The sequence below is a fragment of the Rattus rattus genome, chromosome 11 (assembly GCF_011064425.1).
Source record: "Rattus rattus isolate New Zealand chromosome 11, Rrattus_CSIRO_v1, whole genome shotgun sequence".
In the NCBI taxonomy this organism is placed as follows: domain Eukaryota; kingdom Metazoa; phylum Chordata; class Mammalia; order Rodentia; family Muridae; genus Rattus; species Rattus rattus.
In genome coordinates, this window is record NC_046164.1 from 13,782,813 (window position 1) to 14,061,127 (window position 278,315).

At 46.6% G+C, this 278,315-nt stretch overlaps 3 protein-coding genes and 1 pseudogene across 3 annotated transcripts; 2 read left to right on the forward strand and 2 right to left on the reverse strand.

Moving 5' to 3' along the window:
- Positions 1-296: 296 nt before the first annotated feature.
- Aff1 (AF4/FMR2 family member 1) lies at positions 297-159,937 on the forward strand. The gene is made up of 21 exons (XM_032916179.1): positions 297-411; positions 18,929-18,984; positions 91,757-91,877; positions 92,498-93,361; positions 120,003-120,047; positions 123,092-123,178; positions 124,504-124,540; positions 127,268-127,319; positions 135,350-135,404; positions 135,528-135,565; positions 137,693-137,846; positions 142,531-143,523; positions 149,608-149,705; positions 151,461-151,707; positions 152,351-152,442; positions 152,561-152,621; positions 155,589-155,722; positions 156,262-156,333; positions 156,892-157,029; positions 158,535-158,761; positions 159,529-159,937. Exons 2-21 carry the CDS (start codon positions 18,956-18,958, stop codon positions 159,654-159,656), a joined length of 3,672 nt encoding a protein of 1,223 aa, XP_032772070.1. The 5' UTR covers positions 297-411; positions 18,929-18,955; the 3' UTR covers positions 159,657-159,937.
- A 12,766-nt stretch (positions 159,938-172,703) lies between these two features.
- Klhl8 (kelch like family member 8) lies at positions 172,704-195,746 on the reverse strand. The gene is made up of 9 exons (XM_032916329.1): positions 195,386-195,746; positions 187,117-187,665; positions 185,608-185,794; positions 183,238-183,381; positions 181,751-181,862; positions 178,095-178,263; positions 177,738-177,897; positions 174,695-174,896; positions 172,704-173,800 (listed from the first exon to the last, which is right to left on the reverse strand). The coding sequence occupies exons 1-9, from the start codon at positions 195,602-195,604 to the stop codon at positions 173,677-173,679; spliced, it is 1,866 nt and encodes a 621-aa protein (XP_032772220.1). The 5' UTR covers positions 195,605-195,746; the 3' UTR covers positions 172,704-173,676.
- A 3,986-nt stretch (positions 195,747-199,732) lies between these two features.
- Positions 199,733-200,005, forward strand: LOC116912677 (annotated as a pseudogene).
- A 55,914-nt stretch (positions 200,006-255,919) lies between these two features.
- LOC116912673 (17-beta-hydroxysteroid dehydrogenase 13) lies at positions 255,920-270,935 on the reverse strand. The gene is made up of 7 exons (XM_032916790.1): positions 270,220-270,935; positions 265,664-265,771; positions 263,800-263,931; positions 261,777-261,883; positions 259,548-259,685; positions 257,883-257,999; positions 255,920-256,334 (listed from the first exon to the last, which is right to left on the reverse strand). The coding sequence occupies exons 1-7, from the start codon at positions 270,427-270,429 to the stop codon at positions 256,244-256,246; spliced, it is 903 nt and encodes a 300-aa protein (XP_032772681.1). The 5' UTR covers positions 270,430-270,935; the 3' UTR covers positions 255,920-256,243.
- Between the last annotated feature and the right edge of the window lie 7,380 nt (positions 270,936-278,315).

Here is a 278,315-nt window from a genome sequence, read left to right on the forward strand (position 1 = left end):
GTCCGTGCGGCCACTGCCGCGTTCCCTCCAGAGCCGCAGCTCCCCCCACGAGCCTCCCACCCGTGTCTCCGCAGGAGGGCCGCGGTGTCCCTGGCTTTTGGGGTGGCTCCAGCCGGAGGGTGTTGGCTGGGGAGGAGCCGGGCCGGTGGGGGTGGGGTGAGGCGAGGGGCGTGGCTTGGCACAGAGGGCGTGGCCTGAGCCTCCGGGCGTTCCGGGCGGCCGATGCCCGAAGCTGGCTAGCCGGGAGCTGGCAAAGCCTGGAGCGCTCGGCAGCCTGCACGCACCCTGGTGCGGGCTGCACCCTCGGATTCCCGCAGCTCTAGAGCCGAATCCGCGTCCCTGCATCTCAACAGGTCAAGGGAGGTGACGAGGACGTCCCAGCAAGGACTGGAGGACCAAAGGAGCCGGAAGGTAAGTGGAATCCTGCGTGTCCCGGGCTGGGGTCTGGGGACCCTCCGGGTCCCGCGTGCCGCAGTCGCGAACTTCTCGGCAGCCCGCACGCTAACTCGAGCGCCGGCCTTGCTACTTTCCTGGTGGGAACCTTTGGGGCGAATGAGCGCAGAAGCCCGGTGCGCCGCCCCTGTCTGCGGTTCCGCTGCAGGTAGCTTCCAGAAACCAGGGGACAGGGACCTGAGAGGTCGATCGTCCTCCCTCGCTTCCTTGAGCCTCGGGTCCTGCGGGAAAATGTCCCGTTGTCGGAGTCTGGTTCCTGAGTTGCGTAACACACGAGTCCCAGAAGTTTCTCCAGGAGTACAGCCAGGTTCTTTCCTCCTCCGCTTCCGACCCTCCTGCCCCCCAGCCTATGGCAGGAGACTGGTGGTACCTACTCATCCCCTCTAACTGTGATGGAGAGGAGGCGGCGGCGGTGGTCAGTGTCCTCCGGGCCTGGGAAAGTTGGAGGCACTTCTGGGAACTGCTGTCTGGGACGGAGGGAGACAGCGTCTTAAGAACAAGGATTGGCCAGTTTCTCGGCACGCTCCCCTCCCCCGCCCCCTCTCATACACTTTTCTCCACTTTTTTCGGGTCTTCTGTGGCTGCGTCTCGCTCGTCCTGGGTCGGGGACTTAGAGAGGACGACGGATCGGGGACGACGAATCAAATGCTTCCTGTGTGGAACCTTACTTCCACGAACGAAGCCCCGAGGGGCTCTGCCAGCGCCTTGCGGTTTGAGTATTTCCACCAACACGGTTATGCAAATCGTCCTAAGACCCTGGGCTTTGGAGGTTGGGGCTGTGTCCGAATCTTCCGAGAACCAGACAGAGCTGGCAGAAAGCCCTGGCTGCCGGCGGTTCCATTTGCCTTGCTTTGTACTCTTTTGAAGGGTAGGGTGGGATCATTTTAATCCTGTTGGTGCGCCATGGGGGGTATGACCGGCCTCGGAGGAACTTGGCACATTGAAAACCTTCAGTGCGGAACCTTGAGCCGAGATGCAGACGCAGTGCTGCCTGGGACAGTTGCAAAGTGAGAATTCTGCAATGGAGGCACTGGAGGAGTGCTAGGAGCCAGAGGGGTAGGACTTAGGCGCAGGATTCAGGGCAAGGTTCTGCAGAATGCACGGAAAGTGGGGGTGGGTGGCATCCCTCTCTCAGACCTAGGCGGGGTCAGCCTCCAGGTCTCAGTTGGCGGCTCGCAGAGGAAAAAAGACACAAGTTCTTCCCTGAGGCTTACGAATACCTAGATTTGGCCCCGCGTGAGTGTCTGCTTCCTCTAATGTATTCCTTAGCTTAGCTCGCCCTTCATCTTTAGTGGGAAGGATTCCTTGAGTGAATATTCTAGAAATAGAATATTCTACATGTGAAGATTAAAAATTCTTAATGGCTCACCTGCTTCGTTTAAAGGTGACTTCTTGGCTGTGTGGGGAAGAGAAGCACGCATAAAGGAGCTGGGAGAATGGGAAGCTAACGACCCGGGAGAGGAGAGAAGGCAAGGACTAATTAAAGCTCGGGACACTCATTTGAACTCGGTGTATTTGAGGAGAGCAGGAACTTGGATGGATGGCTTTGAGGTGAGGAGCGTCAGATGAGACCTTGAAGGAGAGACGGAATTTAGGCAGGGATGGTTGTTTTTATTTTGAAATATCACAAGTTTGGTGGTGCTGGGGATGTGGAACCTGCAGGTTCGATCCTGAGAGTGTCTTTGCCATCTATCTAGAAGCTGGGCTGGTCGTGTATTGGTGTTAATGTCTTATGCATCTGTGTAGAGAGTGCGTTTCTATAGGTAGGGCCTTTGGCTTCGTTCATTTTCCTAACTCTTCCACCTTTCAAAAAGACAGTTTTGATGAATCGTGTTGTCTTCTGTTAGGTTACAAAGCTAGATAATATAGCAAAATAAAGTCCAGGCCATTTTAACTACCGCTTTCCTCACAGTATGCAGAACAAAGTCCCCCCCCCACTCCGCCCCGCCTCCTGAAGTCCCTGTTCCGTTATGGGGTAATCAGACAGCATCAGAACCTGCTGTTTCTTCTGTTTCCTACTTGGTTTAACTGAATTTTGCAAATAGCTAGCTGACTAACAGATGGTCCCGTTTCTTCCTTCTCTGTCTCCTTCTGGTTTTTGTTTTTGATTTTTCAAAGAATCTCACTGTGTAGCTCAGGCAGTCTTTGCTACCCTCCTGCCTCAGCCTCCGCTGGGATTACAAGCTTGTGTCGCTATACCCAGTGAGCATTCTTCCCTTAGCTTTGGAAGACATTCAGTTAGGATATATACATACGTGGGTCTGCAGAGATGGCTGATCTTCCAGATGACCCAGGTTCGATTCCCAGCACCCACATGGTGGCCCACAATTGTCTGTAACTCCAGTTCCAGGGGATCCAACACACACACACACACACACACACACACACACACACACACACGCACACACACACACACACACACACACAGTCATACAGATAAAACACCAATGTACATAAAATAAAAAATAAATAAATAGCAAAATGGTAAAAACATATGTATGTGTTGCATTTTTCTTAGGCACAGATTTTGTTTTGTTTTGTTTTGGTTTTCCCAACAAAGGGTTTCTCTGTGTAGCCCTGGCCATCCTGGAACTTCCCCTGTAGACCAGGCTAGCCTCCAACTCACAAGAGAGCTGCCAGCCTCTGCTTCCCAGGTGTCAGAATTAAAGGTGTGCAGCACCACACCTGGCATATATGGATACATATTTATCCATACATTTGTTCAGTAAATTACAACCTTCAGAGTTGAAAAAATTATAAGATTGCCCTTTCTTTCCTTGTGTTTTGCTGCTTTTGTTTTGAGAAAAGGTCTCAGTCTGTGTAGCCCAGGCTGACCTAGAATTTTATCATAGGCCAGAGTGGTCTCAAACTTGAAACACTCCTGCCTCAGCTTCCCAAGTGCTGGGATTACAGACATGAACCATGATATCTGCCTCTTTTTGTTGCAGAGAAGTCTGTTTTGGTTTTTTTTTTTTTTTCTTTTTTTTTTTTTTTTTTTTTTTTTTTTTTTTTTTTTTTTGACTGGGGACTGAACCCAGGGCCTTGCGCTTGCTAGGTGGCGCTCTACCACTGAGCTAAATCCCCAGCCCGACAAGTCTGTTTTTAAGAGTTTGTTTTTATTTTATGTATAATGTTTATCTGCAAGTATGTTAGTATACTGTGCATGTGGTGCTCACAGAAACTGGAAGACCGTGTCAGAGCCCCTAAAACTGGAGGGAAGCCAAGAGCACAGCCCCCTCCCCTCCCCCCACGTGGTGCTGGGAACTGAACTTGGGTCCCATAAGAACATCCTTCTCTGGCCCCATTGAGACATCTTACTGTGTAGCTGGAACTAACGTGGAATTCAGAAACCTTCTGCCTCTACTTCTGAAGTGCCAGGATTCCTGTCATGCACTGCCACACTGCCAGTTAAAATCCAGCTTTAGAAAAGAAACTTGTTTTTTATTTTTTTTTTAATTTTTTAAAAAAGTATTTACATTGATGTCCCACCTCCACGTATGTCTGTGTGAGGGTGTCAGATCCCTGGCAACTGGGATTATAGACGGTTATGAACTGCCATGCGGGTGCTGGGATTTGAACATGGGTCCTTTGGAAGAGCAGCCAGTGCTCGCTGAGCCATCTCTCCAGCCTGTTTTTATTATTCTTGGAAGATAACAGGAAGACTTCCTTGCTCCGCTCTTTCATCACATTTGCGTAATCTCCTATGGAGTTAGTTGAATGCTAAAATGCAAATCCTGAAATAGTCCTATATTTTCACTTTTTAAAAGCCAAAGCTGGGGGGCTGGAGAGATGGCTCAGTGGTTAAGACCATCAACTGCTCTTCCAAAGGTCAATTCCCAGCACCCACATGGGGACTCACAACCATCTTTAATGGGATCCGATGCCCTCTTCTGGTGTGTAAGAGACAAGCTACAGTGTAATTATATACATAAAATAAAGAATTTTTTGTTGTTGTTTTGGGGGTTTTGTTGTTGTTCTTTGAGATAGGGTTCCTTTGTGTAACAGCTCTGGCTGTCCTATTTGTAGACCAGGCTAGTCATAAATTCACAGATTCGCCTGCCTGCCTCCTGTGTGTGCCACCATCCCAGGTTCCAGATAAATTAAGAATTTAAAAGCCTGGGCTGGAGAGATGGCTCAGTGGTTAAGCGCACAGACCTGCTCTTCCAGAGGTCCTGAGTTCAATTCCCAGCAACCACATGGTGGCTCACAACCATCCCTCTTCTGGTGTGTCTGAAGACAGCTACAGTGTATTCATATAAATAAAATAAATCTTTAAAAAAAAAAAAAGAATTTAAAAGCCTGATGTGGTGTTGGTGGTGATGGTGGTAGTGGTAGCACACACCTTTAATCCTAGTACTTGGGAGGCAGATTTGGGCCGTTCTCTGGGTTCAGGGCCAGCCTGGTCTACGGAGCCAGTTGCAAGACAGCAAGGGCTACAGCAGAGAAACGTTATCTCAAAATCCCTCTCCAAGGAATAAATAAAATAAAAGACAAAATTAATTTATATTTGTGTGGGATGGCTCCCCCAGAGACATCACTCTTAAGGCTGCAGAAGTGTGCCAGTGCTGCTTTGGCTTTTGCTGTTTTGGTTTTTGTTTGTTTGTTTGTTTGTTTTAATAGAGCAGGAACTGCCCTGTGGTTGGTGGGGTTTGAACTCCAGATCTCTGAAAAGAACGGCCAGCGCTCTTAACCACTGAACTATCTCAGCAGCCCGGGGAACAGGGTCTTACCGTGTAGTCCTTTTTTTTTTTTTCCTTTTTTTTTTTTTTTTTTTCCGGAGCTGGGGACCGAACCCAGGGCCTTGTGCTTGCTAGGCAAGCGCTCTACCACTGAGCTAAATCTCCAACCCCAGTCCTTTTTTTTTATTAATGATTAACTGCGTGTGCGTATGCGTGGGTTATGTGCACGTGTAGATGCTAGTGTGAACACCTGTACGTGTTCGTGTGCAGGCTAGAGGAGAATATTAAGTATTCTCTTCTACTCCCTGACTGTTTGAAAGGAGGACAGGGCCTACGAGGACAGGGCCTACCGCCGAGTCTGGAGCTGGGCTGGCTTCTGAAAAACTCTGCAACCCTTTGTCCATGTCCCTCACTGTGCTGGGATTACAGCACAGGTGAGCCCGTACTCGGCTTTTCACACGAGTTCGAGGCGTTTGAAAGCAGGTCTTCATACTTGCCCATCGGCCCACCTTACCCACTACGCCATCTCCAACCCCACCCCCGCCCCCGTTTTTTAAGATAGGGTTTCCGTGTAGCTGGCCACAAACTCCAGCCTTTACCGCAAGTCCAGGGACTGCAGCCCTAGGCCACTATGCCTGGCAGTTGAACCATCGACCTGGTGCATGCTAGTCAAGAACTCTACCACCTAACTGAGCTGTGCCCGCAGCCCCCCCCACGCCCATGAACCCCCCTCAGCCCTCAGCAGCCCCTGCGGCCTCCCCTTGCAGCCCCCGCAGCTCTCCCAGCACTCCACAGCTCTCCAGCCCCCCCGCAGCCCCCTGTAGCCTCCTATAGCTCCCCCGCAGCCCCCACAACCCCTGCAGCTTCCCCCACAGCCCCTGCAGCCTCCTATAGCTCCCCGCAGCCCCCTGTAGCCCCCACAACCCCTGCAGCTTCCCCCCACAGCCCCTGCAGCCCCTGCAGCCCCCACCCCTCCAACCCCTCCACTGCTCATGTTTACAGTGTATCATTGTAGAACTGACACTGAGTGACTATGGCCAGGACCGCTAATAGGAGCTCCTCTTGCGGGCTTCAGGACAGCTCTCCTTCAGTAGTATTCTCCAGGGAAGAAAAGTCAGCTGATGTTCTGAAATTAACTGGCCCATTTTAAATATGACTAAGTGTTTTTTGATAGAGTGACTTTTTCCTACTGGAAGAGTTTTGTGACGAGTGGAGCCTGAAAGGAGCTAACGTTATGAAATATCTTGTTCAGTCCTGATACTTCTTGAGAAGGGAGCATCTTCCTTGTGCCAGGCAGTGATCTAAGCATGACATCGTGGTAAAACCCTGATCCTCAAAGAACAATCAGGTACATTCCCAGAGAGCACGTCTGTGTTTACTTCCCATGACCTACCGAGCACACCTAATTGTAGCTCTCAATCAAGTTTATTTTCCCCTCTAAAATCAGGAAACTGGGCTGAAGTTGAGTGGCTCGCCTCTGACTCAAAGCCTGGTGCACTTTCTAGTATGGTACACTCTGTTGGCTATGTTGATATGTGGTTTCCTGTTTTTCAAGAATTACAGCTTGGCTTAAAATATAAATAGTTTTTCTCCTTGGCTAAGTACTTCTCATCACTACTATGGTATAAGCATTTTCTTCTAGCATCCCGGATATGTCTTTATGCCTCCACGGTTTATGCTATGCATACGGAGAACATTACGTAGACCTATTTAACAGACATGTTGTATTTATCTGTACTAAGGATCTTAAGTTAGCTGGGCCTGCAATATGGATTTGTAACTCCATGTTAAAACGGAGACAAGGAGGATCACAAGTTCAAGGGTAAGGGCTGGAGAGATAGTTCAGTGGTTATGAGCACTGGCTGACATGACCCAGGTTCAATCACTAGTACCCACATGGTCACTTGCAATGCAGTCTCAAGGGACCCAAAACCCTCGTCTGGCTTCTGAGGACATTGAGGGCTCATGTGCAGACACACACACACACACACACACACACACACACACACACACACACACACAGCAAATACCTGCACACATAAAAATAAAAATGAACAAAATCTCAAGAAAAGAGAAGTTCAAGGGTAGCCTTAACAACTTACTTATCAAGTCCCTTTCTTGCTATACTGCTAGGCACTGCAGTCCAGATTTTTCATCTCAGGACTTGTGAGGCAGAGGCTGGTGGATCTCTGTGAGTTCAAAGCCAGCCTGGTCTATACAGTGAGACTCCTGTCTTACAAAAGACACACAAATACTAAATTAAACACAAAGAGCTGGGTATATAGTATTGTAACAGATCAGGTCTCTTTCTTGGGGTTGTGGAATAGAGAGGGGCTTTTTGCCATCCTCTGGCCTCTGCACATACGCTCCTTACAAACTGCCTTCTTCAGTTTAGAGAAATCCTCACTGAATCACGAAAGCCCTATTTGTGGGTTTCAAGAATAGTACATGCTTTGTAAAGTCCTCCTTGTACCATCTCCAACAGCCTTGGAGATAAGTTGGGTGTATGTGTTGATGGTGTTGATACAGGGATTCAGGTGTTACATACATCAGAGCCACAGATGTCCCCATTAGTGCCACAGTCGCTGTTTCTGGTGTGTCTGTGAATGCTGGCACAGAATTTGCATTTGTAACCCCGAGCTGTTGCTGCTTCTATTTCTGGAACCGGGTTCAGCACCGTTTCTTGTAGCAGAGGCTTAACGGCACAGTTCTGCCCTGGATGTGCAGGCTTGTGGGTCTTTAATGTATCTCCTGCTACTTCTCAGACTCCGGGCAAAACAATTAGCTTCTGGTCAAGGAATGTGAAGATGTTACATTATCCTTCTTACAAGTTAACAAGTTAACCTGCCTGGAGAACAATTAGCTTCTGGACAAGAAATGTGAAGATGTTACATTATCCTTCTTACAAGCTAACAAGTTAACCTGCCTGGAGACTGCTGGGTGATAGCAGAGTGATTTTGTCATTCAGAATGGTGTAGCTGGAGTACTTTATTTTCTTACTCTTGTTTCCTAAGTGCCGATTTGCAAAAGGGTTTGCCTGCAATCTCCGGGAGCTGTGTTCCAGGAGGGAATCCAGAGCTCAGGGAACGCCCCCCCTTTATAATTGGCAGTACAGCTGCTCTGTACTCCAGGGGAGATACTGTCTTGATCACACTGTATAATAAACACGTTCCTCTTTGCTGCAGAAGTAGACGCTAGCTGCATTTCCCAAGGCTGTTCTTGAGAGTAACCTGTATCGAAGACACTTGGCACCTCTGCTTGTAAGACATGCCACAGACCTGAGAATTAATTGTCTCTGAGAGAAGGGAAGGGACATAGCAGCACTTTCCTTACTGTCGAGTAGGTTAAACCACTAAACATGTGGGTACTTGGGACAGAAAATCATAAATGCTACGATTGGTAAGTGTGTGATAGTTTTGCTCTTGAAGGGAAATGTTGTGGTGACTTTCGAATTTTATTTATTTATTCTGCGTGCATATGTATGTGTATGAATACATGCCTGCCTATGTATATGTATATGTATATGTATATGTATATGTATATGTATATGTATATGTATATGTATATGTATATGTATATATGTGGAGGTCAAAGGACAACTTGCTATGTTTTATAAAAAGAGAGAAAAACCAGAGGTAAGTCTGGCTGTGCAGTCAGGTGTGAGAGAAGGGGAGCCTCTGGGAGCCCTGCTAAGGTATCCCTTCCTCCTGAGGTACCAGCCACACGATGCTATAGCATAAAATACGTATAAAATACAGGATGTGGGGAGGGGAGCATAGAGGGTAGTAGAGACAGAAAAAGGAAGAGAAAGAGGGAGGGGAGAAGGAGGAAGGGGCAAGCAGCCCCTTTTATAGTGATCCAGGCTCACCTGGCTGTTGCCAGGTAACTGTGGGCCGGAGCCTAGACTAAAATGCCAATACAACTTGTGGGAATTGGTTCACTCCTTCCAAAATGTGGGTCTCAGGGATCAAACTCAAGTTGCCAGGCATAGTGACCATTGTTGTTGTTTTTTAACCTGCCGAGCTATCTCGCTGTCCCTTTTTCCTTTTTAACAGTAAATGCATAAACCTGGGGGCTAGAGCAGTGACTCTTTAGGCCATAGCACTTACTGTTCTTTGGGAAGAGCCATTTCCGTTCTAGAACCCCACACAGTAGTTCACAGCCATCTGTAACTCCAGGTCTGGGGGATCTCCGCCCTCTTCTGACCACTGAGGGCACTGCATGCACACCGGCGCACAAATACATATGGGCAAAACACGAATGGGAATGGGAATCCTGTAGGTTTGCGTGCTTGAACACTCGGTCCCACTTGGTACTTCTGCAGGAACTTTGTCATTAGATGCTGGCCTTTCAAGTCCCTTCCCTCTGCTTCCTGCTCAAAGTTGGAGCTGTGAGGTCTCAGCTGGCCTCGCTGCCATGCCTGTGGCTGACGGGTCCTGCTATGGTGAACTCTTATTTCTCTGGAGTTGATAAGCCCCAATAATCCCCCCTCCCCCCCCTGTAAATTGCCTTGGTCATGGTGCTTTATCACAGCAAAAGAAAAGCAACTAATGCATACATAAAAATAGATAAAATATTTTAAAATATAGGTGTATGTATTCCCACCCACCTCTGTCTCTGAGATAGGCTCTCCTTGAACTCAGGATCTGGAGTGTCAGATTACAAGTGTGCACCACCATACCCAGCTGGGACTCTGTTTCCAAATCGGATTCAGTTTCAACTGCTGCTTGCACCTCTCAGTAATCCCTTCTAGGGCCAGGCTGGAAGGGTGCAGGACGCCTCCTGCCTCAGCGGGGACTTGGTTAAGGAGAGTACAAAAGGGATTCCCCAGGAATAGAAGAATTCATTACCTGGAGATCATAGAACCTCAAATAATCCAACCAGGAAAAAAATCCCTCGCAGGTGTCCCAGGTACTTGGGTTTTAGTTCATTCCGGTTTAGCCAGGTTAACAGGGAGATCGGCCACCACAGGTGAATTGTGTGAGTCGTTGCTGTAACTCGTTCCCTGGGGGTGTCTGAGATGTGCACACACCTCTAATCTCAGCACTGAGGATGCAAAAGCGGATGGATCTTTATGACAGAGTTTGAGGCCAGCCTGGTTCTGATGGCCACTCCCTGTTGACCACCTGATTGTATCTGGAATGAACCACAATACAGATTTAGAGCCCCCTGTGGTTCAGGTCTTCAGGCTGGAAGGCCCTTGCCTTTAATCCAGATCTTGAGGTGGATCTTTAATCTGGGCCACACCTTCTGCTGGAGGCCTATATAAGGACGATGGGCAAAGGATTCATTCATTCTTCTCCTGCTTGCCCTTACTGCCAGCACCTCTCTTGGAACCTACTTCTTCAGGATTCCAGCTTACACAGAAGACCAGCTGAGACATCCAGCCTTGTGGGACCGGGCAACTAGATTCTTGGACTTCCCATCCACAGCTGCCCATTGTTGGGTTAGTTGGACTACAGACTGTAAGTCATTCCTATAAATTCCATCCATATATATATATATATGTATATATATATATATATATATATATATATATATTCCATAGTTCTGTTACTCTAGAGAACCCCGAATAACACACTGGTCTACAGAGTCAGGGCAACCAAGGCTACACAGAGAAACCCTGTCTCAAAAAACAAACCAACAGAATGAACGGCTAATTTAGGGGAGGAATGGTGATGCCCTTCAAAATGTTTTAATTGAATCTACATTTTTTTTTTCCCCTTGAGACAGAGTCCCACTTTGTAGCTCTAGATGTCCTGAATTCACTATGCAGAGCAAGCTGGCTTTGAACTCACAGAGATCTGCCTGCCTCTGCCTCCCTCCCAAGTGCTGGGATTAAAGGTATGTGCAGTCTATTTTGTATTGAGCCACCGTCATAGCTGTTCTAAGTTAGGGGTTGTACATGTCCGGTTGACTATGCTATGCTGGCAAATTTCCTTCACCTCTCAGAGGCTTGACCGAATCGAAGCTGGCTTACTTCATTCTTTGTGTGCTGTACTGAGGAGGGCTGGAGGGAAGCTTCCAGCTTGAGAGATTTCCAGCTACTGGGAAGTCTAACTTCGTTCTTTCGTTTTCCAGTGGTTCTTTGAGAATTAGGTACAATGTGTTCTGGACAGAGTCACCTCGCCTTCCACTCCTCCCAGAATTTATCCGACTTCCCTACTAATCAAACCCAAGTATTCTTGGATGTGTGGCTTACCACAAGAATGGTCTCACTAGAGACAACACCCTTAGAGAAAACTGACGTACTCACTTTCCTGGGAACTATCGATAACCAATAGCTCTTCAGCTAGGGCAGGACTCTGTGCCCACTTCCCTTTCCATGGTGAGATTGCGTCTGACCTGAGCTTGCCCAGGCCTTGTGCATGCTGCCCCAAGCACAGCGAGTTCATATGTTCAACTGCTCTGCTGTGCCCAGAACAGTTAGTTTCCTTAGAGTTGTCCATTGCTTCTGAAGTTGCAACTCATCGAGGAGAGTTAAGAAATAAAAATACACTTTAATATAAATTGGTCTCAGATACTCTAATGTATACTAAGACAAAGTTAACATAAGGTTTATCCTGTTAATTTTTTGCCTAATATCTATAGTTGTGTTCTATTAAAAAAAATAGGGAAGAAGGGGATATGTTTGAGGGAGGTGCAGTATGGTGTGGGGGACAGGGGTGCCTCTGCAAGCCCATGCTGAAGCATTCCTTTCTCCTCTGAGGTACAAGTTAAGTCGGGTGTGAAAGAAAGGCAGAGAGAGAGAGACAGAGAAAAACAGAGAGAGGAATAGAGGACGGCCACGGGCACTTGGAGGGGGGTGGGAAGAGAGGGGAAGCAGGAGCAAGAGGAGAGAGCAAGAGAGCCAGAGAGAGAGGAGTGGCCAAGCAGCCCCTTTTATAGTGAGTCAGGCACACCTGACTGTTGCCAGGTAACCGTAGGGCGGAGCCTAGAAGAAATGCTAACACCCATTCCTATTTATTCTTGTTACTGTGGACCCTACCTTTATATGGAACTACACTCGCCAGCCTTAGAGGCTGGGCCATCTTCCCTCTCCGTCAGTTTACTGAAGCTGTAGAAAGGGGCTGTTTTCTAGATGTGGATTTTGATGGTCTAGGTTTTTGGTTTTTTTTTTTTTTTTTTTTTCGGAGCTGGGACCGAACAGGGCCTTGCGCTTGCTGGGCAAGCGCTCTACCACTGAGCTAAATCCCCAACCCCGATGGTCTAGTTTTGAGGAAGGATTTTCCTTTCCTGAAAAAAGGAGGACATTTTGGGTGGCCCACCACGCCCCCTCCTCCCGCACTCTTCCTCTTCGCCTTGAGTATGAGTTAGATGTCTGGCTCTAGCATCAGGCTTTTGGTACGTTAAGAAGACAGGCACGACGCGGGGAACAGAGCAGAGTGGAGCGGAGCAGAGTGGAGCGGAGCAGAGCAGTCGGTTCCTGCGCCATAGCCGGAAGTCTCTTGGATTTGCTGTAGAGGAAAAATAAACTTGGGCCAAGCACTTGTCACTTGATATCCAGTCCATTGTTAGTTCTTACAGTTATCCCAGAAGCGAGTTGTGGCTTTGGAGAGTTGTTGAAAGCATATTACAACACCGAGCTCCAGGAGTCGGGGGTGGGGGTCGGCTTTCTAAGGGCGTGTACTTCAGCAGAGCGGACATGGGGTGTGTGCTTGTATCTGGTGTGAGTACCAGAACCCCTGACGTGGGTGGGAGTTGGCCGGAAATATAAATTGTGCTCCAGTGTTGGTTTCCTGGCTTGTGGGTCCATGTGGCACCGGAGGATGGAGAAGTCACAGCCACAAAGTCTATTTGGGGTCTTTTTTGGGGGAGGGGGGATGGAATTCTGGAAAATGGTGGTAGGAGGCTGTTGGGGAGAATGTGAGAATCATGGGTCACCCCAACACGTTGCTTACTATCAAGGACGGCTACTCTTGGGAGTGGGGGGAGGAAAAGAAGAAGTAGAGATGAATAGAAACTGACTGGTTCAAGCGCCCTCTGGCTCTTGTAGACCCTGTCATATTTGCCGTTGGAAACTAGGTCGTGATCATGCAATTTGAGACGTGACTAATTCACTCCGTCCATTCAAAAGTGGGACCTTCTGGGTATGACCAATCACACCAAACTGGAATACCACCACTTAGGAAGTGCTCTGTGTGAGTCAGCCATTGAACTAAAACTTTTCCGGTTTTGATGATGATGATGATGATGATGATGATGACGACGACGACGACGACAACGATGGTGGTGGTGGTGGTGGAGTGGTGGTGATGATGGTGATGATGGTGATGATGGTGATGATGGTGATCCAATTCCCTCTTTTGGATACCAGGCATACAGATGATGAACGGACATACATGCGGGCAAAACACCCATACATAAAATAAAAATAAATAGTAAAATCTAGTTGCTGGGTGGTCTATTTACATAGTGAGTTCCAGGACAGCCAGAGCTACATAGCAAGACTATGTCTCAACAAAACGAACAAAAAAACAAATTTAAAGACAACTTTAAAAAGAGAGCTACTAACCTGAACTCTGCATGATTTCTCTTTGCAGTGATTAGAATAATTTTCCAAGTATAATAGACCCTCCGTCTCAACTTACATCTGATATAGTGGCTATATACTAGCTATGCAAGCCACATATGAGCATATTACACAGATCTTGTGGAGAATCTGGTCGACGCTGTGAGATTAAACCCTGTATCCTCATGGTACAGTCATTTCAGTCCTACCTCTGTGGTTGCAGAAGGCCTGTGCTCTCCACTAAGTTGGGGGTATGAGTTGCACAGGCCGTGGTCTCTTTGCCTTCGTATGCACCTTGGTACTGGGCTTCAGTTCCCACTTAGCCTCTGGGATCATCTTGAATTGGTGATCAGGGCTTGCTTCTCTCATCCTTTAAATGAGTCCTCAAATGTTGCATTCTCTAATCAACCACTATGAGACTTCAGCATCCCACTTCAGTTCCTCTCAGAAAGTCTCTATCCCAGTTTTGGTTTTCTCTACAGCAGCTTTTGGGGTGGGATATCTGTTTTGCCTAGCGTTTCGTCATGTGTGCCTCCTATCTGACGTTTATCTGACATTAGTGCTGGCAGTGATGTGTGCTTTACTCTCTGGTTCTTCTTGACTGGATTAGGAGCTGGGAGTGTTACCAGTTTTATGGTTGTGATAAGACACCTTAATAAAAGCAACTTAGGAGAGAAAGGATTTATTCGATGAATCACAATTCCTGAAGTTCAGGCAGAAACTTGAAACAGCTGGTCCCTTTACCTTGAGATAAATCAAGAGCAAAGAACAGTAAGTTAATGTGCATTTGCCAGTGCACAGTTCATTTTTCTCCACTCATTCAGTTTAGCATTCTTTGCCTAGGGAATGGTGCTACCCACAGTGGGTAGGTCTTCTCACCTCAGTTAAAACATAATCAAGAGAGTCCTCACACCTCCTTTTTCTTTTCTTTCTCTATGCATGCAAGTCTTTTCTCTCTTTCTCTTCCCTTCTCTCCCCATGGCAACTTTCCTGGCCTCCTTTCTTGGGGCCAGTGAACTCATCCACCCAAGAGCAGCTTCCCAGTAACCTGCCTTTAATATATTCTTTAAAAAAAAAATTAGTCCTCACAGACAGGACCACAGATCTAGACAGTCCTTCGCTGAGATTCCCTACCCATGTGATTCTAGATTGTGCTATTTATTAACAGCATCATAGGGCCCTGTGGGTAGGCACCCTTGCTTTACACACAGTTTGGACTTTTTTTTTTTTCTCTTTTTTCGGAGCTGGGGACCGAACCCAGGGCCTTGTGCTTGCTAGGCAAGCACTCTACCACTGAGCTAAATCCCTAACCCCTGGACTTTTTTAAAAAGATGTCTTTATTTTATATATGTGCATATACTGTCGCTGTCTTCAGACACACCAGAAGAGGGCATCAGATCCCATTACAGATGGTTGTGAGCCACCATGTGGTTGCTGGGAATTGAACTCAGGACCTCTGAAGAACAGTCAGTGCTCTTAACTGCTGAGCCATCTTTCCAGCCCCAGTTTGGACTTCTTTATCAGTGGAATCATATGTGGGAGTTCCATTAAGACTCTTCAGATGCTTCTACAGAAGTATTATCAAGAATAATGCCAACACAATTCTAATATTGCACACAGATAATCTTGTGTGCAGGGAGGGGAGGGGGCAGAAAGTAAACTATTAGCAGTATGGAAAGAGAGAAAAAGAGAAAAGGGAGACAAAGTCAGAGAAGGATGAAAAGGGATATGGAGTTGGAGATTGTAGAACTTGTCTAAGGCCTCTGTAATTGGCTGGAGGACTGACTCTAAAAGAAGTTTGACCCTGAAAACCTTACAGCTGCTGTGGTCTGAGTGAAAGGTAATGTACCATCTGCTTCATTGTAGCCTTTGGGAGAGAAGATAACAGTAACAAATAATGTCTACCAGCATGGAAACATTGTAGTTACTGGTTTAAATTACGAGAAGAGGGACATCAAAGGCCTTATCAGTACCGCCAGCATTGCCTAGGGAAAGTTCTGCACCCTGGGTCAGCCTGAGAAGAAATTGTAACAGTTAAAGTAATTACAGGAGACAACTGAAAATGACTACAGATTTCATGTAGCATTGCTATTTGTATCAAATAGTGATAAATGATTAAGAAAATTTGGCAACCTACTTTGTCTTTACTAATGCTTGAAGAAAAGCAGAAACAGACAACAGTGAAGCAAGTTAGTGCTAAGTGCAGCCAATGGACAGGAGGGAAGGGAAACAGCTGCTGATATTTACTCAGTTATTCCTAGACACAGATAGTACCAAGGCCGCCTGCACAGACTGCAGAACAAATGCGTTTTCCTAAAATCCAGTCCCACTTTCAGAGAACAACCAAGAATTTTATTTTAAGTCAGTGTAGGACACATGCCTGCAATTGCAACTTGTAGGGGGTAGAGGCAGGGAGATCAGGCAACCTCTTTCATACAGTGGTTTTGAGACCCCACTTAAAATTAAAGGGAGAAAGGAGAAAGGAGGAGGAGACGCCTTATTTATTTGTTTTTTGAGACAGGGACAGGGTTGGGGATTTAGCTCAGTGGTAGAGCGCTTGCCTAGCAAACGCAAGGCCCTGGGTTCGGTCCCCAGCTCTGGAAAAAAGAAAAAAAGAAGAAAAGAGAGAGAGAGAGAGAGAGAGAGAGAGAGAGGGACACTATATAGCTTAGCCCAGCCTTGAACTCTTATGGGATTATAGGCATGTACCTCTACACCTAGCTACATTTAATTCATGTTTAATAATTATAGGCATTGTGACCCCAGGCAGCAGCAGGCATGGCATAGGGGCTGGGGCATATGTTCCCCTACTTTTTTTTCTCTCTCAAAGCCTTACAGTCTTACATGAAAATCAGCTGTTCTCTTGGGTTTAACATCATGCTTGGCCCGAAGTTGACACTGGAAAATGGTATTTCTTTCCCTCCATCCCATAATAAACCTGTGCATATTTTTCCTTCTAAAATGCTTTGAGTAGCAGTCTCAAAATTCATAGTAATGTTTGACTCCTAAAATATGCTGTTTTGGTCATTCAACTAGGAAGTTAGTGGAGAACAATTTTCTTTCTTTCTAAAATAGTTTTAATCTTTGAGAATGTCGTACAATGCATTTGGAGCATCCTCAGCTCCTTCCAGATCCATTCCCATCTACCTTCCCCCAAACCTCATGTTCTTTTCTCCTTGATTTCCCATGAACTTCTATTTGTGCTGCTCTATGCTACTGTGTGTGGAACCCATCCACTGGAGTCTGCTCGACCCACGCTGGAAAACCTACTCTCCCTTACTGAAAACTGCCTGAGCATCACAGTTACGGGTGGGGCTCGATATCACCCACGTCTTGTGCAAGCAACTCAGGTGCTGGACTGATAAGTAGTCCCTTCAAGTCTGAAAGACAACTCTTCCTCTCAGTCCTGCCTGACCTCCGGCTCTTCTAACCTTTGTTTTCCCTCTTCTGAGATGATCCCTGAGCCTTGGGGAGGGGATATAATATAGATGGCCCTTTTGGGTGCGAGCACTCCACTAACACTTTTTCTCTGCACTTGACCCATATGAATTACTGGGTTAACCGCCATCCATTGCACAAAGAAATTCACTGATAAGGTCGGAGAGCTGCGCTGTCTATGAGTAGAGAGATACAACTTTAGACACTATGTGACAGAGGTACTATGTGACAGAGGTACTATGTGACAGAGGTACTATGTGACTGACAGAGGTACTATGTGACAGAGATAATATGTAACAGAATAATATACTGGGTTTGCTGGATGTGGTGCACATCTTCAATCCTCCCTACAGAGGCAGGCTGATCTTTGTAAGTTCTAGACCAGCCTGATCTTCATAGTGAATTCCAGGCTATCTATGTGCTGTAAGACCCTGTTTCAAACACACACAGTAGCTGATCTGCCCATGCAATCTGTGAACCCCCAACCCTGGATCTTGGACCAGAATTACAATATCAGGTGTTCCTCCTGTGGAGTGACCTTAAATCCATTCAGAAACCAGTAGGTCACAGCGTATTTGTCTACTGTTGTATCTGTGAGCATTTTCCCATTACTGGTGAATGTTGCGTTCACAGGATTTCAAAGTGAATACGACCATTGATGAGTTTTTCTCTCCCAGCACAGCACCTTCCCGCACTAGGAAAACTAGCCAGTAGGAGAAAGCTTTCTAGTCAGGACCATAACAAACATGTCTTTAGCAATAGGGTCTTACCAGGAAGACCTGGTGGGCAACTGAGAGCAAGAGTAGGCCATGTACTCTCATGGATAGCCCTGGCCAATAACTTAGGGGAAGGTATCCCACACCTGACACTGGGTCAAATTAAATTCCATATAAATGTATGGAAGTTTACAGAAGAGTAGATTCCTGTTCGTCTTTTTCAAACATCCTTAGTATTAGTCTACCCCTTCCCCATCACCCCCTGCTCTACCCTTCCATCTCTCTCCCAACTTAACCCCCTGCCAGCATTCCCCTCCCCCCCCATCATGCCGCCTGCGCTCTACCATCCCTTAAGATCTTCCTCTTCCTTTCAACCAATGGTCTTTTTCTAATCTCGTGTGCTCTGAGGCCTCACCTCACTGAACACACACATGTAAGATCTGATCCTCAGAGCCATGTGTGAGCGAGATCATGTGGCGTTTGTCATCTCTGGGCCTCCATTATTTCGCTCAGTATAATGTTCTCTAGCTCAACCGTTTACCTACAAATTTCATTCTTCGTTACAGCTGAGCAGAATTTCATTATAAATATTTGCCCCATTTTTCCTTACCCATTCTTGCATTGATGGGCCTCTAGGCTCTCCCCATGTCCTAGCTGTTGTGGGTACAGCATTGACTAACATCAGCGAGCAGGCATATTGATTAACATGGGCGAGCACACACCTGCAATAGGAAATAGAATTCTTCGGGTCTATGCCTGGGAGTCGTGTAGTCGGGTCACATGGTGGATCTATTTCTGCTGTCCTGAGGAGCTGCCACATTGATTTCCACGGTGGCCGCGCCAATTTGTACTCCCTACAGTGCAAGAGGCGTCCTTGAATCTCACCAACATCTGTTGCCTTTCGGTTTCCTTAATCCTAGCCACTCTGACTGCATTAACGTGACATCTTTAACTTTCATTTCCCTGATGGCTAAGGACGATGAGCATTTCCTACAATATTTCTTAGCCGTTCTGTATTTGTGAAGAGCCACTTTCTAATTCAAATGTGAGCTCTATAGTTCCGTCTCCTTGGTAGGTTGCCTGTGTGTTTACTCATGGACTCATATTTACGATTGTTGTTTTTCTTCCAGATGAACACCTTCCACTGACCAGCAGCAATGGCTTTTAAGGACAGCAGCAGCAGCAGGTAAGTGTGGAGTCCAGGATTCCAAAGAATTTAACATTTAAAATGACATTTAACTTTACAATCTGATATTCTAAGAAGTTCCAGCTGGCATGGTGATGCCTGCCTGGGCTCCATAGTGAGACCCCCCCCCCTTTTTTTTTTTTTTTTTTTTTGGTTCTTTTTTTTCTGGAGCTGGGGACCAAACCCAGGGCCTTGCGCTTCCTAGGCAAGCTCTCTACCACTGAGCTAAATCCCCAACCCCGAGACCCCTTTTTTTAAAAGCTAAGCAAAGTTAAGCTGAGTGTTGTGGTGCACACCTTTAGTCCCAGCATTTGGGAGGCAGAAGCAGGCAGATCTCCAGGAGTTAGCGGGCTGTGATGGTGCACCCCTGTAATTTATGGGCTAGGGGTTTATCCGAAGTTCAGTGTCAAACTGGAACATACACGGAGGGAGGGAAAAGTGGGTCTGTTAGCTAGATCATCAGATTCTGTGTTCAGGATACTGGCCTGAGCATACGTTAGGGTTTTAGGAACCAGGCATTGAAGCTGTGCTAACGGGTGTCTTTAATGAATGCCTCCATGGAGAAAATCCTCTAACACCTGGCTTTTGCTCTCTCCCTCATCCCTTCTACTCGGCATATGCAGTTAGAAGTTGCCTTTTTTGTACAAAGCGAAAGGTGTTAATTGTGTAGAATGCACTACCTTTGTGATGTGTGCTCTGTAGTAACTTTCTTGAAGAATACCTCCATGGATATCCAGAAAGGATTTTCAACGATATGGTTAAGTTCTTTAAATTAGCTATTCAAAACACATTAAAATTAAAAAAAGAAAATGTGACTCACACCACCCAATTAGTATTTACTGAGAACGAAGAAACGGAACCTGGGAACTCAGGACCAAGTCTGTTCTTCCTGCTTCCTCCCCTATGAGGGTCACTTATGGAATTCAGTGCTGTGATCTGCAGGTCCTGTTGTGAATTTTGGTACATTCTCTTCCCCTACCACAGGGACAGCATGGGACCTTCTAAGACCAGAGTATAAAACTGCCCCTCCTTTGTCTTTTAAGTTTGTTCATAATTTTGGCTACACTTAGGTTTTATGGTCTTGCATAAATGTCTTGTCCTTCATAGATTGGCTTTGACTGCGCTTCCAAAGGTCTTTCCTACTCCGTGCCTGTATTCTTAGCTGACATTTAGGTGGCTTCAGGTTTTCTCATTTTAAATGAGAATTTGTAAGCTGGTAGCATTCATGGTGGATCTGGTCTCCATATGGGCTTTGCTTGGCCCTTCACAGCATTCCAAGAGGATGATCTGCAGATATAGCCTATAGCCATCTAGATTTTCAGTTGCTGAGAATTTTAAGTTTCAGGAACCCTGGAATATTATGCTTATAGTCACAGTCACATAGAATGGAATACATGTGATTCAGCACACATATTCTCTTTCTAAAAGATTTATTTGTGTATGTGTGTTAGATTTTATAGTCTTGCATAATGTCTTGCACACACATGCACACGCATGCACACGCACATGCACACACATGCACACACATGCATGCCAGTGCATAAGTATAGGTGCTCCTAGAGGCCAGAAGTGTTGGATTCCCCTGGAGCTGGAGCTGTAGTTTCCAGTTGTTGTGAACTATTCTGAACTCTGTAGAGGGTGTGGGCAGGACTTCAGTCTCCTGCAAGGGCAGTGTGTGTGCACTTAACCACTAAGCAGTTTCTCCAACCACGCCTTGTCTTTAAGAAAGAGTTTCATGTAGCCCAGGATGACCCATAGCCCAGACTGGCCCTCCTGATCTTCCTGTCTCCACCTCCTGCAGCCTGGGACTATGTAAACTTGACCCTCTGTGTTGGTTTGAACGCTCGGCTCTTTTAGGTCAGACCTCAGTCCTCTAGTCTCGATTGCCCAGTAGATTTCATCACACCTTTGCCAGAATGTCAAGATGATGATTCTCCTTAGTCTACAGGTCTCCAAGGCTTCTCCCTGCCAATATACTTTGTCACTTGGCTCTAGGTAAAGTCTTGATGCCTTTCAGTTCTGTATACTTGATGCCCAGCTCCAACCAACCATCTGGTCAACCTGGGTCCCCTTACATTCAAACTCTTTTACCTTTCCCTATTTTGATCCATCTATGAATACAACCTAACTACATGTTGCTGTTGTTGCTATTGTTGTTTTTAGGACAGGATTTTTTGTAGCCCCGTCTGCTCTTGATTCGCAGACTAGGATAGTCTCCAACTCAGAGATCTGCTTGCTTCTATCTCCCAAGTGCTAGGACTAAAGGCATTGACACCAGGCCCAGCTAAGTCCTCCTATCAACAAGAAAATTATATGGGTATGGTGGCATATGTCTTCAACCTCAGCACTGGGAAAGCAGAGGGAGGTAGGCTCCTCTCTGATTTCCAGATCAGCCTGGTCTACAGAGTGTTTCAGATCTGCTAACATTACTTAGTGTGATCCTGTCTCAAAGACACAAAAACAAAGTCAAAATCAAAACAAAAAGAAAGTCCTGGGGGCTGGAGAGATGGCTCAGCGGTTAAGAGCACTGACTGCTCTTCCAGAGGTCCTGAGTTCAATTCCCAGCAACCACATGGTGGCTCACAACCATCTGTGATGTGATCCGATGCCCTCTTCTGATGTGTCTGAAGACAGCTACAGTGTATTCATATAAATAAAATAATACTAAAAAAAAAAAAAAAAAAAAAAAAAAAAAAAGTCCTGGGGTTGGGGATTTAGCTCAGCGGTAGAGCACTTGCCTAGCAAGCGCAAGGCCCTGGGTTCGGTCCCCAGCTCCGAAAAAAAGAAAAAAAAAAAAGAAAGAAAGAAAGAAAGAAAATCCTGGTGCATGTTTGTAATTCCACCTCTCAGGAGACTAAGTCCAGAAGATCAGAGTTTGGGGTCAGCCTGGTCTACATGAGACCTTAGTGTTTCAAATAAAATGAAATAAAAGATGATTCAGAAATGTTACTTGTTGCTCTTGCAGAGGACCCAAATTTGGTTCCCAGCATTTACTTTGGATAACTTAAAACTACCTGTAAACCCGGCTGCCTGAAATCTGTTGCCCACTTCCAGCTTCTAAGGGTCCCAGTGCTCACACACCCCCACATTAGTAAGCATATATACATAATTTCAAATAGCCAGGCAGATGTCTTGAATTCTAGCAGCTGGGAGACAGAAGCAAAGAGATCCCTGCATTTGAGGCCAGCCTGGTGGTCTACCTAGAGAGTTTAAGGCCAGCCAGGTTTACATAACAAGACCTGACTAAGAATCAATCAATCACCCAATCACTCAATCATCTATCTATCCTTTTGTTTTAGAAGCAGAGTCTCTCTAAGGAGGTTAAAAGCATACACCACATCACTATGTCTGGCTTATTATTACTATTATTAGCAGTACTAATATTAGTAGTAGTAGTATTTTGCTTTATTTAAAGCTGATTGGTGGAGGCAAAGGCAGGGGGATCTCTGTGAGTTTGAAGCCAATCTGGTCTACAGAGCTAGTTCTGGAACAACCAGGGCTCCGGAGAATGATAGGAAAGTGTTGCTTTTTCTTTTATGAGACAGGGATATATTTTAAACATATATGTTTTTCTTACTGTATGCATTTATTTATTTGTGTGTGCGTGTGCGCGTGTGCATGCGTGTGCATGCGTGTGCGGTTATATGTGGGCATGTGCATGCCACATAGTTTGTGTAGAGATCAGAGGGCCGTTTGCAGGAGGCCATTTGATTTGTCCTTCCATACCTTGGTTCCAGAGATTGGGTCAGATTGCTGGGTTTGGTGGCTTGTCTTTACCCACTGAGCCATCCCACCAGGCCCTCAAGTACCCTTTAGAGCAGTGGTTTTCAACTTTCCTAACGTGGCGACCCTTTAATACAGGCCCTCACGTTGTAGTGCCCCCCCCAACCATAACGTTATTTTTGTTGCTACTCTATAACCTTCATTTTACTGCTGTTGAGAATAGTGATACAAGTGTATCGGTTTTCCGATGACCTTAAACATCCCTGTTGAGAACCACTGCTTTAGATGGAAGCTCGTGGATAAGGAGAAACGGATGTGTGAATAGCTAGCTCCAACTTAAGCCACATTTTAAATCACCTCACCTTTAATTTGTGCAGTTCTGACTGGAGTTTCTGATTGCTCTTTTCTCCCCTTACTGAAGCAGAACTTTAATTTTTGCTTTATTTCATTCATGAGTTTCATTTCTTCCTTACCCTTACTTTATTTATCAACTGCTACAACTTCTCCTTTTCCTCTGTGAATCTTAAAGGAAGCTAAGGTTTCCATACTGTGCTATCTTTGGGATGAGGCCCCAGAGGGGGCAGTCAGGAAATATTTGCTTCAGAGCTGAGGGGAAGAAATCTTATTTCAGAGTTTCGTATATCCCAGATTGTTTAATCTGATTTAATCTTCTGCCATGAAGGGGGATACTTATGTTTTCAGAGTTGTGCTGATAAGTGTTTCAGTGTTTGGGGAATTCAGAGGGCTTGTATTTTGTTATCTCTGATCTGGTCAGTGGTGTCGTCCTCCTGCAGAAAACTGCAACACTGTGTGACTCCTAATTGAGAAGAGTACCGGGCTGGAGAGATGGCTCAGCGGTTAAGAGCACTGACTGCTCTTCCAGAGGTCCTGAGTTCAATTCCCAGCAACCACATGGTGGCTCACAACCATCTGTAATGGGATCTGATGCCCTCTTCTGGTGTGTCTGAAGACAGCAACAGTGTACTTACATACATAAAATAAATAAATAAATCTTTAAAAAAAAAAAAAAAAAAGAGAGAGAGAGAAGAGTACCAGTTACTGAGGAAGCTACAAGGTGTGAACCAGATTAACACCTACTATTCAGACCGGTTTTCCCCAGGGCCTGTAAAGTGCTACATGTGTACTAAAGAGATTAATGGCTGCTTCTTTCTTTTCTCCTCCTCCTCCTCAAAGATTTATTTATTTATTATATATAAGTACACTGTAGCTGTCTTCAGACACACCAGAAGAGGGCATCTGATTCCATTACAGATGGTTGTGAACCACCATGTGGTTGCTGGGAATTGAACTCAGGACCTCTGGAAGACCAGTCAGTGCTCTTAACCACTGAGCCATCTCTCCAGCCCTCCTCCTCCTCCTCCTCCTCCTCCTCTCCCTCCTCCTCTTCTTCATCTTCATCTTCCTCTTCTCTTTCTTTCTGAAATACGGATTGACTTGGGCATTGTAATGAAGCCACACCCGGAAATATGGTGTGCAGACAGAGACAGGGTTTTCCAGGTGAAGTAGTTTCTGGCCTGACTTGCAAGCTGCTTGTTGCCCATGCTGCAGCTTTCTGTCATTTCAGAAACAATTGTTCATTGTCAGGTTTTGGTCACTGTTCCTGGAACTTTAAATGAGTTTGAGCTTGAGGAGGTGTTTGGTTTGGGGTTCATCTCCTAGACAGGAGGGAATCTGTTTTTTTTTTTTTTTTTCCTTGTGTGTTTACTGAAGGATTAGTTAATCTGGGGGAGGGGGTGGGAAGTAAGGATTAAATTGTAGAAATAGAGGTAGTGAGTCATTTCCCAGTAAGATCATATGACCTGTCATCACAATCATGACAGGAACTGTGGGCAGGATCTGTGACCAGCTGGTGCAGTGGCCTCTCCTGACACAGTTACAAAGGCAGATTGATTGCTTGACTCTTAGAGCCCCGGCAGACCGGCTCAGGGGGATCATGTGCTGTGGCTGCAGCGTCTTAAACCCCGACTCTGACACCAATCTCCCACTCAGGCAACCTTTATTCTCCTTCAAGGGGGGGCTTTGGCTAGCAGTCAGACCCTAGACAGAAGGGCCAGCCTCTTCAGAAGCCCATTACTTCCCATCTACAAACAAACAAGATGCATAGCAGTTGGTAGCCCAAGGTGTCTGTTCATAGGTTCGGTGGTAGCAGCGCATACCTTAATCCCAGCACTGGGAGGCTGAGGCAGGCAGACCTGTGAGTTTGAGGCCAGCCTGGTCTACTGAGCAAGTTCCAGGATGGCCAGGGCTACACTGAGAAACCTTGTCTTGAAAAACAGAAAAGAAAGAAAGAAAGAAAGAAAGAAAGAAAGAAAGAAAGAAAGAAAGAAAGAAAATCTCCCATAGTATTTACACATCTGTAACAAACTTAAGGTATAATTTAAACCCATTTTAAGTATACACGTTAATACCTTTAGCCAAAATTTATTTTTTAGCATTTTCTTAGGTTTGCGCATGTGGGTATTTTGCCTGCATATATTTGCATGTGTTGCGTGCACCTGTGCATGCCTGGTGAGCCCAGAAGAGGCCACTCGGCCTCCACGATGAGCTGAGAGCTAAACCAGGGTCCCCAAAAGAGTAGCCAGTGCTCTTAACTGCTGAGCTCTTTCCCCAACTCCATGACAGCCCACTTTTAGGAATTCTCATCGCTAATAATGAAAGCTACATTTTTGGTAGTTAATCCTGGTATCTCCATTCCCACCTATTAATGCTACGTAAAGCACTCATCAGCCCGATGCTTTTCTATCTGTTTCGGGTAGTTCATACAAACGTACACGTGTGTCGAGGCGTGCATTTATTGCTTCATTCATTTCTATCGCCAAAGAGTAGCCCCCTGTGTCTTTTTCTCACTGTACTTTTTTCTACTGTGAATTGTGTGCATGTCTTTTTATTTGGGTGGAGGGTGGGCATTTAGGGGACTTGTGTACCTGTGGGGCAGCTGTGTCCAGAGCCATCTACAGGTTATTCTAAGCACACAAGCCTTAGAGCCTAAGGTGGCTTCACATTTAGCATGTGGCTTGCCCCCTGCCTTCCGTCCTAGCTGTAGGAAGGCTGACAACTGGAGCTGAGGACTTAATCTTGCCCCTGCTCTCCATGTAGCGCACACTGCCCAGGCCATCCTCTCTGCTTAGGTGTGAATGGGAACATCGCATGTGTTTGGATTCTGTCGGATGCCAAGGGAGGAAGGATCCTTTTTGTCTGAACAGCTCGGCTGTGACCTCTCTCATCCTGTGAGATTGGCTGGGAAGTTCCTTCAGAATTCAGCGACCAGAGATAGAATCGTAATTTCACTTCCCACCCCGACTTTCACAAGCTTGGGGTATCATTTCAAATCATGACCTTGGTTTTCCATCCTTATATTCCTGAAACCTGCAAAGGCTCAGATGAGTGTGTGCCTGAGGCCACAGGGCGTGCTAGAGTCACTAGATGGCTGGGCTCTGAAGCATATTGAGCAAGCAGTAAGAGAAGTAGCACAGGAAGACCCCGTGTGCTTTCATCTACACTTCGAGCAGCTTGTCCTAGCACCTGTACCAAATGAACCCATTTCCCAGCCAGCAGCGCAGAAAGATACTGCTTTGTTATCATAAAAAAGTTTGGGGGTTTGGGGGAAGGGGGGCTGAAGAGATGGTTCTGCAGTTAAGAGCACTGTCTTAAGTTCAATTCCCAGCAACCACATGGTGACTCTCAACCATTTGCAATGGGAACCGATGCCCCCCATGCAGAGAAATGTGAAGCCACCTTAGGCTCTAAGGCTTGTGTGCTTAGAATAACCTCTGTGTCTGAAGACCGCGGCGGTGCACTCATCAATAAAATAAATAATTCTTGAAAAATAAAATAAAGATTTATAGGGGGCTAGTAAAGTGGCTCAGGGAACAAAGGTGCCTGCCGCTAAGCCTGACAGTGACAGCCTGAGAGCAAGTCTCAGGATCCAAGAAATAGAAGAGAACAGACTTCCCAGGGACTGTCACCCTCGACCTTAGCACAGTTGGGCAGATGACAAACAAACAAACACTTTTTAAAGAATCAGTGACCTTGGGTTCTATTCCCAGCAACACACACACACACACACACACACACACACACACACACACACACACACACACACACACACACACAATTAAACCCTGGGCTTGGTGTGGTATGGGGTTCTGTTGTGGCCTGGCACACATTGCTGTTAATCCCAGCACTCAGAAGGCAGAAACAAGCTGACCTGTGAGTTGTAGGCCCGTCTGGTGGTCTAAATAGAGATGTGGCTAGTCGAGGCCACACAGTGAGACTCTGTCTCAAAATAAATAAAGAATAAAATTGGTACAAGACAGGCAGCATATATTTATTAAGTCAGGGTGTTCATAAATTATTTTAGTAAACCAAACATACCTTATTAAAGCAACCCAAAGAGGAAGTAATTGAAGATACACGATTTCTCTCTTGTGTGTTGTTTTAGAGACAAAGTTTCACTTTGTAACTTTGGCCAGCCTGGAACTGGCTGTGTTCCTATCCTGGAACTCAGAGATTCCTTTGACTCATAGACTGGGATTAAAAGTGTGTAGTGCTGTGTCTGGCCCTCAGAAACTTTTGAAATGCTTTAAAATTGCTTGCACATTCAGCACTAGGTCTGTGTCAGTTCCTTCTCTGGAGCCCTGCTCCGGAGCATGGATCCTGATTACTGTGGGGTGAGGGCACTGTCTGCCTGAGGACTCTTATGTCAGGTATGTTTCAGGTTGACTATCTGTTTGCTTCTTGTGAGGGCCTCGACTGCATCTGTACCAAGGTGACTATTAGGTGGGGGTTCCCAGGTCGGGGGGTGGCTTTGCTCCCCACCCCACCGGTTTGTTTGCTACCCTCTGGAACAGGCTAATCTTTCTTGGGAGGGAAGCCACAGAGCGCTCTACACAGGGCAGCCCCCAGCTTTCTGCTCCTGTTAGACATCATGCCCCAAGGCTTTTGTGTGCACTGGATAGTTCAGTGGGTAAAGGTGCCAGCTGCTTGCTGGCCTGGGTTTGTTTACCAGAACTCATTAGTGGCTGAGAACTTGTTCTTGTAAGCCATCCTCTGGCTTCTACGTGTGTGGTGGTGTGCTCAAGTGTGCACACACAATAAGTAAATATAAATAAAGTAAACCTTTTAAGAGATATATTTAATCACTGTGTTATAATTCATTTTTTTTTCTTTTTCTTTTTTTTTCGGAGCTGGGGACCGAACCCAGGGCTTTGTGCTTGCTAGGCAAGCACTCTACCACTGAGCTAAATCCCCAACCCCTATAATTCATTTTTGAGTCATGGTCTTGCTGTGTAGTCCAGGCTGGTCCCAACCTCACCATCAGGGGCTCTGTCCCCTGAACACTGGGATTGCACATGTGCACCAGGGTGACTGCCTAAAAATCTGCAATTAGTTTTTTTGGTTTTCTGGGACATGGTCTCACTGTGTAGCACCAATTAGCCTGGAATTCAATATGTAGGTCAGACTATCCTTGAACTCCCAAAGATAAGCCTGTCTCTACCTTCGGGGTGTGCTACCATTCCCTGCTTTTTAAAAAAAAAAAAAAATGGTATTCTTTAATTTAAAACATTTACTTTTAAAAAAAATCTGCGTGGCATGGTGTAGAGTGCCTTTATGAGTCAGAGGGTAGAGGGTCTCTGAGTTTAAGACCAGCTTAGTGTACATAGTTCTAGGACTGCTTGGACAACAGAGAGACCCTGGTCTCAGAGACAAACGGACAATGAAAGTTCTCCGTCTGGGTGCTTTCCTCTTTCTGTCTACCCCTTCAGACTTCTTAGCTACTTTAGAGTTCTTTAAACACTTAAAATTCTTTAAAAGAAAGTTCCACAGGGTAAGGCTGAAAGGGGTCATGGATACCTTACGGTAACCACAAGTGAGTGTAGGCTGGTGATTCCTTTACACCTTACAATGGAGGAAATGACCGCCTTGCCCTAAGGGAGGAACACTTGAAGGATCTGTAAGGCTAGACCCCTGGGGCTTTCTAGGAAAGCAGAGAAGTCAGAGAAAGTTGTTCCAGATGGGTTGCTTATAGCCAGAGGTTGCTTCTCTGGGCGGGGTTGGGGAAAGGGGCCGTTCTAGGCAGACCAAACACAGGGGTGTGCTGGAGAATCTGGGGGAAAGGGGGAGGGGGGAGGGAGAGAGAGAGAGAGAGAGAGAGAGAGAGAGAGAGAGAGAGAGATCTTAAAGCGGCTTCTCCCACAACTTCGATAAATAATTGGAGGCAGAGGCAATGAATTTTTTTCTGACAGTTGGCTCTTACTGGGGGCTGGGCTTCGTTTGCAAGTGAAAGAGTTGCAGTCAGAGTCATTGAAATCACAATGGACCCCAACCCCTTTCACATCAAAGTGTAAAAGAATCCCCCTGAGGCTGATAAATGGGGGGCTGCTCCACTCTTACTTGTAAACAAAGCTGCTGGATGACCTCTAGGATTTCGTTTCGTTTGGTTTTGTTTTTTAATTAAAAGAAAACAGTTTCTCGGGGTGGTTGCGGGCAGCTCCAGAAAGTTTGCTTTTCTTCCTGGAAGCAGATTGACCCTTACTAAAGTCGTGGGCAGACGATGCACACCGGTTCTCAACTCCTGGGAAGATGCTCCCTGCATGGGGTGGCCCTGCAGGGATCTTTTTTGTCCTTTACTGTAGGGCTAGGTATAGAGGGATTTCTGAGTCCTGCTGTCCTAGGAAGATTGAGAGTTTAGATCTTTCCCTCCCCATCTAACCTAACAGCAGAAGAAACACTCACACACAGGGGCATAGAGCTGAGTTCTAAAGAAAACAGGCAGGATTTAAAAAAAAAAAAAAGTAAATTTAAAGTAATTGTAAGGTAGAGCGCTTGCTAGGCCCTGGGTTCGGTCCCCAGCTCCAAAAGAAAAGAAAAGAAAAAAAAAAAAAGTAATTGTAAAGTCTTCACTCAAAGATTGAAAATAGGGTTTCTTTTATGCAGTTACAGGACTTTGAATGCGGTCAATACCTTTAGCTTGTAGCTGGAAATAATAGTATTTGGAACAGTTTTCTATGCTGAAAGAGACAACACCAAGATCACATTTTATGCAATTAAGACGTGGACTGCTGTCCCCACTGAGGACATACTTGGCCCTGAAGGCTAGGGCTCACCCTCTGTAAACTGCACCGTTCCTCACCTGACTCCTGTCCTAGCCCTGCAGGACTCAAAGCCGGAGGTCAGAGCATGTCTCCCGTGACTGAGCTAGCGCTGAGCAGGGCTAGCCCAGCGCTGGTCCCCTAGGAATTCTGATGCTTTCTTGTCTTAGCAAATACTTGGTAATAGACCTCTGTCTGTGTTCCCTGGTAGCTGGAAGACTGGGGAAGGGAGCAGAGGTCACAGCTGGCAAAGAGCTTGGAGTTCCTGCAGGGCTGGCAGAGGAAAACACAGTCCAGCTGAGGTGTGCTCAACTATATTCAAGCCTGCCTCATCCACCTAAGAGGAAGGGTGGGTGACACCAGCCAGTTAGAGATGCAAGTCACTAGCTATGCAAACTCAGTTGTGTTTAGAGCGTAGGCCCCACAAGGTTAAAGCAACTTTCCTCTTTAACAGGCTTTGGCTAAAATTCAGGGCATCCTAGGCAAAATGCCGTGTCACTGACCACTGCCTTGAGCCAATAATATTTACTTGAGAGCAACTAATATTTAATGGGCACAGTCAGGCTCTTAAACATCTCTCCCCACCTCCCTCCCCTCCCCCCATGTTTCTTTCTTCTGTTTTTATGCAGGGTTTCTTTCTAGCTCTGACTGATCCTGGGGAGACATATTTTCATTTCAATCTTACAACCCCTAATAGATTTACATTTTGTAGGCGATAAACAAGCAAATTAGTTGATTCATCTGTGGCAAGCAGTCAAACTACCTTTCTAATTTTTATTGATAGATTTCGAAACAGGATCTCACTCCAGCTCCGGTGTCCTAGGACTCACCGGCCATCCTCCTGCCTCAGTCTTCCAAGTGCTGGGATTACAGGCTTGAACCACTATGCCTGTTTTAAGTTCTACTGTTATCGGACCCCTAAGACCTCCACTCAAACCCAGCTATACATTAGCTGCTCAGGACCTAGGAACAGGAGGAAGGCAAGCACTGTGTACCCTGGCTTGCCTCGGAGATCTGTGCTGGATCTTTCCGGAGCCAGCTGTCTTTTCTGAAACTGTTAAATTAGACAGCAGGTTGTACCTAAGGGATTGGGTTCAGCGGGGTTACCCCAGTCAGAAGCACCTTTCCCAGTGAAAGCACAAAGTTGATTGCCTAGGAGGAAACTCCGGTGACTAAGGAGCCATATGTCAGGAGAAAGATTTGTTAGTATAAAATACAAGGGAGGAGGCGCTGGTGTTCCTAGAGTGATTGCAGTCCCTGCAGCCCCACACAGGTGTCAGGTGGTGGCCTCGCAGATCACTCTCTCAACGGTTACACTTTGCAGCTGCTCCTCTTTTAGACCGTCAACATCCGGCAGACTTATTTTCCTCCAGTGGCCTCTTGATGCCTGAGATAGGACATCTCCTTACGTTAAGAATGGAGTACTGAGGGGTTGGGGATTTAGCTCAGTGGTAGAGCGCTTGCCTAGCAAATGCAAGGCCCTGGGTTTGGTCCCCAGCCCCGGAAAAAAAAAAAAAAAAAAAAAAAAAAAAGAGGAAAGAATGGAGTACTGACTTCCAAGTGGGAAGTAGTGTTTCAGAGGCGAGAGTGCAGAATAAAGCAAAAATACATTTCAGCAATTTCCTTCACTGGGCTGCAGTGGTGCTAGCCTGCTCTACAGTGAGTTCCGGTAGGGCCAGGGCTACACAGAGAAATCTTGTCTTGGAATTCTTCCTTTGAGATGTGTAAAGCTGGCAGAATGATCACCTCTAAGCTGTTCCTTTATTTTCGTACAGTAAAAATAGGTGTGTGTGTGTGTGTGTGTGTGTGTGTGTGTGTGTGTGTGTGTGTGTGTGAATCCCCACAGATTGAGGCCAGCCGGGCTGCATAGTAAGTTCCAGGACAACCAGAGCTACACAGTGAGGCCTTGTCTTAAACCAAACCAAACGCAGCAGATGCTAGTTGTATTGATGATACATGCCTTTAAATGATGATGATGATGGTGGTGGTAATGGTGGTGATTGTGGTAGTGGTGGTGGTGGTGGAGGAAGAGGAGGAGGAGGAGGTGGTGATGGTGGTGATGATGGAGGTGGTGATGGTGGTAGTGGTGGTGGTGGTGATGATGATGATGGAGATGCTGTTGTTGATGATGGTGGTGGTGGTGGTGATGGTGGTTGTTGGTGGTGGTGATGATGATGGTGGTGGTGGTGGTGGTGGAGGAGGAGGAGGAAGAGGAGGAGGAGGTGGTGATGGTGATGATGGAGGTGGTGATGGTGGTAGTGGTGGTGGTGGTGATGATGATGGAGGTGCTGTTGTTGTTGATGATGGTGGGGTGGTGGTGGTGGTGGTGGTGGTGGTGGTGGTGGTGGTGGTGGTGGTGGTGGTGGTGGTGGTGGTGGTGGTGGTGGTGGTGGTGGTGGTGGTGGTGGTGGTGGTGGTGGTGGTGGTGGTGGTGGTGGTGGTGGTGGTGGTGGTGGTGGTGGTGGTGGTGGTGGTGGTGGTGGTGGTGGTGGTGGTGGTGGTGGTGGTGGTGATGGTGATGGTGGTGATGTGGTGGTGGTGGTGGTGGTGGTGGTGGTGGTGGTGGTGGTGGTGGTGGTGGTGGTGGTGGTGGTGGTGGTGATTGTGGTGGTGGTGATGGTGGTGGTGGTGGTGATGGTGGAGGAGGTGGTGGTGGTGATGGTGGTGATGATGATGGTGGTTGTGGTGATGATGGTGGTGGTTGTGGTGGTGGGCATGATGGTGGTGGTGATGATGGAGGTGGTGGTGGTGATGGTGGTGATGATGGTGGTGATGATGGTGGTGGTGGTGATGGTGGTGGTAAATGTTAATAGATTGACATTATTTTGAGACAGAATTTCTTTAGCTGCTCTGTAACTCACTATACACCAGGCCTGCACCTACATCTGCCTCCCCAGTGCTGGAATTAAAGTTGTACACCACCGTGCCCAGCCTCAACTTGTGTGGTCAAATCTTGTTCTTCCTCCTGGGTGTAGCCGCATCTCGGCTTATGTATCCAACTTTGCAGTCTGATTAGATCCTGCAGATGTCTTAGCTGCTTTACCCAACACTTCACATTCACCAGCCAGACTCTATCTAAAACAACAAACAATGAACTTTGCCGACTCTCTGAATTGCTTCTTTCTTTTTTTTTTTTAAAGATTTATTCATTTATTATATATAAGTACACTGCAGCTGTCTTCAGACACACCAGAAGAGGGCATCGGATCCCATTACAGATGGTTGTGAGCCGCCATGTGGTTGCTGGGAATTGAACTCAGGACCTCTGGAAGAGCAGTCAGTGCTCTTAACCACTGAGCCATCTCTCCAGCCCGAATTGCTTCTTTCTTACACTACAGATTTTTCTCTGTACAATTTTTTAAAAGCAATTTATTTTAAAACGCAAGATCTAATAGCCTAGCCTGGCCCCCAACCCTATATGTAGTAGAGGCTGGGTTTGAACTCCTGATCTCGCTCGCCTCATCTCCTAAGTGCTGGGATTGCCGACTTCGCACCGCCATGCCAGCCCCTGTATCTACTTTCAAAGTGGCTTTACCACCCCCAGTGGTGGTGCCCAGTCTGCACTTCCTTGTGAGCCTGAGCTAGGCTGCCCTCTTGTCCTGCAATCCTTTGGTATCTCTGTAAGTAGGTAAGCGCTGACTCCCTGCTCTCTCCACCCACCCTTCTCCTTGTTAGGAGGGCATCATTAGACTAGGGGAGTTCTGAGCCATCTCACTCCCATGATTCTCTTTGAATAAAATAGAGGTCCTAGGGTCCCTGGACCTCACCTCCTGTTTGTTAGGACTTACCTTTTACCAACCCTGTTGCCTAGCGATACAAGTCCTACAAGCCCATCTATAGACTTCCCATGCCTTGGCACATGCTGTGTCTTTCATCCCTGCTTTGCCCCTCTGTTTATCTGTAATCACTACTAGGAAATTGTGGGGCTTTTAGGAATATATAGGACGACACCTCATTGCACATGTGGCCAACCATCAGTGTAGGCTTCTTGGAGGTAGAAGTGACTAGGTATAGAATTGATGTGGAGGGCTGGAGAGATGACTCAGTGATTGAGAGCATGTACAAGTCTTGAAGAGAACCAGTGCTCGGAATATCCAATGCCTCTGGTCTCCATGAGCACCTAATATGCCTGTCTGGAGTTCATTGCAGGTCAGTGCTCAAGATACATATTATTCTGTAGAAAATGGATCTCAGTGAGAAGGTGGGAATGCTCAAAAGAGAAAAGAGTAACAATTCAGTGGCAACTTAGTAACAAGGAGGCTCCAGAGATTTAGCTGAAGTGCAGGGTCTGGGATCTGACTCAGTCCAGAGGACTCTCACCGCAAGGAACAAAGACAGTTAAGGACATCAACTCTGTCCCTAAGGCAGTGAGAGGGTTTTCAACCTGTGGGTGGGTCCCGATTCTTTCATAGTAGTTGCCTGTCAGATGTCCTGAGTGCCAGATATTTACCTTACAGTTCATAATTGCAAAATCGCAGTTATGAAGTAGTAATGAAATATTTTTATGGTTGGAGGCCACCACATGAGGTATTAAAGGGTCGCAGCATTAGGAAGGTTGCAAACCACAACTTTGAGGGCTAGCAGTCTACCTAGGTTTGGTACTCAATTAAAATGAAAGAAAATTGACTCTGCTGTCAGGAAACACCAGGAAAAGGCATCGGATCCCATTACAGGTGGTTGTGAGCCACCATGTGGTTGCTGGGAATTGAACTCAGAACCTCTGGAAGAGCAGGCAGTGCTTTTAACCTCTGAGCCATCTCTCCAGCACCCTCACCCCTTTCTTGTTAATTTCTTTGTGTTTGTCTACTCATTTATAGACAGGGTCTCATGTAGCCCAGGCTGGTCCCAAACTTTTCCAAAGATAACCTTTAATTCCTATTCCTTTTGCTTCCTCCTTCCAAGTGCTCAAATTACAGGTGTCCTCTGCTCAACTCCTCCCTCTTTTTTTTTTTTTTAAGTTTTTAAAGATTTATTTATTCATTATGTATACCACATTCTGCCTGCATATATGCTCGAAGGCCAGAAGAGGGCATCAGATCCCATTCCAGATGGTTGTGAGCCACCATGTGGTTGCTGGGAATTGAACTCAGGACCTCTGGAAGAGCAACCAGTGCTCTTAACCACTGAGCCATCTCTCCAGCCCTCCTCCCTCTTTTTTTTTTAAATGCCTGGATTTAGAATGTTTCGAGGTATAAATTGACATCCCTTCATAGTACATTGTAGAATTTTTGTAGTCATGCATGCTGAGATATGACATTTTCCTTACATTTAGTGCCTATGATGGGCAAGGATCTCAGGAACAGAACTTTGGTGACCTTTCAGAAGGCTTTTTACTAAGGGGGATGGGAATTAACTACTCTTGTTAAAACAAGCCGGCCAGTGGGTGGTAGGGAAGCTACCGGGAGAGATTTATGAGCAACATCCTGTTCTGGAATCACTGCCTGGGACAGAAGAGGGGCAGCAACGGCCTTGTAAATCAGGACGGCAGCTCTGGGGTGGATGTCAGCCACTGGAGAGCCTGCGTACCACGGGGCTGAGGACTCGCTGTGGGTCCAGCTCTTGAGTCCACACAGGTGCCGGTGCCGGTTAGGTGGGTCCACTTCCCTAAGGAGAAAACAGAGCTGAGCAAGACAAAGACGGATGCTACGGTGGCGAAAGCCACATGTAGTCTTGTCATTGCTTCCTGAATTGTGAAGAAAAGGAGAGGTGAGCCATTTGGGAGGGAGGAGGAGACAGGGAGTGTGGTGCTGGGTCTGATGTTGAACCCATCTCTCCTCCGCTCCCTGCTTTGATTCTTTCATAGTTTGCGGCATCTTTGACTCAGCCGCAGGGTGTGAGTGAAACCTAACATCTTGATGGGAGGGAGAAGCCTTGACCTAAGTCCCCCTTTCGGTCAGTGAAGACAGATCCGTCCTTCAGCAGAACAGTGGATTCTGAGACCACGGCTCACCAGTTGAACACTCGCTGTTCTTTCAGAATCAAGAGTTCAGTCCCAGGTCCCACGCCAGCTCATAACTGCCTGCAACGCCAACTCCAAAAGGAGCCACTGTCTCAGGCCACCGTAGACATTGCACCCATTCCGGCAAACGGCCATGCATATGGGTTTTTTTTTGTTTGTTTGTTTGTTTTTTTTCTTTTCTTTTTTTCGGAGCTGGGGACCGAACCCAGGGCCTTGCGCTTCCTAGGCAAGCGCTCTACCACTGAGCTAAATCCCCAACCCCTTGTTTTTTGTTTTTTTTTTTTAAACTTTAAAAAAAGGATAAGGTTGGGCTGGAGAGATGGCTCAATGGTTAAGAGCACTGACTGCTCTTCCAGAGGCCCTGAGTTCAAATCCCAGCAACCACATGGGGGCTCACAACCGTCTGTAATGGGATCTGATGCCCTCTTCTGGTGTGTCTGAAGACGGCTACAGTGCATTTATAATAAGGTTGGAATGTATCTGGGTTGGCAGCGTGCCTGTCTAGCATGCACAGAGCCCTGAGTTTCATTCCTAGCATTGTATAAACTGGGTGTGGTGGTACTCTTAGGGTGGCAGCAGTAGCCACAGGCTAGTTCCGGGCTGGCCTGGAATTCCTGGGGTTCTTATAGGTAAATATAAGACCATGACTTGTGTTTGAAAGCCTACAAATTAAAAATGAAAGGATCCTAATTTTTACCAGGTGTGAGATAATTTTCGTCCACCAGGTGTGATGGCACCCCTCTTTCATCCCAGCACTCAGGAGGCAGAGGCAGGGGGACTCTGTGAAAATGAGTTTGAGGATAGGCAGGGCTACACAGAGAAATTCTCTCATGAAAAACAAAATTACTATTTCTTGCTAAATTAGTGGGCATGTCGTGGGTTTGGGAGTAGAGTACTTCAAGTTGTCCAATATAATTGCCCCTCTCCCATTTGTGTGCTTAGAGTCAATAGTTTTATGTTTTTAAGTTGTGGATAGAGATTTGCTTTATAGGAAAATTTATGATACTACTCAGCTAAAATATTTTTTACACCGGTTCCACTTTCAGTGCCACATGCACATCTGCACATACATGTGTGTGCACACATTCACAAATGTTATTTAATAAATGTCGAAAGCTAAGGGTTTATTCTTCTACTTCCCATAGAAAGTGAGACTGTTATTTAGTTACTGCATTGTAACTGATACAACCCCAAGGGAGACGCTCTTGATCTCTCCCACCCTGTGGTGGCTTGGCCCCTATGACAGTTCAATATGTCATAGTTGGTTCAATATGTACATGTAGGAGACTTGCTCACCCCATGTTGGCTGGAAATCCAAGAGGGGCTGAAGGGGAGGCAGACTGAGACTTGAGCCCCAATATTCCCTTTAAGGAACCTTCCTGACTCTAGGTCCCATTTCCCAAAAGTGCTACCACCTCTCAGTAGGTTGAGTAGAGTGTCACGTGGGCAAGGAAGCAGCAAAGTGGCAGTGAGACTGGAGAGAGCATTGAGGAAGGGATCAGGCTCCCCAGGCCCAGGATTGGTAGGACATAGAAAGGGCCTGTAAGAGCTTTTTTTTAACAGGACATGAAAGTCACTAGGTTTCTTCCAGAGAAGCAACATGTCTGAGCACATCTTATGTTGTAGTAGGCCATGGGGAAACCCCCTTGTAGTGGACAGGAATCATACTTCCCTCTTACTTTCAGAGAAAACAGAAGTAGGAGAAGGGAAACCATTCCAGGGTTGGGGCTGGCTCTGTGTTCCCGGTAGTCACTGCTTTGTTTTGTAAGCAGCTTGGCCAAGGTTTGATAAGGAATCACCACCGTGGGACAGGCCTAGTAGAAAAGGAAGCTTTTTGAGGGAAGGGAAGGAGACCTAGGAAAGGGGCAGAGGCAGAGAAAAGTAAGGGGTTGGGGTGAGGAATACAGAGATGGACAAGAAAGAGGGAGGAAGAAGCCATCCAGGAACATGTGGAAACAGAAAGGGGAGAATGGATGGATGAATGGATGGATAGACAGACAGACAAATACATGGGAACAGAGAGAGGATAGATAGGTAGATAGATAAACAGACAGACATAGATAAGAGCAGTCTTCTTTTACACCTAGCTCCTGGCAGGCAGCAAGGCAAGCTGTTGCTAGGTAACTAATAGGCGGAGTTTAGAGGAATTGCCAACATTTCTTTTTTTTTTTTTTTATCTCATTAAAAACAAGGAAGTAGGAATTAGAGAGGTGGCTCAGCAGTTTAGAATTTGGAGTTCAATTTCCAGCAACCATACAATGGCTCACAACCATCTGTAGTGGGATCTGATGCCCTCTTCCTGCACACAGCACACCTAACATGCAGGTTTAGCACTTGGATACATAAAGTAAGTTATTAAAAAACAAAGAACTACAGAGGGGTGATTGGTGGAGTGGAGGTCTTCTTTAACTGTTTCCTGCTGACTTTGGGGTAACGACTGTCTTCAGGAAACCTAAGGAAATTGGGATGTGAGTTAAATCCTGGAAGACAGTTGGCTGTTTCATTGCTATCTAGAGTCTCTGGAACCATCTGCAGCTAGGAATGTACAGACCCAGTATTATCGTCTGGGAGGGTAGACCAGAGCACCTCTGGGTTGCTTCTCTGGAGCTGCCCTGGAGGAAGAAAATGAAGTTAAACAGACTCAGGACCATTTTCTTGGGTATACATTGTAACCCTTAGGCCCATGGTCTTGATGGTTTGGGGAGGGGAGTCCCAAACTCAGGGAAATGGGGTGGGGAGGAATCCCACCCTCTGGAATAGGCAACAGATGGGGAACTCGGCCTATTGATTGACAGGGGTACTTATCTGGTCCAGTTGACCCATGAGAGGTAGATCGGAGGCTTACAAGAATCTTTTGACCTTTACAAAAGGGATGAATTCGTTAACTTCATGGATAGTCTTTAAGGTGAGCTGAGGGAAGACAAAAACCTTTCCTGGGCAGAAGGGGAAGAGGAGCTTCCCCCTCTCTCCAGAACACTGAGTGTATGTAAACCTAGTGTGAGAAATAGCTTTTGTTTTGTTTTTTTAAAGATTTATTTTATGTATATGAGTACACTGTCACTGTCTTCAGACACATCAGAAGAGGGTACCAGATCCTGTTACAGATGGTTGTGAGCCCCCATGTGGTTGCTGGGAATTGAACTCAGGACCTCGGGAGGAGCAGTCAGTGCTCTTAACCACTGAGCCATCTCTCCAGCTTGGAGAAAAGCTCTGTATTCACCTGGACTGAGTTCTGGCCTAGGGGAGAGAAGCAGATGGATGATCCGGATGAGGAGTCTGGAACATAGTCTTCTATTGCAGGAATAATCTGTTACATTCTGAATGTCTCCCAGATCAGGGAAAGGTAGTGGGTTCAGCTGCAGGAGAAGGCTGGAGACATAGTTGCAACTACTCTGACTAAGCTGGAAACAGAAAGGTAACCAGTGGCCATACTGTGGCCAGGGAGAAGGAAGATAAGTTCATGTAGATTTCTGGGAGAAAGTACAGTTACATCTTCCTTCTGGAACTAACTGCAGGCAAGCGTAAAGACAGGCTTGTGACCGATTGGTTTAAGTAAAACGTTAATAGAATGTATTTTAGAATGTTTGGGGCTGAAGCCCTGGGTTCAATCCCTAGCACTGCCTACAAACTGGGTGTGGTGTCTCCCCTTGTAATTCCAGCACTCTGGAGTTAGAGGCTGGATGATCAAAAGCTCAAGACCTACTTGAATATGTAGTAAATCTGAGGCTAGCCTGGGCAATTCAAAAACAAACACTATTTCTTTGTTTTGAATCCCAGTCTCAGTACATACGTAGCCCTGGTAGACTTCGGAACTCCGAGACCTACCTGCCCTTGCCTCCCTAACACTGGATTAAAAGTGTGCACCACACCCATAAGTACTGTTTCTTTTTAAAGCAGTTGCTAGACATTTCAACCCGCTAACGGGCGGCTGGCTTTGGATTTGCTGAGTGGCTGAGGCTGGTGTTTACAGGTATTTCTCCCCATGCCTGGCTTGCAAATTTAAATTTAAGATTATATCTGCTGGGGGTTGGGGATTTAGCTCAGTGGTAGAGCACTTGCCTAGCAAGTGTAAGGCCCTGGGTTCGGTCCCCAGCTCCGAAAAAAAGAAAAAAGAAAAAAAAAAAAAAAAAGATTATATCTGCTGGTCATTGGCTAGCTAGGGCAGGGCCAGTCTGTAGAGAAAAGGAAGTTTAAAAAATGAAGGAATGTGGGAGAAAACAAAGAGATAACAGCACCTGCTCTGGGAGGTGTGGGAGGGGTTAGAGTGTAAGGCTCTTGACCTTGGTCACAGGTCTTGCAGGAAGGTTTGAAGATGGGAGGGTAGTGAGCCCTCAGGAGTTAACTTGGCAGGCTCTTGGTGCAGTGGATTAGCCCTGGTGAAGCTGGAGGTGGGAGACCGGTTAGGTCAGGTCCGGTGCCCATCACACCTGGCTGCTCTGGCTCTACTGGGAGGGGTTTGGAAAGCGTGGCTTCCAGGTGGTGGACTATAGGAATGACCTGCAGAGCAGCCTGGTAGTTCGTGTTGTTTCACCTTGGCTTCCTCCTTCCATCTCTATTCCCCCCGACCCCCAGCCTTAAGTCCCTGTACTGTTTATTGCAGTGAGACAGGGTGTGCAGATAGCACTACTGTTGAAAACTTTACAAGTACAGAGCCAGGGAGAAAATGTACTCCTTGCTTACGTCTGGATGGAGATGGACTTGTAGTGAGAATAGGAACATCTAAGGAACACACACTGGCTTGAAGTTTTCTTGGGAGTCCTCCGTTTTAGAGAGTTAAAGCTTTCGTCATCAATGCCCGGAGACATTGATAAAAGATAAAACCTGATTGCCGAGGGTCAGGATGATCACTGAGGTGTGACTCAGTGCGGGGAAATCTCCTGTGCAGCCTGGGGACCCAGGGAAGAGGCTGAGGCCAGAGAAGTGGAAGATCAAGGCCAATCTGTGCTGTAGTCCGGACTGGAAGGCACTCTGGCTATACAATACCTGTCACAAAAAACAAGCGGCCAAATGATGCTCTCTCTGTTTAGCCCAGGCTATCCTTCAAACTCCTGGCAACCAACCCCTGGGCACATGGGAAGGAAGCCTCACCCAGAATTCTCTTAGTACAGTTGGATTCTGCCATACCTAACAGTTAAACGGTCTCATTGAATAGAGACTATTTTTTTTTTTTAAAAAAAAAGATGCTTCAAATAAGAGTGTTAAGTAGCAGTGAAATCTGTATGAATTGCCTTTGAGCTTAACCTTACGCCTCAACCCAAGCCTCTGGCTATCTTAAAAATCTTAAACAAGATTCTGGACATTGTCTACAGACAAAACTTTGTCTTAACTCCCTTGTAACCTGGTACTGTAAGGATTCTTTCCATCCTTGTGACTCAGGCTTTTATCTTATCGGCCTGTCTTCCTATCTCGTGTACCTCAGAAACCATCCTAGGAGCTCTTTACCAAAAGAAGAAAAGGAAAAAAAGTCCTTAGAAATACTGAAAATCAGGCGAGGTGTGGTGGTGCATGTCTTTTGTCCCAGAGAGCCAGAGACCGGAGGATGGAGCTCTTTGAGTGTTTGATTTTTTTTCAAGGCAGGATTTTTCTGTGCAGCCCAGGCTGGCCTTGAACTTATCCACCTGCTGCCTCCCAAATTCTGGGATTAAATGCTTGCATCCCATGTCTGACTATTAGTCTTTATATTAAGTTTATACTCTCTAGAGCCACTTACTGAGATGCTGTCTCTGGTTGAGTTCCTGTTTGTACCAGAACCATAAGCTGAAACATTGTCTCGGCAACAATAAAACTATCTTTTCAGTAAACAACTTTATCGAGCCGGGCAGGAGTGGCACACGCCTTTAATGCTAGCACTCAGAGGCAAAGACAGGCAAATCTCTGAGTTCAAAGCCAGCCTAGTCTACTAAGCAAGTTTCAGGATAGCCAGGGCTACACACACAGAAACCTTGCTAGGGTTAGGATTAGGGTAAAAAACTAAAATGAAACAAACATTGCTTCACTCGGTCTTACCTTGAAATGCTTTTTTCTTTTTAAACTTAAAAATTTTATTTTATGGGTTGGGGATTTAGCTCAGCGGTAGAGCGCTTGCCTAGCAGGCGCAAGGCCCTGGGTTCGATCCCCAGCTCCGAAAAAAAGAAAAAAGAAAAAAAAAATTTTATTTTATGTGTTGTGAGTGTTTTGCCTACATGTATGTGTATGTGCATATGTATGTATGCATGTGTGTGTATGTGTGTATGTATGTATGTGTGTACATATGTATGTATGTATGTGTGTGTATGCATGTATGTATGTATATATATGCATGTATGTGTATGTGCATATGTATGTATGTGTGTATGTATTATGTGTGTATGCATGTATACATGTATGTGTATATGTATGTATGTGTATGTGAATATGTATGTATGTGTGTGTATGTATGTATGTATGTGTGTGTATGTATGTGTGTATGTGTACCATATGCTGCTTAGTGCTCACAGAAGTCCAAAAGAAGGGGCGTCAAATCCTCCAGAACTGGAGTTCTGGTGGTTGTAAGTTACCACGTGGGTGCTGGGAATTGAACTAGACTCCTGCAGGAGCAGCCCGCTCTTAGGCTGTCTCTCCTGTCCCCAGGCCCCCTAAAGAAGAACCCCCGGTATGAGGAAACCTATGATCTAGGGCTAGGTGCTAAAAAGAAAATGAATATAAAACAGAAACATGACCTCCTGCTTCCCTTTGTGGGAGAGACAGACACCAACACTTTGCAGTTGACTTCATGAACAGTCCGGGCTTTACTCAGCTCAGGTGGGCTCGTTCCTAGCTCTGGTGGACAAAACCAATCAGAACGAACAAGTTGGGAGGATAGAAAAGTCAGGTTTAGATGAAGAGGTGACCCGAGGAAAGCATAGAGGTAATTATCACAGGGTGAGTTAGGAGCCCTGGAGGAATGAGGAGGGAGAAGAATCCGGCCTGCAGGGTGGGGCTCAGTGCTGTGTGACGTGGAGGGCCACAGTGGCAAAAAAAAAAAAAAAGTGGCTTCTTTAGCTGTTCCGTAAGAGGAAAGGGTTTGGTGTCACACAGAAGCATGGCCTTAGAATTGTTTTCCCAGAACCTGAGAGTTCAGTGTGTTAGTCAGTGCAGAAACCAGAACCAAATAAATCCTCCGCTGGCTGGTGTCATAGCCTGCGGCGCGCTCTTGCCTAATGGGTGGACCAGATTAGGGTTGTTTTGTTTTCCCAGCCTATCCAAGCTTCGTGATTCTTATCTGCAACCCTGGGACAGTGATAAGCACCGGGGTCGTCAGAGCACTGATCTGACGTTGTTGGAACGTCGTCGTCTAGCACGCAGCGACTTCCCAAGAAGTGCAGTAGCTGAGGGCACTTGTCCTCGCAATCGCAGTGAATTGAACCTGAGCCACCCGCACGGACTGCCGTGGTAGACATGAAGGAGCCTTTACGCTTCAGAGGGACCGAGAGCGCATGTGTTAGGTGCTGAGGGCTGGAACTGAGTTTCTGTGTGTTCTCTGGCCTCACCCGTTCCTTTTTGCCTCCTGCATAATTACCGGTTCCCTCACTTGAGTTCCCACAGCCCTTGCAACGCCATGGCGTTTTCCCACTGTATTTTATGGCGTGTGCTTCTTGTTCAAGACCGAGCCCCTTGGGGTGTTACGGACTGACTGCGTTACTCATCTTCACATCCCAGTGCCAAAAGAAAGCCTTGCGCTGGCACATTCTGGGCACTTGATAAATGCTTGTTGAATTTATTTGAAAGGTTTGCCAGGGAGTTGCCCTAACTTATAATTCAGGAGAAAGGTCCTTCTGAGGGAGAAGTCTGGGCCTGTTGCTATGGGAGGCGTTCTCGCTCTTTCATGCAGCAAGTATTTATTGGGTGCCTACTGCGCATGGCGTTGTGGGGGATACTGCAGATGAGTCAAGCCCGCACTCTGCCCTGGGTTGTGTTGACTCTGATAGTCTAATTATGGGTGTGCTGGAGGCTGTAAGTGGTTGCTGATAGGGGTGTTGGGAAGCGCACTGAAGTGGTTTCCTTGTATCGGAGTTTTGTTTGGACGCGTAATTACTTTGATCAAAGAATCTTGGAGTTGTTGTGTTTTCTTTCCACCACTTCTCATTTCTCAGGTTTCCTTTTTATATCGTGGCAGAGCCTGTCTGCTCAGGGGGCAGGGCTGATGAGCACAGTTAAGCTTGTCTGGTGGATTTTAATCCTGAGTGGTTACAGCTCCATTTCTGTGAGGTGTAGGGAGGGATGTGCCCGAAGTATTTTCATGCGTTTTCTGGGTTTTCTGGGACTTACTTCATAGCGTTGGGCACCACGGTTTAGTCAGAAGTGCCTACTTACATGGTTCTCTCTCACAGCTGCTTTGAATCTTCTGGCCAATTTACCTCTGGGGTTTGTTTGTTTTTCTCTATAACTCCCTGGCACCTTCAAATGTCCCTACCCACCCCTTTAACTGGAAAAGGCCAGCTCATTCTGTTTGGCTGTAAGGTTTTGCCCAGATGAGTTGTAAAACCCAGAAAACTTGCCCTCCCTTGGCGGAGAGGATTGTTCTCCCAGCAGGTTTGCTTCAGGCCCTCTCAATTCTGTTCAGGGACTGCTAAACTCTTCCACTCTGGGATCCTACCCTGCTCTGCCCACTGTCAGTTTTAGCACGTGGGCACGTCCTGGTACACCAAAGCCCTCAGTAAATATGCATGGATTAGACGGGCTGATAAGCATGAAGTGCGTGGCCGGCAGGAGAGTCTCCAAACTACCCAGGTTCCTTAGGGGGACAGGCAATAGTTCTTTGTGGAGTTTCCATTTGGAAAGTTCTAAAATATTCTGCCTGTCGGAGTTGTTGTTTTAATTTTGGTTTTTCCAGACAGGGTTTCTCTACTAGCCCTAGACAGTTAGGGCTATAGACCAGGCTGACCTCAAATTCAAAGACCTGTCTGCCTCAGCTTCCCAAGTGCTGGAATCAAAGGGGTGTGCAACCGTGCCCAGCTACTTGTCAAGAGTTATTGAAGTGTCAATTTAATTTGGAAAAGTCCAGGAGTAAGACATGGTATAGAAATCGCACTGATCCACTAGACTGGCACTCACCCGGAGTTTGACAACATATATTGTTGCTAAGACTGGAGGAGGAGGTGCTGTCTGTGCAGGGGTGGGAGCACAGGTACACTTCCTAGCTCAGCAGCAGTGAAATCGCTTCTGGTCTTGGTCCCATTTCTTGGAATCTTCAGAGAGATAAATGCATTGTTCTGTGCTGATATGTCGACTGATGGGGGTAAGTCACTCATGATAAATGCTGGATATATGTCCCACCCCTCAAAAAAACTCTGGTAATAAGAGAATATGGGGGCTGGGGAGATGATGGCTCAGTGGTTAAGAACACACACTGCTCTTGCAGAGGTCCTGAGTTCAAATCCCAGCAACCACAGGGTGACTCACAACCACCTGTAATGAGATCCGATGCCTTCTTCTGGTGTGTCTGAAGATATATAGTAAATAAATCTTTTTAAAAAAGGAGAGAATATGGATTATAAGGAAGCTTGGGAACTGTTTAACCCCATTTAAAAAAGACCCTGAACACAACAACTACATTCGAAAACTAACTGGACAGTTTGTACTGTGACTCATTAAGAAATAGGTTTTTTAAAAAGATTTATTTATTTATTTATTTATTAAATGTTTATGAACACACTGTTGCTGTCTTCAGACACACCGGAAAAAGGCATCGAATCCCACTGCAGATGGTTGTGATTCACCATGTGGTTGGTGGGAATTGAACTCAGGACTTCCGGATAAGCGGCCAGTTCTCTGAGCCATCTCTCCAGCCCCTAAGTAATAGTTTATAATTTAACTGCTCAACATTAAAGTATTTTTGGATGAGGTGGTAGCACTTTGCTTACATTATTTTAAAAGTCTCTACCTTTACCTACTTGAAACTGAAAAAATCATACTCCCAGAATTCCCTCGTATAAAATCAGGAAGAGGGCTCAGTGCCCGCTGGTTCATTCTGCCCTGTTCCTCCAGTTATCTAATTGGCAATCCCTCTTGCTTTTCTCCCTGGACTCTTCTGACATTGTGCAGGTTCCCACACTGCTTGTAGACAGGCTCCCATTAGGCTGTGTGCTTGTAGGGTAGAGACACTGTTCTGTCCCTAGCATCTACTGGCTCTGAAATAGGACCTTGAGTCGAGAGTTGGCCCTGGACTTGACAGTCTAGGGTTTGGAGCTGACATTGCCTCAGGCCTGTGTGTGGAAGGAAGCCCTAGTTCTTCAGTAGGTACTGACTTAGCTCCTCCTGAAGGCTGTGCAGCTTGTGTAAGGCAGGGGAACGTAAACAAAAGATCATTCATGAGTAAGCTGTTTGAGACAAGGAAAGTCAGGGCTGAGGGAAGTCATCTCTGGAAGGTTGCACACAACAACTGGACCTCTTGAACTCCCGAGGTCCCTCGAGCAGATTCAGATTGGCCATTAGCAGGTGTCATCCACGAGCAGCATCGTCAGACACCAAAGAGAAGGAATCTCTTGCCAAGCATGTCTTGGGTAACATGTTACGGCTGTCAGGAAAGTTTACCAGAAAAAAAATTAGGGTTTTAAGTCTTATGGGTTAGCAGGGTGAGATTGTCCAAAACTTCTCTAGAAACTTGCTCAAACTCCCAGAATAAAGGCATGGAGTTATAGAAAGGAAAGGTTTCCATTGTTCCTTTTGCTTTGGTTTTGTTTTGTTTTTCCTTTTATATTGTTGGTTGGAGACAGGGACCCACATATCCTAGACTACAACTCCTGATGTAGCTGATTCTTTAAGTGGCTTCTACTGGGCAAGTGCTGGGGTTACAGCTGTTCCACAAGCCCACCTGGCTTCCCCGTGATCTCTTGGGTACAGCTGTTGGAAATGATACTGTATCCCTGGCTCTCTGCAGCTGTCAATTGTTAACAGGCAGGTGTGGGGTGCTATTGAAATTGTCAGAGCCCAGTAGTTCTAAACCTTCCCAATGTTGCAACTCTTCCCTACGGTTCCTTGGGTTGTGATGACCCTATTATGTTAATCGCTACTTCTTAACTGCAACTTTGCTATTGTCATGAATTGTAATTTCTGTTTTCTGATGGTCTTGGGTGACTTCTGTAAAAGGGTCATTTAACTCAAAGGGGTTGTGGCACACAGGTTAAGAACTGCTGGTGGCCTATTCAAATTCACTTACCTATATCTGTAATGTGACTTTTGGTCACCATACTCCCTGAAACATAGTAAATAGTATTGGACAGTTTCTCCCTGTTAACCCACAAGACTTAAGCCCTAAGGTTTTGGTTTTTTTTTTTTTCTGGTAAATTTTCATGACAGCTCTAACATGTTACCCAAGACATGCTTGGCAAAAGATTCCTTTTCTTCAGTGTCCGACGCTGCTGCTCATGGATGACACCTGATAGTATTTAATAGTATATTAAATAGCTTTCACAACCTTAGCTTTAGTCATCGGAAATTAGTAGGCATTCTTGATTCTAGGCACTGAACTTCTTTTAAACCCAAATATTTCTAGACCAAACCAACTCAAAAGTAACTTCACTTTGGTGTAGTGTTCCAAAACAGAGCTGGATGGCAGGAAACTTCTGGAAAGTTCTGGAACTATTTCCTCAATGTAATGGCTGTTCCTGTGTGTGTGTGTGTGTGTGTGTGTGTAGGGCACATGCATCTTTTTCTATTTTTCTCTTTGTCTGTGTGTGTGTGCGTGTGTGTGTGTGTGTGTGTGTCCATTTTTTTCAGTTTCATATAGCCTCGGCTGGTCTCAGATACGGCAGGGTAACCTTGAACTCCCAAATCTCCAGCCTTTCATTTCCCTAGTACTTGAATTTATGAATGCTGCATCACTGCTCTGCTAGCAGTAGCTTTAATATTTTTTGTGTAACTTTTTAGGTACTGTGTGTGTGTGTGTGTCCATCTGTCCGTCTGTGTCTGTCTGTCTGTGGTGTCTGTCTTTCTGTCTGTCTGTCTCTTTGTGTGTGTGTGAACCTGTGAGTGTGCACGATCATGGGTGCTACAGCATAGAGTGAGGTCACAATCTGTCTTCTACTGCATAGGCTCCCAGATCTAACTAGGGTTGTGACCTTGACCTATTGAGCTGGTCTAACAGCAGCTTCCCGAGAGGCTGTGGAGCATCCTGGTTCTGAGGCTGTACCCTGCTGTCAGGACCTTATCTCAGTCAGGCCCTTACCAGATGATGACTGTGAGAAAGCTGGCCACCTTACCAGGCTTCCTTTCCTTATCTGTGTACTGCACGGGTGGCCACACACTGAGGGGGTGAAGGCTTGTGGTAGGAGGTGAGAGCCCCAAAAAGTAAGCATTGTCCAGCATGAAGCTTTGCCCTAGCTTTGAGGTGTCCTTTCTTTGTGGGGGCATTAACAAGCTTGTTATCAACAGGGAGTAGTTTTCAGTTCTGAGTTTCACCTTGACCAAATTCTAGATGGACTAGCAAGGGACTTCCATTATGAGAAGCTTCCTCTCTTTTCCCCTTTCTTTTTTGTGTGCTGGGGAAGTAATTCAGACATGCCGAAAATCCCCTATACGACTAAGCCTCCCACCCAAGCCCTGGTATTTCCTTAAATAGATCTTTTAACACAAGCTTTGGAATAATTATTGTTGTTATTATTTAATAATGATTTAATTAGTTCAATAAACTCTAGACTGTTTTTAAAAGATGTTATTAAACTTTGTGTGTGTGTGTGTGTGTGTGTGTGTGTGTTCATGTATGTAGGGGTGCCCAAAGAGGTCAGAATAAGGTAGTTATGAGCCATTATGGAAGTGGAACTCGGGTCCTGTATTGGTCAGGGTTCTCTGGAGTCACAGAACCTATGAGTAGTCTCTGTATATTAAGGGAATTTGTCACTGTGACTTAAGGTCTGTAATATAACTAACCAGGCATTGGGCAGTGGCGGATGGGAAGTCCAGGAATCTAGTAGTTCAATCCCACGATAGCTGTTTCAGTTGGCATCCGGTATAAGCTGGAATCCTGAAGAAATAGGTTCCAACAGATGTGTGGGCAAGCAGAGTCTTCCTTCTTCCGATGTCTTTATGAATGTAGGTCTCCAGCAGAAGGTGTGGCCCAGATTAAAGGTGTGTACCCCTGGATCTGGGACTTGGCTCTGTCTCAGGCTAACCTTGAACTCCGATCTCCTTGCCTTAGACTCCTGGGATTAGAGGTGTGTGTTACCTTGCCTGGGCCTAAGCTTTTCCTGGCCACTGTGCCTCAGGATCTGGCTTGCAGGTGCCCTTCATCTCTGGATTGTAGCTTATTCTACCTAGAGTCAAGCTGAGACCCAGGAACAGCCATTACAGGTCCTCTGCAAGAGCACCTTTACCAGAGCCAACTGATCTTGAAAATCTTTAGTTAATCTTCTGTTCTGTATAATCATTCTATTTCTAAGACATTTGTGACTTAGCTAGCCTTAGCTAAATTATTTAGCTCCATGTAGTCTTCCCAGTGCTTGGGAGGCAAAAGCAATTCAAGTCTTCCTTGGTACACAGAGTGGGAGGCCAGCCTGGGCTACGTGAGACTGCTCTACCCTCTTTAGAAAATGGAGATTCTTTGAGGTAATAAAAGTGCTTACGTGAAAGATAATTTAATCCCCCTTCTTGTCCATTTCTAGCCCAAGATTTACAACAAAAATTTTTCTATAGTGTTGCATAAGGCTTTAAAAATAATAGGGGTTTGGGGTTGGGGATTTAGCTCAGTGGTAGAGCCCTTGCCTAGCAAGCGCAAGGCCCTGGGTTCGGTCCTCAGCTCCAAAAAAAAAAAAAAAAAAAAAAATAGGGGTTTAATAAACGTTGGTATTTATTTTATTTGGTTTTGGTCTTGCTATATTTGTGATTCAGATAAAAAGTAGAGATAGACAAAGGAAGCTCTCCTGACCTTGGAAGAGGACCTTGGCTTTGGACACAAAGTCAAATTCACATCCCCAAATTAGGGTCTGAATTGCTTGGTTTCAAACATTTACTGTAAAATAAACCCAGCACACTTAGGACTGACTGGGCATCACAGAGCACGCCAGGAGTTGATGGAATCCCATTTGCCTGTGAGATGCCAAATCTTAGCGTAGTTCAGAAGCAATGAAGCGCTGAGAATTGTATGTACGCCCCTTCCTCCGAGGCCAAACATCCCCCAGAGACTTGGAAATATTCCCTACCTTTCAATTTTTTTTTTTTTTTTTTTTTGGTTCTTTTTTCGGAGATGGGGACCGAACCCAGGGCCTTGCGCTTCCTAGGCAAGCGCTCTACCACTGAGCTAAATCCCAACCCCTACCTTTCAATTCTTAACACCCCACCCTCACCCCCACCCCCACCCTACCCCCCCCACCCCCACCCTACCACCCCCACCCCACCCCTACTCCCACCTCACCCCTACCCCTTATTGTTTTCCTGAGTCTTCAAGAAATTTTTCTAGTAGTTTGGAGCTAGGAAAAAAACTAAAAAAGAGATGGCTCTTAGACTGACTGGAATAATTACTTTGATTGGTGTTTTTCTTTCTGTCTCTCTGTCTCTCTGTCTCTCTGTCTCTCTCTTTCTCTCTCTCTGTGTGTGTATGTGTCTGTCTCTGTGTTTCTCTCTGCCTTTGTCTCTGTCTCTCTGAGACAGGTTATCCTGCTATAGCCCAAGCTAATCTTCAACTCTCAATTCCCCTGCCTCAGCCTCCTGAGTGCCTGGTAGTCAGTTTTGAGAGTTCACAGAATGTCCCATGTGTTATGGCATGGCACTTCTCAGATTGCAATGGATGCTAGAACTTCCTGGGAATTGTGTGAAAATGCATGCTCTCATCTAGTAGACTTGAGGGGGAGCCTTAGACTACCTGAAAAACCAGAAGCCAGTGTTAAGGGGATGGTAAGGGAGTGGTGGCTTCTTTTCAGTGGCCACATCTCCCAGAATGGAGATTCTAAAGCTGAGAGGTAGGACACTTTAAAAGTCCTGAGGACATTTAACAAAAAAGAAAATACTGACTCATAGCTCCCACCCTCAGACAGTTATTGACCTGGGTGTGGATGCCAAGTGGAAGGCTGACCCGGGATTCTCACCTGCAGCCAGCTGTGAACCGTGACGCACGGATGGTGGGGAAACGTGCCATCAGAATGGGGATGTGAAACCTAGGGAATGATGGTGTAGTGGCTAAGAGCACACACTTCCTCTTGCAAAGAACCCAGGTTTGTTCCTAGCACCTGCAAAGCAATTCTTCACAGCTCTCCATGGGCAGGCGGTGGTGATGTCCCTGGTTCCTGTTACATATTGGGAAGAGTTCTCCAGTCCTCACTAGCTCCTGTATCAGTCAGAATGCTTGGGTGACTTAAGCCTTGTGGAAGTCATTCTGGGGGCCTTACCTGAAGCTCCCACGGGGAGCAGGACCTCGAACTATCTGCAGTCATGGCTGAGTTCTGCGTGTTATCCACTCTCTGGAGTATTTGTCTCTCCACCCCAGGGAACAGACTTTCTTTCTCCTTATCGCGAATTGATGTGTGCACGGGCTGGGGCGTGCGGTAGGTAGGGGTGTGTGGAGGGTGAGACTTCCGGCTGGCTTCTGAGACGAGCTAAGTGTGATGGAGTTTGTGCGATGGTAGTGGAGTCTGCGTCTGTAGAAGAAGGGAAAGGACCCAAGTGAAGTATATCTGTGGGCAGAGGAAATACCTGTCGAAATACAACAAAGGAAAAGGAAAGGGAGAGGGAGGATTCCGGGGTAGGGCTATGGCTCAGTGGTGCAGCCCTCACCTGCTGTACTGAGGTGTGGGATTCAGTCCTAAGCACCCTATGAACTAATGCATAAACAAACAAACCCTACACGTCAGCTCCGGTTTGGTTTCTGTTGCAGTGATCCCGTTGGTACTCTGATTAAAAACATCTTAAGGGAGAAAGGGCTCCTGGCTCAAGGTTCAAGGGTGCAGTCCCTCATGGTGTGGAAATCTAAGGCAGCAGGAAGCTGAAGTAGCTGGTCACACCACATCCATGATCAGGAAACAAATAGCAGCACCCTTTCTCAATGCAGTTTCTCAAATGCAATTGTCAGGGAATGGTGCCGCCCACAGTGGGTCGTCTCTCACCCCAGTACCGTCAAGGTCAGCCCGAATAGCCGCTCCCAGAGAGGCCCATCCCCCAGATGATTCCAGATTCTGTCAAATCGACAGTTAAACACTAACCATCAAAGACCTCCCCACCCCCACCCTGTGCTTTCCTTGTCCTAAGAGGTGTCTGGGGGTTGGTGGAAGGGATGGATTTTTAATTAGAGAGACACCAAGGGACAAAGATGAAGGGTGGTAAGGCGGGGTGGGGGGAGTATTCAGACCAACCATGGCCCTGTTGAGCTGGAGACCCTTAGGGATTGTCCCGGCAGTGGCAGGTGTCTCTGCTGGCTCTGGCTCTTTGCCATCTGCATTTGCATCTGTAGCATCTGTAGTTTCGTCTCCTGTGTCCTGCCTGCCTACCGGCTCTTGTCACGGTTGTCTTGCTTCTGCTATGCAAAAGCACAGGGAGCCCAAGTCTTCTTTAAGGGTTTACTGCTGACAGTGACAGTTAAGGAAAAAAACATGTGACCTGGTAATGTCTAGTTTTGTGGTATTCAAATTCTTCATGATTTGCTAATGAGGAACACCCCTTGAGCTCTAACCTCTGCAGACAGGAAGTGATGGAGGCCTTTCCTAGTCTCCTTTTGGTTGAGATCTTGTGGGTTCCTCTTCTGGGGAAACTGCTCTTTGCACACCAAAGGTACAGCTACAGTGGGGCGATCTGTGCATGTCTTTTGGCTGCCCAGGTGTAGCCACACTAAGCGTCAGGTTTTTTTTGGGTAAACTCCCAAGTGTCCTCTCCTGCCCTGGGGCCTGTTTGGAGGGGCTACCAAGGATGGCTTTGTAGAGAGCTTGAGGCTTTTTTCCAGTTGCTCACTCTGTCACCTGTTGGTGAGGACTATAGAGTCTCACTCTGGATCTTGGATATGTGAGGGGAAAGGGTGGTAAAGCCAGAGGGATTGCCCTCAAAAATTAGAGCCTTGTCATGTGAATCCTCAGAGAGCATTTCACCACGGGACTCTGGCGTCACAGAGGAAAGAGACTTCGTTGCGACTCAGTAGAGAGAGAGGGGGGCTAGATGATAGCTCTTTTGTTTATTTGTTTTTGCTTTTTCAGACAGGGTTTTTAAACTGTGCAGCCCTGTTGGCCTCAAACTCAAGGGATTTGCTTGCCTCGGTCTCCCCAAGGCTGGCATTGAAGATGTGCACCAACGGCCTCTAGATGATAGCTTTTAAAGAGGGGAAAGTGTTTCTGTCTGTTTTATTTTCACTAAAATGCCTGGTTCTGGTGCTGGGGCAGGGAGAGTAAGAGGGTGATCCAGGAAATATCGAATAACCCAGAAGGAGAAGTGGGTGAGGCTGAACCGGTTGTAATCCAGCGCACGTGACCCCCGTGGATGTGAACCGTTCCATACTTGGCTTGGACAATTCTTTCACACTGGCTCCTTGTCACTTACTTGGACCTCTTCCTTCTGTTTCTGTCTCGCCTACTTCTCTGTGGACTTTCACGGCAAAGCTCTATTTTATTTTCTTTTGTTTTATTTTTATTTCATTTCATTTTCGGTGTGTGTGTGGCAATTTCTCTGGCTTTACAGTCCTTTCTGCTTATACATCTAGGATGGGGACCCTGACTAAGGGAGTAGATTACAGAGTCGATGTTTTCAATTTTGTATCACTATTACTATTGTTGTGAACCTGCCACAGTGCTCTGTGTAGGTTTTTCTCTCTCCACCTGCTGTTACTCGGGTAGCTATGCTTAACAGCGCCAGTGTCTTTATTCTCTTGAGGTGTCTCCTGGAAGGATTTACAGGAAGATTTCGGGTGGTTATTACCTACTCCTAGTGTTGCGGTATCTACCATGTACTCGGACATGGGTTACAGCCAATAGAAGTCTTTATTAGCTGACCAGCGAGTAACCACACCGAGTGTTCAGGATCCCAGTGTGGCACCAAACGTTTCTCAGAGTGGGGTTTTTAAAGCACAGTGACTCTATCCTGGGTTGACATACTTAAGTTAACAGGACTGGCTAGCTAGAAGTGGACCTACAGAAGCCAAAAAGCAACATTAGTACTTCCGCAGAACTATGGGCTTTGATGCATTAGGTCTTTGTTTTCTTTTTGGCCAGTGCTACTGGTGTTACAGCCCGAAGGGCACTTCCATCATGGAGTCAGCCGTGTTAAGGGCCTGTTACAGGACCACATTTCAAACATGGCGCTGAGCCCTTACCACTCTTTAAGGGATGGACAGACTGAGAAGAGACAGAGCAGTTGACAGACTCCCTTGCACCGTCAAGGTCATAGAAAAAGGAAGGACTGAGGAACTCCCAGTACAGTGCCTATGTGATATGGGTTGGTTGTCAGAAGAGAAAATTAATGGGGAAAAAAATGAACTCAAAATGTGGAGTTTAGCTCATATGGCTGCCCCAACGTTGATTTCTTAGTTTTAAGGAATGCTACTAGAAGATACAAAGGAGAGGCACTAACGGGGGTGGGGAATCGTGGGATACCCTTTGTAATCTTCAGATATAGAAATACTTTGACTGTATTTAGTGAGACACAGGTCTCACTATGTATCCCTGGCTGACCTTGAACACTCAAGATCGCCTGTCTTTCCAGAGTTCTGGAACTAAAGGGTGAGCTTCTGTGTGTGTGTGTGTGTGTGTGTGTGTGTGTGTGTGTGTGTGTGTGTGTGTGTGTGTGTTGTTGTTGTTGGTGGTGGTGGTGGTGGTATGCACCTGTTTTCTCTGCAGCTGAGGCAGGAAGACTCTGAGGTCAAAGGAGATCTTACTTAAAAACTGTATGTAGGCTGGGTATGGCGGTGGGCGCCTTCAATCCCAGCACTTTGGGAGGCTGAAGCTGGTGGATCTCTGTGAGGCTAGCCTGGGCTACATAGTGAGTTCTAGGCTAGCCAGAGCTACATAATAGATAGGCCCCATCTAAAAACAAGGAAAAACACATCCACAAATAAGTATTAAAAACGCCAAAGTGCCCTCGTGTGTTGTGGATTTAATGGGGAAGTGAAACTTTCAGCTAAGGACTCGTTCGAGCACGGAAGTGAAGAGATGTTGGTGGAGGGGCCAACTAGAAGGCTGTAGGAGTGCAGAATGGAAGGCGAGGATTGGTGAAGCAGAGAGAACAGCTGAAAAGGGCAAGTGCCTCTTCAAAAGCGTTGCAAAGTCACAAGCCCTCCTTCCCAAGCCAGTGCAATCTCTTCTGCTGTCAAAGGAATTCTGAGAGGCCGGCTGGTTCTCCTTTCATGTTCTCCCCAGTGCCTGTTAGGTTAGGAGGGAGGGCTGGCGAAGGCCTTGCTACCCCGTGTGTTGAATGAGGAGCCCCGTGTGGATACTTGTTGAGCTCCAGGACTGGGACCCACCCACCCTCTGGAGAGAACAGCCCCTTGGAAGTGGCCCTGTTCTTAACCCTGGCAATGCACCGTTTCAGATCAATTTGGGATGGATTAGAGGATTGCTTTTCCCCATCCACAGGAGGTGGCGGGCGGAAATGAGAGGGAGCGAGTCGTGTCTGTAACAAAGAAGGCACTTGGGGCTGGGAGGAGAGGGCATTTGGACCTGGAAATAGATTTCCTTAAATCCCACTTTGCCCTCACTCATGCTGTAAACCGCGGTGAAAGAGAGGTGTGTGGAGTAATGGCTGTTTCTTGCCTGCAGCTCAGCCCTTCAGGGAGGATGTCTTTAACCCCAACCACCTGCCTCTCTCTGCTTTCCTATGTCTGATCTGGTTTTATTGTTCTAGAGTCTGGGATACTTCTTTTGGCAAAGTGATTTTTTGACCACACCCTCTTCAACAACACCACCCTGAGATGAAGTGACAGTTCTTGTGTGACTTTCAGGCCACTCTGGTCCCTAACACTCACATGATCATTGTAATATTGTAATTTCTCTCTCTCTCTTTCTCTCTCTCCCATATATATATATATATATATATATATATATATATATATACATATATATATATATATACATATATGTATATATATGTATATATATATTCTAGAGTGAATAAGGCAACCTGCTTAAAAATTATACACACACACACACACACACACACACACACATATATATATATATATATATATTATTGATTATGGGGTGTGGTGGTATAGGCCAGGACCAGAGGAAGATTAGTGCAAACTCTAGGCCATTCTGGTCTACAAAGCAAGTGTTTGGAGTGTTTTAAATATGCATCTGAAAGTCTATCTGTGTGTTTATCAAATAAATAGTGGAGTGTTTCCCTCAGGGTTCTGATTTCCCTGTCCTTCTCTCCTCTCCTCTTCCCATCTCCTCCCACCTTTCTCCTTATCTCTCCACTCTATTCTTCTCTTTGCTCCTCTCCTAGCTTCTTGGGACAGGGTCTCTTATAGTCTAGGTCCTTCCAACTGGCTGTGCTGTCCAGTATGGCATTAAACTGCCCATCCTCTTGCGTCAGTGAATGACGACTTAACTATCGCTTATCTCGGACAAACCCAGTTGAGTTGGTGATTCTATTTAAGAACTATCTAGCAGGGCTACGGTTTGAAATCCTGCCTGACACACACATGCTGTGGGCTTGAATCACATCTACTGTGTGTTGTTAGCATTACGTGCACAGGAGAGAGTTACTTTTAAAGCTCATTAATTTAAAAAGCTAATGAAAAGGTCTTACCAGCATTCAGGAGGTACAATGATTACCCACTCACCTTGTAAAACCTGCCCTCTCTGCTAACTTGAGCACCCCGGGCTTCGTGGGAGTAAGGTAGAAATGGAAAGTTGTTCTTCTGTTGTGTGGGTGATTTGTGCTGTGTTGTCCCACGGTAGCTTTCGCTCATTAAGAGAACATCTGCTGGATAATAAGGCAACTCTACATTTAAACCTTTTAATGAATCAATTATTAATTGGGATAGTCTTCTATGTAGTTTTTGGCTGGCTTAGAACTTGCCACATAGACCAGGCTGGCCTCAAAGTGACCCACTTTCCTCTGCCTCTGCCTGTGTGCTGGAACTAAAGGTGTGTGTGCGTCATTTTCTGCAGCTGGACTTCAGCAGGCTTGATCTTAGGTGCTCCCGAGACAAATACCAGGGAAACGGAGCCTTACCAAGGTATGGCTTCCAAGGATTTTGTATGGTCAAAGCCTCTCAAGTGGGCTTTGTTTACTTTTATTGCTGAACTAAACCTTGGGTCCTGCATATGGAGATTGTAGAGTACGTGGTACCAAGTGCCATTCTGACCTCTCAGTAATTCACTCCCAGCATCCTCTGGGGCAGAGTCTCCTGGACTTCTCCTAGTATGAGTAGATTATTAGTGAGATTTTTGGAGTATTCTGACTTACATTACAAACTACTTAGCATTCAGGGACTCTTATAAGGTCTAATTCAAATCCTATTCCATTTCCATGTAGATATTTGCTATATTTTTCTTGTCGTTTTATATTTAAATTGTCTCAACAATTCTCTGTTGAGAGATGAGAGTGTAGTCACTTGTTTATTTATTTTGCGGCGTGAGGATCAGACAACGGTGCCTTGGTGTAGCTAGGAAGGCTCTGCCAAGCCATACATAACCTGAAAATAAATTTTAAAAAATGTTTTATTAGATAGACTCTCATATGTAACGCTGGCTGGTCTGGAGCATGGAGCTCTGCCTGCCTCTGCTTCCTGAGTGCTGGGTTAAAGGTATATGTGACTGTGTCCAACCTATTTTTGCCATCCACATCTCGCTAAATTTTTAGTGATTTTTATTTTATAATAATATGAAACAGGACTATGCATGCAGAAGAAAAGTGTGAGATGCTGGTTTTCTTCAGATGGGCCTTTCTCCTAAGTATAATACTAATGCCATTTATAGCAGATTTTGAATGAATGACATCATACGTCCCTTAGAAAATGGTTTAGTGTTTCCATAGAATTACGTGTATCATTTTGTATGTCTCCGTGTTTGTTTGTTTGGTGTTTGAGACAGGGTTTCTTTGTGTAGCCTTGACTATACTGGAATTACATCTGCCTTCCTGAGTGCTGGAATTAAAGGCCTATACCACCACAACCTGTCCTGTTTTATTTCGTGAACTATCTCTATGCAGTCCAAGAAAGTCTTGAGATTTTGATCCTCCCGCCTCAGCCTCCGAGGCAGCTGGGTAAAATTATTGGTGTGAGTCTCTCCTTCCAGGACGTTATTTTTATAGCATCGTTCTCAAACTCTCAAGAGGATCTCTCACCTACTCATGGAGGGTTTCTGAATGCTGATTTACTTATTTTTATGTGTATGAGTGTTCTGTGTGCATGTATACCTGTATGCCACGTGTGTGCCTGCAAACAGAGGACGAAGGTTTCTGATCCCTTGGAACTGGAGTTAAGGACACCTAAGGGCTACAACATGGATGCTAAGAGATTGAACCTGGGTCCTCTGGAAGAGCAGATGAGCCCTCTCTCCAGTCCCTCAGGCATGATTTTGGAACCTATTGCTCTTTAAGTCTAGCAGGTGCTGTGAGTCTCTTTCTCTGTTGTCATGGTGGCCCGACAGTTTAGGAGACTGCCTCACCTGTGGCAAGCTTCCCCAAATGCTTAGAAGGTAAAACCTTATCTTTGCAATAAACACTGAAAGTTGTTTTCCTAGAAGGGAGACTTGCCAGATGCCCAAGTCAGAAAACCTGTGAATTGTTATCTCAGGGAGACATGGTCCACGAAGAAACAACTAGTTCTGGTTGGTTTCTCTCTCCAGTCACTTTCACAGGCGATCAGCCTCAGGGCCGCGGCTGTGCTTGTGAGCTCAGAACAGGCCTTTCTGTGCACTTTCTGTTTTGTCAGAAAGAGGAGGAGGAGGAGGAAGAAGAGGAGGAGGGGGGGGAGGAAAGGAGAGACAGGAAAAAAAAAAAAAAAAAAGACCCGTACTTCAGAGTCAAGATTCAAAGGACTAGTTACCTCATCAAGGGCATTCCTAAAGTACACGAGTTCCCCAAACTACTAATGTACGTGGCGAACAGAGCGGTGGCTGGCAAGTAGCCTCACTTGCCACCACAGCCTTCATTCCTGTGAAGGCGTCAGTCGTTCTCCACCAGCAGAGCTAAAGCCGGCGGAGTGAAAGACAAGCATTGTCTTGTGTTCTTATGTAAGTGGTTCTAACCTCTGAGAGGCCCTCCCGGGAGTCTGGAGACCTTACATTGCAGTTAGTGCGGAACCCTGCAGTCTTTAGGAACTGGGCTATCAGTTACATGAACAATATAATGCGGTGAGTCCCTGGTCGAACCCGGAGCGCACCAAGGAAGTGTCCTTTCATCAGCAGGCTGGTCCTGAATGCCCAAGTTAAGTCTTCTCCCTGCCTTTCGGCCCATCGTCGTTCTAGCCTCTTCCCAGGCAAAGCCTGGTTGTCTTTCCTGTGTCTGAGTTGACGCAATTTTCGATTGTGCTTTCGAGCGTTTACGTTGGTTTGCATCATGGTTTTTGATTGGGGAGGGAAGCAATTCTTTTAATTTATTAGCCGACTTCCCTGAATGGCTGTCTTCTGTGTAATCCGCATATTGCCCCAAGAGGGAAGTCGTTGTATAAACACTTGTTTCTGGGCACTTTCAAAACTGAAAGCAAAGTTGAAGAAGGGTTGCTTGCGGATCTCCGATGTTTCCGATGGCAAGCCCCGCAGGGGCGCCCAGAAGCAGCGAGGGCGGTGATCCGGTGCTCCCACTCCCGGCACACCCCCACGGCAGCGGGACCCTGAGGTCCCAGCCCGAGCGCTGGGGTCTCCGCAGCGCGCGTTTCCACCGGGCCGAGCCGGAGGTAGTGGCGGCTAAGCGCGCTGCCCTTAAAAGGAGGCGGGCCGTACCACCGCGGAGCCCGCGGGGGGGTCCCGGCGAGCTCGGGCACTCGAGGGGAGCGGAGCGCCGCGCTCATCGCCCTCGAAGTGCGGGCGAACCGGGAGTGGGGACCCCGCCGCGGGTGGCGCCGATGCACCGCTCGGTCTCTGGTGACCCGAGAGTGCCCCAGGGCGACGGGGAGCGCTGCTCCCCGGGCTCTAGGGAGGTGCGGCTCGCCCGGCGGCCCCCGGTGCCCGGATGTCCGTCAGGCTCGGCGCGAGCCGAGGCTCCGGGGGGGGGGGCGGGGGCGGTCCTGAGGACGCAGAGCTGAGGACGCGGCGGCAGAGAGCGCTGCGTCTGCCCGGCAGTATCGCCGACGGCTGCGGCCGATGCTGATCCAAGAGCTGGTGGTGGGAGCCCGCGGGGCGAGAGCGCTGATGGACTTGGGACGCCAGGCAGTGTGAGCCGAGCCATGGCAGCCCACTCCAGGTGAGGCTTGCGCAGGGGGCGTCAGGGACCGGAGAGTGGCCACCGGGGCCGGGGCAGGGGCGGCGCGGGTGGGAGTGAGGAGACGCCGGGGGGCGGGGACCGCAGGAAGCCGCTGGGTCGCTGCTATCTCATCCCCGGAGTGTCGGGCAGAAAACAGTGTCTGCACCGGGTGCAAAGGGACCGCCCGGAAAGTTGAGGTTAAAGATCCCGTTTCTGACCCGAAGAACTGTTATTTTCGGGAAGTGAAGTTGGTTTCTCGGGTCTGCCGGAGCCTGGCTTTTCATTGGCGTGCCCTGTGCACTCTCATCCGGCTCTCCTAGTTGCCCATTTGGCGTCGTCAGAAGAAGTTTGGAAGCGCACTTAATGGAAACTAAAATTCGCCCAGGAGAGAGAGGGGAATTTGCCTGGTGAGTAATGAAGATTTTTTTCCCTGCTAGAATGTACGATTCCACATAAAACGGCACAGTCGGAGTGAATCTGCTGAGTAGGCAAAGGCCGGAATGCGACGGGTTGGTGAAGGGGAGTCTGGCTAATGACCCGCAGTTGCTGTCAGAGGAGCGCCCTGTACAGCAAGGGCCGAGTCCTGCCTTTTCTGGTGTTTGCAGGTTTAAAAAGGAACCTTAAAACTTGATGCGCACCGGTGATTGCCCCAAGATTCAGGGTGTTGGGTTTCATCCGGCTTTGGTCTCTACAGCTGTTGGTAGTCAGGGAAAACGGGGCCGCCGTATCTTTTCAAAACTTTCTTTCGCCAGAAGGCAGTGTGGCTGCTGACAGGTTTACAATTATGGAAAGGCTCTTTAGTCTAATACTTGATTCGGGATAGTGATTTGGTGACCTATCTGGACGCTGAGCTGAACTAATTTTAGATCTGAAGATCATGGAGGGCAGTAGATTTGTAAACGTTAGAGACTGAGTAGATATAACTTGAATTTCTCTAAGAGATAAAACTTTCTAGGAAGGAACTAATCTAAATAGAAAACCTCCTAAGTGCGTTTTACTTTAAAAATAAGTTTAGTCCTCTCAAATTGGCTTAATGGTGTCTCCATTTTATTGGGTGTTGGAAGGAAGGGGTTCCTAAGGGAACAAAGGAATGGGGAACAGAAGTTACATCTTTATAAAACCTTTTGCTAAATGCTAACCAAAAAGTAACTTTTAGCTTTTAGCATAAACAGAACCTGTAGATTTTTGTAACATCACAGTGACTGCAGATGCCTTCAATCCCTAACGTTTCCCATCGCTTCAAATTAAGGAGCCGTTTGTCTTCCTTGGCTAGTAATAAAAATATGCTATTCTAGCAGGATATGGTTGCCCACGCCCTTAATCCCAGAACTCGCCTTTAATCCCAGCACTCAGAAGGCAGAGGCAGGAGGATCCCGGTGAGTTCTGGGGAAAGCCTGGTCTACAAGGAGAGTTGCAGGAGGACAGCCAGAGCTGTTACACAGAGAAACTCTGTCTCAACACCCCCAAACTATTTTCGCTACTTTGTCAGTGATGCATTTTAGTAAAGACTCTTCTAAAGATCATTTGTTTCCTTTGTATTGTGTAATTTACTTGTATTAAATATATTACCCCGAGAGTGCCCTTAAGAATCACACTGCCCCAGGATCCCGTGGCAAACAACTTGATATTAACGAACCTCTATAAAATAGTTGAAGCTGGCAGAGCATGGTGATTTGCACCTTAGGTCTATTGTTCCCATTCCTGAGCCCTTAAACTAATGTCAGAGGTAAAATGAGATGAACGATAAATTGGGACCTGTGTCTGCTAGACACAGCGGTAAGCTGCTGTAATTGGAGTGCCTCTTCGCTCACCTAAATAAGACAGGCAAGTGCTTTATTATTTGCACTTGGCAGTTAAGGAAACTGAGGCCTAACCAGGTCACACAGGTTTCTTGCCCAAGGTCACACAGGTGCAACATGCCTGACCCCAGATGGACTGCATAGCCGCTACAATGTAGCACTTCCTGCTTACTGTTGCTTCTGCTCCAGCAGCGGCAAAACCTCAGAGTAAGAGCCAGAAGGTGATCTCTGCAAAGTCTGCTCGGTGCAGCATCTTTAATCTCAGGCATCAGTGTGACTGCTCAACACATCAGCCAAGACTCCGGCGTCCTTCACCTGGCCTGGTCACATGCTCTGGCACTAGAAACAAAAACCACAGAGCATCATGGTTGGTTGTTTTCTTAGCCTGCGTGTCTAGAGTACATACCATGTTGTAAACATCCCTTCGGTTTTGCCTCGAGTGTGCTCCGAGCTTGTGAAGGCATAGTGTGCTGTGTGGTAGAGTAGACAACCCTTTGAGATTTGAATTGAATGTATGGAGAAAGACTGAAGATACTTTTGGATTTCAGGACGCCCCCAAAGTCAGGCCAAGTTTCTTGAAAAGTGCTAAGAGAAATGGAAGCATTCTTTGTGATACTAAAACCACTAGCATGTGTCTTGTAGTGGATTGAAGATTTACTCTCATGACAGTGAACTTGGATTGTCAGGCTCAGTGGACTTAGAGATTCTTCACAGCTCACTGTTTAACCATAGTAGTTAAGAGCACTTCCTGCTCTTAGAGAGGACTGGAGTTCTGTTCCCAGCACCTACATGCAGCTTACAACCATCTGTAACTCCAGTTACAGGAGATCCAGAGACCCTTCTGGCCTCCATGGACCTCAGGCAGGCAGTTAGGTTACATACAGGCAAAAGTATACACAATTTAAAAAAAAAGGGGGGGGGGAGAAACTCTACCAAACCTACCCCAAGTAGTTTCATTGTGCATAGACATATTTGAAGGTGGGAATTTAGACGTGGGTCTTGCAGCGGTGGTAGTGAATCAGGAACAGGTCCTGATTTAAAGCGGACTTGAATGAGCTCAGCTGCATTTGCTTCTCTATGTGGCTTGAGCCTTGAGGCAGGATGCTGTCAGCTTCTGGTATTCCCATATCAGTTGTGAATGAGAGTGCTAAGTGTTTATGGACTCAGTAGCTGCTTTAAAACTAAGCTTATATAGCCCTCCCTCTCCCCTCCCAAATCCTGAGAGTCGTTGTGCTTTGGTGGTGGTGGTGGTGGTGGTGGTGGTGGTCGAGGTGGTTGTGCTGCTGCCGCCCCCCCCCCGTCTCCTCTTCCTCCCTCCCTCCCTCCCTCCTCCTTCTCCCTCTTTAATGCTTGGAGTCAATATATAGAACAGGCTGGCCTCAAACTCACAGTTCCACCTGCCTCTTTTGGGGTCAGTGGCATGTGCCACCTTGGCAAGGGTAGATTTCTTTGTAGTGGAAGACATTTATTAACTACCCTTTGGGGAAAAAAAAACATGGTTTATTTAGGATCAGAGTTGGGAGTTAGTTACAGCTGCTCTGGAACCTGTAAACATAACACACCCTGAACACACTTCCTTGAGAGAACTGGTAGGAGCTTGATTTCCTCAACGTGAAACAGTTACAGGTCATAAGAAGAGTTTCTGGAATCTCATCTGCGTGGAGGTCGTTCCGCCTACAACTATTGCACACATAGTAAATTCGGTGTATATGGTCCTTGTCCTATGTAGAGTGCTTCCAGGATGGTGAGGAGCAGTGTGGATTGCTAGGATAAAAAGGAGACCCGAGTCTGGCTTCCAGCTCTCCCAGTCCCTCCATTTAAACCATCTGTGGAGTCTAGGATGGACTCTATATCTATCTTCTATCTTAATTAGTTCTAAAAAGTGCCTTGTGTTGGGTTTGAGGAGAGACCTGGCAATCCCAGCAAACAGGACTTTACAAACAGGGGAAGGGTATCTGGGCGGTCTGATTGCATCTGGTGGTTGGACTACAAGATCCAGAGAAGGGTCCATACACGGCAAAGGGAGATTAGGTCTGGCCAGCACCTCCCTACCTACCTCCCTCACAGTTTTCCTTTGGAATTTGACACAAGTCAGTGTTAATGAAGCCCTGGAGTCAAAGAAGTAAAGTCAGGTTGTTCCCAAGATTCTTCTGAAGCCTGGTTTTATCGGTTTAGCTATTCTAGTGAGGGAAACTGTTCCTGTTGAGTAAAGTATGATCCTTAAACTGGTACAAAACCAGTTTGGCCCCACCCTGTACCTCCACCGCCCGCTGGGGAGCTACTGATTACCTGGCTGAATACCCAGACTGCAAAGCAACTGCGATTAAACAGAAGAATTATTGGAAAAGTGTGGTTCAGGGAAAGAGATTCGGAGAGGAGAAAGGATGTGTGCCGTGCCTGACCGTCTGTCTGGTCCTCCATGCTCTCTCCCATGGTGTCTTTACACAGGGACAAAGGAGGCACGGGCAAGTCTTCAGGAATTACTTTGTAGTTCATCCTGGGAGCCCAGCGAGCTTCCTGACTCACTGTCTAGTTCTTTCCAAGACGAAGACTGCAGGAGCCATGAGTCATTTTTTTCTGAAAGTCAGCTGGCTTGCAGGGACGTTGTTTGGCAAAATTAATGGAAACGATCTCCTAAGAGATCTAGGTGGTTCCATGCCACAGCCTGACTTGTTCCATAGCGGGACAGACCTATGATCTTGAGAATGAGATCTAATGAACGCTCACGTGTATGCAGGGAAGAAACCTAGTTTCCATCGTGGCTGTGAGTGGAGTACTGTCTATCTGGCACTGTTACTTCTGTCTTATTCCAGTTGATACAGCACTGAAAAGTGGTAGAAAGGGACTAAATGGCTGGTTAACTCTGAAGTCTAATACAAGCCTTTGGATGTAAAATCTAGGTTTTTTTTTGTTTTTGTTTTTTTTTTTTTTCGGTTTTCAGACTTTATTTCATGTGTTTCCCAGGACTCACAAAAAAGTGTACTTCACCTCAGAATGTGAGATGTCATGGAAACCCAGTTTGTACCCCCGAGGAAAAGGTCTCTTAGACATTTCTTGGCTCAGCCAAGGGACTGTCTAGAGCTAGGGGATTGTTATTTTCCCACTCCCTGTGTAACTTAATAATGCTCATCTGCTTTTTGACTCCCTGAAGTGTGAGTCGAGCCTCTCTTTGGTTTAGCACAGTGCACTGATTTGCTCAAAACCGAGCAGCGTGGACTAAATGGTATCCCTTGCTTTTGCTCACACCTTTGATCACAGGGCTCTGGAGGCAGAGGCAGGCTTGTCTCGGAGTTCCAGTGCAGCCTGGGAGGTCTGTGTAGAGTGTGCCAGGGCAGTGAGGGATACATTGTAAGTGGAAAAGTTAAGTCATGATTAGTATTAGTTTCCTGAGTTTAGTTTTTCGACTCAGTAGAGGAATAATTTATGACTTTGTGTTTGATGTCCTTGGGAACCTAATAGGAAGATTAACGGTAATCCTGTACTGATTTCTGGGTGTCCACAGACACGAAGCATCCTTTCCCCGTGCAAAGAAAGCTTTCCTCTCCCCAATCTCTGCTGAGAGTTAACGCTTAACCAGTGACACTAGCCTGTGGATACCAGATCCCGAAAGCCTTGTTTTGCGCTAAAGGTGTCTTTTCTTGTGTTGGTTTATTAGCTGTGTTTTTTGTTTTTGTTTTTGTTTTTCAATTTAACTGGCTTAATGTTAGATTTAAAGTATTAACAGGAAAATCCCAGTAGTGACATTATCTTGTCCAAAGGAACAGAAGTAAACAAAGGGAGAAATACTTCTATTGACCGTTAAGTTGTGTTTATTTTGGAATTAGGTTTTATCTTTTAAAAGGACACCCACAGTTTGACCACAACTGAAAACTACCAAGAACTGTCTTTCCTCTGCTGGGGCTCCTAGGATGGTTCTGGAGTTCTGTTGTCTGTGTGGTCCTTCAACAGCGGTCTGGGGGACTGGTCTTTCAGTGTTGCTTGCTTCTGGCAAGGAATAATATAGGGGTTCGCGGGCCCTCCTCCTGGGTTGAACACCAGAACCACCAAGGTGCTTGTCACCGATTTGGCTTCCCTTCCCCCAGAGCTGCGGATTGGTCAGGCCCTGGGCGGAGCCAGGGTGGAACCCTGCTGGCCCTCACGCCTGGGGCCCATATGCCTGGGGCTTTGTGAACTGGTTAGAGAGACAGGAAGAAGTTATGCAAGTACAATGTAGTTGCATTTTTATTGAAGACATTATTCGGGTATACACTTTCTCTCCCTTCCAGAACGGAGAACAACGAGAGAGTGTAGACGAACACCCCCCCTCCCCCCAATTAAGTCCGCGATCCTAGCGAGCATCGCTCACGGAGGTGTTAAAGCCGGTTGTGCTGTTGTTTTCGATCTGAATGTGAGCGTAGCGAGCAGGCGAGGACGGCAGTTGGTCGTGCTGCACTTGGCAGCAAGTGCTGCTTCCCAAGGACCTTTATGTTCAGTGCCCCCCTTTACTCTGCCCTACCGTCTCCCTTCCTACCCCCCTAAGCCACACTCTCACACCACCCCTCCCCCTACAGTCCCCCAGGTTCTTGTTCTTGTTCTGTCTCTGAAGAGTTACACAGCTGGGGATTGCTGGTGACTAGGAACAAGCTCTGAACCCGAAGCGAAAGCGGTTGGTGTTTGTCGAACAAAAGCGCCGGCTTGGTGTCCTGTGGTGGAACACGGGAGGTTCAGTAAGGAACTTTTAAGTGGGATCCGTACTGGGAAGTTAGCGTTAAACTCCACAGCACAGATCACTTCCTGTAGCCGGCGTTCAGGAAGCTCCGGAGGAGGTGCTCTTGAGTTTCCAGTTCTTGGAGCTCTCCTTCAGGGAACCATCCTGGCAGAAGCTGAAGTGGATAAAATATGGAGCGCAACTCAAGGGCGCTGTGCGGCGTAATTACATTTTGATTTGGTGCACATGTTTTTGTGGCCTCGACAGACCACAGTCACCACGTGACATTCATCTCGGGTCACGGTGTGTCTGGATCTCCTGGTAAAGTTGTACCCGCCCCCCACTTTAAATGCAGGTGTATCTGATTCAATCTGGAGGTCAGTGTATGGAAATTAACCAGCCCGCTCCCATAGAACTACGAAAACTGACAGCTTGGTGGTGGGAAATGCTTAGTTTTCAAATTTTAGCTGACATTTCTAATTAACAGGCTCTTTTTAATTAGTTTTGAGTTACCAAAACATTGATAAAGAGGAGTCCATAATCTAATTTTGTTCCCATTTTTTTTCCTGGAAGGAAAACTTCATATCACTGGGAGAATATGCTTAATTTTAAATAGCTTTAAAAAAATTTTTTTAACGATATATTAACTCGAGATCCAACTTCATCTTGTTTTCGAGTGACTTTGAGGAATTGTTTGCCTGGTTCTTTCATAGCCTGTGACCTCTCAGACACAGACCATGTCCTCATTAACTATGTGCCCTGCACTGTGGGGGCAGAGGCAGGTGGATCTCTGAGTCCAAGGCCAGCCCGGCTTACAAAGAAAGATGTTATACAGAGAAACCCTGTCCCAAAAAAATCTAAAACAAACAAAAGCTGTAAATAAAATACATATGTAAGTTGCCAGTGTCTGTGGGGTTTCATTCCTTGCTTCCATGGTAAGGACTTCGATTCTAGAAATAAATGCCTCCTTACTTACCCTCAGAAGTGACAAAGGCCTGAGGTTTCAGGGACAGTCTATACAGGCCCAGTTTTGAGTTTAATTTATAGCCTTTATTAAATGTCTGGAACTTTTCATGTCTAGTGTAAAACTCCCATTTCTTCGGAGGTCCCCGTGGTCCCAGAAGCCGTTGAAATGGCAGCACCCCATATTCTCACGGCCTCCAGCCAGCTAGGTGAGAGCCGTTCTCCTGTTCTGGGTTTTCCTGGTGAATCCTTGGGTAACCAGGCAGCTGTGCTCGTGGCTGACTTAGAGCTTTAGCACTGGAGTTCACCCTCAGCTTTTCTGTCACACCACATTGTTGTTCTAGCCTGGAATAAAAAAACAAATGACTCTACTAAGAGGACGGTCCACAAAGTCCACTCCTTTAATTTGCACAACCCACTGGTTTTTGACACCTTTATTTCTCATTCTGGGTGAGTTTTTTTGCCTGCCTTCACATCTGCACCCCATGCATCTGCAGTGCCTACAGATGTCAGCAAGAAGGCATCAGGCGCCCGGGGACTGTTCTGGGAGTGGCTGGTACCCGTGTCCTCTAGAAGAGCAGCCAGTGCTGTTAACTGCTGGGCATCCCCCAGTCCCTCATCGATTTTGATTTTTAATTGCCCAAGTGTAGAATCGACCATAGGTAGGTATCTGAAGATTCTATTATTTCTTTTTTGAAGGGCAAGTTTTATGTACACATAACTAAGCAGCGTAACTCAGTGGTGTGCATTAACCGACTCTAGTGGTGAGTTCTTTGGCCATTGCCTCTTTTGTTGGGCAAGCAAGCCACAGATTTTGGACCCAGGATGTTGCCCCACTGGTGGCCAAAGATCTCATCCTATCTGCCCTTTTAATGGCTTCCACCAGCTTAAGCCTTTGTCTTCTGAGTTAGCTGTGTGAAGGCAGGGGTGGCGCATGTCTTCTGTGGGCCAGCCTGGCCTTCTCATTGCTGATGCAGTAGGGACCCCCATCTTGTGACACAGGGCAGGAAGCAAGACCCCTCCAGCTTGCTCAAGTCCACGTCATCTGAGATGACCAATTGTTCCTGTTCTCCTGCAGTTGTGACCGTGTTGACCCCTGCTTAAAGGGCAGACGGTCTCATAGCGGGGAGGACCACTTTGCCAACAGTTTTCTTATCAGCGTGGGCCAGCAGCCTTTGCCGCTCTCTGCAGACTTCTTTGGCTTGCAGAGTGGGCAGACTTAAGCAGCCGCGTTCTGTTTGACTGTGCAGGGCCTGGGGGAGCTTGGATAATGGGAAGGAGGTACTTGGAGCCACTTATCCGAGGATAGATAGTGTTTTGGCTGCCGTTGCTGGGTGCCGTCTGACAGAGCCTCTGAGGTCTCTTTAGGGTTGATGTCTTGTACAATACCGAAGTTCTCAAACTGAACACTGACCAGTTTTTTGGCTTCCTGTTTCTTCACAGCAGGGGTTGGGGGCTGGGGCCACCTTCTACCCTTGGCTTGTTTTTTTTTTTTTGTTTTTTTTTTTTTAAATCTTGTTCCACTGAAGGAGAGAGTAGGTTTCTGAAGATTTTTAAAGTCGCCCTTCCCACCCCATTCCCCACGAACTCTGTGTCAATTACGTTAATCTCGGTTCCAGATCGCTACAGTCATTACCCTACTTTTCTGTCTGTGCAAAGTTGCCTTTTCTGGGCATTTTACACACATGGCTTCGTGAATGGAATGTTGTGGGTTTTTGGGTCCGGTCTCTTCACTGAGATACTTTTTGAGATTCTGTTATGGTCCGGTCTGTGTAGTTCTGTCTACTTAACCACCACGGAATAGCAGCCCCTGCACGGGTCAGCTGTCTTCTGCTCAATTAGGAATAATGTTGCAAGTTTGTTTTTTGTTTTTTTTTTTTTTTGAGGCCATGTTTTACTTTTTCTTAGTTATGTGTTCAGGGGTGGAGTGTGTGGAGGGATGGCTTCTGTGATAGTTTTATGCTTATTTTCAGGGGTGTGTGTGTGTGTGTGTAACACTAGATAGTGTATAGCAGCAATGAGAGGGTGACTGACAGTTCTTCACCTCCTCTTCCGTGTGGATTCTAGAGATTGAACTCTCGGTGTCAGGACTACTTGGCTTCTTCATCCTGTGAGTCATCTCAGCGAGCCTCTGCTTACTTCTTAAGAAAAAAAAATTTTTTTTTTTTTTTGAGAAAATACCAAGCTGGTGTTGTAGTTATTTATCCATTCCAGCCTACGTCTAGGAGACCTGATTTTAGTAACATTTGGGAAGTTATTTTCCATCGTACGAGCTGTGTGGGTGGTGGTAGGAAAAGCTCTGAGATGTCACCAAGTCTTGTCTGATTGTTAGGAAATCCTTTTGGTCCCCGCGCACTCTGGAGGTGAGGCAGGTGGTCCTTCAAGGCTGCACAGAAAAACACTATCTTGAAACAAACGAACAAAAAGTGTATTATTTATTCTTAATTTATATGATTTAAGACCACAGCTACCACTTTACATAGAAAATTCCATTTCTCCCTCTCTCTCTCTCTCTCTCTCTCTCTCTCTCTCTCTCTCTCTCTCTCTCTCTCCTTTCTTTTTTGAGACAGTGTCTTTCTGTAGTCCTGGCTCTCCTGGAACTTGCTATACAGACCAAGATCCACCAACCCCTGCCTCCCAAAAGCTGGTAAAAGACATCGGCCACTGTGCCTGCTTTGTAATTCTTTATCTGTATGAGAGTTTGCCCCCATGTGTGTATGTGCACCGGGCGGGTGCAGTGGCCCCCGGAACTAGAGTTACAGTTGTGAGCTGCCCTGTGCTGGGAACAGAATCCATGTCCTCCACAGGGACTTAACCACCGAGCCATCTCTGCAGGCCCTCTTCCTTGAATATGGGAATATGCCTTCTAGCACTGAACAGTGACTCACAAGTTTAATGATATCATTGTTTGCCAGGTGTGGTAGCCCTTGCCCTTAATCTCAGCATTCAGGAGGCATCGAGAGGCAGGAGGATCTGTGAGTTTGAGGGCACCCTGGTCTTCAGAGCAAGTTCCAGGACAGCCAGGCCTACACTTAGAAACCTTGTCTGGAAAAAAAACAAAACCACCAAAGAAGCAAAAACATTATTTTTTTAAGTTACAAGCCCTGAATCTTGTAATTGCAAATGGGTCAGAGTCCATTCAACTTTAGTGTGCTTTTCTGTGTTTGGGATTTCAGGGTTCAGGTTGAGTTGGGTAGCTGACCTCACAGGTATGAGGCACCACAAGAGTTCAGTGTGCGCCTTAAAATAAACTTTAATTCCAGCAAAAGGCAGAGTTGCCATTCACATGGGAAGATATATTATCTAAGTGTAAGGGTACCAACGAGATTCAGTGCTAAAGAGAGAAAGGCCCTAGAGCAGCAAGACTTCATGCAAGTGCTTATGGAGGTGCCGAGGTTGTCATGAGTGCGTCCGGTGGGCATAAAGCCACGTTCTTGCTGGTGCTCCTCTAGACCCTGTCTGGATGTCCTCAGTCTGAGCTTCCGAATCTTTCCAGGGTTCTTTCAGCACTGGCACGTTGCTACCTGTTAACAGAACTCACTGCCTGGTAGTAACTTATTTCCTTAATTGTATTAGATCCAGGTGTGGTGGTAAAGGCCATTGATCCTGAACTCTGGAGGAAGGGACTGGTGGATCTTGTTCTCGAAAGTTCCAGGACAATCAGGGCTACCCAGAGGCTCTATCTCAAACAGCAACAGGAACAAAATATACAGGGGCCAGTGAGCTGGCACAGCGGGCGAAGGTGGCTTGTGGTGGGAAGAGAGAACCTTTTCTCCCAGAAGCTCCTTTCCACACACACCTGCTGTGGCACGCTCACCCGTGCACACACAAACACGTGTAAAAAACATTCAGAAAGGCCTGCCACGGTATCGCTAGCTTCCTGCAGGTGTCCAGTTCTCACCCGGCGTTCTGGAGTCTCACGGTTACTCATGGAGATGTTGGTGAATGCTCTTCTGTTACCCGTGGGCAGGGCATGAGGTTGGGTAAGACAGACAGCTTGTCTTCCCGAGGATATCAGCCTCCAAACAGCAAATAAAACACGGCAAACTGACCAGGCTACTGTGCAAAAATAGGGTGCCATGGCGGATATTACTGGGGTCTTGGGCTATTCCTGAGCAAGGCTAGGGAGGTCTTAACAGGTTAGAGAAACACACTTGTCTCTTCCAGAAAGCCATGGAAGTAATTGTGTGTGGGAGCGTTTGCATGCATGTGTATGTGTGTGGCTCGTGTGGTGTTACAGTTCTAACCTACAGGCTGTGACATGCTCATCACCACGGCTCTGCCCCTGAGCTGTATATATCTCAGTTCTCACAAGGTTTTACTATATAATGTAGACCAGGCTGGCCCTAAACATGAAATTTTCCTGCCATATCCTTCCAAGTATGGGCTCATCCCACCACACCTGGTGCAGAAACATTGTTTTCTTCTTTTATTGCTACTTATTATATTGTTTTAATTAGACTGGGCAGATACTGGTGTTATTTAGCTTGGCTGATGTATAAATACAAACACCAAAAGATCTTGAAAAGTTTGAAGGGGACATTTTGGAGCCATCCAGTAAGGGATGTGGTAAGATTTAGAAGACTTGGCTCAGTGACACCAGGAAGTGATCAGGGTTAGATAGTCGGGAGTCAGTCAGCCTGGCCAATAAGTAGAAAGCTTAAAGCTAAGCTCCTGCCCGTCTGGAAGACCTGGGGTGAAAGGTAGCCTCCCTCCCCAAACAGGTCTCCACGAGGTTACAGGTTATAATTTTATGTTACCCAATCAACACACACAAAGGAGCTTTGAGGGAGATTGGCAGGGTGTTACAGACTTCCCCTTGGTGTTTCAGAAAGAAGCAGGTGCATGTTGCAAGTAGCTTTTTCTCTGGTTCTGTGACTTCCCGAGAGGATGCCATCCTAAGAAACTGTAGCAGGAACTGTGAGCCCCGCCCCTCTGGCTGTGCGGAATGGCTGCAGGAGTTTGCCCTGCAGTCATCTTCTGGTGAATGTGTAGTCGGACCTTGTGATGCATATTCCATGATTTTTTATAATTAGGGCTTCCTAAGCATATAAAAAGATTATCTTTGAACAGTAGAATTAGGCAAGTTGTGTAACATGCCTTACTTAGAGAAATGTGTTTATTAGAGAACAGGTAATCTTCTGTGTTGTTCTGCTGCGGCCTGAGAGATGACTGAACAGTTCAGATCACTAATGTGTTTTCTACTGTCCTGGCATCCTGAGTTCTCACATGCAGATGAGCTAGGTGGCTTTTTAAAACACCATTATTATGTTACACGTTTTGTCTGCACTTGTGTCTGTACACCACGTGTGTGCAGTGCTTACAAAGGCCACAAGGGGGCATTGGATCCCTGGAGCTGGAGATTCTGACACTCGTGAGCACTATCTGGGGGCTGGGCATCACAAACGTGAGTCCTGGAAGAACGGTCAGTGCTTTTCTTGCTGAGTCATCAATCTGATAACCCACTGAATGTTTCTGATGTGCAGATACCAGGAACAGGTCTTCCTCCTCTTTTTGAAGATGGGATCTCAATGTATCATGGAGGCTGGCTTTAAACTTGCCATCCTCCTGTCTTTCAACCTCCTGTGTGCCAAGGTTAAAGACAGACTTTACGATCCCGGTTTGTGCCCTGGTGGGGTAGTGTTGTATCTTTTGTGGAGATTTGGGGGTAATGTTTTTAATGTGTGTGTTATCTTGGTTTCGCCCCTCTCCAAAGTACCCATTCTTTCTGCCTGACAGCCACTATCAAATTCCGTATCATGGTTGTCTGAACGACAGAGTGAGCATCTGTCTGTCTTTAGTGCTAGTCTTTGCTGAGAGTTTATTTGTTTTATGTGTTCTGGGCATTTTGGCTGCATGCGCACGTACAGTATATGCCTGATACCCAGGATGGTAAGAAGAGGGCACCAGATCTCTAGTTACAGATGGTTGTGGGTGCTAGGAACGGTCTCCTGTAAGAGCAACCTGTGCGTTTGACTGAACCCCCAGTTTGAGCATTCTCGTGAGCTTTGCTGTGCAGTCTTCCCAGATGACCTCGAGTCAGATGATGCTCTGTCGGGAAACTTGTGGTCTTTTTAATAGGATGCTTTCCTCGCAAATTCGGAAAACCTCATCCTGTTTTTCAGAACATTACAGCTTAAATCAGGGTTACCGCATTCCTTGTAGCTTTTCTGGAGATGGAAAAGGTGAGTGGCATAGCTTCCTGGACCATGGTTCAGCCACCCATCTGTCATGGAGACAGGGAGGTCCTGTCAGTTTCACCAGAGAGTAGTAGATATGTGCCTTGGCTTTTGCCATTGGCGAAGGAAGCTCACACAGTCTGATCAAACGTCACTGGTGATTTAAATCTGACTTTCAGCAGAAGAGCAGTTTAATGTGTGGTCTCGAGTAGCATCTCACGTCACTCCAGCCTTCCTTTCTCTATGTTCCCTTGACAGGGCCAGCAAGCTCTCAGCAGTAGCCTCCTTTCCTGGGCTGGGGTTACAGGCACTCACAGCTGGGCCTGACAATTCCCATGGGTGCTAGGGATTTGAACTCAGAGCCTAGTGTTCTTCCTAACTGAGCCATCTCTGTGGCCTGAGAGCAAAGATCCTTAGGGGTGTAATTTGTAGTTGCGAATTTTGACACTTTGAAAGTCAGGGCTTGTATGAAGCACTTTTTAAAAATAGAGTCTTTTGTCAGCTGGATGGCAGGTGACAGGACACGAACTAGATAAATAGAGACCCGTAGACTCCACCTCTTTTCTAAAGGCCTGGGTGGGTAAGTGTGTGTGTGTGTGTGTGTGTGTGTGTGTGTGTGTGTGTGTGTGTGTGTGTGTGTGTATGTGTATGTGTGTGTATGCATGTCCCAGCTGGGGCCTGCAGGAAAAAAAAACCCTTTGAAGTAAGAAGGAAATGTAATTCTGACAGTTTCTTTAGAGGTACTAAAGTACACAGTGAGGAAATAGGGCACACACACGCCAGAGAGATTTAATTTTCTGAAGTCTCGCACATACCTACTTCCCAAGTAGATTCATGGCTTTCACACACAAGATGGGGGGTTAGGGCAACAAGGGAAGTGAGATCAGCCTCTATTCTGGAGCATTTGTTTCCCGGGGGAGCTGCTGCAGGCTCAAAGCCAAGCATGGTGATCCCCGAAGTCTGAAGGCTTAGAAAGTCAAGAGGTTAAGGCTAGCCTGGGGTACAAAGCAGAATCCCCAAATCCAAGCCAGGGCAAACATTTAAAGGCTACCACTGCGTCGATCACAGACACAGAGAACATAGACAACCACACGAGGCCAACACTGTTTGTCCAACACTCATTTCTTGAGCTGCGGGCCACTGTTTTTCTTTCCTCGTGTAGAGCCACTGTGAATCTGCTGGGTAGAGTCGAGCTTCCAAATGGCTCTGTTCTAATAAAACCTGAGGTGAATTGCAGGTTGGGTCTAGAGAGCAGAGTCATGTGGACAGGTGGTTGTGCCTCACCTGTGGTGGCCTCCGTCAGTCTCAGAAGGTTGTCCTGGTGGTTTATGTAAAATTTTTGAACGCTCAGAAAAGCTGAATGAATTACACAAGAGAAAGTCCTGTTACACATGTAACAGATTGTGACAGCACGTTTTTACAGTGAATTAATGTCTTGTTCACAGTAGCCTACAATGAATCTATTTCTTTTTTATACTCGTTTAAATCATGTATGTCAAATACCTTTCCCTAAAAATCTTATGGAGCGTGCCATTAAAGTACAGTCATAGCTTTCTCTTTTTTCCTAAAATATGCAAAGAGGCACAAACCTGAAAAGGCGCTGGAGTGTTCTGACCGAGCAGAGAACTGTTTCCAGCATCTCTCTTGGTACCTAGGTGGGAGGCTGATTTAGACATGAGTAACCCTGTGTAGACCTGCTCTATGTTTTTTTGTCCTTGAGTGCTGTTAATTCTGTTTTTTAAAAGCAATAAAGTGGTTGAGGCGTGGCTTTGCACGCCTTTAATCCCTCAGGATTAAACTCAGGAGGCAGAGGCTGGCAGATCTTTGAGTTGGAGCATTGCCAAAAGGACATAGTCCCTGTCTCAGAGATCAATGACTACAAAATAAACAATGCGGGTGACTTTTTATGTTCTTCGTAACGGGCCACCATCTACCCATTTATCTATCCATCCATCGCCCATCCACCCATCCACTCTCCCACCCATACATATGCCCATCCCCCCACCTGTCCATATGCCCATCCCCCATCCATTTGTTTATTGATTATTGATCCCATGGGTGAATTCTTAAGGCCATAGAATTCTTGGTACACTTTCTTTACCTGGGTTCTCTCTTGCTGAGAATGCTTCTGCATTTTTTTTTTTTTTTTTTTTTTTTTTTTTTTTTTTTACTCAGCTACTGGTGTTTTCCAACCTAGAGAAGCACTCATCACGTAGTGGAATTTAAAAAAAAAAAAATTTCTGTGTGTGAGTGTTTTGACTGCATGTATGTCTGTACACCGTGTACCTACCTGGTCCCTGCAGGGACTGGAAGGACTTCAAGTTCCATGTGCCTGTAGTGCTTTGGACTGGAAGAGCAGCCAGTGCACTTTAGCCACTGATCTCCCCAACCCTAAGTTACTGGTAATTTTGACTGTCTTAGGATTTAGTGAACACAGTTCTAACGCTTATTTTCCATGACTATCACAACTAAAACTTTTGTGCTAGAGGTATAGAAAACATGAGAAGTATTACTCCAAACCTTATTATTATTATTATTATTATTATTATTATTATTATTATTGCTGTTGTTGTTATTGTTATTTTCTTTCTGGACTAGCCCTTCTCCAGTGAAAGACACTGAGAATAGAGACCCTAACGCCCAAGAGCAAATACGCATGGAATGTTACTTCAAGAATGGATTCATTGCTGGGCCCCTTAGCACTTGTGTTAGGATGATTGTGAGTTCGAGGCCAGTTGGGGCTGTGGGCGTGCAGCCACAAAGTTGTAAGGCTTCTTCTCAAATTGTAAAATAGAGGGGGGGATTGGAGTGTGGCTCAGTGGTGCGTGTGCACGGCATTGGGTTCAGAGCTTGGTAGAGAAAAACACCAGAGCAGAATTTTTGCTCTGAAAGGCAGGCTGACTGAGCTGTGGGTGTGTTATTGTCAGGGTTGCGTTACTGAGGCTGTGTTAGGCAGGCAGGCAGGCAGGGCCCAGCGAAGGAGAGAAGGGATCAGTGGGTGCCATCCGTCTGCCTAGGTTGGGTCTTTGATTTCTGAGCTCAGGGCTTTTTCTCAGAGCCTTCCCTTTGGGCCATGATGAGACAACCGTGGGAGTGTCTAGATGTCCTTCCAGGATATCTGGGAGTGGATCTCTAGATAACCAGGGGCCCCATGCTGAAGTTGGGCAAGTTGTAATTTGTCAGACTGGTTATCTGACAGCTCTTACCCATCTCTTCTGGGTAGAATGTCCCATAAATACTCAGCCGGTTCTCAGCAACTTTTCTGTGAGGGAGCTGTTGAGTTTCTGACTCTCCCAACCTGAAGGGAAGCGGCAGCCTCCCCAAGGGTTGCTAAGGGTGGTCGCCAAGGTTGGCAGTGAGGAGAGGAAGGAGGTTTAAAGAAGAGGAAGGAAGAAAGACGGTGTGAGCATTAGAAGCTTGCTCTACTCTGTTCGGAGACGAGGTTTAATTCTGTGACTTCCGTCATCAACTCTGGACACAGGCCCCTTAAAGTTTTTTTGAATCTAGTGGTACTGTCTCAACCAGACATTTTTGGAACATGAATTCAGACCCTTTTTTTTTTTTTAAAAAAAAAAAAACAAAACAAAACCAAAAAACAGCAGGCAGTAGTCTTGATTCTTCATATGTTCCAAAAAAACCACTGTTGTCTGCTAGAGCCGTGAGTCAGAAGGATTTGGGGATTCCCTGGGCCTTGCCGGTTTCAATCACAGATCTGCTTTTTCACTCTCTCCCACCTCCTTCTGCCCCATCCCAATTACTTCACCTTATCACAGAGGATTTTAGTAAATTCATTGTCTTACTTGAGTAAGGTTCAGCCAGAGCCAGTAACTAGGGTGGTTTTATAGTTCATGCGTCTTCTTGCTTCCTCTCTTGAGAGGTGCCAGGTAAGCACAGGAGCCCATGGGGTGGGGAAAGCCGTGTCCTGCCATCACGTGGTAAGAGGCACTGGGGGCCAGCCTGGCTCGATTCCCAGCGCACAGCCCTGCCTTGCTAATCTTTGGGGCTGAGGGGGCCAGAGGAAGACATTTAGGTGAGATAGCAATGTGTTGGGAGATTTATAGCCTTTTCCTCTAAGCCAGGAAAGTGGATAATGGGAAGCAAATACTGCTACAAGAGAGAATATTCCAGAGGAAGTTGTTTCCAAAGCAGCATCTGCTTTTTAAAAATGAAAAGTCATGGGCTGTAGAGGTGGCTCAGAGGTTAAGAGCCTTGACTGCTGTTCCAGAGGTCCTGAGTTCAATTCCCAGCAACCACATGGGGGCTCACAACCATCTGTAATGGGATCTGATGCCCTCTTCTGGTGTGTCTGAAACAATGTACTCACATACATTTAAAGTGAACTTTAAAGAAGCATCATGAGCTAGAGAGATGTGCACCATTTTCCTAGCAATGGCTGCTCTTCCATAAGGGCCTTTCTTGACTCCCAACACTCATGAAGGCAATCTTATAGGTCAACAATGATCTATAGGTCTAGTTCTAGGGGGGAGCTGACGCCCTCTCCTGGCCTATGCAGGCATTGCATGCTCATGGTACACATAACGTATGTTAGTCAAAACACCCACACACCAAAAGTAAGCAGATCTTCCCTGTGAAGGAAGGAGGTTGTATAGCAAGGTTCTGTATGACACTGTCTGCTCTTGAGGCCCAGCTCTGAGCCATTCACATAGCCCAGGGGTGTCTGTTTAGCATTGGATAAAGGGACTTTAGAGCAGTGATTGGTGACATGTTGCTATCTGAGGTCCCAGTTAACTTGCTTTCTTTTTAATTCTGACTTCCACCTGTCCACACGGTTCCTTCCCAGGACAGTGCTCCGTATGTGCAGTCACTTGAGGTCATTGCTTGTGGCTAAAGAAGATTGCAGGCCGTTGTGCTGGGTTGCTGCTCCGGGATATAATTAGGGCGTCCTCGCAGACTGGGTGTTTGTAAGAAACTGTCATCCCCACAAATTATCAGGGCTTCTTTCAATCCGTGAGAAATTCGAGTTGGGGGTTGGAATGAGATAGGTACAAAAACAGTCTGGAGTGAATGATCACTCCTCACGGGGGAGGTCACAGGGTCCCTTCCCTGCCTGGAAACTTCTGCTCATCTTCTAAGATACAGTCCAGATGTCAGCATCTGAATGATGTCAGCACATCATTCAGGCTTCTCAGGGCTACTTCTGAGTTCCTTCCTCCTCATTCTGCAACATTGTAACTAACCTCTTGTAACTAACCTCTTCTACAAGGCCTGCATCTCGTTCCGTAGCTCCAGGGTATAGAATCTTATATCCTTAGGCACATAAAAAAAAGTCAATATTTCCTGGAAATAAGTGGATTTTCTGTGGGTCACCCTGAGGCTTGAGTACTAAAAAGTACAGGAAACTATAGATCATTTATGGGTCTGAGTAAGTTTAAGTGAAATGAATAATATTCAAGATGCCTTTGTATTCGAAGACAAGTATTTTACAGTCGGGCTGAAAATAACTTATCATAGCACATTAATTAGTTTTGAATCTTTGCTTTTTGGTAATTTATGACCCATAAGAGCTTCTGCTTTTCTGAAGGAGGTGAGATGTGACTGCTGCACACCATTCAGGGCAGGGATCTTAAGAATCCTTCAGTGCGGTCTCTTCTAGTTGTGAGCCTTTAGATTTTAGTTTCTCCGTGACAACGGTAGGATGCTTTGTCAAGATTAATAAATACCCCTCGTGGGTGTGCAAGTGAATGGTCTGTTGCCTGTACTTGGAAAAGGGTGATATATTCTGCATGTAAATGTTGATGTTTGGGCTAAAGTCCAGCCCAAGGAATCCCAGCAAGCTGTGTGAAGCTCACACCACCACATAGCAGAGGTTAAATGAAGGGAGTCTGCTCCACAAAAACAGTAACTCACTGTTCAGCTTTAAGGAGATGCCAATTACAGCGGGCGGTGGGGGGTGAACATGAGAATATTTAGAAACATGTAATTGTTGCCGTGGCCCTAGGAAGCACCAGCAACGTTTCCAGCTCTGTTGGGGAAGAGTGTGTGTCTTCTTCCTTCTTGGACTGAGAGGGAATCTGGTATTTACAACAGTAAACATTCTGTGAGAACTCGTGTGGCGTGGATAATTAGATTCCCAAAGGGAGAGGTGAATACACTCAGGATGCAGAGAGAAAGAAATGCCGGAGGTTCGTGTAAAAGTCTTTATGGACAATTAGTTCTCGAATTTAGGTTTTTAAAGGGAGAGGTAAATACAGGCGGGATGCAGAGGAAAGAAATGTGGAGGGTTTCTATAAAACGTCTTTATGGACAATTAGTTCTTGAACGTTGGTTCTCCGCTTTGTATGATATGCAAATAGGATGAGTGCTCCAGGCTTTGTCTGTGTTTGCCCAGAGTCTGATTTAAAGGACAACAAAGCAAAACTAACAGCAACAAAGTAAAACTTAGGAAGTTTCTCTTTTTAGTGTAGTTGTACCTATCCACAGCAGTATCTTTAACTCTGAAAATACAACTGACCCTGGTCCCTGCTCGGAGCGCTTCTGTTGTTCAGGAGGTGGATGGAGAACCCTCCAGTTTCCAGTCCCTGCGTGACTTGAGTTTTGGGAGTGGAGTAGGAACACTATCGCTCTTGCTGCTGCTGCGGCTGCCGCTGCTGCAGTCAGCGTGAAAGCCGTTTTGGTGAGTCTCTGCTCGCTGATAAAGATACAGTGTTTCTTCACACTTTATCCCCGAGGACGTAGAGAAACAAATTACCCCTCAACAGCTTCCATGTAACCCCATTGTTCCCCCACTGTTATGGAAACACAGACCCTGCGTTTTCTTTTCATTTTCCTGGAGCAAGTCTTTCCTGTTGCTTCCTGCTGCTGGGTAGCAAGGGCTCAGTGGTGAGCCTTTGTCCTGGCTGAGGCTGTGTTAGTAAGCTGGCTTCACTTCAGACGTCTCCTTATTGGACATGGTGCAATGGGTTTTCTGGAATTCGTGCTGGAAGTTCATTTTTTGGGAGGGACTCTTCCTTTGGATTGGCAGCTCCTGTGTCGTCCCAGCTTCCGCGTGGTGTTAATGTTTGTGGTTATCTGGAGCTAACAAGTGAGAAATAGCTTCTTCTAAAAAATATTTAGGCCTGGCATGGTTTCACACCTTTAATCCTTGCATTCCGGAGGCAGAGACAATCGGAGCTACTTGAGTTCAAGGCCAGCCTGGGTCTACTTAAGGAGTCCTAGGCCAGGCAGAACTGTATAAAGTAACCCTGTTTCAGAAAAAAAAAAAAAAAAAAAAAAATCCTTTAATGTTTAACATGTTTAATTCTTTTTAATGGGCTGTAGAGCTAGTTTTAAAGCAACAATAACACAAATTTGCTTTTGAATAATTTCTCGGGAGGAAAGACGCTCATCTGGTCACCCAATCACTGTGTAGTTTAGCAGTCGCGTGCTATATAAGTGAATTTGGGAATATATTTGTTCTTTTTCTTGTATTCTCTTGTATTCTCTTGAATATTTGTTGCTGTATTAAACATCTCAAAAATGGATCTTATCACTGCCTGTTGTTATGAAAATTATCTTGTGAAAAGGCATCTTTTTAAAAATGCATGTTTTGTTCGTGGGCGTGAACTCATTTTCAACTGAGCACAGAACAGGCGTGTGGCAGTCCCTTTTCCCAGTGCCTGGGTCGCCCGGGGAGTTAGCGCTGGATTGAGAATTACAGGATCACCGAGTAGATAAGATGTCGGACAAGTTAATTTTAGATAGTAATTGAAAGAGCTGAAGCACAGTGAAGAAAGAGCTAGAGAGTCTCTGAGGTAAGCCACGTGCAGATCTAGGCCGTGAGATATCACTGAGAAGAGACAGCTCCTGGCCCAGGGCGTCCAGATAGGGCACGGCTGGGCTTGTTTCAGAGCTGGAAAGAACACCAGTGTGGCTTTTCTGGAGGTTTGCTGGATCTAGGAGGTGTCCATTAAGGTGAGCGTGCTGGAGACGGGGCCTCCTGGGCAGGTTCCTGGATCTGCACACTGAGTGGTACGTGTCGTGAACAGTGAGAGAGTTTGGATGGAGGGCATGTCGTGCCGTGCAGAATGTCTTTCACAGGGAGGAAGTTCAAACCCTGGGCTTTTAGACTTGCTGCTTGTAGCTTCTGGCCCCTGAAGCACAGGCAAGGCCTGTAGGCTCTGAGCCATGGAGGGGAACCTGTTATATCATTTGTCCTGTTGTTTAATGTCTTTATGTCCTTCCCTCTGTTGACTAGTTTTGGGTGGAATTTTGGAGTTTTAGCCCTAAACATAACATTGGAATTACTTATCCATCTGTCTGTCTGTCTGTCCGTCTGTCCATCCATCTACCCATTGTGTATATATTTGTAGGTATACACATGCCACGGCATCATATGGAGGTCTGAGAACATTCACAGGGATCTCTTTTCCCACCAGCATGTGAGTTTCTGGGGCTCAAACTTGGGTCCTTAAGTTTGACAAGTGCAGACCCCTCTCTCCGCCCCTAACATAACACATAAGCATTATCCTGAGTCTGCCGATTTTAAAAAATAAGTATATGTTTGCCATGAAATCTTACCCAAACATCTTTTTCCCTTGCCCCTCTGTATAGTACAGTTTTATGTTGAATTAGCGGTTGTGGTCGGCCGATAACTTCCTCTCAGCCTCCACTGAGCACACGGAGTTACTCAGCGGCTCCCCTGGGGCATCTGGGAAGGGGTGATGTCAGCATCCTTGTAGGTTTGAGTCATTTCATGGGCAGAGCAATCTGCTGGCAAGACCCATTTTAGGTATCAGACAGTGAATCACAGTTTGTCACCTTACAGGGAGGCAGAATCCTGCAGAATCCTTCTCAGTGGTTGACCGGTGTCTGACTAGAATCAGATCAGAATCAGTCAGTCAGATCTGAGGGGTTGTGTAGCTCGGTGCTAGGAACGACTCCCTCAGGAGGGGTCTGTGTCCTCAAAGCTTCTAGGATAAGACGACCGCCCTCGGCTGTTCAGAGTCTATCTAGTTCCAATAGCTGTCAACCCAACAGCAAATGTAGTCTGGTGATGACAATGAGGAGAGCTTATACCTGGGCTCTCCTGCCTCTCCGCTCTTGGAGCCCTGCTTGGAGAGGTGACATGAGGATCCCGGAGACTGGTTCCTCAGATCCTCACAGGAGGTCATGTTTGCTGCCACTACCCTCCCTCTGCAGCTGCAAGATCCTGTAGGAGGCTGGGGCCTCCGTGGGGGATGAATAAGATTTAGGAGTTAGGAGTTTAAAAGATCCGGGAGGCAGCTCTGTGGAGGTGGGGAGCCCAGGAGAGCAGCTGGTTGGCTCTGCACCCCAGTGTCGAGAACAGACAGTACCTCACTTGCATATCAGATTCAGTGTTCCAGCGTTAACTTGCTTCTCCAGAGATGAAAAGCGGCGAACTAAATGCAGTAAGTGTTTAAAAATAATAGGACCCAAAGGTCGCGTGCCGTCCTTTCTTAGCTGTGACCACAGGCAGGACTCTTTCAGTTCACGGCTGTAATGAGGCCAACTCAGTCAGCCTTATTATCTTCTAGGCCTGTGATACTGTGCCCTTCATGCGCAGTTGAATAGTGAGAAGAACGACACAGTTAGGTGAGGCCAGGGTTCTGGTTGTTCCTGGGAAACCACCAGCAATGTCTGTCTTAACTGTACAATGTTATTTTCATGGGGAGTGGGGGGAAGGCAGGGACACTCAGCTGAGTAGCAGATTTTCCTTCTTCCTCTTCCCTTCCCATTCCTTCCCTTCCCATTCCTTCCCTTCCCTTCCCATTCCTTCCCTTCCATTCCCTTCCCATTCATTCCCTTCCCTTCCTTCCCTTCCCCTTCCCCTTCTTCCCCTTCTTCCCCTTCCCCTGCTTCCCCTTCTTCCCCTCCCCTCCCCTCCCCCCTCCCCCTTCCTTCCTTCCTTCCTTCCTTCCTTCCTTCCTTCCTTCCTTCCTTCCTTCCTTCCTATTGTTACTGCTTTTGAGACAGGGTTTCTCTGTGTGGCCCTTGCTGTCCTGGAAGTCTGTAGACAAGGCTGGCCTCTGGAACTCCACATCCACCTGCTCTCCTGGGATCAAAGGCGTGCACGACGACTGCCCGCCCAGCTTCATCTTCAAGGGAGGGTGTTTTCATTATGTATGGCTCTTCAGTTTACTGCAGGCAGAGTGCTGTTATGGGGCCACCCTTCACACAGAGACAGGATTTTCTGTAACTTTTCAGTTATATTATCACCCTTCACATAACCACAACAACAACAGCTATTTTATTAACCTCTAGCTACAGATTGCCAAAACATTGCGATTAGAAGTTATCGCTTTCCACTGTTATTTGCATAGTAGCCTTTCTTGTGTGCATGTGCACACACACAGGTGTGTATGTGCATGATTTATTTTCCTCAGCGTGTGCCAGTGTCCTGCCTGCATGCATGCCAGGTACCCACAGAGGTCAGAAGCAGGCATTGAGCTTCCCAGAACAGAAGTTACAGATCGTTGTTAGTCACCATGTAGGCGCTGGGAGCTAAGCCTCGGTCCTCTGCAAGAGCGTTGGGCACTCCCAATTGCTGAGCCCTCTCTAGCCCTAGGGTGGTTGTTTTGTTTTTTATTTTTTTAATGTGTGGGTGTTTTGCCTGCACGTATCCCTGTGCACCATGTGCGTGCCCAGTGTCATGGGAGGTGAAAGTATCAGATTCTTTGGAACTAGAGTTAAGCTGGTGCTTTTAACTGTTTGGTCACTGCTCCAGCCCTGTTTCTTTGTTTTGTTTTGTTTTTTCCTCTTTCACTTTTATTGATATGTTTGGAAGGCAGAGACTTGTTTCCTGCGGAGCAGCAGACCTAGCTTTTCTTCCCATCCTTAGTCTCTCGTTTCTGCTGGGTAGAACATCACCATAAGCCCGCTTAGTAAAAAGGCAGGTGGTTATGCTTCTCTACTGCAGATGAATAACACCGCCTCTCTACATGTATCTCCATGTATTCCGAAGAGAAACAATGTGTCATAAAACACCAGCCCTGGTGCTTGGACTTTGGATCCTGTTCTCTGTTTTTACTGTGAGCTTTTGCTTCTTCATACACAAGGATCTAAAATTATTTGGTTAACAATCTGGGGCTGATCTACTGTTCAGAGCTCGGCAAAATATTAATCACGATATTTCTTCTTTACTCCCATTTTGTTTTGCCGAGAGAGAGAGAGAGAGAGAGAGAGAGAGAGAGAGAGAGAGAGAGAGAGTGTGTGTGTGTGTGTGTGTACTCTGCTGAAATAGTATACGGATTTTTTTTTCTTTTTTTTCGGAGCTGGGGACCGAACCCAGGGCCTTGTGCTTGCTAGGCAAGCGTTCTACCACTGAGCTAAATCCCCAACCCCATGAATATCTTTTGTGTGAAGAGAATGTTGCAACAAAACTTCTTCTAAAGTTATTTTTTGAGACTGAGCCTTTCTGGTAACCCTGGTTCCTCTGGAACCTGACTGTGCAGAGCAGGCTAGCCTGGTCTCCCGGCTTTCCTTTGCCTCCCAAGCGATGGTATAAAAGCTGTGCACCAGCCACCACACCAGGCACTAAGCTGGTTATGCAGAGAAGGCTCCATGAGCCTCATTAGCAGTTCACCATGTTACCCTAGTCTCCTTACAGTATGTAAAGTGTATCAGGACCTGTGCAGAAGTATCTGGCAGGTTCTTCTGGAAGGTAAATCAACACGATGTTTTGGTATGGGTTTTATTCAACTTTTATCAGTTTAAAACTTGTGCTGTGCGTCTAAGGTATGCAAACTGCCTCCAAACTGCGAAAGAAACTTTATGGTGCATAACAAGAATTTAAATTTCTCTACCGTGTGTTACCCTTAGAGGCTCCCTGATTGGCGTTTTCAAGGTTGATCGAACTTTTGTGAAGTGGGGGTCCTAACACAAGATGATCCCTTGTTTCTGCCCCAGGGAAACAGCTGATAGAATTCCTGATGTCTTCTCGGGGGTGGTGGTGGATTGTCAGTTTGGGTTATAAGAGTGTGTGTTTGGGGACCAAGTCCCCCTTGATCCAGCCGGCTGTTTGTAGTGTGTTTTAGGTTAAGGGAGAGGTATGAAAACCTGGGAAGATTTAGCCGAGTGACTTTTATTACAAGAAAGCCTCTTGCTCATTCTTTCCATACACGTGAAATTGGGGGTGGATGGGGAGTAGTCTCTGTATTTGGGAACATTTATTTCGCCTTCAAATCATGGAGCTGTCGCCTGTAAACAACATCTGGAGAGATGCGGTTTAATGGCAAACTAAAACGCGTTGACATTTTCCATAAAGCCAACACGTAAGAAACAAGTTCTCAAACTATCAGGTGGTAAGCAAGGGACCATAGGTGAAATGCCAGGGTAAGGTAGGCAGAACAATCCCCAGCGTTCTAAAGCCACACGACAAGAAGCCACAGGTCCCGTTCCTTCACGTCTATCCACTTGTGACACAAACAGACGTCCGTGTTTCATAAGTCACTGGGAGCTGTTAGTCTTAGAAGTTATTTCCATTTGTACGGTCAAGGCAGAATGGCAGAGAGGCTCTAAATCAGCGAGCCAGAGCCTACTTGGTCCATTTCTTTCTCCTTCCCTGGCTACCAGGAGAGATGTGTGGAAGAAGATAATAAAGGTGAATTAAAACTTTTGAAGATTAATTCTAGAGGGAGCCGGTGACATCTTTGAGAGAAAGGCACCACGGAGTGAGCAGTCAGGGGTGATAAATGGGTAGTCAGCTGTTCACAGGCGGCCCTGTGGGCCCTGGGTTGCCATGGGAGCGTGAATGGCATTCAGCATTCCGGATTGACTAACCTAGTTTAGTGTGGCAAGGCTTGTGAGCTCTGGCCTGGGAGAAGGCTCTTCAGCTGGACACCACAGCAGGCCACCCCACGGCTCCAGCCCAGCTTGGGCCTTTGTGTGAGGCCTTCCTCATGCTCCTTGTTAGTGAGTGCTGAGGAGAGAGACGAGAGGACCCCCACCCCCATGCCTGCAGAGTTGGGTTTTCTTAGCACTTTAACTCCTCGGTGACACATTCCAGCCCCCAAGGAGAAGCCTTTGAGTAAATGTGCCATGACAGGCCCAGCGTGGGGTTGACTTAATCACTGTGCTCCGAGGGTGTGAGGAATTGGAGCTGCGTTTTTTTCAGGGTTTTCACCACCTCTCCGAAAGAAAGTGAAGCACACCCCGTGTGTTTTAGGTTTCCACAGGTTCATTCAGATATTTTTTTTTCTTCCCTCTTAAGCCGAGTTAGCGTGGGGAGTTCTGTCAGTGAGAACATGTGGGGTGTCGTCCAGCTCTGCTGGCTGGGTGTTTATTCTGCAGTGTGGCGCTGCACAAGCAAGTGCGTGAATGCTCTCCCAGGGTGCTAGCAGCCCGAGGCCTGAGACTTCCTTCATTTCTCCTTCTAGCTTGGGTTTGTTAGAAGCCTGAGCAGAGTTTGATGCATGTTTTGATGTAAGTTAAGCAGAAACAATTCTGCCTGACTTACACTCGTCTTCTGTCCTTGCTTCCGTTCTTACCGCCCCGATACTTGGAAACTTTTTTTTACACGTTGGTTTTATGGAAAATGTCAACACCTTAAACTGTTAACCTCTCCCAATGTTGTTTAAACACAGGGCAGCTCCATGTTTTTGAAGACAAAATAAATGTTTCCGTAGAGATAGAAACTGTCTCTCTCCTCACTGAAGCCTGATGTGTTTTCCCCCATCTTTTTGGGAGTGGAGATGATTTTTTTCCCCGTAATACTTTTATTATCGATCACTTGAGAACCTCACACCATGAACCCAGAGTGTAGTCAGCCCTGTGGAACTCGGCCCGGAACCTTCCATTCTCCCAGATCCAATCCCCCTGCCTTTGTGACCTCCCCCTTCCAAAAAAAATAAGGATAAAAAAAAAAAAAAAAAAGTCCAATTTCCGATCAGAGCATGGCTACCCCCCAACAGACAGACAGACAGACAGACAGACAGACACACACACACACACACACACACACACACACACACACACACACACACACACACACACACACCCCTCTGGGTCTCCCTCTCTCAACCGTGAGTCTGTGATCATCAATACCAAGGCAAAAGTAGACCCCATTCTCTTTACAGTCAGCTGGAGCATGGGTCATGGCCTTTTATGTGGTTTCTGGAGACAGAGGACCTCAGACTTGATGTATTCTTTAGAAGACTTCCCACTGTGTTCTGTTGAACCTCCAGGATGCCGAGTATCATGACGCCAGATCGTGGCTTTCTGAATGTTGTTCCCTGTCTGTGGATGTTTTTGAGAACTTCTGTGGAACCTCTGGGTTTTCTGGGTAACCAGGCTTGCAGACGGGGCTGTATACGCACTTTTAAACATTTTTAAAATTTTATTATTATTTTGTTTTATATGAAACCAGCTGCTCCAACCAGTCTGAGGCTTCGTGTCTTTTCCTCTGCTGACAAGGACTGCAGGGTTGGAGTGGAAATCTAGGAACGTGGCTTGGCTCACCAGCCAGAAAGAACCTTTGCAAGCCCCCTTTTCGGCGTATCACAGGCACTTAGGTGCAAGGCTATTTATACAGCCCGACCATGAAATAAGTTCACACGTGCCTTGAGTATATGAGAAATCACTTAGGAGTCTGGGGGTTATTGTGGGGTCAGGGAAGTGTGTAAGAATTTAACAAGGATGTGAAGAAGGGTTGTAAGCAGCTCAGGGGTTGGAAATGGAAGAGCACCCATGCCCTTCGGAAGCCCCTCTCTCAAACAGCTTCCTGTAAGGGCTTTGCCGTATCGGTCGAGCCAGCCATGCCTTCTGTGGCTGTTCTGCTGCCAGGGAGGGATACCTGGGTTGCAGGGACCTCCTTGAAAGGAATTAAGAGTGATTGGCAGGGAGCACTCCTCGCTCATCTCTCCCTGTGTAACTCAGACCAGCAGCTCTGCCAGCAACTGGGAGCATAAGACGACTTGGAAATTGGGCCTTTAAAAAAAAAATCCTACTTTGTCAGATCTGAGTGAAAAAAGAAGAGAGAGAGAGAGAGAGAGAGAGAGAGAGAGAGAGAGAGAGAGAGAGAGAGAGAGAGAATGAGAATATGAATGAACACATAAGTGAAGCATCCAGGGCAGTGCTGACTGAGGACTGTGGAGGATCGAAGACCAGCATGGCGGGTGGCTGGAGCTGCTGTCCTCTGTACTAGCCTCACCTAGGAGCTTGCAGGCCCTTCCTCCTTAGGGCCTCCCTGGGCTCTGTAATCTGCTCTGACAAGGCCTCTGCCCTACTCTGATACACACAGGGAGGGTGTGTCACCCTCAGCACGGACTTGTGGCTGTTTGTATATCAGCATGGCGTACCCCCCGAGTGTGCTAGAGTGAAAGCCTGTTGCTTCTCCTGGGGGGAGGTGGTTGCCTTTAATTAAAGCCATAGTTAACTTGTAATTATTCAGTGGTAATTACAGAGTGAGAATCAATAAGACCTTTCCTGGCTTGGGGGGGGTGGGGGGTGGGAATGGGGGATGGGGGAGGAGATCCCCTTATTTCAAAGTCCGTCAGTTCGGTTCCCAGAACCCGGATCTCACGTGCTGCAGCAGTCACGCCCCCATATCATGTGTGTACTGGAGGGCAAACACTGGTGACAGTGAAAAGAAAGGATGACGGCGGCTCTAATGCATGGAGCTCGCACACGGTGGAAAGGGATGGACAGGCTCTACAGCGCTGTCCTCGGCCCAACCTGTGCGCTGTAACTGTGTGGACCCCACAATGTGCACATCTGAGTGCCCGTCCTTAACCCACCTTGCCCTGTGCTTGGTTTAAAGCAGCCGCCGTAGGCTCCACCCATCCCGTGGATGCTGCTGCAGAGCTGCTTTGGAATTCACCTTGCTCCTCCTTGCAAAAGGACAAGGAAAAAGTTTCTGGGGAAAAAAGTGTTGCCTAGGGCCTTTTCAGCAAGAACACTTCATCTAGTGCAGATTTGTACTGAGTAATCGAACCAGGAGCCTGCCGGGTGTAGTTGGCAGAAGCCGGTTTGTGTACAAAGCCAAAAAGGCAGCCTGGATAGGGTTCCCAGCTCACCACGGGCATCTGGGAACTGGTTGCTTGGCTCTGTGCTGTGGTCAAAGAGACCACAGACAGCGGATGAGTCTAGACCGGGACCCACCAGACTGCAACAGCCCCAGGTGTCTCTTCACGACAGTGAGCTACAGTCACTGGAAGTTTGCCTCAAGACCGTCCCAGTAGTACATATGTTTGCCAATAAAAGTTGGGTGTGAATTTGTAATTATTTTGAATGTATTTCAGGAGTGGGTTTCTCTGTAGTGCTAGCTGTCCCCAAACTCAGAGATCTCCCTATTTCTGCCTCCTAAGTGCCGGGATTAACGGCGTGCACACCACCACACCTGGGCTTCTAATTAATTAGCCAGAGACCTTCATTTAATGCTATTCCTTCCCTGTGCGAGGCTCTCTAGTTTTAGATACCTGCTTGGGCTTTCGTGGTTATTTCTAGAGCAGTTCTCATTAGTTCAGCTGAAAAGCCTTAAGAGTGTAGGCACCTAACGGATGCTGAGCCCGGCTTAGAGATGTTGTTATCTCACACAGGATTACTTTGCTTAATGATACTTGAGTGTGCAATTGATGTGGAAATTAAACAAGGGATTAAACAGCCTGTTAGCTGCAAGGCTACCATTCCCAGTCCTGACTGAGAGCTTTACTACCTGAAGGTCTGCCCTTTCGGTGGCGACAGATAGGGGGGCTGTTCGCAGAAGAGCAGAGCTCTATTTTGAATGGGGAGTATGGAGACAGGTTCTCATTGTGTAGCCCTGGCTAGCCCATTCCTTCAGCCCTTCCTTTTGTCTTCCACACTCTTGGCATCAGCAAGGTCTTGTTTTTTGGGGGGAGGGGGTTTTTGTTTTTGTTTTCTCTGCTTTTGTTTTGTGTGCTTTTAAGATTGTCTGTGTAGCCTTGGCTTTCCTGGAACTCTTTGTCAGAGCACCCTGGTTCCTAACTCACAGAGTTCAAGGCCAGAGAACTGTAAGTAAAGAGTTCCAGGATAGCCAGGGCTACATAGACCTGTCTTGACAGCTCCCAACCCCGAAATCCAGAGTCCTGCCCTGCCGTGAAGAGGAAGAGGGAGCAGGAGAGTAACAGGGCACTGGAGAGGCCATCTGACATGAGCTAGAACTGGGAGGGTAGATAGGAAGACGTTAGATACCTTGGCTGTATCTGTTTGTTCAAAAGCATTGGGTGAGAAGTCTTAGCAGATTCCCCAGAAGCAGGCCTATGACGTCTTTATTTCATTCTAATTCTTTATTTCCCTCATTCACTGTAAATCACAGGTTTGTAGGGAGCAGGCTGCCCTACCAATGGTGCAGGCCTGACTGGGGCTTGAATGTAGCTGAAATCAGCTTTCTTCCAGAATCGACCTGTCAACTAGTACATTTTAACTACTTTGACACCACAGCTAGTGATGTAGGGTTACATTTTTATGTGATTTTCAAATTGGATTGTGTGCTACTCTGAGTATATAGAACTGACGTCTAGAATTGGGTTGTTCATTCTTTATACTTGGGATGAGTAAACACCGTCTTTCCAAGTTTATATGCTAAGATACCCTGATTGGGGAATGAAGTAAGTGCTGGTTTTGGGTGTTTGGTGACTTTTCATTAGGAAATAAAGCTTTTGGCTTCTGTCTGTAGAGGAGGATTGTCTCGAACTTGCGGCCATCTTCCTGTTTCTGCCTCAGTTGCTGGGTTACTGGTGTGAACCCCTGGCCCAGCCTGATTGCAGTGCCCCACCCGCTTTCCCTTCTCGCTTTTTTATTTGGAAGTGTGTGCACATGTGTGTGCACGTGTATGTGTTCGTGTGTGTGTGTTCACACCCACCCACAGATGCCCACTAAGGCCAGAAAAGGCAGGCGTTAGATTCCAAGCTAGACTTGCAGGCGTGAGCGGTGAACTACCTGACGTATGTCCTGGGGACGAAGCTCAGACCTTATGCAGGAGCAGCACGCACCCCTCACTGCCGAGCCCTCTGCAATCCCAGTGCACCTTTTGGAATTACATCCCCCGTCAGTTCTTCTTCTTGGCCCCTATTCTCGCCTCCTCCCACACTTGCGTGCGTGCACCACGAAACTTGGATACTCATGACCTTTTTTTTTTTTTTTTCCTTTTGCGGCCTTTGGAAAAGCTTGTACAATGAAGACAGAAACCTGCTTCGAATCAGAGAGAAGGAAAGGCGCAACCAAGAGGCCCACCAGGAGAAAGAGGCGTTCCCCGAGAAGGCCCCACTGTTTGCAGAGCCCTACAAGGTAAAGGTACTTTCTGTGTGTGTGTGTGTGTGTGTGTGTGTGTGTGTGAGAGAGAGAGAGGGGGGGGGGGAGAGAGAGAGAGAGAGAGAGAGAGAGAGAGAGAGAGAGAGAGAGAGAGAGAGAGAGAGAGAGAGAGGGGGAGAGAGAGAGAGAGAGAGAGAGAGAGAGAGAGAGAGAGAGAGAGAGAGAGAGAGAGAGAGAGAAAGACAGCCCAGCCTGTCGCAATATTAAACCGGATGACAAAATTCATTCCATGCAACCGAGAGTTCAGTCGGGGGTCACGAAAGCGAGAAAATAAATTATCCGGGGGTGGTGGTGGTGTTGTTTTTTTTGAAAAACAAAATCTGAAAACTCTTTGAACACTGTTAGTCAGAATTACCAAAAGTGTGCGTCTTTCTTTTGCAAGGTTAATCTTCTGTCCTGGGTTTCCCTGGCAGGCCCCTCAGCAGGGGAGGTGGGTTAATAACAACGTGCGCGTCCCGCACTAAGTCGAGAGGGGTTTGCGCTTGCTGATATCAATCACACGATAATTTATTAATTATTTAAATCATGTAGCTACTATCGCTCCGCTTCGGTTCCGTTCCCGCAGTCCTCGAGTCTGCTCGTCTCTGTTTTTCCAGACCGCGAAAGGCGATGAGCTGTCGAGTCGCATACAGACCATGCTAGGTGACTATGAAGAGATGAAGGAGTTCCTGAGCAGCAAGTCCCACCCTCACCGCCTGGACGGCTCTGAGGACAGGCCGGGGAAGCCCAGATACCCCTCGTGTCACGACCGGGGGATCGGCGCATCCGGCTCCTTCCGCACACATGTCTACCACCAGCCTACCCACACTTCTGCTCCCGGATCACTTTCTGTCAGCAACGTCAGCCAAAGTCCAAAGATGGCACAGCCCAGGATGGAGCCGGTGCCAAGTCTCCATGCCAAAATCTACGGTGCGCCCGATGGCCCCCGTCCGGCTCAAGATCGCCTCAGTCAGGGGCATTGTTCCAGAAAGTGTGACCGAAGAGCCCAGGGAGACTCGGAGAGGAAGCTCTCGCCCTTCCTCTCCTCCTTGCCGTCCCCCGTGGCCCCACTCTCACCTGCACATTCCAGGCCGCAGGCAACCAGCAAGGCTCAGGGCGGCGGAACTGGCACTCAGAGCTGCTATGCCTCCAAGCCTTCCAAGGACCCGGTGGTGAAGGCCCAAGAGAAGGAGACTCCTCTCGACAGCCTGGTGGCAGTTACCAGCCTTGGAGCAGCCCCTCCTCAGCCACCTTGCCAAACATTTCCACCACCTCCCCTCCCCTCAAAAAGCGTCGCAATGCAGCAGAAGCCCACGGCGTACGTCCGTCCCATGGATGGTCAGGACCAGGCTCCTAGCGAGTCCCCTGAGCTGAAGCCGCCGCTGGAGGACTTTGGTCAGCAAAGCTTTGAGAAACCGGACCTTAAAGTGCCTGCCAAAGCCAAGCTCGCTAGACTAAGGATGCCCTCGCAGACGGTAGAGGTGAGTGGGGTTTCTTTTGAGGGTTTTTTCCTCTTTCTGTTTTCTTTCCTTTTTTTTTAATGTACTTGGGTGTTTTGTGTGTCTGCCTGCCCACCACCTGCAGGCCTGGCCAGAAGAGGGCATCAGATCCTCTAAGACCAGACTTACACACGTTGTCGTCACTGTGGAGACGCTGAGAATTGAGCCCAACTGCTCTGGAAAGGCAGCCAGTTCTCTTTAATCTCTGTGCCAGCCCTCCAGCCCCTGTGTAGCCCTGGCTTGTCCTGGAACTCACTCTGTAGACCAGGCTGGCCTCCAACTCAGAGATCCACCTGCCTCTGCCTGCCAAGTGCTGGGATTAAAAGGCGTGTGCTATTACTGGCCAGCTTCCCTAATCTTAATTGTAGAGAAATTACTACCAATTTTAGTTTTTAGGGGGAGTACATGAACCCCAATTCTGACCACACACAAGGCTGCCATTATCGGAGGAATCGAAGAATTTTTTTTCCTTGACCTGGAGAAGTATAACGTACAAATAAAATCAGACTGAGCAGGAATTTGCACACACACATACACACAGCAGTTAAAAAGATAGGTAGTGCGCATATATGTACATGTATGCATTCACGAGCACACATACACCACTTCACGCACAGTTATGAAAGGTTGCTAGTTCACTGGAAAGGGATGTTTGTTGGGGGGAGGGGTTCTTCTCACCATATTGCCCAGTGTAGACGGTAGTTCTCCTGAGTCCCCCCACCGTGGACTTCCAGTTAGCTGGTCCTGAATTTAGACTCAGATGAAGTGAGTCTAATGCTTACCTGTCGCTGTAGAGGGCGTTTCTACTGCACAGACATTTTAATTTGCATATCCATCCCTCAGAGTTTGACCGGGTTACAGTTTTATGTAATGTCTGAGAATAACATTTTATTTTATCGGTGTCTGTATTTGTAGATGGGATATATGCATACATGTGTGCATATGTGTGTGCATACATGTGTCCATACGTGTGTATACATGTGTCCATACGTGTGTGGGGAGAAGGGGTGCAGTGAGGGATGTTGGGGGGGGTGCCCGTGCAAGCACATTGACGTCTGAGGTTGACGTCGAAGCCTTCTCAATCCTGTCCTCCCTATATATCAAGGTCTAGTCTATCACCAAGCCTCCTGGGTCTGCCTCTAGCAAACAGGAGTGTGTTTGGATTACCAGAGAGCAGTTCTGCTGTCCCAGCATGTACTGGGATCCAGACTCTGCTCCTATGCGTGCTAGTGCTGCCAACCCTGTCTTTCCAAACGCCCCTTCATAATGCTTGAAAAGCGGAAGAGGAAGCCAGGCACCCTGGGCTCACGCCTTCAATCCCAGCACTCACAAGGCAGAGGCAGGTCAATCTCTGAGCTTGAGGTTAGCCTTGTCTACAGAGTTTCAGGCCAGCCAGGGCTACACAGAGAGCTCCTGTTGACTTCCTTTTTTTTTAAAGAAGGGATTCTGGGCCCTTAGGATCCAAATGGCTCCTCAGGACAAGGAAGAGGAGAAGCTTAGGCCCTATAGGTCCCCTCTGGTTTTGAATGAACATGTTGACTTCTTTACTGAGCCCTCAAATAATGAGTGCATTTGAGGACTCAGAAAATAGCGTTTGCTTGTGGTCTGAAGGAGACCAATCTGAGGATAGAACCGACCCGTGGTGGCCGAGCTTGCTGGGCCCGTGATTTCAGCCTGTGGAGATTTCCACACACTTGGTTCTGTGTTGGGGCAGAACAAGGCCGGGCTCTGGTCTCATTTTAACACCACTTAAGATCTTCCCTTTACTAGTGTTCATCAAGGTCGCTGGCCGGTGTTGGTTCTCTTCTTCCGCCTTGGGGAACGGGAGTCGGGTTGGTCTGTCAGGCTTGGTAGCTACCCACACTGATCTAACTCATTGGCCCTTAGCCTTTTTCTCAAGGCTGAGTTCAAATTCCAATCTAACCAGTCCCACTGACCTCATGCCTGCAACACCCAAGCACATGCTCAAGTCAGGTCATGAAAACGTCTTGGGTCCTCATGGATCGGTAAAGGAACCACAGCCTGGTTAAAATCGTTGTTCAAGGTCTCAGAGAGATCCGAGAGATTATCTGACCTAAGCCTGTTTTATTCGTGACTATTGTTCTCTTGTAAATTCCTCAGGGAGCGGGTAATGAATTTTAGCAGTCCGGTCTGTTCCTGCCTGCTCATTTCCTGGCCGCTCTACCCCAGTCTCCCAGAGCCAACGTTGGCTTCCACAGCTCAGCATCTCACCCCTCACTTTTTAGTCTGGAAATTACTTTTCGCTAATACCCAAAGCGCTTTAATAGTCAACTCTTGAGAGAAAGAACAGGCCAGGTGTGATGGGTCACACCTTTGTTCCCAGCAGGGAGGCAGAGAGGTCTGCTGATCTCTCTGTGAGTCAGGACTACCTAGGAAGACCAGGCTGTAGTCAGTGATGAGAACTCTGGGAGAGGCTACACATGGCTCTGGATCCCCACACCAGAGGAGGCCTAGGATACCTGTGCAGAAGGGTCCTTTAGTGTCTTTAAGCTTCTCAGAGCAACAGGGTGGTGGTGTCAAGACTTCTGGTGTGGGATCTGTGAGCAGAACTGAGCTATCCCCCCAGCACTGAGCGCACATGCCAACGGATAATGTTAGTCTACTCCGGACAGTATTTTTCCTATAACTACTTACTCCATTTCCTATGCCAGGTTGCCAAAAAATGGACTGCACACAGGCGCTTGGATTCATCCGTTTTCTCTGGGTTTTCAGTGCAGGCTGATCGAGAAGCTGAGATGTAGAATATAAAGCTACGAATCCTGTGCTGAAGTAATTGTTCTTGGCAGGAAAGAGCTTTTTATGTGACTAAGTAAAAAAAAAAATTAAATTAAATTAAAAAAGTTTTGTAAGAAGAATGTTCAGATTAACTAATAGAAAAGTAATTCTCTCCCAAAAGCTCACAAGTTCGCAGGCATGAAAAAAATGTTGGGAATTGGAAGTGTTAGCCAAGATTCTGGAAAGCGACAAACTCTGCCACAAGTGTCGGCCTTAGCTAGCTAGAGTACTTTAAATGCAGATTCTACTCACACCAGAACACACTTGTACATACACACTGTAAACGTGTAAGTATCATACTTTCTCACAGATTCAGGCAGTGGCTATATGTCAGCCAGCCATCTTTAAGTATTTAAGGGTCTGTGAATATTGATATATATATATATATATATATATATATATATATACATACATACATACACACACATACTCTGGGTTCTTTAGAATCACCACAGAATATCCCGTGCATGTGAATAATTAGGGAAAGCACAGGCTTGAGACTGAGTGCTAGAAACACGGCCAACCCAGAATGCTCTTTCACGATTCACACATTCAGTCCGAAGCTCCAAATGCTTGACCGCTGTCATTCTTAGAATTCTGTTAATTATAAATTAGAACTCAAAAGTAAACCATGGTAATTTTACCTAAAGGGGGAGAGCTAGAGATATGACCTCTAATTACTTAAGTACCGAGGCCCCTAGATTAAAACATTAAACTCCGAAATCCTTCAGCCAAGGGGATTAAGGAGATTAGACTGAGCTTGACAAATCACCATCGTCGTCGGGTTAGAGGGGGAAGTGCAGGCGGAAAGTAGGCCATGCTCACTCAGATAGGAGACGAGGTTCAGGAGAAAAGGCCTTTTTTTGTTTGTAGCCTGAACCTCTGTGGGGGAGGGGAGGACCGTACTTTGTCAGTCTAATGGTTTCGGCAACTAAAAATATCAGAATCAGTGTGAAAATAGCCGATTGCGGAGTTCTCAGGGAGTCTGAGCAAACAACAGATTTAAACAAGAAATAATGATTTTTTTTTTCCTGGTCAAACCATGTACCTCTTGGCAACCAGTAGGCAGAAATGCAAGTTCAAAACCTAAGTTTGTAACGAGGTGCACGGCCCTTTCTTTCCTAAGAAGAATTCTGCTTAAAATATCTTCTAAGTATTATTGATTGTCCAAACCAAAACCGTCCATTCGGCCACCCTATCTGCCTTTCTGTTCCTGTGGACTAAATGTCACACACAATGACACAGAAACAACACAGAGTTAAGTTTGGGAGAGCAGCCAGGCAGGGGAGACTCCCATGCTGGGCCAGCCACTGCTCTAGGGACCAGGCTGGGAGGTGGCTTGGTGTGTGTGTGTGTGTGTGTGTGTGTGTGTGTGTGTGTGTGTGTGTGTGTGTGTGAGAGAGAGAGAGAGAGAGAGAGAGCGAGAGCGCACACACACAGCTAGGAGGAACAGGAATTTCTTATCCTGGTACCAAATGTACTTCTGGCAGTTTTGAGAAGGAACAGAAAGTGAAAAAAACAATTCCAGCTAACGCCACCCCAGCAGACCTTCCAGTCGGGGTTAAGTCTTCTCTTGGGCTGCTACAGGCAGCCCTGTTCTCTTTGCTACCTCACTTCCAGCAATCTTTGAGCTTTAAAAAAATATATATATATATGTATATATATATATCATATATATTACATATACATTACACATATATTACATATAATATATATATATTTTTTTTACATAAAGTTCTGTCAGAGCTTAAATGTGTTTGCGAGCCTTGCCTGGCTCCAGTAACTGCAGGTGGAGACTGGTTGTCAGAGCAGGGCATCTCTGGGGGAACGGAAGGTCTCATTTTCTACCTGATCTTCGAGCTCTCTAGCTCATAAATACCAGCCAAAAAACCAAAGCCCCAGAAAACACACCATCAAACAAAGCAGCTTGTGGTCCAGGGCTGTCCTGACAGCTTCTGCTCAAAATGCCCGTGGGTGATTTGTCACTATTTTTAAGCTTCTATATTTAGATTTGCAGGTCTGGGACTTCATCAGCCTCTCTGGAGGTCGAGGGCACTCATCTCTGGTTCTTCACTGGACATAGTTTACGAGTCTTTCCCCAACACCCGTAATCTTCAGAGAGGTACTCAGATTAACTCCCTGATTCTGAATTCTGACTCATGTGGGTCACCCTGAGCCCTCTGTCTGCCTGACCCCCCCAGCACCGCCGTCCCCTTCACTGGCACAACCACACAACAGCAATGCCAGGCAGTTGGCACTGCAGCTGCCGCTGGCATAAGGACTCTGGCAGGGATCAGAGGAAACTGTCACATTACGGTGACACTGACCAAAGAAGACAAGTTTACATTTAGACTGCTGTTACAGCAGAGCCTCTGTGTCGGGAGCCCTGATTCTCCAGACACCAAGACTCACCTCAAAAGCTTGCTCCTCAGGAGATGTGTCAGGGCTGCCTGGCACACGGTCCTGTGTCTCAAATATATAGTCCATGGCAGAGGCTTCAAGAAGCAAGAGAAATCTCATGTTCACTTCCCTTCCCCTCCCCCCAGGAACTCACAAGTCAGAGGGACAGACCCAACTCCCTAAAGTTACCTGCTACCCACACCCCTTAGATAAATAAATGTAAAAATATCAGAAAAAAGAAGAAGGTGGAATTTGGAGTTGTATTAAAAAGAGGAATTTGTAATGCTGGGGGGTGGGACAAGAGAGGCCGATCACGATATTCATGTTTTTGAGGTAGATTTTAGAAAGCTCAGAGAGATGAGATCAAAGATGCTATGAATCCTAGTTAGGGTGTTGCCGAGAGATATGACCCTTCCCAAACTCTTTATTTTAAAGTTTCAGTGTCTGGGGTTGAACCTTATACACTCTAGGCTGCAGGCTCTGCTCCCAGTCTGATGTTTCCTTTTTTTTGTTCTTGTGGTTTTGAGATAGAATCTGTCTGTGCTGATGAATTGTCCTGGAGCTCACTCTGTAGATGATCGGGAGATCTTCCTGCCTCTGCCTCCTGAGTTCTGGGATTAAGGGTGTGTACTATCACCACCTGGCACTCGGTTTTATTTTCATGTTACGGCTGTTTTGCTTGCATGTGTCTATGCATTAAGTGTGCTTGGTGCCCTTGAAGGCCAGACGGAAGAGGGTGTCAGATCTCCAGCCACTGGAGTTAATGGACACTTAGAAACTTCCTCTGGAAGAACAGCTGGTGCCCTCAACTTCTGAGCCAACTCTCCAGTCCCTCCCTCCCATTTCCAAACGATTGGAAATAATTAAAAAGCCCAGAGAAAGAGTCCATTCGCTTTGGCATTGCCCTAGGAGCTAGTTTTCGGTAACATATGTTACATGTGTGTAGCCCCTCTCAGCCCTGCACAGGGCATGGCGATCTCCAGTTAAGAGAGACTGGATCTAGCCCAACCAGATCAGACCAGACCAGACCAATCAACCGACCAACTAAACAACCCCAAAAAAGATAATGTCTTCGGGAGTTTCAGGGTCCCTGTGTTCCCTCCCTCCACCCCCCTCATGTCCCCTTGGCATGGCAGACTCTCCTGAACAGTAACACCCACATGGCTTGGAAGTTTCTGGGAGTAAACATCTCACCTTAGAAAAACAAGCAATCAGAAAGATTTACTTTGCCCTTTCTCTGATTGCCATAGCGCTTGTTCGCCTGTCTCTCTCCCCGTTGTTAAGGCCGCCTGTGACATGAATTGTCACATTTTACATGTTGCAGACTGAGTCCCTAAGGAATTTAAGAAGCCAAGTACACTGCCACAAAGCTCCCCGATTTTCTCTGCAGCCCGGCCAACCTGTTGGCACCGGATGTAATGCAGTTAGGGCTGCCGAATCTTTGAACAAAGGGTGATTAAAACTGAGTTCCGAGTGACTGCTATATGCACAGGGCTAAGCTTTGCTTTGCCCTCTGCCCTCTCAGAGCTCGAAGCCATGCAGATGAGATTTCTATTCTCACCTATTCTCACCGTGGGGTCATTTGCTTTTCTCCTGTGGCCTCACAGAAGGGTGCAGATGTCCCTCTCCAGCCCCCTCCTCCTTCCCCTCCCAAGCCTGTTCTCCATCTTGCCACTTGAAGCCCCGCCTTCCACTAGCACCACGATCAGGCTACTGAACCGCACTTAGGTCTCCCACCTTCTGAGCATAGTGAGCCATTTTACCCCTTCCGACATCACGACTTCCTTTCTCCCTCCACAGCCGATGCTGTGTAGCCGGAAGCGGGCAGACACTGTCTCTGGGTCTTCTCTCAACCTCTTGGGCCTCTGCCATTTGGGTTGCGCCATCGGATGACCCAGGAAAGCATGCCAAGTCATTTCATACTTGATGTCTCCGAACATGGGACACACCGTGTACCTTCCTCCTTTGTGGCTGGCTTTTACCTGTCTCTTTAGACAGGCTCTGTCTCTGTTGGAAGTCCTGTTTCTTCCTAGGGCTCTGCCTTCACCTGGTGATGTTTATCAAGGAGGTGTCAGCTGCTAGAAGAGGGGAAGGACACGGACGATATTTTCTAGCCTTAAACATTTAGAATTCCCACGCCTCCTTTCATCCACTGTCCTGGGGCTTTTGTAGAAGTTTGCATGGTTACCTCAGATCTAGTTCACCGTATCTCCCTTTCCTTGTAACCGCCACGGACATTGGCAATGGTCTCTTGGATCGCCTTCTCTCTGTGGCCAGCTTATTAGTCCCGTGAATATTACCCGATGAATAGCCATGGAAAACCTCCCACCTCTCTCCCCCTCCCTGCGCTATCTACACCTGAGATCTTTATGGCTGACCTTGAACCCGATGTCTGCTTCTGTGTGAGCTTAGCTTTCACTCCTTCCCCATGGCTTCCTTTGTTTGGTCTGATTATTTTTGCCCAGCCTGGCCTGAAACCCATTGGCTCAGGTCTCTCTAGGGGCCCAGGAAATTCTGCCTCAGGTGCCCACCTATGGCCCTGTCTTTACCCTTTGCCTTCTTTGTGTTGATGGAAGTGGTTTTGTCTTTAGTTAGCTCCTCCCTGAGAGCTGAGAGGGCAGGTGAACAGTGCCAGGGCTGCCTGCCCTTTGCTTTCCTCTCAGAACTGGAGCTTTTCCTGTCCTCCAGTGGTGGTGTTCCTGCGGTGCTCCCCATCCCCACTGTGACTCTCAGGCTGGCTTCTCCCCCATGCTCCTGTCCTAGCAGGTCCTCTGCCCACACTGTTGTTTCGCCTCTTCCTCCACAAGGCAAGCATTTACAGGTCCCAGTCAGTGTCTGTTTTGTTTGAACGCAAGTGGGGACTCTGAAAACGGGTTTCTGCCATATTGTGTTCACCATGAAGCTTTCCTAACCTAATTTGCTTTTGAGCTGGAGTCTGAATGAAAATCCCCCTAACACGTTTGACTCACCAAAGGGAGAATCGTAGGACGTGAAATGATATTCTCTAGTTAGGACATTTGTCTGGGGACAACTTGTTTTAGAGGTGAGTTTGAAAAAATTTATTCATTTTAAAATGTTGTATGTTTGGGTTTTACCTACTTTTTTTTTTTTCTCGAATGTATACCGCACGTGCACAGTGCTCACCAAGTCCAGAAGAAGCGTTCAATCCCCTGGCATTGGAGGTTTTTTGTTTTTTGTTTTTTTTCTTTTAGATTTATTTATCTATTATATATGTATACACTGTAGCTGTCTTCAGACACACCAGAAGAGGGCATCAGATCCCATTACAGATGGGTGTGAGTCACCATGTGGTTGCTGGGAATTGAACTCAGGACCTCTGGAAGAGCAGTCAGTGCTCTTAACCATGGAGCCATCTCTCCAGCCCGGAGTTTTTAGGCAGTTGGGAGCCTCCTCTCTGTGGGTGCCGGGAACTGAACCAGAGTCCTTTGCATGAGTAGCCAGTGCTAGTGACTGTTGAGTCATAGCTACAGCCCCAGGATTATTTGAAAAAGAATTCCTTACCTTTTCAACACTGGTCTTTAAGTCTCTCAAGGGTTTTCTATATGAGAGGGTTTTTATGTGTTTTCTGTGGTGGTGATGGTGGTGGTGATGATATTATGTGCATGTGTAGAGAAGTAGGGTTGCTCTAAATATGGCAATGGCTGTCCTGGAACTTAATATGTAGGACAGACTGGCCTCAAACTCCCAGAGATCACCTGCTTCTTCTGTCTCCCAAGTGCCAGGATTAAAAGCCTGTGCCATCATGCCCGGGTGTTTTTAATGGCACGCCATGAAATCGTTAATGTGGACAAGGATTCAGTCTTAAGTGTTTTGCATGGAATAGATCCCTTTTCCTGGGAAACCGCCAGCCACACTGGGTGGGACATTGACTCATCTCCTCCAACCACAAAGGCATCATTAGCTGGTATCCTAGTAACTTGGGAATCGTTGACCCTGGACATGCTTTCCTGCAGCCTGGGCTTAATTTTCTAGTAAGACAGATGATCTCACCTTGAAGGTGATGGAAGAGCGGGATCCTTCCTCTCCCTTATGTTCACTCAAGCTTCCGGTGAATCAGCTGCTGAGGGGCCACACTGGCTCGTTCCGAACCTCGTTGAGAGGGATATGTTACATGTCACCTGTAGTTCCCATCATCCCACGCAGGCCATGCAGTGATGGACGGCACTGTGGTTCATGTTTCTGGTGATCTGTTAGGTGATATGCACCAACTTACCAAAGTCACACAGGCCATGGCAGAGACCAAAGTAATAATTCGGCAAGATTGCCTCATGCCCTGTGCCACTGGCCAAGGGCCTTCTAGAAATACTTTGGGCAAAATGAGGAATGTGCTGTATAAAAATCGTGTCTGCGGTTAGTTCGTAAGAGACTCTTCAATAAGAGTTGACGATCTTCTAGTCTCTTTCCATATTGCTCCTCTGTAAGAGAAGGAAGGAGACTCTGCCCCCATTAAGGAGCTCTCTATGGAACAGTGTATTTAGTTGCTAACATCTAAAAGAGCGTATTCTCCGTGTTGAGTTCTTGATTTTATTGTTTTCACTAAACATTGGAAACATTGAATTCCCAACAAAGCAGTAATTAACTTTTCTTATTTTTATTTCTTTAAAGATTTTTATTTATTATATATAGAGAGTACACTGTAGCTGTCTTCAGGCACACCAGAAGAGGGCATCAGATCCCATTACAGATGGTTATGAGCCACCATGTGGTTGCTGGGATTTGAACTCAGGACCTGTGGAAGAGCAGTCAGTGCTCTTAACCACTGAGCCATCTCTCTAGCTCAGTAATAAATTTTTTTAAAAAAGATTTATTTATTTAATATATGTGAGTACACTTGTAGCTGTCTTCAGACACCCAGAAGAGGGCATCAGATCTCATTACAGGTGGTTGTGTGAACCACCACGTGGTTCCCGGGAATTGAACTCAGGACCTCTGGCAGAGGTACTCTTAACTGCTGAGCCACCTCTCCAGACTCAGTAACTGATTCTTAAGAGTACACTCTCGGGGTTGGGGATTTAGCTCAGTGGTAGCGCGCCAGCCGGGAAAACAAAAGGCCCTGGGTTCGGCCCCCACCCCCAAAAAAAAAAACCAAAAAAAAAAAAAAAAAAAAAAAAAGTACACTCTCTTCATCTTCTGGAAAACACCAAATGGCAGATGATTCGGGTGCAGCAGCAGGATCTGCAGTGGTCTTTGGGGCTATGGCTGAGGGGCTTGTGGAGATAAAGCCAAAGACTTTGGATTTCTGTCATCAGACTGGTCCTGCTCAAGACGTGCAGGTCATATTCTCCCTCCCCATTAAGGAATTGTAGATAATTGGCTTCGTCCTGGGCTTGTCCCTTGAAGGACCAGCCGTGCCAATGCAGGAGCAGATTTGGGCTTCCCAGAAGACAGGCTCGTGGCTTTTGTCCCTAGTGGGGACTTGAGGTCATGTTGGTCTTGGCATTGATGCTCCAAGGAGGTGGCCACTGTCATCGATGGGCCATCATCTCTTGGCCAAGCTCTCCTTCATCCTTATGCAGGTAGGAACTCTACGGGGATAGCAAGATTGGCAAGCCCCACACTGTTCCATGCAAGGTGACAGGCCACCATGGTTCTGCATTGGTGTCAAGTGAGCTGAGCGTCTATCTCATGATAACTGTTTCAAGTTCATGTCTAGCCATGCCAGCAAGTTGTCCTGAAGCTCGTTGGTTACATAGGGCTCAAAGGAGATTGGAGCAGAAGGCAGCCTCAATGTATTCACTGATGAAGACAGTCCAGGGACTTAAAGATTTCCTCCAGGCTACTGCAGTGGGTCAGGCTGTCATTCACTACAGGAGAACAAAGCTACAGATGATTTTGCAAAACAGGGTGTTATCGCCTCTGTTTTATTTCCTTTGCTTATCATATTAGTTCCTTATTTATTAATTAGTATTGATCGTGGCTTTTGTCCTAAAGCAGCAGCAGTTCTCAACTTGGCGAGTCATGACTTCTAGGTTTGGGGTCGCATATCAGAGATATCCTGAATATCAGATATTTACATTATGATTCATAATAGTAGCGGAATTGCAGTTGCGTGGTACCAACGGAATAATTTTATAGCTGGAGGTCACCACAGTATATCAAAGGGGGGGGGTAGCGTTGTGTCCGGAAGAGCAGGAATCATGTTAGAAACCTCAGAATGGAGGCAATTTACGATAGTTGGGAGCGAACATCCTAGTGTTTGCTTTATAGTGTCGTTGCCATGCAGACCATACAAGGTACAGTGCTGCTTGTCCTTAAAGCTGTAATCTCACAGTTGAGGCTAAGGTGGGAGGGTGGCTGTGAGTCTGTGACCAGTATGTGCTACAGAGTGAAAATTGTTCCAGCAGGCGAGGGGGGGGGCACACCTTCCTGCCTGATGTCCTCTCCTTATCACTGGAGCCCCTTGCGAGAAGCCTTTCTCCCCTTTCCTTGTGCAACTTGTGACTTGAGCGATGTTTTTTAGTTATTCCCGGCCCCAACTTTTTATCAGCACTCGCCTGGTGGACAGCACCCACCCTGCTTCCTTCCTCCTTATCCCCTAGAGCACAGGATCCCACCCTCCAAAATGATAACATTTCTTCCTCCACACAAGTTAATTCAGAGTTTATCAGTAGCATGTTGAGGGCATATGTCATGATGGCGTCCTCGGGGATACAGAGATGGTGGCTGCATAAATTAAGAGGTGGTTGTGTGGGGAGGTGAGGAAGCTGAGGAGAGTGGGAGAGGGAGGGAAGGGCGTGTCAGGGTAAGAGTGTCCGTGTCGCAGGTCCACGCAAGAGAGGCAGACACAGGTAGACTTCTGTGAGGTTGAGGACATTGGAGATCAACATAACCAATTCCAGGATGGCTAAGGCTGCATAGTGAGACTCTGTCTACCCATCCCCTCCATACCCCTCCCCCCAGGGGCCTATGTTTCATTAGGGATGTATTCTGTAGGAGCATGTTGATGCTGTTAGCTTAACTAATAATTGATCCCTGGTAGAGCAGGGGCTGGTGGCTTGCATGGCTATCAGAGTGGTGTTCATCAGCACTACTGTAGGCAGAATGTATTCTGGAGAAATGACCTTGACATCTAAGATTTCTTGCAGTTTTTTTTAAATTTGAATTTTAGATTTGTTATGTATACACTGTAGTTGTCTTCAGAAGACCAGAAGAGGGCATCAGATCCCATTACAGATGGTTGTGAGCCACCATGTGGTTGCTGGGAATTGAAATCAGGACCTCTGGAAGAGCAGTCAGTGCTCTTAACAGCCGAGTCATCCCTCCAACCCCAAGTCTCTTACAGTTTGAAGAATCTGCTCATGTTTTTCCTTACAGAACAGAGTGAGGAAAGTCTATCTGCATCCAGCAGGTATCAGGTGAGGGTCCCAGATGAGGTGGAGACCCTAGCATGTTAAATTCATGTATGTGTCTCAAGTGACATTGTGTGTAGTCGAGGACCTTTTGTTTGGGTGCAGGGAAGATGACCTCAGCTTCTATTTCTCTGTGTCCAGTAGACTTGAGAGCGAGTGGCTAGCCTACCCTTTGTAGCCAGAACTTGGTTTCAACCGAATTGTTTTGAAAACACTTGCTCCAAGTATATCAAAATTGGTTGGCTCAGGGTAAAGAGGAAATTGTAGCCTGATTTGTTTCAACTAGGAACAAAAATGTTCATATGCTAAGAGTTTGAATGTGCAGAGCACCATTCAATTCCTAGCAGGCTTTGAAAGTTATAGGAGGAATTAGGCTATTTCATCTATATTTTATCTTTGTCGTATGCATGTGGCTGCAGCACTATGAAGAACTTGTGTGTAGTGATAACCTCAGCAAATGTTAAGATGACTGATAAAGTATCAAAGAGATGACAGGATTATTTTGAAATCTCTATTATTATTATTATTTTTTTTTTTGCTAATTGTGTTCTTGAAGTTTGAGTATAGTGTGACTATGAATATCACCATGTAGTGAGGCAGAGGTGTATAATAAAGCACTTGCTTACCACTCAGAAGGTCTTAGCTTGGACTTCCAGTTCAAGGGAGAAGAGAAAGAGGAGAGGGAAGGAGATGGCTGCATTTACTCCAGAACTCGGCTTCTTATATCACTGGTGACTCCTACACACACATAATGCCACAGGACAGAGTTTGCTCTAAAGGAAATTGTTAACCAGATGAGGTTTTTCTTTCAGACACATCCCCAGGTGTAATTGTGCAAGCATACTAGTTATTAGGCAGAGTTTAATAGGAGCTCCCACCGGTGGCTTAAATAGTTTGCTTGTGTGCCATCAGCCGCTGTAAAGACCCACTGATCTTTCTCTTGTCCTTGTAAGCAGAACAGAAAGTAAGCCATTTTGGAGCCTTGGCTTTTTGGGAGCCAGTGGGGAGGGGCGGGTGCCCATTGGTGAAGCTGTATGTTTTCAAACTTTGCACATGGTGCTTTGCATGAGTCCAAAATTGCCAAAGGGACAGATGTTGCCAATTTCAAACGTACAGGGGGAAGGCAGACATTGCTAAGCAACGCTGTACTTGAGAGAGCGTTTTTAGGAGCAGAGCCAGGGGAGTTGTGCCTGGGAGCACTCCTGCTTCTTATGGCTCCGTACCAGGGAAGACATGCCGAGTTCTTCCCCCGTCTGGGCAGCCATTGCAGCCGCCACACCAACAGCAGCGACCTAGTGGCATTGAGCAGGGCTGGCAGGGCAGGTGTTGAGACAGGAAAGCTTTGGCCATGTAGGAAGGCATTAAGACATGCTCGGGGAGGTAAGTGCCCCACTGCCCCGTAGTAAATACCCAGCCAGAGTTCAAGTGGGGAAGACCAGAAACTAGAGGGAGAGGGTATGGAGTCAGGAAGATGATGGCCAGGACTCAACAGAAACGTATGTGTGTTTTGACTATTCTCCCCATTTTTCTGAATCAATCGGTGCGACCTGGTTTAGTCTGCTGTGTGCACGACTGGAACAAGATAAATAAGCCAGCTACAGGCATGCCGGGCCTCCAGGGTCTTTGCCTTTGTGTACATCTGATAGGTAACAGACAGCTTTCTTGGTTTTTCTTTTTTTTGGCTTGCCCCAGGAGACTTGGGCTACCCCCTGAGATTTGTGTGGCTGTTGTTTGGACTCTGGAGCCTGCCTGCCCTCCTTATACAGTAGTAATAGTGAAGATAGGGACAGTATACATAGTTTCACATTTGTAGCAAAGCCAGACTTGTTGTTATTGTGTGTTTTGAAACATTGTCTCACTGTGTAGCTCAGGTAGGGCCTGAACATTCTCTCCTGCCTCTGCCTCCTGAGTGTAGGGATTACAGGATTACACCACCATGCCTGACTACATGTATATTGTCAATGTATTTCATGGCAATTAAAAGCAGAAATTCCCATAGCTAATGGTTTTTTTTTCTCCCTGTATCCTTCAAACACTGGTCCTGAATTAATGAGTGATATGACAAATGCTGAAAAGACAGACATTGAAGCTAACGATCATTTAAAAGACAAAATGTAAATCGAACAATGTTTAAAGACCTCAGTGCTTTGGTTTTCAATAGGTATGTTAAATTCGAGTCTAGTTTAGGTGTGTGTGTGCGCGTGCGTGTGCACATGTGCAATAGATATGTATAAGATAAAATAGGAGAGAGAGTGTAAGCACTTGCGAGTGTGCGAGCGCACACACACACACATATGCGTACCCACATATGAGTGCAAGTGCCACAGAAACCAAAAGTATTAGATTCTCCTGGAGCAAGAGTCACAGACATTTGTGAGCCTCTTTATATGGGTGCTGGACTAGAACTCGGGTCCTCTGCAATAATTATGCATTTTTGTTTGTTTGCTTATTTTGTTTTTTTTTGGGGAGGGGGGGAAGGGTTTCTGTGTGTAGTCCTGGCTGTCCCTGAACTCACTCTGTAGATCAGGCTGACCTGAAGCTCACAGATCCACCTGCCTCTGCCTGCTGAGGGCTAGGATTAGAGATGTGTGCACCCACCTGCCACTTTTCTTGTTTTTTAACTACAGCATTGTAGCTATTTCATTCAGAAGTCTGTGGAGAAACTGTCTTGATCCCCAGACCAGCTGTTGGTTGTGGAGATGACTCTCAAAGGTTGACTAAAAGGCTTACGTGCTCAGGAACCCTCTGAGGTTGCGCACTTGCACTGCCGTACGGGAGAGCATTCTAGTTGGCTGCATGGTGCTTATTACAATAAATCAAATAAAGAAGTTCAGGTTGAAAGGACCTCGAGCAGGGCTTTTAACTATTACTCGTCCCAGTTCGTCCTGCAGCTGCTGGTGTAATTACCATGTCAGGAAGGAAGTGGGTACACCCAGCACTGTTTCCCCACGGGCTGTGCGCCAGGTGTCTGGAGTTATCAGGAAGGCCGCTGTTGGGTCAGGTATAACTGGGGGGCAGTTCGTCTTCGAAAGGAGGTTATTTTTGTTTCGCTGTGGCTATGGTTTCTTGTTTCTAAGAGTCTCTCTTTTCTGGATTCTGCATCGAGCATGGAAGGGATGGGTATATACCCAAGAGACAGAAAATGTAAGAATATTTTTAACTGAGATGAACGGGGCTGTCCTTTGAATAGCCCAAGGGTGCATTCTGCACAGCTCTAGAGATCTGAGTTTGAGAGCCATGGGCCCAGTCTGTACGTCCCATGGTCAACGGGCAGAAGCAGTTATGTGACAGATGTGAAGGAAGAGGCGTCTGAAAGGATCTGATGACTGCTTCATGTTTCCAAAACAGGGACAAGGTGGTTTTGTTGGCTTTTAAAATGGCAGAGAATAGCCTATCATCAGAAAGTATTGGTGTGCTTTGCAAGTAATGTTTCCCTCTCAGATACTGAGCACTGGTTTAAAACAAGTTTGTTATGAGACACAGTTTATGTAGCTAAGGGCAACCTTGAGCTTTGGCAATCCCCCTTCATCATATTCCACACCCGGCCTTTACCTTACTCCTGAAAATACATAATACAAAATATAATTATATTTTTATTTTTGACTGGTTTGTAAGTGACCGTCAAGTGACAAGTGACCTAGGCAGAAATCTTATGTAGTTTACCCATCCTTCCAGGACACGTTTATATACAAAGATAAGCCAGGAAAAGAGCAGATTTTTTTTCTAGGACTCAGTGTGAGGGCCAAGTTTTTTCTAAATCTCTCCCTCCTTTCCTCCACCGGTCCTTCTTTCAGACAGGGTCCTGCTGTGGAATCCAGGCCACTGGTTTCGCTGCTAGACACAGGGCCACATCTTCACCACGTCCCCTTGAGCTTGGTTTTAAACAGGCCGTGCAGGAGCAATAATATATTTTAAATTTAGTCTTAAATAAATGGTCTATAACCACCTATGATATTCTTATAGCCTTTGCTGTCGTTGCGATGTTGGGGATTGAACCCAGGGCCTGCCACATGTCAGGCAGGTGCATGATAGTAAATTAAGTTATACTTTCCCTAGATGATTTTCCTATGCCGTGGCAATCCATTTGTTTCTTGTTAAGTACGCGGAAACCGAGGCCGTCTCTTCTGCCACCTCCTGTGTTGGTTACCGTGCCTGTACCCCCATGGGAGTTTGAAGCTGTTTTGTTTCCCCGCTGGAGTTGTGCCTCTGGCCTACCTCTGCAGGGCTTGCCTTGCCTGTTCCCCACTGGATTCTCGTTTTTTGTTTTTGAATACAATCGATGCCAGGAGACAGACAAGCCACACCAAGCCTGGAGGAGACACTGTGATTACCGCGGAAAACCCGGGATAAAACCTTCCGTCCTTCCTGACAAGGCGTGGATTAAAAGGCTTTTCTCATTCCTGTGACTTCAGTGTCTTTAGCCTCCCTCATCCAGGGTGGAAGCCCCACCCACACTCCCTATTGCTTGATGCCTCCGTAGCCTCGACCTGTGCTTAGGTTTTTTTTTTTTTTAAAAAAAGGTCTAAGTACCCATGAAACATGGAATTAGACATGGTTTCCAAACGCTGTGTGCCACTCAGACACAACCACTTACAGAGTAGGCGCAAGCCTCTGCAAACATCCCGCGATCGACAGAGTAACGTAGTGCTGTTATTTCAGATAGCAACCCTAGGTTAATATGATCTGTGAGGGACGGGACCAGCAGAGAGCCAGAATGTGCATGTACGTGCATGCGCATGTCCTCGGGCAGGGCGGCGGGGGGTGCAGAGCACACGGTGCCACACCACCATGGTTTCATAGCCTCTTTCCAGTGATACACTCTGCTGGAAGAGGTTCTCATGTTTGCACAGTCGATGTGCACACTCAAAGCAACCTCTCTCATGTTCTAAAGGTAAAGTAAGCAGCATTGGAAGAAGAAATAGATCAGGGGTTGGGGATTTAGCTCAGTGGTAGAGCGCTTGCCTAGCAAGCGCAAGGCCCTGGGTTAAGTCCCCAGCTCTGGAAAAAAAAAAAAAAAAAAAAAGAAATAGATCAGATACTCTAGGCCATATGAAATAACTTGTCTCCTCTCTTTCTTTCTTTCTTTCTTTCTTTCTTTCTTTCTTTCTTTCTTTCTCTCTCTCTCTCTCCCTTCCTTCCTTCCTTCCTTCCTTCCTTCCTTTCTTCTCTTTCTTTCTTTCTTTCTTTCTTTCTTTCTTTCTCCCTTCCTTCTTTCTCCCTTCTCTCTCTCTCTCTCTTTCTTTCTTTCTTTCTTTCTTTCTTTCTTTCTTTCTTTCTTTCTTTCTTCTTTCTTTCTTTCTTTCTTTCTTTTTCTTTCCTATTATCACCGCAATGAGATGTCTAGACTTTTTTCTTTGTGGTGTTTTCGGTTTTTCCCACCCTCTAGTGCCCACTTAGCCATTCTCAGTAAATCATTCATGGTTTATATCTACAATGGGCTTCACAGGGCCTCACGTGATCGGCCATCAAAAGCCCAATGTTTCAGAGGCAAAACCCCACTGGGGATTTCAGCTCCCCACCCTGTGTGGTTAGTGGTGATAGATAGTTCAGTCAGTTAGGAGGCTGGAAACATCTGAGGTTAGATGTGCTCTCGAATAGTGGGTGGCGATGTCGCTCTTGTCTTGTTGGACCATTTGTTCATCTAGGTTCTTACTTCTAAATGAACTCAAACTTCTCAACTGTTCCGTAAGGAGCTAATCGACTAGTTGGTACGCATGCATCAACACTAGTAAAGCCCTTCTCATTTGGCTTCAGTGCACCTTGCAGATGCTCCAAGTCTTGGGAGCTAGGTACGAGAAGCCAGAATCCAGGGGCAGTGGCGTTTCCGATGCTTCTTCATTATCATTTGCATATTTATGTTGAGTGGATGTTATCTACATGGGGAGAACGGTATTCATTAATTTGTTCTTACTTATGAATCTAGATCGCAAGACTCAGAACTCCAAGTTTCTGAATTTCCCATGTTGCTGTCCCTTAACAGAACTCTAAATGGGGTTTGCAGAATGGGATAATTTGCTTAATTCAGGTTGAGTTTTTTTCCCAACATTTTCATGGGTGTTAGAAAAAATGAACTGTCTTCATGACACTAAAACAAGTGGCTACAGTTATGCGATCAAATGACTGTAGGGGAAGGAACATGAAATTGTCTAATTTTTTTAAAGATTTATTTATTTTATATATATAAGTACACTGTAGCTGTCTTCAGACACACCAGAAGAAGGCATCTGATCCCATTGGAGATGGTTGTGAGCCACCATGTGGTTGCTGGGAATTGAACTCAGAACCTCTAGAAGAGCAGTCAGTGCTCCTAACCACTGAGCCATGTCTCCAGCCCTAAAAGAGTACAGGTAGGGACGTAGGCCTCATTTCCCACATGGCGTGGAGTGCCAGTGCACATAGACTCACTCTCACTGGGCATGCTCTCACTGTGTGTAGCTTCTAGGATCCTTTGAGCTCCTGTCTCACCCTTCCTTTACCCCACCTAAGCATGCTGCTTGGAGGAGACAGCCTAGGGACCCAAATCATGGAAGGAGAGAGCCACTACCTACAAATTATCCCCTAACTATTCATACACACCTTGATATACATGTACCCAGCAAGATGTTTACACATGTGCACAAATAAATGTAAGTTAAAAAACAAAATCAAAAACATATCTACATTTTGGACCATTTTTAGGGAGATGAGACATGTTTAATAATCTTCAGTAAAAATGTTCTATATGTTTTGGTTTTTTTTTTTTTTTTTTTTTAAATAGGGTTTTTTTGTGTAGCCCTGGCTATTCTGGAACTCATTCACTCTGTAGACCAGGCTGGCCTGGAACTGCTTCTGCCTCCTGATGCTGGGATGCAAGGTACCCTTGCTAAAAAAATATTTTTAAATATATTTTTAAAATGATGTGTGGGTTGGTGTCTCTACACCTGAGTAGTGTCCATGGAGACTATAGAGGGGATTGTGAACCATTCCATGTGGGCAAATTTGGGTATTCTTCAGGAGCAGTGAGCATTTTATCTGCTAATCCATCTTTCTAGCCCCATTAATAATCTTTAAGGATGGGGTTGGGGATTTAGCTCAGTGGTAGAGCTCTTGCCTAGCAAGTGCAAGGCCCTGGGTTGGGTCCCCAGCTCCAAAAAAAAAAAAAAAAAAAAAAAAAATCTTTAAGGGGAGATTTTAGCTGTTGACGTCAACTTACATAGCATCCTATCAATTAAAGACAACTGTATAGAGTGCGTTAGTAATTATTTTTTTATTAATTGTCTCAAACATCCAGTGTGTGTGTGTGTGTATGTATGTATGTATGTATGTGAGTGTGCCTGTGTGTACATGTGTTGTGGTTACTGTTTTAATTTGGCCTGTAAGAACTTCCGTACACCTATCTAGGAGCCTTAAAAACCTCTTAAAGTTTGGGGTATGGAAGTTGACATAAAGATAATTGCCCAAGGGCCATGGAACTGTAATGCCTGTACCTTTATTGTGTCTTCCGGCTGAAGCGGGCACACCCAAGCGGTGTAAGCCTGTTCTTTGAGCCAAGTTAGCCATGCAGGTGATTTACTGCTTATTCACGGAATACAATTATCATTATGTGCAGCCTTGTTCGGTCAGGCCTTTTTGTCTCTGTCTCTAATCTTTCTCAGAAATGACGATTATGGCATCCTCATATAATTGCACGAACTTCTATGTATGGCGCTGACTTCAACACGCACTGTCTTATTTCTCCCTTATCACAGTCAGTCCAGGCTTTGTGTCTTTCACATATTCATACATTCAATACTTATTTATAATTTGTTCACCTATTTGGGATGTGTGCCCGTGTGTGTGTGTGTGTGTGTGTGTGTGTGTGTGCGTGCGCGCGCGCATGTGTGCGCATGTGTGCATGCATGTGGAATTGCACACATATTCATACATTCAATACTTATTTATAATTTGTTCATCTATTTGGTATGTGTGCCCCAATGTGTGCGTGTGCATGTGCGTGTGCATGTGGCATTGCATGGGTGCTTATAGAAATGCATGAGCATGTTTGAGAGAGAGCAAGGATGTGCCATGGGGCATATGTCTGAGTGCAACCTCTACTTTGTTTAACATAGGATTTCTCTGTCTGTCTGTCTGTCTGTCTGTCTTTTTCTTTTTTTTTTTCTCTGTATGCCAGGCTAGCCAGTCCTCAGGCTTTCAGGGATTTGCCTGTTTCTGCCCCTGTCTTACCTCAGGAGCAGTGGGGATTACAGACTTACGTCATTTGTCAGTTTTCGGTGGGTTCTGGGAAGCCCAGCTGAGGTCCTCTCTCAGAGTGAGCTCCTCTGTCCCTTGTTCAGTACTTAAGTGCTAAAATGAGAAAGAGAGCTAAAAGTTGCCTTTCTCTCAAGCCAGGACTTTCTAGTTTCGTTAGGAAAGTGAGAGCAGGCTCAAGCCCGACGCTTATGCCTCAGTCCACTCTGGGAAGGTGGCTGCTGACCCAGAGGCAGCAGTTCAGTGCCCTGCTGTGTGGTGACTAGGGCAGGTTTAGTACTGCTGAGGACAGAAGGGTACAGAGAGGGAGGAACACAGCCATAGGGGAAGGGTCATGAAGGGTCAGGAGCTGGAAGCAGGTGGTGGACCTCGAGACGGTTTTAATTTCAATCTAATGTTGGTGGGGTTTCTGTTTGTTGTTGGTTTGGTTTCCCCTTTGTTACGTTTCTTTGTTTTATCACTAAGGGTTTAAGTTTTTTTGTTTTTAAAAGCAGATAGACAGTTTAAACATTTCCTGTTGTAATCTCAAAGGAGCTTATTCTTTCTAGATGACACTGATGTTGTTATTGTTTTGTGTATTATTCTTAGTCATATCTTAAGCCTAATAGGCAACTCTAAACCTGTGATCCAGTCTGACACTTGGACTTATGCAAATGCTGACAAAAGATTATTTATTTTTCTTCTGTTACTTATAGTTATGGTATTACCTCATCGGTAATGTCCTATATACAATGTCATATATTCTCCTCAGCATATGGAGCTTCCTTGTCCGTTATCATAGTTGTGTAATAATTCTTTATCTGTACTGTAGTAGTCAGAGATCTCAAATGTTTGCAGACTGATCTGAAACCTTGTAACCATGTTGTTTGGAAACATCAGTGCTATAGTTCAAAGGATACATGTATCTAGAATTTGTTAGGATGGGATGGCTGGGGGCATAGCTCTCAGGTAAAATCTTTACAATGTAACCATGAAGCCCTGAGTTGGGCCCACCAGAACTCAACGTAAAAGCTGGATAGCGCATGCTTGGCTTGGGGACAGAAGGGGCAGAGACAGGCAGGTACCAGGGTCCTCTCACCAGGTTTAGTGAGAGACCCTACCTCAATATGACAGGAAGCAGTAGAGAAGGCACCCACATCTCTGGCTTCCACACGCTCACTCACACAGCCTCTTCCTTTTTTCTCCTGCCCTCCAGCCCCCTTTTTGGGAGTCATTGCCAAAGGGATGCTAGGGTTTTGAACTCTGTTCTTCTCCCCCTGCCCCTTGCATCTGTCCCATAGGTGAGGTTGTGTTAGTTTTTTGTCTTGTTGCCAATCCACTTGGGCACTTTTTTTTTTTTTTAAATCAGCATTTTCAGTGTTGCTAAGGAGAACTAGGGATAGATAGTTCCTGCCCTCCGGCATCCGCTTGTTTCTACTTCATTAGCTCAAGTGTTGCTTTATAATTCAAACAGCCTATGGTACCTAATATGTTTCCAAAGCCCTCATATTTGAAATTTATTTTAGGTTTTTTTCTCATGTGTATTTGCATTGTGTGCATGCTTGGTGTGCCTCTCTGTGGAGAGGCCAGAAGAGGGCTGGCTTCCCCGGAACTGGACTTAGAGATACATGGGTTCTGAGATTCCTACCCAGATTTCTACAAAAGCAGCATGTGCTTTTAAGCACAGAGTCATGTCTCCAGCCCCAGAAATGCGAATTCTATGTCTGAAGAACGGATAGACCAGCAAATGTTGTTAGTGGCGTCTATGAGGCAGGCAGCGTGTGGTCAGGTGGGCCGCCCTCTGCCTTCTTGGAACTTGTAACCTAGAAGAAGCAGAGGAGGTAACCTGATGGTGTAGAGACAAGTCTGGGGCAGTTCTACAGGGACACAGTACAGGCGACTCTGGGGGAGTCATGCTATAGCAGTCTCTGGGAGTGGTCTCAGGAACACCATGGCCAAAGGGGATCGGTAGAGCATGGTTTCACCTCCCCCTGAGCAGGAGGACGGAAGGGGAGGAGAGTTTCAGGCAGGGCGACAGGAGACTCAACTCACAGAGCCAGTGGAACAGGGAAACAGCAGACAGCAGTCCAGGAGAAAGTGTATTTGAAGAAAATGTCTATGAGAAACGGTTAGAATGTCTTTCGAAACAGTCGGTCACATTATTAAATAATACTTTGATCATTCGTGTTGGCACTGGACATTTCCTTACGTTGATTCCCTTTGCCAGCTCTTACATTTCCACGGCAGAGCATCGACCTCATGCTGCTCCTGTGAGGTGGTTAGATGTGGTAACTTTCTCCTTTATCACCATAAGGAAATAGTCCCAACAGGTTGAATTGTATCCAAGATCACAGAGCTGGTCCCGAGCAAAGAAGAGAGGCCGGGATCTGGCTCCCTCTTCAGTATCCAGCCTCTGTGGCCCCCATTTCCCGGTAAGCCTTCATGAAAATAGCATTGTTGTAAAAGTGCCATTCTGTTGAAACCTGACGCCAAACCGAGCAGGGCAGGAACTGGTGCCGGTCTCAGTCTGGGCGGCGAGCTGTCTCTTCTATTCCGCTCGTTCAGTAGTAAACCAAAGACCTTAGCAAGAAGCTCCTCATTTTTTGGTGTCAGGACCAGGTGTCTTTCTCAGGCCATGGTCAGCATTCTGCTTCTTGTGTTTCTAGAGCTTGTGGGTGACCAGCAGTGAGAGGGGGGGTGAAGTGTGAACTCCTCAACAAATGGTTTTGGTCACGCACAGAACAGAAACCCGCTCCTCCTCCACGGTTGGCGTGTCTGTCTCAGGCACCGTCTTCGGGAAGCCAGTTTGACAGGATCTTTAAGCTCGGCTCGGCTGTTTCAGAGCTTTTGCGCGACCTTGCGTGACCGTTTTTAATCTGCCTGTTGTAAAAACTGCCTACCACAGTGGTTGATATGAGAATGAAACTGGATACCATACTCCACCCCCTGAGACATTTGAATTGATCTAAAGGCTTTCGGAATAGCGACGTCAGGGTCGATGGGCGCAGAGTGGAGCAACTTTCTCCATGCCAGGCTAGCGATCGATTTCGTAATCAATGGTATCCGTTTGAGGACACAATAGCATGTAAGAAGTTTAATGCAGTGCCGAGGATAGCCTGAGTCCAATAAGCGGCTGCCGTGTTCTCTGCTTAGTCAAGTAGGGCTGTTGTTCTAGAGTTATATGGTCGTACCCCAGTGGGGAAGTCACCGTGGTGGAATGTTGGTCTCTATATAGAATCCCGTGTGACGTGTCATCTGATGTACAGCAGCGGTGGCCTACCTACTCCTGGAACACAGACGCCAAGTGTGGAGATAGGACTGAAGATCTGGGAGTCAGTCAGCCTTAGCCTGCACACCCCTAGGAGACCCCTGCTCCTCTTGACCAACTATTGATTTTGCTGTTGTGTTTTATCATCTAGTGTTCCAGAAGGAATCATTTTATAAATCTACTATTGAGTTTCAGCTTCTTAGCCAGGACTGAGCTATGGGGCAAGCGTTACAGGGAGAGCCTGGCTCTGCTCGGCAGGAGTGACGGTGCCTAGCCTGAGCTCCACGGGGGTGGGGGGTGGGGGTGCGCCTGTAGATTTTAAGAGCAGGGTTAGCACACAGGTTTCTTTCAGAATCTCCTTCCTTCTTGGAAGTTTCCTTTCAGAGGCAGCCCATCCTTACTACAGAAAGATGCACTTCTCTGACTTGCTTTTTGGGGGGAAGGGAGAGAGATTCGAACTCTCGGATGAACATTGAGAGACTTGCTTCTTTTTTGTTTTATTCTTATTACTCAGGGTAGAGTGTGGTATATGTATGTGTGCACGTGCATACGTATGGTGTATGTGAGTGTGCAGGTGTGCATGCATGGTGTATGTGGGTGTGCACGGGGCACAGGACAAATGCAGAGGTCAGAGGTAAACTGGGATTTGGTTCTCTTCTTCTGCCACCTGGCTTGTGGGCACTGACCGCATCATCCGGCTCAGTAGCTCTAACCACTGAGCCATCTCACCAGCCCTTTTAAATATAATAGGTTCAGAGGTAGCCAGGTGCACATAGGTGGGTTAGGGGAGAGGGGATGAACACTAACACCACAGCAGGTCACGGTGTGTGTGGATGTGAGTGTGGGCAGGAGAAAGCACCAGGAATCATGCTATCCCCGGGAAAGCAGAATTAGAGGCTGCGAGGATTGGTTTTAGCATTCTTCGAGCATGATGTCACCGCTAAGGAGGATGCACCTTGGAGAGTCACTGCCCACTGTATTCTGATCTTGGAAAGAATTGGCCAGCTCTTTGGTTGGTCCTCAGTCAGACCATGCTTCACCATTTTCGTTGACTGCCGGTTGTTTCAAGGGCATTCCCCATCTCAGCCCCAGGCAGGAGGAGGGACCGTAGTTCAGAGACATTAGAGTCCTAGTCTCTATGTTGATTCGAGTGCACTACTGATGGTAACTTTTCTCTAATAATGGGTGTCAGTCACTGAGACCAGTGTCTATTCATATTTTATGCCCAGGTGAAAACAGCCTTTCTTTTTTTCCCTCTTTTTCTTTTTTCCTTTCGTTTCTGACATTTATGCTGAGAATGTGGCACTAGCATTTGGTCCAGGTTTTTTGACATCTTTTAATGGAGTTTGGAAACTAAAAGCTAGTTTGGCATGTAGAATGTCTAAGGAGGGAGTTGACAGATGCCGTGGAGTAGGAATGACCTCAACCCTCATGCCTTGTACCCCAGAACTTCCTGTCCATGTCTCAGAAATCAGAAACTCCAACAATATCCACAGGTCACCTCGGTACTTGGTGAACACATACAGCTCGCTTTGCGTTTGCATTTCGACCTGGCTGTACTGTCTTCTTTAGATCGTTCCTAAGTTGGAAGGAGACAAAATGGTGGCTAATAAACCCTCGGTTGTGAATCAGCATCCAATGCTACAGGATGGGACACTCTGCAGTTGTAAGCTGAGGAAAGGCTTCTCTGTGCCTGCCTGTTGTCTGTGGGGTGCTGTTCTGTCCGAGGCATCGCCTTCTGGGTCACCGTGGCAGCAGAGAGATGAAGGGCACAGGGTGTGTGACACTTGTGTGTACAAGGGCTCAGGATTGACACAGAAGGGGCTGTTCCACTGAAAACGATAGATTTGTGGGCTGTGTTCCACGTTTCTAACGTAGGAAAACTGTTTTGGATTTATTTAGCCCTTTTGTTTTTCTTTGTGTTTAAAAGTCCATGCAGACTATAAACTGGAGTTTGCAGTAGCTGCCGCATCTGATGCTTTCTGTTTAGCCAGAGAAGAGATGGAGGCAAAGGGAGTCAGTCTCGGCTCCAGGTCACTCCCATCTCATCTCTCCCTGTGCTGTCTATATGCACATAAAGGCTTGTGCACGTGGGTGTGTGCACACATTCGTGTCCGTGTTCACTCATGTGCTTTTAGAAAGTAAATATTACAGTGGAAGTGAGGTAGGGCTCAGTTTTAGTTTTAAGCAAATATTTGGGGGCCGGAGAGATGGCTTAGCATTTATGAGTTCATACTGCTCTTCCAGAGGACCCGGGTTTGATTCATAACACCCTGCCATGCAGCTTACAGCCTAGTGTGTAACTCCAGCTCCAGGGTTTGTGACAGCCTCCTTCGCTGGCTTCTCTGGGAGTACCTACATAGATGTCACACACACGCACACGTACACGCACACGAATACAGACAGAGGGGGTGCCTCCAGCTTCCGGATCTTCCCTAGGATGAAGTTGATGGTGCCTTCCTCCACAGGGCAGTTGCTAGCGCTCCAGTAGTAAAGGGTGGGCCCTGAAGCCAGCCCACCACTGTCATCAGTTCCCAGCGCTGGCGAGGCTTTTAACTCGAGCTCTCTCTTGCTTCCTTTGCAGCAGCCGTACTCCAATGAAGTCCACTGTGTTGAAGAGATTCTGAAGGTGAGTTGATAATTACTGTATCGTTTGAAGAAGCACCGTACCCCTCAGATGCACACCCATGAGAGTCCACTCTAGTGAGCAGTGCCCGTCAGCGCTCTCGAAGATTTTACTCGCTAAGATGACGTTTACAAACCACAAGAATTTAGATCAGTGTTTTTAGAATTCCTCAAGTTCTGCTTTCCCATAAAGACTGAGGGCTGTGCTCATCTCCCAGAGAAGAAACACCTTGTACGGGCACAGCATTAAATAGCCCTGTGTCCATGGTCTAGCTTTTTATGCAGTGAAACCTGGTACATACGACCTCTTTCTTGAGATCTTGAAACTTGAAATGAGTGGACGCTAGTGTGATGGTGTAGGCTTTAGGCTAGAACTCCACTGCAGAAGCGGGAAGGTGATCTGTGTGACTCAGGTCAGCCATGGACACTCAGTGAGATCCTGTGACGCACAGGCACGCATGCACACACGGAAATGGAGGGTCATATTCAGACTTCCACGTTGGGTTGTTTTTGTTTGCTTGCTTATTTGGGTCCTGTGAGCACCTTGTTGCTATAAATGTATCATTGTGTGCATTGCCTCCTGTAAGTGTATCGTCACACGCCTTACCCACCTGCTGTTGTAAATGTATCATTATGCCCATTACCTCTCGTAAATGTGCCCACACATACATTACCCACTTGCTCTGGTTTTCTTGCACTGGAATGAATGTATTCCTTTAAAAAACAACAAAACAAAATTAACCTTAGTAGATTCTTGAACTATGAGTTTTCTTCCCTCAAGTCAGAGGAAACTGCACAAACTGTCACGTGACCCATTCTTTTCTTTGATTCCTAGGAATTTCAAGCTTAATTTCTTGCTTGTGTTCAGCAGTTCAGCAGCAAACCTGGGCGGGGGGGTTTCCTCTGTGTTTCTTATTTCCTCTATGGCTTATGATTTGCTTCTGTTGGTCTTAATGATACTCTTGTATCTTTTATTGTAACGTTTGGTTCTTTTAAGTTCTAGATCTGTGGATTTTAATCTCTACTGTTCATTGTTTTTTTTTCTAAAATACATATTTGCCCCAAATTTGACTCTGATACCCCCCACCTTCACTGCAAAGATACTAAGCAGTGCTGCTGTTTGCAGCCAGTAGACAGGAATATTGGTTACACTCTCCATTGTGAGTCTCACTAAAGCTCCAGTTTCCCTAATGTAATGCCTAAGGCGTTTTGGGAAGATGGACGTTCTTCCGGACTACCACAGACGGCCTAGAGTCCACAAGAGTTACTGTACCTCTCAGCTGCCAGCTTTCTCAGGCCTCAGGTGATGTTAGGACTGATTGGTAGTTAAAAGTCACAAATATCACTAATTGTAATTAGTTATCATCGGGAAACATTCGGATGATGTTTCAAGCTCTTCGGTGACTTCCACACCTAGAAGTACACTGACCGAGCCAAACGGCAAAGAGCTCACTGCCGTCTGATCGAAGTGCCTGGAACTCTGTTTCAGTTGAATGTGGTGCAGCTTCTGAGGTTGGGGTTGCATGCTCAAATCTCAACACCTAGGAAGCTGAGGCAGGAGAGTTGCTACACACCCTGCCTTTCAAAAAAATCACCCCCTCCCTCTAAGTTTCTACTTGGTGTATTTTTGCCTTCAGGTATCCACTCACTTACCAAAATAATTCCCACAGAATAAGCGGTCAGAGTTTATATATTAGTGATGTCTGCAGCCCAGGATTCAGGCCACTCTTCCTGGCTGACATTGATCCAGTTAGGGCAAAGCAGATGGTCTGCAGAAGATGAGACAGGAGTACACTCTTAACAGGAAGTACTCAGGTCCCACGTCAGGGGCTGAGGAGACAGCTCGGTGGTTAAGAGCTCTCTAAGAGCTCAGTCAATGCTGGCCGACATTCTCGCCTGTGGCTGTGGCCGCTCACAGGGGCAGTAGGAAGGGCCAGCGAGGCACTGCATGTGTGTGCTCCCTCATGTGCCACCTCGGGTTATCGGGGAGCTGGGATGACATCACCGAAAGGGAAGTCAAGCGGCACCTTGAGCATGGGGTGCTAGGACGGAGTGTGGTATGCAGAGGAGGCCATGCGGTGAGACTAGGGTCTGCCTTTGGGAACAGAGTCGCAGGGATTATTAAGGTCCCTTTGCAGCTAACTGTGATTATGTGACCTCATTGCCTTGGCTTCCTGCGGGGCTTAGGCTAGTCATTTAGGTCTTTTTTTTTTTTTTTTTTTTTTAATTTTAAATTTGTAAAAAGTAAGCTTCTTCATTTGTGAAATGCTTATCTAGCATTTTAGCTCTCTTCCAGAAGTGTTTGTGTGCACGTGTGCATACACACTTATGTGCACGTTTGTGATTATGTGCTTAATCAACAATACCCGTCTCCCCTCAAGTGTTTAAGCAAAGCAACGGAAATTCCCCGATTGTGCTGAGAAACATACTAATTTGTAGCCTTTAACCGAGGAAATAGGGAGTCACTATTAAAGTTTAGCTAGGGAAAGTAAATGTCCCGCTTCTGAAGCCCGCCGAAGGTGTTGCCAGGGAAGGGTCAAATCTATTAGAACCCTCCCGAGCGGAGCAAGTGGCCTCAATGACTTGTTTGTTTAAGTCCAGCCGGAAAGTTCTTCCTTTGAACTTCAATAATTCCTGGAAGCGCAGTGGAGAAGCTGGGGGCAGAATGTGCTGAACGGGGGCCCTTCCCGGCTCAGCCTTCCCCTCACCGCCTGCTGCTTCGGTGCCCAGGACTGCCCAGGGCTGCCCGAGCCCTGCTGGCACCTGCTGAGCTCTTGTGCACTGTGATGGCCGTCCATGCTGGGCCCGTTCAGTTTCTGCTCCACTGCCCTTAAGCTGGTCTTTGTCAGTTTTGTAAGTTCAGTTTCCAGTGTAGTCTAATACAAGCATTGCCCCGAAAGCAAATGGAATAATAGCCTCTGAGATTTTTTTTTCTTTTCTTTTTTTTTTTTTTTGTGGATCTCCAAGTCCACTTCGAAGTTGTAAGTTCAAAACTAACTTGATGATCCACTTATTTGCCTTCTCTCCCTTTTCCAAACCTCTTTCTAGGAAATGACCCACTCGTGGCCGTCTCCTCTGACTGCCATACACACACCCAGTACAGCCGAGCCGTCCAGATTTCCTTTCCCTACAAAGGTAATTCCATAAATCACGACAGGCACGATACCTGGAGCAGAGGGAGTACCGGGTGTACCGTATCCTCCACCATGAGAATACAGGGTGTTGCTCTGATCGTTGCTGGCTGGAATCTTTGGAGACTGGGCTAAAGGTCACAGTTTGGCTTTTACGGTACTTCAGAAGGCTCTTAGATACTTTATTCTCCTTCTCATGTTGGTAAGAATCGTATAGGGCTTTATATACATCTTGCAGCATTCAGAACGTCTTAATCCAGTTTCTGTTTTGACGGCTTATCCCCTAGAGAATATAGGGAGAGGGAAACAAAGTGAGGTAGACTGACTAGAGTTTGGGTTCTAGACACATGCGTCTATGAGTGTGCAAATACAAACCTTGCTTATCTCACACTTCCTCAATTTTTTTTTTAAGTGAACAGCTAACACTAATGTTGGTTTCCATAACAACCAAACAGGCTACTGACACATTTTCAGTGGTGTATTGAGACAGCCGTCCCTTTCTTTTTGGCTTATACTTTAAAAATATTTTTCTGTTTTATTTTCTGAGTCTGGGTTTTTCGCCTGCATGCATGACTTCGTGTGTCCAGTGCCTACAGAGACCAGAAGAGGCTGATAGCTCCCCTGGTACTGGTGTATTAGATGATTGCGAACCATCCTGTTGGTGCTGGGAATCAAACTCTGATCTGTGGAAGAGCCAACACCCCTCCCAATCATGAGCCGGCTCTCAGTTCCCACTGCACACGTTCAGAAAGTATCCTGAGCACTGGGGCCTGTCTGGCCGGATGTGCACACATTCAGATTTCTAAGAACCCTTTCCATGGTCCTGTTTTCAGGCACTCTACCTACAAACCCCGTATTTAATATTTTTAAACTTTTTAACAAAGTATTGTTATTATTTAACAATATATAACAAAGTATTTAATAACAATACTTTTAAACAAAGAAGATCCATTAATAACGGCTTTCAAATAAAGCCTTAAGCCATGCAAAAACAACTGTCCAAACCCAAAGGAAAAAGTAAATTCTCAGCCTGGAAGCAAGGAGAGTGATTCCATGCAGAGATCAGATTGGTCAGCGTCTGTCTCGTCTGTCCAGTGTGACTGGCGATTGACTAGAGGCCCGGGCGGTTTGTGGCACACACACAGTGGCATGTAGGAGGGAGGCGGTCAGTTTTTGTCATGTGGTGACATATAAGTGTAGGCAGGCGGTGAATAGACCAATTGTCCCAGTCACTATTGGTACGCTTTTCTCTAAATTTGAGTTTTAGGCAACTGTTGTTTGCTATAAAGTCTGCACGGTGCTGCTTTAACGGTGAACTTTTCTTCCTAGGATCCTCTGCACATCAGTTCTGCAACCCAAAGCCAAAGTAAGTGAACGCCTACAGTTTGCATCGCCTTTCAGAAGAGAGACGTGTTTTGCTTTTGCTTTTAAAAATTGTTAACAGACTTGGTAATGATACACTCATAGCAAATGCCCACAGGAACGAAACAAAACAAAGCCCAGAGCCACTCTGTAGGTATAATAGGAAGTGAGCTGTTTTTGTCAAATTCTAAACAAATACTAGTTAATATTACATGCAACATTTTTAAAGTTTTTGTTCGTTTGTTTCTAAGATTTATTTATTTTATTGTATACAAGTACACTGTAGCTGTCTTCACACACATCAGAAGAGAGCATCGGATCCCATTACAGGTGGATGCGAGCCACCATGCGGGTGCTGGGGATTGAACTCAGGACCTCTGGAAGAGCAGTGTTCCTAACCAATTAGTCTCTCCATCCCTTGTTTCTTGTTTTTCAAGACAAGGTTTCTCTGTGTAGCCCTGGCTGTCCTAGAACTCACTTTGCAGACTAGGCTGGGCTCTAACTCAGATCCGCCTGCCTCTGCTGGATTAAATTTGTGCCACCATACCTGGCTGACACATGGTTAGGTTGACTCCAACTCTGTAGGTATTGTGTCCTTGGAACTGTATTTAGCTCATCAGTGGTTTCATAGAACATGAAACTTGGCTCACTCTGCTGTCTGACGCTGGTAGACAGGGCTGACTGTTCTCTGTCAGGTTGTTAAGGAGGCAGACCCAATGGCTTCTCCACCCTGTCCGGATTAGATGCCCCAGTATTTTGTGAATTGTCAAACAGCTCCTTGAAATTGATGGCCACCTGAGGAGATGATACCCGGGCAGTCAGTCAGTCTGAGGATGCACAACCAACATCATAGTCCCAGAAGTAGAATGCTAACCCAGCTGTGGGCAGGATTTCTGAACGCCTCTTTCCTTCTCTCTGTCCCCGAGGCTTCTGCTTCCTGTGGGCCACGGCTGTGTGGCTGCTAGTTCTAACTTTAGACAGACAGAACCTTTAATCCATCCCGCTGTTGGGTTGGTGACAGATCGTAAGGTTTTTGCTCATTCGGGCAGAAGCCCCTCTTGGCCTGTGTGGCCTTGGGGCTGTCAGATTCTGCTAGCTTTTTGGGGGGTTGCTTCACAGAGTTCTAACCTCAGATCATTTGGAGGAGTGCTGCTCTTTCTCTTGGTATTTTGAGAATTTTATCCTAATGAGAATGCAGCGTCTGTGGCCGTCGGATGAGGAAGCGAGAAGTACGGACGAGCATGCAACCTCCATGAAGGGTGTAACTAGTTTCATGTCAACTCCACACAGGCTAGAGTTGCTTTAGAAGAGGGAGCCTCAGTTGAGAAAATACCCCAACCCAACTGGAGTGTGGGTGAGACTGTGGTGCATTTTCTTGATTGCTAATTGATGTGGGAATTAAAGCTATGTTCCACTACCACTCAGTGAACTCTTACCTTTCTTTTTGTTTGTTTGTTTTAAACACTGGGCCTATTGGGCCAAAACCTATGTTTTTGGAGTTTGTGGAGAGAAGTGTGTGAATTTCTATATGAGTATCTTACTTCTTATGTCTGTGCTTAGACCCCATGGCTGCCTAAAGATTTCCAGTTTGCGGCTAGGTCAGGATGACCTCTCTCAGGAGTCCTTGTGAATGCCTGGGTTCTGTGGCTCTAGATGTCTAGGCCACAGGACAATTTGAAAGTGTGAGAGCTGCTGCCACCATGAGGAGAAAGTGGGTAACTGCAAGCACAGAAGGGTTTAAGAGTAGCTCACCCAACATTGGTCCCCTGGACCCTGTGTCCAGACACATTAGTTGCTTCCCGGCTGGCACACTGCCTTACTTTCGGTCGCCTTTAGGGTACATCAGGGCAGTCCTCAGGGATGAGTCTCTCTGCAGCACTCTGCTGTTTCCCTGAACTTTCTATCCTGGATCCGGTTTTGTGAGCTTGGCTCTCACTGGTGTTCCTGCTGGCCGCTGCACACTGTACACCCAACCTCACCTGGGACAGACCCAGGGCTTGACCCCTCCACCTCTCCTCATGGGTTCTCCTTCCTGGAGGTCTTCACTCTGGTAGAACCCCACACGTTCTCTCTGATCCAGCCATTGCAAACTTTCCGTAATTTGCCTTTGGTCATTGCTATCCTGGAATCTCAGGACAGTAAATTTACATAATTGCCCCATGCACTTACCTCAGACTGCCCTAGGTTGTAGATGTTTGTAGGCCTGTTTAGTGTCCCTCGGGCAACTGCAAGCACGTTTGCAGACGGGGCGAGATGTCCGTATATTGGTTTCTACTGTGGTGTCTATAAATAGGCACTAAGTGAATGAATTAGGCCATGGGAGATTGTCTCCAGGAGGGACAGGTGTGGGAGAGAGGCTGTGCAGTCGCAGATGGACCTGAGAGTCAAGCCAGGTGGGATTTGAGAACAGAATTGTCATGGTGCACCCATGAGGCTCCAGTCGACTGTCACCAAGAACAGGAACCGTCCCCCTCAGTTAAGAGCAGGTTGGATCCCACTCTTAAGCTCTGTGTTCAGAGTGGCTCTGGCTAAAATGTCCATTGCTGCCCTTCTGTTTCCGAATAAGCATTCTTTCAGGAGACCGTAAATGCTGTGCCTGAGAGGCTGCGTCACGTGCAGATTGGTAATGTGCCTGGGTAACCGGGAGAAGCAGAGAAGAGGGAACTTAGAGCGAGCGGTTGTATAAACCTCGTGTTTCCATGCTGTTCTGACTGTATCTTCCTCCCCACAGAACAATACGATGCACCTTCAAAAACCCACCCCAATCCCCAGCAAGGAACATCGTAAGTAAAAATGGGAAACCAACCCTCATTCATTAAAATCTGATAATTTACAGCGTCGAGATTTCCCCTGTAGGTCCATTGTGTAGACTGCCCCTCCTCCCCCTGCTCTCAGTTCTTGAGTTCATGAAAGGGCTTCACTGTAGAGGGCATAACCCTGGTTATGGCAGATTCAAGGTTTATGTGCTGTAGGGGAATGTGCTGAGGGGTTTTCTGGAGAGAAAGGCTTTGAGTTATTATTTATGCATCAACCGTGGAACTCCAGAGGCTTTGGCTTTTTAAAACTTCGAACTTAAGTAGCCCTAGCTTTGGAAGTTAAATTTGGGAGAAGTGCGGGATGAAATTCTTCTGCCATTTTCCAGCCCATTTAGTGTCAGAGTCCTGTTCTGCTCCCTCCTGGTCTTGTCCAGGTCAGGCACATCTAGATGGGGTTTTTGGAAACACTTAGCTTTCATGCTATGGGTGTTTCCCTCAGCATTTTGACCCAATTTGTTTCTCAAAAGTATCTAGTCACGATTTCTTTACCGCCTTTTCCCTGGAAGTAATTTCCAGGGACTGAGCACTGAAGTGAGATCCTCAGGCTTCTCCCTCTGTGTCTGTGGTATCTCCCGCACCTGTGCACTGACTGGTTAGATGGACGTTGCATGAGTTCAGAGGCCTGCTGCTTTCTTCCGTGTGTCCCTAGTACCCAAGGAGTCTAGAAGAGGGCATTAGATCATCTGGAACTGGAGTTATAGGTGGATGTGAACCACCATGTAGGTGCTGGGACTTGAACTCTGGTCCTCTGGAGAAACAGCCAGTGATCTTATACGCTGAGCCATCTCTCTAGCCTCTTTCTTCTATTTTTTTTTTTTTGAGTGCAGTATTTGTTCCCTGTGTTTTGGAGGAAGGACGCTGCCAAAAGATATCAGCTGAGTTAAAGATATTATTATTACATCTCACGGGGGGGGGGGTTGATTTCCATGTCAATGTAGAAAGATAGATGAACAGTAGCCTAAGAGTTTTGACAGATGAATTTTTATCTTCTGAAGGAGTTTTGTTTTGTTTTGTTTTGCTTTGCTTGATCAGATTGTATGTTAATGTGCTTTTAGTAGATGAGAAGGTTTTCCTTGTTAGTGTCCTCTACTTGAAAAAGACAAATCTCACCAAACTTACGTCACTTGGGTTTTCCCTTTTCTGGTTTCTATTTCCATTTTGGGGGATTTGCTTGCTCCTAAGTGCTGGCAGTTTTGAGTCACTGGATTAAAGTATGGAAGAGATAGGCCCAAGGACCAATTCTATGGGAGTCTGGGAGACTGCCCCCAGGCTACCAGTCTCTGTCTGTACTTGTCTGTGATGGCTGGAGGTTGGGGATCAAGCCCTGGTCATGGGAAAGGTCCAGGCCATTGCTTTCTAGCATCCAGGAGGGAGAACTGAAGCCCAGGGCTCACTGGGCTCAGCTGAGCAGTGAAGGAAGTAGCTGGGCAGGAAGTAGCTGTGTTTCTGCTCATGAGAGGAGGAAGGGTTGGCTGCTGCTGTACCCCAAAGGAGCCTGAAAGTGAGTGGGCAGAAGTCACTTCTCCCTCTGTCCATCACATGCAGCCCCGGGGTCCTAGGGACATCATAGCAACCATGGGAATCAGAGAAGCCATCGATAAATAAAAACCACTCATTCATTTTTGAAACAAGTACCCGTGATGCTTGTAAGAGAGAAGCAGGGCGGGGTGAAATCAGGACGGGGGGCAGTCAGGTTTGGGTAGAAAGAACGTGCAGGAAGTGCCACCGAGGCCGGGTGAGTAGATAATAAAGCTCGTGTAGACTCGGTAGTTCTGTCAGGCAATGGGTTCGTCACGGTATTGAAAAATGCCAAAGTAAAACGTACCCCCTGGACAAAGGCATTCCTTTTATGAACCTGCCTTTAGGGGAGAGCGAGTGGTTAGGGCGATCCAGTCTATTTTATTATAATGCTACAATGCTAGAATGCTCTCCCGATTTGTATGGAAGGTTTCTTAGTGCTATTGGTTCATTTGATCAGTGCTGCCAAGTCTCACTAGTGTAGTTGAGCGTGTTTGAATGGCAGGAGGCAGGCGGAGCATCGGGGCTGTAGTCTAATATTCCTGGGACGCCAGAATTGATCATCACAGGGCTATTTATGCTTTGGTTCGAAGAGGAAAAGCACCCTTCGTCTTACTAGTCCTAGAAGCAGCTAATCTATTTAAGAGGAAGAGTGAGGCCCTACCTCCTATCGCTGGGCCTGTAGTCTAGTCTTGGGTGCAAGAGCTCAGCAGTAGCGGGATGTATACGTAAAAGCAGTGTGTTCAAGTACACATTGCTTGCGTGTATGTGTGTGCAGGTCTCACGCTCCTGTGGACCCTGTCGACAAAGCTCTGCTGGTGACCGGTTAGCTGCAGCATCAGTACTGTTGCCTCCAAGTTCAGGGCAGGATATGCTTGTTTAGTGGCACTTGGCTGTTGGTCCACTTCCTTCCCAAGATGTAGATCTGCAGTTTCGGGACAACACACAGAACGTTTCCTCCTCCTAAGGTTATCGTGTCCTGTGCAGTTGCTCGCTGGGAGTGCAGGACACTTGGCAGCCCCTCGGGGAGGCCACAAGCTGTAGAGCGCACCCCACTGTTCCTGCAGCTGGAGTCCCTCTCTCAGGGGTGAGCGATGCATGGAGAGGTGCTACCCCCATTTATTTATCCATTGCCTCTGAAATCTGTGAATAAAGGAATAAGAGACAGGACTTCAGGGTTACCTAGGGTTGGATGGGAGGGAAGGGCTGAGTTGATGGTAGCCAGGGGAAGTGTGATTTTTCTTTTGTAAATATTGTGAGTATTCGAGTTGTCTTCAGTGCTAGTTTTTAAGTTCCTTTGTACAGATGGGAGGGGGGCAGGAGTCGGCGTACCGTGTCTGAATCAGCGCAGTACTTAAATGCCAGCTGGAAGACTTGACCGGCCTCCTGGCACTTCCTTGTTTTCTGTTTTGTTTCTCTGTGATTGATGCAGGGGATTGAGCTGTAGGCCTTGATCATATTCCTGGGAACTCACACCCCAAATCCCTTAGCATGAGCTCTGGTCACACGGCTTCCTTGTCCCCATTAATCTCAATCATATCAGTCTAAGAAAATTCATTTTTTTTCCTCTCTCTTTCATACACACACACACACACACACACACACACACACACACACACACACACACACACACAAACCAACTCACCAGTGTCCTAGCTTTGTGACTTTTTTAGTGGTACCGTGAACTTAGTGCTTGGAAGGCCGAGGAAGGGGGAATCCTCGTGGGATTGGAGACAGTTTGGTCTGCCTTGTGAGATCCTCTCTCCAAAAGGCAAACGGACCAATGCCAGGCCGTGCTCAGGAGGCAGAGGCATGCAGGCCAGCCTCAGTGCGTACAAGGCCAGCCTTCTCTGCATAAAACAGCTACCTAAAAAACCAGGCATGCACTCAAAGGAACAAACGCCTGAGTGTAAATTTGGGCAATCCCAGTTGTATCTTGGAGTTCAGCCTCCCCCACCCTTCACACACACACCCCAAGTCATTTGGGGGACTGAGTAACATATTATGTGTTTGTATCGTGTTTGAGCACACGGGGTATGAACACACGGGTACCTTTCCTCCTGTATTCAACACACCGACCACCATCAGGACTTATTACAGATAGCCACTGTTGGCTTGATTCATTCCATTCACTCCTTAAGTAAAATGCTACTAAAAATTAAGTCAGAGATATGAGCTTATTTAAATAGTTTTGGGGATCTTCAGTGCCGAGACTATTGGCAGAGAGGTCCTTGGAAAAACCAGTACTAGGAAGTGGCAAGAAAGCAACACAGTAATGTTGGGGCGACTGATGGAAACATGCCTACCAGGGCCTGTCTGTCCAGAGGAGCGGAACGTGGAACCCAGTCACACAAAGGCGCCCGGGCCGCCTGTATGTAATGTCTGTGTGCAAGCTGACCTCACCTGTGCTGGAAATGTGGTCACACTATGTGCAGTCCAGAGTCCCTTTTCTGGAACGTTGGTCCCTGTTTGAACAGCATGGGCATAGGGCATATGTGGCTGAGTGCTTTGCAGTAACGGCCTTTGCTCTGGAGCTTGGAAATGACGTTAAGTATTTGACCAAAGTGCGTGAGGTTCAGTTACTTTCTTCTCACAGGGGGAACTAGAATATTCACCCCAACAGCCTAGGCACTGTTTTATGCTAAGTTCAAGTCTTTCTCATTTCTCATAGAACTCAGATTTAATTCTGTCAGGCCCTCTAATTTTTGTGTTGGTACAGCAAGGGGATCTCACAGGAGACGGGCTGGGCCTCTGCATCCCAGTTCTGTATGAGGGGCCATTTCCCCTCACTCACATACCTGGGCCTGCCGTTCTTCAGCCTGCTTGATTTTCATTCTCTCCCTCCCACACTTCTTTTTCCCATTTCTGTTTTCCTCTCCCCATCTCTCCAAACTTTGGATTTGTCTGCCTCTTTCCCGGGGATTGAACCCAGAGAGAGCCCATGACTCAGAGCTACCTGAGCCATGGCCTCCTGCCAGCAGTTGGCGTGTGCTGTGTTCTAGGTTGAGGAACATGGAGCTGGAAGTAAATATGCCTTTGATTTTGCCGTAGAGGAACTCACAGATAAGGAGGAACACACCCCCGGGGCTGCTGTTCTCCTGACCGGGGTTTTATGGACGGGCGCAGGCCCCTATCTGTGGACCAGGCCTTTTACAGGCAGTGCCAGAGAAGGAATTGCTTAAGGAACAACAGGGAGCTGCTAACTGCTGTCTGTGCTCTTAAAGCTCCTCTCCGGTACCCAAGCGCCGTACTTTCAACTTTAGAGATTGTGCTTTTTGAAAAATCATGGCACTCACGAATTTTCCCTGTCCAGCAGGATCTGATTATGGTTTTCAAATAAATTAAATTGTAGGTGTTATACAAATTCCTTATTAAAAACTTGAAACTGCTTCCGACTGCCTGCCTCCCGGTAGTGTGCTGACGTATGCTGAGTGGCCCACATCTGGTGATGTTGTAAACTGGTTTCTGGAAGGTTTTCTGGCTACTCTTAGCTGGAGCAGCAGACACAGTCAGCGTACTTTTGTCTTCTGGTTCTCATATGACACATGTTGGGTCTTTGGGTTTTTTGTTTGTCTGCTTGCTTGTTTTGAGAATCTTATGTACTCCAGGCTGTCCTGGAATTTGTAGCTGAGTTTAACCTTCTGATCCTCCTGCCCCTGCCTCCCGCCTCCCCCGGTTTCAGGCATGTGCCACTATGCCTGTTTTATTCTTGTCTTCATTTTCGTCTGTCTGTCTGTCTGTCTGTCTGTCTGTCTGTCTGTCTGTCTGTCTATTGTGTGTATGAATGATGATGGTGAATGGCTAGGACCTGGGAGTCCTACTCCAGGCATCCTGCTTTTACTCTCTGAACCATTTGACTGGTCCAGGACACTTGTTTTTCTGTTTAAGAGAGCATTTCTCTCAGTAGACCAGGCTGGCTTTGAACTCAGACCCTCCTGCCTCAGCCTCCTGAGTATTGGTGGTATGCACCACCACACCATGCCCAGCTAAAATATTTATTTTTATTTTTTTTCTTTTTTCTTTTTTCCAGAGCTGGGGACCGAACCCAGGGCCTTGCGCTTGCTAGGCAAGCGCTCTACCACTGAGCTAAATCCCCAACCCCTTAACTTTTTATTTCTTTAATCAAATACATTTCACTCTCAGATTTTCTGACCGTAGGAAACACAGAGTATATAAATGGCACTGATGTCTTACCTAAGTGACAGGTTTCACTTTTCCACTGAATTTCCTACATTTTAATTCTGTAGAAGGTCCTCAGGCCCATGTTCAGCAGCCCTCCCTCCCGGAGCACTGTCTCCACTTTGAAACATCTTGGATAGCTTTCATACCAACAGACATGTCTTGCTATTGACTTCTCGTCCTGTACGACTTCCAGAAATCTGTAGAGGTTTCATGGTACCTGCTGTTTCCGAATGAGCTCAGAACTTTGTGTGCCTGGGCTTGTCTTAGGAGAGCATATCTGTCAAGGCTAATGTGTTATTCAGTAGCAAGGAGGAAACATAAAGGCTTTTTAATTCTCTGCTCTGAATGGGAGTGTTGGTGGGATTACAGGATCATTTGTGGTGCATAAATTAAGAAAGATTAGTTTTATACAAAAGAAACTAAGAGATGGTGTTTCTTTATACCGTTTTGTCTGGGTGGTTAATACCAATACACTTTACCAACGTTGCCAGGCTTCCCCCAACCTGTGGTGTGTTATACCTTGTGATTTTCTTTTTTTCCAAAGATAATACCTTCTATCTCTCCCTGTGCCTCCTAGCCAACCCAACCTAGCAGCAAACCTGTTGAGTGACTTTTTTTTTTTTTTGCATACCATTCTGATGGCCAACTGCCAGGTCCCATGACTGAGGACTGTGTTTTCTAGCCATGGTAAAATAGGAATTTGGTCTCCAATTGGTAAACATTGAGCAAGATCTTCAACTTATAAGTAGCTAAAATTTTCCTCTCTCTGTCTGTCTGTCTCTCTCTCTGTCTCTCTCTGTCTCTCTCTCTGTCTCTCTCTCTCTGTCTCTCTCTCTCTCTGTCTCTCTCTCTCTCTCTCTCTCTCTCACACACACACACACACACACACACACACCCCTCTTTGTTTTTTGGGGTTTGGTTTCTTGAGACAAGGTTTCTCTGTCTAGCCCTGGCTGTCCTCAAACTGAGAGATCCCCCTGTCTCTGCATCATCCTGAGTGCTGGGGTTAAAGGCATGAGCCACCATGCCCAGCTTCAGTTTTCTTTCTTTCTTTCTTTCTTTCTTTCTTTCTTTCTTTCTTTCTTTCTTTCTTTCTTTCTTTCTTTCCTTTTTTTTTTTTAAAAATGTACACAGGAAGATGATTAGCACATGTGCTGGTGAAATAACGCCTTGGCGGAACTGCCACACCACGGGGGTCATTGGTGAGAAGCCCAGTTCCGTAATTTATGTAATTTATCGCTTCAGAAAATGCAGCCGCCATGTTTTTACCCTGGGCTCCTGAAGGAGCCATGGCTTCCTCCCTAAGGAGGAGGTATTTTGAGATCTTCTGAATGAGTTTTAATTTGCTTCCTGGAACATAAGTAATATACAAACAGATTTTTTTCCCCTGTTTTACTTACTTCTTTTTTTTTTTTTTTTTTTTTTTTTTTTGGTGATAGCCATGCCTGTAAAATTAGAGAAATGAGAGACCCTCGATCTCCGGTGGATCTCTGGGAAATGTTTATGAATGGAAGGGTGGTGGGTGTACTGAGGTTTGAGAGAACGTGCAGTTTGGAAACATTTTTAATGTTAGGATTTGCCATAAGCCAGAGTGCCTAGCAATGTGTAGTAATACAGATTTTAGGAAATGAGCTGACTTTTTCCCCCCCTTACCAAAATTAGTAGTGGTAAGACTGAAATACACTTTCAACAGGGCCGTTTGCAATATTAAACTAAGGAGAACATTGAGCACCAATTTGTATCCAAGTGACCAAAAGAGAAGGATTTTTTTTTTATCTGCAAACAACAGTGCTCAATATTAATAATGTCCTTTGGGCAAAAATGAAGGGGACTGTTTTCGGTCATCTTGAGGGCTTATGTGCTTGTTTGGCGCTGTCTAAATACCTTACATCCTTTCGGCATCGGCACGTGGGATAGATGATCGCTTATTTTACTTGTGCGGTTTAAGGTCACTTGCTGTCCGTGTATTCTCTTCGTCGTCTTGGCTTGTGTGTCTGGACGTTTTCTCTGAATAGGAGTCAAGGGCTTAGTCATAGGGCACATTAGAAATGCTCACCAGGATTCCTCTGTAGGGTTCCAAAGAGGTGGCATTTGGGGCTTTGGCTTTGCAAGGAGCTTGGCTGATCCGTTTTCGACGCTAAATGGTAAAGCTTGAGTTTCTAGAAAATTGAATTAAGCAAGCACACAGAGCGAGCCTCCAGCTCACCCCTGTCTATCCCTCGTCAGTGTCTTTAGGCGCGTGCTCTGTTTAAATGCCAAAAAAGTTACCAGTTCTCTAAGTCTGTTACTTCTTCTAGCATGCTCGAGGATGACCTGCAGCTCAGTGACAGCGAGGAAAGCGACGTGGAGCAAGTGAGTGTTGCGTTCTGACGACACCAAGAATACCCTAAGCGAGTCGGACGCCGTCCAGCTGCTTGTCCTAACCTGTGTTTCTGTTCTTTCCTGCAACGTCTTCCCCTTTCTGCGAATGTCCAGGCCGTGGAGAAGCCTCCGTCCCCACCTGCACCTCCAAGGTACAGTCTGCACATCCCCCCCACCCAAACTATTATTGCCTTCCTTCCCACAAACCACAGGAGAATAAAGTCCTAACGATTTGTAGCTTCATGAACGGGGCGGTGCTTGTCACAGCTGAGGATAAGTGCCAGTTTGATTGTTCTAAAACTCTCGAGTCAGCTGGTGGGAGGTCGCTAGCCCTGTGGAAATGGAGGAGCATTGTTTTGGATGTTAAGTTCCTCTGAGCTGTGCAGTTGGAGAAGTGACTTGGTAAAGAGCTTGCCTTCTGAGCACAAGGACTCAACCCTCAGCAGGCAGTCAGGTGTGACCGCATAGTCTGGGGGTGTGGAGGATTCCAAGGCTTTCTGGCCCTGCCTGGCTTAGTCTGTGAGAGGCCCTGTCTCAAAACTGGAGGTCGGTTGAAGAAGACACCTAAAGTCAACTTCTGGCCTCCACACGCACATGCATTCGCGTGTACACTTGGGCGTGTTCGCTCTCACGCTCACACACACATGTCCACACACGCCCAGCTGAGCCAGGGGTGATGAGGCAGATCTGTGATCTTTGAGCCTGGGAGACGGAGCAGGAAGGCAGACAGTTACAGGCCAGATGGGATATGGAGCTTAAATGAGCTTTAAACACAGTTGGCCATTGGCTTTGTGTGACGAGTGTTTGGACAAAGGAGACCATGCATTTGTGAATCTGGTAGAAAAGCATGTCCTCTAAATCAGTAACATTAAATTCCTCCAGAACTAGTTCCCAGCGTTCCTGGTTGGAATGTTTTTGGGGGGGTGGGGTGGGAGGAACACTTTTTTTTTTTTTTTTTTTTTTGGAGCTGGGAACCGAACCAGGGCCTTGCGCATAGGCAAGCGTTCTACCACTGAGCCAAACCCCCAACCCCTTAAAAACTGTTTTTAAAAATGTGCTATATTACTATATTATTGGTCTAAGGTAGAAGATACCTGACCCTCACAGTCAAAGACCCAAGCTATCTTGCTGCCATGCAAGGTGGTCAGCCACTTAGAGGGTCACCAGAAAGAACTTGATGGCTTGGTTACGTTAAAGGAAACATTAATTATACAGTCCTGTACTCAACCTGTCTGTTCACGTCCAATCTTGTTAAAATCAGTAGTGACCCGGGTTGACTCATAAAATATGACAAACTGAGGTGGCTCTGTGGCGCAATGGATAGCGCATTGGACTTCTAATGACGAAAAATATGACAAACTGATCATAGGTAAAAGCTGAGGGGAAGGCAAATGTGACAGCAGAGGTCAGGAGTTAGCTAGGAGCAAGAGTTTTCTTCACAGTGTGTCGTTCCGCTGCCCTGGGGGCGTCCTGGGATAGTGTTTGCTCTAAAATGACACCAGCCAGTGTTTTTTCTGTTTGTTTGTTTGTTTGTTTTAGCATTATTAATCACTATTTAATAAGGGTTTATTTTCGTGACTATTGTAGGTAGGTTTGATAACATTGGAAGTTAAAGATTTCTGCTTTAGCTAATACCACTTAGGGCAGCTTTTAAGATCGCATGTGGTTTGAAACTGTGTCTATCCGCGATCCATATGCCTTCTCCATGGGCCTAGAGTTAATGGCCTACCCAGCTAGTCATAAAGAATGGCCCCTTGTATAACTCCACCACAAACGGTGACTGGGTGCTTGCCCGGCCAAGGGACACCCTCTGTCGCCAGTAGCTTTTGGTTGCTGTGTAGTTAGGCCCTGTGTAGAGAATACCGGGGTGTGGGGGAGGGTTGCCCACTAGCTTTTCTTTTATACTTTCTCTTTCGAGCTATGTATAGTAATCTTCGTGAGCCACATAGTAAATGTTTTCGCTTCTGTGGGACTTGTCTCTGCTGTAACTGCTCAACGCTACAACTGCAGCATGAACGCGGCCATGGAGGCCCTGTGAGACAATTGCAGGTGGTGCTAATAAAACTTTATTTAGGAAGCCGGGCTGTTATTGATATTAGGCACCCGGCATATGTGTTGTCTGTAGCTTGATGGGAGGGAAGTACCAGAAGCTCTTCTCCTGCCGTGGCCAGCACTGGTGCGCTTACTGTCTAGGAGCAGATATGGATAGGCAGAAGCGGATCGGGGAAGAAATCCTGTGTGCGTGATCCTCTTGACCGTACCCTCCCGTTGCTTCGCAGTGCTCCGCAGACGATTCCCGAGCCCGTGGCCTCAGCACATTCCAGTAGTGCAGAGTCAGAGAGCAGCGAGTCAGACAGTTCCTCCGACTCTGAGAGCGAGAGCAGCTCCAGCGACAGCGAGGAGAACGAGCCCCTGGAAACACAGGCTCCCGAGGTATCGTGTCTTCCCCCCCCCCCCCCAAGAGCACAATGCAAGATGGCAGGATGTCGGCTTTGGGGCCAGGCGTCAGAGCTGCACGCTGACCCTGCCACGGAGCCCTCCGACCAACCGACCTTCAGCAGTGCTTTCCCACTGTACACTTCGACGCTCCGTAAGCGCTTGGCAGTGGAAACAGGCTGGCCTAATGGGGTGTCTCCGCGGCTCCAAGTGCTGCTTTCTTTTTTTTTTTTTTTAAAGATTTATTTATTTTATGTATATGAATTTACTGTCGATTTCTTCAGACACCAGAAGAGGGCATCAGATCCCATTACAGATGGTTGTGAGCCACCATGTGGTTGCTGAGATTTGAACTCAGGATCTCTGGAAGAGCAGTCAGTGCTCTTAACCGCTGAGCCATCTCTCCAGCCCCCAAGTGCTGCTTTCTAAGCGTGTTTCCTTCCACTGTTTCCTCTTGAAAAGGGAAACTTGTTTTAGTTGAGTAGGTTGCTGTATTAGTGGATTCGATGAAAGCCCTTTGAAGTTTCGGGAATCTGTGGTTGCAGTGAAAGAAGCGGGAGCTAGAAACGAGTCAGTTCTGTCTTTGAGGCTACCAGCGCCATGTAGTCCATTGGAGGCCAAGTGCCTTGGCAGGAGGACTCTGGTTCTTGCTTGTCCTGCCTCAGGTAGAGCAGGGACAGCTGAGTCTGTCGTCACCCACAGTTTGAAATGGTATAAAGATGACCAGCGAGACCGGAAGCCCCGGGGACTGTGTTTCCCTAGAGAACTCATACCTCGTGCTCCTATTCTGAGATTGGCTGTAGAGCTAACAAGGTTGCCACATAGCCTCAGTGCCCGCCCGGGTAGCTGTCTGAAGCTCCGAGCTCCAGGAAAGGGGCGTTGTTCTTGTTTTATTTTTACTGGATGGGGCCAGCCCTTATAGAGAACGCTGCCTCTGTCTTTAAGACAAGAGCATCAGGAAATGAGGCTCTCTCATAAGACAGCGTTACATTCTTCCGTGTCCATCTCTGCGAGGTGGCTGTGTGCTGGGATGGGGTTGGGGGTAGGGTTAAATGAGGAATGAGATCGAGAGATGCACGAGCTGGGCTGTTAGGTGTGACTGTGCCTGGCTCAGAGCAAGTGCTGGGCCGTCCTTCGTTTCTGTTCTTTTGAGGTTTTTACAGTTCGTCTTTAGAGCGAAAAGTGTGCATGCTTGTAAGATTACTCACAGAAAACGTTCCGTCAAACAGCGGAGTCCGGTCCCAGTAAGGGTAAGCTTAGCACGTCCGTCCGGCTGTGCGATTGAAATGTATCTACCGGTGGGCTATTGTTTCTTAGGGCCTTGGCTCAGTCCTGCTGCCCCCGAGAACGCAAAGAAGGAAAGTAGAAAATGACTTACTCTTATCTCTATTGTAAATAAGTATATGTCTTACTGATCAAAAAGTGACCGACATGAAGCTCGCTCTGTTAGCACAAGCCTATAAACCTTACCCTGAGGACTCTGAGGCCGGAGGGTAGCCTGGGCTAGGTAGCGTACCCTAGCCCAAAAAGCCCTATCACACAGAAGTCCAACAAGATAGATTGGAACTTCCTAGGTGCAAAATAACCGTTCCAAACTCTCGTTGCTTTTTTAAATCACTGCAGTGAAGAAACTGTGTCTCTGCGTGAGGTCAGTGGCCTCTGCCGAGGCTGGGAATATCTTGTCATAGTTTACTTTCCTTCTCCCTCAGGTATTTAACTAGTTTTTGACCCCTTTGGAATAAATATCTTCTAAATCTCCCCTTTTACTTGAGAGTTACATGAATTATATAATCAGCCGCATACCGGCTTTAACTTTCTTACCCACCTCTGTCTTTAATTACTAATTAACTAGTTTATTACTTTTGAGTCAAGGTCCTGCTATGTGGCTCTAGACAGCCAGGAACTTACTCTGTAGAGTAGCCTGGAAGGGATCTGCCTGTCTCTCTCTGTCTCCAGTGCTGGGATTAAAGGCATGCACACCGTCGGGCCTTATTTATTCAGTGTGTGTGGCAGGGGCACACTCGTGTGTGGCACAGTTGACAACCTCAGAGCTGATTGTCTCCATTCACTTTTACACAACCTCCAGGCACCAAACTCAGGCCCATCGAGTTGTACAATGTAAGCACATACATATTAGGTATGCCTGAAGAGTTACGTGTTGAGCCACAATTCATTGTGAATGCACACACATTTGTTACTTCAGAGGTTAGGACAACTAAGGGAGCTCTGACACATTCAGAACACTCCCTCTGCTTTCTGTCCTTCACTTCCAGTTTTCAATATCTAGGCGTTTCCACCCTTGAGGGACAAGGGGATGAGGAAAAGGAGGAGAAAAATGAAAAGCCAAACTGATCCTAACCCGGCACTTCTGTCTGAACTTTAAGAGCTGATTTCCCCGAACCTCTTACTCAAACCCAAATAATTCCTAGCCTTAAGAAGCCACGTCATTTGCAACTTCATTTGGGTTCTGAGGAAGGGCTGTGTCTCCTTGCTGGGCACACGACTCAGGTTTCCCGTGAAAGTGGGCCACGGGCTCCCTCTTGGACATTCAGGAGCACAGTGGAAGTAATGTGCGCTATTTCTGTAACTAGGTCATTCCTTTAGGGACTCCATACTAAATGCATCTCAGTGTTGCTCTGTTTTAGGGATAGGGCTGCGTGGGTTCGCACGTGAATACACTCTAAGCAGCTTCCTGGTGATTGGCTGAGCCAGAGCCACAGGTGTTGACCTATCCCAGGCTTCCCCAAGGAATGGTGGGAAGGGTTTGTTTCGTTCCAGGGTCCTCTACCTACAGTTTTATCGATCGTTTAACTACTGTGCTACCAAAGCCTTTGAGCCTGATAGGCCATCGTGGCAGGGAGGCACCATACTGCTCTATGAATCCCACACTCTAACAACCACCTTGCCATCTTAGGGCGTTGGACGTGCGTGTATATTTTCATGTGATAAAACGCTCTGCACATTATAGTAGCTGTCTTCTCCCTCTCTTGCTGAAATTCAAACAGGCACCTGGATGAGTTGGTCTATGTAGGAGGCTGAACAACAGATATGTCGCCAGAGGAAGAAACCAGCCCCTTTTCTGTCGAAAAGAACCCTACTGGCTTCTTCCGACCGTTCTTTGGGGTGCTACTCTGTTATGAACACGGGAAGCCTAGACCCTTTTACGTCCTAGCTCTGCTTGACCAAAATGCATCCGCGCCGTGTGTTTTGTATCAGGATTGCATGTTTTTGCAGAGTTGAATTATTTATTTGGTGTAGTTTGCTTTGGAAAATTGTCAGCCATCTTCCCTTTGAAAACCTCCATCCTGAGGCCGAGGACAAAGTTCAGAGATAGAGCACTGGCCCACAAGGTTCTTAGTTTGTTCCCCAGCAGGTGAAAACACACTTAAGAAAATTCTACTAGGTCCAACCTATTGGACCAGTCTTACCCATGATGTACCCAGTCAGTTTGAATCTCATGTCTAATATCTTTCGGTTAGCTCTCTGTTGCTCTGTCTATATGATTTGATTACTCTTGCCGCTGGTAGGCTGTAGCTGTAACCACAGGTGGTAACCTATCCGGTCTTTCCCAAGGAATGGTAGGAAGGGTCTCATAGAAGCCACCAGTAAGAGTGGATCTTGAGGGGGCGGGGGGATGTATGGGATCCTCTCAGAGGTATAACCATCACTCACCCAATCAACAATGTCTCTTTCCATGTGCTATATAACTCATCAGAACACCAGCACTCAGGAGCAGCTTCTGCTCATGCAGAAGACCTGACTTGGGTCCTTAGCACCTACGCTAGGCTGCTCACAAGCACATGTAACACTTGCTCTAGCCTCTAGGGAGGTAGCTGTGCTCATACCCACCCCCTATATAATTAATATACATTGTATAAATGTATAAAACCTAGGATAAAATTTTTTTAAAATGAGTAATACCAATTACAAAATAAAATACTAAAATAAGGAAGCAAAGGATGTCTAAATATCTCATGACGTAGCATGCATCAGCAGCGACAGTTTAAGTCCCGGGGTATTTTAGGGACACCTGTTTATCTGCCCTGTCAGTTGTCTGGGTAATAATTGATGCTGTCTGTCTGTCTCTCTGCCGTGGGTCTTCTTTTTGTGCTTAGGAACAAACCTAATCGCCTTTGGTAAAAGATGCCATATCTGTCCTAAAAGAATAGAGGGACTAGTGGCTTCACTCTGTCTCACCCACCGTGTAAGGTTTGGAGATCAGATCTGTCTGTGTTATTGATAATCCTGTCATGTATAAATTACTGTTTTTAAGTAAGTGAAATCAAATGTTAGAAGGAGAGGTCTTATCAGCTGAATAATGTATTGTCTCTTTTCCTCGTCTCCTTATTATAAGACGGAGTGTGTTCATCCTGTTCCACTTACGCCATAATTAACCGTCAGGACAAAAGATATACCACGAAGGCCTCTGAGCAGTTGCCAGTCACTTACTAGTTAATGTCTACTAGGCAGAGCTCTCATTGCAAAATTGTTCAAGCTTATTTTTAAGAAGCACAGCAGAATCTGATGTGCAATTCAGAGGGGATGAGCGGCTCAGGATGGCCACTCGCCCTGGGGACAGTCCTGTGTAGACTGCTAACATGACCACTTACCTCGTATAGTTAGACTGCTCACACCGTTTATCACCCCCGGTTGATTAACGCTCTTCTGTCTCTGCTTCTAGCCTGAGCCTCCAACAACAAACAAATGGCAGCTGGACAACTGGTTGACCAAAGTCAACCAACCATCAGTGCCCCTAGAGGGCCGGGGGAGCACAGAGTCTCCACGATGTCGCCAGGAAAGTAAGGGTGGCGGTGAGGGCAGCAGTGACCAGCAGCATCCTGATTCCAAAGACCCTCCCCCGAAGAGTTCCAGCAAAGCTCTCCGGGGTCCCTCTGAGGGGCCGCAGCCCGGGAAGAGGAGCTGTCCGAAGTCCCCTGCTCAACAGGAAACCCCCCCACCTCGGCAAACTGTGGGCAGTAAACAACCCAGAAAACCCACCAAGGGCTCCACCCAGGCAGAGCAGCCCCAGGCCAGCTCTCGGGTAGAGGGTGAAGCAGGACCTGTAGCCTATGGCTCAAAGGAGCAGACATCCAAAGACAAACCCAAGGTGAAGACGAAAGGCAGGCCCCGTGCTGTGGGCAGTCGGGAGCCTAAACCTGAGGTCCCCGTACCTGTGCCTCAGGTAGCCGTGCCCAAGCCGCAGCCACCTGCGCCCACCCCCAGCGAGAAGAGGAAACATAAGAGTTCCACAGCCCCCTCCAAGGCACTCTCAGGCCCTCAGCCAACCAAGGACAGTGCTGGGGACAGGAACCAGGAGCACCCTGCCCTTGTCTCCTTGACTCAGAGCCAGGGTCCACCCAACAGCGGCAAGGGCAGCGGTGGTGGCAGGACTAGTGGTTGCCGGCAGGCCGTGATCACCCAGGAGGACAGCTGTAGAGACAAGCTCCTGTTGCCTTTGAGAGACACCAAACTGCTCTCGCCGCTCAGGGACTCTCCACCACCGACAAGCTTGGTGGTGAAGATAACCTTAGACCTTCTCACAAGGGTTCCGCAGCCACCGGGGAAGGGGGGCCGCCCTAGGAAGTCAGAGCACAAGCAGCTGCCAGCAGGGAAGAAGCAGGACTCGGAGGCAAGGGGCTGCGACAGTTCCAGCCGAGTCACCAAGAAGAGAAAGGTGAGTGCAGAGACATGCTCTGTGGACCGGGCTGACCTCAGACTCTGTAACAGAGATCACCTGTCTGTGTCTGCCTCCTAGTTAAAGGCCTGCACCACCGTGTCAGAAAGATTTTAGAAGCTCTCAGGGTGAGATGGAATGGTGTGTGTGTGTATGTGTGTGTGTGTGCACGTGTGGCTGCCTGCCTGTCTGTCTGTCTGGGACAAAATGTTATCAGTTTGTGGTAGGCCTGTTTAGGGAAAAGTGTCCATGCAGCCCCTGCCTGACCAGGACACCCTACTCCTGGTGTGTCCTGCTCCCTGTGACAGTCTCCTGTCACCCCCATCCGAGCTGCCTTGGCTTTATTTCGTGCGGTCTCTGGTACTAATCCTCCGCTTTTCTGCTTTCACTGGAGTGGAGGGACATAGTGCCTGCAGTATGCTTGCTTCTTCGCTGGTCAGTGTCGCTCAGGTGTCAGGGAGCCAGCTCTGCAGGGTAGCGGGGGTCGTTGTCTAGGCTAGCTCCCTCGCACTCTGAGATCAACGCCCACCCTCTGGAAGCTGAGCCTCCAGGTCTGGCTCAAGGGAAGCTCATTTCCGTTCAGCCGAGGGAAGCATTCTGTCCAGAGCTTGGAGATTTCCTCATCTTCACGGCACATGTGAGTTCTCCAAAGCGTCCGGTCCAAAAGAAACTGAGGACAAATGCCAGCCGTGGTACCCGTTAGCCAAGCATACTGTGCCCTGGCCTCCATGCTCTCTCCACAGTGCAGCGAGCACCCATTACGGGCCATGCTGGCACCTGGCTCTTCTCATCCCATGCCCCATCCTAAACTTCTCTAGCTCATGGGCTTCCCAACTGCAGCTTCTGATGCCAACAGAACCCGCCATTTGGGCCATGTGCTCCTGTGATCTTGGTCCCCTCTTCTCTTTTCTCTCTCTTCCCTTCCTCTTTCACTCTCTGCCCCACTCTCTCCATGGCTGATTCCCCTCTGCTGGCCGTGTTAACTTTGCTACTCTCTCTCCCTACTCTGGACGCTTCCCGATGCCTTCGGCTGTACTCTCCCCCTCACATCTACAATGATAAGCTTCCCCTCAGCCACACCTTGGAGTGGTCATGTCCTCGTTTTAGACACAAAGCTCTGGCGAGCCACCAAGGGATTTGGCTTGTTAATCAGCCTGTCTGAGACAGATCAACATGGGACCCACTGGTTTAAATCCTGGCTGCATTAAAGTCCTCCCAAGCCTGACCACATTACTCTCCTCTAGGGATACAGGAAAAGCTGGTGCTTTGGGTAGGGAAGCTGTCAAGGTGTGCCCTGAGTGTGGCTAGCATGGGTTGGGCATTCATTGCTTGAGGTATGCTAGCTGGCTGGCTGAGAGCTTTCAGAGGGGTCTGGATACAAAGCTAGCTGTTGTGTATTTACGCCTCAGCAGAGCCATGTGTCCTGTGGTGTGTGAGTTCCTGGACTCCATGGTGGGAGGCACTTGTGTATGTCATTCGTTCCATGCGTGAGTGCCGTGACTCCCATTCAAGCCTCCCTGGCTCCTTCAGTGGGTCACCTGGTTTGCCAACCTGGGAACCTGGCTCTAGGGAAAAGGCTAAATACCGACTCGTTTTTTAACCTGGGAATATTTCTCCCCAAAGCCTTCATCTTCAGCATGAAAATGCCTTTTCAAGATGTATTTAGAGACCTTTAAGAGTGTTCCAAACCTGTCACATGAGCACAGTTTATTTAAAGCCCCTCCGAGCTTCTCCTTCTCCTGCTATGAAGTTTAGCAAAAGTCCTCAGAGGATTCACAAGTCTTCAAGGGCATTTTAGCCTTAAATACTCCTGAGAATATCAGAGAGATTACAGAGTGATGTATTTATAAAAAAGATAAAGAGGATGGGCTATGCTCTATGGAGGTGTAGGGAAAGCGGGTGCCTCTGTGCCTCCATGCTGAGGTATCCCTTCCCCCTGACTGACCAGCCACAGGAAGACAGTATAGTATAGAATGGAGTTTATTCAGGGCATGGGGAGGGCAGTAAGGGCAGAGAAAGGAAGAGAGAGAGGGAGAGGGAGAGTAGAGAAATAGAGGCAGGCCATGAGCATATGAGCATGGGGGTGGGGAGATGGGGAGAGAAGGGACAAAGGGGGAAGAGGGAGTAAGGGAACGAGAGAGTGAGGAGGGGGACAAGCAGCCCCTTTTATAGTGTCGGGTGGCTATTGCCAGGTAACTGTTGGGGGTGGAGCTTAGAATGCTAACACAGAGTGTGGTGGGGATGTAGCTCAGTGTCTGAGCACCTCTCTAGCATTATTAAGGATCTGGATTCAGTCCTCAGGTGTGTGAAACCAAAAACCAGCCAGCAAGAGGGTCGATGATGCAGACAACTGTGAGGGGGCGGGAACTGGGTTAGGAACGGCCAATGAGGCACACTGGAGAAACTGAGGTAACTACAGGAGCTGTGAGAGTACTCCTTTAAACTATTGACCATGTGTAGAAGTTGAAAGCACCAGGGCCCGCTTGCCTTTTTTAAGATCGTGACTCTCTAACGTGTGAAGTCGGGAGCATCCTAAGAACACGATCGGAGACACCGAGCTACACGTGAAGTTCTGTGTGCTCGCTTCTCCCGTAAATAATTCTTTCCATCCATTTGACTGAAGATTACCCTGCAAACAAGTGGCTGTCTTTTGATCTTGTTGTGTTGGTCTCAACACTGTAGCCCAGGCTGGCCCGAAAGCCAAGATCCTTCCGTTTCAGCTTCCTTGCAAGTGTTGGGATGGCCGTCATATGCTCAGATAGGTGGGCAGACTTTCTTATTGGTCATTGCAACGAATAACAGGATGGAGTTCACTGAAGCCTTGATTGATTATCCAAGAAACTATCATGTTTGGTGGGTAATTGGTGTATGTATATATACTCCTTCATTTATGTAGACAGAGGAAGGGAAGTCATTGTGTATAACAGGAAAAGGCGTGTTTCTTTTTTTATTAAGTTATTTTATTTACATTCCAAAAGTTGCCCCTCTTCCTTGTCCCCCCCCAGGAGTTCACACACACACACACACACACACACACACACACACACACACACACACACACACACACACACACACACACACACACACACACACACACACACACACACACCATAAAGGCTTGGCATGGTTGGTTCTGCCTTTGACTTTCGTCCTAAGTCCAATTTACTAAAGCCTCCTAGGCCTCCTTTCAATTTGATTGTTTATTGGCCGGGGAGCATGGCAGGCTGTGGTAGTGGAGGCTGCTTTAAGTCAGCCAGTACCTGTACGTCTGCCTCAACTACGAACGAATAAAGCTGGTCCATTTCCCTGTCCCGCAGGCCGTTCTTTCTGTCCTCTCAGGCAGTCTTCTGGTGGCAATGTGGAGCGTGATCTTGGACTGAGGGGTCATGCCCTTTTTCCTTACTGAACCCCCTTCAGCGAGTTGCCCTGATCGTCCCCGTTCTCCCCTGCTTCACGCACAGGCAAGCTCCTTTGCTTCCTGTGTGCGTGGGCAGAGCCTCCCCCAACCCCCCAACCCCTCTCTCTGCTGAGATCCAGAAAAGCTCAGGGATCTTAGGGCTGGCTGCTCAGTAGATGTGTGTGTGGGGTACGCGTTCCTCCCAGTCTCGTGGTTTGTCCTCTCTCTCATGTCTCTATGCCTCTTGGGAAGACTTGAGAGGCACAAAGGCAGAGCTCAGGGTCCGTGTGTTTATTGGCCCCGGTGATTCCACTCACTAGCACGGCTGTAACGCTTTACCTGGCTCCATGCCTCCATTTCCCAATGCGGCCATGCACACCCCTTCTCCGGGATCTCAGGTTCCTCCTCACACCCTCTTGTCTCCACCGGCATAGCCGAGCTCCCAGTATCTTTCCACCAGGCAGAAGCTGTGGCCCTAAGTGACTGTCGGTTTGAGCAAACACTACCCCCGTTTTCCTTTGAACTACAGGCACCCTCAGGATGAGCCGGTGCAAGGTAGGCACCAGGCCACCACCCAGCCTCGGGGAGGGCCTCGCGCAGCCCCATCTCTTCCTTTTATGGCCTTGCCCTTTCGCTCCGTTCTGTAGGTGGGGCTGCTCTTGGCGCATCCTCCGAAGGCTGCCTGGCCCAACAGGCTGAGAAAAGCCAGCAGTGCACTGGGACTTGCTGGCAGCTGCTGGCCCTTCCTGGGTAGGTGGTAGGGGGGATGGGGACGCACGCACCACCGCCTAGAAAAAGAAGCTTGGAACCCCAGAGCTTTGACCACGTTCCCTAAACTGGGGCGACTGGCAGAGATGTACTTTTTTCCCTCTTCAAGAATATTGCTGTCACCTGACTTTCTTGTGGCTTCCTGACCCAGATAAAGGCTAAAGACCCCGTGACTCCTATAGGGTGGCAGGCCTTACTCGTGGGGTTCAAACTCCATTACTAACGACCACTACTGAGTGCCCCCACTTTGGCCCGCTCTTCAGTCTAACCTCGCAGGGCTCCTGTGCAGTCATGCCCTGGGAATGAGTGCCACACCGCTTGGCTGCTGTTCTTAGTTTCTGTACCAGTGGAAGATTCTGCTGCTGCTCTGGGGGAAGCCTGAGCCTTTCCAGACGGGCAACATCCAAGCGCACAGTGCACCGGGGATGGATGTGGGAGGGTAGGGGGGAATGGAGCCTTTTGCTTATTTTCTTTTAGGCTTCGTGCACCATGCTTCTGAGTTGTGAGGTACCTATAGAAAGCTAGTGATTGAGGAGAGGTAAACGTTAGCATTTTTCAGATGCTGGCCTCGATGTTTCCTGTGTGCCCACTCCTCTTGTGCTCGTGATGGGCAGAGGCTCCAGCTCCCGTCAGCTGGTGAAGATTGCCTTGCCCTGAAACGTCTCTGTCATGTGTGGTTTATTTGTGACCAAGCAACGTAAGGAGACAAAGATGGACTCTTGTTTGCCATCTAGACTTGGGTGTCTGGACAGCTTGTCTTTGGCCTTCCCTGTTTTCTGTGACTTAGCTAACATGTTTTAGCATTTCACAAGTGAGTTAATCTCATCCGCGTACTTGAGCAAATTCTTACTTTCTCCAGATGTGGACTTCCCACTTTCATGGAATGCTTGTCAGAGCGTTTATGCAGCCTTCAACCTGAAGCCCTGGGCCTTCAGGTGGCAGGACGTTTTGGCCTCTCATTGACTAGGAGGTGTGTGGGCGCTACCGTTGTTCTGAGTGCAGAGCCAGCCATGTTGTAATGACAGCAGTCCTGGTGCACACCAGTGCTTCCCACGTCCAGATTTCACTGTTAGGGACCGCCGCCACCGCTGGCCCATGCTCACAGTTTAGGGAATGTGGTCAAAGGTCTGGGATTCTAAGCTGCGTTTTCGGAGCATCTTATTTGTTGCATTTTAGACCTTTCTTACCTCCTACACTAGATTTTTTTTATCGGACTTATCACTGCATGTTTCCTGGTCTTCCATAACAGTGGTTACCGTTCCATGTAATTAGTCTGCGTGTATGTAGCCAGACTCAGGCAAATCCCACATGTTTCGTCTTGTGGAAAACCCAGAGTTTAAACGGCAAGACGTGCTGGGTATGGTGGCACACGCCTTTAATCCCAGTACTTGGGATGCAGAGGCAGGTGGATTTCTGAGAGTTTGAGACTAGCTTGGTCCACAGCGGAACTGCATAAGACGGACCTGTGGACCTGTGTGTGTGTGTGTGTGTGTGTGTGTGTGTGTGTGCACACTGTGTGTGCAGATGACGAGTTGAAAAGGAGGTGAAGTGTATGTTGGTATATCATCTGTATCTATACATACGTGAATGAGAGGACTACACACACACAGAAGTGACAAAGCAGGTGAGGAGGGATACTATGGAAGAAGAGAGGAGGCGCAGCAAGCGTCCAGGGTGGCCCAGGAAAGGTAATGATCAAAGCACATTATGTGCAAGCTGATGGTGCCATTAGAAACCCATCACTGTGTCACATTGCTCTCTCCACCCTCGCGTCACACACAGTCCATACGCCTGAGGGCGCACCCATCCGCACGGATGCCTCCGGTGGTCAGTCAGGTCCCTTTGCTGCGTCTGCACTCCCCCTCCCTTGGTGTGTGTGACAGTTCTAACGTGGCTGTGTCCATCATCTGCAATGACAGACTGAGCCGGAGAAAGAGCACAGTCACAAGAGGCTCCGACTGGATAAGTCGCAGACGTCCTCATCCTCGTCTTCCCACGCAGAGTCTTCCAAGTCAAAGTGAGTATCCAGGCGGGAACGGCCTGCCACGCTAGCCTGTGAGGGTAGCGAGCTTCTTCTGCACTAGAACCAGAGCACGGTGCTCCTTCTCGGCCCTGGGTACTCACTCATTCCTTTGGCGGCAAACCGAGATTTATCAAAGACATGTTCACTGAGCGTTTCCTAAACGCCTAGTATTAGTTTATGTTCATATACATATAAAATCTGTGTTGGGGATGACTCAGGGCCTTTTACATGCTAAGCAAGGAACTCTGCATCCAGCTGCCTCTTGCCTGGAAGTCTTTTTTTCCATAGAAGAAAGTTGTACAGTTCAGTGGCACTTTAGCATGTAGAGGGCCTAGATTTAATCCCTAGTTGTGTAGGCAGTTGGACAGAGAAGAAAAGCACTATCAGCTTCCTCTTCCTCTTCCTTCTCTTCCTCTTCTTCCTCTTCCTCCTCCTTCCTTCTTCATTCTTCTCCTTCTCCTCCTTCTCCTTCTTCTAATAATTCTTCTCCTTCTCCTCCTCCTTCTTCCTTCTTTCTCCTCCTCCCCCTTCTTCCCCCTTCTTCCTCCTCCTTCTCCCCCCCCTCCTCCTCCCCCTTCTCCTTCTTCCTTCCTTCTTCTTTCTTCTTCTTCTTTTTCTTCTTCTCTTTCTTTTTCTTCTTCTTCTTCTTCTTCTTCTTCTTCTTCTTCTTCTTCTTCTTCTTCTTCTTCTTCTTCTTCTCCCTCCTCCTCCTCCTCCTCCTCCTCCTCCTCCTCCTCCTTCCTCCTTCTCCTCCTTCTCCTTCTTCCTTCTCCTTCTTCTCCTTCTTCCTTTCTTCTCCTTCTTCCTTGTTCCTTCTTCTTCTCCTTCTCCCTCTCCTCTCCTTCTCCCTTTCTTCTCCTTCTTCCTTCCTCTTCCTCCTCCTCCTCCTCCTCCTCCTCCTCCTCCTCCTCCTTCTTCTTCTTCTTCTTCTTCTCCTTCTTCTTCTTCTTCTTCTTCTTCTTCTTCTTCTTCTTCTTCTTCTTCTTCTTCTTCTTCTTCTTCTTCTTCTTCTTCTTCTTCTTCTTCTTCTTCTCCTCTTCTTCTTCTTCTTCTTCTTCTTCTCTTCTTCTCCTTCTCCTCCTCCTCCTCCTTCTTCTTCTTCCTCTTCTTCTTCCTCCTCCTCTCCCTCCCCCCCCCTCCTCCTCTCTCCTCCTTTTCTGCCTCCTCCTCTTCCTCCTTCATTTTTTTTATATTTCATTTCAGCAGATGGGAAAGAGAGCCAAAACTGACTCAAAGCCCTGGAGTTGCTACTGGGTTTAACTTGGACTCAGTATAGCTCAGGTTTGGTGCTGTCGGTGTGTCTTTGAGGGACCGAGGCATGCCCAGTGAGATCAGTAGTGTCAAGATGGCATGGCTATAAATAGTAACTGTCATTTACTCTCTGGCTTATTCAGGAGCTTGACTCACAAGAGACTTGGCAAAACACACGAGCATCCCAAGTGCTTCTCTGCTGGGGAGCCTGCCGTCAGTTATGGGCTATGTTACATATGGAGGTGACAGTTGAGCTTGGCTGTTTGTTGGGGTAAGGTACAGATAGGATGAGAACCAGCGATAGACGTGATTGCAGTCTTCCAGCTAGGTGCAGACTATACACTTAGGTACTAATTGACAGCTAGATTTAATAAAGCACGAGAAGGCCCCTAAACCCATAATCACATGCTTCACAATGTTGCAGTCTTTTGTGCCACCTTGTCCTTTATAAACAAACTTAGAGGTGATGTGTCCTCTGCTTCGACCTTTTATTGCCAGGACACCCAGGCCCTCCTCAGAGTGCTCAAGAAAGGAAATGCTTCCTCCTCCGCCGGTGGTGCCCTCATCCTCGTCGTCTTCCTCGTCCTCGCAGAAGCCAAGCAAACCTGCACACAAGAGGCCCAGGCCAGATGCAGACATTGGTAGCCAGGACCCTCCCAGAAGTTCCGGCAGCGCGAAGAGCAGCTGTACAGACTCTTCAGTTCCGAAGCACAGAAAAGTACAGGCCCGGGACTCTGAACACAAAGTAAGTGAAACCGTGAGTGGTCTCGGCGCTCTCTCGCACGCTGAGCTCCAGTCTGGTGTGACCACTTTGTGTTGTTTTTAAAGAGCAAATGATATGATAGTTGCTACTACAGGAAATGTGGGGTGGGGTAGGGTGGAGTGGTGTCCTTTACGTCGTCCCCCACCCCCCTCGCCAGCTGAGGACCGAACCCAGGGCCTTATGCTTGCTAGGCAAGCACTCTACCACTGAGCTAAATCCCCAACCCCCTTTGTTTTCCTTGAAGTGATCAGAGATGGATCATAGTGGATTTCTGTCCGCTGTTTAGATGTTGGCTTAAGACATGGGTTAGTTCAGTTCTTTGGATCTGTAGTCTTAGATACTTAGATATCCATCTTAACAGGACATAGCCCAGTGGTCCTGGCTTCCAGGACCTGGCTGGTGTGTGCCGAGACCACTATGCTCATGCTGTTTGTTACCCGTTCTTGCTCACGTAGATGCCTGGCTTTGGGGCCAGTTACTGCAGTAGCTAGGGAAGTGGTAGCCAAGTTGGCCTGTGGTTCTGCTGCTACCCCCCTCATATGCTTTCTTGGCGTTGGAAGGCTAGTGCGGCTAGGGCCCTGGCCTCTCCGGCTAACAGGGTATAACACGTGGATATGTTTTAAAGGGATCTTCTGGAGATGCTGCGAATCCTTTTCCAGTGCCTTCTTTGCCAAATGGTAACGCTAAGCCAGGAAAGCCACAGGTGAAATCTGAGAGGTAAGCCCAGTGCCCCTGTCCCCCATCTCCCCCTTTCTTTTTCACCCTTTTCTCCGGCCCCAGGGAAGTCATTTTTGTTTGTATGACCCACGCCTGCCTCTTCTCCCTTTTTCTGCAGACAACAAGCTGACTTTCACATGAAGGAGGCTAAAAAGCTGAAGTGCAAGGCGGAGGCAATGGTCAGTCTTCGTTTTTTATGCCCTTGGTTAAACAGTTAAGGGGAAAAAAACCACAGTCTCCGTCCTGTCCTACCTCACGCCATAGGGATGGGGATGGGGCGGTGGGTGGAATGATGTCTGTGGGTGCTCTGGGATTCAGCAGCAGGTAGGAGGGCTGTATACTGGGGGATCTGGGGTAGGGGCAGCAGGAAGAGGTGGCTGCTGTTAGCCACTGGTAAGCAGGACAATCAGGATCCTATGGCTGAGGTCTGGGGTGTTCTAAGGGAATTATGTTCTTTGGCTTCATTAGTTCATTAGATCGTGTGCTTTACAGACTATCTGAGCAGAAGCTCATCCGTGGGATGTAGGTTTAATGTAGGAGTGCTTTTTTTCAACCCGCTGAATCAGTTCTTGAGATGTACAAAGTGGACTATTATTAAATCAGTCCGTGTCCGCCCTGAACGCCATACAAGGCGAGGAAGACAATTTCCGTTCCCGGGTGCTCTTATGCACAGATCTGAAGGGAGAGTTGGCCCCGGGAAGAGAGTGTAAGGAGCAGACATTATAAACATGCCCTGAGACCGAGGCTGTCTTCATCTGCTAGGCACTACGATTCTTCCGCAGGGGCAGTCTTGGCTGTTAAGTGTACATACCATAGGATCACCTTTTCCCTTAGTCTTATTTATTCTTTTTTAATTTAATTTTTATTACGTTTATGTGGGGTTGGTGGCTGTGCCACCGTTGGAGGACTCGGTTCTCTTCCACCATGTGGATCCCAAGGGTCAGACCGTGTCCTCAGACTCGGTGGAAGCGGCTTTACCTGCTGGGCCATCTCATTCCCCTTCTTCATCACACTGAAACTTTGAAGGCACTGGAGGTTCTCTGAGGCCCCTGGAAACCCACAGAGGTCTTTGTGACGTGACTCAGCTGCCCCCTTGTGGCCATGGGGACTTCGGCCTGTGCCTTCCTATCCCAGGTTGCTGGCCCTGTTTGTCAGATAAAATGGTCCCTGGTTGCCTCCCACGCTTGGTGCTGTGTGGGGTGTGCTGTGCCCGGGCCGGCCGTGTGTGCTCAGTTTGCACCAAGCAGGGCTGTGCGCTCAGCTTCCTCTTTCCAAAGATACTAAGGGCCCAGTGTGACTGTTTCATGGTTTGGAGGGGGCAGGGGGCGACTCTGCGTTGGAGGCAAAGAGCAAAACCTTACCTCACTCAGACACTGCTAGCATTTTGGCTCCCTTATTATTCACTGACAGTTAATACTCCAGAGACCTCCGGTTTGCATCTTCTTCCTCTCTGGTGTGCCAGGAACCCCTGAGTTAGACCAGTCGCATCTCATTGCAACAGCTATCCTCAGGATCTGCTAGTCCCGGTAGTGACCTGTTAATGGTCTCCCTCCTCTGCTTCTCATGCAAGATCTCCACGTAGCCCAGGCTGGCCTTAGACTTGTAGCTGTGCTCCTGCTTAGCCTCTGAGTTCTGGGGTCACTGAGTGCCACTGTGACCAGCCTTTTTTTTTTTTAATTCATTCCGTAATACTGGAGAGCTGTTGGTTTGGTGTTTCGGGCAGTGAGGTGCCCAGCTGAACAGAGGGGTGTTTCAACTTCACATTGCTCTCTCCTTGAGGAGGGGATTCTGTTCCCTACTGGAACAGCGATGGCTGTGCCCGTCTTAGCTGTCTTAGGAGACCTGTGGACATTATAACAGCCACCCCATTGTTAACCTCACAGGGCTCTTAAGGAGGTGGGCGTAAATTTGAGAATTAAGAGCACTTGCTGCTCCTGTATGGAACCTGGGCTCGGTTCCCAACACTGCACACTGGGTGGCTTCGTCTGTAACTCTGGGTCTAGAGGATCTGACACCCTCTTTTGGCTGCTGCCAGCCCGGCACACGTGTGGTGCAGATAACACACACGCAGGCAGAACGCTGCACATGTGAAAATAAAATAAAGTAAATAAGGGAGTTAGAGCTCCACCTGCAAAGCAAACTAGTCATCACCTACACAGCTGACTGAGGCATAGGAATGTCACTCTTAGCTCTGCCACAGATTTTCTGAGCTCATGCTTTCTAGAGAAAGACACTTAAGTTTCTTCTCAAAACCTAAAAAAAAAGCTCTAGAGCCTGTGAAGTGCAGGTGTGTGCGCACAGGTATGCACGTTAACACCCCACTTTGTCCCTCTGCTGGTGAGACGCACGGAGAGCAGCGGGAGGAGGAGCTGTTTCCCTGCCCCGGGGCAGCAGCACACAGAAGCCCCGGGCAGCCTCAGACGAGCGGATTACTGCTTTCCTGTTTCCTGTACACATCTTTACTGTTTCCATCCACGGCAAATTGAAGCATTAGCAAGGCCCTCAAGATGGCCCATGTTAGCCAGCTGCTCTGGGCGTGCGGTACGTAAGCCACACGCAGAGAGATGGGCTGCGTGCCACACGTCTGATTAATTGAATTGACCGTATGCCACTCAGCGAGAAGATCAAGTGACCAAATTCACGCTCAGGATTAGGCGGACCACCAGGGTCCGATGACCATGTTTCCTTGAAGGGGTTTTGAGGGTCTGGACCTGTTGGCCGGGGCATGTCTTTGTACAAGGTGCCCCAAGAGATTAATAGTCTGCCGGGCTCCAGATCTAAGTTAGGTGATCGTATTTTATATAACCTCAACCTCCACAGAGAAACTCTTGTCTGTCCTGTTAACGTGCTGGCTCGTCTGCTTCAAGGGTGACCGGGCTTCGGCTGATGACAGCGCTGTCTGCGCCTGGTGGAGTTCCCAGTGTCGTCTGGATGGGGAATCCTCTTTACCTTAGTGCGTTCTTGCTAGGGACACTCCCGTGGGTCAGCGCTGACTGCTATGGCTGGCCACCTCCTACTGTTTATTCTTGCTCACCTGTCTCTCTAGTCAGTCAGTGAAGACAGTGGGGAGGAGTCACGGGGACGAGTGCGGGTAACAAACCGGTTGCTGCCTGCTGCCTCAGGAGGCCCGTGTTCTTCTCCCACAGGTGGACAAGGCTGGAAAAGCCTTCAAGTATTTGGAAGCCGTCCTGTCTTTTATTGAGTGTGGAATGGCCACCGAGTCAGAGAGCTCAGCGAAGTCAGCGTACACTGTGTACTCAGAAACCGTAGACCTCATTAAGTAAGTGCTGGGGCGCTCTGCCACCGTGCCCAACCCGGCTGTCTCCCCACCTGATGTGAAGATAGAAGGGGGGAGGCTTACAAAGGTCCCTTTGCTCGGGGGCAGCGCCTGCCTCTCACACCGGAGGCCCTGGGTGGTTGGTGCACAGGTTTTTCATGTCCTGAGTTAAAGTGTGTTGCCTATGAGGGAGCACTGGATGCAGCCGTGTCATCTTGCCAAGGTTGTCCTGAAGAGAACGCTGAGTCTCTCAGGGAGTGTGCTTTCCCCAGATTAGGTTTCATACCCGGTGTCTTCTTTCCCCACTGTGTGCCCCAGGCATTTCATTAGGGGTCTAGTGAGGACACAGCCATGCTTGAGAGACCAGGCCTCAGGGCCAGGTCTGCTGAGCCGCTGGCTCTCGGTCGCTCTTAACCCCTGCCCTTCTGGGTTGCACGTCCCTCCATGCCCTCCGGAAGACCGTATCTGCAGTTAGCACAGCATTGCGTGGACTCCGGTAACCTCCCTAGCTTAATGCCCTGCACTGATTTATCTCCCTGCAGGTTCGTGATGTCGCTTAAATCCTTCTCAGATAACACAGTGCCAGCACAAGAGAAGATATTTGCTGTCTTATGGTATGGAAATTTCTATCTATTGCATAAACTAATGGCATTAAAGTTTTGTTTCCTCTGATTAAATAATATTTTTAGATTTCCTTCCCTTTTCCCTCCCCCTATTTTTGGAGCCATGATCTCTCTACCTAACTCCAGCCGTCCTGGAACTTATTATGTAGACCAGGCTGGCCCTTATAGATAGAGGAACATAGAGATTCTCCTGCTTCTGCCTCCCAAGCACCCAGTGCTGTTATTAAAGGCCAGTGACAGCACGCCTGGCTCTAAATTAATTTCCTTGAAGTGAAAATTATGGCAGGAGGGAGCTTAATCCTATTCACGGTCACTAGGAACTGGTACCTGCTGTCTTCCAATTCCCTGGTCTAAGGGTCTAAGTGGTGTTCATGCACCTTTTCCTGCCAACATTTCCTGTGGGTGGTGCTGCATGGACCGCACAGTGAGATGCATGAGGAGGGGACTTGCTCAGTTGGAGAGGAGAACCCAATGTGCTCACTGGCAGAGTGTGTCTGTCTGTCTGAGAGGCCATCTACAATCCCTGTGAACCTCTGGTTTTATTTGCAGCTTGCGTTGCCAGTCCCTTTTGAACATGGCGATGTTCCGATGTAAAAAGGACACGGTGATGAAGTATTCCCGTACCCTTAGCGAGCACTTCAGGAGTACCTCCAAAGTGGCCCAGGCACCTTCTCCATGCGTGGCAAGGCAAGTGTTGAGTCTTGTTAAATAATTCGGTTGAGTCACTCACGTTTTGCTTGTGTAACCGTCTGCGCGTGATTTTGGGTTTCCCAGAAGTCGCTCATCTTTCTGTGCGTTGGCCCCTTAAACTTTAAACTGTTAGCTAATTTTAGGCTGATGAGATAACACAGGGTAGGTACCACGGTCCCCTCTGACCTGCCAGTGAGTGCATCCCAAGATTCAGTGTGGGTTGCATAGAATTACAGGCAGTACCGAGCCATCCTAAACTGCGAAGGCGAGAACAGTAAGAGATTAACAGCAGTGGCCGAGGAAGGGCCCCGGAGCAGAGTGCCCATGTGGGTCTGTTGAGATCTTGAGCAACAGAATCCTTGAGCTGTTTTGGGATGAGGGTGAAGGTCACAGTGCGTTTCTTCATGATGCTGCCCAAGGGCTATTTGTTTTGTCTGGGACAGAACCTCGATCTTGCCCAGGCTGGCCTTGAACTTGTGCGCCTCTTATCTTAGCCCCCTGAGCACTATGCCCTGGTGTTGTTTTTGCTTCTTATGCTTTGCATCCTTGGGAGGCCCCACTGTTTCCTGGGAGGGCCATGCTTTTAGAGAGCATCAGCTGTGATACGGACCCATTTCTAGCAATCAAAAAGGAGAGAACGCCCTGATGCAGGACGTCTGGTTCAGGCGAATACATCATTGGTCTCGATTTAGCTAGGGTGGTTTCTTCATACCAACCCTCAGAGCTGCCGGGATGCAGCAGTAACGGCCACCCTAGGCAGCTCCCTGTCTAGCCTTTGACTTTGGCAGCCCCTGATCTTGAGGCAGCGTAGGCCCCGTCTCTCTATCTTGTCATGCTTGTATGGCTGAAGGTTGTCTTCTCCTTTGACCTAATTGAAACGCGTGAGCGTGCAGGACCCCCGGCAGCCAAGGGTCAGTGTGACAAACCTCGGGCTCCTGATTGATCCATAGCCACTGCCCAGCCTGCTCTGTCCAGTCTCCTGTTTACTGATGCAGTAGGAGTTTTAGGAACCGGGCAGGCTCTCCACCTATGCGGTGCTGTGACCCGGGGAAAGGCAGATGAATTCGTAGAGAGTGAGGTTTGAGAGGTGGCTCTGTGGTATATCCACAGGACTCAGAGTCAGGTCTGAGCAGTTTACTGCTGACCGAGCAGAGGAGAGCATAAACCACGAGTGGATGCAGCCGGGTCCGTGCATGTGGGGCGCCCACCTACCTCAACCCCGACTCTGCACAGCTGCTGCTGCCGCCGCCTTAATAGCAGCAGAAGGAATTGGAGAGGGAGGTGGGTGGTTCCGGAAGATGAAGACTTTAGCAAAGCCCGGGAGTGTGCCCAGAACACAGATTAGTCTTCCGGATGTGCCTTTGATCTTGTACGGGTGACTTAACAGGGATTACTGTTTTGAGAAGCACACCCTGAAATTCAGACTCCGGTTCTTAGAGATCGTAGCCTGTGATCTGCTAATTTCCGTGATTAACCGCGTCTTTCTTTCTCCATCCTTGCAGAAGCACAGGCGTTCCGTCCCCCCTCTCCCCAATGCCTTCTCCTGCCAGCTCTGGTGGATCCCAGACGAGTGCTGGCAGCAGTATGGGGGCCGTAGGGGCGACGGCCACTGTCAGCACCCCGGTCACCATCCAGAACATGACCTCCTCTTATGTCACCATCACGTCCCATGTCCTTAAGGCCTTTACCCTTTGGGAACAGGCAGAGGCCCTCACAAGGAAGAACAAAGGTGAGCGGCTGTGTTATGAAGGTGGGAGGTATTTGGTTCACGTGTACATTCTGTCTTGTGAAGCAGCTGTGCTCACTCTCTCCACTCTGCTTCGTAACCTGGTTGTAGATCTTCCTTGAGGCTTGATGGGAGCTAGACGTCTGAGGCCGGATCCCTCCAGGCCAAGTTAGGGTGGGCTTTATTCTCAAACGTTGGTGTCGTTTCAGCCTGAACTGAAATGCTACTGATAGGACAGAGCGGAAGCCGAGATGTGCTCTGTCCCTTGGCTCAACACACTCGGGATGAAGCAGCTCCCATCTGAGGCACGCAGGGTAGCAAATGTTACCGAGACACATTAGGAGAAGAAGCGGGAACTCCCAAGATCTGAGTCAGGGGCCATGATTGCCTGGTGCTTGGGCCAGTGCCCACTAGCTAAGTGGTACCGAGTGACTGGTGAACGCCATTAAGTTTTCTTCCTGGTCGGAAGGAGACAGCCTGCTGGCTGGAGCTCTAAATTTCCCCATAGCCTTCTTGGTGAACTAACTACGTCTCCCCTCTCTGCCCTCATGGTGCATCAATTTGGCATTTGAAACACGCCAGCCACTGTACTAGCAGTGAGTTACGGATTTAACTCAGAGGGTTCCTGACTTCTAATCTAGCGGGGGGATTGTGAAGAACTAACCAGAACTTTACAGAAGAGTATGCCAGATGGGGCGGAGTGTTGTGGGGATACTGTCTCTGGGCTGTTTGAGTACATGTACTTAAGTTTGACTTGGATTCTATTGCAGAATTCTTTGCTCAGCTCAGCACAAAAGTGCGCGTGTTGGCCCTCAACAGCAGCCTGGTGGACCTGGTGCACTACACAAGGCAGAGCCTCCAGCGACTGAGACAAGTACCCCAGACCCCGCTAATGTAGGCTGGGCCTACTCGATGCCTTGTGCCTCTCTGCACAGTTGGAAGCCGTGATCCACTGTAGACAATTGTCAGATGGGGATGTCAGTACTCGAGAAGAGGAGCGCCGTGAGGCCGTGAGACGACCAGGATGCTCGACCACTTCAACTCACAGGAGCTGTGTGGTCATTGGCCGGACACTGGTCAGCTCAGCAGTTGCTGGAAAATGATCTTGCCTTTCCAAAGGGAAGGACACAAGTGCAATGGGGCCCAGCTGGCGTACGAATTGGTCTAGAAACATTTCTGTTTTTTTTTTTCTGTTTGTCTGAACAAGAGGATAAAAATTGCAAACAAGAGGAAGAGAAGCAGTTTCAAGTCCTGCGAGCAAACTCTTGTCGTCTCAGAAGCCACCCTTGTTCACTTCCGGAAGGAGTTTTTTTTTTTTTTTTTTTAAATAATAATTTTTGGTGAAGGGCTTTATGATTTTGTTCTTTTCAAGTTTTAAAGGAAACGTTGCTTAATACATTCTAATGGCCATCTGTGGAACACAAGTGGAACACAAGTTGCGGAGAACTCCACTGCACCTAACTTCCTGCAGGGAAGGGGCTCTGATGACAGAGTACTGTCATTTACAAAATCTAAGGTGACACCCACCGTACCCCAGTGCCTAGAGTGCTGCACATTGTCTAGCTCTGGCCTCTCTGGCTATACTGAGAAGCATCCCCGGTCGGCCCTAGAGGAGTGGAAGCAGTTACATCCGGGTTCTTTCTCACAGTCTTCCTCACATCCCCAGAGGCCTCACTCTTCCTCCTGCTGCACTCCACGAAAAACCTTGGGCAAACACGGGAGCCATGTTGGCCTTGGGCTGGAGGCAGATATGCACTGTCTGCTGGAGCTGGAGTCCCGGGTACTGACAGTGCTGTGGCTACTCCATGTCTCAGTGAGCAAAAGTATAAAGTCTTCCTAGAGAGGTTGTATTTTTCTCCTACCAAGTATTTTATATTTATAGCAAAACTCAACTTTCCAAGACCCTTGACCATCCAGGGGACGTTAGCTCCTTGAGAGGATGTGGAGATTGGGGGGTTTGGGGGGTGGGGGTTAGATTCAACTTTAAGACTCCCCACTGTCATACACCTTCACTCCAGGCCATCTTCTCAGGTACTCTGACTTGATGAGGTTGGAGAGGATCTGTGTCCTTCCCCAGGCTACGCCCCGCCCACATTAGACCAGGTTCACCTGGGTGGGAGGTGAGGGACACACTCAGAATTCACACCCGCCCGCAAACACAGGCCTTTCCTTGAGGCTTCAAGGTTATTACTGGAATACTCTCGAGGGCAGTGTTCTTTCAAAAGCCCATTCTTTTTTTATCTCTTCTAGATAGTAGGATTTGCACATGCGTGTGCGTGGAGGTGTGTGTGGCCCGGCCTCTGCCTCTGCTTCCTGTCGGCCATGCTTGTGTGCGTGCATTTGGAAATCAGTGGAGACCTATCTTTCCTCGGTGACGATGTCTGTGGTCCCTGTGGTAACATTAGGACCTTCTTGGTACCTTGGTAAATCCACACAGGGTCTCTAGGTGGGTGCAATACCTGGCTTTTCAGGACAGAGCGTCTCAGCCTTTTATCCTGGTATGAAGCCACCGTGTGCATATCTGAGCAGAGGCCAAGACTGTGATCCAACTAAGCAGTTTTCTTGACTGATGTCCTGAAGCAGAGCCATGTTTGTCGACCAGAGTCGAAGCGTATGGCAGGTCATCCCCAGCACTGTGTCACCTCTTCAGCAGAGCTAGGCTCGTGGGCTTGTCGGGATCTTTTCCCTCTCCCACAGCTGTCTGTCCCTTGCTGCCTGTCGGCTGTAAAACGGCTCTGTCCCTTAGGGACAGGTTCTGGTCTGTGGACATTTTGCCAGAGCAGTGTGTGTCCGGCCAGCAGGCCACTGTGCCCCTTGCCTGGACACATTCAGTCAGTGCAGGAAGAACGGGCTGTCTTGTTCTACGTCTGGGTGTGTTTTCTCTTCAGCTCTTGATACTACAGTTTCCTTTGTACCTTGAAAACCAACGAAGTTGGACAGGATCCGTTTCTGCCAGTCTGGTCTGTAGCTGTTGGCATTGCTGCTTTTCCCACAACACTGTACCTAGAGAGTGTGAGCTTGTCTGCCTCCTTCAGAGCGGAAGCCCGGGACTGTTCAGCAACTGTTACTGTCATTGTGAGCCCTAAGGACTCAAACGTCACACCATCTGCACCCTTCGCCGTGTGCTCACAGTTCCCAGAGGTGGATTCCCCCCCCCCCCTGAGGTGATTATTTTGGGAGGACCATAAAATCAGCCCTTTGGATATGGGATGCTCTTGTAACCGTGGGGGAGCACCCAGGTTGTGGGAAGGCAGTATTTATGAAGGAGTCTTGCCATGGCCATTTACAAAGGACGTGTGGCCCATCTGTCCGAGGTAACAGAGTAGAGGAACACACTTTTTGCCCCTGGGTGCTGAGTGTTTTCTCTTTTGGAAATGATTAGATCACGTAAAGGCCCTGTTAGATGCCACTAGAATGGGTGGCCCTTGGTTAAGGTGCCTGGCAGGTGGAGGGGAGCAGCAGGAGGGCCCAGCAAGTGCTCATCAGCGGTCCCTTACAAAGTGACACTTATTTTGTAGATGTTTTGGCAAATGTCAGTCTATTCCCTGGGCCACCACCACCCGCCCCGTCTGCAGGAAGTTTTGAACAGACTCTTCCCCACCGTGATTGAAAATGTGCCTCCGTGTGTTGGTGTTAGGGACAGCGCCTGGGTTCTATGATTCCTGTTTGGTAACTTCTGAAAGGATTCGTGCTCCTGAGCTGTGGTCTCTGGTGCAGAGGACGAGAGATTCGGCTGGGTGTATTTGCACCTTTGCTGACCAAAACATAATTTCTCCAGCAATGCCATTTGCTTTGCCGTGGCTTTGAGTGGGTGGCTTCGCAGGTCTTACGTTTACTTTCCTGCTTTGTGGAGTTTGAGGTGAGTTGGGCTTAAATATGATTTAGGGTCTTTCCATGCCTCCTACAGATTCTCCTCTTCTTAATGATTTTCCCCAACACTACAAAATGTCTTTGAAAATTTACCACTTCGTCTGTTACACTCTTTCACCGCTGGTTAGAAGTATTTAAATCTCCTCAGAACATTTTGGGGCTCCTTTCTGAAACACAGAAGTATAGATTTTTCTCATTGGAGAACACAAGCTATTGCTTTGCAGCTATGGGGACGGGAGGGTCCATTTTGATGCCCCCCTCTCCCTGCCTCTCTCCTGGTCTCGGCTCATTTGGAAATACCGGGCGAGAGGGCGTTTTCTGTGGAAGGGAAGTGTAAGGACCGAGGGGCCTGGTGTTGGGATTCTGGTGTTTTCCGCCAGGCCATCCTCCGTATGCAGTCCAGTTATGCTGGTTTCCCCGACTGAGAACAGCTGCCTGTGTCCACGCTCTTTCTGGTGCGCTGACAAGCACCACCTACCACATTTCCTCAGGCGGCTGTAAATCTCCCGGTTCCTTGGGGGTGAGTCACAGTCTGTTCTGTTCCGCTGTGCATCAGACATCAGCTGTTACTGTGATGGGCAGAGAAGCGCCTCTTTCCCTACCTAAGAGGGAGCCAGAGGACAGGAAGGAAGCTTAGGGCTCTCTGCAGACCTGTGCATTGCTTACGTCTGTCCATGGGACACAGGAATGAGGCCAGCGGTGGGCAAGCAGAGCTACGCTGTTGGGCCGGGCGGCGGCTGACCTAAGGAAGGTGAACTTGCTTCGCTTAGGTGTTTTAGCGATGCTTAATACAGGCAGTATTAAGTTTGCCTTTTGTTCAGGCCATGACATGTATTGCTAAGAACACTGCACATCCTCACGGTATCACGCACACACTGTCCATGGCAGAGTGTGTGCGTGTGTGTACACGTGTGTCCCGGATTTAATTTTTTTTTTTCTGAATGTGATCGTGTTTTGGATAATACCTGAGCAGGGTTGCCTTTTTTTTTTTATTTATTACCATTATATATTATATTATATATTATATATTTTCTTTCTTATAATGTTAGAAGAAAGTCAAACCTTGGTATTAAAATTGCTTTAAAAAGGAATACGTTGTCAAGGTGATAATGAAAGTCACTGGTCTGCCTTTGTCTTTGATTACCGTGGAATAATGTGCCGGCTGTGATCAGTGGTTGTATGTGCAGGCTGGGGAGGCAACTGTGCTCCCAGCGAAGATGTGTGACACAAACCAGGGGAACACCACAGATTTAAAATCGGCTTCAGCAATGGAACTGCAAACTTGGGGCTTCGGTCAACAGGATTTATCTGCCTTGTGGAATACACTCTGAAAGGGGCAGACATGACCTGTGAGGTCTTTTAAAGAAAATCTGCAAACCATCTTTCCAAAGATAATGTGCCACAGATCTTTTGCTTTTCTCTGTAACAAGGACTGAGTGCTGTCCTTGACAAATGTAACTGACTTTTCATCTTCAGCCTTTCCTTTCCACGAGATCAAACTGTAGACAAAAGAGATATTTAATAAAAATTTAGAGAAATCACTGGAGTGGAGTCTGTGACTTTTATTTGGTTCAAGTAAGATGGTGGTTCTTGGTTGGGCTCCGGGGTCTGTCTGGAGCTGAAGCTGACCTCACAGGAGTTCCTGCCTCGGTGTCTGTCCGCAGGGCTGGCACGGCCGCCATGCCAGGCCTGGAATAAGATGGTGCGTCAGCCTGGTGAGTCACGTGACTTGCAGTCACACAGGTCTGTGCTGTTGGCATGGGAGGAGATGTGGTCTGAAGGCAGTCAGCCCATGTTACCGCGTGGCTCCTCCCAACATCAAATGCAGGTGCCTGCTTTCGGTCTGCTGTGGCACACGGGCTTGTAGAATACTCAGTGCAGAAGGACCTGGAGGCTGTCTGGTTCTTTTCTTCTCCATTGCTCTAAGGAGACGCTTCAGCAGTTACTTGGAATTAGGTAGGACCTGGGAGCTTGCTCTGACTTCCTTCGCTTTCGAGCTCTGCGGCTTCAGACAGGTTATCAGCCTTTCTGGTCCTGTTCCTTATGAACTGTGCACCTGCTACTGTTACACTGGAAAGGTCGAAGAAGGTTGGTTTGACCATCTGTTTCCATTTTCATCCTCTTAGACCTAATGACCCAACACGACCCCCAACAAACCCATGGTAGAGGTGACTAGTGTGAAGTGCAGGAAAGGTAGCCCGTGTTGACTGACACTAGAGAGATCTCAGCTGAAATATGGGTCTTGTGAGATGGGTCACTGAACCTCTTCCCTGTATGTGACTTTTCTCACAAAAACCCCTATAATGTTGAATGGCTGCACTGGTTCATCTAACCAGGGTTCTCCAAGCTGGAATGTTATAGAGCGGTGGTTCTCAACTTGTGGGTTGCCACCCCTCTGGCAAACTTCTGTCTCCAGAAATTTACATCAGGACTCATAACTAGCAAAATTAGAGTTAGGAAGTAGCAACGAACAGAACTAAGGTCATGGTTGGGGGTCAGCACATGAGGAACTGTATTAGGGGACCGTGGCACTAGGAAGGCTGAGAACCACTGGTGGGAAGGAATGGACCATGAGTATCCCTGAAACAAGCACGTGGGAAGATATCAAACTACTTCCTGAAATAAATCTGGAAGTGGATTACAGGGTGAAAGGATGCCTATATTCCCCATACATACAGCAGATAAGACCAATACAACATCCACGAGTACCCACCATTTTAAGTCCTGTGTGTTTTTTGCCAAGCACGTAAGTGAAGGTGTTTAAACGGTTGGCAGTTTACCGTAGACCCTGCCACTGCCCTCAAGGTGTCGTGGAGATTACTGGTTGAATATGGATTCGATGTTTCGTGTGCTTCTGTGGTCACTGTTTCCTAAGTCCAGTGAAGTGCACGGAAGCCGTTCCCCACACACCGGACCAGTCTCTGAGTACTGTTGTTCATCAGTGAGCATCCAGGCACTCTGGGAGTCTGCATGCGGTCTGTTCAGTGCCTGTTTGAACCATTTCAGTGCTCAGAGCCATTACAAAAATAATGGATGTCCAATGGGTCTTCCCTAGAACGTAAGCAAACGCTTACCTGCTGCTACTGCTGCTGCTAGGTCACCGTACTGTCTGGTCTTAGGAGGAACACGACTCTGAGCGTTTGTGGTTTCCTGGCAGAGCGCACTCTGCTGAGACACCAAGGCTCTGATGGAGGCTTTGCCTTCTATAACAGAATAGAGAGTGCTCCTGGAAATACCTTCCCAACAGACAGTTCTAACTTAGCCTTAAAGGACCACGTGCCTGCTCTGGTCCTAAGTGATCTTTACCATATTCGTGTGGGTGGAAAATCTCTGCTGCTAAATGTTCCTGCGGACTCTGAGGCTCAGCTGGGAGAGCGCTGGACTCGCTGGCTGAAGCCCGGGAAGCTAACTGGTACAGCACTATAAGGACGGCACACACCTGCATCCAGCCCACAAGGTGCAGGCAGGAGGACTGGGAGTCAGATCATCCTAGGCTACAGCACGAGGTTCAAGCCAGCCTTGGCTACATGAGACCTTGTCACCCAATCCAGTCAAGTCTGAGAACAGAAGGCAGACTAAAACCATGGCTGTGAAGACCCAGTGCTGTTGTCTCTCCCAATGTCCAGGCAAAACCAGCCCACAAAAATGGTCTCCACCAAGTCATCCAGACGTCTGAAATATGGGAGCTAAGGTATGTCAAACAGGGCCTGTGAAAGCATAAACAAACAAAGGTGACTGAAAACCCACTGCCCTTCAAAACTGCACTGGGCTTTCTATGAAACTCAACAGAACAGACAGGCAAACAGACCGCCCACACAGCACAAAGGCCTCGAGGCAGATAGAAGGTGGATGAAACCAGGAGCAACATTTAGTTTTGACTTTAATGTTCCTCCCGAGTTGGAAGGGAAGAGTCAGGGCAGGTGGGATGGCTTAGTTGGTGACCGCACTTGCCACTAGGCCAACAACCTGAGTTCAGATCTCTGGGTTTCACATGGTGGAAAGAGAAAGCCTCTAAAGTAGTCCTGTGCACCACCCCCACCCAAGTAACTCTTCTTTTTAATTAAAAAAGCTGCCAACCTAGTTTCTGAGGTAAAAATGTGATAAAGAGGAAAATATTTTAAACCTGGCTCAGGTTGCTCTTCGTATGCTAACAGAAAGAAAACTGAAATAAATAAAAAATTTTTAAGCCAGTTTTGAAGATAGGCTTAAGGGGAGTTAGGGCTATGTTTCTTTCCCAGTTGTAATGTGTACAGTTGGCCACTAGGTGGCAACCATTTCTTTTGGCATTTAACCACAGTGACCCTTCACACTGAGTCAAATGAATTTAATCAAAGGTAATGACGATACCAGAGGTTGGAGGGATTTGCAGAACTGGGAAGTTTTTTGTTTCTGTGGGAATAGAATACGGTGTAGCCACTTTGCACAACTGTGTATTAGTGTCTTAAAAAGTTACAATCGGGTTATACCCAGCAATTCTTAGACGCACAGGCAAGAAAAGGAAAGACACAGTTCATCAACATTCACAGAAAAGCAGTGGGAGTGGCCAGCAGACAGGAAGGCCCCTGTTGGCTTGAAGACAGCAGGCAGTGTCTCACAAGGACTGTGAGAGCACACACTGTACCACCACAAGGAGACCCAAGAACTACATGTCCATGTCTGTTCTGCTCTCTGGCCTAGAGCTTACAGCTCAGGTTCACTAAATAAAAGTCATCAGACAGAAAGCAAGAACAGCACTGTGAAGAAAAGTCAGCCACTGGGTACTGATTAGCAACTACTGAAGGAGAGAGAGCGAGTGCACAAAAGAGTGTGTGAGTGTGTATGAGAGTGTGTGTGTGTTTAAGACAGCAAGAGAGAAAGCGTGAGTGTGTGTGAGAGAGAGATGGAGAGAAAGAGTGTATGTGAGGGGGTTGGGGGCAATGCCCCCAAGCACTAAAGAAGATAGAACCAAGGTATTCAGTAAAAACAGCCAAGGGCAGGCAAGATGGCTCAGTAGGTGAAGATACCTCCTGTCAAGCCTATGATCATATGGTACAGAAAGAGAACTGGTGCCTCAAGTCATTTTCTGATCTCCACATTCATGCAAGCACAAAGTGTGTGAGCGTGTCTCTGTGTCTCTCTCTCTCTCTCTCTCTCTCTCTCTCTCTCTCTCTGTTTGTGTGTGTGTATGAATATTCAAATCTCAAATTCCCCGGGGAAGAAAGAAAGGGGAATAAAATGTGGAAGTGAAAGGACACCCGCCGTGCACAGCTGAAGTGGTCTGAAGAGCCCAGATGTGTGTCACAAACTGCACTAGCAGGACACACTCAAGGAAAGCCACATCTACACACAGCATGACAGACAGACGTTAAAAGACCTTAGACGTGCAGGAGAGAGACAGGAGAGCAGAGTCCACAGAGAGAAGCACTGACAGTGCTCAGTGGGCACCAACAGACTGTGAAAGTCACCTCTGGGTCCCTAGAAAAATCATGACCTGGAATGGGACCTGGCGGGGCAGTAAAGGAAGGACATTTACAAACGAACAACCCTGAAGTGAGATTCCGCAGCAGCACATCCCCAAAGGAACTTTTAGAAAAACACAGAAAACGATCTGGGTAGAAATATCTCGTGTACAAAAAAGGTCAGGATCCAAGAAACTGTGTGAGGAAGGAAAGGGGACAATGGTGGTGTAGACAGGAGGAACACAGAGTATCCAGATCAACATGGCAGTGTAGACACACACAGAGTGTCCAGATCAACACGGCAGTGTAGACACACACAGAAAATGTCCAGATCAACATGGCAGTGTAGACACACACAGAAAATGTCCAGATCAACATGGCAGTGTAGACACACACAGAAAATGTCCAGATCAACACGGCAGTGTAGACACACACAGAAAATGTCCAGATCTACATGGCAGTGTAGACACACACAGAAAATGTCCAGATCAACACGGCAGTGTAGACACACACAGAAAATGTCCAGATCAACACGGCAGTGTAGACACACACAGAAAATGTCCAGATCAACACGGCAGTGTAGACACACACAGAAAATGTCCAGATCAACACGGCAGTGTAGACACACACAGAAAATGTCCAGATCAACACGGCAGTGTAGACACACACAGAAAATGTCCAGATCAACACGGCAGTGTAGGCACACACAGAAAATGTCCAGATCAACATGGCAGTGTAGACACACACAGAAAATGTCCAGATCAACACGGCAGTGTAGACACACACAGAGTGTCCAGATCAACATGGCAGTGTAGACACACACAGAGTGTCCAGATCAACACGGCAGTGTAGACACACACAGAAAATGTCCAGATCAACATGGCAGTGTAGACACACACAGAGTGTCCAGATCAACACGGCAGTGTAGACACACACAGAGTGTCCAGATCAACACGGCAGTGTAGACACACACAGAGTGTCCAGATCAACACGGCAGTGTAGGTGCCGTCAGGAAAGGAGAACGGCCGAGGGAAAACAAGCCACTTTATAAGACAAGAGCTCAGACTGGTGTGGTGCTGCAGGCCTCTAATTACAGCCCTGGGGATGCTGAGGCAGGAGGATTGCAGCAGGTTCAAGGCTACCCCGAGCTGCATAGTGAACTCAAGGCCAACCTAAGCTACATAGCAATGCCCTCTCAAAAACCAAAAAAAGTAAAAGGGGTTCTGGGCTAGTGATGATATTGGCGATATTTCTGAATTCTCTTAACACCAAAGGATGCCAAAGCAGTGAAGATACAGAGTCCTTAAAGAATATTAGAACCACACCAACCACCGCGTGAGCCGTGTTCAGTGGACTGACAGGCCAGGGAATGAGTTCCAGGGCTCACTGAGGGAGCCAACTGGAGAAAACCAGTTAGAACTAGTACGGTTAAGGTTAGGGTTAGGGTTCTCACAGAAGGTGAGAACAGGAGTCAAGATTTGAATCAGATCTTGGGAACGACGGATACTTGAGTAACCAGCCAGAGTGGGCATGGTAACTCACCCTGTCACTCGGCACCTGGGAGCCTGAGGCAGCATCACAATGTAGGTCAGTCTCAACCACAGACATCTTGCCTCAAAAGTCAAGATGGGGTTCAGTAGGACGGTGAGCAAGGCCCTAGGTCTCATCGCAGAACTGCAACCAAATAGACCCCAACTCATCATGAAATCCTAGGTGACATAACTGAGAAGGGAGGTAGATATGTCAACACTTACTGTTTAAGATAGGACCTCAGCGTGCACATATAACACACACACACACACTCTCTCTCTCTGTCTCTCTGAGATCAAGGAAACCCTTGTAATTAATATTGCAGATATGTCAAAGTAAGCATTAACAAAAGCATTCCAGGTAAGGCTTGTGAGTGTCAGCCAACATCAGCGACTCTGTCTTGTCTCCTGTTACTATGGATACCCTGACAAGCGCCGTGCACATGCAGAGACATAAATAAAGGAAGCAGCATTTAGTGGGTGAGCAAAGGCTGTGGCAACCTGTCTTGTTGGGGAGCCTCTCACGCCTTCCTGAGCAGTACTTCAGAGGAAGGCATCCTGTGTCTTGCGTGGTGATTTTCATTTTGGAGCCCAATTGTCCGCCCATGCAGGGCGATTCCAAACTTTTCCAGATATGTTTTAAAGTTAGCTGAGTAGTGGGTCTGCACAAGGCTTTTTTCTTACATCCTTGGTTAATGCACCACTCCTCTCCCTCCTATCTCCTGCCCAATCCCCCTGTAATCTACTAACGTCCAGTAACTCTCCACCTCTTGCCTCTTAGGTATAGCCTACTATCTCCCATTTACAGTTTACAAGGTGTAATCAGCCTACAGAGTCATACGCCCTGCCACTGCGTTAGTCTCCCCCTCACTTCAAGTTCTTCCAAATCTACGAGCCCCTCTCTGCTTGGGCAGATTTGCTGTAATCTACCCTCAAAGCCTGGCATGAGAGCACACAGAAACCTCCCTCACCAACACAACATGAACCAGACCCTAAATACTTTACCACTCACAGAGAAACAAAAGCCAAAAGTCTTGGTTTTATCACTTATAAAGGCATTTTGTACAACTGCAACCATCTTAACGTAGGCATGTAACAGCACTCTAAGTTCATAGTTCTCCTGGGAATTAAGAAATGAATTATATTCCTCAGGAGTGAAACATTTACTCAAACACTTACAAATAGACAGTTATATAAAACAGTGAGCGTCAAAGGCAATGCTAATCCATTTCGGGTGTCGGTAAAGCGTGTCTGTAATGACTAGATGGGGAGCCTCACAAAGGAGCTTAGCTCCAGCAGAGTAGCCCCAGCTTCATGGAAGGTGGCGGTGGTCGGGGGACTAGTGCTTCACTTGAGCCCTGGTTTTCAAGGCCAGCATGGCTTCACAGAGCGAGAACTCGTTTAATTTTTTACTTACAAGATCCCCACTTGAGCTGTGTCACACTGCTCTCTAAGTGCTGTCAGTGCCTGACCTGGAGAGATGGGGCCCCGGACACTGTTCATCTCCGAGTGTTCGGTGCCTTTGTTTCTACAGGTGCACCGCCAGTCAAGCTCCCCATCCTGCTATCTGCACTCATCCCCCGGAGCGTGTCCTTCCTAGCCTCTGAGAGACTGCCTAGTCACGCCATTTACCTCCTCCTGCTGTCGGCAGCCTGTCAGGCGACGCTTCTGACCGTCACCGTTCCCTTCATTCCATATTCTTTTATAAGTACCTCAGATTTCACAGGTACAAGGGTACAGACTTGGCATGTTAGATGACCGCTGTCCAGTAAGGACCAGAATGGAGTACACAGAAACTAACAATCAGCTGAGGTAGCAAGATCCCTAACCCTGACGATCAAGGTGGCACGTGTGCCAGCAACCACAAGTGTCCAGCCATCCAGCAGACGAGAAGCCGACAGCAGCCACACTTCAGGTCATTTTCCACGTTCACCAGACGGAGCGAACTGGCCAAGTGCTATGGCTACGAGCTGTGAAGGTGGGCTGAGGTACAGACGGCTAGACCAGAGGGCACTGGTCCAGCTAAACCTGCTCACAGGCTTGCATGGTACACATTACGCCAGCAGGCCTCTCTGTGTGCTGTTTAACATGCCTAGGGAGCCGGCTCTGGAGGGGAAGCTGCCACCCACTCCTGCTCCAGAGCCAAGTACAGTTACCTCAGAGTGTCGTCCAGGGACCGGCTGCTCCTGAGCTCCTTGGCCCTGTGAGAGAGGGGGAGCAGCAGACTCCGAGTGAAGACACTGTGATGGCAAGAACTAGTGAGGAAGTTATTCAGCCTGGTCCTGAACACGGGAGGGGAGTCATTCCGCGTACCTTCCTCATACAAGAAACCCTGCTACTGTTTATCCTCTGATGCAAGGTTGCCTGTGGTGGGAACAAGTCCTACCCAAGAGAAGATGCCTGCCTGGGACCCTCCTCACGGGTCGGCTGGAGCAGCTCTGGGTGTCCAGGGCCTCTGCAGGGCTTTCTGCTGGATGGTGTAGGAGTCTGGTCTGATGCTGTCCCGCCTTTCTGCTGCTTTCTAGTCATTCTTCTATGTCCGCTTGCTGAGTGTGTAAACTTGCTCATTTGAGAGAGACCATGGCGATCATGAATCACTGTCCACATCCACACCCAACAACTGGGAAAATAGCCCAGTTTGGGAACTTTGAAATCTGCTCCATGAAACATTGGGATGCCAACGCTGGGCTTGTTTTTGTTTGACATGTCTAGGAGGCACTGGGCCAGAGTTAAGCTCCCCAGCACCCATGTGATGTCAGGCAGGTGAGGCAGGCTGGTCAGGGGGTCTTTGGGGCAAGTTGACTATTCAGACTAGAATATAGATGAGCTCTGGGTCCAACTGAGAGTCTGCCTCAGTGAGTAAGGTGGACGGCAGTCTAGGGAGGCTTTGGTGTTAATCCTGTGACGCCAAAAGAATGTGAACACACGTGCACACAGACTCACACACATGTATACAACACATACATACACATAAAAACGACAACAAGCTCTTATGTCACATAGGATTATACTAGGCTTCATGTTATTTGTAGAAATATTCAATAAAGTATCAATAAATCCGCTGGAGGACATTAATGAAAAAACTAGCAGTTTACATTTTTTTTTTCTGTTTTTACCAGCAACATATTTTATTGATTAATGACAAACTGGAACTAATCATCAGACTATACTGCAGAAAGGAATTTTGTAAAAACGCATTCATGTCCTGATAATAAATAAATTCAGCTTTGTACAATTAGGAAACCCAAGACGGCGACAAGTGACAGAGTAAGAGAAAATGGGTCCTGGCTCCAAAGCCAACGACTAACCCGAAGAACAAGGTTAAAGGAGCCTCTACAGCCTCCCTAGGTGGGCGTGGGCTTCATACATCCTTCTCAGTCTTTTCACTGGGCGCTGCACTCATGCCAAGCCATGGTCATCACCAAGGAACGCTCACGAATGGGAAAAGAGTGGCGGCCAGGACACTTGGTGAGGAAGCAGGCACAGCTGTGTCCTGTGGTTCTAAAACTCCACATGGAGGCCAAGGCCTTCTTACAGACACTAATGTGGTTTCAAGAACGTCTCAGAAACACACAAACATTTTCCCTACTTCATAAACACCCAAGAGCTGAAAGTCACCATCTGGAGACAAAAGGCAAGACATACATTCACCAGCACCGTGTAGAGCGATCCTCCAGGGAGCAGGCCTCAAGTTCTCATGTGGGTGACTGGACTTCTCTCTCCTCTGGGGAAAAATCTACTGCCTGAAGTTAGTTTCTTCAGGAAAAAGAACAGATAAAACTCAATAAATTACAGTTTATTCATCAAAATAAACAGCTATTTTAAGGTTTGGCACTACATGAAACGTCTCTCAGAGCAAGAATGGGCTCACAGACAGGCTGCTTCCAGCCCGCTCCACTGTCTGCTGAAGCAGGAACCGCTCACTTCACTCTGTGACTAGCAGCTCTCACCGTCAGCCCACAGACCTACTTACAGCAGCTGACACTCAAAGACAGTAGCTGTGGTCACGATCAAATGCGCATGTCCAAAGGCTGTCGTCCCGTCCATCAGATGGCACTGTATCCTTGTTGCTGGGACTTAATCACATACAGTCAACCACGTTAGTGGACCCATGACCTACGTCTCGGATCTGGCTAGTTAAGCAGTCACACACGGCCACACCGGCACCAGCTCGGCAGTGAGACACAGGTCCGACCAGTTCCCATCTGGAAAGACAGGACAAACTGTCACCACAGAGCACAGGGAACCCGGCCAAAGTCAACACTCAGGACTATGGGGTTGGTTTTAAAAGACAGCAAGTTCCTAGAGGGAGAAAAGATGTCCCAAAGTTTTCTATTAATAACATAATATTCCTGCCCCTCAGGAATATCATGTTTGCTTTTCACAGGTTCGGTTATCTACAGCAAGCCCGTCTGAAAATATTAAGTGAAAATTTCCAGGAATGTCTTAGCTTTTAGATGCTAGGCTGTCCTGCCTTGCCTAGGATAGCCTCTGACTGGGGTGTCACTTAGAGCTGGCCCAATTGTCATGGTATTGGGTCCTTTTGCTGGAATAACCTTTGTTTTACTTACTAACGGTGCTAAGGGAAGGAGCAGCGGTGGGGCAGAGTTACCCCAGCATGCTGTTTAAACCTTCCAGTTTATTAGTGATGGCTAACCATACCGTGCCTACGTCATACACTGAACTTTATCTTTTTAAAATCTAATTTTTACAACCTGACTGCAGTTCCCCTCCCTGTGCCCCTCCCTCCCAGTCCTTCCTGGGCCCCCACCATCCACCCCTCCTCCCTTCTCTTCAGAAAGGCCTCCCATGGAGATCAGTCAGACAGGGCATAGCAAGCTGCAGCTAGACCTCCTTTCCTGTTAAGGCTGAGGAGGCAGCCCAGGAGGAAGCCCAGGAGGAGGGAAGGGTCCCACTGGCAGGCAACACAGGCTCTGGGCTTTATCTTCCGCCTGTATAAACAGGCGAAGCCTAGCTATAGTGTAAAGGTTGCTTCTGTCTGTGGTCTCAGGGATCTGCTGAGGGAGAATGAAGGACGATAAAGAACTCGGCCTTAGCTGTGGGCAAAGCCCTCACTGACAGAGACAGTGTGTACTCACTTATTCAGCACAGGGTCAAACGCCTCCACTGTGTTAAGGTACGCATTGCCGTTGTGGCCTCCGACCGCAAAGATCTTGCCCATCACCGTCGCAATCCCTACGCCACCCCTGGGAGTGGTGAGCGCTGCCACGTAGTCCCACTTGTTGCTCCGAGGGTCGTACCGCTCAACCGAACTCAGAGGGGAATTATCATCAAAACCACCTGTGAAAGCGATATTTAAACATGGCAGTGCATCTCATAAAAACTGACCCCTAAATCCCAACTCAACAGCCATAAAACTCAAGCTTTTAACGGGTCTTGCAGTATACACGGTTAATCCCAGCACTGGAAGGCAGAGGGTAGGACCTGTGACCTCCATGAGTTTGAAGCCTGCTTGTGAGTTTCGGGATAGTTAGGGCTACGTAGAAAAACTCTGTCTCGAACACGACGAGACGAACAAAACAAACAAAGTCAAACCCTCAATCTTTGAGAGTTATTTAGAATGATTTAGAGGAAAAATTACCTTAACACCTCACTACCACCACCAAGTACAATTTTCTGTAATTTAACTCTATTTAATCAGTAAGCTGAAACATTTTTCTCTTGGTTTTTGAGACAAGGTTTCAAGGTGTATCCCTGCCTTAGCCTCCTCAGTGCTGGGACTGTGGGTGTACGCCGCCATGTCTGGGTTTAAAATCCTGAAGTGAAAAAGAAGGTGGATTTATGGGGAGGGAGAAAGCAGTCATGTCATAAACTGTGCTGAGACTCAGAGAAGCAAGACTGCTTCCTGTGTGTGTGTGTGTGTGTGTGTGTGTGTGTGTGTGTGTGTGTGTGTGTGTGTGTGTGTGTGTGTGTGTGTGTGTGTGTGTGTGTGTGTGTGTGTGTGTGTGTGTGTGTGTGTGTGTCTGTGTGTCTGTGTGTGTGTGTGTGTGTGTCTGTGTGTGTGTGTGTGTCTGTGTGTGTTGTGTCTGTGTGTTTGTGTCTGTGTGTCTGTGTGTGTGTGTCTGTGTCTGTGTGTGTCTGTGTGTGTCTGTGGTTGTGAGCCATCTCTCCTGCCCCAGGGCTCGTCTTCAAACCATCATTGCCAGCAGAGTTACTGAGACAGTGGGCGATGACTGAAACCTCGTCTGTCCTTGCCACAGCCATGTCTTCCTCCGGCCACGAGGCCTACAGAAACGGTCTTTAACAGAGTGTGACTTAGCACATCCCTGAGTGGTGCCTGGTGTGTCACTGTCACCTCCCCCTTTCCCAGGTCCTTGCTAAGTGAGCAGCAGTCCACCCGTTTTCCTGATATGAAGAGGTGCTGCTACTGCGACCCTTTCTTTAAAAACAAGGTCAGTTTAAAAAAAAAAATCAGGTTAAACTCTTCTAATGGGGTTGACTTTGTTATGTCACTAAATTATGTATATAACCAGATGGATTTGGGCAAATGCTTATCAAGTCTCATCAGAACATAATTCTCTCTTCGTGCCGCAAGCCCGGCACTGCTCATTCGGATGTGGAAGATCCGGTTTTGAGCGGTTACGTGTGCTATGGCTCGTTTGGGACCCAGCTCAATAGTCAAGGCCTTGCCTGCCACACAAGAAGCCTTAGCGTAGCTTCAGCCTTAACAACAAATCAAGGCAGAGAGAGACAAAGCCATTAGAGGCGCCCACCCCGCATCCTGTGGCACTCACACCGGCTGTGCCTGTTTTAAGGAGGATCTGAACGTCGCTGGATGTTGGCTGCTGTAGCTCTCAGTGCTCGGGATTGAAGCCTGCACGCCGGGCAAAGGCCTTGCCACTGAGCTGTCCCCAGCTCCTGAGAGGGCCGCTTTAACGCTCAATTGGAATTGTTGTTTTGTCAGCTACAAAGCCCCCAAAGGCTTGGCTAAGTAGCAGCAAGACTGACACTCCTGTGCCAGGGACACACAGTGTGACCTGGTTTGGAGGTGTGAAAGGCCGCACCATAGAACTTTGGTTTGCACACACTCCTCTACAGAGAGTCCAGGGAATCGGCTCTCTACAACTGACTCCTGCGCCCTGGGTGGGCTGAGGGGAGCTGTGTTATTTCCCTTCTTCAGGCAAGAGCACAGAAGAGACAGCATTCCTTCCACTTCCAATATTTAACAATAATATCAATAACACGCTCTCCTACCGAGAACTGTAGAAATAAAACCCCAAACAGTGCATCAGTGCATCCTACGATGTAGAACGTGTGCACGGACCTCTCCAGCCGTTCCTTCTGTGAGGAAAGACTGCTGATTAGCGCTCCTGTGTTGGATGCTGGGTCGATGCTCACATACACCGTCTCTAATTCCTGAGAGCTGGGCATTCCTGTCCCGGCTCCCAATCAGCACTCGGCTGGAGGCTGTGTGGGGCTGCACCGATACACCACCCAGGAGCTGCCACGATACATGACCTGGCTGCCTCCTTCCCAGTACGGCATCAGTCCAGATTATTCTTTCATAGTTAAGAATCTGAGAAAGCGCAGCTCTAAAGCACAGCTGAGTCCTCTAACTCAGCACTTCAATCGGTCAAAGAACAGGGGAAAGACTAACATATATGCATCATGTGGAAAAGTCACTGGTTTTCTTAATTAGTGTAGTTTGCTTTGAAATAAGACGGAGGGAAAAGCAAGTCTTGAGACCCTTTAAGGTTTATTTTAGCAAGGCGTATTTACATTCCTACATTTACAATACCTCTCCTTTGAATGCAAGTGGATTATACCTCCTTTAGATATGATGTAAGTTTTGCCTTTGGATTTGCTCATTTTTTGAGACAGGGTCTCACTCTGTAGCCCTGGCTTACCTGAACCCACTATGTAGAGCAGGGTGACCTCAAACTCACAGAGACCCACCTCTTTCTGCCTCCTGAGTGCTGGAACTATAGGCATGTGCCAGCACACCTGGCAGGAGTTTTAAATAGGATTTAAATCAAGCATTAATGTCAGCTTTAAGCATTCAAAGTACACCTCAGGACTCCTACTAACGGTTAAAGGTGGTAACGGTTTGTTACTGGATCATGCCGTGGCATTTGTCATCGCGGACCTTGACAGATTGGATTAGAGAGAGTGTGTACTCACCAACGACGTATAAGCAGCCGTGAAGCTCACTAACACCATTGCCGGCTCTCCGCTGGCCCATCTCCTTCACCTCCACCCACTTATCCAGATGTGGGTGATACCTTTCCACACTGGACAAGGAAGCTACACCATCGTTGCCACCCACTGCGTAAACATGGTTCTGCATGGAGAAAACAGAGCATGCAACAGATTTCAGGTGGATTTCCCCACAGTCCCAAGAGGTGAGCAGAATGTCGGAAAATCGGTATTTCACAAACAATTTAGTACTAGCCAATGCTGCAGTGCTGACCTGAGCCAGACTGTGCTGACCAGGGCTGTGCCTGGTGCCTCGTCACGGGAAGGGGCTGTGTAACTTACGATTAAAGCCACAGAGCCGACACCTCCACGGGGAGTGTTCATTGGCGCCACCGTACTCCACTGGTCAGATTCGATGTCGTATCTCTCCACGTCACTGAAGCAAGTGTTGTCATCTAACCCTCCAATCGCATATATCGGGCCCCCTAAGGAGGCCAAGGCAATCCCTCGCCTACAAAAACAATTAAGCTGCTTTGGTATCTGAGTTTGCTTCAGGAAAAAGAAGACATTTTGTATCAATGCAAGGCACTTCTGAAGAGAACCATCAAAGGATATGCCCTGTGTCCAGAGTCCTATTGTGTTAATGTTTCTGAACTGGTGTTCAGGTTGCCCCTTGACTGGAGAGCACGACCTATACAGACTACTGGAAACTTGGGTCAAGCTCTTGTTTTTCCTCTTTTATTTATTTTTTTTTCTGAGGGTTGGGCCCAGGGCCTTGCTTCTACCAGGCATGAACTCTACTCATGAGCTTTAAATTCAGAATGAATAATAATTCAAAACCCCAACAAAACGATATAAAGAAACCCAAGTGTTCAACTAGTAAGTAGACAGTTATATAATCGAGAAATTAATGGCTTGATAAGAAAACAGTTTGCTGTGGATTTAAGAAGTCAACTTCAGTTCTGAATGCATGAGTTCACCCTGTTGCAGGGTTTCATTAAAACGTCTGGCAAAAGAGCACTCACCCCTTCACGAGCTGCATTTCTGACGGGCATTTGCTTACTCTGCTTTGAAGGAAGACTTAGCCCCTACTGAAGTTAACTCACTGTTATCTGGACGAGAGAAAAGGAGAGACTACACCTCCTACAGGATGAGCTGTTCTAGAGCTGCTACAGTAGCCTTAGGTCCTCAGGGGATAAACCCTTCACTCAGAGCTGGTTCTAGGACCCACCTCCCACTTCCCGTAACACTGGGAAAGTAAACCTCAGCCTCGCCACTCCTTAAGCTTTCTGGTGACGAGCGAGCATGAACTGCTCTGGTCCCGGTGGCCACGCCATGTCCATCTCTTCTCACAGCACCTTCCTGGTGCGTTCCTGCTAGTCTTTCCTTAATGCAGCCCAGGCCAGCATCCCTGTGTTTACCTCCTTCAACTTCTGAGCATGCCTGCATACGCTTCATGTTCAAACCGTAAGCATGTAATTCTGTATAAACAGCTTGCATTAGCTGCAAACACACACCTACAGCAAAGTTAAAACGCTGACAGAGCCGGCACACGGCACCGTGAGAACAGTGCAGCTGCCGTCACGTGCAGAGGGAGCGCGTGAAGAGCAGCGTGACTGTGTCCCCTTGGAGCTCTCGTCACTGTACTGAATGTACTGTGAACTCTCCACTGTATCCTCCGAGACCTCCGCCTCATACTGGCACAGGCCAGCTAATTTACTCTACACGAAGCATCCGCAAAACCGATCCCCACCCCGTAGTCCTGCGTAACTGGTGTTTCAGGCTTTGACACAGGCCTTGTCTGACACCTTCTCAAGGGTTTTGCGGACAGAACATTTGGCCTGCTTGTTTTTGTTGTTGCTGCTGCTGCTGCTGGCTGTCACTCTGAGGAGCTGGGCATCCAGCTCGGGACCTCTGGCATGTTAGGGAAGCACCATACAGAGCTGTATCTCCAATCTACTGACTTCAAGACATGATTTTAGCTGCTACTTCATCTCAGGATGTTGCAAGTTACTATTCAAATCATTAATAAAAATTTACAAGAGGTTAAATTACTGAGTCATGTAAACAACAATCTTCCCTTTACACAAGTTCCAATAATCAAAGTATAGTTCAATTTATTAGATAAAAATTAATATATTAACACTAATCCTAAAATCAGTAAAGAAAACAGAAATTGAGAGAGCTATTTTCTTAACAAGATAATAATAAGCTTTAATCATAATTAGTATAATAGTTAAGAGAAATATTATATGCATTTCCATTAAGGTTAGGAATATTGTAATATTGTCATACCTGTCAATTTCTAATCATACGCTATCAAGTTGTCAGCCAATAGAGGAGGTACGTAAAACCAATTAAAAATCTAAGAATGGGTAAGGAGGGGCTGGAGGGATGGCTCAGTGGTCAGATGCACTTGCTGCTATTACAGAGGACGGGGGTTTAATTCCTGTTAACCCATTCAAAACACCTGTACGTCTAGTTCCATGCGACCTGATGCCCTCTCTGGCCTCAGTGGGCACTTGCACACATCCACACAAATCCAACCAACCCACCAACCCACCAACCAACCAACCCACCCACCAACCAACCAACCCACCAACTAACCCACCAACCAACCAACCAACCAACCAGCCAACCAACCAACCCACCCACCAACCAAACCAACCAACCAACCAACCACCCAACCAACCAGCCAACCAACCAACCAACCACAACCAACCAACCAACCAACCAACAAACCAACCAACCAACCAACCAAACAAACAACCAAACAACCAACCAACAAACCAACCACCCAACCAACCAACCAACCAACCAACCAACCAACCCACCAACCAACCCACCAACCCACCCAACCAACCAACCAACTCACCCACCAACCCACCAAGCAACCCACTAACCCACCCACCCACTAACCCACCCACCCACCAACCTGTAAAGAAAAATATATGGAGAAACTGCACGAGTTGACAGTATTGTCTGTATCGAGGCTTATTTCTGTCTGCCTGTATCGAGGCTGTCTGTATTTCTGACGCGACTGTGAGATGCTAACACACCAGGAGCTTGGGTGAAGGGCACAGGGCACGGTGTACTCTCTACCTTGGCATGGTGGTGGCCACTCCAGGCATTCCTGGCTGTAGAGGGCTGCTCTACAGCAGTGGGGGTTTTGTAGCACCCCTGACCTCCTCCTCCATGACACTAGCAGTGACTCTGTGGTGGAGTAGGCAACATGAACTTCACCCGAGGACCCCTGAGAGCTGTAACTCTACAGTTTTGGATAGCAAGTGTGAGGTCTGCCACACTGACATGAGATCCTGTCTCCCGCAACAAAGCAAAACCATGGGCTGCTGAGGTGGCCCGGGAGGTAAAGGCACTCACTGAGCCTGACGACGGAGTCTGACCAGGATGGAAGGAGAGACTGACTTCTGCAAGCTATCCCTGACCTCCACACACGCAGCTCCCTTCTCCTCACCACATACATACATGATTGCAAAAAAGAATTTAAATAAAGTTAAACAAAGGGTGCTACTAGATTTCCAACTTTTCTGAAAAAAAAAAAATCTAAAATTGTTTCAAACAAAGAGTTTCAAAAGGAGCATCCAGGCCTTTCACAGCAGAATGTGGTTACCAGGATGGGGCTGGAAGGTGAGCCCACTGAGACACTTTAAAATGCACATTTAAACGGTGCACGTGGGGTGCTAGAGGAATCCGCAGAGGGTAGCGATCTGTTGGAGCCACGCCCAGTGTGGGAGTGGGAACAGAACCTGGGTCCCCGGAGGAGCAGCACACCTAAGCGCCGAGCCACCTCTCCGTGCCCAGACCATGCCATTCTTAAACACAGAAAAAAACGTAACAAAGCATCCGCCTGGATGCATTCACAAAATGGGCTGAGGAGAAGATGTTTCTAAAAGGCGAAAACCGTTCAGCTGAGATTTTTCGGTCTCTGCCTCCTTTACTTGACGCTATAATTCAGGAGGATTTGCTGGCGGACCCACCTCTTGGTGTTCATCGATGCCTTCACCATCCATTTGTTAGTGAGAGGGTCAAACATCTCCATGCTGCCTAGGTGCTCGTTCCCATCATGGCCGCCCACGGCATACACTTTCCCTGCAAACAGAGGGGCCTTTGATCTGACTCCTAAGAGCGATACCCAGGCTATTCACGTGTAAACACTTAGAACTAGGATGTTATAATAAATAACTTTTCACAGTGCCTTTTGTTCAACACTGATCCATGTCACCCGCAGAAGTGAAAGTGGAGCTCTCACCAGACGCCTGTGTATAGCTGTGTACGTGCTCTCAAACGCTAACTTCCGGGGGTTCACCACTCTTTATTAATAGTAAATGAAATCATTAATTCTGCCTTCAAAACAGGTCAATACAACTGAAAAAGGCTAATAGCAAATTATAAAGCATGAAACTTAATACAAAATGATCAACCTTTTCTGAATAGAATGGAAATGCAGAAATCGAGGGAGACTGTGTTCTTTCATCAAGCTATACCCTCGGCATTTCCCTACACTGTACAGTTATGGAAATGGAGATTTTAAATCATTTCTAAAACTTAATTAACTTCAGAACCATAGGAAATGTTAGATTTTAAGAGTCACCTTTTCCTTGTCTTATAAGAGGGCAGATGCTTTTGGAAATACAGAGGCTGGGGAGGCAGCTCAGCAGTTAAGAGTGCTGGGTGCGCTTACAGGGGACCCAACAGCATCAATGTGGAGGCTGGGGGCTGTCTGGAACTCCAGTTCCGGTGGCCCTGCTGCCCCCTGCTGCCCAGGTACACACAAGTGCACATAAATACAAGCAGGCAAATAGTCCTACACATTAAAAAAAAAAAAAAAAAAAAAACCAAAACTCTTAAAATATATAAAAAATAATTTAGGAGCTGGGGGTGTGCTCAGCTGGTGGAGTTCTTGTCTCTCACGCAGGAAGCTCGAGTCAACCCTCAGCACTGCATAAACTGGACGTGTGGCGCATGCCTGCAGGCCTAGCTCTTGAGAGGCAGAAGCAGGAGGATCAGGAATTCAAGATCAGCCTCAGGTACACAGGGGCTAGAGACCGTCTCTCGAAAACACAGTAATAAAAACCAAGACTGATTTAGAACTGAAACATTTACTATAACTGACCTCGGATATTTCATACATAAGTGACATCTGCCTGTGTGTCACACTTCTAGTCCTTGGTAATTTGAAACAGGGGCTCGCCATGCACGTGGCTCAGGCTGGCCTAGAACTAAAACCCTCCTGCTCCAGTCTTCAAATGCTGGGATTGTAAGTGTGTGCTGCTGCCATGCCCAGACACGGGAATTTCACTTTCCCCTGCCCCTCATTTTTAAATTTATATACCAATATGCTAATTTAAATACCAGCATGCTATGTTACCTACCCACTGTCACAGAAAGAAAGAAAATTTCAAAGTTCATGCTATTAAGAAAAGCACCAGTTTTGCGATACGACCTTCGGCGGCAGCAGACCCACCTTCCACAGAGATCACACCCACATGTCTCCTGCGGCTGTTCATTTCTGGTCCAAAGAACCAGCTGTTTTTGTTGATAGAATAGCATTCGATACTACGAAAGGGGTCACCAGATCCTCCTCGACCACCCACACAGAACAGCACACCTAAAGGGAGAGCCACAAGATGTAGGTCAGTTCTACAGCCTTTAAGCTTTACTTGTAATTAGTGTGGAAACGACTATCAGATTCTGAATAATGTTCTTTTTCTTAAAAAGGTGAGTTATAAAATCTAATTTCCTCTCTGCCCCCTTGAACTTTTCAAAGAATCCGAGTCAACAGTTGCCTCTCTTTTTAAATCCTCACTCACTACAAGTTTCCTGGCTTGAGTTGTAACAGAGTTAATAAACTTTTTTTTTTTATTTAGGAAAAATGACAAGTGTATTTGTGTACTGTAAAGAGGACCTCTATCTCCACCACGGCTGAGCTGTCTACACTGACCAACCTCTTAATTGCTTCCCTCCTGAATACAAGCCCAGCATGGATACACACACGGCCCACTTGTTTGGAAAATGCCTGACTCTGGCGTCTGGAACATCCAGGTGTCTCTGTTCTCATGATCCACTCATCCTCTCCTCTTTAGCTCTGGAAGCTCGTCCCTGTGTGTTAAACTACCTGTGTCATGGTACTGTGGTGGCTATTCCTGGTTGGCAGCTTGACTACATCTGGAATGACCTACACTCCAGAAATGGAGGGCACACCCGTGATCCAGATCTGGAGGCCGGAAGACACAGGCTTCTGACGCGGATCTGGACAACACTTTTCAGCCCACACTTGGTGATCACAGCAAAGCACTGCGACACTCTGCAGAATTTGTCTGTCTTTCCCCCTACGCAAGACCAAGTTCCCCAACACAGGCTGCGTGTCTGCATTGCTAATGTCCATTCCAGAGCCTGCCACACGGTCGGCGTTTAATGTGTGCTGGGCGGGCAACCACAGAACGAGCTAACCCACCTGTACGACCCCTCCACTAACTCAGAACCTCCAATCAGAGAAGTCAGGAGTCCTAAAAGATCACACAGTCAAGTTTATAATGAAGGTCAGTCAAATGTACTGACAGTAGTACAATCTCAATCCCAGAATGTAACTGTATCCTTTGATGACGTTTTCTCTAAGTGAAAGACACACAAGGTCACCTTCAAGCATGCTATAAAAGAAAAAAAAAACCTAAAATGGAAGCAAAAATATCAGCATGCAAATCCTTTTCTCTGTCGTTTCTGTATGGTTCAGACAACTCTAGCCTAATTCTTAGTCTTTTCTTCCCTAAAACGGAGAAAACCCATTTATGTGACATATGGCTGGCTCTTTTGTTAAAACTTACTCTATGGGCTAGGGAGATGGCTCAGAGGTTAAGAGCACTGACTGCTCTTCCAGAGGTCCTGAGTTCAATTCCCAGCAACCACAGGTGGCTCACAACCATCTGTAATGAGATCCGATGCCCTCTTCTGGTGTGTCTGAAGACAGCTGCAGTGTATTCACATACATTAAATAAATAAATCTTTTTTAAAAAGAAGCAGAAAAAGCCCTACTCTATAAGTTCCTATGACTATGTGAGACCGTGACTGTATATGTGAATGTCTAGTATGTTCTTGGAGAAATACAGTCCAAAATGGTATTGCCCAATACCAATGAGAAGCTACAATCTTCTTAAATGTAAGAGCCTTCGATTCTGAGAGTGTGGCACAGCCCTGCATGCAAATGTTAGGTGTGGTTTATGTTTTCCTTTGGACTTGGGGAAACACAATGGCAAATACTGAAATGTGTAATGTGTGTCCAGCTGAATGCTTGGCACTATAAACACGAGTCTTACAGATCTACAGTCATTTCTGAGGAACATGTCAATCTCAAGACGTGTCAGTGCACAGATTACAGAGCAGCATGCCTCACAAACTCCAGCACAGCACTCGAAAGGCACCGAGAGCACCCAATTCTACCTAGAGAGTTGGGGAAGAGCTCTAAGGACAGCCATTGCTTCAGATTTTGTAGGACTCGCGTTCCTTGTTAAAAATTGGCTTCTAAAGCCAGGCACAGTGTCACATGACTGTGATCGAACACTCGGGAGGCAGAGGCAGGGCCATGAGGCTGGGGACAGATTGGGCTACAGTGAGATTCTGTCTTATAAAACCAAACATCAAAAACAACCCAAACACTGGTGCATTAGTAAAACTAAATGACGCACACTGAGAATCACGACCACACACACACCTGCCGACCAATTATCACCTAAGGTAATCAGACACTAATTGTCTCACTACCATATTTAGGCATAGAGAACCAATCACCCTCAGATATGTCACACACCCTTTGTGGTGAGGTGATAAAATGTATAATTACCAGCAGTATGCTTCCTCGGGGTAGTTCGGACTGAATACTCAAAGTCAGGAACTGGTTTACTGCTCAAATGAAGGTGGTAATTTCTGGCTTCATCCAGTAGGTCTCTACATTTCAGATTTTGCTTGACAATCTGCTCTTTCGCCACAACGCCCATGAGGAAATCCACTGGCAAGAGTGGCAGACGGACCTGAGGCCACAAACAGTTGTTATACAAAATGTAAACAGTGAGGACAGATTATCCCGACTCACAGACCTCAGCACTGTGGCTATGACTTCATGGTACGTCCCTTGTCCTTCGTGCCCGGCCTCATAAAAACATTACCAAACGGAAAACCGTAACATGTGAAATAAATTAGAAGCTGAAAGTAATCGCTGATTTAAAAATCCAATTACAATCGCACCCTTGAATGTTTTCTTCCTGAGCAAAAATATAAGTAATTTGTTCTTAATATGTTAAGATTTTAATAATGCTATTAACAGTTTTATTAAATTGGGCCATAACTGAGCATAGTGGTTCGTGTCTGTAAGCCCAGAACCAGAGAGGCTAAGATTTAAGGCTTGCGAACTTGGGGCCAGCCTGAGGTATAGAGTATCAGGTTAGGCTAGGCTAGATCCTGTCTGGAAATAACAACAAATTGGGTTAAGAACATCATGTTTTTAGTTGTTTTGAGAAAGGTTTTTATGCAGCCCAGGCCGGTCTCAAACTTGCTATTGTAGCCAAGGAGGCTTTCCAACGGGGCCCTGCCCTTCCATCGTCAGTGCCCAACTGCAGGCAGCTATCACCACGCCTGGCTCATGTTACGCTGAGCGGCCAAGCCTGGGCTTATGCACGGTAGGCAAGCATTCCAGCCTCTGAAGTGCATCCCTACTGATCCAGTGCTTTTACCAATTGGAAAACTTAACAACGCATTCATTTCAGAAAAGGTAGTAAACAGCACTACTGCTCTCTAGGGAGCATCACCTCACTTCTCAGGAAGAGGAAGGAGGGGAACAGGAAGAACAACAGGAAGGAAGGGGAACATCGGGTGCAGACCTCGGAAGGCCTGCCTCCCAATTCCTTATCCAGGGCACCCACTCTGACAGTTAACATCGACGATCGTGACAGACACTTCCGTGGTTTCAAAATAAATTCTACCGTGCAAGGTCATGCCATTTGGTTCTTTCCACTCTCAAACTTGGCTCCTTGGCTACAATAGCAAGTTTGAGGTCTATAATCATTAGGAATAACTATACTGTCATTAGGAAAATGGTTTATTAAAACGTAGGAACATCATTATACAATAAGTTATAAATGACTGGTAGGACTGTTTTCCTGGAGCCATTTTCAACTCACGGAAACACTGTCCACTTCACATGGATATTTTAAATATGTAAGCCTTTTACATAACGATCAGATGTACCATTAGTGTAGAAACTGCACGGGCCATGAAGAGTTAATTCCCGAGCCGCCTTACACCCTCCCGACAAGTGACATCACAGGGCAACACGCAGTCCCCATCTGAGTCCTACCTGGGCAAGGGTCTCGTCCAGCCATTTAGGGTGATGCTGTGGGTTGGCAAGAAGCCACTTGATGGCAGCACTGTAGACCTGCTTCTCGCTGTCGATGTTGAGGTCGCTGGAGGAGAGGAGCTTGTGCAGGTGCTGTGGGGACACGCTCACGAAGTCCTCACACTCCACCACTTCAGTAAAGTGCTCGCAGGCATACTGGTCCGCCATGTCCATTAGGTCTATTCGGTTGTGACTCTCCGCAAAGGCTCGCACAGCCAGGCAGTTGGAGGGATGAAAGTGTAACTTCATGTATTCGCAGCAAGCTCTGGCCACCAGCTCAACCTGCAGGATGCACGCTGCATACAGCAGAGGCTGGACGTTGTCCACTGTCAGAGTGAGCCGCGAAGAGTAGACGAACTTCACCAAGTCTTCCACGGCATCGCCGTCAAAGTCTCGAATCTCGATCAGCGCCTGCTTAGCCTCAGACATTTCAGAAAGAAACATGGCTCTGAAGTAGGGGATCACACAAGCCAGCACCAGTTTGTGACAGGAGATCAGCTTCGAGCCAACCTGTCCAAATCAACACACACACTGAAATGGCTGCACATTAGAGAACACTGCCGCGGACGGCGCTCTGGACAACTGGAACTTGCACGAATGCTGGAATCCTTTAGCCTTCAGTCTAGACCAGCTTCTCAGAGTCAGACAATTTTCATCTCCTAAATGAGCCACACTGAACTGTTATTTTCTAAATGACCTCATATTTGAGGATCATGTTGTGAGACAGTAAACACTTTAAAGCAGCCTAAAAATGACATCTTAGCAATTATCTGAGGGCTAGCGCTATAGCTTAATGGTAGGGGGTTTGCCGTTCATGTGTGAGGTTGAAGGTCCAATTCCCAGGCCGAGAGAGAACCACACAGTAGAAGAGTCCCACAGTTTCCAGAGAACCACTACTTTAATACTAACTTCCCACCCAAGGAATAAAAATCAAGAGTGAGAGAGGTGGTGTGAACACAGTGACCCCCATATCTAATGTATCTGAATGTTTGGTTCCCAATGTGGATCTGTTTGGGAAGGATTAGGAAGTGTGGCCTTGTTAGAAGAGGTGTAGCACTCTAGGCATGCTATTCCCAGCTAGCTCTCTCTGCCTCTACATTGTTGTCTCAACATGTACGTTCCTAGCCATTGCTCCAGCAGTACTGCCTATCTGGCTGCTTGCTGCCTGTTTGCTGCCTGTGTGTCCGCCTGCCTGTCTACCCGTCTGTCTATCTGTCTGCCTGCCTGCTTCCTGCCTGTCTGTCTGTCATCTGCCTGCCTGCCTCACTGCCACCATTATCCCTTCCACCATTCTCCCTGCCACAATGGGCATGGACTCACCCTCTGATACTGTAAGCCCCAATAAATTCTTTCATAAGTTGCCCTGTCATGGTGTCTCTTCACAGCAATTGAACAATGACTAAGGTAGACAGGGAATTATTTTCATGTAGATTAAAATAAAACACTCTTTCTACAACTCTATTTTAATTTCTTAATTAAAAACAAAAAGCAACTTAAAATGTAGCCAAGCCCTCCCAAACCAAACTATGCTCTTTTGTTGTAACTATCCATCCTAAGTCTAAAGAATGGACCGCTACATACGGCCTTTCACTACGTCAACTCTTCTTTGAAGTTATATACTACAACATGGTCTATAAAGTTTATTTCTGTATTTCCCTTCCTGGTACATAAAAATAATTACCAGTTACCAAAAAATTTAATCAGAAATTAGAAATATATAAACTTAGTGCTTCAAACTGGACTAAAAAACATATAATAAACTACAAAATAACTGTATGGTTTCATCACAGAAATAAGTGCCATGATATATATGACACATGTGGGTTCTAAGATCATGAAATCAGTGGCTTATACAGGGCTAGCTCCAATTAGCTCAGGCCTTTGTACCCTCCTGCCTTCCACCATGTGAGACACAGTGACTGGGAGAGGGCAGCACCGAGGTGCCACTTCAGAAGCATAGAGTAGCCCTCGCCAGATACCAAACCTGCTCTATCTTTATCCTGAATTCCTCTGCCTTCAGAACTGTAACAAATAAGTAGCAGCCTTCTTTCAGGTCAGGAATCAATGGTTACAATGTAACCAATTCACCTCTTTTCCCCACCTTTTGGGAAGTATTATTACAACAATGCCTTCACATACTGTTGGAAAAACATTAATAGAGACTATGATCACTGGCTTAAAAATCTAGCGTTATTTTTAAGCCAAATTATAAATACTATACCTTCTGGCAACATTAAGAATTGCTACAGGGCTAGGGCTGGGGCTGGAGAGATGGCTCATGGGTAAAAGTATTTGCTGCTCTTACAGAGGACCTGGGTTCGGTTCTCAGCACCTACACAGTGGCTCACAACCACCTAACTGCAAATCCAGAGGATCAGATGCCGTCTTTCGGTCTCTGCAGGCACCAGGCACACAGGTGGTGCACAGACATGCACACAGGCAAAACACTCATGCTACTGGGGCTCTTACCCTCTGCGTCTGTATTACAAATTAACCTGAGCTTTAGTAAAGAAGTGGGGCATCCTCAAGCTATAATGACATGGGAGTAACAGTGTCTATGAAGTGCTATTTGTATTGATCTGTAACATAAAACCCAGGAGTAGGTGGTATGAAACGAGCCTGCCAAGAGGAATTCTCCCCAGCCAGCCAGGTGCCTTCAAAACGCCCCACTGAGAGGTAGTGGAGTATGTGCTTAGCATACAAGCACCCAGTTCACTCACCAGCACCTAAACAAGAGTTTGCAAAAAGCTCACCCATATATAATGCTAGAGCTTGCCTTACATATATTACTTAAAAACATTTCCAGTAGCAAACATAACAGTACATAAACAATTTGACCTCCTGAAATGACCTGAAGGCAGTATTTTTATTCTTATGTAAATCCTTCTAATCACCTTTCAGACATCACTGACGGATCCTCCCCTGATCACCTTTCAGACATTACTAATGGATCCTCCCCTGATCACCTTTCAGACATTACTAATGGATCCTCTCCTGATCAGCTTTCAGACATTACTAATGGATCCTCCCCTGATCACCTTTCAGACATCACCAAAGGATCCTCCTCTACGCCTCTGGCTATCATTGAACTTATACTAATGCGCCCATCTCTGGCTCAACTTCAAATCCCCTCGTGGCAAATGCAGCTCACTACACACATTTCTTTTTCTTTCAACTTACTACGCACATCCCCTCAGCATCACCCTCTGGGATTTAAATGATTGGTGGCCTCCCTCACGTGGGAACTGCACAGCAGATTTTAGGGTGCTTATATCTCATGATGCTTGTCCCCAGCACAATGATCATGAAAGGAAACACACTAATTACATGGTGAATTCACATCAAGACATGATCCTCACAATTCAGTATGCATCTAAAATAATAATTTATGATCCTCTGCTCAGCACTTTTTAGAAGGTCTTTAGTGTTAACTATTTCTCTTTGTATTCTTTTGCTTTTTTGCTCCCCACCCCCCATCTCATTTAAATCTTCCTATCCCATTATTTCCCCTTTCCCCATTTTGTGTGAAATTCTCTCAAAACAAAAAAAGGCCACAACTTCCAGATGGTGGTGGCATACGCCTTTAATCCCAGCTCTGGGGAAGCAGAGAGACCAGCTTGGACTATAGAGCAAGTTCAGGACAGTCAGGCTACACAGGGAAATCCTGTCTCAAAAAACAAACAAACAAAACAAAGCCCCAAAACAACAACAAAAGCAGTCCTTAAAATTAAAAGTCTCCTAAACAAAAAGAAAGCCCGAAGCCAGGTGGGTTTAATGCAGAATTCTACCTATTACCCAAACCACACAAAGACTCAGCGAAGAAAGAATTTCAGACCAATTTGCCTGATGAACATTGATGCAAAAATATTCAATAAAATACTTGAAAACGAAATCCAAGAACACATTAAAAAGATCATCCACCGTGATCAAGTAGGCTTCATCCCAGAGATGCAGGGATGGTTTAATATATGAACATTGATCACTGTCCAACGTATAAACTGCTGAAAGGCAAAACCACATGATCATTCATAACATGCAGACAAGGTTCATGATAAAAGTCCCAGATAGACTAAGGATACAAGAGACATTACTCCATATAATAAAACCCACAGCCAACATCAACCTAAACAGAGAAAATCAAAATATTTCTACTAAAATCAGGACCCAAACAAGGCTGTCCAGTCTCTCCAGACCTATTCAGCACATACAGTACTCAATGTCTTAGCTAGAGAATTAGACAACTGAAGGAGATCAAGGGGTACAAACAGGAAAGGAAGGAAGGCAAAGCACTGCTGTTTGCAGATGACGCGATCTTATACGAAAACAACCCTGAAAATTCCACTAGGAAAACCAGCAGCTGACAATCACTTTCAGCAAAGAAGTACACTACAAAATTAACTCACAGAAATCGGTAGCCTTCCTATATACGAACAAAGAACTGGGAAAGAATTCACAGAAGCAATACCTTTCACGATAGCCTCAGAAAGTATCTGGGGTAACTCTAACCATTAAGTGAAAGATGTGTATAGTAAAAACTTTAAGACACTGGAAAAAGAAAACTGAAGAAGAAACCAGAAGATGGAAAGATTTCCCACACTTGTGGACCAGTAGGATTGATTTAAAGGAAATGGTCATCCTGCCAAAAGCAATCTACAGACTGAATGCAATCCTGACCACAATTCTCCACAGAATTTTTTATTTTAAACTACATTATTTATTTATTTACTTATTTCTGTTTGAGTGAGGTTTCCCCCTTTTATTAAATATAGATTCTTTTCTCATAGAATATAACCTGAATACAGTTTTCCCTCCTCTCCTCCCAATTCTTCCCTGCCTCCCCCCACCCCCTCTGGATCCACTCTCTTTTTCTCTCTCTCAGAAAAGAACAGGCTTCTAGGAGATAACAACAAAACAGGACAAAATAAGATAAAACAAAAACTATTAAGCGTGGACAAGACAAGCCAAAAACAAAATAAAAAGCCCCAAGAGAAGGCACAAGCATCAGAGACCCTCTCTTGACACATTCTGGAGACTCATAAAGTGCTAAACTGACAGGAGAGGACCTGCTACACACCATGGGGCTCCCTGAATTCTGAGGGGAGGGATTTGATGGAGACATCTCATTTAGACTCTTCACAAAAACTGAAAGGACACTTTTCAGTTTCATGTGGACACCACACACACACACACACACACACACACACACACACACACACACACACACACACTCTTTTCTCCTCTCTCTCTCCTATGATACAGTAATAAAGACAGCATGGTACGGGAGTAAACACAGACATGCTCATTGATGAAACAGAATTAAAGACTGGGATAGAAGTGCACACACCTATGGACACCTGATTTTTGACACAGAAGACAGAGATACATGCTAGAAAAACACTAAGTATCTTCTATAGATGGTGCTGGTAAAACTGAACAGCTTCCTGCAGGAGACTACATAGATTAGAATGTAAACAGATCTACACCATCACCCTTCACAAAACAAACTCCAAATGGATCAAGGACCTCAACATAAGACCCGATCCCATACGCTGAATCTGACAGAAGAAAAAGAGGGATAGCCTTGGAGTCACCTGCACAGAAGACCTTCTGAACAGAACACCACGAGCACAGGCACTAAGAGCAACAACTGATAAACAGGACCTCATCAAACTGAGAAGCTCCTACTTGAGCAAAGAGGCAGGCCACAGAATGGGGAAGTATCTTTACCAATAACACATATGATAAAGTTATGAAGAACTTAAAACAGTGGACATCAGGAAAACGAATAACCCAGCGTAAAAATGAGTCACAGACCAAGCAGAGCTCTCAGAAGATGAGCCGCGGTGGCTGAGGAGCACTTAAAGACATGTCGGCACCTTTAGTCAGCAGGGGATGTAAATCAAAACTACTTTGAGATGTCATCTTATATCAGTCAGAACAGCCAAGATAATAAAACAAAGACAGCCCGTGTGGTGAGGATGCAGGGAAGGCAGACAGACACTTGCTAGGAGTGAACGTGTACTGCTCCTGTGGAAGTCAGCATGACAGTCCCTCAAGAACCGGAAATAGAGCTACGTTGGATCTACAACTCTTGGGCACAGTCCCAAAGAGCTGTCCACAGCACAGGTACCTGCTCATCCACGTCCCCTGCCTATCCGTAATAGTTAGGAACTGAAAACAACCTAGATGATAGCTAACTGATGGGTGGATAGTGACAACGTGGGGCATTGACACAGTGAAATATTTGCTATTTCAAAAGTCAAATCATGATATTTAGTGGTGAATAAAAGCAGCATTTGGAGGTAACCCAGACTCCAAAGGGCAATAGAGTATGTGTCTTATATGTGGATAGTAGCTTTTAAGGCTTCAATGTGCATGCTACAGTCTGCATAACCACAGAGGTTGGGTACCTGGTAAGGGGCTCCAGAGAGGAGAGGATCTTCCTAGGAAGGGGAAATAGGATATTCCATGCTGGAGAGACAGGTGGGGCGGAGGGGAAGACTGAAGTGGGATGACTGACTGGAGTGAGGGATGACGAGAGTGGTCAGAGGGACGACTGACACTAAGGACCATTTATGGGGTCAGACGAAAATTCACTACTGTAGAAGCTTCCTAAAACACACACATAGATGACAGAAGTGTAAGTGAGTCACCACATAACCAAAGAGACAATGCCAACCAGACATCTTTCACAACTAAGAGAAACCTCCCAGGTCAGGACTCGGTTACATCTAGATGAGTGGTTGGCCCAAAGTGCCGTGTGGGAACTCCCAAACGCCTCAGGCTACTGCAAAGCCCATTGGTTGTTCTGCACCAATTCATGGCGAGATGCATTGCTAAAGATTCATGGTGAGATGCATTGCTGGCGCCAACACTGTAGGATCGAGCAACCACTGTGTAGTTGATTCAAGGCTCACCCCATTAGATGGAGCCCATGTCAGGCAAGAACCTGACACTGAATCATGGGCCTGGGGGGGGGGGAACCAAACACAGAACACAGCAACAAAATGACTCCTCACAACCTTCTGCTCTACTCATAGGTCAGTGCCACACTCAGCCATTTTTAGAGAGGCTTTTATCCTGCAGATGGGAACTAATACCGAGGAGACACTCAAGTGATCAGTGTGCAGACAGTGAGAGACATCGGAACATCTGTCCTGATGAGATGATGTCATCAAAGCCCTCCCCTCAGGGTTAGGGTTCAGGGAGCCATGTGGAAGAGGAGGCAGCAAGACTGTGAGAGGCAGAGGTGATGGCTGACTCCTCAGAGGTGAGGAAAGAGTCATTTGGACACAACAGGATGGACAACATGTGAACTCACAGCGACTGTGGCAGCATGCACAGGGCCTACACAGGTGCAAGTCAGAGAGGGCCCCAGCGCCTCGAGGGAAGGGGACACAGGCTCCCACCCCTATCCAAAAAGCCATCTCCAAAAACGACCCTTACAAAGGGAAAATCTGTTCCCTCCGATGGAGTGGCGTGTCACTGGGTACATGAGTCACACTTAAGGGCAGGACTCAGGCTCAGCAGTAGATGGACAACACAAAATGACCTCGGTAGTATTTGCTCTTAACCACTGAGCCATCTCTCCAGCCTCTCAGTGGTATTTTTACAGACATTTTGTTCAGATTGCTTTGGGCACTTGTTTCCTAACTGGTCTTTTGCTCGTGTATTATGATTTCTGATTTTGTGGGTTTTGTGGGGTTTTGTGATTTGTGTGTGTCTCATAGTTTTGTTTTTGCCCCCTTGGTTGGGTTTTTGTATTTCTAGAGAGAGAGAAAGGGTGTGGAGTTGGTTGGGTCAGGGGAGGAACTGGAAGACATAGGAATGAATATCGTGATCAGAATATATTGTATGAAAAAATTTTCAATAAAAAAAAGAGCAGCAGTAAATGAGTGTGACAACATGCCTATTTCTTCAGTAAAAAAGGTGGATCCAAGTACAGTGTAGCACATGCCTGCAATCCCAACGTTCAGGAGCCGTGAGGCAGGACATGATTCTGAGGCTAACTTGGGCCACACAAGAGATACTCACAAGAAAGAAAGAAAGAAAGAAAGAAAGAAAGAAAGAAAGAAAGAAAGAAAGAAAGAAAGCAAGCCAGCCAGCCAGCCAGCCAGCCAGCCAGCCAGACATCCTAACATAATACACATGACACGATTTTTATATAAGTCCAGAAAGTCTCATTTTTCATGATACACCAAAGGGGCTGGAAAAAGAAAAATGGTCTCACCTTTAGTGTGACGTCACAGAGCTCCCCATTCTCATAGAAGCCCAGGAGAGAGCCGTGAAAGTCCTTCCAGGCTTCGTTGGCTTCGAAGATGAAGGAGTCGTCGCCATCACACTCGCTGACAGAGGACCGGCTCCTCACCTGCTGCTGCTGCTGCTGCTGACGCCGCCCCTTTGTCACATGACTCCTAGCTTGCTTCCCATTGGTAGATTCTGAAGCCATTTGCAACACTCTTCCTTTTAAATAGCTCTCTTCTGAAACATCCCATTTATTCTTTGTTTTTTTTTTTAAGGGTCAGAAGACAGACGATAGATGTGGCCACTAAGCTTTAGACATCTTTTGAAACCTTCCAATTTCATTATACAGTTTGCTGAAATATTTAAAAAAGCAGCAAAACACAAAGATAAAAGGTATTGTTGGTTATAATTATCAATACAATATATGCATCCACACTGGGCATCACTGGAGAAACCCTGTAGCTTTACACCAAACATCGCCTGGGTCACTTAGCTACACCAGTGAAATCACATCTTTAAAATACAATGCAAAAACAACTAAAGGGCATAACTTCAGAAACACGGAATCCACTGACTTAAAAAACAAGCCAAAGAGTTTAGGTCTAGAAACTTTCTTTGTGGACTCAAGGCAAAAAGCAAAGGTTGTTTTATTGAATTAAGTGTCCATCACTTACAAACTGCTTAAGCCTTCGTTGTTTGCTCTGGGGAATGGGTATATCACTTAGAGGAATATTTCAAGGATTAAAGACACACGACCAGGATCAGGAGGAGCTGGACTGTAGTGTACAGACCTCACTGTACCGCACTCCACACACAATTTAGTATCTGCATACAGGATCACACCTCACTAACAAGCATATCTGAGGGAGTCATATCATCAGTAGACATGGTCTACAGTTCTGCTTAGGTGACAGAAACGAAGGGGTCCAACTTAAACCATCTCCTACCCTTACGGGCTGGGATCGTTTCTGAAGGGTTTCCTGACCCTAGGTCTCTCCACCCATAAGCAGGATTGCCCTGAGGGCTGCAGGCAGTGCAGACCAGACTTCAGAGGCATGTACAAAATGGTAAAGTATGGGGTGGATGTCTGTGAGAATGGGAACATGACTAATATGCAGCTTTTGAGGGTCAGACATGCCTTGACCGGAGCACCGGGTCTATGAGAGACTTAACTGTCATTCATCTCGTCTCTCGGCTTTTGTCAGACACCAAAGCGGGTGACGTGGGATTATGGACTGTAGCTACTAATATGTCCTTAAGTTTCTGTGGCACACACAGCGTAATGGTGACCCCATGATGGTCACCTCTTCCTATGACCCCCCCTTGCTGTAACAACTGTAACCAACCTCCAAGCTACAGAAAGTGGGAAGGTAACGGGGTGCTGCGCTCTTGACTACAGAGATTTGATTTCAGAGACCTGTATGAGGAAAACTGTATGAGAGAAGGGCTCTCCTGCAGCCCATGAAGTCACCATGTAAAGCAACCCCTCGGACCTGAGGGACTGAGCGAGGCCTCTACTTGTCGGTGAAAAGCTAGGGCCCTCAGCCCTAAGAAGAAATACATTTTAGAAGCAATGATTTCCCATGGCTGAGACATGGGGGAAAGCAATCTGACCACTTTTAATACAGCTGTGGACAGACTTACTGTGAGATAAGAAATATTAGTATAAGTCATTAGATTTCTGCAATGTGTTATGTACAACAGGCATAACTATAGTTTGGATCTCAGCTACCACTCAACAACCCATGTGTTAAACGGTCAGGCCAGCAGACTCAGGTACTATTAGAAGGTAAGGAAACCTTTTAAAATAGGTAGGTCCTCAAGGGTCAGTCAGATTGGTGAGGCACACCTCTGAAGAGGACGCTGAGCTACCGGAACCCCAGGCATTTCCTCTCCTTGTTTCCTGACCACTATTAAAGTGAACTGTTTCCACTATATACACTCCCGCCAGGGTGTGCTTGCCTCCTTAGAGGCCCAAGGGCTGTAGAAGCGAACAAGTATGGATTGAAATCTCTGAAACCGTGAGTCAAAAATAAGTATTTCCTCCTTAAAGTTGGTGTTTTGGTCACACCAGAAGCTATCACTGAAACTTTGTCAGTTTAGTCTAATCATAAGGAAACATTTATCAGTGTTCTAACATGTATCAACAACCATACAATGGTGTGTGTGTGTGTGTGTGTGTGTGTGTGTGTGTGTGTGCAGACGGGAGTCTACATCAGGCATCTGAATGCTTCTGAGAGAGGACTCTCAGTGAACCTCAAGTTCACAGAGTCAACTAGGCCGTCTGTGCCCTGGGCACCAGCCCCTGGCCTTTACATAGGCACTGAGGAAGGAGCTCAGGTTCTCCTGCTTGTGCAGCAAGCATTTTACACCAGCTCCCCAGCCCCCTATCCACTCTCAAGTTCCCATCCCTATTTCAAAATCCTACAGCCAGGCAGGTAGTGCATTCTATAACCCGTGCACTTGGGAGACTGAGGCAAGGTGACTGTTCTGGGTTCAAGTGCCTGGTGAGGCCCGACCGTAAGAGACAGAAGCCGACAAAGATCACCTAGGAAACAATTCTTACAATCAAGGCCGCCTTTCTGCAAGAGTCCATGAGTACGTGACTTTGCCTTGGAGGGCCATTTCTACTCTCTCTCTCCTCAGTTCTGCCTTTAGTGACAGTGGGGCCCAAATGAGATAAACAAAGGAGCACAGATGAGCCCCATCAAAGTTGAAATGTGTTTGATGGCTACAGTTTGGTTGAGCCACAGTTTGTACATACTTTGCAAGATAGCCATCTTTAATTTAAGCTGAATCAATCCTGGTCTAAAAATACTGAAAGAAATCTACCAGAAACAAATGATTCAAAGGTTTTAAATGGGAGCTGAAATCCTAAGGGGGCAGGAGAAGCTCTTACTCAGTTCTGGACAGGATGTAATACATGTGCATACGGCTACTCTATTCCATTAAATGACACTCATTTATTACAAGTCATTCCATTGACGGTGGAGGTGGTGGTGCGTATAGTATAGGAGTCTAGCATGTGCTGTGTATGGCACAGACACAACATCAGAGGACAACTGTGTAAGGTCAGTTCTCTCCTTTCACCTTTGTGTGGATGTGGGGGATCAAATGCAGGCTGTCGGGCTTGTTTGGCAAGGGCATTGATCGCCCCCTCATCATTTTGTCCGGTGCACACTTTATAGTAAGTATCTATGCGCACACACAAACTGTACTCGGGGATAATACAGTACATCACCTCAGGTATCTATTGGAATTCCTAAGACGAACTGCCCAAGAACATCACTGTCTGTAACAGTCTCAGACGGCAGGACAACAGAGGGGTTCCATAGGAAAGGGAACATGAGGAGGTGGGGCTGTGACTTCAAAGAGGGAACAGAGATATCTAAGCCGTTCTGACAGGACCGTACTGTGTCCTCGCTGAAGCATGTGATAGTGCGCACACTAACACACACGTGCACACACACGCACGCACACACATATACACACACCGAGAGTGTGGCTCATTGGTCAGTGCCTACTGCCTGCATGTACAATTCCCTGGGTTCCAGGTTTGAGGCACGGGAACGACAGTAAGTAAAGCTTGCATATGAAAAAAGACAGACATGCTTTACCATGAACAAATGTCTGTGAGTCACCTCACAAACGTGTACTCCAAACAGGTAAAGGACTTGCAAATTCAATAAAAATAAATAATCTGAAACCTCAAATTAGAACATGGACTCAGGACATATTAACACACAAAATGATATTAGAACATGGACTCAGGACATATCACCACACAAAAAGATATTCAGCACCGATATTAGGGAAATGAAACCATGAGGAAAATACATTACACATCTATGGGAATTGCTAAAATAAAAATATTAACAGTATTAACACGTTTAGAACTTACTAGAAAGTCAGAAAAGGATCCCAGGAACCGACCACAGAGGTTGTCTGAAGTTAAGCAGCTTCTGCAAGGCAAGGACACAGTGGGATGAAGGGGAGCTAAAGACGGAGATGATCTGCCAACCGTAATCTGAGAGAGGGCCGTTACCTGGAGCCTCACACAGTGCTCCAATACCAAAGGCCCGAGTGAACCGACCAGCGAAGGGCTATGCACTGCACTGACATAATGAGACCCACGTGTCTGTATGCCAACAACAATTACCTTAAAACTTAGCAAGTGGAGATAAAGCTAAGAGACGCCTGAACCTTTTAAATATTACTGGAGGGAATACAAGACAGGTCAGCTTAATGTGTTTTTGACAGTTTTTTATAAACATATAATATGACCAGTCAAACCAATTTACCCCTGAGAAAATTTATATTTGCTTAAAAACTTGTTATAAAGACCAAGATGGCCACTAGAACCTCCGCCTTCCTTAAGAACTCGAATGCCTGGGCGAAGGAGCCAGTGCTGGTGGTGTCCTCCTCTGTCTGGGGCCTCGCTGTAATTATGCCCTTGTTTAGCCCCTACACCAAGCATGCTGGCATGATCAACGAGGCCACACCCGACAACTCCCCAGTGCCTGAGAGAGAATGGGAGCATGCCTGATGTGCCCGCCCACCCACAGGAGCCTCAGGTCCAAGCTCGGAATGGCTCAAGAACCCATGAATGCTTCTGCTGACGGAAGTGGCCTCTTCCCTCTTGCCCTCCAATAAAAACGTGAGAACTAATGACTCAAAAAAAAAAAAAAAAAAGATTTGTTACAAAGTTTGACAGCTGCTCTGTCGCGACAGTTAAAGACCATGAAATGATGGTCTTGGGACCTGTGTGACCCCATGGCGACGCATCTGCAGGGTGAGACCTGGGTCCACAAGAAAGGGAACCCACTATACCTCGCCAGCCCACTTATAAATTCTCAGAAGAGCAGTGAGCGGCCAGTGACAGTTGAGTAGTCTAAAATTAAGAGTGGGAGAGGGTGTGGCTAAAGGGGTCACAAGGAGGTTTTGGAGAGGAGCTGTCATGTACCCCGACTGTTACAGAGATACAGATGTGTACACCAAAAATGTCAACTTGACTGTGTGATAAAAAATTAACCAGAAAAAGACAGTAGCACCCCAACATATCCATGGCATGATCCAGTGTGTGTGTGTGTGTGTGTGTGTGTGTGTGTGTGTGTGAAAGAGGGGGGGGGAGAGAGAGAGAGAGAGTGAGTGTGCATGCGTGTGTCTGTATGCCCTCGTGCGTGTGTATTCGCAGGCCACTCTACTGCCGAGTGGACAAGTTGGCTCACAGGACAGGGCATGAAGGCAGACCATCACCATCACCATCACCATCACCATGGAAATACAACAGCCATGTAAACCAGCAGCAGCAGCAGCAGCAGCAGCAGCACAGAGACACCATCCGGCCACTGTCCTAGGTATGTCTATGTGCAGCTCCTTCTGCCCTACCTATACAAGAGACTGAGAACACCGAGAGCAGAACCCACCACCGTGGTGGCGGCAAGATTCGGAGCAGCCAGCAGAGCTGGCAATCTGTCACTTCCCACCACACTCCGGTACAGGACCCGGCGAGTAAGAGATCTACAGAGCGAAACGTGGAGACTGAGGTCCCCACCTCCCCTGGATGCAGAGCCCTCACTAAATCACAAGGCGCCACCCACACAGGCTCTCTCAGTAGCATGCTGACCGGCCCTACCTCACCTGGGAGGCGACGGAGCCCCAGTCCTGCTCATTAGGCCCGTTCTTCCTTACTCAGTTCTGCAGCATAAATGTGCAAGTGCTTGAGCCTCTTGCTGAGAGGGATAACGTCATGGCCAGGCTTAGATAACACGTCTTTATGAACCCCTCTAACCTCCCGGTGATATGTGAGCCAAAGAGCTATGTGCCCACCCCAAAAAGATACTTTAACATCTATGGAGGTGCCTGAGTCATAAGTGATAACTACCCATGGGCTGGGATACCGACAGAAGACTTGGCTAACCCTCCATCATAACGATCAGTCCAGACACTCCTCTTTCGTACAGCGCTTGTGTCTTAGTTGAGTGAATATAGATATGATAAATAAGATAAATATGTGATAGAGGTACATGATTAATACAGATGAATGATAAAGAGATACAGGTGAGAGATATAAAGGAATGTAGATAAAACAAAATTAATAGAGATTGATAGATAAATAGGGAGATGATATTGCTCTTAGTATCTGAATATTACAATAGCAGGGATCAATGCCCCATCTTCATGTGCAAATTTTTATACTGCCACAAGTATTAGAATATTCATTATTCTAAAATTATTTAACATGTGAAGTTAGATTTGGACTAGACACAAGAGCTCAAAAATGTCTATAGAAGGCTAGAGAAAGACGTCACTCAGTAAACTGCATGCCACAAAAGCATGCCACACAAGAGGAACACGTTTGCTATCCACACCCACATAAAATATCAGGTCTACAGCCGGTCAACTCACATGGGCACGCTCCAGATTCAGAGTGAGGTACTATCTCAGAAATGTGAGGTGGACCACAACTGAAGACGACATTCACTTGTGGCTTCCACACACACTGACACACGAGTATACCAACATATGCACCCATATGACTGACTCTGGCAGTGCAAACTTACAGTCACAGTGCTAGGGGCAAAGACAGTGACCCCTGCAGCTTACTGGCCATGCAGTCTGACCTAACTGTTGCACCACAGGTGCCAGAAAGGGAGCCCATCTCAAAAACACAGGGAGGGCTCTTGACCGACTTCTGGCCTCCAAATGCATATGTGCACACACACACACACACACACACACACACACACACACACGTGTGCGCACACACATATAAACACACACACAGAGACATTCACTCCCTCATAAATATGCCCACACCAAAAAGCCTATGTAAAGCTCTCTTTAAATAGTCTGTTTTAAAATGCAATGTTCCCAGGTTTGAAAAAGAACAAGAATGTTGCCCATCAGATGCCTGGGGTCATAAACAGAAGCTCTTCTGGGGCTGATCTTCAGTAATGCTCTAGGCCCCCGATTCCCTGGCACAGCAGCAGGGGTGGCCGCAGGCACCAGGGCCTTTGCAGGCCTAGGACACTTAGGACACTCAGACCCCGACAGCAGGCATTGGCTACACTGTAGCTTCTGGGACTGTGTAGTCTTTGACAACAGCTGGTACTACCAATTCCTAAGCAAGGAGGTCGCAGAGCCTCCACAGTGCTTCAAGGTCCCAGGTCTCCAGGCTCTGAGACTCTGAGCTCTGTGGTTTTTCCTCTCTGGATCAGTCTTCCTCCTCCTCCTCAGCTTTTGGCCTCTACCATCCCTTGCCTCCTGTCCTTACTCCTCCCCAGCACTCTTCCCAGCTGTCCAGGAAGTTGTTGCTGTGACTGCCGGGATGGCTGGCCCTGGTGCTGGGGCAGCAGCCACCCCTGCCCTTTCCACTTCAGCTCTGCGCTGGTCTTGGGCCTCTCCCGTGGCTGTCAAAGCCACTGGCTGCTTTCGGGTTGAGCTGCACTTCGGCTGTTTACCAGGTGCGTTCTTGGAGGGCTGTCTCTGCTGTCGTGGAGGCCGCAGGCTCTCCACATGGCTTCCCTCTTCTGTGGCTGTCAGAGTTCCTACTGGCTGCTTTGCTTTGCTCTCCTCTGCTGCTTTCGCTGAGGCCACAGGCCTGCCACAGTCTGGCGCTATCTGTGTGGCTCAGCTGCCAGCCACCCACTATCACGTCTGCTGCTGTCCCACGTGCTCCCACAATCCCCCGTCCTTAGCATTACCGCTCCGTCCACTCTGCAAGCGATGGGTATACATAAAGAACAACAAGGAAAGGACACTGGGGAGAGGCTTCTAACGGAACACAATATCTGACGACTGGAGAAGGCAAACAGGAAAGTGTTCCCATTCAGTTCACCGTGTGAGTATAATAACCTGGTTTACGGAAGCAGAAAGAGATGTTTGCACCAATCATTTCAGACCCTCGTGCAAACGACCAATTGTGTCATATCAACTTTGGCTGTCCCTTATGCACACACAATCTCCCTATCAGGTCACCAGGGGAACTGCTCCCTCTCGGGCCAGGAAATGGTCACATGGAAGGAAGGTCTGGAGTAAGTTGTTTTTAACAGTCTTGCCGGAGCCACCTCTTTAGATGACAAGCTGTGCTTCAGCAGCAAGTGGCTTCGACCGTTGGTTACTTCCTCAGAGATCCCGAGGAACGTTCAAAGTGATGTAAAGGTTGTCCAGCTGCCTGATGGCAGTCCTTTCTTTCTCCGGGAAAAAGTCTAGCAGCTACCGATATTAGGCATCCAACAATCCCATTCCAAACATTTTCATTTATATAAAAACAAACTTCAGGAGGAGTGACTACAGAGGAACTTATTCTTAATATCGATACTGAGTTTTAGCCGTGTTCAATGGTGTTTTTAACAATGTACCACATCTGGCCTGCACTCCAGGAAGAAACGTGTCTCAGATTTGTCTCAGGAAGGCAAGTTAGGAAAATGTATTCTTGAATCTGCCTAAAGAACTCAGTGTACCTTGGGACTTACAAAGACTGCACACTAAAGGTCGAGCGATGGCCCAGTGGGAAAAGTGCCTGAACACGAGGCCCCAGGTTTGACCCCCACCACCCACATATAAAGCTGCATCTGTGGTGAGGAAGTGAACATTCGTGGGTCCATGAGGCTTCTCCCCAACTCCGGGTCTTGGTGGGAAACTCTGTCTTAAACAGACAAGGTGGACATCTGAGGTAGATCTCTGTCCTCTACAAGCACATACGCACACATACATGCACATGCAGCTGAACACGCCAGAACCCGCACAACACGTGGGACTAGGCATTAGTGTTCAGTACAATATAGTTAGTTGAACAGCCTCAGCTCTAGAATTTAAAAACAGATGTTTTTCAGTGGCATCTAAGACTCCTGTCCCATAAAGACCGAGAACAGGCTGATTCATAAAGAAAAAAACAGCAGGAAACAGGAGAAAGGGCTGGAAGTCTACCTCCACACACCCTGAAACATCACAATAACAAAACGCAGCTGGAGCCTCCTGCTCCCCCCCACTTCCTCCTCAAGACTTTACCCACCACCAAGTCTTGAAGGGCTGATCACAAAGTACTCAAAAGAAGTAGACAGGTTCTAACAACAAATCAATGTCTTTAACATGCCAATAAAGGTCTAATGAATTACAGAAAACAATGGAGGCCACCATGCTCAAACACTAATCCACCTGTTCGACCTCCCTCTTTTACTTTCGCTGTCCTGTGATGACCATCAATATGTAGTGTTACTACATAGCACACACACGCTAACTACACATCACTGGCAACAAGCAGCAGTTCTATTTTATAGCACACATTAGAGCAAAGTGCTGAGTAGAAAGGCCTCCGGATGAGAGCAGAAGTTGTACACTTATAATCCCAGACCTTGGAGGCTGAAGTCAGAAGGCTATCTTGAGAGCTCTGGGCCAACCTAAGTTACACAGTGGACTACAGGCCACCTTCAGCTACAGTGTGAGCCACTGTCTATTATTTTATGTGACTGATTGACTGAATGATTGATTAATCTATCTGCCTGCATGCATACATGTGCACCATGTGTTTGTTTCCCTAGTGCCAGGTCAGAAGAGGGTGTTGAGATGCCCAGAACTGGAGTTAAGGACGGTTGTGAGGTACTGGGGATTGAACTCAGGTCCTCAAAGGAGAATCCTATCTTACAAATCAAACAAAATGAAATTCCAAATGGCACTGACTGAAGCACCGCTTAACTAGTGCTGTCGGACTGGGAAGCAGCTTGACCTGAGTGCCCGCCTTGCACGCTCAAGGCCTTGCACTCAGTCCCAGCACTATAACACAAAGTGAGGCAAGACTCAGCACTGCACAGTCACTGCTGTTACACCTACACAGTCATTGCTGTTACACACTACACAGTCACCACTGTTAACACACTACACAGTCACTGCTCTTACACACTACACAGTCACTGCTCTTACACACTACACAGTCACCACTGTTAACACACTACACAGTCACCACTGTTAACAAACTACACAGTCACCACTGTTAACACACTACACAGTCACCACTGTTAACACACTACACAGTCACCACTGTTAACACACTACACAGTCACTGTTCTTACACATTACACAGTCACTGTTCTTACACACTACGCAGTCACTGCTCTTACACACTACGCAGTCACTGCTCTTACACATTACACAGTCACTGCTCTTACACACTACACAGTCACTGCTCTTACACACTACACAGTCACTGCTCTTACACACTATACAGTCACTGCTCTTACACACTACACAGTCACTGCTCTTACACCTACTTCAGGTAGCAACAGTCCTAACTATACAGTGTTTGAAAAAGCTTCCATCTGTACTCTTTACAATCCAGTTAGGTGAAGATTCTAGGTGCCTCAAAAGCAGGAAAACCTGTATCAGCGTTTGGCTAATTTAGAAGTTATACCTCTAAGCTGGTGATGCGTGTGTGTGCATTACTATTTTATATGCTTATGAAGAGGACAAGGCCATCTCTGTGTAGAACCAAACCTGACTACATGCACCACTGCATAAAACCAGTTATTTAATATCTTCTCCACTATTTTTAGACTATCCACTTTCTGAAATGCCCTTTATCAGTGCCTTTACTCATTTTTAAGACTCGAGCCTTCTCCAACCTGTAATCAAACTCTCAGGAGACCAAGGAAGGAGAATGGTCACAAGTTTAAGACAGCTTGAGTTACATAGTCAGTTCCATGACAACAGGGGACCCTACTTTTTAAAGTGAGACCCCACTTCAAAAATAAAACAAAATGAACCCAAAGAACTGAACATAATTTAAAAATCAAGGCTAGAGTGACAGCCTAGGAGTTAAGAGCATATACAGCTTCCAGAGGATCTGAGCACCCACCACAGGCAGCCCACAACTTCAATTCCAGCTCCAGGGAGGTCCAACTCCTCTGGCAACTGTGGACACCAACATTCACATTCATGCATGTGCGCACATGCGCGCACACACACACACACACACACACACACACACACACACAGAGAGAGAGAGAGAGAGAGAGAGAGAGAGAGAGAGAGAGAGAGAATATGAATAATAGTAATATTTAAAAAGTCATCCTCCTCTTCCTAGGCTGGTCTGGGTGAACTACTTCTGTGTGTCTCTCACAATCTAATTTATCTCTTCATTGCACTGGTAGGTTGTGTTATGTACAACTTTTGGGCAGATTTAAATAATATAATAAATGTTATTAGTTATTTTTCTAATAGCTGTGAACAATTACCAATAAACAACACAAAAAAGACAATGGTTATTCTGGTTAATGACTTCAGAAGCACTAGGATATATTAGATGCTATCATCATTTTAATAATAATGTTTTTACATGTTCTCTAAGCAGTATTATTACAGTAAAAAATGCTTTATATGATAGCTCTGTTCAGGGGTCTATTTTATTAAGAAGGCATTCAAAGGATGCATCATGGAAATTACTTCCTTGCTTGAACTGGTCTGAAACTCTAGTACATAGTACTGTCAGGCCGTGGACTTTATGTAACTATGCGCATTACATGTATGAACCATGTTTTTCAGAGGAAACTTACAATACGTGTTGCTTTTGAAAACGGCATAAGGCTGTAGGGCTAGCATATGCTTGCTATTTGAATATAAAGTCAAGGAAAAGATAAATCTGCCAGAATTTGTTGCCAAGGATCAAAGAATAGGATATTTTCCACTTATTATATGTGAGAGAGGGAGGGGGAGGGGAGATATGGAGAGGGAGGAGTGCCAAAACCGAGTTTAACAGCAACTCTAATGAACTATCATTTAGAGTAAAACAGGTTTAAACTAGTCCCGATGATTAAAAGCTTGGATCTTGAAGTCTTGCTCCTTCAGCACTGTTGGGAGGTGGTGGTAACTTTCGGGTGCGGTGGGGGGGGGTAGGTGAGTAGGGAATCTTTGAGCTCTCACCACAATCATAAAATTATTCTTGTTGCTATCATAGCTGTAATTTTGTTATTGTTATGACTCATAATGTAAATATCTGTGTTTTCCCTGTGAAAGGGTCATTCAACCCCCCAAGGGGTCACAACCCAGGTTGAGAACCACTGTCTTAGAGCAACAGAGGCACGCTCTTAGAGGGGCCGTGGCAGGCTGGGCTCCCTCTTTGTTTTGCTCCAGGACAAGCTCCCACCATGATCGTCTACCTCACCACCAGTCCAAAGCAATGAACCAACTAAAGAAAGACCTAGAACCTCCAAAACTGGGAGCCCAAACCAGCCTTTTCTTTTTACGAGCTATCGTCACGATTCTGTCACAGTAACAGAAAACTGAACAACTTATGTGCCCATAAAGAACACAGGCGTCTGAAAGCCCTTTAATTTTTACAGCATGCACACACACATACATTTAGTTTGAACACATGCACAGTAAACAAACATATTGATGCCATGCAGTTGCCACAAGGGTTTATAACCACATACGACCATCAATCTGTCAGTCAGTCATCCCAGGCTGCACTGAGGGTTCCGAGGGTGCAGAAAGGAACAGAAAATGCAGACTCTGTGGTTGTTAGTGATGCAATCATGTGAGTTTACAGATGGAGTCTTTAGACGTCTCCATGGTAAACTGATACTTAGAAGAAGCTCGCTTTCATATCTACTTACTAATCGGCTGTAAGGTATGTGCCCTTCTTGTCTCATTGCCACGTCTTCTGTAAAAACGTTGTCCTACGGATTAGTCCCTGAGCACAAAGACTTTGAGAAGCTCTAATTCCTGGTGCTCAAGGAGAAAGACTCTGGTTATGCTTCGCCACTAAGATGTACACAAGAACGGTATGAATCAGTCACCAAAGCAAATCACTCATGTTAGAGCGCACTTAATGTGCACACCCAATCCTCTAGTCTAGACAGACCCAGAAAAACAAATGACTCAGAAAAACGGCTGCACAAGAACCAGAGTCAGGCATGGTAGCGCTGTCTTACGCTCTAGCACCGGAGAGGCTAACAACAGGAGAATTACCAGTTCAAGGTCGGCATTTGCTAAATGGCAAGTTAGGTCTGGGTTACACAGAGAGACCCTGACTCAAGAAAAGAAGTCGGATTCTAACTGTGAAGGAAGTTTCTGACTAGCTTAACCAATCTGTCTCGTGTTTTCCTTTATAAAAAATGTTACTCCCATCCCTCAGGAGGCAGAGCCAGGCAGATCTCTGTGAGTTTGAGGCCAGCCTGGCCTACGAAATGGGTTTCAGGCCATCCAGAGCTAGACGGTGAGAGGCTCAAAATCATTCCCCTCAAAGTGAGCAAAAGTCATCTTATTTAAAAACTAAAGTAAACCCCAAATGCATGATCAAGACAAGCAACGACCCCTGCTATGGAAGAGCTGGGTCATGCAGAGAGGGGCGCAAAGAGAGAGCAGTAATACCAATGTGGTCAAGGCACAGACAGACAGACGGGCTGGTGCAAGAGAAGCCGCTCTAGCTGGGATGGTAAAGACTGGTAACTGTGCCATCTCTGCCCGTCTGCCCTCAAAGCTCCCACTCTACCCAAGCACCGGCAAGTCTTAGACATTCTGCTTCCTGCATTTGTGCACCACTGGGCCTGCCTCCCTTCTTACCTCCCATCATCAGACCGAGATTATTAAAGCCTCTTTCTCCAGCTCATCGGTTCCTACCACTCCACACCAGGTCTAAGGACACTCCCTCACTGTCGACAAACTACACAAGCTCTGCTTTAAAACTGTAAAAATGTGATTGATTTATACAATTGCCAATTTGGACTCACATAATGAACTGATTCCAAAAGCTGCTTACCATAGAGAACATGAAGTAGAATTTCAAACCGGGCCACAGAACTTTGGGCATGGGTCACACGAACCGCATTCCCAAGTACTCCAGAGTAACTCTAAGAAAGAGAGTGACTAAATGTTGTTAGTCCAGCAGGCACTGTAAGTGGGGTACTCCCAGGTCCTGTGCACAGAGACCACATCCTCCTGATAGGATAGTACTGAGGTGTTATTCTCAGGGTGCCTTGAACTCTCCTGAGTCGTTCTCATAAAGGGACAGGACTGGTCCAGCTTGGAAGCCAGCAATCTTTGGGGTAAAATGTCCAGACAGGAAAGATCTTGGGCTCCACGGACTATGTGGTCTCTAGGAAAACTGTTCACCGTGGACACCACAGACATGAAGGAACACGTGTGTGTGTGGATGCAGGCAGCCGGTTGGCTCTCGTCTGCAGGCAACAGTTTGGTCCTGGGTTTAAGTGGTCTGTTTCTAGATTACCTACCACAGCAGTACAGAGAGACGTTGCCTTCAATCTTTTGGAGAAATATGTCAGCCATGTCTAACACGAGGCACACAGCAGAGCCCTGGGAGACGCTTAGTCTGAGTCTACATTAGCTGTGGAGGCTTGGGCCAGTCGCAAAGAATCACTCGACCTGCTGCTTTCCTTTCAGGCGGTTGTGAAACTTAAATGAGTGATACGATAAAGTATTTGGCTTTGGATTTAGTATATACTAGGTAGCTAAGAAACGAATGTTTCTACTGTGATTAATTATCGGGCCAGAGGTTTTTTTTTGGGAAGAAACACAATTCTCCAACTAATAGTTTTTTACAGCAGAGAAATAAAGCATGCTTTATTTGGGGTAAAATACAGAGAACCGTCCACAGACAAGGAGACAAGGACTACTTATATCACCTGATCGTCCTTTTCTTACAGACAGACAGACAGGCACACACAACATGCACAAGTGCTATCGTGACTTAAATGCTGTGTGTATGTGTGTGTGTGTGTGTGTGTGTGTGTGTGTGTGTGAGAGAGAGAGAGAGAGAGAGAGAGAGAGAGAGAGAGATCAATGACATTTAAAGAGAAGCTCCTTTTAACTGTAGTGGATAAAGAGGCTCAGAGAGGGTAAGAAAGCCCATCCAACACCACAGAGGCGTAAGGCAGGAACGCCCAGGGGTTGACATTGATGAGCCTGACTACAAAGCCCAAGACTCACAACTATCCAAGTGTGGCACTGGTTTTAACTCTGTGGCAGTACCTATACGTGTCTTAATGAGCATCAAAATAGCATAACATTCTCTCCATACAACAAACATTTTCCAACTTCTTAGAGCTCCAAAGTAGGAGAGCACCCATGAAAACCACTGATCTTAAAGCAGTATATTCCTATCAGGATTGTTTTCCCCAAAGACGATGACCATTTGGGGTTTTTTGTTTGTTTGTTTGTTTTCTCTCTCTCTCTCTCTCTCTCTCTCTATATATATATATATATATATATATATATATATATATATATTTTTACATACAACTGATTTAACTCAAACTCTCACAACTGAAGTAAATGATTCTTTATTAAAATGAAGAAGTGGGGTGATCTCACATACAAGAAGCTTCCCACAAACACCAGCACTGCCCTCTCATGTGATGTTTGCTCTCAGATTATATTTATGAAAAGCCGGTCTGGAGAGCCACAGTTCTGCTCATTACTCAACAAGTTCCCAAATATTACAAGATTATGAACCTTAGCTTGTAAAGCATTCAGATTTCCAGTAAATCTGCCCAGTATCAAAAGGGGGAAGGCTCAAGGAGAAAGATATTACTCTGTGGAGAGCATCGTTCATAAGTCAGTGTAGCATCACGATCCCTCAGTCTCCCTCCATGCACTGCTTTGCAAGGGAAAGCCTGGTGACAGGACGGAGAGCTGGCACTCTATCTACCCCGGGAAATGGTGCATTTAGATGTAGTTGCTTCTAAACGCTCCTGTAAGAGTGAATTCCAACTCAGAAATATACCAATGCTAGAATTCCCCAGATTAATTTAAACTGTAACAAACCAAAACCATGAATTGTAACCTAGTACTAGATCTGCGGAAGACAGTTACATTTACATGTGTAAATCACACATGTTCTCTCCAAACCACCAGTCCTAAGTGTCAAAGTCATCATCAGTTAGGATTTAATAAAACTTTACTCCTTTGATGCAAATATTACATAGTTCCAGGTACGCTGTACAAGTATCTACTGTGAGAAGTAAAATAACTTTCTTAGTATTTGGTATTCTACTGAGAACAAGAATGTCCAGATTTTAAAATAAATCAAGTTCTCTTTTAGCATTTAATATTCAAACACGCCGGGCTGCAATACATCTACTCCAAGGCCCATCTACGCTGGCAGGCAAGGTAGGAATAGACAGTCGGTACTGACAGTAATGGTCGGCCAGTGGCCTTGCCTCCAGAAGGGCACTCTATCACCAACGCCACCTTCCACCCTCTCTTGGGGGAATCACATCTGTTTCAAATATCCCGTCTTCTCTCCTCTGTGCTCTACCACTCACAGTTTTAAAAGTCTGCAAGTTTCCTAGTAAAGAGAGCTTGTAGACAGTTGAAGCTGGTGGTTTCTGGAATCAATCTCCCTCCCTCCCTCCCTCCCTCCCTCATTCCCTCCCTCCTTCCTTCCCTTTCTCCCCTCACCCCATGTGTGTGTGGGGGGGTGGGGGGTGTAGCTTCTCTTCCCAAAGCCCCAAATTTAGCACTCAACACTCTTGCCAAAATGCAATCACTTTACGAGGTGTGGTGTAATCCCAGAGACTTGGGGAGCTGAGGCAGGAGGATATAAAGTTTAGAATCATCTCAGGCTCCAGAGCAGTATGTTGTCTCAAAAATAAAACAAAAGAGTCTTTGAGAGGAAGAGGACTTCGAACCCCCTTTGAGTGAGCATCTGTTGAATCATGTCTACTCTCCAGCAAACACAGACTGACACAGAATTACTTCTTAGACTCCTCCTTCAAGACCAGAGTTCAGAGTCAGGAGGGGGAAAGTTCCCAAGGTGTCGCCAGTCCTTCCTAATTCTAGCTCTAGCTTGCAGGGACCCATTAAATAAGCCATAAGCAAGTAAAGAAGTGGAGACACAATCAAGTAATAATACTGTACAACCAGCCCCTCAACGACAAAGCGAAGGCAACAGTGTTTACACAGCGCTGTCCACCAGGGAGGAAACTGCACGGGCACGTGTCAAATGCAGCCTGTCCCTGGGGCTTGAAGAGTACACAGTATAAAACAAACCCCACACACACACACATACAATAATGATTAATCCTCACAATTCCGGGAAGACAGAGGCAGACAGTATTTTTATCCCTCTTCCCCTGCTAAGGAAACAGGTTCAGATAACAACTTGCCATGATTAAACAGCCAATGAGTGGAGAGCAGGGATTCTAACCCAGAACTAATTGCAGACGTGAGCGCAGGCCTCTATTTTACCTCCTCAGAGCAGAGCAAACAGGCTGACCGACCACACACGAGATGTTGGCCACAGAAGCAGTAAACAGTAATTGGTGTATTTTAAATAGTCAACTGAGTTTGATCTCCAGCACTGCAAAAAAAAAAAAAAAAAAAAAAAAAAAAAAAAGTTTTTAATTAAAAGATTTAAATATCCGAGTTCCTCTTGCTTCATTACTTAATATAAAACTTTTTCCAGAGAAAGATAAAAAGATAAAAGCCAACCACTGAAAAACATGACTTTTTGGTTTGTTTTTTTTTTTTTTTTGAAACATTTGTTCCTGCTCAAGTCTTTAATTAACTCTTTGTATACAAAAATAAATTATTCGTTGAAAATTCAAACGTAAGAGGGGGCAAGCTTAAGCCAGGTGATGTCAGAGCAGGCCAGTGCTGATTGGGGTGGTAGACGCAGGGAGGTCTCTCCTGTGAGTTCATGGCCAGCCTGGTCTATAGAGCTAACTAGTGGTAGGTCAGTCAAAGCTATACAGAAAAACACTGTCTCAAAAAACTGAAAGAAAAGAGAGGGACGGAGGGAGGGAGGGAGGGAGGGAGGGAGGGAAAATCTTAAATATCCCTTTGGCCCTTAGTTTAGATTCTGCTGCTGCTGTTTTGAGACAGGGTCTCACAAGGCGAGGGGAGGGCAGGCCTCAAACTCAGAGCAGCTGAAGATGACTTTGAACTTCTGGCTCTCCTGCCTATCTCCCAAGTACTGAGATCATCTCCTGCCTATCTCCCAAGTACTGAGATCACAGGTATCCAAAGCCACATCCAGTTTATGCGGTGAAACCCAGGTTAGGCAAGCACTCTATCAACTGAGTTACTGCCACAACTCCTAGTGTAGAGGACAAAGTTTTGAGAGATAATGGAACAGCAGTGTAGGTTCTGAGCCCACGAGGGCCTTGACAGCGGGGAGGTTGGGTTTCTCTAGGAATGGGGAAATTATACACTCTGCTTAGTTATTCGCTGTGATTTTTTTAAAATTAGGATTTGGGATTTATTAAGGAATGTGTAGCGTTACACATGGATAGCACTAACAGTTATCGAAGGCAAAAGGAATAGTTTTAAATGTAAAAAAATTCGGACTGGGGATGTATTCGGTGGTAGTGTGTTTTCCCTGCATACACAAGGCCGAGGGTCTGGGGGAGGGAAAGGGACAGAAAATATAAGAATGAAGTAAATCCAAGAGCATACAGCTGAATACAGCATCTTGTGACTTCTTTTTATACTCGTGTTCCTACTATTTGGTATTTTCAAGGCAACATGACTAAAGTTTTAAGTAGGTCAGTCAGTTTGACTGACAAACCAAAAAATAGGTGCCAGGAGGAAGCAGGCTCCCGCGGCAGCTAAGGGCAAAGCTACCTGCATGTGGTTCACAGGCTCTGGTAACACTGGCAGAGGGTCTCTGCTCAGCTAAACGTACACCACCCGCCCCTTACCACGGCCAGGGCTCACGGAGAAACAAGACTGAAAGCAATTTAACTTATGTAAGAGAAAAAAAACAGCATTAAAAGGAAAAAAAGAAAAACAAACCCACGTGCACCTGGTAGGTTAATTACTTGTGGTAACCCAGGTTCTAAGTAAGACCCTTTGCCCAAAGTATCCGCCTACGCTAATTCCTCAAGGTAAGAAGCAAAATATGAAGGTAGGCAATTAAAGCAGGTTAACAGGAACATCCAAAACTCGGAGGATCTCCACAAGACGTATAATAAATACTGCCTGGAGGGGGGAAAAAAGGTAACAAGCTTCCCAAACGGTAACATCAGGGTCGTGCAAGCTGGGGAAACACTGGGAACCCCCAAACTGTGTCCACAAATCAGGGACCCTCCCTGGAGAAAGCTGCGAGCTCAGCCCGGAGCGGCGCCGCCCGGCTGGGTACGGATTCTGCGGGAGCCCCGGGAGCCCGGGGAGCCCCGGGAGGGGACACCCCTGCAGTCGCCCGCCCGGGACCCCGAGCACCTGCGCCGCCGCTCGCGGCAGCGCGGCCCGCGAGGCCCGCCCGGATCCCTTCGGTTCCCCGAGGGATGGCGCTGGCGCCTCCCGGCCGCTCCTCACCGACGCGAACGCGGGTGGCCGCTCCAGGCTGAGTCCCGTGCGCCGGACGACGCAGCGGTTACCTCTGTCCGCGGCCGCCGCGCAGGCCGAGCCGCCACACCCGCTCCGTGCCGGCGCCGCGCCAGCCCAGCTCGGACACTCGGCGGACGCGCTCACTTGCCCGCCCGCTTGCTCGTGCCCGGCTCGGCGGAGCGCGCCTGAAAACTGCGGGGACGAGGCGGGGCAGCGAGGCACGCGCGGGCTGCGCGCGGCACTCTGGGAAATGTAGTTTTAGGTTGCCTCCTGGAGGAGCGCGCCCGCGGGCACGCGCCCTGACCCTGCGGGGCTTTCCTTCTGTTTTTCCCAGTATCCATCCCCTGCGCTGGGACTATCCCAGGTTGTATATCTATTCCTATCAGTTTTACCTCATACTTTGCAAAATGTATGCAAAACAGCTTGTATCTACAAACTTAGGAAGTAATTGAACTAAATACCGAGTGTTAAACACAATTACTAGTAAAAACTGGTGAGATAAGCCAAATCCTCAGTAAAGTTGCTGGAAATGTAGAAAAAGAGTGCAAGGAAATATTTTAGGATAGTTCCCTGAACTCTTTTTTTTTCCAGGGCATCCTGAAGCTTCCAGAATCTTCTAAGCATATACAAAATTTAGCCATAGACTGGGGTGACTTGGTGCAGGAAGGTAACGTCAGCTGTTCGTGTAGCTGAGACACAAAGATATAAATTGGATTCAGCCTGGGCAAACTAGAGAGCCTCCAGCTGGGCCTGAACCGAGACAGGTGTAATCACGGCCCGCTGGCTCGCACTGGCCTGCTTGTGCCAGCGAGGCCACAGAGGTCCCATAACCCGCTCAAACATCACCCACAGGTTGCCTTAGGGCCACTTCTGCAGGCCTCCCTAAGATGAGGATCCCAAGTCCCCTAAAATGGAGAGCCCAAATTCATTCTTCTCCGTCAAGTGGTTTTGGCCACGTACTTCGGTACAGTGAGAATAAATTGCTACAGCTCTGAACGGAGAGGAATTTCTGGCAATTGCAAAATAACATTTTATTAAAATTAAATATTCATAGCAAAAAAAGAAAAAAAACAGGGAAAGGGGCAGTCAGGGCAAAGCCCCGTCCTAAAAGGTATATCCACAACAATGATTTCACCTAATTATTTTAAATATGTAGATTTTATAAAGCAAGATAAACCAAAAAGAAACGAAACCTGTGGTTTTCTGAATCTAGAGATTTTCTTAGCTTTTTTCCCCCCTCCCACCTTCATTTGCAGATACACAAGTTGGTCCACAAACAGAGGTTATTAGACTCCCCTGCCCTGAGCTCTATGAATTAAAACCGGAAAGGATGCGATAATAGCTCCTGGGTCATTATCTGCCGAACTTGGTGGGAATAAATGGTAATGTTAAATCCCAGTCGGCATTTGCGTCTTATGTTTTAAGTCTCTCCCTCTAATCCTGGAATAAAAGCCTTTAAGCCTCCACCAACATTTCAGATGCTGTCTGCAAATGGATTTGGAAATCAGGAAGGCAATTTTGTCTTCCTCTATAAAGAAGATGAAGCTTTCAGGCTGCAGGCAAGTCCAGACAGCTCTGCGGGAAATCTCGGCGTGAAAATGGACCCTCAAGACAATCACCTCCCTGCTGCAGCGAGCGCCTGCCTCACTGGCTTGTGGCTCCCTGTCTGCCTGCCCATGAACTCCGACCATCCCCTTCCTCTATGCCAGTCTTGCTGGTTTAAACCTCCCTGAACAATTAACTTCCATAACCAGGAGTTGCGGAACCCCAGCATTCAGGAGGCAGACCAAGAGTTCCAGGCCAGCCTGGGCTACATAATGATAGCCTCGGGCTAACTTAGGCTACCGTATGAAAGCCCGTCTCAAAAAACCAAAACTGAAACATGGAAACAAAAAGCAATTACTTCCTGTGTTCTACCCCCCAAGACGCATTGGTGGCTTCCCTCTTTGGCCTTGTCTCGGTGGCTCGTTTTAGGCTAATAAATTAATGATAGTTTTCTGCCCAGAACCCAGGCAGTCAATCTGACAAAGATATCTTTAAACCTCCGGCGATCAGACTAGAGAGATGGGTCCGTGGTTCAGAGCACTGGCTGCTCTTCCAGAGGATCCAGGTTCTGTTCCCAGCGCCCTAATGGGTGACTTTGGCCAGCTCTGGCGGCCTCGCTCTTCTGTCCCATTTCCTCTGCCTGAAACTGTCATTGCATTTCTAAAGCCACCAAGGTCTATACCCTTATTTAACCGCTTCCCCTCCTGAGGCTGACTACCGAGGTCCAACTGTTAAAGAAATGACGTCCAGCAATCAAAAGTCCCCTTTGGCTCACCTGCCCAATAAAAAAAAAAAAAACCCAACTCATCCTAACACTGGGGGATCCCTTTTACCTTTATAAAGCACCATTTTCCTATGAGCCACATCTCTCTCCTCTCTATCCAGAGGCAGTCCTTTGTCCCCACTCCAGGACAAATATCCCTTCCCACCTCCCTTGTTCCCTGCCCTTTCTCCTTCTTCTATCTCCTGTCTTTGTCTCTTAATCCCTGCCCTCTGTCCCTCTAGGGGTAAACAAATCTTCGTGTTGGCTGGGAACTTGGTCTTGGGTCCTCCTGGGCCAGTGCCCATCCTATCAACCATGGCTAACAACAAGCTGCGCTCCCAGTTCCCAAAGGATCCAACGCCCTCTACTGGCCTCCGTATTCACTTGGTGCACAGAGGTGTATGTAGATAAAACACTCGTAGACATAAAATAAAATACACACAAATCTCAAAATAAATAAACAGACCTCTGGTCATCTCCACTCGTCCCTGAAGTGTTTGGAGTGCCTTCATTTCTGATTGGGGTTTATCATTTCTGCTTCTCTTAACACACTGCCTGTGCAATCCCAACAACCATCCATATCGCTTAGGCTTTTTAATCAGGAAGGCTCACCCACCCCTCACCACACAGTGAGACCAAATTTTATCCTAATGCACTAATCCGCAAGTGTATTAACTCATCACCTGTCCTTTCCCTTGGTCTGAGAGTTTCTCAGAAAAGAGAAGCTTGGGGCTTGATATATAGTCTTTGTTCTTAATAAATAACGAGCAAATGCACATCAGCTTGGCATAAGTAATGGTTTGGCATATATTTCCAGTCAAGGGCCAGATAATAACTATATTAAATTCTGACCCCATAAACTCCGTCTCAGCTCTCCAGCTCTGCTTCCTAAACGACAGTACCTGGTCTCACTGTCCTATTACTTGTGTAAGAGAAAAGGTGCTAAAGGTCTGAGTGAACGGTGTAGGGCACACCTCTGGATGAGGTGGCACTGTTGGAAGAGATGCTCACCCAGGAGGCTAAGGGCTCTTATTTCCACGGAGCTGTATCTGAGGCCTTTCGGGGTGGTATCTTTGAGATGGCCCCTGGGACTTCAGCTGTGCTCCTTGGAAATCCCCAGTGTCGACAAGGCTTTTTTAACTTGTTACTAATCTGCGGTGGTTGTGGTTTTTGTCTTCTCCTTTCTTTTGTTTCAACCTTAGAGTTTCAGTTTTGCTACTCTGTCATGCCCTAGTCAAACCAGCTTCCACACCCTGCTGACCCTGCCTAAATGCCTCTGACTCCTCCGTCTGCACATGGAGGGAACTGGAATTCTCCTTTGAGCAATCTATGAAATGTGAGGGTAAGAGTAATTGCCCCATTCAAAACCACCGCAAAAATGAACAGCTGGGACTTGCACACGGGGTGTAATTTAGTGGTAGAGCATTTCCCTAGTTTGTGCAAAGCCCCAGGTTTGTTCATCAGTATGCATGCACGCATGAACACATATACACACAAAGAAAAACTTACTTGCAATAACTCATTTTGAAATATATGCAAGATGCTTCAAAACAAAACCTCATTCATACTTCTTTTTTAATGATTTATTTGTTTATTGTGTATACAATAGTCTCCCTGCGTGTATGCCTGCACACCAGAAGAGGGCACCGGATCTCATTACACATGGGTGTGAGTCACCATGTGGTTGCTGGAAATTGAACTCAGGACCTCTGGAAGAGTAGCCAGTGCTCTTAACCTGTGAGCCAATTCTCCAGCCCTTTTTTTTTTTTTTTGAGGCAGAGTTTCTTTTTGTAGCCCTGGCTGTCCTGGAACTCACTTTGTAGACCAGGTTGGCCTCAAACTCAGAGATCCACCTGCTTCTGCCTCCCAAGTGCTGGGATTAAAAGTACCCACCTCCACATCTCACTCATACTTATGATTGGAACCGGCTATATGTTTTCAGAGCAATACGTTTCATGTTTTCCAAATTATGAAAAGTATTTCTTTTGCTGTTTCTGAGGTGGGGTTTTTCTATGTAGCCCAGGCTAGCCTCAAACTCTCAGCAGCCTTCCTATCTCAGCCTCCTGGGTGCTGGGACTATATGGGCAAACACTACCATGGCTGGCTTTGAACATATTCCTTTTTATTAAGCTAGAGCTCCGTGTGACATTAGCTCTCAGGCATCAAATTTACATCTTCATAATGCACTTTACTCTGAAAAATGTTTTTACAATAAAAATAAAAGGAAGATCTCGTCAACTGCATCCCCTTGCCTTCTTCCTTGGTCAGAGAGCTCCAGCATTTTCTAGGGATGATTGTGAACGTTTACTTCTCAATCCTTCTTACAATTACCTATAAAATACAGATGCCTATGAGACATAAGGCCCGGTGTTTCATGAAACTTGGTTGAAAATTTCTTAAAAAGGAATTGAGCAAGCTGATAGGAAAAGTATCTGTCTTATATTTTTCTCCCTGGAAGGATTTATAAAGCAGTTATTTTTATACACACACACACACACACACACACACACACACACACACACACACACACCCCAGCTCTCTTGTAGCATAGTTTTATTTGAGGATGGATGGAGGAATTCATGCACAGGACGGTGGAAAATGATAGAAGGATTGTGAGTCTCTGGTGATGGATCCTCGAACCAGTATCTCAGTCCTACGTCATTTTCCTTTAGACAACGAAGGCCACTGATTTACTGAATTTTGTTTTGTACAACCAGACCGGGCCCTGGCTTAAGATCCTGCAAAGAAACATGCGCAATGCTTATGTAATTGGGAATCTGTAAATTTCTTTTCGCTCATGTTGTATTATCCTTACCTCCTAACCTATGTGGAGCAGAGTCGGCTAGGGGTTGAGCGCTATCATGGTTCAGGAATGTTTACCTGCGAAAAACCCAATAATGGATCTGGACTCCAAATCTTAGCAGCGTTTCATGGTTTGAGAACACACTGGTGTGCCTGGAAGTTGACACGCCCCCATTCCATGAGGAAAGAGTACAGAAAGTCTACATTTTGTACCCTCCCGGACCTCACCCTATGCTGTCTCTTCATTTGGCTTGTATTCAATTGTGTTCTTTAAAAAATGTAATTGTAAATATAGTCCAATCCTGAGAAACTACTGAACACAAGGAAGTCCTGAGAGCCTCTGAACTTGTTGCTGATTGGTCAGAAGTGTGTGCGTGGGTAGAATCTGAGTCTTCCTGCACCTGATTGGTCAGAAATGTGGGGCGGGGTCTGAGGCACCTGCTTGTTGGCGATCCTGGAGCCTGTACTGTTCTTAATTAATGGATTCTACACTAGCATTGGAGAGTTTATATCAAATTTCACTTGAAGGTTGCATCTCAATAGTGACCTCCACCAAGGCAGTCCCATTAAATGCCCTGAGGCCCTGTAAATCTGGTTATAAAAAAGCAACATTTGCATAAGCAAAAAGTCTGCTTCCAAATCACCCTGTGGCTTGCTACATTTTCCTGTTTCCTTTCGTTTGTAATAAGCAGCTCTGTGATCTCCCCTTTACTGTTAGTGAAGAAAGTTGTCTCAATCAAGAGCCAGGTGGAGATCAAAGCGGGAGCTACAGGGTGTGTGAATTTACTTGACTAGTCTTTGATCGTCCTGCACTGAAACTTTGCGGTTCTCATGTTGCAACCTTTGTAGATAAGGCAATTGTTCCCCTTTCATCAAGTTGGCGATTTGAAGCCACAATCTGAAAGTTACACACCCGAAACCTTTGCACACGTGACAAAGAAATCACTTCGCACAGCCTGAATAAATTCCCTTTGGGGGACTTAGAAACCAGCATTGAAAATTGAAAAAGGTTATAATTTTCTACTTCCTTTTCAAGGAAGCAGAGCCAGAGGGAGCCTTTCAGCCCATTTTCTCAGAGGCAAAGGCAGACTATTAGGAGAAAACTGCCTGCTGTTCAGCCTATTTGAAAGGTTCCAGTTGCTCCCTTAGCCATTAGCTGAGGCTTGAGTTATACAAGCACCGCCAGTAACTGCATGTGTGCCTGGACGGTTGAGGTACTGCACACCACTGTCAGGCTGAGAATCGACGAGGTCAGGGAGAGCTCTGGCAGGAAATAAGTGATCACTCTTGCCACAAGCCCTAGGCAAGCAGCCATTTACACACCAAGACACCCAGGACTGTGCGCATATGCATGTGTGCAAGCATATGCTTGTGAGTATGCATGTGTGTTTGAGTATGTGTGTACTTGTACATATTTGAGTATCTGTGTTCACACGTGTGAATATGCATGGGTGTATGTGTATGCATGTGCATGAGCACATGTGTGTGCATATGCATGCATTTGTGTGTGTGTGTGTGTGTGTGTGTGTGTGTGTGTGTGTGTGTGTGTGTGGAAACTGAACCCAGGGTCCTGTACTTGGTAGATAAGCACTCTCCCAAGCTATGACCCCCGAGTCTATTCCAGCAAGGATGTTGAAAAACTTTCCTTGGAACATTCTCCTCTAATCTGAAATACTATGTTTTCTTCTTTCATTTTCCTTTTAAATTGTTTTTAAAGCAGGGTCTCACGTAGCCCAGGCTGGCTTCAAACTCACTATGTAGCCGAGGATAACCTTGAATCCTGATCCTCCTACTTCATTTCCCAAGCTCTGGGATTAAAGGTGCACGCACTACACCCAGCTCGAGATGTTATTTTTCTTTAGGGGAAAAAAAAAAAAAAAACCTGTCTTGTAAATAAGTGTCCATTCGACACCATCACACCCTCTTTTGCAACCCAATCCTTCCCCTCTGGCTCTGCAGCTGTCTCAGGATTCTCTTACAGCCTGAGCTCACTTTCCCAGGGTGCTGCTAGGAAGCTCATCCCACACTCAGGTGAATCTGTGATGTTGATAAAGACGTGGATGGATTCTAGGGGAAGCTAAAAGAGAAATAGCAAACACTCTGCAGGGAACTTCCTGACCAGCACTAAGGATTTGGCTTTTGGTGGCCCTGTGCAAGGAGGAGGTTAGAACAGAAACCCTTCGCTCTCCTTTTCCCTTCCCAGATATCCCCAGGTGACTCATTTCTCCCTCAAGGAGAGCTCTCAGCTGCCAGAGGAGGAGGAGGGGTAAATCTGTTACTTTGCTACAAAAGTTTCAGCTCTCCCTGTATTAAGCAAGCTGGAGGAAGGTCTGGGTGGATCTGGAGAAGTGTCGCAGGGCAGCCGCTATAACACTTTCCTCGTGTTGGGCTAATCACTTAGAACGCCTGCCTTCCTTTCCAACTGTCACATAATCCTGTGGGCTGGTTCAGGGGTCAGCTGATGACCCACTTTAAAACAAGGAACAGCGCTCTCCTGGGTGAGCATGTTTGTAGGTCTCACATCCGTGGATATTGCACCACATGCTTTCTGCACAGATTTGTTCCAAGAAGACTTTGTATACCAAACCCCACCAATGCCTGAGAGTCAGGATAAAATGCTATAAAATTTGCATAGAACCCAGGCATGCACCTGTACACTTTAAACTCTCCCGAAACTCTTATAAACTCTAACACAATGTAAACGGCACGCAAACAGTAGTCTCCTTGTTGTTGTATGGCTTCAGAAATAAGAAAAGTAAGTTCAGAGGGCCTGGGGATTGGTGAAATACAGGAAGCAACAGATGATTCTATCTAAACATTACGTCACTTTTGTGGATTCATCTCGGTGTCCGGCATGCAGTGTCGTGAAGATCAAGCTCTGATCTTCAGAAGTTGTTAAAGTTTTTTTTCTGAGGCGTGTGCATGCAGGGGTGAGGGAGGAAGGTTGCATAGGGAGGTCAGAAGTTGGCACCGCTGTCTTCCTTCATTGTTTCCCCTTTAACGTTGGAGAATGAGTGTGGAGCTTGCTAATTTGGCTAGAATGGCCAGCCAGCGAACCCCTCCTGCCTCTGCCTCCCCAGTGCTGGGATAACAGGGAGATGCTGCTTCTCCTAGCTTTTCAGTGTGGGTGCTGGGCTCCACATTTTACCAACTAAGCCATCACCCCAGCCCATTTTTCCGAATTGTTTTGGTACACCATTGGATCTCATTGGCATCCTCAATTATAGACTGCATCCCTTACTGCCACTTACACATGTCTTCGTGTGCACATTAGCAGGGACATGTTTTTTCGGCGATGTCCTAATTGTAATCACACAGGAATTTGAGGAGTGGGTAGTCAGTTGCAAGCTACGGGCTGGGGAAAAAAAATCACAATTAAGAATTGCTATTCTTTAATGTGTGTAAAGCCTTAATTAAAATCCTATCTTGTTCTTCTAGATGCTTGCAGCCCCAATCTAAAAGGTGGGACTATTTCCGCTTACGTCCACCCTCCTCCTAAAAAAGGTGCAGACCGGCAACTCTCCTAGGGGTAAACAATGTACACTTGCCTGTCCCACATTTGCTTTATAAAACACTTGATCTTTGAGATCCACAGATGTTTTCCAACTGCTGCCCCGTGCCTTGCTTCTGGGATTTGGTTACAGGATCTCCCTCCTCGTTCCCCAACTCTCTTTCCTGGCCAGCATCGTCAAAGCCTCTGTAAATTCATTTATCTAAGAAATCTCTTCTTCTCTAGAATGTCGGTTGAACAAAGTAGTCCATTTAGGTTTAAGATCCAGGGGCCACAATTTAAGAGTTTAGCGTATTTTCTATTTCCATACACTAACTGTTGCTCCAAGCCTGTTAAACTCAATTGTAATTGTTCTAATCCCTCCCCCGCTCCCCCTTTAATCCCCGCTCCCTACCTGTTCTGGATAGAGTTGTACAAAATTATGGGGGAATAATTTTAAACCAGTACTTAGAAAGAACAAGCGGGCTTGTTAGAATCTGTATGCCGTCCTAGATGCATTCCTGAAACCCAGGGGTGCGGGTGGATCACTGAAGGTGAAATTAAACTCTGGTGGGTCGGCAGGGATCGCAACTCTACCTAAGGGTTTTTCTGACTGCCAAACTAGCTTACAAACAAAAGAGGCAAGGAATGCTGGGAAGTGTCTCTGGTTTCCCAAGCCAAAACCACTTTCAACCAGTGGGCGAAGGGAGCTGTTGACTAAGAGTCACCGCCCCTCACTTACTGCTGGAAGCCGTGACTTCCAGGTTCTTTCTAAGCTGTTTTCCAGAGTTTGTCAAGGGACCAAATCCAGTGTCCTGAGCAGACTTTGAATGGCCAAGCAATCGCTACCGATACTCGGTGTTTCTTTCTCTATTCTTCTTTCCGTCGATCTCTTCCCAAAGAAAAGCTCTGTAGTCCTCACCACGGGTTTGCTTCCTGGAAAACCTAAGGGAGCTGCTGCTGTTCTGAGCCAGCCTTCCACCGCAAAGGGCTCCTTCTGGACGTGTGACAACTCTGGTACATTAACCGGGATTGTGGCAGAGATGTATGCGAACATGATGATGTCGATGTGGGATGCCATCCCTATAGAATCTAGAATCATCGAAAAGATACGTCTCTCGGCGTCTGTGAAGAGCCTTCTAGGCTGTGTTAACTGAAGGGGGAGACACACAATATGGCCGCATCATTCCGTGGGTGATGGTCCCAGACAGAATAAAATAGGAAACGGACAGAACACTGGCATCCATTAACCTCTGCTTCCTGAATGTGAAACATGGCGTCCGTCATGCCCCTGCCCGCATGACTTCCCCGCTCATGAAGGACCACCTTGGAACTGCAAACCCAAGCAAACCCTTTCTTCCTTGGCTTGCTTTGATCGTGCATTCAAGGTCTGATATGACTTCTGGGTGGCAGGATTTTCTTCTTTGCTTTCATGATATCGTTACATAACATTTATTGCTATTATTATTATTATTATTGGTGGTAGTAGTAGTAGTAGTGTTTATATGTGATGTGTGTGTGGGGGGGTTGGGGTGATGTATGCCATGGTGACCATGTGAGGGTCTGAAGACAACGATTTGGAGACAGTCTTCTTCCACAGTGAGACCAGGATCAACCTCAGCTCCAGGCTTGCACCGCTAGTGCCTTTACTCGCCGAGCCAGCCTGCAGCCTTGGTTTATTCTTCACCTTCCTTCATTTGTTTTGATCCCAGTGCTGGAGATGGAGCCCCAGCACCAGCTTACACCAGACAGCTTCCCCGTCACTCAGCCACACTCCGTCTCAGGAAGCAGAGGCGGCTGGATTTCTGTGATTTCAAGTCCAGCTGGGTCTACAGGGCGAGTTCCAGTACAGCATGGGCTACACAGAGAAGCCCTGTCTTAAAAACAAACAAACAAACAAAAAACAACAACAACAAAAAGTTGTGTGCGTGTGTGTGTGTGTGTGTGTGTGTGTGCTCACGTGCATGCGTGTGTCTATCTGACCAGTGCAAAGACTACAAACACATCCAGCTTTTCCACATACATGTTAGGGATCCAAACCATCAGGTCCTTGTTCTCAGTGTAGCAGCCATTTTGCTGACTGAGTCATTTTCCAGCCTCTACATAGATATTTTTTTTAAGAACTTAAGCTAATGTTAGTGAGGTAAACTGCTGATTATTGCAAAATTTGGCAATAAAAATAAAGCCACTTCCTGAGGTAGCAGGGATGGTGGTGAGTGCCTGCAATCCCAGCATTTGAGAGACCGAGTTGGGAGACTCTAAAGTTCAACATGGCCTGGGACACGAAGTCAAAAGTCAAAAAAATCAAGGAAAAAAAAAAATCAAAGCAAAACAAAACCATCCTTCTTACGCTGTGCGTCTCTTGAACCACTTCTCCATAAGTCAGGAGGGATGTTGTTTGTTTAGATTAGCTTAACTGAAAAAAATAGAAAAGAAAAATGAAACATATGTGTGTTTGTGTGGTTATACATCCTTGAGTATTAAATTTCTCTAAAGAAACAACTGGTAGGATCAGGGAGAGAGAGAAAGAGAGAGACAGAGAGAAATGGAGATACAGAGACAGAGACACAGAGACAGAGACAGAGGGAGAGGCAGAGGGAGAGCATTTTACTGGAGTAGCTGACATTTTTATTGGAGTAGCCGTGCTCTGACTAGTCTGACAATGGCTGTCTTCTGACAGAAAGGCTGATTTTCCAGTACTAAGCAGTTCAGCCCTTGAGGCTGGAGGTCTCAGCTGTCCCAATCTGGTGCTGAAGTCCCCCAGGGAAATGGGAAAGCCCTAGAGAGCTGCCAGTTCACACTGAAACCCTGGAGAAGTGGGTTCTACCAGGGAAGGAGTGCCTGGGCAGCAGGCTGGATGGGCTTGCCGGTGAGCATGAGGGCCAGCAGGCAAAGGGAAAGCGCCCTCCTCCAGGATTCTTTATAAAGGCTGCCACCAACAGGCGTGGCTCAGATTCAGGGTGGGTCTTCCCACCCCGATCTAATGAACAAAATCTCTCACAGGTGTGCCCTGTTGCTTGCGTTTTAGTTGATGTTGGATGGCTGACAACCAAGATTAGCCGTCGCATTGTGTGTGGGCTAAGATTTTGGAGGGTGCTTATCTGTGGTACCTAGATTCAACTGGAAGTCTGGCAGCCTAATATGGCTGCCATGCGATGGCTATCGGCTCCTCACGGCCCACACTTAAGCACTCGGTTTTTTTTTGTTTTTTTTTTGTTTTTGTTTCACACCATTTTTTGCATGAGTTCCACATTTCACTATCTCCCTAACCCAGGGCCCTCTTCTATCCCTCCTGCCTCTCCTCCCACCTCTTGTTGCCCTCCTCCCCAGCAGTGCTGCTCTCCCTCGGTTTTACAGTGCTGCTCTCCTCCTCAGTGATGAATTGCTCTCCCTCCACCATTTTCAGTGCTGTCTCCTCTCTCCCTCCATACAGTGCTCTCCTCCTCCTCCCTCCATACAGTGCCTCTCCTCCCCCATACAGTGCTGCTCTCCTCCTCCCCTCCTGCTCTCCCTCCTCCCCTCCCCCTCCATTGCTGCTCTCCCTCCTCCCTCCCAGTGCTGCTCTCCCTCCTCCCTCCATACAGTGCTGCTCTCCCTCCTCCCTCCATACAGTGCTGCTCTCCCTCCCTCCTCCCTCCATTCAGCGCTGCTCTCCTCCCTCCATGCAGTGCTGCTCTCCTCCCTCCATACAGTGCTGCTCTCCCTCCTCCCTCCATACAGTGCTGCTCTCCCTCCTCCCCTCCATACAGTGCTCTCCCCTCCTCCCCTCCCAGTGCTGCTCCCCCTCCATACAGTGCTGCTCTCCCTCCTCCCTCCATACAGTGCTGCTCTCCCTCCTCCCTCCATACAGTGCTGCTCTCCCTCCTCCCTCCATACAGTGCTGCTCTCCCTCCTCCCTCCATACAGTGCTGCTCTCCCTCCTCCCTCCATACAGTGCTGCTCTCCCTCCTCCCTCCATCCCTCCCCCTCCATACAGTGCTGCTCTCCCTCCTCCCCTCCATACAGTGCCTCCCTCCTCCCTCCATACAGTCCTTCCCTCCCTCCTCCCTACATTCTTGCCTTCTTTCCCCCCTCCCTCCATACCCTCCTTCCCTCCCTCCTCCCTCCAGTCTCTCCTTCCCTCCTCCCTCCATACATTGCTGCTCTCCTCCCTCCATACAGTGCTGCTCTCCCTCCTCCCTCCATACAGTGCTGCTCTCCTCCCTCCCTCCATACAGTGCTGCTCTCCCTCCTCCCTCCATACAGTGCTGCTCTCCCTCCTCCCTCCATACAGTGCTGCTCTCCTCTCTCCCTCCCAGTGCCTCCCTCCTCCCTCCATACAGTCCTGCTTTCCCTCCTCCCTCCATGCAGTGCTGCTCTCCCTCCTCCCTCCATCCTGTGCTGCTCTCCCTCCCCCCTCCATACTGTGCTGCTCTCCCTCCTCCCCCCATCCAGTGCTGCTCTCCAGTGCTGCTCTCCCTCCTCCCCCATACAGTGCTGCTCTCCCTCCTCCCTCCATACAGTGCTGCTCTCCCTCCTCCCTCCATACAGTGCTGCTCTCCCTCCTCCCTCCATACAGTGCTGCTCTCCCTCCTCCCTCCATACAGTGCTGCTCTCCCTCCTCCCTCCATACAGTGCTGCTCTCCCTCCTCCCTCCATACAGTGCTGCTCTCCCTCCTCCCTCCATACAGTGCTGCTCTCCCTCCTCCCTCCATACAGTGCTGCTCTCCTCCCTCCATACAGTGCTGCTCTCCCTCCTCCCTCCATACAGTGCTGCTCTCCTCCCTCCATACAGTGCTGCTCCTCCTCCCCTCCATGCAGTGCTGCTCTCCCTCCTCCCCTCCATACAGTGCTGCCCTCCCCTCCATACAGTGCTGCTCTCCCTCCTCCCTCCATACAGTGCTGTCTCCCTCCTCCCCTTCCTCCATACAGTGCTGCTCTCCCTCCTCCCCTCCATACAGTGCTCCCTCTCTCCCTCCATACAGTGCTGCTCTCCTCCCTCTATACAGTGCTGCTCTCCCTCCTCCCTCCATACAGTGCTGCTCTCCTCCTCCCCTCCATACAGTGCTGCTCTCCTCCTCCCCTCCATACAGTGCTGCTCTCCCTCCTCCCTCCATTTTTCCCTCCTCCCTCCATTTTTTTTTTTCCCTCCTCCCTCCATACAGTGCTGCTCTCCCTCCTCCCTCCTGTATACAGTGCTGCTCTCCCTCCTCCCTACAGTCCCCCCTTATGCTCTTATGCCACAAGAACATGAATTCTGTTATCCTACCTCCTAAGATCTCTTCCTTTCTTCTTGTGGTCTCCTTTCTACATTCATGATATATATATATATATATATATATATATATATATATATATATATATTTAAATCCAGATTCGGCATAAGAAAGAAAACCTTTGTTTGAGGCAGAGTCTTTTTGTTATTTCGTCTTTTTTTTTTTTCCGGAGCTTAGGACGGAACCCAGGGCCTTGCACTTGCTAGGCAAAGCACTCTCACTGAGCTAAATCCCCAACCCCTAAGGCAGAGTCTTATTAGTAGTCCAAACTGCCCTGGAACTCACAATGTAGACCAGGCTGGCCTTGGACTCAGAGAGATCTCTGCATGCCTCTGCCTCCCAAATAAGTGACTTGGATTCATCTTTCTTAATCTGTCTTAATTTGATTAGCATGATGTCCAGTTCCACCTATTTCCCTTACAATTTCCATGTAAAACGCAATGAGGAAATTCCCATCCCAGTTATGGCTTATTTTTCTATGTTCTGAAGCCAGAGCATATGCTGTATTCAGTAATATGGCTTTACCATCTAGTTCTGGCAAGCTGTCAGAACTTGGTGGTAATTTGTTAAAGATCTCCTTTAAAAAAAAAAAGATTGTATTATTTTATGTATGTGAGTACACTGTAGCTGTCTTCAGACACACCAGAAGAGGGCATCAGAGCCCATTACAGATGGTTGTGAGCCACCATGTGGTTGCTGGGACTTGAACTCAGGACCTCTGGAAGAACAGTCTGGGATCTTGACCACTGAGCCAGCTCTCCAGCCCCTAAAAGACATCTTTTAACAATCTTGCTTTCTAATGGCATCCTTTGAATGGATAGTAATAAACTTAGGAGGCTGAGTTTTTTATATCTTCTTTAAGAGATTCTAGGTGGGTATGGTGCCACAGACCTTTCATGCCAACACTTGGGAGGCAGAGGTAGGCAGATCTCTGTGGGAACAAGCCAACTTTGGTCTACATAGTGTATGATCCAGGTCAGCCAGGGCTTCATAGAGAGACCCTGTCTCAAAAGGGAAGAAAGAAAAGAACCCTAACCTATCATGGCTTGTAATAAACTACTAGGTTGTATAGTTTGAACTTACAGAGATCAACTTGGGTGACACATTGAGATCCTGGTATCACAGCAGGAGGTGGAAGAGACAACAGAATCCTGACTGTGGAACAAATATTTCCTTTAATTTTCTTTTTTTTTTTTTTTTATGTTTTCTGATCGTTTGCATATGCTTGGCCCAGGGAATGGCACTATTAGAAGGTGTGGCCTTGATGGAGAAAGTGTGTCCCTGTGGGGGTGGGCTTGGAGACCCTCCTCCCAGCTGTCTGAGGATGCCCAGTCTGTTCCTGGCTTCCTTTGGGTGAAGATGTAGAACTCTCAGCTCCTCCTGCACCATGCCTGCCTGGATGCTGCCATGCTCCTGCCTTGATGATAATGGACTGAACCTCTGAACCTGTAAGCCAGCCCCAATTAAATGTTGTCCTTTATAAAACTTGGATTGGTCATGGTGTCTGTTCACAGCAATAAAAACCTAACTAAGGCATTTTTACATCGTATATTTAAATATGGAGTTTTACACAAAATATTTTGATACATAAAAGTTTACTGTTATCATCTATGCCTTCATTTTAGATTACCCAGGAGAAAGTCAACCTATTTCAATTTCTTTTCTTTTGTGGTGCCAGGGGATCTAAACTTAAGGCCTCGCACACGCTAAACTCCACAACTAAACCATAGTCTCATCCCTTTTTTGTTTTAGTTATTATTTTTCTTCTTCTTTTTTTTTTTTCGGAGCTGGGGACCGAACCCAGGGCCTTGCACTTGCTAGGCAAGCGCTCTACCACTGAGCTAAATCCCCAACCCCTTTAGTTATTATTTTTAAAGATGTATTTATGTGTGTGCTTGAGTTTGTGTGTCACATGCATGCAGTACCCACAGAGACCAGAAGAGGGCATCAGACCTATGGACTTCGGCGTGAGTGCTGGGGACTCGACCAAGTTACTGCAAGAGCAGCAAGGGCTTTTAACTGCTGAGCTGTTTCTTCAGCCTCAGTTTATTATTCTTTTAATTTAAAATTTAAAATTTAAAATTACACTGTTCTGTGTGGCAGGAAGTGGAGTGCATGCACAACACAGTCTGGTGTGGTCAGAGGACAACTTGTGGGAGTCAGTTTTCTTCTTTCACCACGTGGCTTCCTATGAACACCTCGGGTCATCAGGATTGTTGGAAAGTGTCTTTACTCTCTGAGCCGTCTTGTTGATCCTTGTTTACTTACCATTTTAAACATTATTTCATGATAATTTCTTCTTTTACGAGGTCCCCAAGATGTCGTCTTCATCATTATTTAGACATCTCATAAGCTTCGAAACCCAAGACACGCCATATTTGCCTTAGTCAGCGTTCCTTTCATTCTCTCCTGTCAGGATCTATACTTTAGATGTAGAAACATCGCGATGTATTTAAACTGCCAGGAAAAGGCATAGAAATACCCTGGGCTAGCTAGTCAATATTTGGAAAAGTCGTAATTATTGATGGATTATCACTCAGAATGGGCTCTATAGCTAATCGAGCACGAAAATTTACTCTGTATGGTTGGGATACAGTGAAGGGAGAGAGGGAGGAAGTGGAGGGAAAAGAAGGGGAGAAAGAGGGTTGGGGATTTAGCTCAGTGGTAGAGCGCTTGCCTAGCAAGCGCAAGGCCCTGGGTTCGGTCCCCAGCTCCGAAAAAAAAAAGAAAAAAAAAAAAGAAAAGAAAAAAAAAAAAAAAAAGAAGGGAAGAAAGAGGGACAATATTTCAAAATGTGTATTTAAATTATTAAATTACAATTATTTCTATGCTATATAATAAATATATAATATATAACAGGATATAGAATACAGAATATAGAATACAGAATATAGAATATAGAATACAGAATGCAGAATATAGAATAGAATATACAACTCTATTATTAAACATGGAGAGATGCCATGAAGTGCCTACTCTCAAATTGCGGAGTCTACCAGGTCCTAAAGTCCTCTTGGAATAAACAGGACCAGCCAACTAACTGGCCCAAGAGCTGTGTCAAATTGACCTTAGGAATTAGGTAGTGCGGAAGGAATTGAGTGCCACACAATAATTGTTTAACGCTCGGAGCGCCCTCTGCTGGACGCTGTTGGTAAAGGATCAGCTTTGAAGGAAATGAGCTCATTGGCTCCGGAGGAAAGTTTAGAAGAGCGGCTTGGCTTTTATAGCTGTCGCCTACTTTCCCTTTAGTGAGCTCAAGCTGTGCTCCTGCCTCAGCTTCCTCGGCAGCTCAGAGCCGCCCATGGCACACACCACTATATCCGCTTTAGGGTTCTTTTCACCGTGGTGAGTTCAGTTCCCTGGGCTTAGCACTCTGAACTTCCGGCGGTTCCCCAGAGCCTGCACAATTCGCCTTCAAGAATATGGCTACTGGGTTGGGATTTCCTCAGTGGTAGAGCGCTTGCCTAGGAAGCGCAAGGCCCTGGAGTTCGGTCCCCAGCTCCGAAAAAAAAAAGAACAAAAAAAAAAAAAAAAAAAAGAATATGGCTACTTTCTCATCCAACACGGTTCCTTCTTTTTATGTTTCTATCTTCTGCTGTTGTTTGGAGGCTTAGGCTCTTAAACGTCCCTCAAAGGCGCATGACTCCGTGCCTGCTGTGGTGATACTGGAGTGCGGTGGAGCTGTTAAACAGTGGGGTAACTGTGGGGGGACTGCAGGCCCTGGCCTTGTGTTATCCTGTTTTACTTCTGGCCACCACGACACCTCTCTCCTACAGAGAGACCTCAAAGCAATAAATAAATCGAACCAAACACGGACTTGGACTTGCCAGGCACGTGTCTACCATGCAGCTGTGTTCTTTGCCGTTCCATCAGGATTTTGCACAAATAGGCGCTCAGGCGCAGGGCTTATTCTGCTTACACTAGCGAGGCTACTCAGGACTCTCAAGTGCTAGGAAATCGCTCTGTACGCCCATCCCTAAGACATCGCTGTAAATGTAAAAATGAATACGGGCTGCAGCTCATGGCTAGAGGGCTTTCGGAACTTGCTTGAGTCTTGATATAATATTATCAAAACAAACACTCCACAAAGGGTTTTTTGTTTTTTTTGTTTTTTTTAAATATATATTGCAAATGTAACATTGCCTGGAATTCTGGACCTGGTATGGCTCACAAAGGCACAGTAGCAGTGGTCACCTGCACAGGACCTATCCGCACAAGCTAGAGCCAACAGGATTGGTCAGCGATCCAGCGGGCAGTGCTAAGTGAACTCGGTAGGTTACACAGGAAAAGGACAGGAGGGTAGGCAGTGGGTGTGTACAGAGGTGTGTGTGTGTGTGTGTGTGTGTGTGTGTGTGTGTGTGTGTGGTGTTGGGGGAGTGGGAGTGAGGCTCTGGAGGTGGGTGTGGTCAAGATGCATAGTCTGTCACACCGTGAGGGCAAGCCAAATGCTGGGAGTTTTAGGTCGGAGGCTCCTCTGAGAGGGAGGATGTCGATTGAAGCTGGGCTGTGTGGTAGAGCTAAGCAGGAGCTCTACCACAGGGCTACCTCACAGACTCATTTACTGCATTTTCTCCGCTTACAAGAGCATCCCCGAAGGAACCACTATAAAAGCAGGGGCAGTTCTGCTCTTCAGGCGGTACTGCGCGCTTAGGAAGAGGGTTTTAAATCTGATGTCCTTCAGAGCTAGCGGTCTTCGCCGCTGCCCTCGCCTTGGGCTCTTTAGCCAATGCAGTCATTGCACGTTCACAGGGTCCTCGTTACAGAATAAAGTATCTTTATGTTTTTTCTGTATTGGGGGGTAAAGGAGCCAAGGGGGGGGGAAAACAAAACTCCATAAGGTCTTATATCCTGACAACAATGTTCTTTCAGGGTGCTTTTAAATACAGATAAAGTGTGTTAGGTTTCTAATGCTGTCTGGTAAAACAATTACAGGGAATTTGGGGAGGGGAGGGTCAAGAGAGATGGCTCAGGGGGGATAGGCACTTCCATGTGTAGTCAGGCTTTATCCACAACACAAACTAGAGACACTTAGAAGGAATCCCAACGGAAGAATTACCTGTATCATAATGGACCACGGGCCTGTTAATGGAGGCAAGTTCTTACTTAATGATTGATGGGGGAGGGCCCAGCCCACTGTGGCAGTGCTACCTCTGGGCACTGGTATCCTGGGTATCAGAAAGCAGGCTGAGAAAGCCAAGGGAAGCAAGTGAGTAAGTTTGATTCCTCTATGTTCTCTGACTCAGTGCCTGCTTCCAGGTTCCTGCCTTGGCTTCACTCAAGGACGGACTGTAAGCTGTAAGCCAAACAAACCCTTTCCTCCTCAGATTGCTTTTGGTCACATGTTTACTGAAACAACAGAAAAGCAAGCTAGGATACCACCTAAACCAGATAATCTTGAGTCAGGCAGTGGAAGGAAGGAACTGGCCCCCACAAGTTGTCTTCCAACTGCCACACGCACATCCCTTCATAAATAAATAAGCAAATGTTAAACATGTTCAAAGCGATCTCACAAGGGCTGGAGAGATGGCTCAGCGGTTAAGATCTCTGACTGTTCTTCCAGAGGTCCTGAGTTCAATTCCCAGCAACCCCATGGTGGCTCACAACCATCTGTAATGGGATCTGATGCCCTCTTCTGGTGTGTCTGAAGACTCGTATATAATAAATAAAATCTTTAAAAAAGAAAAAAAAAAAACGATCTCACGGGAAAATTCACACCATTATTTTCCCTCTTATTCCCACCAACAGTCTGAGGCAGCTTGCAAGCAGGGAGTCTTACTTGCTAGTGTCCCACCCTGACAGTTAGATACTGGGGTGGGACTCAGCAGAGTCCACGAAAGCCAACGGCTGATGACTTTTGGCTTTTTATCTCCTCTTTTTTGCTATTCTGGGGGCCAGAAGCTGATGGCTTTCAGCAATTGACTCCTGCTGATATCAGCACAGGATTGAGAACAGAAACCTAGTTACTTGGGCTCTTTACTCTTGGGGCCTACCACTGGCCAGATGAGAGGCTCAGAGATCGTTAACTCTTCGTGAGCCAGAGAGAAAGGGAAAGGAAGAAAGGGAAGTAAGGGAAGGGAAGGAAGGAAGGAAGGAAAGGGAGAAGGGAAGGAAGGAAGGGAAGGAAGGAAGGAAGAAGCAGGAAAGGAGAGAAGGAGGGGAGGAAGGAAGGAAGAGGTACAGGCACACTGGATGAACTGGATGAAGCAGAAAGGGCTACACAGATCCTTTATTTTTACTTTCAGTTTTTGATACAAAAAGTTTTCTATGTAAGAAAAGAATTACCTGGTAGATAAAATGTTGCACTAAAGGGAGTTAGAGCAGAAGTTAGATTGTAAGTTCAAAGCAGTGTTTCATTCTGTAAGTTCATTATAAGTTGAAAGCAACAGTCTCATCTGGTCTTCACTTAACATAGTGCACACCTCTGGCCTCATCCTTAGACCTGACCTAGAATGAGTGCTTTTCTTGGTCATGAATGTGTTCCAGGTCTGTTTTCTTTTCCTATTGCGGTTAGCCCACAGCACATGGAGGGTTACAGAGCTCTATTTGCAGATTTTATTCTAGAGGGGGCCTGAGAACCCTTGTAACGGTTTGGGAGTTCTATAAAATCATTACCAGGAATTCTGAAAGCATCAGTTCATCTAAACAGCATTACTACATGAATACATCTTTGCATTGATTCTGCAGGAAATCTGCCCAATAGGGTGGGGTAAGGTAAATCCCCAGGAAATCATTAAGTTATATAATAGAGGCAGGAAAGCCATATCAGCAGTGTAAAGTAATCCTGGGTTGAAGTCTCTGGGGCTCTTGCACCTACTGCAGCCTTGCAAAATGTCGGGCCATCCCCAGTAAACTCACTCCCTTGCCGTAGCCTTTCCTAGATGGCTCTTGTCATTCAATCATGTCAGTTAACTGCTAAAATACAAAGGGGTCCTTTCCTTTTTAAAATTGCTAATCTTTAAGAAAAAAAAATTTTTTATGCTCTCGGAAGTTCTTCTAGACCCATTAATTGAAACAGTACTGGTATTCAAGTTCTTTATGTTCTTCATGGGTTCATTTCTGTTTTCCCCGTGAACAGCCAGCATGTGTGCTGATAGCAAATCTTCAGGTAAATGGGTAACTCTATTTTGAGGCCAAGCCCTGTACTGGAAAGGCGTCCAATAAACAACTCAAGAAACCCTGCATCATGTTAGTCTCTTCTGGATAGCGTGAAGGTCTCCTCTACCACCACAGCAGAAGGCTGAGGAGACACGGTCGAAGCTATGGTTACTAGGACTTGGGAACTGAGAGCTTGCAACAATGCCAGCAGTCTCTATGAGAGAAAAACACCCATGGGTATTGTTGATAGTAGATAGCTTTGTACGATTGAATTGCTGAATCTCTCTCCTCTCTCTCTCTTCCCCTCTCTCTCTCTCTCTCTCTCTCTCTCTCTCTCTCTCTCTCTCTCTCATTTCCCAAAACTCCTGAAAACTAAGAACTTGCATACTCTTTTCTGGCCGCCTCTGGAGAAAGTGAAGGCCATGGTCGTTATAAACGGCCTGGAGGCCCCAGGGTCAAGGCCAGCATACTCTCAGAGCCCCACTCCCACCCCACCCCAATCCCCACCCCTACTCGGTCTCTGAGGCCCCTGGAAAGGGCAGGGAGGTTTATTCCCTCAAGGCATTGAGGAAAATTTAACCACATTTGTTGTTTATCTATTTTATTTTGAAATATAGCTTCTCAATGTAGCCTTGGCTGTCCTAGAACTCACTGTGTAGATCAGGCTGGCCTCCAACTTACAGAGATTCACCTGCCTCTACCTCCCCAGTGCTGGCATTGAACGTGTCTGCCACCACGTCAGGTTATTTATTTTCTTGAGGACAGCATTCTAAGTGAGCGGAGGTGGGATCTACTTTTGATTTGCATTTTCCTGGTAGCTAAGGATGTTGACCTCTCCCCCATGTTTGTGGCCGTTCATACCTCTTCATAACTTTCCGTTCAGTTCACTTGTCCACCTTTTGAATGGATCATTTGTGTTTTCAGCTCTTTTATTCTTTATATACTTTGGATACTAACCCCAATCAAGTGAATAGTTAAGTTTTTTCCCCACCGTGGGGGTTCTCTTTGCTTTGATAATTGTTGTCTCTGTCTCGTTAGTATTTCTTGAACTATTAGAAATCTATTCAGGAACTTCTTGTCTACCTGTGTCTGAATCTTGAAGTGTTTTCTCTAGCAGTTTCAAGATCAGGCGTTCTTTTTTCCTACATGCTAATTACTTAATTGACTGATTCAATGTATACTAATATTTCCCAGCATCATTTTCTCCAAAGTATGCTATAGAGATGTCAGTTGTTTCTGGGCTCTCTGTCACAGTCCGTTGGTCACTGGGTCTGTTTTTGTACCAGTGCCATGTTGGTTTTGTTGTTATAGCTTTGTAGCATGTTTTAAAATAAGAATTGTTCATGAAGATGCATGTGTTAGTGGCCAGAGAACAAGTTGGGGAGGAAAGGGTTTGTTTTATCTTACAGTTTATAGTCTATCATCCTGGGAAGTTGGGGCAGGAATTTACGGCAGGAGGCAGGAGCAAATGCAGAGGCCAGGGAGCCGTGCTGCGTACTGGCCTGCTCCTCATGATTTTCTCAGCCTGCCTCTTACAGCATCCAAGACCATTATCCAGGGTGTGGCCCCACCCACACTGGGCTGTACCCTCCCACATCCATCATCACTCAAGAGAATGCATCACAGCTTTGCCCACAGGTCAGTCTGGTGGGAGCATTTCCTTAACTGAGTCTCTCTCTTCCAAAATGGCTCGATGTTGGGTCAAGTCGAATCCCCAGGACCAATGTCTAAGCTCTATGTGGCAGCATGTCTGTAGGGCGCCCTCCAGTGGTTAACAACGGTACTGCACATGTGCGGGTTTTTGCACCTGGTGTCAGTTGGCCGTTAATATGCTAATGAGGGGTGGTACCATGCTAGTGAGATGATTCATTCTCTGCCAATCCCTGGAGGACAAGTAGTGGGGTGATAGTGGGGTGATCCATGCCCCACCAATCCCTGAGAGATTATTAGCATACTGTTGTGTATATAAGGCAAGCGACTTTGCCGCTCATGGTCCCTGTTCAAGAGAGCTGTACAGTAAAGGCTTGTTCACAGAAGAATCCTGTTGCCGTGCGTCGTTCTTACTGGCGAGACGTTGGGCCCGAGACACATGTCTGTAACCCCAGGTCTCATACACAGAATGCAAGGCGGAGACAAGAGACTCCCTCCTTGGTCATCGAGCCTGGAGCACGCAGTGCTGCAGTGAGCAACAGAGACCTGTCTTAAACAAGGTGGGAGGAGCGGGCGAATGCTTGGTGCTCTCGGTCTCCCACATGTGCAAGGGCATATACAAATGGCACGCACTCCCACATCATCCCAGACACGTGCACACACAGAACAACAACTATCTGAAAATACGCACACGAATCTTTACTAAAAACATAATAACCGTGAAGTGGAAAAGCTCAACTGAATAAAGATAATGTGAATAAAGAAATATTCACATGAATAAATGAATAAAGAAAATGTGGTCAACGAATCTGTTCCCAAATTGATATTACTCAGCTGCTGTCCCGTCTGACACTGACAGGAAGCACTTTGAAACTCGATCTTTCCCCAGCCTGTTGACCTGCAGTGTGATATTCTCTGACTTTGCCGGAGGACTGGTAGCTCCGGGTCAGTTCCACACTGGAGGGGATGACACGTGACACTCTACAGGATATCACGTAGCTAAGTTACACCTGGTTGGTTAGGTGTGCTCAGTCCTCTTTTGACTTATGATACTTGCCACTTACGATGGGGGGGTCTTATTGGGCAATGGCCTCAGGCTGAGGAGAACCAGTATCCAGACAGACAGACAGAAAGACATGCACACACACCACATACACATGTTACAGTTCTGATAGATGCTGCAGTACAAATGCATTCTGAGAACGTTTTTGCTTGGCGGAAAAAGTCACAAAATGTTCCATGTTTCATAATGCCATTTCACTTAAGTTGCCATGGTGTCCAAAACAGGCCGACCCAGAGCGATCGAGTGAGACTAGCCATGGCCAAGGACTAAAGAAAGAATAGCTGGGAGTGGTCACCGATGTGTGCAAGGCTTTTATTTTCTGTTTTTCGGTGACGAAACAGTGGTAGGATAAGATGATGGTTAATAGTTAAGCAACTTTATAAATCTAATCTACTATGGCTTGATTATAAAATGTCCCTCCCCACTCCCCTGCCATCAGAGCCATCATAGGAAAAGCTAAAAACTAGCACATCTTCCTGAGATGGTCCACCTTGGATTGAAATCTACTATGGCTCCGGTAGGCATGGCCCAGGAGAAATCTATTTTAGGGAAGACTCCTGCTGTTAATATGCCTTTCCTGTTATTTTGAAAGATATATCTGTCATCAGGTATTGGCAGATCTCTGCAGACCTACGAAGATGTGCTGTCTTGTAGTGACGCTACATAGACAAACAGAAAATGAGTCTGTAGAATTCTTGCCTCGATTCAAACAATTTTAGGAAGAAAGTTTTTAGAGATGGTCTTAGCTGCTAGAAAGATGTAATAAGGTTAGAACCCAGAGTAGAATGTGCCCACTCCTCAGAATAGTCAGTAACGGCTGCATAATAAGAAATACAACGAGTTTTCATAATCACACTAAAAAGAGAAATAGGCTTAGGACAAATTTGGGTTCAAGGAAAAACATTTTGGTCCAAGGATAAAGTGCACTTTGACGAGGCAAAAGGGCACAAAAAAACAAAACAACAGCAACAACAACAAAAAAAACCTGTTGCTTTGAACTTATGATGAGCGTATTATAATGAAACACTGCTTTGAGCTTAATATCAACATCCTTCTGTAACTCCCATTCTATGTAACATTATATCTCTGAGGTAATTTTCTAAAGAACTCTTTTTGTCTAAGAATGTGTAAAAAGACCAGAAAAAAGAAATAAAGTTGTTGATTTTGTTGGTTGTTGGTTGAATGGTTGCTTGGGGAGCTTTGCCACATCCATCCATCCATCCATCCATCCATCCAAATGTGTATGTTTGTTTCTATGTATTTGTGTGTAGGTATCTGAGTACGTGTGTAAGCATGCATGATGAATACTTGTAGAGTTGATCATGACAGCTGGGCCTGGCCAGCGTGCAGGTATATGAATGCATACATGTCTGTGCATATTTGCCTGTAGACATCTTAATTCTTTTCCTTTCCTTCCTTTCTGGTTCACAAAGAGTTAACCGTTTTAATCCAGAGAGGTTTCTGGCTGATCCACCAGAGAAAGGAGCACCAGCAATAAATCTTTTCACTTCATCTCCTGTTGTTCTAGGATGAGGTGCTAAACAGTTCCCCAACTCAGAGGAACTCAGAAGGCAGGCCAGTTATTGAAGCAAAGCAACTTAGACTTAGATAGGGAAACATTGTATCAACAGCAACCCTACATAGCTTAGAAGACCTACTCTTATCCCCTACCAGGATGGGCACTCTACCCTCCTCAGCTGCCACAAGAAGAACCAAGCACAAGAGAAAACTACTGGCAGGGCTGGCCCTGGCACGCTGGCTCCCTCCATACTCATGTATTGTTGGCTTGGTTGCCAACGGTGGGCTTTGTCCTAGCGCTCTGACCTAATAAATGAATCGGTCTCCGGATAGACTGGTAATATGATGCCATTATGTATGGGGAAAGTAGGAAGTGGAGCTCAGTTGTGGGGAGTAGGTCTCAGGTCCATGCAACTTGTTCACTCCCCCCTCTCTCTGAACTTACTGACCGCCATGACAGAGCAATGTCTGCCACACATACCTGCTACCAAAAACCGATGACAGATTTTCAGTCATCTCGCCCTTGGGACAAGCCCAGGATATTGTTGTGTTCCTATCCTTACCGTTGAGAGAATGAACTCAGAGATACTAAATATCTTATTCAACGATGCAAAAAATAAGGAAGGGGCAGACATGGCACTGACATCGAAGGGGCTAGCCAGAAAGGCCCCTCACTCACTATAGCATTCCCTTGTCATCATTATGGCAACCAAGACCCGTAGACAGGTAAACAGAAAATAACATTTCGGAAAATATTCATGACAACCTAAGTTATTGTACCTAAGGTGCCCACCCTTTTAATCAGAACAAAACTTTTTTTTTAAAACTATTTACCTCTGCTAGAATGGTCCCTTGTTGGCTCTTACATTACACAACCCGGAAGCTTCCATATTGTTTCCCTTGGGAAAGTGCATTTTAGTAAATCTTTGGGTCCTATTTTCAGTGCTCAAGAGAATCAAAAATTTTCACTTTATTTAGAAGTGGAAAAAAAAAAAAACCCACTGGATGTCGGGAAGTTGGCTCTGCCTACTTCCTTTCATAGTGCCAACTCAAGGGAGGCTTCAGTTCCAGACAGCCTAGCCAGGGTCTGCTTTGTCTCTGTCAGAGGGGGGCCCTTCAGAGCAGGCCTGTCCGCCACACTGACATCGGGTCTGCCAGAAGCTGGCTCATGTCACTATCTGGACTACTGAGAAGAAGGCCGCTCGTTCTTCCCCCGGAGGGCTGCTTGGCAGCAAGTGTGTGTGTGTGTGTGTGTGTGTGTGTGTGTGTGTGTGTGTGTGTGTGTGTGTGTGTGAGCTTCTACTGTACTGATGGGTCATCTCAAGCCTGGAAAAAGTTACGTAAAGTCCTGTCGGAGCAACGCGAGGTTAAGGCGGGCGCTCAATGTGCTGGGCGCAGCAATGGCTGCCAGTTTCCACCCTAGCCATACAGTGGGATCACAGTGAGGCTGGGGAAATATTAAGACCGTAATGGGGTTTACCTTGCACCTTTAAAAATCGGGGCTCTTACAATGGACCACAGCGCCCCCTAGTGTGTAGTCACCGGCACCACACCTATGTCCCTCACCTGTAATCTTTTCAAGTTTTAATCTCCAAGAGAGATAACGTCATGGATTGGATATTCATTATTAAAATTACTGATGGGACATTGTTCCACTTGATCATGTGACTCTGCAGGCCTTTCCCTTCCTCCCCGTTCCCTCTGCCTAGGTAAAAACCGTTGGATTACATCCCTAAAGCTAGTCCCTACTGTAGCCAGGCCCTACTCCCTTATTTGGCCACTTCCTCCTCCTGAGACTGACTACCAAAGTCCACTTATCAAAATATTGTAGTCCAGTCATCAAAAGTCCCCTTTGGCTGACCTAATTAACATGCCTAATCAAAATTAAATACCTCCTTCTAACGTGGGGGTTCCTTTTGTGCCTTTATAAACCGCCATTTGCCTGTGGGCCACGTCTGTCCTCTCTATCCTTTGTCCCTTCAGGACAAACATCCCTACCCCTTGTTCTCTTTCCCTTCTCCCTCATCTGCTATCTCCTGTTTCTGTCTCTGGCCTGCTGCCTTCAGTGTCTCTGGGGCAAATAAATCTTAATGCTGAAGACTTGGTCTTGGGGGTCCTGAGCTGGTACTTTCCCTTTTAACTACTTTTAAAAGAAATTTTCAGGTGTACGATACTATTCTAGTTTCTATGTTTCTCTGGTGTCCTTGAAAGGATTAAAAACAAAAACAAACAGACAATAAAATACTGTGTGTAACTGCTCAGTGAGATCCATGTGTAGAATGGAAAATAATCTTTGATATTGAGCTCTGATGCTCCTTATTATAAGAATGTCGGGGGTTGGGGATTTAGCTCAGTGGTAGAGCGCTTGCCTAGCAAGCACAAGGCCCTGGGTTCGGTCCCCAACTCCAAAAGAAGAATGTCGTCCTTGCACGATATTTCATCGTGCACATCTGAGGCAGAATTTTTATCGAGTTTCTAGGTAAATAACGAAAGACACTATGCATCGAGCACACTACATGGTTGTTTTGACACATAGGGCGTCTATAAATGTGGTTTCCCTTAGTTATAACAACTTCGAGTTACCTGATATAGTTCCTAATTTTCCAGAAAAGAAACTCTGCCCAGGAAGAGGCCGGACTATTCTAAGTCTGACTTCAGAGGTTACAATCTTTAACGTGCTAGTCAAGCCCTGAGTGGGCAGAGAGGGCAGGAGAACTTGTGATGGAGAACTTGCACCAGAGCTGGCTGGCGCTACTGACACGACTGTCCTGGCTTTTCTCTGTCCCTTTTGTTGGTATAGGTAGAGACATTCTCCATTGTTTGCTTCAGTTCGGCTGTGCTTCATGGTGAGGCTGATACGTTTGACGACTCGGGCGCTTGGCATTAAAAATAGAACAACCATGTCATGTTTTCAAAGGGGCGCAGTGAGCTGCTGGTCTCTCAGCCAAAGTACTTTTGTTCCCTTGCGGCCACCCAAGGGGAAAATTGGTCACAGTCTCAGCAGATGCTGGCTCAGAGAGTGGGCAGCCTGCTCCATTAATTTCCAGCAAGATCTCTGTGCTTTTTATTATATTAATTAACGTCTTGGCGAAGTGGCCCAAGAATTTTAAACTAGCGTGGGGGGTTGGGGGCGGCTTGCTGTTCCCTCAATTTGCAGCTGTGACTGCCCCTTTGTTTTTGTTTAATTTTTCCACTCATTAAACACTTGAATTGGGAGTTAGCTGTGACCCTCAACAACGCTGAGAATTTGGAGAGCGACGGATGAAGGCAGCTGACGGCTGTGGAGATGAGGGCACAGACACACTTTGTTAGTGTCTACTACTGGCCTATGGCGCAGTGCTACTCTTGCTTTACAGCACAGGCAAACATCCTGTGCTCTAGGAATGAGCTCTGAGAGGCCAGAGCTAGTGTGGGATTCAAGCTTTCCCTCCAGATGAAGGTTAGCACTAGTGGGAGGAAGTGTGAGTCTCATGACTCATATGTCTGGGAGGAGGAGGGTTTCCTGTGTAGAATAGATTGACACCAAATTCACAGAGATCCACTGCTCTCTGCTTCCCAAGTGCTAGGCTTACCGCTGTGTACTGCTATACTCGACCAGGAATAGCAAAGTCTTACTTTTTATTTTATCCCACAGTGTCACAGATAGGGCTTGCCTTGAGTCTCAGAGTAAAGCTCACATGAACAATGTTGGAACGTCAAGACCATGCAGACTGATGAAGATGGTCTGGATACACCCACTAGCCGGTGGGATTAATACGGGCTTGTGGGAGGCTGCAGTGGAAGGGTAAGGAGATAGGTATCAGGGGTGCTTGTGATAACCAACCTTGATGGCCAACTTGTTCGGGTTGAAAAGCACTTAGAGAGAGAGAGAGAGAGAGAGAGAGAGAGAGAGAGAGAGAGAGAGATCAGTATCAGTAAAGTTCTTCTTGCTGCACAAACATAAAAGCTGTGCAAAGCAGCATGAGTCTGGGGAAGCAGAGACAGGTGGATCCCTGAAATTCATTAGCCAGCCAGCCCAGCAGGATAGAAGAACTCCAGGCTGGGTGAAAAGTAAGGTGGGGAGTGACTAAGGGTGACCTTTAACATTATCCCCTGGTCTCTGTCCACATGCACAACCACACATGTGCATATTATGAAGACACATGCTTAGGAGATTAATAAAACACACCTGCTGGTGCCCATGTGGATGTTTCTGAAGGTGATTAATAAGGGAGGAATCACCCACAATGAAGATGTCATATCCTAGAAGCCCAGGTTCCCCATGAAAAAGAAGGCAAAAGCTTGTGTAGGCACTCTTTCCCCGTCTGCCTCCTGGTGATGTTGTGAAGTGTACTACACTATTATGTCCCCTCCACCATGACAGAAACTTCAGACACTGTGAGATGACGTAAATGTTTCACCCCTTAAATTGTTCTGCTTAGGAGTTTTGTCAGACTAATGAAAACCAAATAACTATCACTTATCTTAAAGTAGAGATAATAATATTTTCCTCAGAAAGGTTTTAAATTGTGGCCAGGCAATATTCTGAAAATATCTCACCCATCCTAAGAGGCTGTAACTTCTGCTGGACCTCACAGCCGGAGTTAATAACACCTTGAGGTCTCTCACAACTTGACTTAAGACTGTTACCCTCTGTGTCCTCCAGGGCAGCTTAACCTGCCTTTGAGAGAACATTGTATCGACCAACCTTACTTTCCTTGGATTTCCCACGGAACCGCTACAATCTTAAACTGTCTCCTCTTCCCTGCCTCTGATCCGGATAATACCTGTGTGTCATTTGCTGAAAGCAAAACAAATACAGAAACAGAAAGCGATTTCCTAAAATGTACCGTGAAAATTGAAAGCAACCACTTATGGCAATTGGTTGATAAACAGCTGTGTTTGTTATCTGGGTCAGTTGGAGCCAGTGACTCACTCTCTAGTGAAACTGTTAAAAGATTCCTTCCCCTCACCCCACCCCCAGCCCTGCCGCCAAGTTTTCTATGCTGTTCAATAAATACAGAGCAAAGCCCTTTGTTAGGGGCAGACACAGCCACACAGATGTGACAGATACACACAGCTCCAACAGCAGACGGATACAAGGAAACACAGATTTAAGATAGCCTTCAGGCGGGCACAGATTCAGAGTCAGGTGACAGAAGTTAGAAGTAGCAGGCAGCACAAGGTAGGGAATTCAAATCTGGACTTGTTCTTGTTAAACAACTCCAAGGAGAAAGGCTTTGATTTCTTTCCTTAATGCAACACTGATGAATTATTGGTGACTTGGACTAAAACACTAATGCCTTATAATCCACGTTAAACCCAGCTAAATGATGTGTGCAGTCAATGTTATCTCTATAGATGACATACTCAAAGAAGTCAGGAGACATTGTCAGCACCGAGAGCAAGTGTTGACTCAGCAGACATTTGATTCCAACAGGCTTATGAGTATCCCCACTTTTGTCTTGCCTTTTCTGGTCACAGTAACTTTCCCAGTTGGTGGCTGTATTTCACCAATATCTTTTAACTCTCTCCCTTTATTGTGAAGTTACTCCTGGGAGCCATTGCGTAGACAGGGACTCTGTAGTCCAAGAGTTTTTGACTAGTTCTGTTTTCTTTTTAATGTCTTTTTTTTTTTTAACTTTGTGGTGAGCACATAGAAAAGATAGTGTTTACCCTTTTAACTATTTATAAATGCACTGACAGGTCAGGGAGCAGTAAGCACGCTGACGTTGCTGTGTACCTACTCCAGAACTTAGTCATCATCCTTGCATCTATTACATAGTGACGTCCACTGCATGCTTCCCCGGGGTGCTGGAAACTACTCCTCCCTTTGTCTCTGGGAACTTGACTTTTTCAGGTATTTCTGATAAATCACACAGGACATGTGGGATTTATCTCTCGTGTCTGGTTTCTTTGACTTAGAGTAAAGCCTAAGGCTCAAGGGTTGCAGTAGATTCAAGCTTCTCTCATTTTTAAGGCTGGACAATAGTCTAGGGTACGACTCGACCATTACTCATGGATGGTCCTTTGTGTGGGGCTGATGTTTGCTAAGAAACAGGTGAAGCTTCTCACCCTTAAGCACATGGTTCACAGGTTTAAGTAAGCATCTGAATGACAAGAAAGAGTAACTCTGTGCTTGATAGGTAAACCCTCATTGCTCTCTGGGTAAGAGGCAAACCTTTGCTATTTTAATTAGCCACTGGGAATTTGACGTCTTGGGTTATCCTCAACACACACACACACACACACACACACACACACACACACACACACACACACACACACACAAAATCTCCATGCATCTTTAACTTACTTGACAAAGCTCTCCTTGGTAACCTTTCACCTACTTCAATTACATTCATATTCACAATCATTCATTCATATTCTTTTTTTCTCCTTCCTGCTTCTTTCTGCTTCTAGAAAACTATGTCCTCTGAAAAGGAATCAAGAAAACAATCAATATTGAAAAACCTCTTCCTATTCTTCCTTATGAAGAATAAGATTTTCTTCCCCCAGAACTTACTCTAAATGACCCACCTTGCACCCTGATTCCATCAAGATAAAATGTTTCTCAGTGTGAGCCCCCAGAGGGTGGCATTCCCACCTCAACTTTGTGTTTTGCTGTCATGGAAACCTGGCAGTGTTCTTCACACCCTAGTCACCAGGTCTCTTCATGGGCAAGAGGCTTTGCTTGAGCACCGTGTCCACATGCTGTTGCCAGTCAGTATTTATAACCCTTACTTCTGCTTACAGTGTTACAGGGCGGAGAGAGCAGCGAGCGCCTTTTGTGAAGAGAGTAGGGATTCCTCTGGGGAGGGCTCCGGCGTGGTGTAAAGGTGCTTGTTCACCAGAGCTGGATATCTGGCACCTTCTAAACAAACTTTTTATTGGTTACCTCAGGCCAACTGTCTGCCTTGTCCTGGGTTGTTTACTGAGTTTTTTTGTTTTTTTTTCTTCTGCAGCTGGCCCTACGGCTTAGAGTTTTATCTTTAAAGATCCACACTTAGTAACGATCGGGAAGTTACATTGGTGTCTCACATTGTTACTAAGTTACAGCGGTGTCTCACACTTAGTAACTATTGTTACTAAGTTACAGCAGTGTCTGAGCTGAAAGATGATATTACGCACTCAACAGAAGGTTGGGGACTGGTTTCTGCTAGGACTCTTTCTCTATTAGACAGGAATTCTGACAGGCAGAGAGCAGCTACCTTGCTGTTAGCAGCTAGCCAGGAGCCCCCCAGCTCTCTTTGCCCTTTCCTTTGAATTCCTGCAGTCCCAGTCCCACCCCCACCCACTCTGGACTTCCCCACCTCTGTTGCTGGGGCCTCCTCCTGGGGAACTCTTTCACAGTCATCCTGCTCTCGGGTCTTGGCTCTCCTGCTTTACCTTTGGGGTTTCAGTGTGTAAATTATTTGCCCCCAGAGCCTCAGCCTTCTACTTTCTCAGCTCTAGAGCTCTCCTCTTCTGCACTTTCAGTCTCTTGCCACTTTAAGGACTCTTAGAAGTCATCACTTCTAGGTGTGCTTGGGGCTGGTAACCCCATGTTAACTGCTCTTGGTGCAACCAGCTCAGCCTGCTGTATCCATAAAGACCATGAGTAGACGATCAAACCACTCCAGGAGGCTCTATCTAATGTGACCCAAAGCAACAGTGCCTAGGTGTAAAGTCTTCATTGACCTGACAGAAGTGGGCAGAGGACCTATGCCGTTGGAGATGTATCCAGTCATATAGGGGCAGACGGTATCCTGTCTGCTAACAACAAACTCTGCTTAGTTGTGGCACTCTGCACCAGGCACCGGACCTTTCTAACTCGGTTGTCTTGGGTGGGGATATCTGCATATTAAACAGAGAGCTGTAAGTTTGGGTCACCTGAAGCTGTCCTGGTCAGAGCCATTGTAGGACGCCTGTAGCAAGCTTCCACGGAGTTGGCGAGGTTGAAGTCACAGTTACTACAACTTCTGAAGAGAATTTAGGGGCTATGGGAATGCCACTCACAGTCTGGCCACACTCGGGGGCCACAGCAATGGCTGCCAATCTGCTTGAGTAAAGTTTCCGCCCTGTTTGGATTCCTTGGAACAGCTTGACAACTGCCAATCAAGAAGCCAGCTTTTAGTGAATAGAGTACAGGGAGAGCTTCTGATGATAACTATGTAGGCACACAGAAGAAAGCACCAAGAAGAAACTGTGAGGATCTACGCACATCTAGCTTTTAGAAGCGCTAAAGAAGTTCTTTTAATTTGTAGACCTCCATGGTAATAATTATTAATAGATTGAAGTGACCCTCGGCCACCTTTCTTTCCTATTTTACATGTTTCCAAGTTCCAAATTTAGTTTGACTTTTTGTAAAAAAAAAAAAAATGGTTGTTCTTATGTAAATATCCCGAATAAACAAACAGCTTGGTGGGCACCTGGGCGAGATTGTTGGCATCTGTATTAGACAGGTAGCTAGGTTCCAGGCCAGGGAACTCTGGTGTTTTCCAGATATTTTCTGTAGGATTTTAAAGTGTCAGGCTTTCCTCAATGAAAATGGAAGCAGCCTAGGATATTAGCTGTGAAAGAACCTTCTTTCTCAGCTGGTCTATGCCACAGTCAACCTATATATCTCTTGACCTATATATTTCTTGACCTACATATCTCTTGGTCTACATATCTCTTGACCTAGATATCCATTGACCTATATATCCCTTGACCAGTGTTTCCTCTTTTCTATACATAGTAAGACTACCACAGAGCAGGGACAAAAAAAAAATTTTGAATTTTTCTACTTAAGTTTAGTCAAATTGTAATAATCTGTTGGTCTTCGTTTTTGTTTTAACCTGTTTTTTGTCTCTCAGAGGCAGAAGCACAAGGATTACTGTAAGTCTGAGGGCAGTCTCAGTTCTATGGTGGGTTCCAGGCCAACCAGGGCTACAACAAAACAAATAAACAAATTAGAGAATATAGCGAGAAAGGAACCCGAGGACTTGGTCACAGATGCCCACTTGAGCTGCTCTGGGGGAAGGAGGACGAAGCTCTTTTATATTTTACTCCTCATATTTAAACTTTCATTGCATCAAGACAGAGATTTTAGAAACTACAGGCAGAAGTGTTATTCAAAAGATTACAATTCTATATGGAAAAATTAGCACTGTTTTTATTGTTTCATTTTTTTTTTTAGTTCAAAACTGGGTCTGGTGGCACACCCCCACAATCCCAGTTACCTGTGGAGGCTGAGGTAGGAGAAGGCAAACTCAGAGAGCACCCTGGGCTACAGGCTGAGTTGAGAACAGTCTGGGGAACTTACAGAGACTCTCATCACAAAGTTAGAACAAAGTTAAGTCTCAGTTCCTCCATGTGCATAGGAATGAGCCCCAGCTGGACTGTAGGATTTCTGGAGGTTGGATAAAAGCCAGCATTTCTTGGGGAACTGGTCAAATAGATTTTTCCATCCCTAAAGGGCCTCCACTCCTCTGCCCCTGGTACTCATCCCCCTTATAATCTGTATAATGTCCGTCCCAAGTTCTCTTGCTTCTCTCTGCTGTAGACACTTCTAGAAGCTTTTAGATCTTTTCTCTCTCTTACCCACAATAAAACCCTTCCCCCTAATGGAGCGGTCATGTTGGCCATTTATTTACCGAGCACCCTTGAATACAGGGAAGAGGATATCCTTGAAGAGAATAGCTCAATGGTAGAGCCCAAACCTTTTTTTATGTCTGGAAAACTTTCAGAGTTACAAAAACATGGGAAAATAGTACAAGCACATCCTTCAATGGTTTTCTTTAAATGGCAACTGTTGCGGTAAAAATAAAAAAGGTGCAGGTCTCAACCGGTTCCTGAGCGTACTGTACTTTCTCTCCCAGGCTCCTGGGTGGCCCAAGAGCCATTCACTGTTTCCTCGGTGAATTGTTACCATGCAGGGCATACACATCCCAATTCTGTGGTGGGCCCTGTGTGTCCCACCACCACACACTCTCTTGAACTCAATTAAGTCGCCACATGAGTGAACACACAACACAATAATCTCTGACCCAATTGATAAGGTATAATTTGCCCATCTAAACAGCACACAATCCTGTATGCACCCATCCTTTAAAACTAGTCATAACAACCTGTTCCATGCGCAAGGAAGATTCTTAACACATGCCGCCACGTTCTCCCAGCTCCTCCTCCTCGCTCTGGCCCCTCTCTTCCTAAAGCTTTTCTCCTGCCCATCCTTCCTTCTCTTCCAAAGACATCAACCTTCAGGCAACATGTTCAAAAACACCTACATTATTAGTGCTTAAAACCAGTAACTCAACACTGTGAATTCAGTGAATAGCTTAAAGATCTTCGTAAAGTTTTCCATTTCTCCACTTACTTAAAATCTGGTTTTACAGTCATGCGTTATTTGTAATATAGTTTTTAATTTAAAGAGATTTCGTCCCATGTCTACGAGTCCTCAGAATGGCGGGCCATGTCAAAGCAAACACAGATGCTGTTGAGAAGCCGTAATTGCAATAGGCAGGACACATCTCCAAGATCATCCAGTGTTAGTCCCTGAATGGAAAAATCTTTCCATTTAGCCAATAAAAGATAAATTGGCATTTTTTTTTATTGATTTAGTGTTGCTATTCTATCTAAATTCATGTACTTAGATCTTATCTCCCAGTGGGACGCCACCTAGAGGTGGAATATAAGGGAGGTAATTGGGTTGTGAGGGTGCAGCCCACAGGATGGGGTTAAAGCCCATTTTTCTTTGGTGAGAAAGCGTAGTTCCCTCCCGGATCTGCAGGCCATTGGCAAGCGGGGCTTTGCTAAGAGATAACAGGGGTAGAGCTTGCCACCCTGAGCTGCCTCTTGTCTCTTCCCTTCAAACACTGAAGAATGTGTTGCCGTTGAGAGTTGAGATCAGGCCATCCCTGTCTCTCTGTGCTCAAAACACTGGTTTTCCCAGGCCGTGTCTTGCCCCGAGGGACAATGTTTTACAAACATTTTGATACCGTATTGAGTGCCCAGAGGCAGGATGACTCTGTTCTTTGGTGGGCACGTGATTCAGTCTGTTTGACTCTGCTCATAAGGCAGAGGGAGAAAAAATGACTTGTTCCTAAAAGTTAAAAAACAAAAATCAAAACATAAGATTCCATTCTAGAAACATCACACCAAACTGCTATCTTGTAAGCATGTGGGTTTATTAAAATCCTGTCATGAAAACCAGGCCTAAGATCTTCTCAGACACAACAGCCCCAAGAAAGGGTGCGACATGCCCAGAAACCAGAACCCCTGGCGTCACAGTGACCAGGGCCCGGATATCCGCCATCTGATTACCCTGTGTGTATGTCAACAGCGTGACCACAAGCAGAGGACACCAGCTATCTCAGGAGCTTCAGCTCTGCTTGTCCCCAGAGCAGATATAGCCCACTGCCCTCAGTTTGCCCGTCTGCCCCTTGTCCATCTGGGCTTGCTATCCATCTGCTCACGAATCTATCTGAGCCCAGGCCCGTCCCTTTCTTGTACAGCTCCCATGCTTCTCCAACCGGTTTCTGCAGTGCAAATCAACCCTGAGGCTCAGTACAACTCTGCCGTGCCCTGGGCTCCAGTACATCCAGTAGATCTCATCTCCCACAGAGAGCCCCTGGCAACCCTACCAGCTTCCTCCTCTGCCTCTCAGCCCTCTTTAAGAGTCCACTGGACTCTGCTGAGCACCCTTTAGCCTTTTGTAGCCATTAGGTAACCTGTGTTTCCTCCCTCCCTCTCCTTCCATTTCTCTCTCTCTCCCTCCCTCTCTCTCTCTCCTCCCCTCTCTCTCCTCTCCTCCCTCCCCTCTCTTCCCTTTCTCTCTCCCTCCTCCTTCCCTCCCTCTCCCCTCCTCCCCTCCTCTCTCTCTCTCTCTCCTCTCTCTCTCTCTCTCTCTCTCTCTCTCTCTGTCTCTCTCTGTCTCCTCCCCCCCCCCCTCCCAGAGACTTGCGTTGTGTGATCTGACGTTCTTCGCATTGAAGAGCTTGGCTGGCTATCAGGGAGAAAAAAAATGGGACTCCTTGGCAAATTGTTGCCAGTGAAGGTGGTTTGTGAATTTATGGACGTTCAACGAATTCTAACCTCGTGGGAAAACACAGATGTGTCATCTGTTTCTGACAGTTACCCACAATGGGCACAGTTTACCTTGGCTCCGAGCCAGCAAAACTGTGCGGTGCTCCATCAGCCTCGCCCAAGGGAGGGCCCTGCTTCCTTCAGAATGGATTAAGTTTTTCAGAACAGATAAAATATGTGCTTACGAGGTAGAGTTCATAAACTTGGGGAGAAGGCTTTGGGGTGTGTCTGGTATGACAAGTGACGGTCCTCGGTCACACTCTAATGCCAAGCAGTGCTGAACCATCTACTTCAATGTGACCCGAGGTCTAGTGACTGGCTTTCCTAGCTCCTTACACATCAACAGAGAGACAAAGTTACTGGGTGTGCCACTGGCTTCTCTCCACACGCCTGCTCTTCCTGCCCAGCCAAGTAGAAACCAAAATGAAATACATCCTCTAGGTCATTGGGAAACTTTCCTTTTAGATTTCAGCCTTTTGGGGAATCGATCAACATGTAGTGATATTTCAATCAGCCTGTGGTAATATTTCAATCAGCATGTAGTAATATTTTCTTATGGAGAAAAACATCTATGGGTATGAATAGTCTTCCTAAACTACACAAATATTTATAAAATATTTATAAGTATTTTTTTTTCAGTTGGGTGCTATGGCACACGCCTGTAATCAGCACTTGGGAGCTGAGACAGGAGGATTCAATCTCAAGATTCGTTTGGATTCCATATCGAGGTAGTGGCCAGTATAGGGCAATAGTTAGGATTCTGACTCAAGGAAAGCAAAACAAAACATTTTCTTAAAACTTCCCGCTCTCTCTCTCTCACACACACAATTTTAATTTTTCAAAACCTATTTTTAATGATGGTTCTTAAATGCTTCAACCTCCCTTTTTTTTTTCCATTTTTTTTTATTAACTTGAGTATTTCTTATATACATTTCGAGTGTTATTTCAACCTCCCTTTTAGCCCACCACCCACCAGGGGTTTGAAAAGAAAGGATATGGGGAAAGTGGACCTGATTAGAAAGGTTGTTTGGAGCAACCCCCATCTTCGTTGACTGGAAACCTGCAGTTCAGTTCACAGGTCAGCGATGGCAGCTCAATCCACTCGCAAACACTTCACGGATACACCAGCAGTCCAGTTCGGCAGAGTCAGGTTAGCAACAAGGTGACTTGACCTAGCAGAGACAGTCAGACCTCAGCCTTGGCACAAGTCATCAGGAAGGACCAGGGAGGAACGCCAGGAGAAGTTCTCATCTGCCTCTCTCAGGGAAATGAGGACCAGTGAAGACGAGAGACCAGTAAATGAGCTCTGTAAACAAGGCAAGCTCAGCCCTCATCATCACGTTCCAAGCATCCCGTGCCCTCCAGGGGTCTTGACTCACCATGTCTTGCCTCAGAGTTGTAAGCTTTTGGGGCCACTTCTAGGAGTTTGGCATTTGTCACTGGGCCTGGACAAGGAAATGGCTCGGATAAGAATATCAGAAACAGTGACCGTGGGGCTGTGTTTGCTGCTTTGCTGAGTTTCTACCTCACGTGATCTCTTTGCTTTCTACTTTACTTAATTACTGTCTCGAGGGACCTCCTTGATTACCGATTCGCTTTACTTTGCCTTTGATCTAAGAACTGACCATGTGTTTTGGATGAACCTAGAATGATATAAAAGCAGGCTGGGAAAGACTAAAGCTGCTTCTGCCTTAGGGAGAGTTGGAGTCGTGTTATAGTCTTTATCTAATTCTTCTTTTTTTCCCTTTTTCAATCCTCACTCCCTCCCTTGAGACCCGGTTGACTGACTGAGCTGGCTTGGTCACCTCAGCATGTGCATCCGTCTCAGCTGACATCACTCTGCCAATCAGCCGGAGCCCACAGAAGAGGCCACAAACTGCAGCACGCCACCAGAGGTTTTTTAGTGCATTTCTCTCTATGGAGTCCTGACAAACGGAGCTCAATTACGTAATTTAAGGCAGACCAATACAGGTGTACTGTTAGCGAAGGATCCTTTATCTTCTGTCCTTCCGTGTGTTTGCTTTAGCAGAACATGCTTTCTCCTGTGTCTGCTTCAGCAAAATCTTCCTTCACGAGTCTGCCTTAGCCTTTCACCCGTGTCCACTTCAAGAGAACATTCCTTCACGTGTTTGCCCCAGCAAAACACTACCCAACACAACTGACTTTCCAAAGAGAGTCACACACACACACACACACACACACACACACACACACACACACACACACACACGTATAGATGCTCATACACCCAGGCATGGGTACAATGATTAGAGGACACTTTCCCTGAATCCCATCTCTCTTTTTATAATGTGGATTCTGGAGGTTGACTTCAGGTCATTAGGCTCGGCAGGAAGTGACTTTGCCCACTGAGCTAACTCACAGGCCAGAGAAAACATTTTTATCTGAGAGGATACAATTGCCTCATATATTTTATGCTTTAAAAAAATAGGCTTTTATTTCTTAAGTACTGTAAATGCTTTGGGAAAAGGAGGTGAAGTGAAATCTGCTTGGGTTTATTCAGTCAGTGGTGCAGCTAGCGTGATGATGTCACACACCAATATTTTATTGCTGTTAAGAAAATCACATACTTTATTGGCTTAAAACATCGGTATTAGCTCATTTATAATATGCACTTTTTCTCTTTTATGTGTCTGAGTGTTTGCCTGAATGATGTATGGGTACCCCATGGATGCCTGGTGTTGGAGAGGGTCAAATCCCCTGGACATGGAGCAGTGGACTGTTGTAAATCACCATGTGGGCGTTTTGAACTGAATCCAGCTCCTCTGGAAGACTGAGGAGTTCTCTTAGCAACTGAGCTCTCTCCTCAACCCGCAGCTCATAGCCTTCTGGAATAAAGTACACTCTTGTTCAGCAGTGTATGGAGGAAACTAAAGTGTCAGCAGGTTGGGGAGCGATGTTGTGTGACCTCCAGTCCTCTGCTGGCCCTGGACTATTGAAGTTGTGCTCTTCACTCCATCCATGCATCCAGTTCCATTGGCTATGTCTGAACATGGTGCCATTTTTAGTCTATAACATCCAAGAGTTGCACAGTGATGTCAGATGCTCATGGGCTCCTTACTACTGGCAGTCAGTGTGGCCATGAGATTGGTTGAGAATGGTTCATTTGAGAATAAAGAAGAAAACGGTTCAGGACCAAACAAGAGGAGATACTGTCTGCTTACCAAAAAGGATGTTTCCATGAACTGGGTGGACGCTTACACCATTCCGAAATACTCATCAATAAATCAAGACACCATGCTCGCAGAGACCTAAGAATTCTATGACAAGTCTCTAACTAGAAGGAGTCTTACTTGGGGATCTGTCCTTCCCCGGGGTAGCCTAAGGAGCTGGATGTTGACAGAAGTGAGAATTGTGAACATGAAGATTATCATAGAAAAATATTTAGAAATGAACCTGGTACTTGTAAGGAAGATATCTACACTCAGAATCTGCAGAAGTGGATAAAGAGATCATTGCCGCATGCCCAGGCATTCCTCTGGGCTTCCTTTAAAAAGTACTAAAGCAACATGTGGCAATAACTCTGCAGGTTTATCGACAGGAGGGCAATGCAGACTGTCTGTTTAACCTGTGCTAGTCCATGGGATCGGTCAATACAGAAGCCAAGTGAAAACCCAGGAAGGTTTCCTGCTTCCTGATGGGATCTGTGTGGGAGGTCATGTCGCTATTCATATGTATACGGTTGCATATTTTCAGTTATTGCCTCATAGAGCAAAAAAGAAAAACAAATGTGTTCAAGGTCTTTCCAAAGCAAAGAACAAGGTGTTTGAGATTTCACAGTTGCAAATCTGTGTCAATATTTGCTTCACCGAGTTGGGTAAATAAAACGGCCTCATTACCCATTCACGCGATGTGAAGAAAACTGCACACTGAGAAAAAAAAGTGGAACAAAAATATTCCTTCCTAATTCATACGTCAAGGAGGCAAGGCAGCGTTTTCATCTTGTCCACAAAGAGCAACCTTAAAACACCGACTTCTCCATCAAAACAGAAACCACTACAGCGTGCCAGCATTTGTCCAAGATTTTATTATCTTACCCTTTCTCCCACATTTCTGTTTAGTAAAAACACACCAATTGACTTTTCACTCGGCCGTGCGACGGGCATTGTCTTACTACAGCTCCATTTCCAGAACCCAATACCAGGGGCTGAGAGATTAAGTATAAGAAACCAGAAGGACAGTTGACCACTCTTGTTTGCTCGATGGCTTCTAGGGCCAAACCTACATTTTAAACACAAGGAACACTTCTAAAACGCGTGAAAGAAAGCCTCGCGTCCGCTCTAAACTTGGCTTCACCTCATTGGCGTCCACATGTCTCTGCACACAAGATGTTACTTCCTCTTGGTTTTGTGGCCCACAATCGCTTCAAACTGAATATTCTGTATACGGTTTATAGCTTTCAAGACACGTTCAGGAAAAAACCTGCATTAAAAGAGAGAGAGAGAGAGAGAGAGAGAGAGAGAGAGAGAGAGAGAGAGAGAGAGAGAGAGAGCTTTTTAACTTGAAGTTTCGCTGCCAGTGTTTCTTTCTGTTGTCAATTTAAAAGGCTCCCTGACACTCGCTTACCTGGCCCATATCCAGTTTCCCCTCTACTCTCTGCTTCTTCCTTAGTCTCCCCTCCCTCGCCCCCATCTGCGGTGATCTATATATAACATAGCACCACTCTCGCAATAGCAAAATCGGATGAGATTTTCTACCAATGATCGCCTAGAACTGACACCAAGCTCACTTCCGAAAATGGCAGCGTGTTCTGGAGGGGCAGAGAACTCAGAGTCCACCGCACACCGCCTTCCCCCTCTGCCTGTGTCCAGACCGATTACTTTAGAGAAAGAAAAACTAAAGAGCCTATTCAAAAGCTACTGCCTCTTAGCATATTGCGCTGCCCATCAGTTAAACACGGCCAACTGGAAATGAATACAGAAAACCATCAGCTGTCTATAATAAGACGCGGAAGGGTTTACACGGGCTGAAAACCTTGACATGTCAGAGGGTTATGTCCGAGAGGACAGAATAAGGAAGGGCATGCATGGAGTGGAGGGCAGGACAAGCGCTTTCTACACAGTATTTCCTATCATGTTGGTGTTGTTTACTAATGCAACATCTCCTTCTTTGTGAGCCCCTGGGTAGAGGGCAGATGGGAGAAGAGACAGAGGTGGGGGGTGATCCAGCTGTGGAGGGTAAGAAGGGAACTGACGCAGGCCCTTGAACAACAAGCCCAAAGATTAGTGTCTGCTTCTGTTCACAGAATCCAGTCTCTCTCTAAGAGGAGTCAAATGCAAAGAGAGCAAAAGCCCTGTTACCAGGGTAACACATCACCCAGAGAGCTGCTGTGCAGGAGGCAAGGGCTTAGAGACAGGTAACTGTTCTCACCCCAGGCACAGAAACCAATCATTTTTGCATCTTGGTCATATACATGAGACCTGTTTGAGCTGTGCAGAGGACATTAGTTTCAGGGCGTTTTGCCGTCTTTGAGGCTCATAAGCCTGGGGCAGGGGAAAAAAGAGAAACGATTCCACTGTAAGACTCTCGGATTGTAAATGAAGTGGTATAAAATTGTATGGAGTGGATTGTAAGACGTTTGAGATGCGCACTGTCGCCAAGAACCTTGAAAACTGAGCACCCGAGGGTTTAGGGAGAGTCACACAAGCATGGGGGACCGGAGTCCAATCCTCAGAACACACACACATAAACTCCTGGGCATAGTGGTTCTGCATTTGTAACCCTAGTGTTGGGGGCTATAGGCCCTGGGATATTCCTGGTGCTGAACATCTATCCTAACCAAACTGGTGAGTCCAGGTCTCAGTGAGAGACTGTATCGAAAGAAACAGGGGTGGGGGGAGGGAGGGAGGTAAGGAGGGAGGTAAGTAGGCCAGTAACAAGAAGAAGTAATTTTCACTAGGGAGGTGGGGAGTTTCCATAGCAGCATTTCTATTTGTGCTCCAGTGTCTCAGGGTTCTGTGCCGTACTTACATTTCCACTATTAGAGAGATATTGATACAGGACGGAACGAAGATCATTTTCTTGTTGGTAAGTATCCCATCAATCAGACTCCTTGCAACTTCATCCGGCTCTAACACAGGCCATAACCTGATGGAAAGGGGTTTGGGGGGGGGAGGGAGAGCTTATGCCCATTTATATCTTACTTCTTCCCTTGGATGCTAGAATTGAACCCAGAACTTCATACATACTAAGCATGTATTCCATCGTTGAGGCAAAACCCAAGCCTCTCGATTTATATTGTTTTTAATTAATTAATTTAGTTAATTAATTAACGAAGGAAGGAAATTATCTTGTCTCCTCACCAAATTCAGAATTAGGATTTAAAGTGTCCCAGGTTTCCCTTCTTGAACGTCACCCCTCCCCCTTCCACCTCCCACGCTGACGTCTTGTTAGCCCATCCTTATGCTCATGGGTCCAGTAGGTCTGTCTGTTACCTCACCAGGTCAAGTTAATTAAATCACAACAAGGTACGAGATAGGGAGGGGTGGGGCAGCCAGGGAACAAAATGGTGGGCATAGCATTACTCAGGGCCAGGAAGGAAACACTGGATTTCCAATGCCTGCTGGATATAAACAGAATATTCTAAGTCTGAGTACACTTCCTGTTATGTGTGAGTATCCACAGAGCTGATTCGTTTTGAGCTGTTTAGTCCTTGAGATTTGCTTCTCCTGCAGTTTTCTGGAGATTTAAGATCTGCGTAAAGAGCGTTCTGTTAGAGCTGACGGCGTGGCATTTCTCGATTCAAAGGTTGCACATGTGTATCAGCGAGAAGTGCTTATAACCTATGTCCAGTGTTGGAGTCGTTCATTAATGAAGACGAGAGAAAAACCAAAGCATAAAAATGGATTTTAGAGTTGGGGATTTGGCTCAGTGGTAGAGCGCTTGCCTAGCAAGCACATGGCCCTGGGTTTGGTCCCCAGCTCCAAAAAAAAAAAAAAAAAAAGAAAAAAGAAAAAAAGAAAAAAAATGGATTTTAGGTGTCACCCCAAGGTTAGCATGCCTAGGCATGGCTGTTGTGGGTGCTGGAACTGAATCCCATGAGACAGTCTGTGGTTTCCGCAGACTCACGTGTGATTGAGATGTCTGTGCTGAGGACCGGCAAACCCTCACACAGCAGCACGGCAAACCCTCACACAGCAGCGCGAGTCAATACCTTTTACATTATCCTGGCTCTGTGTCTCCCCTTCCTAGTTTTGCAATGGAGTTTTCAGTCCAGCCTTAGAGCCACATCTGACATGAGCATCTCAATGTCAGCCTCAGCAGGGAGGGGAGATCCAGGGTCCAGAGCCTGAGTGGGAACACTCCTGGGCCCTGGGCACTGCTGTGTCTGCAGCTAAGGTTGCTCCAGGCTCATGGCCAACCTAAACGTGTTCTTGGTTTCCTCCCTCATTGCATCTTCCCCTGGAGAGGTAGGATACTCCTGACCAAACGCATCGGATTCCACACTGAGCACCTGCCAGGATTTTAATGGGCCCCACTGTCCCACATAAGAAAGCAACTATGGGTTGAGATCATGCCACCGGATTAACTAAAACGAGCGTGTGACATACTTGTTAAGTACCTATGGCCTTCTCAAGAGTCCAGCGTTTAGGAGGGCTCCAGCTTAAAGGTCTGCACAACTCATTCCCCTCTCACCTGGTACTTGGGTTTTTGGTGAAGCCAGTATTCACGAACACAGGGCAGAGACAGGAGGTTTTGATACCGGTTTTCCCCAAGGTGTCCAGTTCTGCAGTCAGTGCTCTGTGGAAGCCCACAGCAGCGAACTTGCTGGAGCTGTGAGAAAAGCAGCCATCGGCAAAGGGGGCGGGGCGGGGGGGGAGGACGAGGACGGGGGAGGACGGGGACGGGAGGGGACGGGGAGCGGGCAGTCTCGGCTACCATTGAGAAGATAGCATCATTGGTCCCAACCTGCTACTCTAGTTTTTCTGAGAGGGCAAATGACCATTTGGTTTTCTTTTCTTAGGCATTACACAGAATTCTGAACAAGCACAATACCTGTTTTTTTCCCTTGGGGTGATGGGGATCGAACTCAAGGATCGATACATGGCAAGCATGTATTCATTCAACCATTGCTAACCCCCAGGCTTCTGTTTCTAATTTCTAAGTAGCAGTGTTAGCAAAAGGGCCACTTTGCAGATGGGTTTAATGTTTTTCACTGTGCATGTGACCTTTTCTATGGTCCAGTCAATGCTTCTTACTCAGGTTTTATTAGTTTTTAACCTTTTAAAACATTGCGAAGCTAACATTGACAAACTTTTGCGGGCGGAGCTCATTTCTCCTCCCTTGATTAGTGAGCTGATGTTTTCTCTCTTGTCGCTGGTAGCCTCATTGGTCTCCTAATTGTGTGCATTTGGAGTAAAGGGGCTCTTGACGGTGTTGGTAGGGTTGTGTTTGTATGTGCAACCTTTAGCCTTTTGTTCTTTCTGATTATAAAATGTAGGTAGCAAAACTCAACAGGTCAGCATATGCATAGTGACTTATTATCTACAAGGCTCTATGTAAGTTTTAACTGTAGTTTTTGTCCATGTGAAAAAAAAATCAGTGTTAGAAGTTATCTCTGTCTCTGTCTCCCTCTACTCTCTCTCTCTGTCTCTCTCTCTGTCTCTGTCTGTCTCCCTCACTGTCTCTGTCTGTCTCTCTGTCTCTGTCTATCTCTGTCTCTCTCTCTGTCTCTGTCTGTCTCTCTCTGTCTCTGTCTCCCTCTCTGTCTCTCTCTCTGTCTCTGTCTCTGTGTCTCTCTCTCTCTCTCTCTCTCTCTCTCTGTCTCTCTCTCTGTGTGCTCTCTGTGTGTGTGTGTCTGTGTGTATGTCTCTCTGTCTCTGTCTCCCTCTCTGTCTCTGTCTCTGTCTGTCTCTGTGTCATGTCTCTCTCTCTCTGTCTCTCTCTCACTGTCTCTGTCTGTCTCTCTGTCTCTCTCTGTCTCTGTCTATCTCTCTCTCTCTGTCTCTGTCTCTGTCTCTGTCTCCCTCTACTCTCTCTCTCTCTCACTGTCTCTGTCTGTCTCTCTGTCTCTCTCTGTCTCTGTCTATCTCTCTCTCTCTGTCTCTGTCTCTCTCTTTCTCTCTCTGTCTCCCTCAGCTCTCTCTCTCTCTCTCTGTCTCTCTCTCTGTCTGTCTCTCTCTCTCTCTGTCTCTCTCTCCCTCTGTGTGTGTGTGTGTGTGTGTGTGTGTAATGGAAACCTGAACTACATTGAAATTTAACTCATCTGTGGCCATGTTTAGTGTGTGAGGGATTGTTTAGTCCATGATCAAGTTTAGCTTTGAATATGCCTCTAAAGAAATAACACATGCATCTGCTACATCCACATATCCTGGTAAAATTGTTCCTGAGACCATCGTATAGCAGTAGGGAAACAAGATGCCAATAGCAGAGGTCGCAGGGATGTGCTGCAGATGGCGAGTGTGTCTGTGTCCCTGGGACATGGTGTGCACTGTCTGTGTCCCCGGGACATGGTGTGCACTGTCTGCATCTCCTGGGAAAGTGAGTGCTCCATTTCCTTCCCTCACACTCGCATGCACATAGGCCACGCTCTACCTCTGTGCTCGTGTTAGCTTCTGGGTGCTTTGCTTCCTACTCTGCTGTGTTTCTTCTCTCAACAGCTCCTCATTCTAGGACATAATGGAAACATACTCCATGGGGCAGTTTTCAGAAACCTAAGATAATTTAAATAATATTAAATCAAGTTTCCTTGCTTTAGAAGTCATTTGAAAATTAACCTAATGTACTAGGTAAATTCCCTATGTCCAAATTACCAAACTGTGAGCATTGAGGAAATTATGTTAATTAACCCCGTAATAATTCCCTATGAATAATCCCTAAGCTAATAAGCACAAGTGCACAGCGCTGTGAGCATGCGATACCTACCAATATGGGATGAGATAAGGAATCACTCTGTGGCCACACACTGAAGCCACTGTGACAATATGGCCAGAGTTTCTTCTCAGCATCGATGGAAGGACTGCTTTTATGATCTTAAGGTCCACATGAAAAGGAAAGAAACCGCACGGGGATTAGAGAGATTCCAGGCCAGGTGGTTTCATTTCCAATGCTTGCACTGAATCGGAGGAGGGGGCATTGGAAATCACACACTTGCAAGACTCTGAGATTAGGGCAGTACTCAGAATGCCGTCTAGATCATGCCCAGGAACTGTGGAGCGAGCATGCCCCCTCTTCCCTTGAGGAGTTGAGTAGCTCCCTCCTGGATTTGCCACATAAACAACATTGTTATTTTTCTCAGTGCTAGGGATCAACCCAAGGGTTTTGTGTATGCTAGGCTGAGCTCTGAGCCACATTGTCGAGGGGGACATCCACAGATGCAGGAACTGAAGGCTGATTTACCGTTTTACAAGTTCTTGGCTCCAGTTTGAGGAAAGAGAATCTGTACTCCCATCAAAGCAGTTGAAGTTCTATCCTGGCCCATAGCCACCATGCATAGGGAGGAGACACAAATCTCTTTCTTGAAACAGTATACATTATAGGATACATTCTTGGGAAACAAAAGATTTTTTGTTTCGGGGGGGAAAAAAGCCTCACTGTATAGCGGGAAATATCAGGACATTTTATAAGAATTTTACAGACCCACTCTTCAAATTCTATGTAAATTCCTAGAGCCCAGATTGCCAGGCCAAACCCCTACCAGCCCTGCCTGCAGATCTATATGGTGGCGATGAGAGCTCCTGTTTTTCTAAACCTCTACCTTTTGATATATCTTGTGACATAGCTATAATTTCCTATTAATTATTCGATAACTAATCTGCAGGCTCTCTCTGCCATGTGACTGGGATGTTAGTCGAGTCATGAGGGGCTGATGAAGGATGCTCTTCAAATCCAGGTTTGCTCCAGGTGCCATAGTAATATCGGGGCCCCACAACATTAATTCCTATAAATGCTCCCTCCAAAGGGTTGAGAAGCATACTTCAGTTTCTCACAAACCACCAATAGTAAGAAATCTTCTGACTCATCTCTCTACGCTCCAGAATTCCACAGATCTACCAGACTTATTCATCTCACAGCCAGTAGGCTGCTTATGACTGAGATTCGAATACAGACCACTGCAAACTTGTTAACTGACATAAAACATTTTGAGATTTTTTTTCCCTTTTGGTAACTCGATGGTGAAGTTCTCAGGCAGGAAGTTTGTAGATGATAATGCTAGGTCAAAATGTCTACTTATCTCAGAACCTAACCCAAAGTGTCCCCAACTCCTGCACGCATCTGAATAGTTGTTGTCTGTCTTTTCAACTCTAAACACCTGTGAAAGGAAGACACAGAAAGATGTATGCAGCACGCATCTCCTCTAAAATATTGGAAAGATGTACGGGGGAAATCTCAGCAAACCTCCACAAATATATATATATATATATATATATATATATATATATATATATATATATATATATATATATTTTTTTGGTAGACCTGGCTGGCACAGGCCAAGCCTTATGTTAGATTTTGTTTGAAAAAAAAAAAAAAAAAAGGGAGTTGGGGATTTGGCTCAGTGGTAGAGCGCTTGCCTAGGAAGCGCAAGGTCCTGGGTTCGGTCCCCAGCCCCGAAAAAAAGAAAAAAAATATTAACAAAACAAAAAATGGGGCTGGGGAGATGGCTCAGTGGTTAGGAGCACTGGCTGCTCTTCCAGAGGTCCTGAGTTCAATTCCCAGCAACCACATGGTGGCTCACAACCATCTGTAATGAGATCTGATGCCCCTCTTCTGGTGTGTCTGAAGACAGCTACAGTGTACTTATTTATATATAATAAATAAATAGATCTTAAAAAGACAAAGCAAAACAAAAAACCCTAACCCCCCCCCAATATTGTGAACTCAATGACGTCCTTGTACTGAAGAGATATCAGATACACACAATCATAAGTCTTTCTGACTTACTCACCCAAAAATGTCCTAGGATGTTGACCTCGAAGGTCTTGGTGATCTCCTCATCCTTGGTGCTAAGAAGGTCGGCTGGATAAATCGCCCCAGCATTGTTTACCACAATCTCTATGTCACCAACTTCTTTCTTTACCTTTTAAAATGCAGAGAATGCACACACAGGGTAAGTCATTCTCACAGAGCCCATGCTGATAGGGGGACAGACAGATAGAGACATTTTTATATTCTATGTTATAAGGATATACATTCCCCCATGTCAAACAGAACCAGAACATACACACTATTTATAGCTCAGCAGTTACACACTGGGTGTTCTGAGCTAACCACTCTACACCTTACCCCTAGCCATCCAAGGAGTCCAAGGTTGATACCAGCAGAAACTAGGCCAACTCAACATCCACTGCCCCTACAATCAGACAGCCTTTGTCCACACCCACTGCCATCTGCTGGCTGGGATGACATAGAAGACAGATATCTAAGATATCAATTCATCTTCCAAGAATAAAGAACAGCTTTAAGATGCCCTTTCTGTCTGTGGTCACTGGCTTTGGTGACAGCTAGCCTGGACACATGGCCATCTAGGCTTTTGTTATTCCAGTGCATGAGGTCTCAGAGTTCAGATGTGAAAGAACCAGGTCAGCAACACGAAGGGAACCCATCATGAGGTAGGGCTGAACTGTTTTGGTTACAACCTTAAATTGTGTGCCCAGTATATAATAGGTAGTGTGAAAGCTTATGAACTTAAATAAACAAGAACTGATGTTTGTGAGTTGGAGAGATGGCTCAGTGGTTAAGAGCACTGACTGCTCTTCCAGAGGTCCTGAGTTCAAATCCCAGAAATCACATGGTGGCTTATAACCATCTGTAATGGGATCTGATGCCCTCTTCTGGTGTGTGTGAAGACAGCTACACATACCTCACATACACTAAATAAGTAAATAAATCACACACATATATACATATATATATATACATATATATATGTATATATATATATAATTGATGTTTGTGCTGGTAAATGATACTTAAGTGTTACGTATTTACACTTAAAATTAAGTAATTAATCTTGGTGGTTCTTCGCACTGGCCACAGGATCTTTTTCTGGGCCACACCATCCAAGCTTTTATTTGCCTATCTATAGTGAGGCTAATGGGATTTAAAAAATTAAATCAGATTAGAAAAGGCAGTAGCTTATTGGAGAGTTTGGTTTATCATAAGCACTCGATGTTTGCTTTTTAAAAGAGTAGGTATGGATGGAGAGATGGCTCAGTGGGTAAAAGCATTTATTTTTGTTTTTCTTTTCCAGACCTGATAACCCCAAGATCCACATCATGGATGGAGAGATCTACTTTCAAAAGTTGTCATCTGAATTCCACATACACACTGTGGGGTATGTGTGCAGCGCTACACACACACACACACACACACACACACACACACACACAGAGCAAATAAATAAAATGCTTAAAAAGCCATTAACTGTGTTTTCCATAAAAGACTAGATTATACACAAACCAATAAAATCTCAGAGAGGAAATAAGTTAAAGAAAAAGTAAAACAAAATCTAATTTTAAAAAAGTTAGAAAAGATAACAAATTTTCTGCTGGTAAATCATCTTTCGTTTCCTCTGGGCCAAATTTTTGGTCACAGCAGATTTGATTCAAACTATGAAACAGTGAGAGTTGAGTGGCTATTAATACCAAGAAAGTTCTATATTTGTCCTCCTTCGGTCACAGCAACTTGACCGAGCAGCTGACGTCTACTGGAAGCCAAGCAGCTCTAGACGAAGACAACCTTTTCATTTCCCCGCTCAGTATCAGCTGATGCGGAGGGTTATATGTAGACACATGCATCCCGGTTCTCACCTGATCCACAGACTTGTAAATCTCTGCCCGGTTGCTGCAGTCCACCACAAACACGTGCACGACAGCCCCCAGTTTCCTGCATTTGGCCGCGGTTTCCTCAACACCGTGCTGGGGCCGGCAGTGGGGGTGGAGTAAGGGGGCGGGGTGGGGGGGGAGGCAAATTCGAGAAAAGATCAGGCTCTTTAAAATACTTTAAAATCCTTGTTCAATTAATCTGCTTATGTGAACTCATTATTTAATTACATTGACTAATTAACTGCCAAAGTAGCAGCGGAGCCTGGAGCCAAAGAAAAACAATCCCTTCCGGTTAAGGCTTTTGCAGTTTTTCATCTTGGCCTGGGCTGCCTGTCTAGAGTGATGATGTCATAGCATGAAGGGCATCCCATAAGTCCTCGAAGACGCTGCGCCTCACAGTGTAGGGAAGATGTCTGAGCATGGAGGACAGAAGACTGGTCCACTCGATCGGCACACGGTTGTGGAGCAGCACCCACTGCTGGCAGTAAAGTGCTGAGCCACCATCTAGCGGCCACTCTAGTTGGCTTCCACTGACAACTTGGGTTCATGCCCCTGGTGCCAGGAGAGAGTCTTATCCAAGAAAAGCTTCCATGGGGAAACTGTTACTACACGTGCCAATCTTAACTGGGTATTTAATCTTCTGGAGCTTTGGAGGGGAAAAGGCCAAGAGCCAATGGTTGAATTCTCACTAAGGTGAGAATTGCGCACAAGTCCTCTAAGACATGGAGACAGCTTATTTTTAGTCTAAATTCAGAAGCCTTTTACCTGAGATTGTCCTACCATGGTGTGTGTGTGTGTGTGTGTGTGTGTGTGTGTGTGTGTGTGTGTTTTCTCTCTTATTGTTTTAGACCAGTTGTCACTCTCTATCCCTTGCTTACCATGTGCACCCCAAATCTGGCTTCCAACTCAGGCCAATCCTCCTGCCTCAACCTTCTGAATATTGCAATTACAGGTGTAAATCATCACCCTTGACTTTTTGTTTTGTTTTGTTTTTTAACTTACATTTCAGGAAAATGTGAATTCTTTTTAAGTTTTGACACCTATTGATTTCATAGTGAACAGTATGGGGTTCAAATTCTTTTTTAAAAGCATACTTTCCCCTCTAATGGTTGTCCCCATTTCTCTGTGATGAAGAGTGAAGATGCCCAGGAAGCTCGCTCTTGTGCATGCTGGGATGGCAATCATGTAGCCATCATGCGGGCTGTCCCTGAGTGGATGGTGGTTTTGGCTATGCTGGTTGCCTCCCTCTGACCCGTTTGCATTTCCCCATCTTGGCTAAACCACGAAGCAACAATAAGAGTCTCAAAGAACAGACTTTAAGGGGGTTTAGGATGTCGCTTCAAAACCAACTGTCCCTTCACATAGACTTGGGATAGGCTTCCACATAGGGCATAGGTCTGCATGGGACTGTGGAATAGAGATGTGGTCTGGCTAGGAAAGTTTTCCACTAATGCTGGCTTCATTTCCACTAATGAAGGCTGCCTACCGCCACATGGCCAAGCTGTTCTCCTCACTAGTCTCATACAGCTGCAAGGAGAGGCAGTAACCAGAGGGTCAAGCGAAGATTTGACTGAAGAAGAAACAATGTATCAGTGTTACTTTCTTCAGTAGCTCAAGCGAAGATTTGACTGAAGAAGAAACAATGTATCAGTGTTACTTCAATAGCTAAGCAAATGATTGAACCGAAGAAGAAACAATGTATCAGTGTTACTTTAATAGATAAGCAAATGATTGAACTGAAGGAGAAACAATGTATCAGTGTTACTTTCTTCAGTAGCACAGCCTTCAGCAAGCTGTCCCTACTCCTGTAATAAGCCCTCATCCAAGCTCAAGTTAGCAATCCTAACTAAATTCATTAGCTCACGCACATACGGAAGATATGAAAGACCAAGGAGACGGTTAGAGAGGGGATCAGCAAGAGTGTAAGGGGACCAGAGATAATGATGGGCTGAACAGTGAATTTGATCAGAATACACATGTCTAGAAAGCTTAAGGTGAAGCCCGGTATCCTGTATGAGCAATAGATGCTAATAACTTGCAAATTATCCAGCCTTATAACTAATCTGGAGCATAGCAGAATGCAGCTCTTTGTCACTTTTGCACAGGAAACATCTGGGGTGTCAATGCCCCTGTGTGTTGCTAATCCCCATGTCCTTTTTAATAGTGTACAAATTAGTGTGATCCGTGATGGCATTCCCACACACAAGGCATGACAGCCCATGCTTACTGTCTTCTCCTACACTCTTTTGTCTCTTGCTATAGCTCCACCTGTAACCAGGGCTGGGTTCTAACTTGCAGGAACCCTCTTGCCTTGGATCCTCCAGTGCTAGGGCCAGAGCAGAGTGACCATGAGCGCCCTGCCTCCCATCCCTCGTTTTGTGAGCCTGGCTCCTTTTTCACCTAATGTTTTAGTGACCTCCAGTTTCGTCCAATGTCCTTCAGAGTGATCTCATTCTTCCAAAAGACTGAACTATGTTCTATGTGTGAAAAGCACATCTATGGATGGGCACCTAGGCTGGTTCTACGATTTTACTATTGAGTCCTTTTGTGCTTCTTAGATTTGCCCTTCATTCCTTGAATACACATGAACGCTTTCATCCCTGGTTACCTTCCTGCAGCCCTTCCCCCCGCTGGCCTCCCTTGTTTCAAGTCTCTGTGTCACTGTTTTTTAAAGTCAGGGGCTTCTCTGTGGCCTTGCATCTCACCGTTTAAGGGAAAGGAGCCAGCATCAATGGAAAGCTGGCCCCTCAGTGAACAGGGGAGCCAGAGTTACGCTTGCAGCTTTGTGGCCAAATCATTTGATGTCTTAAATGTTTAATCACGACATTCAAGAATTCAAAGAGAGTTTACAAGGTAGAGTACTCAGTTTTCAGGAACAGAAAAAGAAGTGGAAGTCATCTTTGATGTGACCTCTTGCTAGTTTTACTCTTTCTGTGCCTGAAAATTTTCAAATTAAAGGAAATGTACTAAGTTAAGTATTGATGCCTTCCCACCAGGCACACTTGGGTGGTGATCTGAAAGATTCATGAAGCTTTTTCATGACATATTCTTGTTTATATATATTTTTTACAAGGGTCTAAGATCAGCAGACTCAGGTTTTCAACTCCAAGAAGACTGCCTAGGATCTCTGCAGGATTTGCTAATCTCAGAATCATCTCCATGTACCCCGTTAGCCCATCTTGCCCACAGACACCTGTGTCTGCTAAACAAAGATGCACAGTGCATCTCGGGATTCTTCACTGCTCAAAATGAACCAAAGAGCATTCGAAGGCTGGGGAAAGTGTGAGCTAACTGCAGATGGCAAAGAACATAAAAACAGGGTTACCTGAAGCCAAGCAAATCTCAAGGAAACCTTTGGAAACTGCTCAACAAACAAACAAACAAACAACACCCCGAGTTTCTCCAGTGTGAGCCACACTGTATGTGTGTCTTGTATGTGTCAGCCCAGACGTTTGGTTTTGATTTTCTTGTAGTGCTGGGCTTCAAACCCAGCCACAGGTGGATCTACTATCTAGCTTGTATATGCTAGATAACTGCTGTGTCCCTAGTCCAGTTCTTCAAAGATTACAGTCCCAGAGACAGCTTCTTGTGGCACATATTTTTACGGTACATTACGTGTGGGAATGTGCATGTTTAGGAGAAAGTGACATAAGATATCAATGCCTTCAGACTTAAGGGTAGTTAAGACCATTTATAAATAAATAAGAGGTTAACAACTTCTCAGAGATGTCCAAACGAAAGCCTGGCGGATATGTAGACATTACCATATGTGGTGCTGGGCACGCACCAGGCCACCTTAAGTACTTAAAGTGTTACTCTCTTCATGGACTCTTCTTGCTCAGGATCTGGCAATTCTTTTTTTTTTTCCCGCTAAAAGTCAGATGTGAGTGTTTTAGGGTTGCTTGCGTGTGAGTGGAGGCACCAGGGGGTTTCTACTGTAAGTCCTTCGTGTACTTTTTGTTTTGAGAACCCCTCAACTGTGTAAAAACCTTGAGTGGCAGCTGTGACTCAATGGTGAGTGTTCGCCTGGCATGTAATAAGTCCCGGCTTCGGCCTATCACAGAAAGGAACAAATGAATAACCGAATAAATGAAAATTTAAAAACACAAAAGTTATTCCTAGCTTCAATAAACTGCCTATTGGCCAATTTGGTTGTTGGCAATAATCGTCTGTGGGTTTTGTCTCCCTCCGAGGTTTTATTCCAATTGTAAAGATTTTTTAAAAAAATTGAAGTTGAGGTAAGTTACGTGGCTTGCCTAAGTTCAGCAGCTGGGAGGCTTCCTGACCCCTTCGTCTCGTTATCATATTGTACACCATGATAGAAACAAACAAACAAAACAAAACGCCCCAGGCTTAGTTCTCCAGTGCATTGGTTCTGCCTAGCTCTCACATCCCAGGGATCTAGAAAGGCTCCGGTGATTTATTAAAACTTTGAAAACGGAAAGCACAAAGAAAAGCCGACACTAAGTCAAGTGAGCAGAGAAACCTACGCCTTATTATTTTTGTGACATTAAAAGGGTGGCAGAAACATGCTTCCTTACCTTATTAATATCCCACAGGACCAATCTGCTTTTCCGCTTTGCAAATTCATAAGCCGTCAGCCTGCCTATTCCGTGTCCAGCTCCCGTGATGAGAACAGTCTGTCCGGCCACAGACTTTCTTCTCTGGGGAATGAAGAACTTTACCAGTGACTCCAGGTAGGAGTAGATGATGATGCCCACCAGCAAGAGAAGCTCCAGGATGAGGTTCATGGCTCTGAGCTGCTCTCTCCCTTGGACTCTGTTCTCCTAGCAGACGCCCCTGCACGGAGCTCCACAGAGAGCCCTGTCAGGTATCGTGGACTGCCAGAGAAGAGGCAGACTTTGACTGTGTCCCCTGACAAATCAGATACACCATTGGTTTTTGAAATAATGCCAGTCTCTAACATAAGCACAGCATAGGTCAGGGAACCCAGTGGGTTGTGCCCTTTGGACCTGCTTATCTGAAAAACAGTTGTGTTCCATGTTTCAACACAAAACTTCACTTCTCAAAGTTATTCTGGAAGGATTGCATCAGCTAATGGTCTGTTATCATTTTGTGTGTGTGTGTGTGTGTGTGTGTGTGTGTGTGCATATTAATGAAACTTTAAGGGATTAGTGAGAGGACTTAGCAGTCAAAAGTGCTTGTCATGTAAGCCTCACCTGAGTCTGATCCCCAAATCCAAAGTGGAGGGAGACAACCAACTCTACACACACACAAAGAGAGAGAGAGAGAGAGAGAGAGAGAGAGAGAGAGATACACACACACACACACACACATATACACATGTCCACGCACAAGCGTGCATACACACACACACATATACACACACACATGTATACACAGACACACACACACACACACACACACACACACACACACACACACACACACACACACACACACACACAGACACACACACACACACACACACACACACACACACACACACACACACACACACACACACACACACACACACACACATACACAGACACACACACATACACACTCACACACACACTCACACACTCACACACACAGACACACACACACACATACACACACACACACACACACAGACACACACACACACATACACAGACACACATACACAGACACACACACACACTCACACACCCACACACACACACACACACACACACACAGACACACACACACACACACACACACACACACACACATACACACACAGACACACAGACACACATACATACATACACATACATACACACACATACACACACATAGAGACAGAGACAGAAAGATACACACATACACATACATACACACACATATATACAGACACACACATACACAAATACACACACACATACACACACACACACAGAGACACACACACATATACACACACAGAGAAAGAGATACACACATACACATACATGCACACATACACACAGGGAGAGATACATATAGACACATACATACTCACATACACACATATACACACATACATACACCTCAAACACACGTACATAGACACATATACATACACACACAGACATACACACATACAGACACATAGGCACACATACATACTCACACATCCACATACATACACAGACACATACATACTCACATACCCACACAAACACACAGACATAGACACTCACATACAAACACATTCAGACACACACACACAGACACACGCACATACACATATACACATAACACAAATGCACATAGACCCACACAGTCACACACCTACACAGACACATATATAATAAAAAAGAGGAAGCTAAAATATGAGTCAAGGAAGCTTAACTAGTCAAGTCTTGTATTCACAGAAGTTCAGCATTAAAGTCATGACCTGCCTCTGAAACCCCTGAGGTTGAGGAGAATTTAGGTTATAGGAAACAGTTCTCTCCACAACATTGGGAAAATCACAAGAGCAGATGTCATAAACCTCAACTTAAAAGTGCTGGCACTGTCTTAGCCTCGGCAGTGGTAACAAATACCATGGGCAAGATGGCTTACTGCACACAGTCCTAGTGTCTGTGTAGCCCAAGCTGTAAGTACTTGGGTTGTTTCCTTGGTTTGTGGACAGCTGTCTTTCACAGTCACTGCACTCGGCAGAATGATGAGGGGATTCTCCGTGGTCAGCCATAGATGGCCAGCATGACATAATCACCTCCCGAAATTCCATCATCCGGATTCGATCATAATAGGAGCTAGATTCCAGCATAAGAAATTAAGGGGGGGGGGCTGGAGAGATGGCTGTGAGGTTAAGAGCACTGACTGACTGCTCTTCCAGAGGTCCTGAGTTCAATTCCCAGCAACCACATGGTGGCTCACAATCATCTGTAATGGGATCTGATGCTCTCTTCTGGTGTGTCTGAAGACAGTGACAATGTATTTAAAAATGTAAAAATAAATAAATTTCGAAAAAGGAAGAGATTCAGATACGTGCTACAATATGGTGGTCCTCAGTTATGATAATGCAAAATGAAATAAGCCAGACACAAAACTACACAAGGTCTGAATTCGTTTATATGAGGAAAAGAAAACAAAAAGAAAGTCTGAGACTTTGTCTACAACAGACCAGAGTTGCACCCATGTACCAGGAGGGACCCCACAGCTTGTCCTTGGCTGGAGTTAGCAACTTCCTAGCAACAGTTTAAAGATTAGTCTGATTGTTTGAGATGTCCTTTCAGAGTGTTTGTGGTTGTATAGGGTCTCGCTTCAGAACACCCACCTGTTGATGGCTTACCATAGTCGTTCAGTTAGATGGTTGCCAGGCTACCTCCCTCCCCCAATTTACTTTCTATCAATCTTTGTTCAGCTGAGGGTTCGAGGCTGCTCTGCCTTCCCTTCCTATCCTGCTGTGTCGGGGGTGGGTTAGGGGAGAGCCCAAGCCTGAGCTTGTAATAAAGAGACTCTGTAGTTGATGTCATTATGCAGGTACAGGATAGAACGAGGTCTGTTATTGGACAAGAAGGAAGAATGGGCGGGAGAAAAATTTTAGAGAGGCTGAGGAAGCCAGAGCGAGGGAGAGGGAGCTGAGAGAACATGGCAGCAGATGTTAAGATTCCTCTCAGCGCGTATTATAGGCTGTTAAGACTATTCTTAAAGGATGGGTTTGTGCAGGATTTGGTATTGTCTACATGGGCAAATTATATCTTATCAATTGAGTCAGAGATTATTGTGTGATGAGTTCTTTCATGTGGCGACTTAATTGAGTTCAAGAGAGTGTACGGTGGCTGGAGGCACAGGGCCAGCCACAGAATTGGGCTGTGTATGCCTAGCATGGTGGCAACCAGCCAAGAGAGCTGTAAGGGTTGGGCAGCTTGACAGCGTGCCTCGATGGAATGGCTCTCGGATAGCAGGTCAGAAAGTAGAAGGGGGCAGCGTGAAGCTGCTGAGATAAATTACCGTTAGTTCCAATGGCCCTCCAGAGCCAGAACTAGCAAGAGAATGCAACTGCCAGGGTAACATGGGAACTGGTTCTGCAGTTTTTTATTTTTTACCAAAACAAGACCCTCAAGCTATCACATTGGAACTGGTTCCAAACTGTGTTCTTTTGGGGTTGATGAACGCTTCCTAGCATAATAGTAGCCAGATAAACCATGCGTGTTCTGACTTCGTTTATATGCGGTACCTAAGGTAGTCAGATATATAGAGACAGCCACCACCCCCACAACCACAGCTCTGTCTGCTGTATGAAGTTGGTTGCCTTGGCACTTGCCTGTAATTCCAGCCTTCAGGATGTGCAACAGGCCTGGTTGCATAATGAGATTCTGTACCTTGGCCCACAAAGCTTGCCAGCAACGTCAGTTATAAACGAAACAAAAAGGAACGAAATGAAAAAGCACACACACACACACACACACACACACACACACACACACACACATGCATAAGCGCATGCATGTAGACACAAGAAAATTTGCAAGTAGTCAAAGGTTATAGAAATCAAACAGTGATGGTTTGAATTTATTAAGCACATGGTGAGCTGGTTTAAGGGCTTTTTACACATACATTTATTTACTCCTCACAAGATGTATTTGGTGAGATACTATTAAAATCTGTACTGCCAGCACCCACGTCTGGCAGCTCGTAGCTGCCTCTGACTCAAGCGACAGGGTGAGCCGATGTCTCTGCCCTCCTTAGGCGCCTGTCCGCACTCATAAGTGAGCACAAGTTTACACAACTTAAAGACTGTTAAAAAAAATCTTTAAAATTTTCAGGAATAGCCAGGTGTGGTGGTATACATCTCTAATCCCAGCACTAGAGATGCAGAGAGAGCAGATTGTGAGTTCAAGGACAGCCTGGTTTACCTACTGAGTGCCAGGCTACCTGGAATAACACAGAGAGATCCTGCTTCAGATAAAGCACCACTACCGCCTTCTACTATATACTTCGGGGCTGGAGGGCTGGCTCGGATACAGAGTACCTGCTGCTCTTCCAGTAGACCTGAGTTTCTAGCACCCACCTTTGACAACTTACAACTCCAGCTGGAACTGGAACTCCAGCTCCAGGGCATCTGACACCTTCTCTTGTCCCTGCTACCAGCACATGAACACACATGGCATAAACACACACAAACACATAAGCAAAAAGAATAAGTCTTTTAAAAAAAAATCTGCAGTCGCTACACAGATGGCCCAGGGGCTAAGTGTTTATTGCCCTTGCAAATGACCTGGATTCGGCTTCCAACACCCATATCAGGCAGCTCAAAACCTCTTTAATTACAGCTCCAGGGAAATCGGTGTCCTTCTCCAGCCTCCTCAGACACACAAGTTGCTCACAAACTCACACAGCACACACATAAGTAATCCTCGTTTGGAAACAATGAAACTGAAGTTGGCGTGGGAGGCAGCTGGCTGGAAGCCAGCTCCTAAGCCAGGAGGGTTTGAATGCAGGAGCTGGTTCCAAGGCTCCAATTTTACCTTAACCTGTGCCTGGATTAGTTACTTTTGTTCCTCAGGGAATGCTTTGAGATATTTTTGGTTGCCACAGAGCAGGTATGCTGCCGACATCAAATTAGCCTTTTGACACTGGAAAATGGCACTGCCATCTACAGATCACACCCTTGAGAACCATTTGAGCAAGCTATTACGCAGATCACAAAGGTCTCACCATGTGTGAAGTTTAGGGTTTTGTGTTGGTCAGACGAGGTCTAAGGGTGGAGGGTGAGCTAGGCTGGGCATGTGCCTGAACACCCAGCCGTGCACAGCACCGGAATGAAGCTAAGACCTATATGCAGGTCAGCATGGAGGTTTACAGAGTTCACAGAATGCTCAAACATTAACGCAGTTTAGGGCAGACCCTGGACTGAGCTTCCGTGCTCAGTCTGCCTCGGGCTTCGTGTGTAACAGATACCGTCCAAGTTCACACATTCTCACCGGCTACAGAAAGGCAGCCTTAGGTCTACAGCAGGACCCGTATGTGACTTCTAGAGGACACTCGATACCCAAGAATCGAGAAACACCAAGAAGAGTGCAAAGCAGCTGTGTTTTTCTCAAATAGCTGGGATGTTAGTCAGTTTGTGAGAGAAATCAGAGACATCAGCAGGTCAACTTTTTTCTCTGGACCAGAACGTTCATGTTCTTCAGGCACGGGATTTCTACCCGGTAGAAACAGACCTGTCTCCTGATTAAAAAACTATCCTTTGTGTGTGTGTCGTGTGTGTTTTGTGTGTGTGTGTTTGTGTGTGTGTTTTGTGTGTACATATTTTGTGTGTTGTGTGTGTGTTTTGTGTGTGTGTTTGTGTGTGTGTTCTATGTGTTTTGTGTGTGTGTATGTGTTTTGTTTGTGTGTTGTGTGTGTATGTGTGTGTGTTCTGTGTGTGTATGTTTTGTGTGTGTGTTTTTGTGTTTTGTGTGTATGTGTGTGTTTTGTGTGTGTGTATATGTGTGTATGTTTTGTGTGTGTGTATGTGTGTGTGTTGTGTGTTTTGTGTGTGTGTATGTGTTTTGTTTGTGTGTTGTGTGTGTGTATGTGTGTGTTTTGTTTGTTTGGAGATAGAATCTAGCTCTGTAGCTCATTCCGGCACAAAACTCATGATTTTTCTGCTCTAGTCTTCCTGGGATTAAAGGCACGCACCTTTATTACTGTATCAGTAATGTATGTTCATTGCAAGTTTAGTCTGTCCATGACTTAGATCAATTGTTTGCTTCTGACATGAGTCTGGAAACTTACACGCCAATTTTTTCATAGCACATCTCAGGACAAGTTATCCTCTGTAAAGTTTCCAAACTAAGCTAGAACCATTTCCATAGTTGGAATCTTATTCAATGGAAATACTCGCTAGTATCCGGACTTGTCTTGGGCACTTGTCCGAAGTCTCATTCTGGTAGGAAACACCACGGAGGCCGAGAAGGTGCTACCTCTCACTTGTTTTCTCCCTGGTTGACTAGGAAGACTAAGTCAGTACTGTATAGGTAGGTAGACACTGAAGCTCATGCCCATCCAGTTTGTGCTGGGCTGTGCAGTGTTCTCAGAAATGCTGGCCCCTAACACTGTACAGGAGGAGACCTCTAAGTGAACGGCTCACCTCCCTAAGTCTGCAAGGGTGGCAGAGTAAAACAAGCCAAAACTAACTCCCTCACTGAGCGGTTGTGCTAGCTGTAAAGAAAATAAGCATTCTTATCTATTCTGAGGAAGAATTTGTCATCTGAGAGGATGAAGAGCGCTCCCTTGCTAGCCTGTGCTGCTTTTCATTTCGGGATATCTCAAGTCACGGCAAAGAGATCAGGCAGTACTCTTCAGGTGGGGGAGCTCAGCGCCTTTCGCCTGAAGACATTCTAGGGAAGGCAATTTTCTTCCCATCCTCAACTTATAGTTGCTGAGATTTCAAATATCTTTCTGAATTCCTAAGAATCTTTGAATCGCAGTGGAGATAGAGGACGTTTAAGCTGGTTCTTGGTTCACTGAGGTTATGTGGTTGAAGATCGGCAAACTTGGGATCAAATCCTGAGAATTTGGGCTTTTAGGTAAGCTGTTTGACATCCCTGGGCTATACCCTTGGCTCATCTATAATGGAGACGAGGGTATCTACCACACTGCTTTGCTCATTGTCACCTCCCCAGGGAAAGCAAGGGCTCTACTGAGTCATCTCCCCAAGAAGAGGCTGTTTATAACTCTTGTCATGATTGTTGCACATGTGCACACACAGAGACACACACACAGGCACAGACAGACACAGAGACAGACACAGAGACACACACACACTCGTTGTCGTCGTCGTCGTCGTCATCATCATCATCATCATCATCATCTTTAGCCATTAGCTAAATCAGTGCTTAGGGTCTGTTTTAAAGCTTTTCCTTGGCCTGCCTTCCCAGTCTTTTTAATCCAAGGCCAGCTCATCTACTGTTTCTGACCCGTGGTGAGATTAAACACGAAGGCAGAGGGCTGGTCGGTAGAGCTGTTCTCCTTGTGGTAGTCACGAAACAGGACACCTTGGCCCTTCAGTACCCCTTTCTGCCCCATCTTAGGCTATCAGGGTGGGCATTCCTTTCACAGTTACTGCCTGGAAGGAACGACCTCACTGGCTCACCCAGTACTGTGCATTGCTAACTCTCCAGGTGTTCCTTAGTCCATGTAGACTGACAGTCGGGTTATTCAGCACACATCGAAGGTTGCCCAGTGCAGAGCCACAAGCTCTCATGACAGTTGTCTCTCAGCCTTTCTCAGTTCTTGGATAGGGGGTAATCCTTAGAGGTGGATGTTCCCATCCAACCAGTGAGAGGTAGCTAGCTTTCAGGTGAGGATTAACTTCAAACAGCATTCAATAAGCGGCAGGCTGAAACCCACTGTTCTTGAGTTAGAGCAAGCCTTTTTAAAAATGCAGAGGGAAACCATCGGAAGCCCCGCCCATCCTGGATACATTTATCATCCCTGCAGAGTGGGGCTCTAGGCTTAGAACTACTCTTCTGGGTTCTTGGGGCTGCTGCTGTATCCTCAGATAGTCCTCTCAGTCCTACTGCACAGGCGTGCTTCGAGATTAGCAGTGATTCATTCTCTCTCTCTCTCTCTCTCTGTGTGTGTGTGTGTGTGTGTGTGTGTGTCTAAACATTCAGTAAACAAGATGAGTTCCCATTTTCCTGGTTTCATATGCAAACAAACAGTGCTC

Excerpts from the sequence above, each read along its gene's own strand:
- LOC116912673 (XM_032916790.1), bottom strand. The coding sequence starts at position 270,429 with ATGAACCTCATCCTGGAGCTTCTCTTGCTGGTGGGCATCATCATCTAC. Across the intron at positions 261,884-263,799 it reads ACATCCTAGGACATTTTTGG|ATCATAAAAGCAGTCCTTCC; the intron begins GTGAGTAAGTCA and ends GTGGACCTTAAG. Across the intron at positions 256,335-257,882 it reads ATCTCTCTAATAGTGGAAAT|GTTTTTTCCTGAACGTGTCT; the intron begins GTAAGTACGGCA and ends CTTTTAATGCAG.
- Klhl8 (XM_032916329.1), bottom strand. The coding sequence starts at position 195,604 with ATGGCTTCAGAATCTACCAATGGGAAGCAAGCTAGGAGTCATGTGACA. Across the intron at positions 185,795-187,116 it reads TGGACGAGACCCTTGCCCAG|GTCCGTCTGCCACTCTTGCC; the intron begins GTAGGACTCAGA and ends TTGTGGCCTCAG. Across the intron at positions 181,863-183,237 it reads GGGTGTGATCTCTGTGGAAG|GGAAAGTGTATGCCGTGGGC; the intron begins GTGGGTCTGCTG and ends CTCTGTTTGCAG.
- Aff1 (XM_032916179.1), top strand. The coding sequence starts at position 18,956 with ATGGCTTTTAAGGACAGCAGCAGCAGCAG. Across the intron at positions 135,405-135,527 it reads AGGAAAGCGACGTGGAGCAA|GCCGTGGAGAAGCCTCCGTC; the intron begins GTGAGTGTTGCG and ends GCGAATGTCCAG. Across the intron at positions 156,334-156,891 it reads AAGATATTTGCTGTCTTATG|CTTGCGTTGCCAGTCCCTTT; the intron begins GTATGGAAATTT and ends TTTTATTTGCAG.